At 45.5% G+C, this 288,358-nt stretch overlaps 1 protein-coding gene across 2 annotated transcripts; it reads left to right on the top strand.

Moving 5' to 3' along the window:
• Positions 1-54,938: 54,938 nt before the first annotated feature.
• On the top strand, positions 54,939-267,613 carry SRL (sarcalumenin). Of its 2 annotated transcripts, XM_086941386.1 has the most exons (8): positions 54,939-55,115; positions 127,880-129,370; positions 151,160-151,258; positions 154,799-154,894; positions 228,139-228,174; positions 258,058-258,174; positions 259,404-259,637; positions 263,359-267,613. In XM_086941386.1, the coding sequence occupies exons 1-8, from the start codon at positions 55,055-55,057 to the stop codon at positions 264,168-264,170; spliced, it is 2,946 nt and encodes a 981-aa protein (XP_086797512.1). In that variant the 5' UTR covers positions 54,939-55,054; the 3' UTR covers positions 264,171-267,613. The 2 variants fall into 2 exon arrangements, with proteins under 2 accessions (XP_086797512.1, XP_086797513.1); XM_086941387.1 differs by lacking the exon at positions 228,139-228,174.
• The last annotated feature ends 20,745 nt before the right edge of the window (positions 267,614-288,358 follow it).

Below are 288,358 nucleotides of genomic sequence, written 5' to 3'. Positions count from 1 at the left end.
TTCCACCCTAAGATCCTCCCATGCCTTTTCCTTTATCTCTTTCTTTTTTTGTTTGTTGCTTCTTTGTTTATTTTCTTAGCCTAGATTACTCCTGTCTGGTCTCGTGGGCATTCACTCAGTGCAAGCTTTAAGAGTCTAGAAAGGAATGCTAAAACACCTGTCTGCTCCCAACAGCACCATATCCTCCAACTCACAATGTGAGACATTGGCCAAATTCTTTATCAGGAAAGTGGAACGAATCTATAGTTCATTCTGCCTTGGGAAGGCTTCCTCCGGCATTCGGGAGAGTCCACTCCCAGATGCTATGACTCACTCCCTCCACGTCCTCCCACCCATGTCCTCAAAAGACATGGAGACCCTGTCGGCCAAGGTAAAGACAGGATCCCCTGACGACCCTTTGAAACCGGACCTCTTCAGAAAATTCCATAACTGCCGCCTACCGGAGGGTTGGGAGCTGATCAATAGGTCACTATTATTGGTGGCGATCCCCAAGTCCTGGAAACATGCTAAAGTAATTCCCCTGTTAAAAAAACCAATGCTAGACACGTCTCAGCCGGAAAACTTTCACCCAATATCAATGCTCCCGCATCTTGCTAAAATCATGGAGTCCTATGTCATTACCATCCTGACTCAATATCTGGAAGTATATGCGATCCTAATTATGTCACAAAGTGGTTTCCGTCCCAGACATAGCTCCGCATCTGCACTACTTGTGGTCACGGAGCGGTTATGGTCCGCCTTGGATGAGGGCAGAACCTCGGCACTGATCCTGCTGGATCTGAGCGTGGCATTCGACACGGTCTCCCATAAGATCCTGTTACCCCCGCTAGAGGAGATCGGTGTCAGTGGCAAAGCCTTTGCCTGGTTCTCGTCCTTTTTGGCTGATCGGTCTTTCCAGGTCTCTGCTCCCCCTTTTACCTCCTCTGCCCATCCTCTCTGCTGTGGTGTGCCTCAGGACTCTGCCCTGAGACCCACTCTATTTAATATTTACATCCGCTCTCTGGCCCTCATGGACAAAGCCCGGAACATCGCCCTGGTACCATACGCGGATGATATACAGCTGGTGTTCACCTTCTCCAGCAACCCCAACCAGGATCAGGTGAAATTCCAAGACGATCTCACGGCCATCTCTGAATGGATGGCGAATAACTATTTACAACTGAATTCCACCAAGTCAGAGGTGCTCCAGGTGGGCCGAGATACTCATCTGTGAGGAAGTCAATGGTGGCTCGTGGCCCTTGGAAACTCCCCGCAACCCAAATCTGTGGTCAAGTACCTGGCAGTGTTGGTGGACAGTGCCTTCTCTTTTGAGGGGCACACCAAGACAGTGGCAGGTACTTGCTTTGGTCTTCTACATGGCCTGAAGCCCATCTTGGGACTTTTTGACGCACCTACTTGACAGATGATCAAAAATCGACTGTGCTGTCATGACTAGACTAATGCAATGGGTTGCTACTGGGCATTAATAAATAGATGACTAAAAGACTTCAATGGGCACGGAAGGCGTCTGGCCATGCACTCTTTGCATTACTTAAGTACTGCCATGTCTCAGACCTTCTTCGCCGGCTCCACTGGCTACCTATAGAGCAGAGAGTCTACTTTAAAGCCCTATGTACGACTCACAAGATCCTCTATGGCCTTGGTCCTCTAATCTTGAGCAAGTTGTGCTATTTGTATGTACCGGCTCGGGCCTTGCGCTCCGCGGATCTGCATTTGGCTCATGTACCATGGGTATGCAGGACAAGAACAGGGGGTCGCTCGTTCAGGGCACCAGCACCTGCCCTCTGGAACTCCATCCCTCTTGCTGCCTGCAGCACGCAAGACCACTGGATCTTTAGGAAAATTATCAAGACATGGCTATTCTCCAGTCACTAGCTTCCTCGTTTATCCGCTCTGCTAGATATAGCGCTGGGACCCCTTGATGCTGGGGCAGCATGCGCTTTACAAATTCGTATAACATAACATTTGGACCTTAGAGCAGGTTTCATCAAACCACCTTGGATTGCAAGTGGATTGTGCCACGCACTTGTTAGCCTGTCTGCCATATAATTATCCTTAAGGAGATCTCTATGGAATGATTCCTTATTGATTTTTTTCCATTTAATAGATCGTCCTTAATTCCTGCGATACTCTTTCTGGAGTTGAGGGATTTTCAGAGTGACCTTATCTAGGGGTATCTTAAGCCCCAATATGAGCAGGTTGTGGTCACTTATACATGAGGCCACAACTTTACATGCCATAAGCACTGATGTCAGCGCCTTGGAGATTAAAACATGATCTATTGTGGAGCGTGAGCTAGAGCCTTATATGTCAGGAGCTTTGGCGAACTCTGCGTGCAGCATTCTGATGCAAAAATGACATTGTTTGCAAGGGTCACTCTGTTTAGTGAATCACTGATTGTGTTTAAACTGTGTGAGGGGCTGATTAAATTTATCACTGACTCCGCATATTGGCCATACTCCAAAGGTACACATTTCGTGTTAAAATCACCTAGCCAAATAACTGATACCTTCTTTATGTGATCACTTAAGATCTTCTGCAGGGCATCCTCTATACTATCCACAGCTTTAGTTTCTGCACTATCAAATATTTTATAATAAAAATGTACAAGTACCAAATCGAATGGCTTCTGCTAGGTGATCAGAAGGATATGGTAGAAAGGTGGAAGCCTTCTCGGATACTGTGTAGTCAACCAAAGAAAAAGATATAAAAGTAATTAATCCCCCCCTTTAACTCGACATGACTTCGAAGGGGTGGCTGTAACATGGTGACAACCCCATTTATATGCGATGGGTCCGATAGCAATGTCTCTTGACAGCAGATTATTTGATGATGGTCAACTACATTCAGCCAATCTGGGACCCTGTATTTGGTGAGCAGGCTAGCCACGTTTCATGATATTAAACTCAAAGACTCGGAAGATCATTAAAGCCATGTTGGTTAGAGACTGCTGTTCTTAGGCAATTAGGCGTAGCCATGGTTAGAGATACCCCGTGAGGTAGTCAGTCCAGTTGCTCTGGGGGGGCCAAAACATCAAACCTATTAAATAAAGCGTAGGGGGGGGTTACATTTGGAGTGATGGAATGCCAATTTACTCCTTGCAAAAACTGGCTATGGATTGTTATAGACATTGACAAGGGGCCTGTGAGCCTCAGGAGATAGAAGAAACTCAGGGGGAGGGCTTTGATGCCCTCCGAGGAGGAGGCGGACGGTGTGGCTGAGAGAGTGTAATAAAGCCTGGACTGCGTTTGATCTTCTAAAATTGACTACCACGCAATCACCATGCAAAGATTTGGGTAATAGGCCAACTACTGAGACCATTCTTGTTGTGATAATATCTTTTGAAAGCTCACAGGACCATCTGAAATGTTTCTGTATACAGTGTACCACTTTAATCGTTAAGGATGCATGTGATTTGGGCTGTGAGTGCTCAATTTTAGGAATGTTTTCCAGTACAATAACATAAAGAGTGCACTCCGGCGGGATGTGGGGGTGAATATTATATGAATCACTCTTGTTACTCAGTTTAGGGCCTTATCTCGCTGCCATGTGTACTTCATAAAGGAGCAGGAGGCCCTCTTGGCTTTAGTGGGATGGACCTCAGAGGGTTGGAGCTGTTATTGCTACCAGGATTCGTACACAATGGTGTACAGTAGTATCGGAAAGTCCCACTGTTGGGTGTGGCTGTGCATGGTTTATCATGGTAGTGTTGGTAAAAATGGGAGAAGGCCCTACTTGGGGGTACAACACCACCCCTGACATCTTCCTTGTCTTTGTTCTTTGGGTAGACATTGGCGCCGGGGAGAGAACAAACAGTGGCTGGGGCACAGGGCTGTTGTCTCTATTTAGCCCTTCTTGAGCCAGCTTCCTCAGCAGGGCATGTGCAAACTGTGCACCTGCACAGGGCCGCCACAACGAGGATCGGATCGGAAGCCGAAGGATCACTGGCGGCCCCCTGGCAGGATTTGGCGGCCTCCGGGCAATGGCAGCGTGAATGTTCTTGTTTTCACTCAGTTGCCCAGGCAGTTTGGGTCCCAGGGCCGTCAATCTTAGTTAGCCCTACTACCAATGACGTGACGGCCCTGGGACAGCCCCCGCGCGCTGTGCGCAGTGCGCAACTGTGCACCTGCTGGCTGCTCTAGTCTTAGCAGCCGCTCTCAGTGACGCGCCACGGTGGTCACGCTCCCGCCAGGGAGAGTGCGTGACGACATGATTGAGCTGTGCGTCGTCATCGTGTGACTGAGATTGAGAGAATAAAGAACAATTATTAACGTTACGTCGCCACCGCACCGTCCAGATCATCAGACAGAGTACAGTCCGACTCCGGCACTATCTCGACTCTTCCCCGAGTCCCACCCTTCAAATTGAACAGTGAGAGTCTGACTCTGTCTGTCAGTAAGACATCTCTAAATCCCTTGTAAATGTGTCTTCAATTCATAGGTGACTGCATCATCCCCGACATGTGAGTGAATTGTTCACTTGGGAGAAACAGATTTGTAGCATTTGCTTGCCACACAGACCTTTTAAAAAGTGGATTTCTTCATTTTTTAAATATAATATGTGATTACATGCCCATCTGTTCGCAATAGGGGGTCATTAGGTCGTCCTGCCTGACCGTTGATAGGCCACATTGTGACATGGTTTCGTTTCTGCTCCTCTCGGTGCCTCGCACCAGTTGAAAATCCACCAGAGACATGCGGCGCTCGGGGCTCTGATGTCAGCATAAAGAAGGAATGCCTGTTGACTTCAAGGGGAGACTACTTGGGGTTTTGTCCAAAATAACGTGTGCTAACATAGGCCTCTGTTTTTACCCCTTCGGCATGTCAATCTGTTTCAACAGACCGCCTCCAGATGCTTGTAAAATTCAGCACCAGTTTCAGTATATAAAGGAATTAGAGTTTTTAAAGTACAATATGGGATTTTTAATGCTGTCAGTTGGCACAACAATGTCAGTCTATCCACTTTATCGAAAGTGGCAGAGAAACTGACATAGGCTGCGTGAATAGACTGCCTTTTATGCCTTACGTAGTGTTTCAAAATGACACCTAACGCTGTCAGGTTATCTAATATGAAGACTGCGTGCAACATTTTGATTGCTCTATTGGAACGATGCTGAGTTTCTTACCCAGTCTGAAAGGGAGTGTACACCTGTTTTTGTGAACACATTGCCAGAGGCATTGAGAGGTGTGACATGTGGATAATTACTTGGGTCATTTTAAGGTCCCTTTCAAACAGTGGCATCAATATGCTTCCCCTCCAAGAGCTTGGGGTCTGCCCTGATATCATATATTCTTTATCTAGTGGGCTCAAAATTACTCCCTTGCTTTCTGTGTCACTTTCCATTATTGAGATGAGTATTTTGTCTGGTCTCTGAGCACCTGCTTTTCTCATCAGTCTGATCAATTCCAGAATCCAGGACAGTGGTGTAGCAAGGGGGTTGGGGCATACATTTTGGGGCGACGGCCTCTCCCCTGCTCGTACCTGCGGCCACATTTGGGCAAACGCGGAATCGATCGTCCGGACTTCCTCTGTGCTCTTAAGGCCGTCACAGGGTGACAAAGACTGGACCCGCCACAGGTGGAAAAAGACCAGGCTACGCAACTGATCCCGAAAAAGTCATGGGACTCGTTAAGGGCTATGGTTGTACTCTAACTGTGCTAACTATCATAAAAAGTATAGTATAGTCATTGCAAAGCAATCTAAAGTGGCTGTCTGTGCGCCCAGTCCCTCATGTCGTGTGTCACAATGCCCTCCTCCTCCTAAATTGTATCGTTCTGAGACGAATTCGGAAGAGTAGGAGCAGCCGCAGGTACTGGTCAATCATCTAACGACTTTTCTGGACGTATTATTAAAACACCTTCCTGAGCTCCGCCCCGTCCGGAGCCCCTCTTCCGGGGCCCCCCACCTACGCTCCCTGCACAGGGCCACCATGAGCCTAGAGCCGGCCCTGTCCTCAGCATCAGCACTATGGCAGTGAGACGATCCAGGATGGGTTTCAGCTTAGCGTCCAAGGCAGCAGTGACTGTTTCTTGTAGATAGTGCAGTGTGGGCCCTGACTTCTCCTATCCCCTCCCCCGGGAGTCCTTCCTTTTGGGAGACTGACTGATTGTGACCTTGGGGCACTTAGATTTGGATGCAACTTCCTGTCTGTTTCTTTTTTCCAGCGGCACCTTGTGTGACAGGAGTACCTACTGTAATTTCTAGCTACAGGGGGTGTCATCTGTGGGTGGCATCAGGGGGTATCCGGAATCTCTTAGACGGACTGCTTCAGCTCCCAATTCCCCCCTTTTGTTGATTCAATGTAATCCCTCGGTCTTATAACTGTGTTTGAGGGGCTAAGTGAGCACCCTTCTGGAGAATTCAATTGGTCTGAGTTTTGAGAAGAGAGGGAGAGGCGCCGTTCTGCCAGCATGGTTTCTTTACATATAATGTCCACTGCGCATGTCAAATATGCATGGTGGTAGTTGTGGAGATCGTGGAGGCAGTTGTGGCTGTGCGGGCGTGTGTCTGTGTTTTGTGTTTCCCCATTCTCACACAAAATTAGACACCCCCGCTTTTACCCAGTGCACATAAATCCATAGTGAACTGGAGTTACAAAATACTAGGGTACCAGACAGCAATGATAGTCAGTGAGGGTAATCAAAGAAACAATTAAATAATAATATGGTAACTGGTAAACCAGTGGTTATAGGGGAGATGACGTATAGCTGGTTTCACACCCTAGCCTGTGGATGGAATAACAGTGGCAGTATCCGTAGTGTTACTTGTACCAATACCCAGAGGCAGCTCCTCCGCACTACCAATAACCAATAGCAATTGTAGTAGCAGTAGCGGTAGAAACCAGTAGTTGCAGAAGCAGCAGTAGATGTCATAGTAAAAGCCACAATAGGAAAAAATGGCAAGGGAGATGTAGAGCCGCGGTAGCAGCAGAATCAAATCACAAAGAGAGTCCACTTACCTCCTCCCCCTTGGATTGCAGGTCGTTGCCTCCACTACACATCCAGAACACAGCTGCCGGGGCTGCCAAGGCGTTGTCAAATGTCCAATGCAATCCAGTAGTGTTGGTGATAACGGCTGAGGTCTCACTTTAAATATTTGTGTTATCTGCTGGATGGGATTACTTCAAGCACCTCTGTACTTCTAGCCTCTTCAGAAGACATCAGCACTCTTGATTGCCTGTTCTGCAAGTTGTTGATGAATCCGCTAAAATGGTCTTTCATTGGCTTCATGCCACCATGTTACTGACCGGCAGTGTCACAGCTGTCATAAGTGCAGCGGATCCACTGGCATCGAGCCCTGGGGTTTGAAGGGTCCACTGTACCCCATTGGCTGTCTTTCAGTAACTAACTGGTGGGTACATGAAGGGGGAAATTTTCCTTGCTTGCATTAGAGCCATTGCTAGGGTTGCTGTCTGTTTTTTGTACGAGCTTTGTTGGGATTTGTATGTAAAGACCAGTGAAAAAAAATTTGAAAAATGAGCAAAAGTTGGTCTTTTTCTTCATTGCTTTACAAACTTCAAACAGAAACTATGTGAAATCACTTTAAAGAGTATTTATGAGTTGCATAAACGATTCTTAAATTACTATTGAAGCAAAAAGATAGCGAATTGCCAAGTTATAAATGGAAACAGAGAATACGGAGCGCAACTAGACCCAAACCTTGTGGGGTGGGGTTTGGGAAGGTCTAAGATTTTGAAAGAGCAGGTCAGGGCCTTCTTCAAATCCTGAGGCACAATTATTTATGAGTTTAACCTTCACTGCTAAATGTTGCATTTTAATACTCATTGGGTTGGTGTACTGGGAGGGTGTGGAAGTTCCTCCCCCGTTTCTGCGACAGTCGGTGGCAAATGGTGTCTTCTAAAACGCAACTCCGATAGAAACAAAAATATTTTTTACAAGATATTTGCAACAACTCCCACACACCCCAGATGTTTTAGATTATTGGTGGCCATTGGTGCAGCCTAAGCACATTTCGTAAGTTACTCTATTTGCCAGTATAAGGTACATTTAAATTGCAGTTCCGAATATCGGTACAAGAGATTCCTCCAATCCTGTCGTGGGGTGGATGCCTTTTAAACAGGCTCTATTTATTATAAAAAATGTGAGCTCAGTACTCCCTGGTACTGTGTGGTAACCTTACGTTTTTTGAGAAAGAGGACAGTCTATTTTCATAGGGAAGCAGTTATTTTAAGACAGTTAATCTCAGCACTTAGTATTTTCCATTTAAAATGTTTCTGCTAACGTTACCTTCTCCCTCTAACCATCTTAAAACAGTGCCAAATACCTGATTTCCCCATCGCAGTGGCCTGTATTCTACCAGCAGCCCAATTACCACACTGGCCTACATCTCCTTCTTCAGCTGTGGGCACAGAGAAATGCAAGCATTGTCGAGGATCAAATGCGGACTCACGGTTGGCACGACGGAGCCGGTGAACAGTCACCTGGCGCTCTCATGGTGGCTCAGCCTCTCCTAGCATCTCTTACACAAAACATGCATTTCTAACTCTTACTTATCCCATTCCTCTCACTATCATCCTCTTTCCCTTCCCTCTACCGCTCCTCTTTCCTCTATCCTCTGCTGTCCCTCGCTATTACAATTTTTCCTTCCCTTCCCCATCTGTTGGTCAAATGCATAGGACTGCCTACCCAAGGAGCACTGATTCATCTGTCATGGGGAAGATCACTCCACTCCCTTCTCAACACACCTTCCTTATTTGTTCTATTTGTCTCATCCTTTCCCCTGATCTCTCTTTTCTATTTCTAGCTGTATTATTGATTTTATTGTTAAAATCACGTCTGCAATCTCCACATAGAACAAAACAGCCATGTAGTATAATATATATATAGTTACAATTATATTAACTGCACTACAAATGTTCCTAGGACAGCAGGTCTGTCAAGTGGACTATACATGTTTTTTGCATGTGCAAATTATCCTTGGTCCTTCTTCCAGTAGAAGGACCAGATTGGTAGTTCACGCTGGACTGTTCCTAATGGCTGATTTGCATATGGTTGGGACTGGTCTGAGGTGGCATGGTGGGTAAAAAAACACTATGAACTGGGATGCAGACCAAGTAATTACCAGTGGCTGAGATTAATTCAAGCATCCTATCCATTGTATTTTTTTTTTATTTTTCTGTGCCTATCACCTCAGAGGCCCGAGGGAGTCCACCTCCTGCGGCTGGCCCTTTGACACCTAAAAAGACGACTGGCAGTGTGGTCCTGAAGAATGCACCATCCAGCACCACAACACTTTGTATCCGCTAAGCAGGTAACTAGAGACACAAGAGAGGTAATACTGTGTCTTAAGAGCACAAAGATAATGCTGCTGCCAGTAAGTTAACCTTATGTCAGCGTGAACCCTATGGCTCAAGAACTATTTTGACTGACCTACGGCTGGCAAATGTTGAAACTGATTAGTGAATTTGCACTACAAAAATGGGAGTCTAGAGGGAAAGACAAACGGAACTAGGACGCCCTCCACTCTGAAAGCTAGTCAACAACAAAGGTCCTAGTTCTCATGGCAATTTTCTTTTGCTACACTGTAAACATCTATGGTCAAAATTTGTTATCCAAGGGATCTCTTTAGTCTCAAGAGAATCCTAAGATGTTTCAATCTATTGCCTCATTAAAACCACAACCTCTCTGATTGATACATACAGGAAAGCACAGACAAAAAATGTGTGAAAAGCGAGATGACACCTCACGGGCGCACCACCAATGGGACCCCTGGTTGGTACTCACCAGGATGGCCCTGTTCTCATCATCGGTGCCATCAAGCTAAAACCAAAAAACGTGTCTCGAACCTCAAAAATAAAAAGACAGTGAATGGTGCAGTGGACACAACTTATGTGTGACAAAACTAACAACATTTAACATATAAGACACTGGGCAACTGGGACCATAAACTTTACTATTTTTCCCTTTCTCTGTTGCAAAACAGTGAACACACATATACTAAAAAAGAAGAGAGTAAATACTACCTATCGATTTACTCTCTACTCACAGCCGACATGTTTCATTGCCTTGGTTTTTATCAGGCAATTTCTTCAGGGCAATACACTTTAAATGCCACTGCAAGAGACACTGAAGCTTGAGTGCTGTAACATAAACAAACAAGAGTATGATCACCTGGTGTCCCTATCTGTTTTCTGCGTATCAAACTATCAAAACACCATGCTGTATTGGTAAGTAATTGAAGGAATAAATGAAAAGCTACCATTTACCCTGCATGCAGTTTTGCCTCTCATACCAGTGATGAAGTAATATTAAAAACGGGAACCAGCTCCCTTAGGTGAACATGGTCCTTACTCTCCGTACGAGAAAGTCACTAGAATGTAAAAACACAGACAATTCAATGCTTTTAGTCTAGGAGTTTACCAATGCCTCGCGTCTTGTGCATAGCCTAAATGCAGTTAAGCTAAATGTTACCGGTTTTAGAGTAGCGGCCCCCTGACTAAGAAGACCACCTCCGTGACTCTCCAATCTGGAAACACCTGGTCACTGAACCGTTTCAGTAACTGCAATACAACCAACGTGGTATACAGACTGAAATGTGAGTGTGGTCTGGAATACATCGGCCTCACCACACGAAAGATCAAACTCCGCATCCAGGAGCATGTTAGCACAATAAGGATTGGAAAACTGACTACCAAGCTTTGATAGTTTGATACGCAGCAAACAGATAGGGACACCAGGTGATCATACTCTTGTTTGTTTATGTTACAGCACTCAAGCTTCAGTGTCTCTTGCAGTGGCATTTAAAGTGTATTGCCCTGAAGAAATTGCCTGATAAAAACCAAGGCAATGAAACATGTCGGCTGTGAGTAGAGAGTAAATCGATAGGTAGTATTTACTCTCTTCTTTTTTAGTATATGTGTGTTCACTGTTTTGCAACAGAGAAAGGGAAAAATAGTAAAGTTTATGGTCCCAGTTGCCCAGTGTCTTATATGTTAAATGTTGTTAGTTTTGTCACACATAAGTTGTGTCCACTGCACCATTCACTGTCTTTTTATTTTTGAGGTTCGAGACACGTTTTTTGGTTTTAGCTTGATGGCACCGATGATGAGAACAGGGCCATCCTGGTGAGTACCAACCAGGGGTCCCATTGGTGGTGCGCCCGTGAGGTGTCATCTCGCTTTTCACACATTTTTTGTCTGTGCTGTCCTGTATGTATCAATCAGAGAGGTTGTGGTTTTAATGAGGCAATAGATTGAAACATCTTAGGATTCTCTTGAGACTAAAGAGATCCCTTGGATAACAAATTTTGACCATAGATGTTTACAGTGTAGCAAAAGAAAATTGCCATGAGAACTAGGACCTTTGTTGTTGACTAGTGAATTTGCACGTCTGCTTTTACCACTGTCCATTTCTCTACAAATTCACCATAGATGTTCAGGTGGTGAGCTAGAGCAGCTAACGTAAAGATGTAGTGCTTGACTAAGAGCCTGTAGGGGAGATCACATAGCCTCTAGTTGTACTGTCATCTAATTGTCTAATATTTAATTTTACTGTGATATTAAATACTTGATTTTACTGAAGACAAGCACTGTGCTGGACAGTGGGTATTGTACCTGTTGTTTTGGTGTTTGACATCTGAGTCTTTGCCTTCCCAATACCTTCTGAGAAGCCTTTGACTGCTCGCCACTGCTGCTATGAGAGTGTTGCGCAGAACGGGTGTACTTGGCTCAAGTAGCAGAACCATAGTTGGACGGTAATCAGCACACCAGTCACAAACTACCCCAACCCCCACAGTTGTGGCCAAGTACCTGAATTTTGCTCTGTGGCCCCACAAACAGGGTCAGGCAGGTGCACATCTAACCTCAGCAAAAAGAACAGTTGATGGACGGAATGCTGAACAATGCAAGCATGCACCCCCAGTCACAGATCTGGGTTCAATCCATTGGTTTTTTTGCTCACCTTGCCACTCTAGGACCCAGCTGTGTGCAAATCAGTCTTGACCTTGCTCCTCTTGGGAATAGTCCAGCCCAAACTGCCAGGCCAGGTCCTCCCTGGACAGGAAACAAGCAGCCATGATGTAAAGTAGCGCAAAGAAGCATATAGCTCTATATTATGTTACTTAAGGGTTATTGTCCAGGGCAAAATAAATGTTGTTTTGGAAAGTAAAGTCCAAATCCACACCATGCACCAGTTTGTGTCACTTCTGGTGCCATTGCACAAGTGCTGATAAAACTGTCACGAAGTGTGCAAGACACTGGTGCTATGCTTCGGTTTTATATCTGGGATGATCCACCCATTGCTGATGGTTACTTTGCAATGGGACACATCAAGTCATGAGTTCGGGATTGCAGGATACACACAATGGACTATCTAGTTAATCACAGCCTCACCACACTGTAAAAGGGCCTGAGGCGGGCTGGGGCAGCGGTACATGTCAGATTAGGCTGACCTCAAGATTCACGCCTCAGCCCAGCTGACAGGAGGCAGGGGGGTGGGGGGCTAGCCAATGCCCTCTTAGCCCAATGGTCGTTGCAGCTCTGCGGATAATTTTACAATTCTTACTCGAGTAACAGCTCATGCCGTTCTAGTCCCTGCCACGCCACTGCTGAGGTGAGATTGTGCTCTGCTGAAATGTAACCAGACCCATAAAAAGAGCTGAACTGCACTGTAGCCCCCTAGCATTCTGCCAGGGGTGTAGCTTTAGTGGGGATGGGATGTTTGGAATGTTACACCCAGTGCTTTAAGTGGGCCGCGTCTCAACGGGTCTGAGCACCAGCAGTTGTTTAAAGGGGCCCCGAAACGGGTCTCTATCAGGCTCTGCTTTGTACCCTGGCACAAGAGGTCAGTTTTTTTCCGGACTGCAGGGACAGCAGGCACATCCACGTGCGGGCGCTAACACTGTCTGGATTTCCCTTCTCTTTTTGAAACTCAGGAGCAGCCACACTGTTGTGGTGTCACCAGGGCTTTAAGTGGAAGCTTTTTCAATATTATACACAAGCCATAGTTGCTGCTTATTTAGCTTATGCAACTAACAACCATTGAGAAAGCCAATAGACCTGACTTGTTGTAGGCATGATGTTACTTGTTGTATCATATATCCGGATGCAATGTCGGAAACAGCAAAATACAGGTCGGGCTGCCCACTATGCTAAACACAGATTTTTAGCTTACAGGTTTTTAAGCCACACCCTTAATTACATTAGCCACACCGCTGTGAGAGACCCCACAGTTTTTTCATCCCACTTAAAGCCCTGGTTACACCCCCCTAATAAAATGTATTATCCAAAAAATTGTTGGATACAGGTTCTTTCAGTTAGGTATGGTGAGGTGTCTGTCGGATTTTACCATGAATTTTTACATAGACACAGACAAAAACGCACACACTCCCCCCTTCTTTGTTTTGAAAGTTCTCAAAAATATTGATTATTTTACAAAATATTGTCTTGTCTCGCTTAGTACTTCTACCAAACCGCCTTCCTCTCCCTTTCCACTGCCTCTTAGGCCCCTCTCATGGACTCTGCTTATCACATAATTATTTAAACAATTTACACTCCAACCTGACTATCGGAAATCAGAGCTCACACCATCCAAATCTTACTGACCAAGCTACGCTCCTGCTCACTGCGTGCGGCGCCGCCACGCATGCGCACGGGGATGCGCGCGAGCAGGATTGCTGTGGTACTACGGGGGCAGCCGCAGTGTTGGAAGGATCGAGGCAATTCCAGGCCAGGCAGCCGGGGAAGGCCGGGTGTGAACAGCTGTTGCAGATTAGCGTCGGTGGCAGGCATTGTGTCAGCGGTGACAGAGAATGCAAGGAGCAGCCGCGGCTATTTTTGTGGTGAATTTTTCTCCCGGCGCTGCTGAAAATAGATCTGTAGTTTTTACCACTGAGCAGGTGGCACCCCTACCGGTGGCCTCTGTCTCTTTGTCATTCCCAGAGTGGAAGTAAGCTGACTGACTGACTGCCTATGCTGTGAAGCAAAATCCTGCTGTCAGGCGGCTTTTATTTTGGCAACCCTTTCCCAAATAACGGGTCTGTCTCCCACAGCTTGTTGGCAGAGTGGCACCCAGTAGTAATGCGTTCAGTATGCCTTCTGGGGGTAGCTCTACACCACGAGCAATGCCCTGCCCCTTATTCTAGAAGCCCTGCTGATATTACTGCAGCAAATACCAAAATTCCAGTGGTAAAGGAATTCTGTGGTACACAATAAAACCGAGCACGGACAAAGACAATGATCTGGCTTGCATCTGGAGTCCCAAATAAAATATGTTTAAAAAGCCTACTTGAAGTGAATAAAATGTTTTCTGCATTCCTGGAATGCATCTATTAGATAAATGTTTTAAACATGTGATTAGTCAAAGTACTTCAGAGATGTAAAATATTACTTCCTGCATTTCAATGCAAGCATTCCATATGAGCCAGAATGATGCACTGAATAATCAATAGCATGCGGGGAGAGGGGAGTATTCTCCTGGGTGTAGCCAAAGCCCACTCTATGTATCTTTGAAAAAAAATTGCTAACAATAAACCGTGCTGACAGCTGCACTGTAAGGCTAGAACTGAAAACACACAATAGGTAGGATGGTAACTGGATATCTGCCTTTGAGAATGGTCCACAGTGGTCACATCAGGATAACCGAACCAGGATTGAATGCCCAAAAGGAGGTTTGCAGTCCTCGCTATCCTAAATGATAACCAAAAGGGTTCCACTATGAGAATCTGTGTGCCAATGTTAATTAAAGAAAAAAAATGCGCCAGTGTTGAAAACCACCAAGCAGTGCTAAATGTGTGCCAGTGGCGAATGCTGATGGACTCGGGCACTAGTTTTTGAGGACCAGGAATTATTTTTCATAGTGAGACTTTGTCCCAGATCAAAACAAGAAAATAGGCAGAATGTTAGATAGCAGAAGGGAGAGAAAGAAAGCAAAATTGTGAGAAAGGGAGAAAGCATGGATGAAAAAGACCTGAAAAAGGGAGCTAAGGAGACAGGAAGTGTAGGATGGTAGAACAGACATCGGCGACTCTTCCGCTATGGCGGAGGAGCATTGCTTCACCTGTCAGCAGCCAAAACAAGAAAAAGAAAACAATAATAAACCCTTGTAGAGGCTTATGGGCGGGACCAGGGTGATGACAGGCTGGAGGAGAAGTGTTGGGCACTGTTATTTTGTGCGCATGCTGATCTGGCCGGCCGTCTCAGGCAGGCCAAACCATCATGCGCACTGAAGCTCTCTCCAACCCTAGCTGCATTGCTAGGTTGGAGAGAGCAGGCACAGGCTCCCAGTCTAACTGGGAGCGTAAATTATCGGTGCTCAGGCCAATCCTGACACTGCTTTCAGCAGCATGAAAGCAGCATCAGGATTGGCCACAGTGCACTCTTCGAGCCTGTGCCTGCAGAAGAGAGGGGTGCAATACGGCATGCAGGTAAGTGTTAGTTTTATTTTTTTTATTTGTTTCCTCCTTCTGTCGCCTCCAACCCCTGTTCCCCACCTACCCCCCCCCCCCCCCACCTCAACACTCTGTCAACAAACCGGCCGCTACTGAGAAAAATAAGGCTTGAGGTGTAATCAAGACCCAGCAGGCTATGTATTTGACAGCCCCCCCCCCATTGTGCAACACTATCAATGGACTCCTAAGAAATACATTGAGCCCCTTCAGTTACTGTTTTACATATTAAGCACTGAACACCCTCTTGTGTTTGGTGAAGATGTGTGGACAAGTTGCAGCTTTTCATATTTCATTTGTAGGACATATCAGTAGCAGAAGACTTTTGTAGGCATAAACTGGTGAGAATGAGACAAAAATACCTCGAGAAAAGGCTGCCTGGCAATGTTACATCACAAGGAATCACAATTTACGACGGGTAGGAATCTGCTGGGATAGGGGATCCCATTCCTAAGTTGACAAACAGGATAAGAGAATTAATATTTGTTCTAGATTCCTCAGAAATGCATGTGTTGCTGCTGCCTCACACGTCTAGGCCTGGAGAGATATGGGTACCCCTTTAACAATACCTAAGGTCACTGGATCTCAACTCTGTGCATGGGCTTTAGTGTGCAGATTATGGCTTGAAAGTGTGCTGTCCTCCACTGACACTGCAATAACTGCTTGTTGCACTGGTGGAATATAACCTGAAGTGCGCACTCTATACTGCTTTGCAAGGTGCATTGCGTTACAGTAAGTATATATGGTCACAAGTTTCTAATTTTGTAATGATGCAGTGTTTGCTGTATGGCAGCCACTTGAAAAAAAACACTTACGTTTTAAATAGGTAATCACAATTTATTACCCTTTTTACAATGGATTTATTGAAAGTGCCATTTCCAGGATAATTGAGATTTTCTACAAGGGTGTTTTGGAGCCGGCCAGGTCCCCCAGGACGGGTGTGGCTCAGGAGTAGTCTCATTAGTGGTGACAGACATCTGATTCTCATCCCTTTTTAGGTCTTGCCTACACACTGGCTTTAGCTATCTGTTGTCGAAGAACTATTGTGGAAAATACCAATACTTACATTGGCCTTAGACACAGCCCATTGCTTACCATTGGTTGATTTTCTTGTCAATCTCATCTGCTTGCTTCTTAACCAATGACTTTCTTTCCTCTTCTGTTTGTTACTCCCCAGGAGCATAGACCCTCTACCATCCTTTTGACTGGCCGACTTGCATCCTTTTACTGCTTACATTTACTGAACTACTTTTTTCTTTTGCTTTCAGGAGTTTGCGCGAGTGCATATGTTTTCTTGCTCTCTCCTTCAAGTGCTGCTTCCCCCCTGAAATGTCCCACCTCAGCTTGTCTGTTGCTTCTCCTTCCACTCACTGTCCCTCCAGGGGCGGCTGGTGACATTTGAAAGTGGTAGGGTGTAACATTTGTGTGGGAGTCCACCGCAGCAAGCGAGAGCAGCGTGCGAACCTGAACAGCCTAGGGGGGTTATCCCCGAGAAATTTTTTAAAAAGAGTGAGGAAACTGGGATATCTTAAGGATTTTGGGGACCCTGGGCCAAACATATTTAGGGGGCCCCCGGCCCCTGTTGGGAACAGCTTTGAGTAAATGGTCGAGATGTAATTTGAACATAGTTAATGAGTCACAAAATTTACAAAACAGATACTAAGTTAACCACATGATGCCATGGTCAAAGACAGCAGCAGACACCGGATTTCTCGCCCACATGGTGCTTGTTCCATACTGAAAAACAGGATTCCTCTTTTGACATGTGGGGCAGTCAAGCGGGCCAGGAAATATAATAATAAAAACGCATGTTCTCAATGTCCCGTGGCGAGACCTGTCCCATTTAAAGTGCTTCAACTCACATGGCTGGAGTGCGCTTGGGAAAATGATGCAATGTTGCCCATGGCTCAGAGTTCCTTGACAGGCTTGTGGCATTACTCTTTTTCCAAAGGCAAACTCCCAAAGCGCGGCTCTCTTTTTGAAGAAAACAAGTTTTCTCCCAGCACCTGGGAGACTGTTTCCAACTCCCTTTGCCTCCCCTCGCCCCAGCAGGCATAAACATGGCGGCATGGCATCCAATGACCTGCAATTAAATAGGGCAGGCCTTTTGGTGTCATGCCACATTATGCCAGCTGTCATATAGAGAAAAACTAAAACTCTACATACTGACGAATGTATCGACAAGTGGCAAGTGCCTTTCTTTACTTAATACATTCACAACTAACGACCACTTTATGTATAAGGAAACACTCGTTTTTGACTCGTATGCTCTGAGCTCCCTAGCAAAATAAAGCAGTCATGCCATTGTCATCTGTATAAAACAAATTATCTAAAAAAACACTCCAAACCGTGCTATAAATATAATCACCATTCCCCCAATGCAATGAATAATCACCTCAAAAACCACCACGAAGATAGAAAACATTCCTGTGCTTTTTGACTTGCAACAGTAAGAGTGCACATTATAGCCCTGAGCGTCTAAGAGTTTTCATAGCCCCGAGCGTCACGGTCTAAGAGTGCACATAGCCAGTCGCGGCTTGCGGGACGGGGGGTTCGTGCGGGGGTGGGTGGCAGCCTGGCAGGGAATTAAATATAATATAAAATAAAAGGAAAACTTACCTCAGCCGGGCGCGCCACCTCTGCTGCTCCCCTTGGCACCTTGTTCACGAACGACCCTGGAGTCGGCTGGCAGCCCCTCTCAGCCAATCCTGGCGCGGCTTAGGGGCACGGCTAATCTTCGCCCGCAGCACACCCATTAGGAGGCCGAGGGGCTCCTAATGGGCATGCGCCAAGAAGGGAAAACACAAGTGCGCATGAGTGGGCACGGTGCAAAAATTCGCCCTCCGTCCCCACTCATGCGCACTTGTGTTGCCGCCTGCTGCCCCTGGTGACAATCATGTCAGTCAGCATGACTTCGTACCGCTCACCCGCTTCAGTCTCTGAAGGGGGTGGGTGGTCCGACATCATGCTGACTGACATGATTGTCAGTTCTCCCTCGGTGTCTTTGAACTTAAGTAAACTGATTCGGTTTACTTAAGTTCAAAGACGCAGAGGAAGCTGCGGGCGGGGGGGGCTTCGCCCCCACGCCCCAATAGACGCACCGCGCCTGTGTCCCTCACCCCCAAAATCCTGTGTTGCTTCCACTCCCTTCCCCATTCTACTGGAGTTTTTTGCCTTTTTGTTTTTTTATTTTAATCTCTGCACCATGCACTTTTTTTGCCCCCCCCAGCTGCATTCATTCCAATAACCCCTTCCACTGCCCCCCCAAATACAGTGACACCGAGATAGCAGAATGTCATGATGCATAGATGCACGTTTACGATGACACATATGCCCCTATGCATCATCAAACTTTATTTTGTCGATGCTGAATGGCACTGGACAAAAACATTGGCTAAGCCAAAGGGTGCGTTGCATTTATTGATTTATTATTTGAAAAGTTTTGTGTAGCGCGAACATGACCCCGGAGGGTATCAGAACGCTTTACATGGTTATAAGTAGACAAAGGAAAAAAGGTAGGTGAGAAAAAACATGGAAACAGTGAGGCATTAGACCACAGGGTAAGGCAGAGATTGGGGTGGGCAAAGGAAGGTGAAAGGGAGCTGGCGAAAAAAAAGGCAATATACATCAAGAACAAACCGTACACAATCCGTCATTTAGAGGGACTAGGAGCAAAGCATCAAGTTCAGGGCATAGATCATTAGAACAGTTTGTTCAAAAGTAGAGTTTTGACTTACCTTTTGAAAGCAAGAGTAGAAATAAGTCTTGTATCCACTGGAAGGGAGTTCCAGATTCTCAGGACGATGCCAGAGAATGTACGATTGTACGTTTTAAGCTTCTTAAATTTCTTGGGCTTGAGCAGCAGTGTGCCGGAGCTTCTTGTTGACATGGAGCCACCCGAAAATTCCAGTTTGTTTGATAGGTAGATTGGGGTGTTAAAGTGAAGTGCTCTATGGGTCATACATCCGATCTTAAGTTGTATTCTAGCTTCAAAGGGAAGCCAGTTGTGCGATTTAAGGTCCGGTGAAATGTGATTAGACTTCTTGGAGCCCATGATAAGTCGAGTGGCAGAATTTAGAGATGCTCTGATAGGAGCTAAACTAAGCTTAGGCAGACCGCAAAGAGTTGCACTGCCGTATTTTAGTCTGGAAATGACAAGTGCTTGCACCGCCGATTTAAAGTCATCCTGGGGAAGGTAGGGTTTGAGTTTACTGAAGATGCAGAGTTGAAAGTTCGCTCCTTTGGATGCTGATCTGATGTGATCTTGCATGTTTAAGTTTTTGTCTAGCACAGCTCCCAGTGGTGATTTAGTGGAGTCAACGATGTGTGGTGTGCTGTTGAGGGCGTTGAGGTTACAGAGAAATTTCAAAACAGTGGGGGTTTGCTTAGTGGGTGCAATGAGGAGGAATTCAGTCTTGAGGGCGTTTAATTTGAGATGGATGGAGGTAAGCCAGTTAATGGTTTTGAGAAGGGTTCCGTTAAGAGATTTGATGTCTTCAGGGGAGGAGATTTTCATGTAAAGTTGGGTGTAGTCCGCATACATGTGATATTGGATGTTGGAGTCTTTAAGAATTACAGTCAGTGGTTTAAGGAAGAGGTTGAAGAGAGTGGGGGAGAGTGAGGAGTCTTGAGGAACACCCAGTGTGCAGGGAGTAGGGTTAGAGACAGAGACTGGTTGGATTTGACTCTTTGTGTTTGGTTGTTGAGGAAAGAGGCAAACCATTTAAGGACCGTGCCAGAGAGCTCCATTCTGCGTTCCAAAAGGAAGAGTAGATTGTCATGTTTAACAGTGTCAAAAGCTGAAGAGAGATCGAGAAGGATTAAAAGGCAGGTTTAATTTTGGTCAAGTAAAGTGAGAGCGTCATTGACAATGTGAGTGATGGCCGTTTCAGTGCTGTGTCCAGTGCGAAACCCGATTGGAATTGGTCGAGAAGCTGGAAGTGCTCAATGTGTTTGCGAAGTCGTTAGTGAACGCATTTCTCCAGAAGTTTTGCCAGGGGCGGTATGTTTGTGATTGGTCGGTAGTTGTTCAGGTCAAGAGGATCAGCCGCGGGTTTTTTTAGAATAGGGAGCACTAGGCCTGCCTTCAGGCAGACCGGGATCTCACCTTGAAGAAGTGAGGTGTTGATGATTTTTGACCAGTGGTGCTAGTGAAACTATCATTTCTTTAAATAAGTTGGGGGGGAGATGGTTATTGAAGTGATTTGAGAGTTTAAGGGTAGAGAGAATGTGCAGGATAATAATGTCATTGAGGGGAGTGAAATGGCTCCATGAGGCATTGTTTTTGATTGAGAGACTTAGGGGTGAAGGTAGGGGTGTGGAGACAGATGCGTCAGGAGAGGGCGAGAGGCTGAGTGCAGCAGACCTTAGGTCTGATTCGATTCTATTCATCTTTTCGAGGAAGAATTCAGCCACTGCATCGCAGTTTGGTTGCGGACGACTGGTGTGCTGCGATTGGGTAGAGAGGTGTTGTTGGATTGTGTTTTAATAAGCTCAAAAAGTCATTTCAGGCGATTTTTGGCTAGTTGGTGCATGAAGAAATTGGCTTTCATCGTTTTAATGAGTTTGTTGTATTTGCTTCTTTGGGATCTTAGAGTTTTAAGAAGATCCAAGGAGGGAGAGGCTCTCCACTTGCTTTCAGCTAGTCTAAGACTACGTCTTTCCTCATTTAGTCTGTCAGTGAACCACGGTTTGGAGTCTTTTATGGGAATTCTTTTTAGTTGAAGAGGGGCTGTATCATTCAGGACAGATAGCATGGTGTTGTTATAATGGTCGGTGAGGTCATGGACGTCAGTCATGTTAGAAGGCGGCGGAAGGGAGAGATTGCAGCGTTCTATGAGCTCATTCACGCTCGTGTTATGGAGGGGCTTTTCAAGTGTTTAAGTTTGAGTGGTTGAGCAGAATTGTGGTTTCAGCTTTCAGGTATCAGGAAGTTGATAAAATGATGGTCAGACCGATCACAGGGGAGAATGGACTCAAGGTGAATGGAGTTGGGGTTGGAGATGATGAGATCCAGTGTCGAACCTAAGCTGTGAGTGGGGTTGTCACATAATTGAGTGAAAGATAGGTCGGTAATGAGGTTTTTGAGAGTAGTAGCAGCATGATCGTGAGGGTTGTTCCAGTGGAGATTGAAATCACCAAGGAAGATCTGGGGGGAGTGACGCCCCAGGTTGGAGGAGATGGTTTCCATAACTTGTTCGATAAGGAGGAGGTTATCATCTGGGGGGGTTGTAGAAGATGTGAAGGCTGCATAAGGGTTTGTGTGTTCTGTTGATGTCTATGGAAAGGTATTCACAGGAGGAGAGATTAGCTGAGGGGGACTGTTTTGCTGTTAGAGAGTTGCGGAAGATACAGGCAATGCCACCTCCTAATTTCTTAACTCGGTCGAGTCTGATTATGTTGTGGCAAGGATGGGGCGGGAGGAGTCGTTGAGCCATGTTTCTGTGAGGATAAGGAAGTCCAGATCTTGGGCTACGGTGAGATCGGCAAGGTCTGTTGCATGTTTCACAGCTGATCTACAGTTGAGTAGCATGCATTTCAGGTGTGATTTGTGTACAGTGTCTGTGGGAGCAGGTTGTGAAGTAGGGATCTGCAGGAGGTTATTGAAGTTTATGGAGTTGGCATTGATTCTGGTCGCTCTATGGGGGTTGGGGGTGATGTTTCGGATGGGATCCGCAATATCATGGATTGGAGTGTGGAGTTAAGTACAGTCAGTGGGGCGGTACGAGAGCATATAGCACGGCTAGAGATGTTCGAAGGAAGAGAGGTACTGAAGGAGGAGGCAGAGAATATCAGAATCTGGATGAGGATTTAAGGCTCTGGCGGGTCTAGACGGTGCGTTAGGGTAGGGGTTGGAGTTTGGATTTTGGGTAGTGGGACTTGGGGGGATCAAATGTTGGATCTCCAGTGTTGGCCTTGTGGAAGAGAGATGGGGATCTCTTGTGTGGGCAAGTTGGGAGAGAGATCAAGGGCTAGCTCTTCGGTGGTCTTAATGAGTTTAAGTATGGCATTTTGAGAGTAAGCAGTTCAAGGTTGATTGCCCTGAGTTTAGATGCAGAATCAGAGTGTGGATTATGAGTAGCATGGAGGGGAGGAGGAGGGATGGTCATGGACTGGGCGGGGGGGAGATCAGGTCAGTGTGCGAGAGGGGTGGGGGAAGCCCCCTAATGTAGGGATCCCAATCTGAGGTACTGTTGCGCTAGGCGAGTGGGCGATGTAGGGAAGGACACGGGAAAGGGTAATTGATAGGGTTCCGGTTGGAAGTTGGGCAGGTTTGCTGTCTAGTGAGGGAGTGATGTAGGCAAGGGCTAGTGGGAGAGGGTGTGGAGGAAGTATCGGAGAGGAGGTTGGGTCGAGGGCAAGCAAGTGCACTGTGACTATAGGATAAGGTCTGGTCAGGTCGTGGCACGATGGGTGCGATAGGGGAACCTGTAGTTGGAGGTGCTAAGGTCAAGAGGGAGTTGATCATGGAAGGTGAGGTCGTCCTCATACTATGGATCGATAAAGAGGGATCAGGGATCTCTTGAGATGGGGTACGGGAAGGATCATACCTAGATTAAGAAGGGGAGTTGCAAGGGACCAGGGATCTTTCAAAGAGAGCAAACCTGTCCTCAAAGATGTCAAGGCTGTGATCAGTGGCCTGAATAAGAATAGTTCCATTGTTGTAGATGGATATTGTGGCATTTGCCCTAAAAGTGAGAGACTTTGTGACCAAAAGTCGCAGACCGCGAGGGAATTTTTTGAAAGACATGATGTTGAGTAGAGCGTGGAACGTGGATCTCCACTGAGCTCTTCTTTTAGTGTAGAAGATCAGGTCACTAGTAATAGTACCTTTTTTGGGCAGAGGTAGGGGTCAGAGATAAGGGTTTCTGGATTGGCTTTGAGGAGTCTGTGTTTCAGAGTTTTGGTAGCATTTTTGGTGAGGCCGTCAGGATAGTTAATTGTGTAGCTGTTAGATCCTGACTTTTCAAGTCTAGGGTCCATGCTGCGATGTGAAAGGGTGGTCATGGAGGAGAGAGCTTAGTATAAGTGGATAGGCAGTGAGGAAGGAGAGCCCAGGAGATAGTAAAAGTGGTACGGCAGTGAGTTAGGAGTGCACAGGAAACATGCTCAGCAATGCATTGAGGCTCCTATCACCTCGCTCACTAAGTAGGATACATGACAGGTAAGGAGATAGCATTAATCCGAAAACCTGCAAGAGTATGCAGTGACTATCGTGTTTACTATAGCACCCTTTTGTATATATATGCAGCTGATGGGACTACAGATTAAATACATTTCAAAAGCCTTGAGTTTCTGCAAAATAAAGTCAATTCACGGGGGCGCTAGAGGGTGCACAGCAAGATGGCCGCACCTCTGTGAGGCTCTGCTAGACCAAGCCACCAGGCCAGGGCAGTGTGCTGCCGTTGCCGCAAAGCCCTGCAACATGGCAGCCATCTGGTGCTGAGGACGGAGTCGCCGCCTATCTTGACTCCCTACGGCTCCCGCGATCCCCTGTGGCCTCGAATCGGGAGCTGTGCATATCCGACTGCTGCTACCGGACTACCGTCGCGTGGATCCCTGTGCAGAGCCGGTGCGCGGCCCCTTGTGCTTTCTGAGGCTGCAGCGCCGGAGCATGGAGGCAGACAGGAAGTCGGGGGAGTGAAGATACGCCCGCCTGCGGCTGCTGAGTCGCCCCTGCGGAGCTTGCCTACCTTTGCTGCTGTTGACCCTGAGATCTCCCCTGCGCTGGTACGGTGAGTGGGGTTGAGGTCTGGTGGCTCCCGTGATCGCGGGGTGGGGACGGGTTCGGGACCGGGCCGCTCCCCGCTTGCTGTGGTGAGTGCGGGGGGGTACGAGCAGGCTGAGGCGGTGTTGGCGGTTGGGTACCCGGGGACGTGCATAGGCAAACCTTGTGGCGGCATTGCTCGGTCTGAGGCAGGCCTGGAGTGTGGGGCACCGGGAGTAGGCCTTGAAGCCTCGGCCTCAATTTCCTGAATACTCGTGCTGGCTCTGGCTGGGAGGAGCTTTACGGGCTGCCTGCAACTTCTGCGAATACAGCCCGAATATAAAAGACCAAAACAGCAGGACTACTTGGCGGGTCGGGCAGTGCCCCAGGGCTGTCACAGGTTAAGGTACATTACTGTACTACGAGGGCTTACATAAGCGGGCGACTTTTCATTCATGGCGATGAAGTGCTTACCACGCTGTTACCAAGTGATATTCAGATAGTAGACAGTGGAGTGTGTACCTAAGCAAACCTCCTGACTTTCTGCTAAGGCCATTAAGGTTCTGTGGTGGGCAGCGGAGGCTCCACCTGAACTGAGTCGAGTCCGGAGACCCCAGATCACCAGTATTGTAGGACACTGTTCGCTGTAGGGCCGCCCTCACTGCTACACAATGGGTCGGCCAGAGAAAAATAAGCCGAAGAGCAATTTCGAATCGAGGCGACAGCCCAAGTCTCCGCAGGGAGTGACCTCAGACTTGGAGGTGGACGCTGCGTCAGGGGGTCCGCCTACTTTGGAGGCCACGCTGGCGGCCATGCAGCGGTCTCTGCAGTCCATTGAAGGCACTATGGTGGCGGCCAATCACAGACTCGACCATATGTCCACCCGGCTGGAAAAACAGAGTGCGTGCATGGGGGAGGAGGAGCAACAGGTCTCCGCCACTGAGGATGGACTAACGGTGGTCTCTGATAAAGCCCTGAACATGGAGAGACTGCTTTCAATTATCCAGGCGAAGAACGAGGACTTGGAGGCGCGGTCCTGACGCAACAACATCCGCGTAACGGGGCTGCCGGAATCAACAAATGTGGGCAAAATGGAGGTGTACATGGAACAACTAATCACGGACATCTTTGGGACGGAGCAGCTGTCACACATGTTTGTTGTCGAACGTGCGCACCGCTCATTAACCGCCAGACCAGTACCTGAAGCGCCTCCACGTCCTATTATAGCCCGGGTGTTGAACTATAGGGATAGGGATGTTATTTTATGTATGGCAAGGGAGAAAGGTACAATCGAATTTCAAGGGAACACGCTTGCGTTCTTTCCTGACTTCACGGCGACAGTTCAAGCCGCACGAAGGGAGTTTGTAACTCTGAAACAATTTCTGCGCAAGGAGGAGGTCCTGTACGCATGCTGTACCCGGCACGACTGCGCATAGGTGCAACTGCTGCTAACAAGATCTTCACCTCCCCAAAGGCGGCAATGGACTACGCGAAGTAACTGAAACGCAAGAAGAGAAATTCAACTGATCCACTGGAGGAGGAGGCGTTGGTAGAGGAGGAGAGTTAAGTGCTTTAACTTGACAATGTTGGGACGTCTCCTATAGACTTGCTTTTTGAGTTAAATAGTTACGTACTGCACCTATACCCTGACTTCACAGTGGTGAGAGGGGCGAACTTACTCTAATACCTGGGTGCCTCAGGAGTGGCTGATTGTTTAGACTATGATGTTCCCCATAATTCGTAGTTTACACTGTTTTATTATGTCTAACAAATGTCTGCCATGTCTATCTGCTCTATTTTGAGTACTGCGACTGATAATGTAAGCAACTTTGGTCTACTGTTCTGCGATGTATGGCTTTCAGAGCCTTGTTAATATTGCCCTACTGGTAGCTATGTACCTTCTTTGATGCATGTGGATGCTATAGTACAGGGGTCTCCAACCATTAGCTCGTGAGCTACTGTAGCTCTTGAGCTAACTGAGTAGCTCACCTGTGTGCAGCCCAGCTTATTAAATTAGAAAGATTTTGCTTGGTTGAATTAATATACATATAAAGAAATTGAAATTATACTGCAATAATAATATTAGTAGCTGTTATTGTGTTTTATTGAACATGAGTAGCTCTCAATACAGAAAAGGTTAGAGACCCCTGCTATAGTATTATTGCTTGGTCACCTCTCGTTTTGCGGGAGGACTACGCCTCTGCGCCCCTGCATATGGGTGTACCCCAGACCTTAGATTGGGTTGGTTGGAAGGGGGGGTTTGTAGGGGTAATGGGCTGGCTTTGGCAAGTTCGGGGAGCTGAAGTGGGGGGAGGGGGAAGGAGTTGTGCATGGGGAGGGGGGACTGTTTGTTGATTACTACCCTTTACTTGGGTGTGTTTCAAAGGTGCAGCTATGGTTCGAGCACTTTCATGCTCTGGAAATGGCCTAGCACGGTGTGCTACTATACTATTGGCTACAGGTTACTTCTCTATGATTCCTGATGGATAGAACAGTTAACATCACCTGGCTTACATGGAATGTAAGGGGATTGAATAATCCAAAGAAGACTAGGCAGGTTCTGGCCTATTTGAATCGTCATAATGTTCAGATTGCTTTTTTACAGGAGACACATCTCACTGCGCATACTGCGACGTCCGTCGCCAGGCACTGGGCATGGGTGCGCCTTGCCTCTACCTATTCGTCATATGCTCGGGGGGTCATGATTTTGATAAAGAAGGGCGTCCCATTTGTAAGTACGCATGAAGAAATTGATAAGGAGGGCATGTACATAATACTGCAAGGAAGATTTTGCGGCACATTGATAACGATGATAAATGTATATGGCCCGAACATAGATGACCCCGAATATTATACGGTGTTGTGGAACAAGGTCTTCGCCCTTCCGATGTCTGCTATTATATGCGGGGGTGATTTTAATGTAGTATTGAATCAAGAGGTAGACAGGAAGTCATGTAGCACTGCTCAAATTAAAAAAGCTGCGCAGGCGGTGCAGAATGGCATGAATGATTTGGGGTTGGTGGATGTGTGGCGACTGTGACATCCTGTTGTGAAAGAAGGAACATGTTATACATACGCACATGACACGTGGTCCCGTTTGGACTACTGGCTTGCAACTTGTGACTTGAATGCTTGGGTGGTAAATGATGTGCACTTGCCCCGTACATTGTCGGATCATGCGCCTGTCCTAGTTGAGATGACCCCTCCGGCTTATGTCACTCCCCCATTCACATGGAAATTACAGCCCACCGCTTTGCTAGATCTGATGTTTCGTGAAGGTATTCGAGGTGCAATAGAACATTATTTTGAAGTGAATGTTGGGTCTGTGGATGATGTGTGCACTGTTTGGGAGGCGTTTAAGGTGACTATAAGGGGGGCGTGCATTGGCCTACAAGCAGGGGTGCTTAAATCACTTTGAGACTCCATGGGCAGGATTGAGCGCGATCTGGTGAACTTGGAACGTCGGTATGAACAGGCACCGATTCCGTCTCTTCTGGCCGATAAACGGCTGAAAGTGGACGAATATAATGAACTGGCTGTCAGGAGGTGAAACATTTGTTGAAGCACCGTAGGGCCCGATACTATGGAGAGGGTGGTAGACCTGGGCGTGGATTCGTTGAACGGATTGCAGAACCCTGGGCTAAGTATTGCGGGGTGCAGGAAATCGCGGTCGGGGACAGTTCCGTTACCGGCGCCTCTGCTATATTGGAACAGTTTGTCCAATTCTACAAAGGGATGTATGAACATAAGACGTCAGCTAGCGAGGAAGAGATTGCGAAATATTTGGATGATGTGGCCTTGGTATGGTTGTCAAAGGGGCAACAGGATTTTCTAATGCACCACCTGATGGAGACTGAGATCAGGAACGCAGTTGCTGCCCTGCCACATGGGAGGGCTGCGGGCACTGACTGTCTCCCCTCTGAGTTTTATAAGGAATATATTGACTTGTTATTACCCCATCTTACGGCCATGTATGCGGAGGCGTTTGAGCAGCGACTGCTGCCCGCCACGCTTCGTGAGGCCTTGATAGTGGCATTACCGAAACCAGGCAAACCGCCAGAGAAGTGTGAGTCTTACCGCCCACTATCACTTATGAACACAGACGTAAAAATCCTTGCTAAGGTTCTGGCGACACGATTGCGGCTATTGCTTAATGTTATGGTTCTTCCGGACCAATCGGGATTCATCCCTACGCACTCCACGACCCACAATTTGAGCGCTCTATTTGCGGTTCTGCACTTACTTAAGCCAGACCTACCAGCGGCGGCTGTCCTACTGGACGGCGCCAAGGCGTTTGATTCCATAGCATGGAAATACATGTCCATGGTACTCCACCGTATGGGGGTACCCCCTTTTTTTACTGACTGGATACGATTGCTATATATGGAACCGATAGCTCAAGTGCGTGTTACTGGTCATATTTCGGAGGCCTTTCCCATCCAGCGAGGCACCAGACAACGGTGCCTGCTTTCGCCATTATTTTTTGCCCTAGTACTCGAGCCGTTAGCATGCATACTGCGACAAAGACATGCCAGCTCAGCGCTTCGCTTTTTACAACGACCATTGGCAGTCTCGCTGTATGCAGACGACATGGTTCTATACGTCAGGGAACCGGAGCTATATTTGGAGGGAGTAATACGGGAATATGTCCGCTTTGAATGGTTCTCTGGCTTAACCATCAACTGGGCTAAATTGATAATATTGCCACTCACGCGCAGTACAGTAAGATTCGAGCTGAATTTTCCTTTAGAATGGGCGACAGACCTGGTTCGATATCTCGGCGTCTGGGTGCATCGAGATCCACAGGAAGTTGTCAGGGCTAACTATGGCGTGGCCGTGTCCAAACTTGAAGACCAGGTGTCCCGCTGGATACGTTTGCCACTGTCCTTTGCGGACAGGGTCGCGTTGATTAAGATGGTGGTGTTGCCTAAGCTCTTGTATTTATTCATCAACATTCCGATTGCCCTGATGGGTCATTTCTTTGACACGGTCCGTTCACTGTTGATCACACTAGTGTGGGGCGGTAAAAAACCTCGTATAGGCTGGGACATTCTTACAAAGCCATATTAACTGGGTGGGTTCTCCATTCCGGACATTCACTTATATTATTTAGGCGCACAAGCGCATTTTGCCTCCTATTGGCAGTCGGCGCCACCGTTCACGCCGCATGTGGCGGTAGAGGCTGGGGCTGTCCACCCGTTGCCCCTTAAGGCCATGATTTTCTTTGTCGATGGGACATTCATCACGCTACAGAACTTTTTAGAAAAAGGGGAGAATACAGCAATGGCCACCTTCATTTACACTAGACTCCGGTCTGCAATGCGCAGTCTGTATCCCACCTTGCCTACGGAGCCTCTGGCCTTGGAGGCTCTGCAAATGCTTTATACGGCCAATAGTAGACTGAATCTAGTCTCCCGATTATATCATGCTTCACAGATGGATGAGGGCGCTGCAGGGTCGCGCTCCAGAGCTAACAGCCTCTCACAACCATTGACGGATGAAGAGTGGGAAGAAAGTTGTGCGATGACTGCAGGGTTTGCTGTCAATGGTAATTTTAAACTTATACACTACAAATATATACACCAAATGTACTACACTCCTGAACAACTACATAGATTTGGACTGCGAGACTCCGACTGTTGTGCACGCTGTGGTTCGGATGGTGCTGATTTTGTGCATCTGGCCTGGGCTTGCTCCGGAGTCTTTGCGTTCTGGACGAGTGTGGCTGAGGTATTGACCACTATGACCGGTGTACATATTGAGTGTGACCTCAAGGTCTGCCTGCTGGGAATAGTGTCTAAAGTACCGGCGGGGGTGCGCAAATTGGTAGTGCTGTCCTTGCAATTGGCCAAACGGAGGGTTGCCCTATGCTGGGGAGGGCGGCGGGTACCTACCTTGAAGCAATGGTTGCAGGACTTGGCATATTGCCGTGATCAACTTACCTGTTACTCTGAAGGATTGCCATCGGCGTCTCGACCGAGAGACATCTGGGGGCCTTATACCGCATATCTGTTGACGAGGACGGACATTAATTGTAATGTGACGGTTGCTGAAGAGATCCCTGAAAGTTCCACCAGTCCCAGTGTGGCGCCATGTGTAGTGATTACTGATGATGTGTAAATGTTATGACGAGATGTAGCCGCGTTAATCTGATAAGTCAATGCACAGCAGCAGATGGGCAGAGGGGTGGGGGCTGTTAAACGATGGAAGCAAGTATTCCATGTGCATAGGAGGGGGACACCAGGTTAGCAGAAGGGAGCAGTTACCGGATGGATGCCCCTGAGTAGGTAGCCGTTACAAGATGGCTGCCAGTTGAGAGTGGAAACAACCTAATTTCGAATTTGCCTGTGAGAAAGTGGCTGAGGTAAATTTCCAAAGTCAAAGTCAGGAGATGTGGTGTGCCTGTCTAGCACGATATGTGTTGTGATTGTACGATTAAAACAAAACAAAACAAAATCACATGATGCCAGTCCGAGATTTCCCATTGCCAGAGCCAGTTCAAACTATCTGCAAGCAATGCGGGGAGCTGATCCGGTGATGAGAGCAGAACTGGGCCAGTATCGGGGCCTCAAACGAAGCTACGGGCATAATTATGCGCGCATCGTGGGGCTCACCTTGGGTCCGGTGTGGCGTCAGATGGGATGCAGCTGAGTGAGCACACAGAGTGGTGCCGGGCTGAGTGGGGAGGGTAACCTGGCAGTCGAGCGCTACAAAGGATGAAGGTATCGTGGACATACAAAAGTACTTATGAAGTCTATGGCAGGATGTCCCCGCAGCTCGACCGGTAGAAGCGTCACGTCGGGCGTTGAAGACGTGCCCAGGGATTAAACTTCCGTCCGAGGCCCGCTGATGTAAAAGGCCGCGAGTCAGGAGAAGTGGGTCCTCGCAGGGAACGGCGAACTGCAGCGCGCTGCCAACTTCCAATGCGGCGCTCAACAGATCCGAGAGGTGTTGCCAGATTGCGCCTGACCCAACCCAGTCCCGCTCAGCTTGCAGGGGAACCGGGTGAGGGAGGCGTTTCGGCGTGCTAGCCATTACCGAGTTGCCAGGCGTTAGGGTGATCGGATACTCTCTGGTTGCGAATTCACAGTGGATGTGGATTCCTTGTTCACGGAGAGAGAGAGCAGCCTCGGGGAGCCCCGTCGAGGAGACTGTCAATTACCGGTCAGAGTTCGCTGCAGAGAGGAGACGGATATTGTCCTGCAAATCGAGTGTTCCTGGAATTCAGGTAAGGAGCAGACAGCTAAGTTAATGAGTCAGTTTGATGGCTCGATGGGCAGAGTTAAGCAGAGATTTACGCCAATGGCGATCCCTTAACTCAGGAGCCCGATGGAAGAGCTCCTTCACCGTCGGCCATGTTAAAAATAGCTGCTCTTCTGAGCAAAGATAAAGGGAAGTCTTTCCATCTCTCCGCATCTTGTTTGAAGTTCTGTAGGACCTTTCACAGGTTACGGTGACTGCATCTCTCTCTGTGTGGGGTAATGAAAATTCCCAGATACTGAAAGCCTTCCTCCCTCTAAGGGCGCCGGGCAGGCAACCAATCCAAGGTTTCGCCTGTGTGCCCTTTGTAATGGAGACATAGTTGCAGCGACAGTTCATCAATGTGGATAAAAAGTGTTGCCTGGCATTCCATTTTTTAAACCTGTGGCATGGAAAGCTTACCCTGTAATAACCTTTACACATTTTGTACTATTTTAACCTATGTTCTCTTTGTTTTTATTCCTGTGCAGGAGGAGTAATAGGTTGATCCTTACACATTAGGGAGCAACTTCTACAACAAGTGGAATATTGCCGGAGTTTGATGCCCAAGGGCCACGCAGCTTTAACCATGGAAGGTCCTCAGGAAGGATGTGATGGTGCTCCAACACAAAGGTGGCATTCGTGAATACTGGACTCGGAACTAGCCTGGGTCTGGATCTTAAACCAGACTGAAATTGATGGAAATCCTCTGTAAGTGACATTTAACCTAAAGCGAAAATAAGATGGTGCTGGAAGCTAAACCCTTCCACCCGGTAATAAATAAATAATTGTTTACCAGAACTGAAACAATTTACCTGGAAATGACTGAAAAATGTTCTGGGATAATCAATTTAATTTTAGGGCAGATTATGTATGAATTATTTGAAAAAGGACTCAAATTTGTAATAGGCCTGTGGCCTATTACTATGTCTACAAACAATGTTGTTGTGTCTATTTTTTGGGGCTGTTACATGACATAAAATTTAGTTTTCTGCTTTTACCACAGCAATTAAATCAAACTGGTGACGTCATGGTAAGTCCCTCCACATAAATGTGTAGACTCATTTAACCTCTGCCTGTATCATAAATTTCTCCAATGCATCGTGATATCTAGACAACATCTAAAGGAGACAGAGACTACAGATATTCTTGTACCTTGCTTTGTTTATATCACATAGAGTATGAGGCAGAATCTAATGGAGTTGATTTTTCAAACATTGTCTCAAAAATAGAGAAACAATTGCAAAACATTGGGCACCCCCACAGGTATTGTCAATGGCAGACTTGAGGATATGCAGTGATAAGAAAGAAGATAACAAATAGAACTGTACCTAGTATCAACAATTGGAGTGTAGAGATTGAAAAGTGATGGAAAAGTCAATATTGCCTTTTTCTCCAGCGTGGCACCATTTCAAGACCATAGAGAGCAGGTCAGGATGTGGATAGGACCAGCAGCACATCTCTTCTAGCAACCTTAAAAAACCTGAGAAGCTTCCGTTGGTCCCAATTAAAGAGGAGTCAAAGTTCTTCTTCCAGCATACAGGGAATACTGCCAAGATAATGTCAATGGACAATACTCCACCTGTTCTTTTGTCTTGCCTCCTCAGAACCTATTCTCAGATCATTGCCTTGTTTTCCTATCAGAAAGCAAGCTATTTTTAAGTTACTGTGCCTGGTACACTGATCTCTTTTAGGTAAAGAGCCGGCATACCTTCAAAACAAACTTAAAATGTATCAGTCCACAAGAAATCTGAGATCCAAGGATCAATTCTTGCTCCGCCCACGCCGTATTCGTACAGTCAGACTCTTTCTCATACCTGGTTCCTGTTCATTGGAACAGACTCCCATTTCACAGTCACATTTGTTTATATTTTGTTTGTCTCAAAAAGCTACTTAAAACCTGGCTGTTTTGATTGCACTTCTTTTCTTCCTCTCTCATCTGGATCTGCTCTTCAGCTCCGAGATACCCCTTCAGGGCTGGTTCATTGCACTATATTAAGTTTTGATAGCATAACATAACAGAAGTTTGGAATCTGATATATATTTCTGTAGTATACCTGAGTTTATAAACAGAGTAAGTCCTGCTCCACCATCCTGAAGCTGGGAATGGAGCCACCTTATTTTATGTGTGGTTGTGGCACTGGAGAGAGCTGGACCAAGCAAAGAGGGTGAATGAAAGATGCCCAAGCCATATGGTTGGGTCACGGTCCCTTTGCATGGTCATGCACGCAAAAGTAGGTTTCTGGATGGTGTCAGGACTGGCATTCTATAACTCCAAGTACTAACTGCAGAGGGTGGAAGTGGGAGAGAATGTATAAGCCTGGAATCACTCTACGATGTACTTAAGGCTCAGAGGAGAACAAGTCAGAAGCTTGTAAGGATAAGATTTGTTTTCTGGCAAGATCCGCCTCAGTGGCAGACAAGGAGGTATGAGGCTGAGAATTGAACGTTCCAAGAAGTCAATCTTAGACAAGGGAAATGTATTATTCTGGAGATTTTATGAGGGCGGTAACAGTTTATATGGAGGATTTAGGACAATGTCTCCTCAAAGGAGAGCTTTCTGTGAGGGAGTAATACCAGAGCAGAGAAAGTCGAACGCATTGTCAAGAGGCTAGGAAAATGAGTGAAAGGGCGTGCAAATGACCAGAACAATAAAAGGAATTCAAGGGCAGCAACATCAAATTTACAAGAAAAGGCAAGATTGAAGCATCAGTACGGTGCAGCAAGGGTGAATACAATTAGGGATCTGTGGATCCTTAAACTCCCAAATGATGCAGACCTGAGGTCAAGAATCCAACACTTTCCCAAAACAGAGCTCGGCTTTCTTCACCGTCGGAAACAAAGGCCATAAAGAACTCAGAAAACACAATGTTAGGAGCTCATGTAATCATAGTTGACCTAGATAAAAAAGGAATGGTGGCCCAAAGTAGCCACAAAGGCAGGAGAGGAGATTTACAATTCGTGCCATACCTTCTTTAAGACATGAAAATAATTTCAGATGATTTAGAGGTAAACATTTTTTTGGATCCTGGTCCTCAATTTGGTAGCCTTACAAATGGAGGTTTATTTGTGCAAGGAGAAGCCATAATTTTTCACAGGTGTTTTAGCCACATTGTACACCAGCGTTGCTGCTGTTCAGCATGGCTAAAAGTTAGTGGCGTAAAGAAGACTGGTGTTGAGTGTCATAGAATGCAATGACAAAGAATGGAGTAGAATCTTGTAGAGTGGAGTGGCAGAGAGTGATGTGTATTCGAAGTGACATTCTGGAGATGCGTAGAGTGGTGTACAGTGGAGTGGACATCTGTAAAGTTTATTGGTGTCGAGTGTTGCAGAGTATAGTGGCGATGAGTGCAGTGGCATCAAATTCAGTGGCGTACAATGCAGCGTCATAGAATGCAGTGTGATAGATTAGAGTGGTGCATAGTAGAGTGGAGTGGGGCAGAGTGCAGTGGCATAGAGTTGAGTGATGCAGTAGCCAGTGTCGCAGAGTAGAGTCGAGTGGCATAGAGTGCAGTGGTGTAGAGTGATGCAGAGTACAGTAGCACAGAGTGGTGTAGAGTGCAGTGTCATAGGGTGGGGTAATGCAGAGCAGACTGGGGTAGAGTTCAGTGGCGAAGAGTAGAGTGTCAGAATGCAGTTGTGTAGAGTGGTTTAGAATAGAATACAATGATGCAGAGTATAGTGCAGTTGCTTAGAGTGCAGTGACGTAGAGTGCAGTAGCCTCAGAGTGCAGTGGCCCAGAGTGCAGTAGTTAAGAGCAGAGTGGTGTAGAGTGGATTAGAGAGGCGTAGAGTACAGTGGTGTAGAGTAGATTGTTTCAGAGTAGAGTGAAGTGGCGTAGAGTGGAGTGTGCGGGGTAGAGTGCAGTTGCATAAAGTGACATAGAGTGTCATGATATAGAATAAGGTGGAGTAGATTAGAATGTCGTGGATTGGCATACAGTGCAGTGGCGTTGAGTTGAGTGTTACAGAGTAAAGTACATTGGCGTAAGGTGCATTGGCATAGAGTGAAGTGTTGCAGAGTGGCGTAGAGTGCAGTGGCATAGAGTAGAGTTGTGCTGAGTAGATTGGTGTGGCCTAGGCTGGAGTGGTGTAGAGTGCAGTGGTGTAGAGTAGAGTGGCAAAGAGTGAATTAGTATAAAGTAGGGTAGAGAGGTGGCGTAGAGTGGAGTGGTGCAGAGTGCAATGGCGTGGAGTGGTGCAGAGTAGAGTGCAATAGTGTGGAGTGGAGTAGAGTGCAGTGGTGCAGAGTAGAGTGCCGTGGCATAGAGTGAAGTGGAGAAGAGTGCTGTGGCACAGACTGCAGTGACATGGTGTAAAGTGGAGTGGTGCAGAGTATAGTGGAGTAGCGGAGAGTGGAGTATGCATGGTGTGGTAGTGCACTGCCGTTACAGACAACACATTTTCAATTGAAATGCCATTACATTTGCAAAGACATACACTTTTACTAATAAAACTATACAGTGCACAGATGAAAATGTGTGGAAACTGCATTACCACTGTGTAAAGATTTGTTTTAATCCTATAATATCCTAGAAATAACAACAAATTATTTAACTATAATATATACTGAAATACTTACAAAGTTCATTTAAATGTTGTTGTTTGCTAGAAAAAAACTGTTTTGCATCTGCCCCCTGTATCCAGCAAGATTGTCACATAAATCCTATCATGTTGAAATCAGAGAAAGACAAGTAAACAAGCGCCCTCTGAAGATAGCACCTGACATTTCACCTTGGTCCTTAAATGCACAGCCACTGTGACGAGATAAGAACAAGATTTACAGGGCTGTTTAAAGAAACTGGATTCAAGCTAGCCTAGCTGATGAAGGGTAATACCCAGAAACCGGTCCCAGGATGCTTGTTTCCGGTCCAGGGAGGACCTAGCTTGGCAGTTCGGTCTGCACTGTTCCCATTAGGCACAGGGTCAAGACTGATTAGCAAATGGCTGGGTCTAAACTGGGGTGGCATGGTGAGCAAAAGAATGATGGATTTAACTCCGATCTCTTGACTGGGTGAATGTATGATTTATTCAGCATTCCATCCATCATTTGTTTGCGTAGCACTTTTCACCCTAAGTGGGATGGGTATGCCCAGACGTGGGTCCCTTGCTCACTGTGCCACTGGATTAGAGCTAGCCTGGCTGAGGACGAGTAATACCCAGAAACCGGTCCCAGAATGCTTGTTTCCGGTCCAGGGAGGACCTGGCTTGGCAGTTCGGTGTGGACTGTTCACATGAGGCACAGGATCAAGACTGAGTTGCATATGGCTGGGTCTAAACTGGGGTGGCATGGTGAGCAAATGAACAATGGATTTATACCCAGATCTCTTGACTGGGGGTGAATGTATGATTTATTCAGCATTCCGTCCATCATTTGTTTGCGTAGCACTTTTCACCCTAAGTGGGATGGGTATGCCCAGATGTTGGTCCCTTGCTCACTGTGCCACTGGATTCAACCTAGCCTGGTTGATGAAGGGTTATACCCAGAAACCAGTCCCAGGATGCTTGTTTCCGGTCTAGGGAGGACCTGGCTTGGCAGTTCGGTCTAGACTGTTCCCATGAGGCACAGGGTCAAGGCTGATTTGCATATGGCTGAGTCTAAACCGGGGGGGCATGGTGAGCAAATGAACAATGGATTTAACCCAGATCTCTTGACTGGGGGTGAATGTATGATTTATTCAGCATTCCGTTCATCATTTGTTTGCGTAGCACTGTTTTAAGAAAGGGAGCACTCGGAAGGATAAGACAGTGCTTGGTATTTGACCTCTGTCTGTTTAAGCCCAGGAAACGTGACTAGATAAGAACAAGATTTAAAAGGCTTTTTACAGAAAACAAGTTTGTATAAGAATACCATAAATACAGTTTAGGCAAGTGGAGGGTCAAATTGAACCTGGACAGCCTAAAGCAAATAAAGCCAGCAAATGGAAAGCAATAAATTGTGAGTTACATACCACAAAGCCAAACACAAGGCGGAATGCAGTCCTAGGTCAACTTTCTGAAAGACCCCAAGATGTCTTTAGCATAATCAGACAGTGGCGCTGTCTGGTAGACTGTGACCTAAAGATGGAAGAGAGAACAAAGACCAACTGGCCTAACCTAACTTTTGGGAAGGCTGCACAAGAGATTCATTATTGCTGTAAGCCGTGGGGGTGATGTAAATATATAATTTACCGTCTTAATTTCTATGCAGGTAAGTACTTAATCAATAATAACTCAAGTCGGAAAGAAAGAACCAGAGTCCGTGGTGTTAGAGTTCTTAGGGGTTTTATTCCTCAAAAAGGAATGGTCAAGACCAGAATATCATGTTCTTCCCACCACAGGGGTGGAATAAGGGATAGAGCGCTACATTTTATTGACAGTACATAGCTTATATACTTAATTCATGTCATAGGAAGCAATACAGTAGGCGTAACAGCTGAGAGAAGACAAGATAACAGGATCCACGTGTTACTAGTACGTAATCAGAAGGCGTGGACTAGGCGTGAACTAGGCGTGAACTGGAGGTGTGTGCTAGAAACGTCACAGGTAGGTGTCACTAGGGGGTGGCACTAAACAGAAATGTTGCAATGTCAGCAGAAATCGGAAGCTTGGATGCGCGCGCAGCTGCATGACGTGTGATTGACGTGAAACTGGAGGGTGCAGGGGGCTTGACATTTAAACTGACGGAAAGAGACAGAAGTCTGGCATGTCAGATCAACTCGTACTTCTATCATATCTGATATCTGATGTTTGGGAACCATATTATCTGGACGGAAAAGGTCTCTGGGGCAGAGGCTATTCTATACTGACTATGAATGCGTGTATAAGCGCCTAAGTGTCTGCATGAGAAATGTGGGGGCATGGGCCTTCCATGGGAGCATGGTAACGGAGGCTGTGAATTACTTGCACGGAGACAGGTCGGCCCTTTGGCCCTGTAGCTGAGGGGGATGTTTACTGAAGCTAGTAGGCAGGAATGTATTTTCGAGGAGCGGAACAGATAACTCAAAGGTTATAGTCAGTCTTGGCAGGCAGCAGGCTGAGCTGAGCGCGGTGGGCCGCGCTGGAAGTAAGTCAGAGTTCACGGGTACAGAGGCAGCCTGGGCTAAGGCTTTCAGAGTCAGAAGTCAGAAAAAAGGCTCGATGGCAGAAATTCAGGGCCTACTTTGCCAGAGCTGAAAAACATGTAACGTACACTATAAAAAGACGTTGGCATGGCATACTTAGGAACGGACTATTTGACCCATTCAGGGTGGATCTGAAAGAGGACATGTTAACGTTGGACGCAAATGTATTTGCGTCTTCATAGCTGGCACAGGAGGGAAGTTACATGCACTTTAAGCTGGTACATGGAGACGGTGGGGTACGCGCTAGGGAACACAACTTGACCATAACATTTATATTTCCTCGGGGGGGGGGCAGAAAGGGTTCTGCGATGTAGACATTTTTCTTTTCATCACTAATGAATCATGGACCTATCGTGTTTTGTTGTACCTCTCACCTTCTCTCCCCCCACGTTTCTCTAGCAGAGATTCCAGTGTGGTTGGATTAGGAGTGCTAGGTAAGCATGAGCGAATTTTGCGGATCTCGCGTTCGCGAATTTTGCGGATTTGCGGATTCGCAATCCGCAAAATCCGCGAATTCCCGCGAATTTGCGGATTTTTTTTTTTTGTGTTCGCCCGTGTTTCTGCCAGTTCGCGAGGGTTTTGTACACTTTCGCAAATTGCGAACTTACCTGTCGGGTCGCAAGTTTCGCGAACTTGTTGTTTCTACGTGTCCAGCCTGTTTGGGACACTCTTCTTCATCACTGCCACTCTCTGTCACCACTGCCACTCTCTGACTACTCATGCCACCCTCTGGCCCACCCATGCCACCCTCTGTTTCATCACCACACCCTCTGGTTGTCCAGTGTACATTATTTTCGGCAAAGCAAAGCACACCTTCCCTGCCTCAAGTGACCTGAATTAATTTGGGGCTGATTAATGTGTCACAGAATATTTTTTTAGCTGGCACCTGCTTCCTTAGTGCGCCCTGATTAGTGATCTTTTGCACTTGCTAAGTGCTTTCATTGTTGCAAAATTAGTTACAACACCTGCCCTGCCCCAACTGACAATAATGAATTAGGGGCTGATTAATGGATTTTAACTTCCAGCCTGGCTCCTGCTTGTCTCCCTTAGCTGTAATTCAGGACCTTTGTGGCATATGTGTAACTATTCTGAGGTTCAGAGCAGGGTCACATAATAGTTTCAACTGGCAACTGAACTCTGGAGGGGCCCCTCAGGAAGCACTACAGGAAATGGCTACTGATGATGAGCCTGAACTTTTGAACCTGGTAAGTAGTTACTTTCAGTTTTGCTAAGATCGTATTTCTGCAATTTTGCACTTATTCGCGGGGCGCGAACTCACGCGAACAGTGCGAGCAGTGCGAGCAAAATCCGCTGCTCGCGGATTTGCGGATTTTGCGGGAAATTCGCAAATCTCGCGGATTGCGGATTTCCCGAAAATCCGCAAAATCCGCGAGCGGAACGGATTTTCCGCCCATGCCTAGTGCTAGGGACACATTTTAATATGATTACCAGTGAGTTTCTAGTTTCTATAAAAGGAAACCTCTCTGAATCCTACTGGCTGGTGGGTCCGACAAACAACTGCATACATCATAGTTTCACAAGCCATTTTGTGTTTTTGCATGTGTATCATTGTGTCTCATCTGTCTTATTAAAGTTATAAAAAACTAACTATGAATAACAGAGATTTTTTTTAAGCAAGAGGTATGAAGTATCATGGTAGTTGGGAGCACAATTTGAGCTGCCCTCTCACTTAGAACCTCGAGGTGAAAAACATCTACTTGTTCATACTTACCCACCTGCAATCTTGACTATGGCAGCCTTTGTCAATCCCCTGATCTGCCTTGATGGAGTGGCATTCATAAAACACAAAAAACTACCTTGTGTTTGCCTCTCTCACTCCGCTAATGCCTGTCGCACCACAAAATACTCCAGACCACCGCCACTCACTCCAGTCTCACTCACCCTGACTCTTTGTTTCCCAATGAAGTACAAAAAAATACATACCATCCTGCAAATCCTCCTCCCCCAATGTTCAACCCTTCTCTACATAAATAATATGTACCTCGACTACTACCTCCCTCTCCACCCTTCCTCCTGATCCTTTGTATATCACCTGACCATCCCTGTAGATGCAGCGGCTATTTAAGAGAGCAGCAGGTGCATCCTCTGCGCGTGGATTGGCAACGACTATACCGCTAGGCTCCACCAGCAACTTTTTGATTTACTGAAATGATGGAAGGAGAATACATTAGTGCCCCCACCTCTCATCCTGTTTGACCCTGGTTGGTGGAGATCTAGGAACGAAAAGGGAATGTGGGGGTAGGCAGCACATATCACCCACAATTCCTTTGTTTCACTTCAGTTTGGTAGAGTGTCATGGGAACCTGCAAGAGTGAACAAAGTGTTTTCTGTGTGAGTTGGGAATGGTTTATTGGAAGTAAAGTGGTAGAGTGGAAAGTTCCAGGGCAGGTACACAGGTGCTTTCCTCCAGTTTTCATAATTTACTTCACAGGAGACTCATATGCTCAGTCCATGGCAGGGGCTCTATATGAATATTGAACCTTTTTTGAGATGGGCTCTTCTTTTAGCCTGGTTAACTACTGCCCCGTGGCCAAGCAAGGGCAAAACTAACAGTTAGCAACAGCTGATGAGATAGTTGCGGAGTGCAGGCCTTTTTACCTGCACCTGAAGTTGAAGTGGGTGTCTCTTACTTCACATTAGTGTGAGCAGTGCATGTGTTTAGTATGATTGTTGTGTACCACAGGCATCGGAGTGCCCCAGGCTGCGGGTCACCCATTTCACAGACTGCATGTTAGAAAGCATAGGCTTTATATAGCAGTCTCCCCTGTGCATATACATTTCAGAAGAGGACTGAAGCCCAGTGACAAGCACTAGTTACATAGACAGATAAATAGATTGATTCATAGACAGATAGATAGATAAACAGATAGATACATAATTGCCTTTAATACGTTTTGAACAAACTCTACAGAATTGCGATAGGTAGATACATAATTGCCTTTGATATTTTTTAAATAAAACCTACACATCAGCAATAAAAGTAAAAACAATAGACTCAATAGAAGACCAATAGTAGTGTAGTCACTGATATGTAAATTCATTAAAGTGATTTATAATTCTATGTCCATACAATCAATGGTTTACATTTTCTGATTTTAAAAAAACTATTTAGGAACTGAGATTAGTGTAACCAATCTGGTTTTCCAACGCATTCATCTAGATAATAAAAGCTACACAACATGTATTTCCAAATATATTTGTGAATAAAAGAATGCAAATGCAAATGCCCGTAATAGTTTACAAAGAATGGTAAACAGAACATATATATTCATATTTCGTATGTTACCCCATTCCACTCTTCTTTTATTTCAAATACTGAGATTAATGTAATGTAATGATGTCTTGTAAAGCGCATGAATCACCCCACATGGGGTATCTCCGCGCTGTAGACCGCTGGGGAACCCGTCCTGGCTTTCCCTGTGAGATGGACCCTCCTGGGTATCTCCAGGGTGAAATCAGGCATCCCCAGCGTATGTGGGGGGCCGTTGTGGAGATAAGGCAAGCTAATGCCCAGAGTTGCCGCGTGTGATCCCTGGTTAGAGTACGCACCGAGGCAAGAATTATCGAGTCCGCTGACCCTGGTCCACAACCCTGCCGCGTCAGGAATTGAACCCTGGTCCCGGGCAATCCTCTGCTTCTGGGTCTGCCGCCTCTAACCAGTGAGCCACAGCACTCCACTTAACATACCCAACATAGGATTTATATGAGTGCAGGTAGTTCCACAATAGACCTGGTAAGCAATCCAACTTAAAAATGAGTAGGTGAGATGGAATACAGAGTGTCACATCAAGATGAGCCTGTAGGCAAAATAAATGGTAAGATTACTGAGTCTATTCTAAGTTTAAAAACCGAAACAGAAGAGCAATGTTCAGCTAAAATAATCCTCCGAATATTACCATCAACGTAACCTCAGTTTTCTGGGAGAACCAGCCTCAATTTGCAGTTTCATCAATTATTATAGGTGGACTTTGGCAGAAAAGGCACTCCAAAAGTTTGGTACTGGTACCTGCCAAATTGAGGCTCAAACCTGGGAGTGTGTCAGTGGTAGAAAAGGTATAAGCCATCAAGAGAGTTACTTGTTTGATCTACACGAGCTCAAAATCAATAGTGACTACTAAATATGCATATTCATAAATACATTCTAACTGAACTTCTCTAAGCCCCAAACTCCATAACCTTCATGTTTCCTCACAGTTATTTTCAAACTGTTTTTTTAGACTAAAATGCTAACTTATCGATAGCTCACCACAGACTCTGGTGTCCGCAGCAATGAGACACAGTATGTGAGTCATTCCAAGACGTCCACTATCAAAGTCCCAAACTAGCAGTTTTGCCCAGGGGCTGTCGAGATCGACATGCCATCGAACAGTCTATGAAATAGCAAAACAGTAGAGTTCCATTAAATCTCAGCACCTGGGGGCGTGGCCAAGATAGCGGGCTAGTGAGACATGTCTTTCTTGTCTCCTCGGCCCCGCCACCTGCCGTGCCGCAGCCAATGCCAAAATCACCCAGGAAAGCTAACATTTGCCGCAGGCGGGTATCACCGGAGCCCAAGTGGTGAGCTTTTGACCCGCTGGAACTTTTAGCTGCTGGAGAGCCAACCGCCAAGACCATGTGATGGCAGTCTTGGTCTAACGCGTGCGGGTCCTGCAGGGAGAGAGCGAGCGGAGGGCTAGGAGCGGCAGCCCCATTGAGGAAGACGGGTGCTGCACAAGAGTGCCTCCGATGCCAGCAGCACACCGGAGGACCGGAGCTACAAGCAGGGTAGCCCACAGAGGAGCCCCTGGAGGGTCAGCGGAAGCCTCATACGTGAGTCCCAGAAGCAGAGGCGGTCTTGGAAAATCCAATCGTAGTGGCCACATAGCCAGAGCACGCCGGCACGCAGGGGCCCAGGGGCTGATCTAGGCCGCAAAGAGACACAGTGGGCCAGTGCTGCGCCGCAGTGATTCGACCTCCGCCCCCTCCTTCTAAGGCACAGTGGGAGGCATAGGAGAGAGTAACGGGGACTGGCGGGCCCACGGGCTCAAAGCAGCTTGGATGCGCAGATTGGATACAGCGTGTTGTCAATAGCTCTGTACTTCACCAATGGTGACTTGTCTTGGCAGAATAGGAGCCGGCTTGTGGTGCGCGGAGATACAAGGAAGCAGTCTGTGCCCTCTCTCAGCATTGCCCAGCTGGCATATAGGAGTATTCCTTGGTGCAATAGTGACTTCAAGAGAACGGCTACTCCCCTCCCCATTGCAATCAGGTGGTCAAGATTCCAGGAGCCTCCCCTGAGGTTTGCCACATAGCAGTTCCACCCGGACCAGGAGGTGCCAGCCCCCTCCCTGCCCAGATGGCGCCTGCCAGAGCCAAAAAGGATTGTACCCTTAACAGAAATGCTCTCTTGACCACCAGGAGGTCAGGCCGGTGAGCGCCCAACTGTGCCGTCCACACAACACACACAGAAAGAAGAATGCCCAGAAGAACCGGTAGCCCGGTCATTCCTGCAATTCCTATTTACTGCTCTCAGAGATGACCTTCAAGAGGTCCAATGAGACCACTCCTCAGACATCTGGGAAATTAGGAGAAACGTGGACTTACTGGGAGATAGGGTCTCCGCACTGGAAGACCAAGCTAACGGATAGACAGAAGACGTGGAAGCACACAACAAGAAATCTTGCGGCTTTGGGACCATCAGCTGGACCTACAGGCGCACACTGAAGACCTGGAGAACAGGTCCCAGCGGAACAACACCTGGATTAGAGGCGCACCACACAAAACGAAAGGCTCTGTTTTCAGGGGCTATGTCTTGGACCTCTTTTGCTTTGTGATGGATGCTCCCCTGACTATTGAGATAAAAATTGATTGGGCGCACAGAGTAGGCCCCCAGCGAGCGGACATCCTGGTCTGCTTGCAGGACTTTAAGTTGAAAGAGGACATTCTATGTAAAGCGCAAGAGAAACATCCTATTACCTTCCGTGACCAGCCGTCCACTCTCTACCAGGACTTGGTGGTATTTACCTTACAAAAGAGACGGGCCTTCAGAACAGCGACTTCTCATTTCTAGAACATGGGGGTACCTTATGTCTGGGGTTATCCCTTCCGTTTAATCTTCCGGCTGGAGGGGAAGTTCCAGCAACTCTGCTCTTTCGAAGAAACATGCAAGACACGAGGCTTTGACCAAACATCAGCTAATTTCGACCCCCTCACCTCTCCAACAGGCCTGGTCACTGGGTGTCCACGGTGGCACATCCACGGTCCAGGGAAACGGATGACTAGACCGAATCCCGATACCATTGCAAAGGGCCAACAAGCTGCCAATGACTCCATCCCCGGTGCACTGGCCAAACCTGGTACCTCTTAATGCGGATGGCAAGCAAATTGGCAATCAGCAATGCTGGCGGGTGGGTGGTGGGGCAGGGGGGCCAGGAGGATTGGCCATAACACAACCCCCAAATTGGAATCTTGGACTGTAAGTTTTCACTATTTGTCTCAATGTTCTTAACTTCTTTTGGGTTAACACAGTTGGGGGAGGTCTTGTTCGTTTTGGGGATCCACTACGCTCACTGCACACACAGTTCCTCGTGCACACATTGCCGATGAGACCCTGGGCTGCTAAGGCAGGCCTGAGAAGTGATTTGATCTCTATGGCTGAGAAAGCTCCACCTACACCGGGTTCCCTGAATGACTCACCCACTTAAGGTCATCACTTTAAATGTTAGGAGCCTCAATAGCCCAATTAAACGCAGGGCTGTCTTGTCCTACTGGGAGAGTACAGGGCTGACGTGTGCTTGCTCCAAGAGACGCATCTCCTCCCACAGGACTATCACAGCCTCAGATTCACAAGAACATAACTCCAACACCAGGGCACCCTATTGTGTCAGGTATAGGCTACCTGTTGGAACCATTATCACGTTTCTGTGATTTTTTTTCTTAAACCCATAGTACATGGTACCATCCCTTACTTGAAGGACACTAAGGATCTTCTAAACCTACTAACTGATATGAAATACGATCCGGTCAACAGCTTATTAGTGAGCCTAGACATAGAAAGCTTGTATACAAGCTTACTACAAGAGGAAACTATTACAGACATCAAGGAAGCACTTGACCAAGGAGAATGGAATTACAACACTCCGAGAAGGTTCATACTTGACTGTGCCCATCTTTCCCTTATGAAAAACTTCTTTGAGTTTGAAGGAACCATCTACCTCCAAACATTTGGGACTAGGGGCACCTTTGCCCCTAGTGTAGCAGGGCTGTACGTCTTTGACTTAAAAAAGAAGAACATCCTTAATGACAACAATCCCTACATTGACAATATACAATTGTGGAAGCGTTACATAGATGATATCCCGATTATCTGGAAGGGAGACGTATCATCCATCACCCCCTTCATGGAATGGATTTTAACTGCGATAGAAACGTGAAGTTTACATATACTTTGAAACTTGGACGTAACCATCTTTGCAGAGAACGGGGGTCTACAGACAAGAACATACCACAAGCCAAAGGACAAGAACACAATGTTAAAATTTGACAGTTTCCGTCCAAGAGCTTTGAAGGAAAATGTACCCTAAGTCCAATTTTTAAGACTAAGAAGAAACTGTAGCAAGACCACTGATTTCAACTCACAAGCCAAGTCCCTTACTGAAAAACTACGGGTACGAGAATACCCAGATACAATTATAAGAACCACCTGGAGAAGGACACGTAACCAGAACCAGGAAGCCCTGTCGTAAAAACAGGCTAGGATAGTTGCCACCTCTGCACCCCTGACTTGTGAGACCACCTTCAATACAACCCCTAACCAACCTAACATAGTGATCAATAAACATTAACAAATCCTCCAAACAGGGAAGTTCAAGTGGGAGAAGCTTCTGTTTTCATTCAAGAAAGCAAAAAGCCTGGACAGCATGGTCTATACCTACTCTAGATCACAAATGGAGATATGGAAGATGGTACGCAGCAACTGGGGCTTTCTAGAGGTACTGGGTCATTATGCATGTGACATCTGCAGCGTATGCCACCTTACCACCACTTCCAAAATGCTTGGTCTAGAACCCGGAAAAGTTTGGACAATAAAGAAATACACAAGCTGCAATTCAACCAACTTGATATATCTGATCACATGCCCATGTAAGCTCCGCTATGAGGGTATGACCAGCAGGAAAATTAAGACACGCATTTGCGAACACCGGAGTAATGTACGCTGCAAAAGTAGTACAACAAGGATACTAGACCACTTCCTGAAGGAAGGAAACACACCGAATACCCTGAGATGGGCAATTGAGCAATTAGAAGGAAGTCTGAACAACTTGCAGGATCTCTTATATGAGAAGGAACAACAATGGATTTATTGTTTATCCACCCACAGAAATGGGCTAAATGACAATATCCCTTGGAACACTATCCTAACGTAACACAGAATCAGAACCTGTGTTTACTTGATTCCTTTCTTTTCATGTACTCAGCTAACTGTTGTGTTGGATATTGGACTCTTTAAAATAGCCAGAACTGTGTCAATCTGGAGGGCCTCTTACCTAAAGTTAGTCACAAATCCCTATCAACATCCTCTACTTGTACATCCATCAGTTACTTGGCATATAGCTTGGGTGTAAAGGTTTTTACGCTCATTACGTATATTTTTCTCAGCCAATCTGGATGTCAGTAATGAACCTGACTTCACAAAAATATTCTTTGCCTAGTGGCGCTCTTGCGCTACTTTCTTAACACGAGTCCTCCCAAAAGCATAAACTTGCTGCTTTTCTTAAATCACACCTAATAGGGACAGTAAGGGAGTTAACAAAGTCTACCATCTTGGTGAATACACCATGACGAGGAATGCCCACCCCTACAGCACTGCACATATGATGTTTCATGTTTGGGTGCAGAAGAACGGCACGTAGTCCAGCCGGCTTTACTATTTCAGTCGGCGTTGGCAGATTCCCTGGTAACATAGGGATCGCCGCGAGGTTGAGAGTAGGTAGAATTGTGTGCGGTTCACCTTGACGAAGTAAGTGTGGTGGCATGAGTGCCAATGACAGCTGTTACTTAATATATGATCTGTACTGCACTCTATACCATTTCAGGGCCGGTACAAAAGGAAGGCTTATCTTTGATATTCTAAAGTACCTGTAATGCCTATTATGGTTTTCCTCCACAATGTGTGACTACCCTGGCTGATCCAAGTCGCTTGATATACACACGACTTTAGTATGTATGAGATAGGGTTATGCACTACGTCACTAATTGGCGAAGTTTGCATGGTCTACTCAATTTCACACAACCCTTGATGTTATTTTGCACGTGTGTATGCACCACACGTGCCTTGTTAATTTATTAATATTAACCATGCGTCTGGCCAAGAAAAGGTTGACATGTCAGAATGGCATGGTATGCGTCTTCTGGTCCTTTTAGTCATGCGTATGTAGACATGGTGTAAGGAACTGTGTTTGATGAGTTTGAACACTCTGTCAGTGCCCACCACTCATTTGTGAGATTTACAACACAGTGGAGTGAACTGTGTCTTGACGCCCTGAGCACCCCTTCATGACATGGGCATGTTTGTTGGCTCCGGAACTTAACCATAAAGATATATTGTACCATTGTCTGCCCGTTTAATGTTTTCTTATTATATCCACTCCAGATACTGAAAAAGAGGATGGTGAATATCGTAAGTTACGACCTATTATAATATTACCGGCGCATGCACATACTCTACTAGATTCTTGCCTAGTACACTTGGTCCTGAAGGAAGCCACTGTAACTTCAAGCACTCATATTTGGCTGAAACATGTCGACCTAACACCAGGATTAGTGAGACCATTATTTTCTCATCTCACATACACTGCTTTTAATTTATCTACTCAAGGTATCCATAAATAAAGTTCATGATTGGTACAGACAACCTTGAAGTAGTTTTAAAACCACTCACAGATTCACAATCACATAATTTTTAACAAATCCAGCTCAGCTGTAATCAGCCATCGAGATACACCCGGGATGCGCTAGGCATGCTGGACAGGAACCCAGTGATGAAGCATGCCACCAACCAGGTTGGCGGGTGAGAATTCTTTTAAAACACCTAATGGTTTCCCAGTGACATGAGTGAATGCAATTCGTGACAACAGAGTTTAATGGCAGTTAGCTCGTTCTTGTTTGGTATATATGATTGTTCAGAAGGGGAAGAGGAACAAGCCCAGTCGCATCTTCTCGCTCTCTTTTTTTTATTATACTGTAGTCTCATCTTAACCATTACCATGTATCCTTATGTTTTCATGTTCTCAATTGCACATGCTTCGGAACTCTTGGATCAGAGTTCTAAGCCGACTGGCTTTAGTGTGAGAACTGTGCCTTTTCACTTTTACCTTTATGCTTCCCAATAGATATATACTTCACTCTGTGAGGCTACAACTCGTTTTGTTTCAGAAGCGCCAAAAATGTACACTAGTGACACCCAGCTACCCCTCAAGATTAAGGACAATGTGTGGAATCGTAAAATGTTTATGAATTGCTCTGTTCACATCCAGGACCCGATGATAGCCATTTGCCTAGTACAAGATGCTTCCAGACCAGAGATTTGCTCTTTGATGGGTTCAATACCCTTCCAAACATTCTATTCATGTGGCTTCTCTCCATGGGCTTGTCCTCAGTCTATAATCCTGTTGTCCTCAGTGTTATCATAAGTGACAAGGACACTAAGGTAGACAACTCTTTGCTAACCTTTCAAAAGGCACTAGAGAAGAACGATACAGGACAAGCAATGTCAGGAAGAAGATTAACTCATGAGTGCAACCATCAGGTCAAACATGGTATTCATTTATTTATTTAAAAGGTTTTATATAGCGCTGGGTATACCCGGAGGTATCAGAGCACTTTACATGGGTATCAGACAATAAATAGCAGGTTACAGCTTTACAAAGGTTACACAGTTATTAGAGCATGGCAATTTTTGTTACAAGTATGGCTGAGACAAACAAAAAAGAACATATAGGTAGGGGAAAAATCTGGCAAGGGCAGATATTCCGGGGAGTGGGGGCAAGAGCAGGGGAAGTAGACAGAGAGTGGAGGAGGGAAAGAGGAGGGGAGGGTTAGAGACACAGCATGGCAAAAAGAGGGGGGGGTGACAGGGACACAAACCGGTAGGCGAGTCAAAGCTGCGCACAAAGTCCAGAAGCTGTGATCCCAGGGGGAGTGGTATCATTTCCCCATCTCGGTTGCGAGAGGCTCCCTAAGCGCAGTGGACTCTCTCAGGGGGGTCTCTGAGACTCCAAGGCCTATTTACTGGATCCTTCCCCAAAAAGGGGAGAGGGAGTGCTTTGGCAAGTGGTGTCATACTATACCTCAATTTTGAGTGGCTCCCTTGGTGCTCTGGACTATCTCAGCGGGTATTCCGAGACTCCAGCGTATATAACTTGGATTTTTCCCCAAAAAGGGGAGAAGGAGTGCTTAGTCAAAGGGCACAAAAGGACAGGGGGCTAGGTGGTGAAAGCAGGCAAGGGGAGATATTCCAGGGAATGGGGGGGTAGGAGCATGGGAAGTAGACAGAGAGTGGAGGAGGGAAAGAGGAGGGGAGGATTAGAGACACGGCAAGGCAAGAGGAGGAGGAGGGTGACGGGGACACAAGCCCGTAGGCGAGTCAAAGCTGCACCAGTGTCAAGTAAGCTGTGAACCCAGGGGGAGTGGTATCATTTCCCCATCTCTGTTGCGAGAGGCTCCCTAAGCGCAGTGGACTCTCTCAGAGAGGTCTCTGAAACTCCAATGCCTACTTTACTGGATCCTTCCCCAAAAAGGGGAGAGGGAGTGCTTTGGCAAGGGGAGCCAAACAATACCTCAATTGTGAGTGGCTCCCTTTGGCACTGTGGACTCTCTTAGCGGGTATGCTGAGACTCTAGTGTATATATCTTGGATCTTACCCCAAAAAGGGGAGAAGGAGTGCTTAGTCAAAGGGCACAAAAGGACAGGGGGCTAGGCGGAGAAGCGGGCAAGGGGAAAGATTCAGGTGAGAGGGGATAGGAGCAAGGAAGTAGACAAAAACGAAATAATGCTGAATAGGAACAGATAGGAGACAAGGAAAAAGCAGAGTCACAGAAATACGACGGGGGGGGGGGTAAGACAGGGAGCTGGGGAGAAAAACTGTGCGCAAAGTCCGACTGGGTAGGTGACGGTCAGGGGATAAACCAAGGCCGATCTCCTCAATAGCTGAACAGAGAGCTCCACCGGGCGTCAGACATAGTGCTCGGACTCCGCTGTCAGGTTGGGGATCTGGGCTGGGCACTGCCAGAGCTGTTCCTGGTCTTAGGTACGGGACAAGCTCCAAGCAAGTCTGCTGGGGTATCCTCTTCTGCAATATATCATATAGTGTAACCCTAAGATCGTGTGTGCAGTGGTTCTGTTGTCTTCATCTTCAGTCATGGCCTGTTGTTTGTGCCACAGGTGAGCATGGTCCTCCCTTTGCCACCGTGGACTCCTTTTAAGCATTTCCCTTCTGAGAAGTAGCACATCGGATGGCATTTCTGACTGCAGTCATCCAGTCCTGGCTCAGTTACTGCATACCATGTATGTTGCGCTGCATGCTACAACCCCATTTAGTCCACACTGGGCAAAAAACGATTATACCAGTCTTCTCTTCTACCTAAAGTCACTGACCATAAACCAAATGCCCCGAAAAACTACTCTGGCTACTGACAAAACATTGCATTTTCTTGAAAACTTTAGGCCAAATTGGGCAAGTGGCTCTCTACTCTATCATTCCCTTCCCACACTACTAGATGATCACGTATCCAAAGTTGTCCCCTCAAAACATGCTGGTTACCTGCTAGCTAAAACATAACATTTTAGAGGTAGATCCCTCCCTCCACTGTGAAGGCACCTCTCTCTGGATTTACCTACTGTAGCAAATCTGCCATGTACCTGAAGATGTAATGTTAAAAAAAAGTACCTATAACCTTTATGGTACTCTCTGGAACAAGTTCTTAGAAATTGATTATGTGTTCACTCTATATTTTTCATACTTTTTCGTTTCTGTAGGAAAAACCCACAAAAAGGGAGCGCTCAGACATATCACCCCCACGGCATGAAAGGCTACAAAAAAAATATAAACAGACTACGGTTGTATTGTGTAGCCCAATTCTTTGACCTACCCACCTGTCAGTAGTCTTTCATAATCTCTTAGACGATGACAAACATTTTATGAACAACTCTTCTATCTGATAGTTGTAATTGCGATAAAGACAATTTCAATAAGATTATAAAGACACTACTCGAGACAAGACAGACCTATGTGAAAATCTATAAATTCATTCTTGAGAGGTGCTTTGTATCTCTTAGAAAAGGGGGTGGTGATGAACAGAGTGTCTGAATTAAGCAGACCACTCTTACCCAGTCCAAAGATCAGGGCTTGATCCATCACCGTTATTTATCTCACTGCCCCATCCCAGCTCAGACCCTGGCTATATGCAAATCAGTCTGTCCCTGGCCCAGTGCATCATGGGAACAGGGCAGACTAAACTACCAAGCCAATTCTTCACCAGAAAGGAGACAAGCTACCGGGGACCGGTTTCTGGCATTTCAGCCGTCTTCGGCCCGGCTTGCTTGAGTCCTGATGGAGCAGTGAGAAAGGGACTCATGTCTGAGTATACCCTGCCACACCTATAGTGGCCAAAAACGATTCAGAAAAGAGGGTGGTGGACAAAAGTGACACAAAGACTTTTTGCAAACTTCTTTTGGGGGTCAAAAATTGAAAAACTAAAAAGAGACACAGTTTTTAAACTACCCACAAAAGGAGGGAAAGACCTGCCAAACCTCCATGACTTCCTGATGTCACATTTTGTTAAAAACATACTGGGGAATGCAAAGAAAGACTCACATGTGGCTGCCTACACTCTGTTTGCTACAAGCTTCATCTTATCAAGAGAGGGCATATGTAATCTGGACAATACAAGGCCTTTTTTACTAGAACCACCCCCTGCGTACAAAGGCATCAAGCCTTTCTTCAAGAAGCTGAAAGAGAGACAAATTCAAGCGAAGGACATCACACCCCGGATGGCCTTAAGCAAAGAACTGAAAGAAACAGACTCAGTGACAATGGTAAACAACTTATCAGAGAAGCAATCAGGGAAGGTTTGGGAGATGGTGAACCACAAAGACTTGACAAACTCCCAGAAAGACTTGGCATGGATGATGGTATCCAAATGCCTACCCGTGAAACAATTCCAACATGCAAGGAAACTGGCAAAAACAGCAAGATGCCCAACACCAGGCTGTGCAGCAGATGAATCCCTGATGCACTTCATTTGGAACTGCGGCGGAGCACAAAGCATGTGGAAGGCAATGGGACAGCTCATTAAAGAATTAACAGGACAGGCATCCCTGTCCTATGAACTGGTTCTATATGGGTTGGGCATGAATTGCAATGCAAATAAAGAAAGGACACTATGGAGAATAATAAACTGCGTGAAAGAGGCGATGTGGGAAAACAGGAACCTTTCCTTGTACAAACACCAAGCAATCACGGAAAAAGAATGCCAAAAACTTGTTTTCACTAAAATGTTCTCTTACATGTGCATAGACACCCATAGATTTGGACAAGAGTGGGCAAAGGAAACCTGGAAAATCAGGAGTTGGTCTGGATGGGTAAAATGAGAAATCTTGATGGAAAACCACCAAAGATAGCCTGATGCGCTTCTTTGAGAATGGTTAAATGTACAGCACCCAAATATAAGTGACTGCTTAAAATGTAAACCTGACAAATATTTTAAATAAAGTATATTTTTACAAAAAAAAAAGTCTGAATTAAGCAGACCACTCTTACCCAGTCTAAAGATCAGGGCTTGATCCATCACCGTTATTTATCTCACTGCCCCATCCCAGCTCAGAACCTGGCTATATGCAAATCAGTCTATCCCTGGATCAGTGCATCATGGGAACAGGGCAGACTAAACTACCAAGCCAATTCTTCACCAGAAAGGAGACAAGCTACCTTCCCAGTGTAAGAATTGGCTTTTGTAGTTTGGTTTGCCCTGTTCCCATCATGCACTGGGACAGGAACAGACTAATTTGCATACAGCCAGGTTCTGAAACTGGGATGGTGCAGTGAGCTAAAAAACGGTGTTGGATCTAGCCCTGATCTCTTGACTGGGTGAGAGCTTTCTGCTTAATTCAGAGACTCTGTCCCTCACCACCCCTTGTTGTAAATATTTTTGTCCACCCTAAGCGTGGAAGGGTATTCTCAGATGTGAGACCCTTGCTCATTGCACCATCAGGATTCAAGCAAACCGGGCCGAAGACGGCTGTAATGCCAGAAACCGGTCCCCGGGAGCTTGTTTCCTTCCCAGTGTAAGAATTGGCTTTTGTAGTTTGGTTTGCCCTGTTCCCATCATGCACTGGGACAGGAACAGACTAATTTGCATACAGCCAGGTTCTGAAACTGGGATGGTGCAGTGAGCTAAAAAACGGTGTTGGATCTAGCCCTGATCTCTTGACTGGGTGAGAGCTTTCTGCTTAATTCAGAGACTCTGTCCCTCACCACCCCTTGTTGTAAATATTTTTGACCACCCTAAGCGTGGAAGGGTATTCTCAGATGTGAGACCCTTGCTCATTGCACCATCAGGATTCAAGCAAACCGGGCCGAAGACGGCTGTAATGCCAGAAACCGGTTCCCGGGAGCTTGTTTCCTTCCCAGTGTAAGAATTGGCTTTTGTAGTTTGGTTTGCCCTGTTCCCATCATGCACTGGGACAGGAACAGACTAATTTGCATACAGCCAGGTTCTGAAACTGGGATGGTGCAGTGAGCTAAAAAACGGTGTTGGATCTAGCCCTGATCTCTTGACTGGGTGAGAGCTTTCTGCTTAATTCAGAGACTCTGTCCCTCACCACCCCTTGTTGTAAATATTGTATCTCTTACGCACCATGGGATTGCCACCTGGGTAGTATTTTACTGACATGACTGGTATTTTCGAGTGAAGACCTATAAGAAAAGGAAGGATTCATTTTAATTTGATATAAACATTTAAACTTGGAATACAAGGAGAAATCACTTAAAGGAGATTGTATGGTTGTCTAACTATTCCCTATATTACTAGAATAAACAGTGATGACATTGTCAGACTATAAAAGAGCCAAAATGTTGACAGGCAGGGGTCGGGATGTCATTGGCCCCACAATGCTGATGAAGGAACTGGCTGGCTTTTGACCTTAGCTAATGTCCTGGCCTCTGCGACAAGACTGAACCATTATGTCATAAATTGTGCGACAGATGCTGTTATTTCTGTGACGCAAGGATTTAAAGTTATGGAAAGAAGGAATTTTCCAATATATTTTACAAACGGAATAAAATGAATGCGTTGGTCTCCTATTAGTTCAAAAAACAGTAACTCAGGGTGCCCTGTCCCTGCGGCAGCCTATTTTCTTTCACCCAATGGCGTCACTTGGGGGCCGCGCTGGGCGCAGATTCGAGACGGGGGCCCCGGTCAGACTGACAGAGAGAGGCAGCAGCATGTGCAGAGGAGCCGTCCAGTGACTGTCCGTGCCCCGGCCCTCCTCTGCTGACGCTGGTATAAATAGCGGCTGCAGACAGCTGGGGGTTCCTGGCAGCCACCATGAGGGGATTCGGCCTGTTCTGCTGCTGCGTGGCCTCGCTCCTGCTCCTCGGGGCTTCAGGTAAGGCCCGCGCCTACGCAGCACGTCTTTAATTCCGGGGTCTTGACCTTTCGGGCAGTAAATACGAATTGCCCGTTTTTATTGTGTCGCTATACTGTAGTTTACCGTATTTCTATGTGTTCATATTTTGAGCCCCGATAAATTAATTAATAAAAAAATTATTATGGTTAAGGCAAAACTTTCAGGGCCAAAAACGACGTAAGTGCTTGAATTTTGAATTACAACTTAGAGTTACATTTGACCTTTTACTGAATAAGCCGCGGCTGCAGGAATATTTTCGAGGCTGTCATCGCGTACCGATTTACCCAGTGAGTTGCATGCTTCTCCGTTCTAGTGCGCATATTTTAAGACAATTCTTGTCCACATGTAAAGCGTCACTTCGAATTTAGAAGAATATTTAAAAGTCTCCATTTTAAGATGGGGCGTCTATATTGTAGGAGCTAGCAAGATTTATGCTTTAGCAAAACTCCTTCAGTCAATTGTTGTTTGAAGTCAGTCAACGTTACGTAATTCATTTATCCTTAGTTTCGTTTCAAAAGCTTTATTCGATTATTTCACAAAACAATCATAAAAGCAATTCATTTATCCTTAGTTTTCCCATCGCTCCTCACTCATTCTGCACTTACTCTATCGCTTGCTCCTCTTCCACCAAATCGCCATTCCCACATGCTACATATTTGTGCCACAGCAGTGACCGTAAGATAATAAAAATGCTGCTTTTTTTGTTAAATTTTCTTTATAGTATTTATTGCTGGGGGTCAGTGCTCAGTTTGAATAAGCAAAGGGAGTGGAGGTTGGGAGGATTACAGGGGGTGGGGCATGTGATAAAAAACAATTTTCCCAGGACCACTAACCAAGTGCGTGTATTGGGATGGGTCTCACGTCTCACCTCTCCCTAATCCATTCTTGGCAATTTATCAGTTTTATGACTGAATACGTCACATCTGATCCACTTTGCACTTTTTTGTCTGCAGTTCCTAATTTGTCCTGTGATATTATTGCTCTGCCTCTTGCCCATATCATGGGCAGTATGCTCTATTCACAGCAATTATACATTTTTTTCAGTATTACATCAAATAGGTCGCATTGGAGCCACTCTGGAATGCTTTAGGGTGGACGTAGTGGGTGCATGTACGTCACGTAGTAAGGTTAATGTCATGGGGGATCATAGACAACAAACTGACAGGACTCATGGTAATTTTGATGTGGATGTAATATGCGGTAACCAGCTTAGGTGCTCTGAGAAAGGTGGCATGCAAGGGTTATTTGATGCATTGTCGAGTTTGCTGCTTGCCTGGAATAAAATGTTTTCTTTTGGCAAACAGGACATCAGTGACATTTTTATTTGTGATCCAGGTAGTTGAGTGTGGAGTTGTAGGCATGTCTCTAAATTGGTCTGCATATAGAACGGACAGCAATTTTATTTGAATTTTTTTTGGGCTAAAAAAGATTGATGTCTAGAGCTATAACATTTAAAGTCGAACTGCAGAGACACTGTGAGGCATAGAGGCTGGGTCTTGATTCTGACTATATGATTAGACTTATTAAGCAAGTGATGGTTTCACCTGGATTGTTTTTCATCAGGGTTGTGGGGTTGTTGAATTACAAAGAAGGTTGCTTAATGTTCTCTCTTGATACACGTGAAACATCTCCAAAAGTAAGTAAATAGACATAGCAGAAATCTCAGTTGGGGTAGTGCTCATTCTGTACACACCCAAGCAGCTACATTCCTGGTCCATACCTATCCTCCCCTCACCCTCTTAGCGGGTGTCCTTGTCACCTATTCTTTTCTTTCTCTTCCTAGGGGCTCCGCTCACCTATTCTGTAAGCACATGATAACATGTTAAAGGGACCTCACACTCCCATTTTACTGTGTAAACTAATACTTTGTTCTACGAGTCTCAGTTTTTGGCTCATCTCATCAGAATCAATGGAAGTTAGCATATTACAGTGATTTCTAACTGGATTCTGAATGACTGGAACGTTCTGCCCACTTGACATGCATCCATGTGGTCACACTAATCTAATTTTCCTAATCTAATTTCTCTCAGCTCCTTGCACCTTCATGTTCTGTAGAATGTCCTTTTACCGTATTCTCAAGGAGATCTGGTGTCTAAGTCCCTGCTGGGAATCTTCAGTCAGATTGTAAGGGCTATTCATAATTTCCTACTTTTTCCCTTGAGTTTGCAACTTCTTGCATTCTCCGAGGAAAATAAACTCTTCAGCTTCTATTTGAAGGAGTTAAGATCTGCAACAAATCTTGGATGGTATCTCAACTCTATTGTCTTGTGTGAGATGCCATCCGAGCCTTCTTTGTATGGTTGCAACCCAGTCTTTACTTTATGATAGTCATGTTTTTGTAAGTATGTCCCACTGTTCTAATTCTCACGCAAGGTGGGTTTTCCTATTTACCAGTGCCTACCTCATGATTTGCTCTTGGCTAGTTTGTGTGTAAGCAATATGCTTTAATCCCCTTTCAACATAGTTTACTTTTCAACCTTCTGTTGGGGGAGACCCTGTACCCCATAAATCAAGCAAGCCAGTATATCCACCGTCGGATGCAGTTTATCAACACATTTCGCATGATTCATCACTCGTTAGAGCCTAATTTGTACCTCATTCTGTTGGAGGCTCAGGAAGTGCTGTTTTTGACTTTGGGATAGCCCTCTTCTGACTGCCTGTCTAGTAAATCCAAATATCCAACTGTGCATACATGAGACCTCGTTTCCTGTCTTCCAATTGGGGTTGTCCTTCTACAGTTCTTGGCAAGAGGATCCTCACCTCCCCCCTCCCCCCTCCCTCCCTCCGTGGTGAAGTGAATCCTTGACCTCCCTCTTGGGTGAGATGAGTCCTCAACCCACACTTCCTATCAGAAGTCTTTGAATCCCTCCCTTTTTTTCTTTCTAGGGCGTCTGTCTCTGGGAAGTCTTGACTCTCTCTTCTCAAGTATCTTCAACCCTCTCACTCGCCATTGTAAATACATCTGAGTCTCTTGGAGGCTGCACTGGGCCAGTATTTTGATACTGCTTTGATACCATTATAATGCAATAGTTGGTAAATACATTGGATAAATCTAAAAAAACTGAAAATATTTCCATTTGAAACAAAAACTTAAAGTAGGAAATACAAGTAGAAATCACTTGAGATGTATATTGTTATAATCTGCTTGTGGCATTTACTACTAATATTGCTCTGAAGAAGTGGTGACATGTACATTAACATATTTTTAAATACCCAAACAAATTGATGTGATCAAAGTCCTCGGTTTACCTCTTCTCCCTGCTTCTGTGGACTGTGCTGGATTGTGCACAACCCCTTGTAATGACAGAGTGCGCATATCCTCTTTCATTGATTATCACTCCACATGGTGAGCTCCGACCTGGCTTTGGAAAAACCCTCCTAGAACTTGCCATAAACAGTTAGTGGAATTTGACCTATGTGTACTTCAGTAAGCTGCCAACTGGATTCTGCTTTGCATGCTGTAGTAGTTCAGTGCTCTGTAATGGGCACCTCAGCGTAGGCTGGCACTGCCAGTCATATCCAGGCTGTGCCCCGTCCCATGCTTGGTAGCAGCCACTGTTTCTCTATTGTCTTGTAGTAGGAGGAGGGCTTTGATGTAAAGGATGTGTAGGAACTAGAGGAAAACCTGTTTTGTTCCCATTACCCTTCCATAACCTTGGGTTAATTTGGACAGTGAGCTCGCCTAGGGAGGGGGCTAGAGTATTCCTGGTGGGAGCCAGCTGGCTAAGAATGGAAACAGTCCTGTAACCGAACACTGTGCCCAAAAGGCATGCTGGCCCTGCCCTTCAGCTCCTCTCTCTCACTCTCTCCAGCTGATCCCCCATGGCCACCCACAGCTGCTGTCCTCTCGCACTGTCACAGGAGAAGGGGTCTGTCTGTTTTGTCCTTTTATGGCAATTATTTGTCATTCGGAAGCCAGGGCAGGAGTGTACAGTGAGGCTGCAGACTATTTTATATCATTGTTTCCTGCTCCCCCATTATTCAGAGGGGCAGGGGCGCCCTTGTACCCAGTGCGTTAATTTGATTCATCCCCACCCCTTTTATTTGGTTACGTACAGCTTTGTCCCAGTCCAAAATATGAGGCATGTGACTATGCAGTATTTTTATACCTGTGTGAGAACGAAGTGTGTAAGTAGGTTTGTCTCTGCTCTCACAGAGGTCGTTCCTTATTAAGTAGGCAGCATAAACGTTATGTAGAACAATGTGCCAGCAAAGTCTCCTTGCACCGCTCCTATTAGGCAAGCATCTAAAATGTTGCCTAATACCTTTGCACAGTTTTGTCGCATGGCAAAGCTTTATATAATATTGTCTGGAGTTCAGATTGTGTGGCAATTTTAAAGTATGACCATAGTATCTAATTGCGACGAGACCAGGCCTTCATGAGTCGCGGTGGAGCTGTGCTCATGACGGCCTGGTCTCGTCACGACCCCGCCCACTCATTAATTCTCCCGCACAGGCGGGGAATTAACAGCGCGTGGGCGGAGCGGCTGCGTTATGACGAGACCAGGCCGCCATGAGCACAGCTCAACTGTGACTCATGACGGCCTGGTCTCGTCATGAGCACACACGGGGTTAAACCCAGATCTGTAGCAGGGGGTGAGTGTTTGAAAAGTTTCAACGCTCCAGCCATCATTTTATTTTGTGATGTTTAATGTGTTCCCTGTCTTGGCAAAGGTAGGTGACTGTCGTTGTTGTCCTAGGGCACCAGCAGCACAGGGAGGTAGGGAGTACTAGTCCTTCGGAGGAGCCTGTGATTGAAGCAGGTGAAGAAGGGAAAGCTCGTTTTTACCCAAGCTCAAAACAAGTCCATTACCGTAGGCATAGACGGACCTCCCCTAGGTTACTGCTGGGGATTGACTGAGACCGAGGCAGGGACGTGGCAACTCAAGAGTCAATCAAGGTTAGTGGCAGAGGTAGGTTTTGACTGAGGCCAATGACTGGAGAGAGACTAGCCCGCCGTTATTGATAGAGCAGAGGATAGTATTAGATGTTATTCATTTGGATCCTTTCTGGCTCCTCCTAAAGGAGAAGAGAGATGCCTCTCAGGGGATTTGAAAAACAAAAGAGCATTCTGAAGAAAAGCCATGGCCGCATATAACGGCAATGAAGGAATGGCCCCCGCCCCCTCGTGAACAAGGGAGTGTTCCTGAAACGCGTTGAGTGCTACTTGCCATTAGACCCGAGTGAAATAAAACAGAGGTTTATTGCAGCAGATTTTGTGTCCGTGATTGCTGTCCCGGTGGAGAGTGTGATGGCTTCTGGCGTATTTGTTTGAGGCTGCCTGCCTCATCACGGACCGCCGCCATGGAGTGGCTGGGGAACGGCACAGTTAGCTTTTGCTCACAACTTTAACTTTATATATATATATATATATATATATATATATATATATATATATATATATATATATATATATATATAATACACTTTCCCAAAAAATGTCTCCCACCTCGGCTCATTCCTGGAAACGTTTGGGGTGATCTGTCAAGCTGGGGCAGAGAAAAAGGAAGGGGGGACCCAAAAAGCATTTTCCCTATTCATTTATCCATAGCAGCTTCAGGAGGCTCAGGGAGTGGGACTGCGTACCCCCATGGCCCTAGGGGGTGGGCGACCCACCTCCCCCACTTTTATTATATCCGGTCCTGGGGGATGTTATCCCTGGGACCTAATAAGGCCCAGGAAGAGGGGGTCAAGTGGTCTCGGGGAATGGTGTCCCTAGGATCTATTAGGGGTAATTCCATTAGTCCCTGGGAAATGGGGTCTCTGGGGCTAGCTCGAGGTGGGCTGCGTGGCCCCCACTTGTTTATTAGATTTGACCCCAGGGATGGGGTCCCCAGGGCCTGATAAGACTCAGGGAAGGGCACCGCAAATCCCCTTCCCACACAATTCGGCCCTGGGGATGTGGTCTCCAGGGCTTTTTGAGGTCTGGGGAGGGGGGCTGCATGGCCCCTCCCTTCCTTTTTTTGTTCAATTTGGTCCGGGGGGATGGGGACCTTGGGCCTATTAAGGCTTGGAGAGGGGGCTGCACCCCCTCCTCTTAATATATATGTTTTGGCCTCAGGGATAGAGCCCCTGGGCCCAAAAGACCAATTCTACGCTGCGTCACCAGAGGCTGTCTGCGGAAGGGGAAGGGCTGCTGGGGGGGAGGGGAAGGGCTGCAGGGCCTCGCTATATGGACCACCCCCTGCCTCGCATTGCTGATGGCCCTGAGCATTGTGAGATGGGTTGCTTTAAAGGGGGTTGGGCAACTCCCCGCCTCGCATGTCCAAAGGCCGTGGGCAGCATTGGCTTGGCTGCATACGGGGGTTGGCCACAGGGCCTGGCTGCAGCCCAAGACCTGTGGCCAACGATTGGCTGCATTTGGGTAGTTCGGGCTTTGGCCTTAGGTCTTGACAGCAGGCGGGGGGTTGATTTACGTATGGCAATAAAATATTACTTTACATTAAAGAGAACTAAAATTCACTGAAAAAAAAAAAGTTAAAGTAACGTTATAGTTAGGTGAAATGTTCAGTAAAAGCGTAGTGTTCTAAACAGCATGCTCTGAAAACCACAGAAATTCACCAGCTATAGTTATCTTAAGTACCTATAACTTTTGTCATAAGGTAACTATAACTCGAGGCCTTTCCATGCATTGCTAATTACCCCACATATTACATCACTCATGTCATCTTCAATGAAATCATTGATAATATCACTGTAGCATTTGCAATGTAATCATTGCTGAGAACTGTGCATGGCGGCGGTGCAAGTCATAGTTACCTTAGGTCAGAAGTTCTAGTTACTTGATATAACAGTAACTGGTGAATTTCTGTAGTTTTTTTATTTAAAAAAAATACTTTGTTTCTGAACAATACACCTAACTATAACGTTTCTTTAACCTTTGGGTTTTTTTGTGAAAAACCCCCCAATATATATATATATATATATATATATATATATATATATATATATATATATATATATATATATATATATATATATATGTTCCGATTATCCAGTTCAACGCCAGGTAGGACGCCAAAAAATCACCAGAACACGGACCACTTTGGTACATATCGTTTTAATTACTGCAGAGTATGCCGCATGTATATATATATTACCCTCTAAAATGACCCTTCGCTCAGGGGCGCTCCACAGCCGGTGCTCGTCATAGGGACCGGGTCCAGGTCCGTTTTTTAACCCCTTCCCCGCGGATGACAAAGCCAGCTCGTCATGGGCGTTACCTGCGCTGCGCGGATGACGGGCTGGCTTTGTCACGTTACGCGGGATTTTTAAAAATGCCGCGCACAGCGGGAAAAGCCGCCGCGGCGAAGCGGTTAATTCATTCAGGACAAAGGATGCGGCACACTAAATGTTTTTTGCTTATTTTAATAGCAAGCTCTCCCCCACCAAAGTGTTTCAGCCAACAAGGCTTTGCTCACGGTTGGTAAGTCCATCTTCAATTTCTACTTATATACCCACCTCTGCCCTTAAGTGGCATTGTGGGATATGTAGTTTGACATTTATCAAAACTCTACACACAACAGAAAGACAATTGCGCTTTTATATGAGTCTTATAGTATTAAATGTCATTCATTTTTGGGAGTATTCAGGGTTAGTACCCGGCATCATACTTCCATTTTATCATTTTTGCTTCAGCGATGGTATAGTACCCATCTCGCATTCATTTTAGTTCATATTTTCTTTAGGGCCACTTATTCCAAATGAACTATAAGACTCATCAAAAAGCGCAATTGTCTTTCTGTTGTGTGTAAAGTTTTGATAAAAATATATATATATATTTTATATATATATATATATATATAGTGGTGCCTGCTGATGTGTAATATATATATATATATGCTTAAGTTAAGGCGGATACACAGCAAAGACGAGGACTTACTGAGAGCACAGTTAGAGTGCAAATCTAGATTTCTAGAACAAGGCTATAGTGACAAACTCATTGATTTTGCCATCAGGAAATCCATGGCTAAAGAGTGCTCCAATCTGCTCATAACAGGCAGGAATATTCAGAGCAACTTGGAAATACCTAACAGTACTGATACCACTGTGAATACAGTCTCTAAAAAGGACAATTCCTTTAGACTAGTGATTCAATACAGCCAACAACATAGGAAGATTGAATCTATAATAAAAAAACATTGGCCATTGGTATTGAGTGACCCAGTATTAGGTTCTAATCTACCTAAGAGACCGTCATTTAACTACAGTAGAGGCCGCTCAATGAGAGACGAGCTTATAAAAACTAGCCCTGAGGTAATTGAATCTACAGATTGGATTCTATAACTGCAATTTATGCAAAGCCTGTAAACAAGGTGTGAATACCAAAACGTATATTTCACCTTTTGATCAAAAGGAACACAAAATTAAACAGCTGTTAACCTGCAAGACGGAATTCGCTGTTTATGTGTTGTCCTGTCCCTGCAATCATTGGTTTGATACTGTCTCGTTTGTTATTTTCTTATGTACTTACTTCCTTGCACCATACACAATTTGTGTGTTCTTGTCACTGGGTGAAGGTTTTTGGTGATTTCTGGTCTATGGTTATTCTTCACCCTTTAGACATTATGTGTATGTTATACACAAAACTCTGGTTCTTACTTTTGAACAATGAATAACTATATGTTCATAAGCCAGGTTGGACATTGTTTGAGTGTTTATATATATATATATATATTTTGTTGTAGCCCTGAGGAAGTCGTCGGGTGATTCTCCCTGAGACGAAACACGTGTCGGCTACTGGCCACATTTTGGTAATACCATCTAGGCCAACTTATTATCAGGAACTAATGTATAATACATATACGGTTGTGAACTGGATCAAGGAAACAAGAAAATAAAGAAGAAAACTACCTGAGAATATCTTGAATTTGAAAAGTTTATTGGACTGATGTTTAGATATGGCATAATTCTAAATGTCTATTTGTCTTTTGCTCGGGAATGATATTTCGATTATTAAATACCTTATTATGGTTTCCCATGTCTGTCTTTGTATAAGAGGAAGATGTGTTATCGACTTTCTTTCCCTTTATTCAATCCTGCCTGGTGAATGTTCTTGTTGATGTGGACTGCTGGAGTTCAGGGATTCCAGGTCAGTTCACTGTGCTGCTGTCAGCATCGAGGAGGCTTTGCTTTTCAATCAATAAACCTTGAAACTATTCTACTTATTTGCATCATATCATAAAAGGTAACCACAGCACATACTTTTTGATTTGGTGTCAAAACTTCAGAAGGTGTTGAGATATTTCCATGTAAATGCTGGGTGGGATCTAAAGAGATAACATGTGTTTATTTTGCCAGTTGGAAAGTCATTTGTTATTTTGCCTATAACTTGTGCACCGTGTGGAGAATATACCTGAAGATTGGTAGAGACTTAGTACATACAAATTACTGGTCGTATTATCAAATGGGTGCAAAACATTTAAGGTTGGGGCAGTTAAAAATGGTGAAGGGTTCATTTTCTAATTTTGGCAGTGTGTGATGAATCTACACAACATTTGGAAGAAGCTAGAAAGGATTTGTTTTTGATGGGTGTCTCAAGATTTGTAAGGATCGTTTAGCTTGGACATAGTTAAAGGGAGGTGTAAGAAAGTGTTAATTGGCTTATAACTTTGGCTGTGTTTGATCTGTGTTAAGTGTGGCTAGAAGTTAGCAAGGTAAACTCAATGCAGGTATATTAAGGTTTGTGAAGATCCAATGAAGGGGGAAACTTTAAAAGGGGCCCGGTTAAAATATTTTGCTATAACAAATTACTTTGGCACCATCTAATGGATCTGCATTAGATTAGGCAGGGACTTAGTATGTTTAACTTAGTTATAGTATATTTAAGTTTGTACAGATCCACCAAGAGATTGTGGGGCAAGTTAGAAAGGTGGGTGCAGGAGCAAGAAGTGTTAATTTTCTAACACAATTTGCACTGTGGGATGAATATGCACACAATTTGGCAGAATATTGAAAATATTGGTTTTTGATTGGTATGTCAAGTTTTGTGTCAATCAAGCAAAGGTGGGGCAAAGTTAGAAGGCGGCATTCAATTGCTTGTACCGTTAGCACTGTTTGATGAATCTGCAGAAAATATGGCAGGCAGTGAGCAAGTTACACCCTGTGCAAGTGGTTCAGGTTTTGTGCAGATCCAATGGATGGGAGGAGTTAAACAGGGTGTCAAAACATTTCTGATTTATTAATATCTGTGGAACAGTCTGATGGATCTGCAGAACATTTGGAAGAGACCTAGTATTTCTAGCCTACTCTTGGCTTCTCAGTTCCATACCGGCCCATCAAGGAGGGGGACTTCAAGAGGGTGGGGTGAAAGAAGTGTTTATCTGCTAATACATTAGGCACTATTTGATGAATCCACATAACATTTGGCAGAGGTTTACCTTACTGTTGGTTATGTCAGGTTTTGAGTAGATCCATCAGGGGGTGCACAGATAAATGGAATGGTGATTAGAGTTGTATTCACTAATATATATGGTGTTGTCCAATTAATCTGCATGAGATTTGACAGCTAAAGTAGTTGGGTACAGGACAGGGGGGAAGGCTGTGTACAGTGCAGAATAGGCACATAGCAAGCGTTGCACAGTGAGGATTGAGCTGCCACGATGGGATGGGCACTGAGCCAGAACTTGCAGCAGCACCTGCATCTCACAGCCAAAGGCCATGTGTAGTGTGGAATGATTGTACAGGGTGAGTTGGGAGCTGAGCCTGGGCTTAACCCCCTGCACACTGCCAAATGCTGTGCACAGTGGAAGATGAAAATTAAGTAAACCATAAACAATGGCATTTACAGAAATAACACAGTTAAAAAGTGAGTTGGATTTCTGGCTCATCAAAGCACTAAAATCTGTCAGTTATAATTAGCAACACACCCAGCACACATGATAACTGGCGCTACCCGTGATGCTCAAAACACTAGTTTGGCAGTACAGAAAAGGGCAAAAGTGTGGTCTCAAGAGAACAACATGACATGGCGCCATGGTGGGTGGCTCAAGTCTTGGTGTTTGTGTTGTGTGTTGCTCAACATAACTGTCAGATTTTGGTGGTTTGACACGTTTGAGCCAGAACCATAACTCACCTTTTAGCTGAGTTGTTTCAGTGAATATCTGTCTGTATGTCTGTCTGTCTAACATTTGCAGGTGCCACTGTGTAGTTAGGGTGTTTCCCCAGTCAAGGAGTTTTGTTTCCATTAAATGTATTTTCCCACTAAAATAAACACAATATATCCTGCAGTGGGGGCCTAGAGCCTATCTCTTGCTTTGCTGGTGATGACGTGTGCCGTGAGAGTTGCACCCAACTCTAGTTGCACCCAGCAAAAGGTTGTGCGCAGTGAAAGGTGTGTGCTCATAATTGTTCGGTTAGAATGTGAGTTGTGGTTCTGGCTCGGAAGTATAAACACACTGAAACTGATCAATTATGGTTATCAAGGCGCTCAGTTCCGGATTATCAAATAGGCACTGGCCTATACTCTTTTTAGGGGCCCTGTGACAACAGATCAAAATACATCTTTAAGTACATAAACCAGAGACATCAGATTCACATCAACATTTTGTCTATTAACCCCTCCCATGCTGGTGACGAACCCCAGCCGTCATGGGGTTGGCTGATGATGGGGTTGTCATGATGACGGCTGGGGTTCGTCACGGCCCTGCCCTGTTCTTTTGTTTACCGCACAGCGGTAAAATCGCGGCCGCAGCGAAGGGGTTAAAAGCTCATCTACTTGTAAAAAAAAATCAGTTCCTTGGGTATTAGATAATTTGCGAGAGGGACCCCGAAATCTCGACTGCCTGGGGGCCTCCACAGGGTTTAATCTAGCACTGCATCTGCTCATCACATGCCATACCTGCGCCATCCCCAATGCTCATAAACAAATTTCAAAATAGCACAGACACACAAATATGCAAATTACAACATAACACTGTGAGTGATGGCACATGTTGAGTGCGCTGATAGCAGTCCAGTCCAAAACTGACAAGCTTGGACCCTCTAAATCAGAACACAAGCAACCCTGTCTGATTACGTCCATCTTTGGCCTCATCAGTGCGATCTAATTTAAACAATGTGACACAGTGGGCATGGAACCCACGTCTGGGCATTCACAGTACACCCAAAGCATCTACTGAATCAAATAACCGAGTGATGGTAGCAATGCTTGAAACTCAGCCATTGGTGATTGGTTATTCTTGACAATAGTTTTTTGTCCAATCGTATGCAAATCAGCCTTGTTACTACTACAATATGAACAACCCAGCCACCCTAGGTCTCCTGACAAAAAACCCAGATGGGTTTCAGCCTGTTTGGGACTCCTTACAGGTATGACTTGAGGTATGGCACTATGATTATGGGACCCATGTCTGAGCATTCAATCACACTTAGCACGGCTACTGTAACAAGCACATTTTGTTTTGTTTTAATATTTTAAGTAAAAATTAGCATTCTGAGGAAGCTTGAAAGGTCTGCACCTCATCCGCAATGCTTTTCTGGTACTGGATAGCTATAGTTAGTACCATGTTTCCATAGTAAAAACATTTTTTGGTTTGTTAATCATTTTTGTGAGGTCTGATGAATCTTCACAAAACTTTACAAAAAAACAGAAACGTCCACCTCCGCGTTTTCCTGGAAAGTTTCGGGCAGATTTGTCAAGAAAAAAGAAGGTCCCCAAATACGTTTTCATCATTTATTTTTCTATAGGAAAATTGAAACAGCGATGCTGCAGAATTAAATTACATTACATTTGTCAGGAAGCTATATCTTGGTACAGAAAGTGTGCATTTTGTTATCTGGTGTAAATCCGTTTAATCGTTTTTCAGAAATTAAGGTCTAAAATGTATGTATATATCACAACATGGAGGATTCATGAATCCAACAGATCAAAGTATTTGTTCTGATTGGCTGGCACCAGATAAAAAAGATCCGTCGGGCAACCATTTTAGGACTCGTGGATTCAGTCCCATGTCCTGTGAAAAAAGTTTAAAAAAATCATGAAGTGGGATCAGGGTAGGGATATCTTGCTACCTTGGACCTGGTGGGGGGTTCCTGAAGGACACCCCGGGGCCAAAAACATAATTTCTTTTATCGGTGCTGTGGAGGATTCACGCTACAATAAAGAAACAAGCATTTACAATGCAACGGTTTCGCCTTTTCAAAAGTTAGAGCTATTGGCATTGTAAATGACAAAATATTTATTTATGTGTTGGTTTTGAAAACAGATAAATAAATAGCATTGTCATTTACATTGCCAATAGCTTAATCTCTCACAAGTGTGAGACCTATTTTACCCTACTGGACGAGCTCAGCAGACAGCAATTACTACCACACACACACACCCAGAGCCACAGACACCCAGAGCTACACACACACAGCCAGCCACACACACCCAGAACCACACACACACACACACACACACACCCAGAGCCAAACACACATACACACCCAGAGCCACACACACACACACAAAGCCACACACTCTCAGTTCCTTAGGTTTCCAGCAGTGCCCCTGTGGGCCTGACCCTGGGAGGTAGTTTCCAGATGCCCCCAGGTACCTGGCTGATGCATGAGAGTGGGGTGCAGGACCCATGGTATCATTTAACGGTGAGGGGGCAGTAAGGACCCTCCTACACACACAGCAGTTAAGCCATAGTTGTCCTTTAGACGCTTGCCACTGACGTCTGATTCCCCTCCCCTCCCAGGCAGCCTGGACCCACATGCACGCACACACACACTCACTATGGAGGCGGTGGGCCTGCTCCACACCTACGCAGTGATTAGTAGTGTAGACCCGACCCTACGCTGCCACTCACAGTGTGATGCGCCCCCCCCAGCACCTGACAAGCTGACACACTTAGGAGGAGCCAGCTCATTGAAGCCCAGGGCTCAGTCTTCTGTCAGAGACACGCACAGCCTGCATGCCCGGTGCCCCTGCCCCTCCGAGTCCGGACTCTCCCTGGAGGAAGTTACGACACTTCAAAGGAACCGATGTGAAGTGCCGCTGCACAGTACCAGCGAGTGCCGGCCCACTTTAAGCACTGAGGCACAACACCTAGGACACAACAAACAGAGAGCTCTTGCAAAGGCGGGACAGGACGTGCGCAGAGGCTGCACTTCACCAACACCCCCAGCAATAAAAGACAAGAACTGGTGACGTACACCTCGCATGAGAGCTGCGCCGGGGACTCTCCGCAGGGGCGTGTGGGGGCCGAGAATCCCAAATGCACCACAAACACCCCGCTAATGAGGAGGTCTCCCTGCGCTCAGCAAGTCACCTGCCCTCGTCACCATTTGCTGTTTTGGCCATAGGATAACACACTGACACGCACCCTTAAAGATCTGTACGCTTACGGTCACAGCCTCTTTATTGACCTTATGACGTATTTCCGGCCCTTCTTACCTACACAGAATTTGAGGGGATACTCAGACTACATATAAATACACTTCCCCATACTTGTGTTGCCAGTGCTGCACATTCACAACACACTACAATAACCGTTCCAGCTACTTCATGTAGTAAACGCTGCAAAATACTCTGGTCTTCCACTGCTGCACATAACTCCAGTGGCACTGGTAATAGGTTACTTAGAGCTGGTTGTATATGGGTATAATTTATTTACACATAAAGTACACAAATGGCGTGTTTGTTTATGAAAATAGCCGGAATTTGTTTGGACGTCAAAAGTACTGAAACAAAATATTTTCGTGCAATCATTATTAGGCTCGTACTCACTTAAAAGTGATACCTTGGCTTGCACTCTGCTTCATGAATACCAACGCACTCGCTCACGAATGCCCTCACCAGTCCTTTTTGCGTCACTCACCAGAGGACAGTTTTTTATTGCCTCGTGCCACTTCAATGCACTAAAAACCTCGGAAGCCGCGTTGCTGGAAGACGAGAAGGCAGCAAATCGAAGCCGCGCGCTGGTCCTCGAGCGATCACACAGGCGTGCGCATTGATCATCATTGCGCACAGCCAGGAAGGAAGGCTAAAGGGCACACACGAGCGGGGCTTCGGGACTTTAAAACACTCTAATCACGCACTTTAATGGGATAATTATGCCAGCAGTGATCAAGAGCTGTAGGAGAGAAGGGGAGAGTTGCCTCGATGCAAGCAGACGAGTACCGCGTGTGGTTAATTAGCACGCATTTATTGAAGCCATGTGGAAGCAGGCTATTCTTTTAATTTTAATGTAAGCAAAATATGCGGGCAGTAGGATTCCAGCAAGTAAGTGGGTCACACAACATTGAAGATAAAGTGCTTGGGGTATCACATTTCAAGAAACGTTTAAAAGAAAAAACATGTGCATGGCTGAGCAGTCCCAAATTTCGAGGAAAGCGAGTGGGTAATAGTGAACAAGAGTGTGGGAATTGAAATATCATTCCCGTAACATCGAATTGTAAAAGGAGACGAGAGCGCGATGGAGGAGAGCTCGAGGGCGTGTTTTTCGTGCTCTCCCCTTCCCATAGGCTGGAAGGTAAAATTCCAGCCAATGGGAAGAGGAGAGGGCGAGACTTAAAAAAGACAAGGAAACGCCCCCGAATCGCGTTCCGACGGGGAAAGAGTGATTGACAGCCAATCTCTTCCAATGGCTAGCCTCCATTTATGAAGCTAGCCAATGGAAGACAGAGGCGGGACAAAGCCCCATACTATAGGATCATAAGATTTCGCCTGGGCGAGCACTGCTTCGCAGTGCTACGGCCAGGCGAAACTTAAAAAACTACTGGCTCCTGCCCATTTTATATCTTAGCACTCCGGGAAGGGTCAAGGGACCTAAGGAGAGGCTCTTTTCTTTTTTGGGTGGAGCGGGCTTGTGGCCCCCTCCTTAGCCATTTTTAGGCCACAGGCCAGTGTGGTTTATTTTTGGACATGGGGCATCGGTCCCTTTCCTAGCTGAAGATCTACCCCGGGGACCCCATCCCTGTAGGGCCCGATACCTGTGCAGTGTCCTTGAGACTCCACCCCAGGACTCTGGTGTTCTCTACCATACCATCCAAGTGGCAGCAGAGAAAGATGCTGCTCCAGCCTGGGAAGAAGCAAAGTTAAGGAGCTGGCTCCTGCCAGCACCACAATGGGTGCTTGCTGAGCAGCCGGCTGGGCTGCTGGGAATGAGGCTCCGCTGTGGCCTCCACAAAGGCTACATTGTAGATACGCACTTTAAAAAAAATTCCTGCCAGAACCACAATTTGTACTTTGCTGGGGAGTCTGCTGCGGCCTTGGGGCTTCCCCCCACGGACCCCAACAATGCTGCATGCTGTGGTTTCCCCAGGTGGGCACTGGGGCACCCACTTGGAAAAAAGAAAATGTTGGGTCCAGCCTGTACAACAGTGAGTCCTGGCTGGAGAGTCAGATGGTGCTACGGTCGCTTTGGGGCTCCCCCGCAGCCCCAGTGCTCAATTCGAGACGGTGGTTTCCGGTGCCCGGCACTGGCACTCAAATGTCAACACCTGTACTTTAGACAGTCTTCTAAAAGGTAGCGCTGCCTGGCTAGTTTAGAGATTACCACAACAGTTTATTACACATGACTATTACCTGCTGCTCAAGCCATTCTTATAGCTTTGGAGGCCTGAAATAGTCCAAATTGTCACACTTGAAGGAGTGTGATGGTTAGTAGCTGTATTGTTACTATCATTCGCAGCATGGCGGGGGCAATGTGTGGTGCAAGCTACAGGATAGCACCAAAAAGTGCTTAGCGCCAATGATACACAACAATTGTGGTAGACGGGGACCTACGCAAGATTTGAGGCCAACTGCCATGGAGCTCGGGTCGCATACTCCAACCAGGCTCACAACTTTAGAAGACTTTTTTCTTCTGACTTAGAACTCATTTATATCCTGGCGTACAGCCCGGTGTCCCTCCATTGTATTAGAGTAAATAATTCTGTTGCTCTGGATGAGGTACTTCCCGCCAGATTTTTAAATGATCGCCTGAGGAATATTATCAGGTAAGGAATCTGCAGCTAGATAGAGTCTCTACCAGATAAGACATTACCGAAGATAGCAACTTGCTTATCGAGGACTTTAACACCAATTTAGTGCAACAAAAAAAGTAGTGGAACAATTTACCAACAAAACAATCTTTGTTTTTCCTGTGTCTCTCTCTTGTAGAAACTTTAGAGCATAGTCAATGCATATACTCTAAATTACTGGATAATCAGAAGAAAATCTTGAGACGTATTTTTCGATTTTACTCCATCTGAGCAATGACTGCATTGTGCTTAGAGGGCCAGACCAGAAAAATAATAGGTGCACCATTCAATTTTTGGCCATAACTGAGGGCATAATAAAGTCTCCTATTTAATTATATATTGTTCTATTTTGATGACATTATTAAAGAAATTATTTCCAAATGCCTTAAATTAGCTGATATCTACAAGAATCATTAGGGCCAATGTCCTCACAAAGTGGCCCTGTAAACAAAAAGCTTCACGCTCTGAGAAGGCTGAAACATGTTGGCGCATATAGTAGGACGTGCGAGTAAATACAAGTCACTCAAGTTGCATCTCTTTTTAACCTTATCAAATACAGAGAATGTAAAGTCCCTTAGTTAATTTTAAATGACCACTTCAACATCAATTAATTACTAAAGATCTATGGCAGTTGTGCACCCTGGTATGAATTAATAACGGGCCTCCCCAGTGATGAAGCACAGCAGAACTCGAATAGGTCGGTGAGAGTTTTGCAAAAAACATAGGAAATCCCCAGCCCCCATACATATCCTTAATAGAGTCCCTATACTATAATGTGTTTTTACATATCTCTGCGGAGGGTATGTAGATAAGACACATAATTTACCTCTCTATCCACCTCATGGTATTTGGGGGTCAATTAATGAGCCATTAGACGATCTGTGAGTTACAGAGCAAACTCCTAGTGGTTTTTAGTGCGTGTCTTAACGAGCTCAAGCTTCATCCATTCCCAGTGAACGGCATGCTTCCATCAAGAGGAATAATCTCCTTACACTACTTTAGAAAACCACCTGAGTATGCACTGTGTAAACAAACGTTGACAAAGCGAATAGTTTTTGGCCTTAGAATTAATTAATAGCTGAATGCCGGTGTAAGTTGAACATGAACATTTATTTATTCCCATATTACCCAGTACCAGCTATGGCCAGTTTCCACATACTCAGTAACCAGAGGTAAGGCAGGCCTTTAGTAATATCAGTAATACATAAGCCTATTGATGTAATAGTTTGACTACAGTGGTACTTATACTCCACGGCTAACTAAATCCAAAAAAGATGACCTTGGTTTTATCATCAGATACAGGCTTGTAATTTTATGTAATGATCTTCATTCTCAATCGGTTTATCACCATAACCTTTATTATTTAAAAGTGTTTCCTATGGTGCAGAACCAATGGCCAATAAAATAGTAAAGAAATGTATTACTAGTCTACCTAGGCAGTTGTAAAATGGACTGCTCACTGGAGGTGTGTGGTGCCCTTACACGGAAGGTGACATCTGCGCTCCAGACTAGACCTTTGTGGTGTCATACTGCCTTTCAGTTTAGAATATATGATCGGATCCAGGGCCGGACTGGCCTTTGCGGGCAACGGGCAATCCCCGGTGCGCCGCAAGGATGGGGGCTTGTTTTGGGCCCCAGGGGGCCGTTTTTGTTACAGGGCCGTTTTTGCAGCATAGCTGCAAAATCGGCCCTGTAACAAAATCGGCCGAAAACCGGCAAAGAGCTCGGTCGCACCCCCAACCTCCCCCCTGGGGGGTCGGCCGAGCACTTTGCCAGGGCCGGTTTTGGTTCCCAGTCCAGCCCTGATAGGATCTTTTCTCTTCGGTCCAAGCAGCAATCCTTTGTAAGTCTCTACCAGCCAAGATCCACTGCATCCAAGAACTCTTAACGTTCAGAAGAGAGGTAAAAAGCTTGCTGTTCCAAGATAGCCACTCCCAGTTGACAACCCAACACCCTGGAACATCATAGACCAGTAAATAATATTTGATGCTGGCCTGAGGCTTCAGCCAACTCTCTCTCTCAAAAAGGTGTGGTCACCCACTTCTGGCCTACTGCTTTGTTAAACTCCCAGAGGTCTGATAGCATCTTGTAACCAAGACAGGCTACATGATAAACACCTATCCCATTTTAGCGGAAACAGACATGAGATGGAATGATTTCACTGTGGTCCTATGAGTCAGTGTGTATCCCAAACCCCTGCAACTAACCACCCAACAGCACCAGACTGACTACAAAGGACTCAAATTAACACCAACGCTGCAGACCCCATTAGCTGTATATTCTGACCTTCACTTATCTCTGTACCATGACAGACACATCTGAGAAATGTATCATAGTCCCCCCTGGTAGATCCTTGATGCTTTTTAACTTTTCCTAATACCTGTCCATCATCATAAGGCAGCAGCTGGTCGACCTTAATGCAGCAACCGATAGTGAAATAGGGCAAGATCTCCCTTATATTGGCTCGAAATAAGAAAGGGGTCTGCAAAGCTAACTAATGCGATTGATATATCTCAAAACATAAACCACGACTCTCCCTCACTCTTTTTTGACTCACTACACTGCTAAGCACTGTAGCCCACAACACTATAACTACACCTCAGTGGTCATCGCATACATCATGGACACACTTCCTGCTGATTCTCATTACTAAAACAATACTCTCACATCCCCACATCCTACACGGTGTGCCATGCTACCCTTGGGAGCAAGCACTTCCACACCCCACCTAGCGGGTAGTAAAGACCATACAAATGCTACAATACAATACAGGGCATTTTTTCCACTCCCGAGTGGACGATGGGATCTTCCAAGATTCTACCAAAACCTTTATTGTCTGAGATCTATAGATGTCCCCTGGAGCATAGGTCAGCAAAATACTGACTGTGTTTCCCCTTCACATGCCCCACGGTAGTCCTAAACTGAATCAGTATGCCGCTGCAGGAAGAACGTGAGACTTGTGTGAATGGAGCTTATGCAGGTGCAAATTAACCCACATTTTCTGCTAGTCTCCAAGTGATAACAGGCAATTTGTTCTGTTCAAGGATCATAGTGCCACATGCCAACCTTCAGCATTGCCCCTTGCATAACGGACTTGTTGTAAATAGTATGATATGGGGATTGCTGGACCTGGCACTGTACAAGTCCTACCTTCATTCATTCATTGTTACTTGTATTGAGGCAGTTGTTTCTCTCTCGTTCACCATCATCATGTCTGGTCAATGTCTGGTAGGTCTCTCCAGACTCAAAGAACTCTGCATTTGTTTTCATCTTACTGATTTAAATCCCATAGCCCCTTTTGCTCAGGTAGCACCTCTTCGACATTTTCCCACCCCCTTGACTACAACCTTTTTTTCACAATTTATCTTTCTTCCTTCACTTTCAAGTAGTTCAAATTCAACAGTCCGACACTGGTATACTCTGTATTTTTCTGTTCCTTTTGTGCTTTCGAACACAGGCGTTGCGAGGCCTCCGGGTAGTTATGCGCTATAGAAATGTAATTTTTCATTTCATTTCATTTCATAGTTGGAAACAGGGCAGCAGGGACAGTGATCCAGGGCACAGATGGTGTCGGTCCCACTACACCCCAATTATAGTAGTCTTTCACCTTCCAAACAGTAGGAAAGAGGTCTCATTATATGCACTTTCATTAGTTCCCATGGCACCCTTGCAATGCCGCTGAGTACTCCTGTCTCTGCCTGATACAGTATCAAGTGTCTGTACTCTGGTGCTTTGGGAGCGATCCCGGAAGCCTTAGGTGTCGTATTTGGCGGCAACTTTGAAATAATCTGCAGTGTTCTGCTAGAAATGTTCCATCTTCCAGATCTGTCTGGTAGCCAGGGACATCCAGCTCCTCATCTGACAGCTGTCATGCCATTGGATCACTGCAGAGGTTGCGGTCCTTCCGAGGAGATTCCTGAAAACTGTGACACATTTAGAGAATAGCATCTGGAAGGGTGGCATCCTCGATGGGAAGCAACTAAAGGCGCCAATCACCCCTTGGCCATGCGTCCAACCGTAGAGTGAGGCTGTGGACTTCCAACGAGTGTCCTCAGTTATGAAGACCACAGCAGAGTTGTAATTAGAAAGGTAGACATTGTTGTTATTGAAATGAGGCAATACTAGGCCCCTTAAAGACTTGGATACCAATCACCCCATCTAAAAGCTGTTGATTCAGTCGAGCATCTGAACCCACCTAACTCCTCCAGAAGGGCCCAGCTTCTCGTCCTGGGTGAAGGGTGACTGGAGCAGCATCATGGCTTCGCACCATCCTCCCTCACCAGTTGGGTCAAACACATCCTGCAAGACTATTTCAGTGTATTCACAAGACATGTACAGTAATGGAAACCACATCAAATCTGAACAATTTTAATTTAAGCAGGACAAAGTGCAGCTTTTGAAATTAGATGGGTAGTGACATCTAATAATTCATACATAAAGATCAAAGATTATATGAAAGGTTTTGATCCTTCACGTTTGGACTACAGTAAATTCATAAAAGTATCTGTTGATTAGCAAATTATCCTCTGTTTACAGCTTTATTTAATCTGTTAGGATGCGCTGGTCTAGACTTAGATACAAATGCTGCGAGGAATATGTTGTAATACCTGCCCCTTATTTCACCAAGCAAGCAAGCTTGAACTCTTTTGGGGATGCTCAGGGATGGGTTTGTAGGGTTCCTTCTGTAAACACATTTTGAAAAAAATGCACCACTTTACATTTTTATGTGTAGGTGTTTCACTGAATCCTGGGCATTTTACATCTATAGCAACAAAACTGCCACACAGCGGAGCAGCAAACTGACTTGTATCAAGTTGTGTTGTCCTTCTCCTCCTGTGAGCAGCCGCAATATGTAAATCACCCTAAAAAATCTCCACTAACCTACTTTTTAACAGATGTTTACAGTTTACAGTTAGTTTACAGTCTTTGATTAGATGATGTTAAAACATTAGAGGCCCATAACCTATATTATGGGCAATGCTTTTTTAGCCTAGGGTGTGATAAACTGGTGGAATATGCACTTAAATGCTTTTGTGAATTCCCCCCCAAAACATCTAAATGCAAATAAATGGAAATATTCAGGTGATATTCATAAACAATGAGTACAAATGGAAAGGATTGTGCCGTCTTTGTGCTTTCATTAATAGGGAGTTTGACTTTTCAGGGCTGATTCCCAAATGCATGTAAGACTGTGTAAAAAACAGTGTAAATTGAGCAATCTTTCCCTCGAGTCACAACCCTACCTCCCCTGCTAACCACCCTCACTGACACTCCTCCCTCCATGGCAGTCCGACCACCCAAACTTTTCAATGATCAGTCAACCCCAAGTGGAACATAAGACAACCTTTTTAACACCCAATTGAAAAACAGAGCCAATTGGTCAAATTTCAAACCCATGACTGAACTAGAAGTCTTTAATATTATTGCAAAATGAAAGCCTACTTCACACACTAAGGATCCACTCCCTGCAAAAATAGTACATAACCTAAATTACATCATCGCCCCGTGTTGGACAAAAATCATCAATACTTCCCTTGCCTCTGGGTGTGTACCGGATTCCCTTCAACTAGGTCAAATCACACCTATTCTCAAAAACCCCAGGGTAGACCCTAACGATCTCAGCAAACTCAGACCGATCTCTAACCTATCTAAAACCATGGAAAATGCATTTTACAACAACTCAACAGGCACATAGGTGAAAACAACCTACTTGACTCATTCCAATCTGGTTTCAGGAAAGCATGTAGCACAGTAACTGCCATGCCCAACATTGCAGATGACATCCATTGATCCTTAGAGGATGGAGATGCTTGCTTACTTATCCTACTTGACCTCTCAGCAGCGTTTGATACAATCAACCATCCTTACTGGAGTCACTGAAGATCCGCTCCGGTTTCAATGGCACAGTTTTAAAATGGCTCACATCTTACCTACAACACCGAACACAACAAATCAAAATCAAGTCTTGCCTCTCTGAACCCACACCTGACACTCTTGGTGTCCCCCAGCGCTCAATGTTTTCCCCCTCACTTTTTAACCCCTTCAGGGAACCTCTTACTATCATCCTGAAACAATCAGGGAGCAGATACCACCTCTATGCCGATGACACACAATCGTGGTTTAACTCCAACCATCTCAAATTAAACCCCATCAAAACTGAAGTTATTTTGTTCTCCCCAAAAAGTAACCACCTTCCAATCCAAGGCTGGATCAGCGACCTAAAGCCCTAAATTATTTGCTCACTCTATCCAACTCGGCTAAATCCTTAGGCTCCACCCTGGACAAAAATTTGTCAATGAATGATCATATCAAAAACTCAGCCAAAGGAGCGCTTTACACACTAAAACACCTAAAAAAAATTAAACCATTCATTCCATCGGACAATTTCAAATAGGTTGTTCAATCTCTGGTCCTCTCCAAACTTGACTGCAGGAATGCTATCCTCACAGGGACCCCGAAAACTCACCTTGCCCCCTCAGATCAGTACTAAACATGACAGCCTGGCTCATAACAGACTTTAAACAGTATGAATACATCACACCTGCCCTCAAGTCCCTAAACTGGCTTCCCATCGAAGGAAGATGCATCTACAAGACTGCCTACATCACCCACAAAGAACTTCACTTACATTCCCCTGACTATTTAGACAACAAACTCACAAAAACAGGAAGAACCAGACCTATGAGAAGCTCCACCGCTCTTCTTCTCGTACCTCCCAAATTAAAAAGGAAAGCTACCCATGCTCTTTCTTTTTCAGGTAATGCTCCCAGCATTTGGAACTCCCTCCCGAAGGACCTACTATGCAACCCCTCCTTTACAGGCTTCAAAAGCGGCTTGAAACACCGTCTCCTCAATAAATACTGGAACTCATGACCAAACTGAACTCAGTTCAAATAGGCTCTCTTGCTCACTTCAAACTGTTGATCAGTTGGCTGTTTCTTTCTTTGTTTTGAAAACACTGGAGCGGTGCATTACCAGGTGAATAAACTGTCAATAAGGAAGCTCAATCAGTGTCTTCATTGCAAAAATATATATCTTTATTTCAAGATGTCCATGCAAAGCATCAGCCAACGCGTTTCATTCAATTGTTGAACTTCGTCAGGGCTAAAAAGAGTATGACATAAAGAACATAAATACAACAATGAAGTGGATGGTGACAGATACAAAATACAATGACAAACAAAAATCTGCACGTTGATCAACATGACACTGGGAAGGGTTGTTCCTGATGTCCTTCTCTCAATGGACTCTAAATATTCAAATGAACCTCGATTCAGTAATTTCCACCCTCATGGCCAAACAACATTTTTCTGTGTATATATATTTTGTGTGCTCCTCACGCTCTTCATAACTATACTTCCCTTGTATATATTTTATGTATACTTGAACCTATGATTATTGTACGTCATATGCTCAGTGACTGATTATTGCCTTGCTCTCGACTCTGTAAAGCGCTCTGATACTTCAGGGTCCAGCTAGCGCTATGTAAAACCTTAAATAAATAAATAAGTACTCCTGCTTGTTACTATTTTTAGTAGCAAACAGGTGCTTTTGTGAGCGGACGCATAAAGTCTAAACATTGCCGAAATAAGGCCCATACATAAACACCCCCCATGGAAATTTCGAGATGCATGTGAACCAAAATATGCAACTACTTGAGTAGGAACAATAAATTAACCAAGCCCTATAATTGGTTGGGTGTTTGTTTGGTCCGATTTAGGATTATACATTTTTTTTTACAATGTTTGTAGTAAGAAATGTATGCATGACCAACATTTTGTCTCTTTTTTTGGAGCCTAAGTTTTGCCGCCTGTTTTTAGGTAGAACATAAGCTCTCTCGGGGTGATGGGTCTATATAAATATATACATATGCTCCTGCCTTCAGGGGTAAACCTTCTTTAACCTCCAGGCTGCATTATATTGAGCTATGACCATGCATGACATTTCAGAGTGAATTCCATGCAGGTTTGCCTCTCTATCTCCAACTGGAATGGGCGCTGACTGAGGAGTGGTTGATAATTTGCCGACATACCTAGGCTCTTCCAGGCAGCAATATAAATACATTTTACTAGGCTTGACTGGCACCTCGTTTACATGCAGCCCTACTCTCTGACTCAATTTCCTTAAGTCTGGGTTAAGATAGAGATGCCAATTTTCAAAAAGTGGACCCACGTTTTTCCTCGATGCAATTTTTTTCTATGACCTCCAACGATGAAGAAAAGTACTTTACACCTGGGCAAGTTATCGATGTATTGATTGTGAGGGTAGCAGACAACCATACACAAATCCAGTAATGAAAATATATAGTTTGAATCCATTTCCTTTCCCGGAACTGCCCTCGCATGTGCTTCGAGCCAACGTGGCCGGTCGGGGGCTCGGGGAGTGGTTTGGGATGGAATGGTTGCCACATTCCTCAAAGGTCAGGTTTTAAACATAATCCGTCTGGACTTCATGTTTCCATCACCGCATTTCCCGGGCTGGTCCGTGAGGTGGAATGTATTGTAAAGAATAGAAGGAGCCCTTAAGTGTTATGTGCCAGGGGCTTTGCGAGTACTTCAATGTTAGGCCGTCCAGAGTGGACGAATGTGAGAATTTCGATTTATGACCTTGGCTGGCTGAGGCAAATGAGTGCATATATGCATGTGGATGGAGTATTTCACACGCACGCTCAGTTAGCTAGAAGTTTCAGTACATATTCCAAGTTTTTGAACTGACATGGATTTGATACCGAGCAACTCATTAGTCAGTTAATCAACACACGTCACGTGTGCCTCCAAAAACAACTCGTAGCAGTTTAGTAACAATACTCATGTACTGCTTGGAAAAGGCCCAGCTCAATCATAGTAAATTCTAGAGAGTGATGAACCATCCATGCCCTGGAAATATTTGTACAGGATCCTAAAGTTTCACAACGGTTTCCTTACCTGCTCTTTACATTTACAGCAACACAACCTACATTTAAATATTTGGACATTTGTAAAGAGCACTTTTGCGAAAAATAGCAGTTTTTTTATTAAGGAGTTGCTCTTAATATGTGTTTTACTCCACGATCTTGTGTGAAGGTAGCATTGCAAATAATGTGAAACTCATGTCCATGGAGGCACAGATCCCGGCTCACCCGCTCAGGGAGCTTTCAGGGATAAACTCAGTTTAAAGCTATGGCCTTGGCTCATCTCAAGCTCTGACCAAGGTGCGACTGCCAGAGCTGCTGGAATTGTTGTATCCACTGTCTCATCTTACTCTGGTGTATTTTTATTAATTGCAGGCCTAATCACCAAATAGAGCCATAGAAGCTCAGCTTAAGGTTGATTGGAGAGATCTTCACTTGAAGTTCCACCTGTTCTTCTCCGCAGGCCCCGGCCGTAACAAATTCTTCTGTCTCTGCCCATTCCTCAAAATTCTGCGTCTGACTTTTACAATGTCAACGGGGCCTTGTGAACGTGAGCACATGCACACACTGCTGACACTGCACCTCTGGTTGCAGTGAAGTCAGGTTGCTGTGGTCAACAGAGAAACAGTGGTAATAGTTTAGTCTCTCAAATGCCCACACCAGCCTCCCCTTCACTCCTTTGACTTCCAGGATCTATTTCTGTAGGAGAGTTTCCATGCTCACCTGTTCATGCTCATCGGCTGCGTCCAGCCTCCGAATGATAGGATGTCACATTCCTGGTCACTCAGTGCAGCTGCTGTGAAGGCGCTCTGTAGTGGCCACGTGAATCCATGCTAACATTTTCTTTGCTCTTCGCACTCGTGATTTGTCCTGTATTGAGGTAGATTTTGGTTTAGCTACTTTTAGTAAACAGTGTCAGCTCTACCGGTTCTGAATCTTCATTGACCAAAGGTTTAAGACATGCATTTATGTGCTATTTGTATGACTAACCTATCCAAAGTTTGTGACTGTTGTACGAGTCGATGACATAGGTACATTTGGAGAGTGATTCAAGGATGAGGTATTTAATTCTGGAAGGGAGTAGACTTTTTACTGCATCCTAATGTAATGTTCTTTTAAGAGGAGTGTCTTTTGCCCTTAACTAAATTGAGGAAACATAGTGGTGGTTGTGATTTATATGGGAATGTCTTTTCTCGCACTGGATGCATTGAACGAGAAGGCTTGTCGCTCTAGTGTAATGTCTCTCAGTTGTGATGTGACCTGGCTCAAACTACAGTATGCACCTGGAAGCAAAGAAGTCAGTCTCAGAGTCGAGCTCCTACATTTACAACCCTTTCAGTGTGTGTGTGGGGGGGAGGGGGGTGGGGGGGGGGTCCACTATTCAGGCATTGAAGTGATTTGCATGCAAGTATTGACGGTTTGAGTTTAGTTATTTATTTTGGAAATTGTGTGGTACAATATATCACAAAGGCCCCAGGGCGCCACATAACAAGACTAAAGGCAGTGGTGTTAGAAATTAATCAGAACAGAAGAAAATAGCTAGGAGAGGGTCTGGCCTTCATAGCGCACTTCAGAGTGGACAGCTACACTTTTGACTGCTGACAGTCGTCCTTTAGACATTAGACATGCGAATTCTGTAGGAGAAGTGTTGACCAGTTTACTCCGCTATGTGTGAAGATACCTAACATCTTTTTGAAGTGCCATTGTTATACCTATATTAGATGTTTTGATAAGGATGAGCTTTGTGAGTCAAAACCATAATTGTGGATTTACAGCAGCCTTTTATTATAAGCTAGTGGGGCTCCTCTCTGTTATTATTTATAGTCCCTTGGCTTAGTGTTTCTGTTTTATCTGAGAGTGGTTGGTATAGTCAGAGATTTTTGTTTTTAAGTAGTTTTTACTTCCAAAGAGGACATTGCAATAATCTAGTTTAGTTGTAATTTGGAATTGGCAGGTATCCAGATGATAAGCCTTTGGGATTGGCTATCACCTGTGCAAAGCTAATCTGATCTATTTAAATGGATACTTTTCTACTGATTTGTATGTCTCAGGAGGAGAACCTGCTCTCAACCATGCCATACTGTAGGCCATACTCGGCACTACAGATACAATGGGAAACATCTGAGGTTTTTCTGCTGGCAGTGGTGACAGTGCCTTTAGAGATGGGATATCTGCTTCATGGGTGTTCAATTCTGTCCATTTCCTGATTATTAAAATCTATAATTCCTGCGAAGTGGTGTTTAGTGATAATTCCAGCCCTGAAATTGAGGTCGATAGATTGAAACTGTTGCCTCTATCTAAGGCGGTAGAACTGATCAGATTAAAGCGGTACTTCAGCTGTAGTTTTCATTTCTGATTGTTAATATACTGATCCCATTGTCTCAAAACGTTGTACCAGCGTCTGAGCTAGTCTACTTTGTCTGATATGGACCAGCAAATCTTGTTTGAGCTGGGACATTCTGACGCTGCCTATAAGAAGGGCAGCTTCTTGGATCCAAGTTGAACTTGAGTTGAACTATCTGGCTGCTCAGACTCATTTTAATATTTATTGATTTTATCCATCATTTTACCTACCACACATAGTAGCGGAAACAGACCTAGTTGAAAAGGGCATGTTGCAGATGGCGCTATCTAAACAATTCCCATTTCCTTTTGTGTCAAATCGGTACTTAGTAACTATTAATAGGGCTTATTATGCTTTGGGGCATTGGTTGAATATATCCAGTTATATTCCATTCCCAATTCTGAACAAACTGGCGTTTCTTCAAATATCGATGTCGACCTTTGTTGACTTGTGTAGGACACTCTTATAGTGACAAGATGTTTTTGACAGTTGATAATTTCAAGGAGGGTGGTGTGATCAGAACCCTTAATGCATATATATATTTCAGACACCGACATACAAGCAAATAAATAGCCTTTTCCGGCTTAACATGGTCCCAGAATTTCTACCTTTGTCCCACCAACCTATACAAATGCTAGAACCCAAAAGCTCGGTCTCAAGGCTGTGTGATCTGTGCCTTGCATAGTTGGAATAGATACATGCATAAATACCAGTGAAGAAGTCTGGGAGGCAGACACTGACGAAATGCTGACAGAGAGTAGTTCTGCTGTGACCAGACGTCCTCCATTTCTATAAATAACCGACACAAGTTGGTTTGTTTTAAATTTGTACGTCTCCTTGTTCCTAACCCTTCGTTGCAATACAAATTTCACTTGATTATAGCCCATGTCTGCCCTAGATGTAAATCCCCACTTGCAAACTTTTAGGTCTGTCTGGTGTCAGCCAATTTTACTAAAATGATAGTATAATATATCTATAGGGACTTTCAGCCAGCCCACTTCATCCGTTGGCCTGTTATTGTGTATTTCAAATATTTCTTCCACAGACTACAGGATACCGAATGGGACAGTGGGTCGTCCCTCTTCAGCCATTGGATAACTGCATTGTGAGTAACAGCATTCTGGTCTTTCAAACGGAGTACATTTGCACAATAAGCATTTTTTTCAGCTCCTAGGACTTTGGCAACATGTGCTTTTTACGACCAAAATATTTATGCTGTTAGCTAGTTTTTATATTGGCAAGAGCTTGTCAGTCCCCACTTATAATAAAGTTTTACAAAAACCTTGGCACGACAAAACAAGCATTGACAAAGCCAATTTGCTGAATGGAATTGACAGACCTATGTACTTTCCAATGGGTGTTTCCATTGCCACAGCTTTGTCCTAAAATCCATAATTACTGTCAGAAGTCTTGGGTATGATTTTGAAGATCGTTGATTATGTTATATAGCCCTCCACTTTGATTGATCTGGTGGAGTATGTCTCTGAGGACCCGAAACTGACTACAATATTAAAGTTCACACTGCTAATGCTGGCTAAGCATCAGGTTGCGATTGCCCAGATCAGAGCCCTCCTTCCTGAGGTCACAAACTGGCTGCATGATGGATGCCAAGAACTATGCTACTAAGCAGACGGAAGTTGTGAGATCACAAGATATTGTAGCCTGTTACATGGTTTTCTAAGAACTGGGGAGGATGCATAGTTTACAATTTGACAGTGATTTCCATAGCATGACCTAGATAGCTTTGATTACCGGCAAGGTGCTTAGTAATGGCCCTCCTAATTGTTCTACTGTTGGCTTGGTCGGTGGCGAGTTGGTGATTGTTGTGGTTCCATTTTTCTCTTTGATATTTGGTTTGCATGGTGGTCTATAGTGTAGGGTCCACATTAATGTACAATTAAGATATTGTCTGAGAATTGTAGAAAGCATGAACATGCCAGTGCAGCCTGTATTTATAGAAAGAAAAGACGGTTGAATATACAGTTCTGCACCTCATGCCAGTTCTGATATCCAATAACCCGACGCACACAGCCCTGGCACCAACCGTCTCTTGGTGCCACTGTGTTCCAGATCCTTCAAATTGTAATTGGATTAGTGACCCTTTGGACTTCATTTCTCCGCGCACGCCCACCCAATTGCACTATGCCAGTGTAGCCTGTTTACATTTTGGATTGATTGACGAGTAGTTGAAACTCGGTTAGGTTGGTTAGTTGTTTGATTAGCTAAGAGCTGAGACCGTCGTGATAGTTGTGAAATAAAGATTAATGGCATTGTGGGATTCCTTATAGAGTTTGCATTTATGTACTATGCAGTGCAGTGATTAACTGTTCCGTGCTAGTAGTTAAGCTTTATATACTTTTGGGGATTTTTAGACACAGCTAACCTGGTTCTTGCCTTTTGAGTCGTCGGTGCTGGTAACACCATGGAGAGCGATTAATACCTCATTGCATGTTTTTCCCTAGTTGTGCCCAGTACTAGGAAAACAATATACACCACTAATGATATTCTAATTCTGCTTACCTTATAGAATTAATCTAGTGTTGTAGACTGTAAGAAGATAGCAGGTGAATGGCTAGACAGCATATGGTTAGCATACCATCGGGACAGCGACATGCATGACCATTCAGATCTTGTAGTAGCACGTATGCAGAATTTCACCAAAAGATCCAACCCAGTAGCCGATCCCATAATACTACTATCATGTAGTCTACATCAACTGCAACTTTCCTTTTATAGTGAAGCTTCTGTTGACAGAAGACGCATCTGCTCCGGTGTTCCATTAGCTGGTAGAATAATCAGACAATCAGGACTTTTTAATTTATAAATGCAAGTAATATCCTTTGTATCAACCTATTCTGGCACACAGCCCTCCAGATACATAGATCTGCTGCCGCAGAGTTTGATTGCTTTCTTCCTCTCCCTCTTATGATCTTCGTAGGTCCTATAGCCACATGCGTTTTCTGGATCAGACACTTTCCCAGTTTCTGAAGCAAGGGGACAAACATCCTGTTGGCTAGCAATCATTAGGCATTTTGCTCAGTCGTCTTTCACTACTTTGCTTGCAAGGCATCCTGCATAGTCAGTGAATCTGATTGAACCAGGTGTTCACAAGTACTATCACACTAGATAGAGGCTGTTGGGTCTTTCAATCCATTTCTAAGAAAGTACCTCAATACCGTTTGAGTCTTTGGAAAACGCATCTTCTTCCAAGTATTTAACTACTGACCTGAGGACCTGTTCGCTAGTAGATTCCTGTGCCTTCAGACTCCTTCTTGGGTTTGATCTACCCCCCCCCCCTATCTTTCTTCTCCTTTGTCCTCATTGTTTTCTTGCTCAATCAGGAGAGTGAATTCTTATTCACTGTCAGAATTTTTTCAGTCTTTAGGATCCACATAGGGCAGACGGAACTGCTTTCCTTGTTTGATACCCCCCGGTGTGTGATTCTGGCACAACTTCTTCTCTATTCTTTTTTTTCCTCCAACGATATTTGATACATTTTATAGTTTGAATGTACCAACACTTCCAGATTGACAGTAGTAGCGCAATAATATGCTGTGACAACTTCTAAGCAGTTCGAATAAAACTCCATCCCTCCCTCTGCCCGCAAACAATCACAAAGCTAAATAAACCAATATTTACAATACTTGTGCCTCAGTTGGTACTGGTACTCTAACAAAGCAATGGCACTCCTAGGTACCATTCTGAGAAATGTATCAATTTCCTTAGTGCATAATTACAGAGACATAAAACACTGCATTCACTGAACATAATAAAAAAATTATGTGCAAAATGGAACAGAACCACGTGGAAAAGAAAACAATATCTTTTGATGTCCTCAACTTTAACAAACAACGTGCGGACATTGACACTAACATCTAACAACGTGGGGCCATTAAATGGCCAGTAGACTACTAAAGGGTATTTCTTGTAGTTGTTTGTTATGAGAAATACACATGTATTGGAGTTATTATAAAATATGTTGTTTTCTTTTCCCTGTTTTTCCAGAGACTTCGTCAAACTTACCACATTCAGCCTTTTAACCTCTTACTGTTAGATAGCTCTCTTCCTGTGACAGATTCCTTCCTGCTTATAATAGCATAGTACCTTCTTAATCCGTTCTGGCTCAAAGCTTCAGTCTCCCATCTTTAAGATAAATGTGACACTCATGTTCAAATTAAATGATTGATGTGCTATGAATTAAGCTAGCTGAGCTATAAGGCACCAAAAACATAATATAGATGTAACAGGCCACCAAGTCCGGCAGAGCCAGTGCATGATCATTTACTGAAACAGGAAGCCACAATCCTAAAAAGAAGACGGGCTGAATAAAGGTAACTGCAGTTGCCTACATATAAAGCTTCCAGCAGATTTATGTACTTTATAGAAATGAGTGACTCAAAATGGACTGCAGTACACCAAACGTGATAACCTAGTTTGGACTGTCCATTTAAAAGTTGAGATTGTTTAGTAGAAACAGTGAAGTAGTGTGAATGGAAATCTACCATATATTGTCTGCATTTTCCCCACATTCGTTCATATATTACCTTGTTGCCCAGTGTACATCTGACATACCTACCTGACTGTCTCACATTTCTGATTTCCATAACCTCTTGCCATTGTCTATTTGCCTTTTCCATCTAGATTTCAATTAATCTTACTATTCTACCTCACGACTCATCTTTTTCTACTGACTCCCCTCCTAGTCTGCTTTTTCACACTTCTGACTACACTGGCTGCAAATGTCTCCATTCCCAAATTTCCCAAGAAATTGTGTGATCCATTATCAAAGTAACTAGAAGCTTTCATAAGACGTATTAGGAATGCTCAATGACTCGTGAGGTCCAGATGTTTCAGTATCCCAAAAAATAAAAGACATAACCAAATAAGCTTTATTTCGGCAATTGCCTTAAAAGCAAACACAATAACTTAAGACTGTAAAATCAGACAATAAAAACACAACAGATAAAACATGTATATAATGTAGAATAATTAAAATATTAAAAAAACACTATCAGTTAAGACTAGCAACATTTAGGAGGGAACATGTCATATAAAATAATTGAAACATTTGTAATACCCACAATTAAGACTAGCAGCATATGGGGGGACTTCACAGCAATTTTAAGATGCAATAGTGAATTTCATCCAGCAACTCATATACTGGTTATCAACTGTAACACAGTCTATAAAAAAATCATAAATGACAGCGAAATGCAACTCGGACACACAATAATTTTAGGTGCTAGATAAAAGCATTTTTGCTCTGCACTTACGGGACTGTGCAGAGATCTTAACTGAGTGGTCAATTTAATTTCATCCAGACTCCTTGGGAGTATATGGGCAGGAGCGAGCGGACCAATGACTGCCAATACCAGCATCTACCCACTTGGTGAAAAACGTTTGTCTAATTTTGGAAACTGAACTGCACGCCCACTGGGGATGTAATACAGCGCACTACAAGATCCATGAGGCCGTGTTTCTGGCCACGTCCACTGTGGCAGGTGCTTGAAATTGACCCGTGCGCAAATGACAGTGCTTTCATTTCTCGAGACTCTCACGCCACAGAAGAAGGGGCTATGAAATCCCCGAAACGCGTCTGGTGTAAGGAAGAAACTTTGATGTGTGGTTTTGGCAGGTCACCTGCATGCAAGCGGTCATTAAATTACGTGAAATACTTCATCTTCCTGTGGCCTTATTCGTTTGGGTATCCTGCTGTGTTGGGGATATATATATATATATATATATATATATATATATATATGTATCAGTTATCACTCATAGGTGCATACAGGCACCACGACGAGAAATGGACAACTCCAATACGCTGATTCTGCTTGTCAAGATTTCGTTTTTAATTTTTCCAATATTAGCGATGCAAAGCAGTCATTACGCGTTTCGGCCAACGCAGTGGCCTTGAACACATGAGCGCATGACGGGTAAGTGATAAACATGTATTGGATACCAGTGTACCACGTGATAGGATGTCAGCTGAAACCATAGACCTAGAAAAAATACTTTGAATGGTTATCGCCATAAACAAAGACTGCACTTGTAAAAATATTGGCCTCAGCAAACATATAGAGCTGTAAACAAATACTTAAACCAGGACATTTTTGAAAAAATGTATTATCAAGGCATTGGCAATATTAACATGACATCAAATAAAAAATGTAGTCATGGGTGTTTAATCTAAACACCACCAGCCTATATGACATAAGATATAAAGTGCACAAATGCATTAATAAATTATGTAAAAGTCAAGTACATATAGATGTTACCCCTGAATTTAAAAACAGATAGTGTTTAAAAATTCTAAAACCTCCTGGTATAAATATGTGCAAATTTGAAAGGTACAAATACTTCCTAAAGTTGACAACAAGAGATTCACACAAAGTTTTCAATTTCAACTAAGTGCATAATTGATAAAACATTTAACCAGTGTAAAGTGCATAGTGCTGACATCAAAAAAGTGCAAAGTGTAAAAATAGTGCAACTATACTTCTGTGAAAATAAAACCTAAAGATCTAAAGGAAAAAGCAGCATATATAATGAGTATAGATAAAATCCATATGTAAACCAGAATAGATGATATACTGTCTGTCATCCTGAAATAGCCGTATACAATGTCAAGTCTACTGGTATCCAGGGAGACCTTTGATATACCTGTGGTACCATTCTGGAAACTGGCGAGCCATTATGTCGATGTTGCTAATTAGATCCTAACTCAGTGTTGGACGTAAAATATTGAAACTGGCAATATAACATGGTCCATATTACTTCAGTGCAGATACATTGATGAACAACGTAAAACCAAAAATTCATATGTACATACCTAGACTATTGGTTGAAAGTTATGAAATGGAATGCAAAGCTTCAAAATAGACAAACATGTGTACTAGCTGTACGACTGGTCAACTACAAGTAATAATGCAGATCCTCGCAAATGTTCTGACCTCGGGGGGCTTTGGTGTCGAGTTTGATGATATACTGGGTTTCCAACTGTCTAAGCCTCTTTTCCCGATTCCCTCCTCGTCTGTTGGTAGGCACACTGTCAATGACAAAATATTGGAGAACATTAAGGTTGTTATTGTGCTCCAATTTGATATGTCTCGCTACGGGATACATAGAATCTGAATTGACAGTTGCCCGGAGGTGTTGCAATATACGTGTAAAAACTTGTAGCTTAGTGCTCCGACATAACGTAACCCGCAGATACATTTTAAAACATAGACAGCGAACTCTGTGCGACATGTGTAGTTTCCATTGGGCTGATGTATGTATATATATATATATATATATATATATATATATATATATATATATATATATATATATATATATATATATATATGTGTGTGTTTTTTGTGTTTTAAAATATATATTTTCACAGAAAAAAGTAAACTTTAAAGTAGCGTTATAGTTAGGTGAACTCAGTGAACATTATCATTTTGAACAAAAAAACACAGAAATTTACCAGTTATAGGTAGTAGTGTTAATTATAGCTTCTACCCCCTCCATGCACTGCTTATGAACTCACATATTCTCTAATAAAAGAGAGAGGGACCCCAAAACCAAAGGGAGGGGGTTCCGTAACGACTATAAGTCAAAAGAGAAATTCCCTTTGGGCAGATAAACACAGAATATCTAGTTCTTACGGACCAAATATAAAACAAACAATGTATAACACATGACCACATATACACAGGGGAGGCAATGTAAACAGAATGGAAACCAAGTGAAAAACACTCAAGTAAAATTAGTCTAAACAATTTATTAGTATACACTATATTGGTTAAAAAAAGTTTAAAAAATGGGAAACATAGAACACCGGAAACCATATACATTCAATTATAAAAACATTCCAGTAAACAAAAGGAGGTACAGGTTGAGGACTAAATTCAGACAATGATATTGAAATGTCCTCTCTTTCTTGACCATGTATTGCTCCTTAGTGCGTCGACGCGTTTCGGTGGTAAATACTCAGTTAAACCACCTTCATCAGGACAGAAGAGATAACTGTTTCCCATAAATTCTAAAAATTTAAAACAGAACCAGTCTTAGTAGGAGTCAGTTATTCATAATAACAACAGTAAGGTTCAAGATTAAAAAATATAGTGTAAACAGGTATTGTTACCCTAGTAGTTATTCTTTCAACAATGCCTCCATTAACAAACATAACGAAATACAACAAACAACAAAGTCGTTAAAAATCAACACTTAATAATCAAGATTAGACACTCTGTATGCATTGCATCTCCACATTACACATTTCATAGATAATCAAATATGCAGCATCAATATTTGGTATTATAAGGTGTTTATGGGGTATCACCATAAACTGACAATTCTCCATTCCAGTTTGTATACTACACTTATATATAGATAAGAATAGAAAAGAGAGGTGGGAGACAAGGTCTCATTGATATATCACCTACCTCAACAAAAGTCAGTGGTCTAGGAAAAAGGGGTATTCAGCCTCCTTTCACACTAAGAGGATATACGTCTTTGTGATATATCCTCCTACTCATAAAGGTTAAAAGATCCTATATAGGAAAACGAACACGGGTTAGGAGAAAGCTTATTGGAATTAAGCAGTCATAGCCAGTCAATATAGTCCAGGTAATAGGGACCGGCAAGGCCGTCAGGTCAGATAACTATTCTAAGGTGCGAGTATATTTAAAAACATATGGCTATTCGGCGTCACAGACTTCTATAATGCATATAGATCAGGAAGTAATCCATGGAGATTAAAATAAACACCCGATTGAAAGGTTTTCTAACACCAAATCCATAATGCCAGTATGACACAGTGAGCCTTGGTATTTGCTAAAACAGTATATATAGAGTTAATCTCACTGCAGGTAAAATATACCTAGATACTAATAAGCGCTTAATAGACTTCTATAGTGCATACAGATCAGGAAGTAGTCCATGGATATTAACATACACACCGGATTGAAGGATTATCTGACACCGGATCCATAATACCCCTATGACACAGTGATCCTTGGTGTAACAATACAGGGGTATGCCCAAAATAGGGTATTTGTAAGAACAGTATATATAGAGTTAATCTCACTGCAAGTAAAATATACCATGGACGCTAATAAGGGCTTAATAGACTAAGAGAGATAAAAAAACCTTTTTGTATTATTAGCATTCGGGTCATACTTACGTGGATTTTTTAAAACGTAAGCTTGACACGCGGTATAAATGATTAAAATGACGGCACATTACTCTAAGGAAATAGAAAAAAGAAGAAAATATGCCGTGTTTTATTATTTGCCCAAAGTGACTAAGACCGCAATATACAATGTTTGCCAATAGGGAAGAATCACTTACTTAATGTATAACAAATAACCCGATGAGGGACAGTCTTCATAAGTATATTTCTGCTTCTGTGGCTTCTAATGCAGGCGGTTTAGGTGAAAGCCTAGAGGATATGAAATGAGAGCAAACCGTCCGTTGTGAAATGCAACATAGACGGGTCTCAACTAACAAGCGTAGCTCAAATGTTACTTACTTCAATGCAACATATTTTAGCAAAGCCGGAGCCTTCGGAAAATGGAGTCCGCCGTGATAGGGTCGTGCGTCTCCTAAGAAGTAGATATGCCAAAGATTAGCGAGGTTCTTCTGAGACTATATAAGGGGTTTAACTAACTAGCGAGCGGAGACCCGAGTAAGGTTCTTACCTCTATGCAATACCGGAAAAAGCGTCCCGCGTGTCTCTCTGTTGATGCTCTGCAACTAACCACCGGCAATGTTTGCCGGCTTAAGTGCATCATTCAGTTCTACGACAAACGTGACGTCATGGTCACATGAGCGGAAAATCACAACAATAGAGAAAGGACTAAGCGTACATTATTCGGATGGCATCGGAACCTACTTTTATTATTCACAAATAGCGCAACTTGCATCATAAGGGAACTAATTCAGTTGCAATTTAATAATAACAAGGCGATAAGTACACGATGAGGAAATTTATCTATTAAAAGATTATTTAAAGAATATACAAAATAAATGACGCAATGCATTCCGAAGGACCTTCTTATTACCTCGGTAGTGTTGCCAATACAGGACAATGTTAGTATATATTGTCTGCTAAATAACAGACGAAGTGGTTGGAGAAACCATACTTCCAGGAAAGTAGAATGCCGGGAATTGAGACTAGGGTAAACCCCATTAGTTTCTAGGCAATATAAATTTTAGGTAATACAGTTCTACAGGTTAAAGGGCTACGATATATCAGCTGTATTGATATAAGTGAACACAGCTTAAATCTTACCGAGGTAATAAGAAGGTCCTTCGGAATGCATTGCGTCATTTATTTTGTATATTCTTTAAATAATCTTTTAATAGATAAATTTCCTCATCGTGTACTTATCGCCTTGTTATTATTAAATTGCAACTGAATTAGTTCCCTTATGATGCAAGTTGCGCTATTTGTGAATAATAAAAGTAGGTTCCGATGCCATCCGAATAATGTACGCTTAGTCCTTTCTCTATTGTTGTGATTTTCCGCTCATGTGACCATGACGTCACGTTTGTCGTAGAACTGAATGATGCACTTAAGCCGGCAAACATTGCCGGTGGTTAGTTGCAGAGCATCAACAGAGAGACACGCGGGACGCTTTTTCCGGTATTGCATAGAGGTAAGAACCTTACTCGGGTCTCCGCTCGCTAGTTAGTTAAACCCCTTATATAGTCTCAGAAGAACCTCGCTAATCTTTGGCATATCTACTTCTTAGGAGACGCACGACCCTATCACGGCGGACTCCATTTTCCGAAGGCTCCGGCTTTGCTAAAATATGTTGCATTGAAGTAAGTAACATTTGAGCTACGCTTGTTAGTTGAGAACCGTCTATGTTGCATTTCACAACGGACGGTTTGCTCTCATTTCATATCCTCTAGGCTTTCACCTAAACCGCCTGCATTAGAAGCCACAGAAGCAGAAATATACATATGAAGACTGTCCCTCATCGGGTTATTTGTTATACATTAAGTAAGTGATTCTTCCCTATTGGCAAACATTGTATATTGCGGTCTTAGTCACTTTGGGCAAATAATAAAACACGGCATATTTTCTTCTTTTTTCTATTTCCTTAGAGTAATGTGCCGTCATTTTAATCATTTATACCGCGTGTCAAGCTTACGTTTTAAAAAATCCACGTAAGTATGACCCGAATGCTAATAATACAAAAAGGTTTTTTTATCTCTCTTAGTCTATTAAGCCCTTATTAGCGTCCATGGTATATTTTACTTGCAGTGAGATTAACTCTATATATACTGTTCTTACAAATACCCTATTTTGGGCATACCCCTGTATTGTTACACCAAGGATCACTGTGTCATAGGGGTATTATGGATCCGGTGTCAGATAATCCTTCAATCCGGTGTGTATGTTAATATCCATGGACTACTTCCTGATCTGTATGCACTATAGAAGTCTATTAAGCGCTTATTAGTATCTAGGTATATTTTACCTGCAGTGAGATTAACTCTATATATACTGTTTTAGCAAATACCAAGGCTCACTGTGTCATACTGGCATTATGGATTTGGTGTTAGAAAACCTTTCAATCGGGTGTTTATTTTAATCTCCATGGATTACTTCCTGATCTATATGCATTATAGAAGTCTGTGACGCCGAATAGCCATATGTTTTTAAATATACTCGCACCTTAGAATAGTTATCTGACCTGACGGCCTTGCCGGTCCCTATTACCTGGACTATATTGACTGGCTATGACTGCTTAATTCCAATAAGCTTTCTCCTAACCCGTGTTCGTTTTCCTATATAGGATCTTTTAACCTTTATGAGTAGGAGGATATATCACAAAGACGTATATCCTCTTAGTGTGAAAGGAGGCTGAATACCCCTTTTTCCTAGACCACTGACTTTTGTTGAGGTAGGTGATATATCAATGAGACCTTGTCTCCCACCTCTCTTTTCTATTCTTATCTATATATAAGTGTAGTATACAAACTGGAATGGAGAATTGTCAGTTTATGGTGATACCCCATAAACACCTTATAATACCAAATATTGATGCTGCATATTTGATTATCTATGAAATGTGTAATGTGGAGATGCAATGCATACAGAGTGTCTAATCTTGATTATTAAGTGTTGATTTTTAACGACTTTGTTGTTTGTTGTATTTCGTTATGTTTGTTAATGGAGGCATTGTTGAAAGAATAACTACTAGGGTAACAATACCTGTTTACACTATATTTTTTAATCTTGAACCTTACTGTTGTTATTATGAATAACTGACTCCTACTAAGACTGGTTCTGTTTTAAATTTTTAGAATTTATGGGAAACAGTTATCTCTTCTGTCCTGATGAAGGTGGTTTAACTGAGTATTTACCACCGAAACGCGTCGACGCACTAAGGAGCAATACATGGTCAAGAAAGAGAGGACATTTCAATATCATTGTCTGAATTTAGTCCTCAACCTGTACCTCCTTTTGTTTACTGGAATGTTTTTATAATTGAATGTATATGGTTTCCGGTGTTCTATGTTTCCCATTTTTTAAACTTTTTTTAACCAATATAGTGTATACTAATAAATTGTTTAGACTAATTTTACTTGAGTGTTTTTCACTTGGTTTCCATTCTGTTTACATTGCCTCCCCTGTGTATATGTGGTCATGTGTTATACATTGTTTGTTTTATATTTGGTCCGTAAGAACTAGATATTCTGTGTTTATCTGCCCAAAGGGAATTTCTCTTTTGACTTATGAACTCACATATGACATCACTCATGACATGTTCTATGACATCATTTATTACATCACTGATTACAGGATATTCCTACTTTGCCCCCTTCTGTCTATTTTTTGAAGTTTAAGGTGTGTGGAGTTCTAAAGCACGCGCCTAACCTCCTACAGCACAAACCCTTCAGCTTAAAGATTACACTACCGCCTTATGGACCAGGGAAGGGCATTGTCTGCATTAAAGGTAATATTTGTGTCCATTTGTTAATGCTGTTAGTACTTTATGGTTCATTAATACAGAGCCTTTATTGTTAGGGTGAGCACTCAAAGGAAATGTAAGTTCAGACTGCACTACTGACAGTGGTTCCAGTATAAAAATGTGTACACGCATTTGCAAATTTTAACAATATGAAGCTATGTTTAATGGTTACAGGATGCTCTCTGATTAGATACAAATATATGCAAAAGCTTGTAGGCAAGGTTAATTATTATTTGCTTTAAAAATAAAAGGTATTAAAAAATTCAACTAATAAATAAAAGGTTTTGCTAAGCTATTGTGATATATTAGGTACCATTTCTTTGAAACGTCATTTAGTAAAATGTGTTGATGCATGCTAGTATTTCCTAAAAATATTCATAATGGGAAATCAGTGCAACCAATCTCAACAAACGTATAGGAACCCTCAAAATCAACAAGAATTTGCAAAGCCAAATAGGTATGAGATTGGTGGTCAGTCTTATGGTTCTGTGAATGCGCGTCTTGATTTGACATAGTTTTTGTAAAACATTGTTATGGGAGCTGCTGGGCCTCCATCATTATAGGAAACATTGGCAAACACAAAAATATTTTTGGTCTCAAAAACCACACATTGTCGCAGTGGTTCCTGGCACTGAATAAAAGTACTTTGCGTGATAATATCCTCCTTGCGAAAGACAAGAATCCTGTTGATCGTAGTGAAGCCATCCGGTAGATAGAGAGAGATAGAGTCTTGATAAAGCTGAAGGTCTTAGTAAATTGGGGCCTGGTATTTTTCTTTGAATTAGTGCAGATTCATGGCTTTCATGAATCCACACAAAGTTACTGAAGAATGTCAAGAAATCGTACTCCTAGAAAATATTTGTGAACTGTATTTTAGCATGAGCAAATACGCATGTGTAGATTTGGTAATGCAAAAATCTTTTGAGCGATAACAAGTTCACTTTTCCACCCACCACTTTTTCTCCAATCCTGAAAGTAGTTTTACTTCTGCCCTTGTCATGACTACATTTCCAACCTTTCTCTGTATGTTGAAGTATTAGAGATACGCTGATAAAAACCCAAAAAAATGCAAGTTAGTAGTTTGAACAGACTCAAAAGCGTATTCCAACCACGGGGAATTATTGCTTAGCGCTACCTCCAGCTCAGTATGTAGAAAGGTGGCAAAATAAGGGAATTGCTAGCATGCAAGACCTACTGTTGTATGAGCTCTGGCATAATCAGAGAGACTATTATCAGAGCTCTTATATAATGAGATTACTGTCATAATTTGTCACCGCATAACATGGCACCGAAGGGACACCTGGATTTTGTTGCAGGACAGGTAGATTTATGAACAACCTGCCTCATGGACTAGTAGATATTTTATTACATTCCACACCCCTGCCGGGTTTTTTATAGATTCAGACGAGTCCTAAGATGGCTGCTTTTACTTCCTGGTTGATGTGGTGGTAGTCAATCAGATCTCAGGGATGTGGTGGCAGTCAATCAGATCTCAGGAGGATATCTGTCGACTCCGTGGTTCCTTTGTGGTGTGATATATAAACATTTTATCAACCTTAATTTATCCAAAACTACTGAATGGATTTACACCAAATTACCAAAAAAAACGGTTTTTGGATCAAGATCTAGCAAAACTTGATGTAAATCTGTTCAGCATTTTGGGCTGTAGCTGTGTCTAAAAATGAACAGTGGAAAAGGCATTTTGGGATCGCCCTTTTTCTTGGCCCCCACTTCACGAATCACCTCGAAACTTTCCATGAGCAAACTAGTCAAAAAGTACTACTTTTTTTTAAAGCTTCATTGAGATTATTAGCAATCCTGACTATAGGTACCCAGTGCCAGTCGCCACTCGGATGTATATATATATATATATATATATATATATATATATATATATATATATATATATATATATATAGTGCAGTGAGCGCACAAGTGGACATTGGAGGAGTAGTATTGTACGGCGCATTGCACCGCCACGAGGGAAACTGATGCCAACGTCGAAATGGTCGCCAGCCATACAGACTGGATATCTACCGACCCCTGCGCTATCCATCACAGAACCTTGTGGCTGACGAGGGGCTCCCCAAATGACCATCATCTTGGCAGCTGCACGAGGTATTTGAGGCAATAAGGGGAGGAGTTATGAACTGTTTGCCCTGGGAGTACCCATGTTGGGATATAATGTGTAGCAGCGGCGTGTATCATCCAGACTGTTGGATTATGGATATCAACACTCCCGGAGCACTCCATGTAATATTCCCGTAAAGAAAGCGGAGGGGATTTATCATTGAAACATAAAAGACCTATCCTGTCCCTCCTCTTAATTACCACACCCAATGGGAATCGATCTAACAGTACCGGCGTGTATGTGCTGTTTACTTTTGTCTTAATAGTGAGCATAAAAAGGCAGAACGCCGAAACGCGTCCTCGCCTAATAAAAAATTGGATGTGCCCCGTGAGTGCAGCACGTTTTCTTTTGAAGACAGGAGCTTGTATTTTAAAATGGACCCACTTCTATTTGGCCTGCACCCGTCGCAAGAGTGTAGTGAGCGCTCGAGTGGACATTGGAGCAGTAGTATTTTAAGGCGCATTGCACCGCCACAAGGGAAACTGTGGTGCCAATGTCGACATGGTCGCCAGCCATACAGACTGGTGGGGACACAGATATCTACCGAACCCTGTGCTATCCATCACAGAACCTCGTGGCTGACGAGGGGCTCCCCAAACGACCATCATCTTGGCAGCTGCACGAGGTATTTGATACCAAGCTTTGCGGCAATAAGGGGAGGAGTTATGAACTGTCTGTCCTGGGAGTACCCATGTTGGGGTAAAATGTGTAGCAGCGACGTGTATCATCCAGACTGTTAGATTATGGATATCAACACTCCCGGAGCACTTCATGTAATATCCCCGTAAAGAAAGCGGAGGGGATTTATCATTGGAACATGAAAGACCAATCCCGTCCCTCCTCTTGATTACCACACCCAATGAGAATCGATCTAACAGTTGAAAAGTACCGGCGTGTATGTGCTGTTTACTTTTGTCTTAATAGCGAGCAGAAGAAGGCAGAATGCCGAAACGCGTCCTCGCTTAATAAAGAATTGGATTTGCCCCGCGAGTGCAGCACGTTTTCTTTTGAAAACAGGAGCTTGTGTATATATGTATATATATATATATATATATATTTTTTTTTTTTTTTATATATATATATATATATAATTACCTACTGGCGATAGCCAGTAGGTAAATATAGTTAGGATTATTTCTCTATGGAACTTTTGAAAATTCTATGTCTAATAACTTTGGCGTTTGTGGACGGAATCGGCTGAAATTTTCAGGAAAATGGCACATTTTGTTTCTGAGCAGCCCCTGAAAATTTGGGGGGGGTTCGTCAAGGGGGGGCCGAGAAAAAAGGGGGGTCCCAAAACACGTTTTTCCCATGTTAATTTCCATAGGGCGTTTGGCCTCACTTTTAGCTCGAACGGCTGAATGGATTTGCACGAAACTTGGCAAAATTGTAGGGACTGTTAGCCCGATGTGCCTTTGCTGGGTCTCAATATATGTGCTCCAGTGGATTTTGAGAAATTAACGTTTAAAAAAATTTATATATCTGTGACAGCGTCCCAGATAGCGCTCCAGATCGCGTACTTTTCGCGTCACGGAGCTTTGCGAAGCGATGCTGATTGGCTCCCCGGTGTCTGTCAACATTCTAAACAGTCTGGAGCGGCCACCATCTTGTCTCTCGGTAGGATCGAGAGACAAGAAGAGCTGAAAAACGAAGGGGGAATTTAATGAAAGGGGGCAAGGTAGAACCCTCTTGACCCCCTAGGAATGATGTTGGGGTTATTAAAGGGTCCCGTGGTGAAAATAAAAAAAATTTGATTTTTCACGGTAGAAGCACTTCTCGGTTCGCGAACCGGGTCGCAAATTAACGGCTGAATGGATTTGCACGAAACTTGGCAAAAATATAGGGACTGTTAGCCCGATGTGCCTTTGCTGGGTCTCAATATATGTGCTCCAGTGGATTTTGAGAAATTAACGTTTAAAAAACAGGTATATCTGTGACAGCGTCCCAGATAGCGCTCCAGATCGCGTACTTTTCGCGTAACGGAGCTTTGCGTAGCGAAGCTCATTGGCTCTCCGGTGTCTGTCAACATTCTAAACAGTCCGGTGCGGCCGCCATCTTGTCTGTCGGTAGGATCGAGAGACAAGAGGAGGAAAAAAAGAAGGGGGAATTTAATGAAAGGGGGCTAGGTAGACCCCTCTTGACCCCCTAGGAATGATGTTGGGGTTATTAAAGGGTCCCGTGGGGCAAATAATAAAAATTTGATTTTTCGCGGTAGAAGCGCTTCTCGGTTCGCGAACCGGGTCGCAAACTGGTAGCAAAACTTGAATTCGCCATTTTGTGTTTCGATTTCATTAAATTACTAGGTATAAGGGGGTACGGGAGACGTATCCTGACCCCTTTTGTTTTCTGAGGGTGGCTGAGGAGGCTCATATATTTTGATACATGTCTTCCAGCGGCTGTGCGTGAGCGTTTTTTTTTTGTTACGTGACGTCTGTTAACGTTCGATTCAATGGAAATCAGGAACTGTTGACCGCCATTTTGTCACTGCGAGTAAATATTTTGTTTTAAATAATTGTTATAAATTAATCCTTATTGATAAACATTGTCTGCGCCATCTTGTCTTTTTTGCAATGCCACACTTTTGTTGAGCACGGCAGCCATTTTAGATGCCTTGACCAGACCCACTCTCTGCACGCCGCCGATCCTCAGCATGGCTCCCCACCCTCGCAAGCATCTCCCCCACGCACTGGTCACCCCCGCTCTCTCTCTCATGCATGGGCCAGAAACCTCCTCCCATGTGCGCTGCTCTTCCCTGAGAATCACACCCTGTGCCCGCCCGACACCACCCTTTCACCCTATTCACTACCGCACCCTCTGACACTCCTCTTCCTCTGTGTCCGATTGTTCAGGCCGGTCCCAGGCTATCACCTAGCCCTGCAGATGTAGTTTATGGCCCCAGCTGTAGAGAATCACCCCACTTCAAAGGAGTTACAGTAGATCAAGGCCCCCACCCGATGAGATCCGTCACACCACACGCGTTCCTACTATCTGATAACCATCCTGTATTGTGCTTGGGGAGGGGATTCTCACTGTGAGGGTGTGTGGGACCGAGCCTGAAGCGGAAGATTCCAGGGATGCCTCTGTGTACATCAAAGTTTTTACAATTATGTGTCACATTATAAATATATAGCACTCCAACAAAGTAGGATTATAAAACTTTAATAACTTTTAAATATATAGAACGCAACAAAAACAGTAAATACATTTAAACATTTTTTTGAAAAAAGAAGCAACAATGGTCAGTAGCTGTGTTTTGTGCGAATAGTCCCAAGGCAGTACAATGTGCTGAGTTCTGGACGGCACCCAGGTGATGTTACCTGGGTGCCGCACTGGTTTTTGGTATCCTACAATGTAGCTCCGAAAAACGGCGTGGGGCGTCCCGAGGGGTGCGCGGGGAGGCCTCGTCAGTAGCGGTCTGTTGTGCGAATAGTCCCAAGGCAGCAGAACGCGCTGAGATGTGGATGGCACCCAGGTGATGTCCAGTAAGTTGACACACTGGTTTTGGCATCCTACAATGCTGCTCCGAAAAACGGCGTGGGGCGCCCCGGGGGGGGGGGGGAGGCGGCGTGAACGGGTCTCCCCAGGTGGAGGCTCGTCGGCTGTACTGGGGCGCCCCTTTACCGTTTCAGTTGCCATTCCGCCCGCTTTTGCTACACTGTGCCTCTTCCGCCATTCAGCTGTTTATCGCCCGCTCTTGCGGCTACAGCGTCTCGCTCACCATGTAGTTGAGTTGCGCCCACTCTTGCGGTGCAGCGATAGGCGGCTGCCACAGGACTCTTAAAATGGCGGACGGCTCTTCGGATTTGGGCCTGGTCCACTAAAATGGCCCTGGGACACCTTGGAACTCGGACGTCCCCTGAGCCTTGAAGATTTTACAAAAGTCTTGGGGGCTCCCGACTCCTGCAGGCTTCCGGTGGGGAGCGGCTGCCATGATTGCTCTTGGAATGACCACGACGGAGCCACAAGATGGTGGTGCTCTCAGGCTGACGCCAGCTTCAGTCTGAAACATCTAGAAACAAGGTGGGGCTTTCATCGTTTGGGAAAAAAAAATGTTTTAATCCAATGAAAAGTGTTATTTTTAGGTCATATGATCAAGCCTTCCATCATTAGGAAACCAAAAGTAAAATGAACCAATGAAAAGTTTTATAAAGAAGTCACATGACCTGTTATGCTTACGTTACGCGCTGCTATAAAAAGCGTAGAAAATCCGTTGGCACGTGAGGCGGCGTCAGTAGCGGACCGATGTGCGAATAGGCCGAAGGCAGCACAACGCGCCGAGATCCGGATGGCACTGAGATGGTGTCCAGCAAGTTGCACTGGTGTGGCCAACCTGCAATGCTGCGCCGAAAGTCGGCGTGGGGTGCCTGGTGGGGGGGGGAGGTGGCGCAAACTGGCCTCTCTCGCCTCCCCAGGTGGAGGCACCTGATGTGAGGTGCGGCGCCCCTTATCTTTTCACTCGCCGTCCAGCAGAGTTGCGCCCGCACTTGCTGCTACAGTAGGCCGAAGGCAGCACAACGCGCCAAGATCCGGATGGCACCGAGGTGGTGTCCAGCAAGTTGCCGCACTGGTGTGGCCATCCTACAATGCTGCGCCGAAAGTCGGCGTGGGGCGCCCCGTTGGCCTGTGAGGTCGCGTCAGTCAGGGGGGGCTGTTTGAGAAAGCAATGTGATGCTGTGCGTCGCCCCCAAGATGGAGGCTCCTCGGCTGCAGTGGGGCGCCCCTTGGTGTTTCACTCGCTATCCAGCTGAGTAGCGTCCGCACTTGCGGCTACAGTAGGCCGAAGGAAGCACAACGCGCCGAGATCTGGATGGCACCGAGGTGGTGTCTAGCAAGTTGCCGCACTGGTGTGGCCATCCTACAATGCTGCGCCGAAAGTCCCATGGTCCGGCGGAACTTTTTTCCTTTTCCTTTCTGCATCTTGTCCCACAATCCGTTTGACCTTTAGACACGACCAGGTCCCTGAATGTGTGCAGGGGGACGCTATTGATTGAATCAAAATGGCGGCTTCACACAAAGCTGACTCAAGCGTTGCTGGTGATGCTATACAGACAAAAAATGGTTTTCAGTTTGTACATTCTTCAGGATTTTTCCATCCAATTCTGCTTGAGAGTTTGTAGAACAATGGCTTTAGATCTTGCCCTCCCCTCTTTTGACTGTTGGTCTTGTTGCCTATCTCTTCTGTTGTCATTTAACTGAACCTTTTTTGACTGCCGAAAGGGGTTCTGGTCCGACCGCTGGTTGGTGGAGACATTTTGACTATATCCTGGACCTGCCCGGCCTCGCCCAAAATGGCGCTGGTATAAATGGGACTCGTAACTTCTTGTTGTGTACTGGTTGCACAACCTTGATATCACGAGATACGTATGCAGTTTTGAAGCACATGGCGGGCGGGATTGAGAATTGATTGAATATTTCGACATCCCTGTTGATATTAAGTTCTGATGTGTTATTGATTACTGTACTATTGAAAGTTCGAATTAACGTCACCCATGGTACTTGCCCGCAAATGTATATCTAGATAATTTTATTGTAAGTGGCCCTGTCGTATTTTAATTACAAAATGTACGTCCACCGATTCCGCAACTGTTAGACACCTTAGTTCTTGCAACCTAATGGCCCGCTCGTTGCGTTCCTCTACAGTGTAAATGTCTCCTCATCATATACGATTCCAGTTTGCTCCGTGGCCGGCCCACGTGGTTATAGGCCCGTATTTGTATACTGACATTTTCACAATAAAGGTTTTTAAAACAAAACATGGTAGTAGTATTTACATTGGTAAAGTTTTTAATTTTAGTCACTGTTTTCGAATCAGTAAAAGGCAAGTGAAATAAAGCAGTCCAATTACATGACGGATAAAAGGTATAATATGCAGGAACGCAGTAAAGATAAATGGTCAAGGGCTGTTGTGTTTTTTACTCCTGCAACATAAAGTGATCGATAAGAATCTGATATTCAGGCGTATCGGCGACTAAGACAGCAGGCCGAGCATCTTTTGCTCAACAGCTCCGTCATGGGACGAAGAAACGCCCTTTTTCTAGAAAAAGGAATATATTTTACTTGCAGGACAGTTGTAAATTTTCCGGGAAAATACATTAGCCTGGAACATTATAATATATATGTTTAAGAAAAAATAATGTTCGAAAGCAATAAAAAGCGTAATTTTTAGGTCATATGACCAAGCCTTTCATCATTAGAATAACAAAAGTAAAATGAACCAATGAAAAGTTTTATTAACAAGTCACATGACCTGTTATGCTTACGTTACGCGCTGCGCGCCGCGCCCCAGATCCCTTCCGGGAAGCTGCGCTTCGCGCACTGGAGTACTTCCGGGTGCGCTAACGCGGCGTGTCATATAACGCATTACGCGACAACGTAGGTCCAGAATATAGTCAAAATGTCTCCACCAACCAGCGGTCGGAACACAACCCCTTTCAGCCGTCTAAAAAGTTCTGTTAAATGACAACAGAAGGGACAGGCAACAAGAACCATCAGTCAAAGAGGGGAGGGCAAGTTCTTCCCTACCGGGTCACGTTGGGGCGCTACTGGAACTGATCGAATTGGTAGTCTACAGTGTTTCTGGATGTTTCAGACTGAAGCTGGCGTTAGCATGAGAGCACCACCATCTCGTATCTCAGTCGTGGCCATTCCACGAGCAATCATGGCAGCCGCTCCCCACCAGAAGCCTGCGGGAGTCGGGGGCCCCCAAGACTTTTGTAGAATCTTCAAGGCTCAGTGGACGCTTTCGAGAATGGGGCCCAAGCCCTAGCAGACAAGCGTCCGAGTTCCAAGGTGTCCCATGGCCATTTTAGTGGACCACGCCCAAATCTGAAGAGGCGGCCGCCATTTTGAGAGTCCTGTGGCAGCCGCCTATAGTTGCATCGCAAGAGCGGGAGCAACTCAACTACATGGTGAGCGAGACGCTGTAGTCGCAAGAGCGGGCGGTAAACAGCTGAATGGCGGAAGAGGCACAGTGTAGCAAAAGCGGGCGGAATGGCAACTGAAACGGTAAAGGGGCGCCCCACTACAGCGTGTCTTCAGGTCAAACGGATTGTGGGATAAGGTCCAGAATGGAAGAGTCATCAAAAGGCAAAAAGTTCCGCCGGACCCCGGGAGCCGGCCGCCTATGTCGGGGGCGATCTTAGGCCACGCCAGGGCAACACGACTTGGGGAGGGGGCAGAAGTCAAGCGCACCCTCCCAGTCCGCGCCACCACACCGTATGTTGAAAATCTGAAGCCATCGTTCTACAAACTCTCAACCAGCCTTGGATGAAAAATCTTGAAGAATGTACAAACTGAAAACCAGTTTTTGTTTGCATAGCATCAGCAGCAACGCTTGCTATCAGAGTGCATGAGTTTCATGCTCGATCGATTGAGCTAGCCGGATCAGGCAACAAAAAGTATAAAATAGTTATGTAAATAGTTATTTAATAAAATGTTTTACCCTGTTACTTTGCTGGTGTGTTGTATATATTTATAATATTTGCATAGAGTTTATCGTTATTTTGGGCGGGGTGGGTGGCGGAGCCGAGCTGTCTTGCAGCCATCATGGTGTGGAGCTCAGTTCATCTCACTAGTTTCGTATTTCTCATGAAGGGTTGTTCCTAATGTTTTTTATTTTAGCGAGGTCAAAAAGAGATCCCATTAGTGGCCTACTGATTTTGCTCGATTATTTTTTTTTTTTACACGATTTTTCACTATCTGCAAAGACTAAACAGAGTATTGCGGCTTTGTGCTTGTTAGTAAATAGAGAATGAACCAAAGAGAATAAATTCTAAAATAGTAAATGCTTGGATAACAATCAATCAAATGGAGAGACAAGCAGGCACGACGGATTACAACGGGGGCAAAGGCCTGCGTTAACTACCCTTCACTATCTGCAAAGAGAGAGTACTTCTAAGAGAAAAGAGGGGGGGGCAGCGTTTAAAGCACATCAGCGTGCATAAACACGAAAATGTTTTTACCTATCACGTACTTGACATTTGACAGCTTTTGATATTCGTTATTAAAAAAACATTGAAATTCAATGAAAAAACCATAGGTTTTAGCCCATATATAGTTAGGGATTAGCATTTACAAAACCTTATTTTACTCGCATAAAACCATTGAAATTCGCATATATAGTTAGTTGCGCTAACTATATATCGCGCACCCGCAATCCACTGCTGATGATGTCACATATTACATCATTCATGACATGGTCAGTGACATCACTGATGACATCACTGATGACATCTCAAATGACATCACTGATGACATCAATGATGACATCTTAAATGACATCACTGATGACATCACTGATGACATCTCATTTGACATTACTGATCACATCACTGATGACATCATTCATGTGATTATACGATGAACCTCTTCAGACTCTGATATAACCTTAGATACACTCAGTGTAAACAGGCACTCACAGACTGTCACTCATCCATGGAGTTACTCACACACCAAGTCAGTCATGCAAAGAATCAATCACACCTCCATTTCCTCAACTATACAGTTATACACATCTTACTTATTCAAACATATACTAACACATATTTACTCCCTTATACAATCCCTGATACAAGTTCACAATGATCCATACAGCCACTCACACATTCACTGGCTCTTATGCACAGTTATTTATATATGTCAACTCTCACATGTACTGTGTTTTACATATGTACTTACTTTGACATGTAGCACTGAGATATCCATTCACTCACCAATACACTCATGCACACAGTCAACCGCCCATACAGCTGTTTCCACATGCACATTTGAACCCATACATCTAGTGAATCAACTGCTCACACATCTATGCACAGAGTCATACACCTCCCAGCCACCCCCACACACACTCAGTCTCCCATACAAATACTTGGGCAACCAATCAATAACCCATATAGTTACTCATATAGCTACTGATCAACACATGCAGCAGTTTACAGAACAACAGACATAATGATGCACAAATTAAGACAGTTTAGTCACTAACCCATGCACTCAGTGAGACACATTTAATCACTCACTTATACAGTCAGTCATGCACCTACTAAATCCTTCATCCAGACACTTATACATCCACTCATTCTTCAATATGTAATACATATTTTAACTTTACAGAAACATACAGTCACTGGATAATGTCATCAGTGATGTCACTGACCATGTCATGAATGATGTAATATGTGACATCATCAGCGCGATATATAGTTAGCGCAACTAACTATATATGCGAATTTCAATGGTTTTATGCGTGTAAAATAAGGTTTTGTAAATGCTAATCCCTAACTATATATGGGCTAAAACCTATGGTTTTTTCATTGAATATATATATGTATATGCATATATATATATATATATATATATATATATATATATATATATATATATATATATATATATATATATATATATATATATGTTTTCCTTAATGTCAAAGTGACATTATAGTTAAGTGTTCGAACGAGACATGAGACATTAGCCAACATTAAAAACCCACAAACCCACTGAAAATACAATACACCAGTTAGAGCCTAGACAAAAAGCTATGACTTGCACTTCTATCATGCATTGGCCTTAGCCCAGGCCCTGCACCTATCCCTGCACAAGTGCCCAACCCAAATTCTCAGGCTTTTTATCAGTTTTAACATCATAAGTGATGTAATATGTGAGGTTGTAAGCAGTGGATGATAGGGGGAACATTGTCGTTTTTTGGCTAAACTATAACTAGTGTATTTCAGTGCTTTGTTTTTTTTTAAATATTAGTTCATGCCTAATTTCAACAACTAACTATAAATTCACTCTTTCTGTTTTTTACTGTAAGTTAAGATCTTAGATCCCAATGTAGCCATAATGTCACTTTAAACTTTGCTTTTGTCTGCAAATGTAAGTTTTATTAATGATATTCTAAATTGGACCAATGTGCCAACCCTTCGCATGGAGCCAAACCTTCATGCACACTCCTTCCACACAGGTGTCAAAGTCCAGACCCCTGCATAACGCCAACTGCAAAAGGCTTCTGGCTGTGCAGAGCAGGTCGTTGGCCAGTGAGTCTGACCTCCTGCACCCAACCCCTGCATGCCAAAGGCCATGCACAAAAGGAGTTGGTTCCAGCCGAAGGGTTGGACTTAGGCCAGGAACTGTACCCAGCCCCCCCCACGCCCCCCCCCCTCCCACAACAAACCCTTGCTACGCACATCCTTTGGCCATACGTCCCCAACCAACTTTGTCTTTTCCCTATATTTTAATTTCTTTTTTGGGGCACTGCAGTACTCTTTCGGTACACGGTTTGCAAGCTTACACCCCATGGTACAGTAGTATCGTGCAAGGTTCCTCTGAAGCTTGCACGCTACCTCAGTACCATGGGATGGAGGCTTGGTTGGTATGTCCTGTGAAAGTACAGTGGTACCAGGTGGAAGGAAAACTCTAAATTCTGTGAGAATACTGTGGTACTAGCTTCCCCCAAAAATATATTATTTAATCACATGGGGTGCCGGTGAGATCGCGATGTACGTCGTACCTTCCGGAGTACTGTAGAACCCCACTGGCAGATGGGAGAAAAGTCTCGATCAGCCCACGGTTTTCAACAATTTTTATTTCTCCCACAGGAGCCCCACAAAAGATAGCAGTCTAGATATCACTAATTTTTCTGGAGATTAACTTCATGAACTCCCTGATCACAACTTTAAATGTACATTTTTGAAACTAATAAAAGAATTTAGATGAAATTTTAAAAAGCACGCTTTCTGAATAAAGTTCTAACTTTCTGCCAAATTTGGTGTAGTAGTGTTCAGCTGATTTTTTCTATATTCCTGAGCTATGTTTCCTAAGGGAATTAAAATGGGAAATCAATGTTTTGGGACTGTACCGTTTTCCATTGCCTATGCTTGAATCGATCATTGTGAAATTTTCCATCATGGAGCTGAAGTAAGTGAACTTTTTTGGAAATATTTCAAGATGATCTGTCAAGCGGAGGCAGAGAACAAGCATTTACAATGCAATGGTTTCGCCTTTGGAAAAGTTAGAGCTATTGGCATTGCTCATGACATTTCTTTTTTTTTTTTTACTTCTAAATAAATGGCATTGATGTTTACATTGCAATAGGTCTCACATTTGTTGGAGTTGGAGCTACTGGCATTGTAAATGGCAATGTTTTTTATTCATGCTTTGTTAGCAGTGGAGTGATATTTTTTTTTAAGTGCCCACTATACCATATTATAAGCTTTTATAGCAACTATACAGTAAAGCTATAGCTATTTTAACGTAAAAGGGTGTAAATGGATGAATACAAATACCAAAAAGAATCTTAAACTGTATGGTGGAATGTATAGCAGGTGACAGACTACCGATCACAACATACGTACTTTAAGTAATTGTGGAAACCATATGTAATAAAAAAATCGGTAGTATGGGGTGTCAATGAGGGACAGAGCACTTTTGCCATAGCAGCGATTAGTGGAGGAAGCTAGTTGGTTGAATAGTGCACGTTGTGTGGTACTCATTTTGTCAACCTTGGAACGATGAAAGCCTAAGTGGCTCAAACAGGATTTAAATCTGGGAATGCGGCATTAAACACAGATCCGTGGATACATTAGCCCGCTGTGCTACCATAACCCGCTGTTCTGGTCTCTGCTTTGTTCCCTTCAGTTGAATCGTTTTTTATAAAAAAATAAAAAATAAAAAAACACCTCTTATTTTTGCAGCAGTTGCTGTGGCCGTTGTTGTCCTTTTTAGCACTAAAAATTACAAATTTCCCTGAATTCCATGATACCTATTTTATCACTCTGAGGATGAAAGGTTGAGACGCACAACCTGGGATTTAGATTTAGGGGTTATGAGAACAAGAGAATTGAATTGAAAGTGAAATGAGAATTCACCACATCATGCATTGTGTTATGAACGTCCTGAAAAAACTAAGTACAAAAGACAAACTCCTCTCAACATTTCTTTTCTAATGTCATATTCCTTGTTTACTTTCAAAGACAAACATGTTTTTCACTTGTTTCTGTAACATCACAGTGTTGATTTATTTACAATCCCACGAGAGCTTGTATTTCCGTCTTTAGTAGAACAGGGCTGCAGGGCACCCGTGCCGTTTTGATGTTTTTGTCCCCTCCCTTACACATGTTATCTTACACGAGCCAGACCAGATCGAGAGTGTGGCGCAGGGGGCACAGAAAGCAAAGGCACAATAGACGCGGGAGGATTACTGCATGTGAGACTGACCTCCAGTCTGGCAGCCCAGCTGACGAGGGGGAAGGGGGCGGGGCCAAAGAAGCCCTTTTAAAAAGTTCAATGGTTGTTGCGCCCCTTGGTGTAATTAATGTAAATGCTTCCGAATACTGCAAGTGGGAAGTTGACCCTTGAACTTTCAGGTGGGAAGGGTTTACTGGCACATGCTGAGTACTGATGTCATTTAAACGTGAAGGAGTGCGGAAAAGCTGCATTCCTGTGCTTGGAATGTAGCTCTGCCGGTTCCAGTCGAAGTACGGAATTTTACAAGCGCTCTTACATAGCAACGGGGCGTTCAAATAAGAAATCTGCACAAAGCGAAATGCGGGGTCAAATAAACTAAAAAACATTTCAACATCATTTGACGTAAAGAGCAATTCCAAACAACATGCGATACCTAAAACAACCTGTAGTAACCGTGCGCACAACTGCCACAAAGCGCTGCGATGCCATGCCATGCCAATGGCAGTGTGTGTGCTAAAGAGTGCTAGTTAACGAGAACAACAAAAAAAGTGTTCATTATTTTAGGAAACGTGCATTCGTTCCCCCATTTGTTGATAAACTCTCACTTAAGACACAAATATACTAGACACCGCCCACCCCACCGCACCCACGCCATCATGTCAAGTTCAGCAACCTGCTCTATGCTAATGTACAATAACATACATGAATGCACCAACCCATGCTGGGTGCGAGAACCTTCCCCATAACCATGCGCCAGGATCCTTGGTTCGTCAGGACCACCCCCTGCTGTGGTAGGTCTCTCTGTATGAAAGGGCGCCTGGGACCTCCTCTTCTTATGTGACGTCACCCACGAGTCACTGCGTCTGTATATGGCTGCTAAGGCTGTCTGAAACAATCTCAGTGTCGGAGGCCTTGACGCAATCTGAAGATTAATGTGCTGCCGACTGCGAAAGCATGATCGTCATCCCGGCTTCCACTTTGACTTGTGTGATCCTGTGCATACTATTCTAACTTTCTGCACCTCAGTTTCCTTATGGGCAAATACACCTGGTGCATTTAGAAACAGTGAGACCTCCAGTATCAAGAACTATTAAAAACTGATTTTTGTTTACATTTCTATGTGTTGTGGGACATTTCGTCATTAAGACTCACCTGGGCATCGCAGAAGTTTTCTCACCAGTGGGAGCCCCGCACAGCATCCCATGTGTCGGCCTGCGCACCCCACCGTGCAGGGGCCGCGGATACTTCTTTGCAGCTCCGGGTATAAATTGCAGAAGTGTCAGGGGCGAGCCGGTGAGCGCGCGCCCCCTCCGCTCGCTTCTGAAGGCCGCTCCTCTCGCTGCAGGGCTCCCTCCGCTCACGGGGGCCCTGCAGTCCAGCTGCCATCACGCTTCCTCCTCTTCTCCCCGGACCCGGCGGTGATTACCCGGCACTTCGGAGATTCCTTCGGCGAGGACGGGGTCGAACGGCTGACTCGGCTTCCGGATCCTCGCTGGGGCGGCTCCACTGCTGCGGCCCAATCCGGTCGCGGCTCCTGCGTCGAGCCTCCATACACGCCCAGCTTCTGCGGGCAAGGCATCGAATCAGAGCGCGGCTCTCGGGACAGGCCTACTGCAAACGGCCAATCAGAGCGCGCCTCCTGTCAACAGAGGACCAATCAGGTCGCGGCCCCTTCGTTTCTCTCGCTTCAGCTTCTGATCACTTTCAGGCCCCCGGGCCGCAGCGGTGAGAACACTGGGCAATGCCGGGTGGGCACCGGCTCTTCAGTTAGTTAACAATCGAGGTGGCCACTCGATCGGGCCATAACAGGACAGCGAGGAGGGGGGAGGGGGGACGGCTGGAGGAGGGACACAAGGCAGGACAGCAGCAAGCACGGCCCGGCCGGACCAGATTCGGGGGCGTTTCCGGCTTTTGGCTGACGTAGCATGACGTAGCCAAAAGCCAAAGATTCTCGGGAACGCCCCCGAATCTGGTCCAGCCATGACGGACGCCTCTCTGTTCCAATGGCTAGCCTCCATTTATGGAGCTAGCCAATGAAGCAGAGGGGCGTGTTCAAGTCACCCATACTAGAAACTACAGATTTCTCTGGAGGCGGAGCTTACAGCTCCGTCCCCCAGCGAAACCTAAAAATGGAGGGTCCCAAAACTCAAGTTACTGGCACAATTTCCATAGATAATTTTGAACAGTGCTACAGCTGAATGGAATTACAACAATTTTAGCAGAAACATAGACCTTTACCTAGAAAGTGAGTTTTTTGTGATTTGGTTTAATTCCGTTCAGTAGTTTTGGAGATATTAAGGTTCAAAATGATCTGGACTGTTTGTTATCCACATATGCCCTGATTGGCCACTTCAAAGGTGACCTGTTTCTCCAGTATTAGGGGTGTCTTTCATAGATTCACATGCTTGAATATTCCCCGTCGTCGAAGTGGGAGTCCCAAGGTACATAAAATAGCAGTAAAATATACATGTATACATGAGAAATATCATAAATAAAATGTACATACATATAATGCAGTAGAAATGTAAACTTAAGAAAAGCACCATAGAACAGAATAGGCCCATTGAAAAGCCCAAGGGAGAATTCACTTTAGTAACATATTAGAGTCATTATGTGTTGGTCCACATTCCAGCCAATCAGGCTGTAGCCTCCTCTAGAACCTTCTCCTCAGAAGCCCAAGTCCTCAGATTTTCCACCGCACGTCGTGTGAAGGGAGTCTCCCTGAGCTCTGCTCAGTTTTTCACCAGTTCTAGCTGTTTTCTCTTCAGAAATGTCTTCTACAAAGAAAACCCTTTTCAAGGCTTGTCCATCCTGTGGTAAATTGCGCCTTTTTCATGAGGACCCACACAGTAAGTGTATTTACTGTCTTTACCCAGATCATAATGCTTCTACCTGCAAGTTCTGTCGCACTTTTCCCCCTAAAACATTGAGGGATAGAGAGGCCCGTCTCCTTCTGTGGCTACAGAAGTTGAGATCTTCTGAAAGTGTGGTTTCTGATGCTGAGAGTCTGTCATCTGGATTTTCTAAATCCTCTCAGAAGCGTGGGTCCGAGACTGAGGTACCCTCTCCTTTTCTTAAGAAAAGTAGAATGTTGGGTTCCTTCAAGGATGTCTCCCCACAGGACTTGCTTCAGGGCACGCCTACGGGACCTGGTTCTCTGGTGTCTGGACCCAAAGCTATGCCCTCCTCTTCTAAATCGGGCACTGGCTCGTCGACGGGCCCGTCGACGCGTCCGTCGACGTCTTCAGCGTCGACGAAGTCAGTCACAGCTGTTCCTACATCGACGACCACTTGTTCCCTGTCATCCAGCTCTGCAACGATGACGACCATCTCGTCGACGAGCAGTCAGGAGGTGAGACCCATCTCGTCTATCATTAAGATCTCGTCGACGACCAAACCGTCGACGAAGAAATCATCGTCGACGCGCCTCTCGTCAACGAGAGGCGCGTCGACGGGTCCTCCGTCAACGAAAAGCAAGCCATCATCGTCGACGACCACTCCGACGACGAGATCTTCATCATCGACGATTGCCTCGTCGACGACTGCATCGTCGACGATAACCACTCCGTCGACGGTAGCCACTCCGTCGACGACTGATCTGTCGACGGTTTCACCTTCGTCGACGGCTACATCCTCGTCGACGAAAGCATCTTCGTCGGCGGCAAAAGCTGCAACCTCGTCGACGACCAAAAAATCATCGTCGACCAAGAAAAGCTGCCAATTCATACGCCGGTTTCTTCCACAACGGCGCAAGGGTCCCAGGATGGTGCAAGGACTGTAAAGATCTCGTCAACGGGCTCATTGACGTTGCACCAACCCCTAACCACTGCTACCACCTTCAAAGTGGTTACTGCTTCGTCTCTAAAGACTATACCACTCATCCAGTTAAGTCCAGTAAGGAGTGGATCTCAGCTTCCGGAGAAATTATTTCAATCTGGAGAAGAGGAATCTGGAAATGACTCAGAAATGGATCAGACTTATGGGCCAGCGTCCAGTCCTTCTGAATTACACATTAAGTGTCAGGATGATAGTGACGAGGATGAGGACGAAAATAATGACGTCGAAGATGGGAATGAACTTTTTCCACTTGATGAGGCAGAACCACCTAATTATGAACAGGTTACACAAATCCCTTTGTCTTTGGTGCAAAACCTGCAACACATGCTGGATGACTACAATCGTAGGTTTCCACCATCCTTGCCTATTTCTCCAGCACCTCAAGTGCCCCGGTCTCAGTCTCCAGCGCCACGACCTCAGTCTCCAGCGCCTCGACCTCAGTCTCCAGCACCTCAACCTCCAGCTCCGGCGCCTGTTGCACCTACGTCTCCAACTGGTGCTCGTCCTGATACCGATAATGAGGATCAAAATCCTCATAACACTGGGGATAACGACACTGATAATGAGATGCAGGATTGGGACAATTATAGGGCACAGACACCTTCTACTCCACCTGCATCACCAAGAGCCTCGCCGCTAGTAGATATCGCGAGTTCTCATAACCTTATGGTTCGTGCTGCGAAGAGGTTCCATCTAACAATTGAGGCGCAACAAAGTGATTGTTTTTTAATACGATTTTAAGGACTTGCCTCTAAAGCAATCGCATAACATTCCTATAATCGACCATATATGGGAAGAAGGTCTGAGGATAATGGAACGTCCTAATTCCATACCAGCTGTTTTGCCCAGATTGGACAAAAAATATAAAGCGCCACCTACTTCTCCGGTCTGTTTGGTTTCTCAACCTAAAGCAGATTCTGTGATCACTCAGGCGGCACAAAAAAGATCTCGAAATCCTGCCATACCTCTGACATCTCCGCCTGATCAGGATGGCCGTAAGTTGGACTCCATTGGTAAAAAATGTACTACAATGGCAGCGACAACTGTGAGAGCATCCAACGCCTTGGCTATTCTAGGTCGCTACGACCGCCAAATGTGGTCTGAGATCGCAGGTCTGATCCCTCAGATGCCCGATTCCATCCGGGATGAAGCGCAGGCCATAATTCAAGAAGGGGAAAGAATTTCGGCCGAAATAATCGATTGTGCCGTCGACATATCATCCACTGGTTTTCGACAACTAGCGGGTGCTGCAGTCTTGCGCCGTCAAGGCTGGCTAAAATCAACCACCTTCCGCCCAGAGGTTCAATCCAGGGTTTTAGATTTACCCTACAACGGTGAATCTTTATTCGGCAAGCATGTCGACGATGCATTGGAGCTGATAAAGAAGGACACTGACACATCGAAGTCCTTATCGACATTACAATATCGAAAACGGCCATTTCGTGGGGCACGCGGTAGAGGAGGAGGAACCTCTACTTTTCGTGGAACAGGCCAAAATCGATCATACAACTACAATGATAATAGACAGAGGGGCTCCTATCAGTCCCAGAGTCGTCAATCCACCTCCAGACCATACCAGCGTAAGTCCAATTACAGAGGTGGTGCGAACAACAACAAAAAACAGTTACAAATCCAAGCTTTACCCTCCGGCGACTGTACATCTTGGAGGTCGGATCTAAAAGTTCTTCTACAATTGGTCCAACATTACCACCGACCAATGGGTCTTGGACGTTATTTCAAAAGGGCATACCCTGGAATTCACGAAATTTCCCCCCACTCGTCCACCCTCGGGTCCACCCTTTCCCCATCTAAAGGAACTATTGGCTCAGGTGAAGCTAATGATCAAGAAAGGAGTCATAGAAGTGGTACCGCAAAGTCAACGCGGCAGGGGGTTTTATTCCCGTTTCTTTCTAGTAAAGAAAAAATCAGGAGAGTGGCGTCCCATCTTAGATTTGAGGGCTCTAAACAAGTTCATTGCATCAAAGACTTTTCAGATGCTAACCCTGCTTCAAATCTTGAATTTTCTCATTCCAGGAGAGTTCTTTTCAACAATAGACCTTCAGGATGCATATTTCCATGTACCTATTCACCCCAGGCACAGGAAATATCTCCGCTTTACAGTCGGCCAGTTTCATTACCAATTCAAAGTCCTACCATTCGGCCTTCGTTCAGCACCGAGGGTATTTACCAAGGTTCTAGCCCCCTGTTGCTGCCTACCTGCGTCTCCAGGGCATCCAGTTCTATCCGTATCTGGACGATTGTCTAATAAAGGCCAAGACTTTTCAGTTAACGGAACAGCACATTCAAGTCTGCACCTCCCTCTTCGAAACGTTGGGCTTGTCCATCAATTACCAAAAGTCGCACTTTCAACCATCTCAATAGCAAGATTTTCTAGGAGCCTCGCTAGATTCTCGGCTGGGACAAGTGTTCGTTTCTCAGGAGAGACAAGATCGAATGATAAAGAAAGTACAGTTCCTTCAGTCAAGACAGTACGTTTCTGTCGGATATACAAATCATTCCTCGGCATGGCTTCTTCGTGCATTCAGCTAATTCCCAACTGCAGATTGCACATGAGGGTCCTACAGGAGGAATTGGACAAGCAGTGGAAGCAGGTATCGGGGTCGTTCGAAGACAAGATCCAACTAACGCCCCGCATTCAAAAGGCTTTGGAGTGGTGGGCTCATCCTCCAAACATAGCGACAGGTCGTTCATTCAGAGACGAACCACCAACACTTACACTGACAACAGATGCATCCCTAGAAGGTTGGGGGGCACATCTCGATGGGATGTCCGTGAAGGGGAAATGGACGGCGTCTCAGCGCACCTGGCATATAACCGCTTGGAACTTCTGGCGATTTTCTTGGCCTTGAAGTCCTTTCAGAGGTTAGTGCAGGGACAAACATTGCTGGTGATGACAGACAACACCACCAGCATGCACTACCTCAACAAACAGGGCGGCACAAGGTCTCTCGTGCTGTCACAACTGGCACAGGAAATATGGGATTGGGCTATCCAACGGCACATACATCTCACAGCTGTTCATGTGCCAGGTGTGGCCAATGTTCTGGCGGACTCGCTCAGCAGAGCCCTCTCAGACAACCACGAATGGGAAATCCATCAGCCAACTTTGGATTTCATCTTCCGACAATGGGGCCAGCCGCAGTTGGATCTCTTTGCAACTGTTCTCAACAGGAAGTGTCAACGATTTGCGAGTCGGCATCCACACAGGGAGTCGAGCGGGAATGCCTTTTCAATAGATTGGTCGAACGACTTCATCTACGCATTTCCCCCACTTCCGCTCATTCCTCGCCTGTTGCACAGAATGAGGTTCCAACCGTGCCAAATAATCCTGATCGCACCAAGTGGCCGAGACGTCCTTGGTTTTCGGATCTTCTTCTGTTCTCTCTGACAAATCCGATACCATTGCATCCTCTGCCTCATCTTCTAACGATGCAGCAAGGTCAGATCTGCCATCCGGATCCAGCATATCTCCAACTTCATGCATGGAACCTGAGTACAATGAATTTGCGCGCATAAATATCGACGAGGATTGTAGGGTGGTACTAGCAAGTGCTTGCGCTCCATCAACCATCAAAACTTACCAGCTTAAGTGGAAGCGTTTCTGCGCTTGGTGCTCCACTAAGACCTTGGATCCCATGTGTGCTCAGCCTGAGCAGATCTTGCCGTTCCTCCTGTCATTAGCCAGATCAGGACTATCACACTCCACTCTAAAGGTGTTTCTGGCTGCAATCTCCCGTTTTCGCCATGATGGCGTAACATCTTTGTACTCCTCCAGAATAATTAGACAATTCTTCAAGGGCCTCTTCCGGATGTTTCCACCAATCCGTAGACCCCCACCTACTTGGCGATTGAACTTGGTTTTGTCTCAACTGCTTTTGCCTCCATTCGAGCCCATCCATTCTGCAAATCTAAAATTCCTCACTTGGAAAGTAGCTCTTTTGCTTGCCCTGACTTCGTCCAGGCGTGTCAGCGACATCCAGGCATTTACTATACAGCCACCGTTTCTACAGTTCTCCAACGGGGCTGTTACGTTGAGAACAAATCCCAGTTTCATTCCAAAGGTTCCCAGTGATTTCCATCTCAATGAACCAATTATTCTTAAAACCTTCTTTCCTGCACCACAATCTGCAGCGGAACGCTCTTTGCACACTCTGGATGTGAAGCGCTGCCTCAAGTTTTACATTCAACGCACCGCTACATTTAGAAAGACAAATCAATTATTTGTGGCATATGGCCCAGTGTGCAAAGGACAAGCTGTTTCCAAACAGACTATCACCAGATGGTTATCGTCTGCCATATCCTACTGTCCTCAACGGGCTGGCAAGCCCCTTCCTACTCCAGCTCGAGCTCATTCCACGAGAGCTGTGTCGACTTCTGCTGTCCTCTTTGCGGGGGTACCTCTGAGACACATCTGCAGAGCTGCTACTTGGTCTAGCAGCCATACTTTTACGAAGCACTACTGCCTGCAATCAACAGATGCCGCGGATGCCGCAGTGGGTCAAGCGGTGCTGCAGAATCTCTTCCGATGAAGGTGAGCCTCTGTTGCTACCCGCCTCCAGTCATAAAGGTTTTTTCTCATAATTTTTTGGTATTTATTACTTATTCAGTGATATGTTTGCCAAGACTTTTGTTGTATACCTCCTTTATGACTTAGGTGATGATTTACTGCTTTCTACTCTTTTTCAAGCATGTGAATCTATGAAAGACACCCCTAATACTGGAGAAGAACAAAAGTTACTTACCTGTAAACTGTGGTTCTCCAGTATTTGTGTCTTTCATAGATTCACATGCGACCCTCCCATCCTCCCCTCAGAGGCTCTCTTCTCCTCAGGCACTTATGCTTACTTTGTGCTACGAAAATCTGAGGACTTGGGCTTCCGAGGAGAAGGTTCTAGAGGAGGCTACAGCCTGATTGGCTGGAATGTGGACCAACACATAATGACTCTAATATGTTACTAAAGTGAATTCTCCCTTGTGCTTTTCAATGGGCCTATTCTGTTCTATGGTACTTTTCTTAAGTTTACATTTCTACTGCATTATATGTATGTATATTTTATTTATGATATTTCTCATGTATACATGCATATTTTACTGCTATTTTATGTACCGTGGGACTCCCACTTCGACGACGGGGAATATTCAAGCATGTGAATCTATGAAAGACACCAATACTGGAGAACCACAGTTTACAGGTAAGTAACTTTTGTTCTTATTTCTGATTGGTTGGTCAGAACCTGAACAGTATGCTTTGATAAGCATTACAGAACTCAGAGACATCGTCCCTGTTGCTGAAAATGGATTTATAAAAATACGTAAGAGGGCAGGGTGAGCACACCCTGACCCCAAAGGGCATTTGGGGTTGTGCTGGCCACAGCATGGACAATAAGTTGTGCCAGCAATTACAGGACTTAGGGACATGGTCCTCATTCAAAGGCATTCTTCTGTGTTCTACTGTAGTCTCCCAGAGTGATCCGAAGAACAACTAGATCTCTAACATTCTTACATACGACAAAAGTGTGGCACATTTGAAGCCATGTTGAGTGATTCAAAGCTGTAAAACCTTACGTATTTTCTTAAGCAGGGGTGTGGAATTTAATAAAATATCTACTTGTCCATGGGACAGGCTGCTTCATAAATCTACTTGTCCTGTAACAAAACCTACTTGTCTCTTCTGTGCCAAGGAGTGCAGTGACAAAATATGGCATCAATTTCATTATATAAGAGCTCTGATAATAGTCCCTCTGATTATGCCAGAGCTCATACCATGGTAAGGATTGAATACTAGTAATTCACTTATTTTGCCACCTTTCCTTAGGTCTACACACTGGGCTGGAGGTAGCGATAAGCAATAGTTCCCCATGTTTGGAATGTACTTTTGAGTCTGCACAAACCTACTAACTTGCATGTTTTAAGGGTCTTCATCATCTTGTCTCTAATATTTTTTCATACAGAGAAAGGTTTAAAATTTACTCCTGACAGGGGCAGATAAAAAACGTCTTTCAGGCATGGGGAAAAAGTGTTTGGAGGGAAAGTCAACTTGTTATCGATCAACAGATTTTCGCATTAGCAAGTCTACACATGCATATTTGCTTGTGCTAAAATGTAGTTCACAAATATTTTCTAGGAGTACGATTTCCTGTGTGAATTCATGAAAGCTGTGAATCTGCACAAATGAAAGCACATTTACCATAAGTGCACTTTTGTGACTTTCTTTAAGAATTGGGCCCCTTTTTAGGTCTGGAGTTAACCAGGATCTTTTAAAAAAATTAAAATTCTCTCTTTCCCTCTCTCCCTCCTAGCTGGCTTCATTATGAATGACCGGATTCTGCTCTTTCACAAGGAGCATATCAGTACACAAAGTAGTTTTGTTCAGTGCGAGGAACTACGGTGACAATGTGTGTTTTTAGCGACCCTCCCAACTTTTTTGTTAAGTTTGCTAGTGTTTGTTATCACGTTGAGGACCTGGCAGCATCCACAACAATAATATTTTACAAAAACCATGTCAAAACAAGACATGCATTGACAAAACCAAAAGGCTGACCACCAATGCATGTTTATTTTCATGTTTCTTATAATTTTGTTGAAACTAGATACATTGATTTCCTTTATGAATATTTTTGGGAACTATTAGCATGCATCCATTAATATTACTAAATGATGCTTCAAAGAATTAGTACCTACAATTTTACAGTAGCTCAGCAAAACGTTTTTTTTCCTAGTTCAATTTTTTTAATGATTATTTTATTTTGAAAGCAAAGAATCATCAAGCTTGCTTTCAAGCTTTTGCATATATTTGCATAAAATCAGAGCTTCCTGGAAGCATTATACGTAGCCTCATACTGTTATAATTTGCAAACGTATGTACAAATGTTTATACTGGAACCACTGTTAGTAGTGCAGTCTGAACTTACAGCTCCTAAGAGTGCTCACCCCAATAATAACGTTTTTTTTATTAAAGAACTATAAATACAAGGTCGAACAGCAATAATGTATGGACACAAACATTAGCTTAACTGTAGACAATGCCCTTTCCTGCTCCATAATGTGGTAGTGTAATCTGGCAGCCAAAGGGTTTGTGCTGCACGTGGTTGGGCCTACTTGTCCCAAAGACATAATCAGCATGAAAACCTGTTGTCCTTGACCCCAAACAATATTTTGTGAGCGTCAGGCTATAGGAATTTCACACCCTTGCCTTAGACAAGTTTGCTGTCCCAATTATTATTTTAAAAAATAACCTCCAAACTGAACTCCAGAGCACTAGTGCAGGATATTTCAGTTGAGGTCACATATAATACTACTCCTCATTATTCTAAAACACCTCTGCCCAGTATTATATGGAAAGACCATCAAGCGAAGCAGCTTACATATCCTATGCAGTCAACTTCAAGTCTAATCTTTCTGATGATTTTCCAAGAACACATGTTCTGCCTCAACTTGAGGTAACATACAGTCCATCAGGTCCCCTAGGTATGCCTGAACTTTCAGAATTTTAACATATTCCCTAATGCTCTGCAGCTGTTTATGCCTTTGTATCTTTTGGGAGTACTCAGGCAAGATCAGCAATCTATTTCCTTAAAATGAAGTGCCTATCCCTCTTGTCATTTTAATATGCCAACACTACTGTTATTGTTCCTGCACCCTGTGCCCTCATACATACCCCTGAAGCAGAGAACTATGAAGCAGGTTTAAAGTGCACAGAGCCAGCCACCATCTTGATCCAACTTAGTAGATGTTAGTTCTTCCTGATTTGCCCCAGATCATCCTTTTGGCTGACACTGTAGATACAACAATGTGCAAGTTTACATCCTTTCGGATAGTCACAATCATCACCGTCTTTGTTTCTATTTGATAAATGGCTACTAAAGAGGATGGCTAGAATGTGAAAAGCTCCGCAGCTCAGTATTCATTGTGATAATCCATTTGATTAAGATCAAATTATGATCAGAGAAATGCTTTCTAATCCAGATCTCTTCTAGTGCTCCACCCACAATGGTGAGCCCATGCTTGGTATTATTTGCACTGAGGGTGATTTATGTGCCTTCTTTTCACCATTAGCTATAACTTGGTCTAGTGTTTTGCTATTCGCCCACTTCTCGGATTGCTAACACCTCGATTTCACTTAACTCTTAAAAATGGAGGAAGCTTTGTATTGATAAGTTAATGTTACAAAGTTCTCCGGACTTGCTCCAAGAATTTGGAACGCTCTTCCTCCCGAAATCAGGTCTAATCCTTCCACTGCATTGTTAAAAAAACATGTCAATGGCTACTCTTGAGTGAACATTAACAGCACCAACCTGCAATCCTTCTTAAGCCCCCTGTCTACAGATTTTATACTTATGTGGTTTCGATTTATGTTATGCTTGTCTGTTCAATTGTTATCTAGATCTATGATCCTTCTGAAACTGTACTGGTCAGGCCGACTCCCCAGCCCCGGACCTTGATTGTTTCCCCCCTTTTGTTTGATAGTGTGTTGACTTACCTACATCATTTGTGCCATTATATATTTTTTTCATGCTTTTACCTCTATGTACAGCGCTCTGACACCCTTAAGGGTAATGTCACGCTTTATAAAACTCTTCAAATAAATAAATTGCAGAAAGTGCCCTAATGCAATTAAATGACCCTATCTTTCTTCTTAATGATTATAATTGTAAGCCAACTGCAAAAATGAATGATTCAGTCCCAATTCATGACAGAGCTCAGAGAAGGTTGTCTCCTAAGAATGCGAGGTTCAGTGAAAATGTAGTTCAAATGCGGCTCATTCTTTGTAAACTCGAATAGCGCTGGAGGATTGAATAATCATCTGAGGCTAAAAATAAGTGGCAATTGTTTAATTATAAGTGCAAAGAAGCAACCAAAAAGTTTGCTTATTTTACCTCAAACATTTTTATGGCTACCAATCTCTCTAAAGCTATTTTCTTTCCCATTAAAGAGTTCAAAGAAGCCCAGGTCTCTATTAGTCTATATGACAATTTTTCCGATTACTTCAAGGGGAAAATAGATAATATTAAAGCAAACCTTGCCAATGGCGGTCTTTCTTTAAGTTACATTTTATTGCCATCAGAGCATGATTTTATGCTTATGTATTTCAATCTATGAAATGATAAAAAATGTTCCCTGTTAGTAAAAAAAAGTAATTTGTGTGGCTTGTCAGTCAGCATTCTCCCATTAAAATTGCATAAACATCTATCTTTTGTAATTGAATCAGGTGTATGCTCAGGCAATTAATAAGATCTCATTAAAAACTGGCAGCAATCTAGCTCCCGTTATAACACTTTTGAAGAAACCTGTCATAGATCCTGGACTGTTAGAAAACTACTAATATTATAATGACCTACTGAGGAGAGTTATGTATAGTCAGTTATCTGATAATGTGGAAAATACCAATCTTATTTGTCCTTTGGAACCTGGCTTCCGGGCTCACTATAGTATACAGATAGTTGTAACTGCTGTATTGAATAAGCTACACACGCCGGCTGATTGGGACATTCACACAGCACTGAGCCTTTTAGACCTGCCTTAATCTTTCAACACTGTGGATCACTAGTTGCTTCTGAATAAGTTACAGTTCTGTGGTATTAAATGGTTCAGTTACTTTCTAGTTCCTAGGAAAGTTGAGGTTTCTTTGACACCTTTTATGTCTGACGTAAAGTTTAAAATATGGAGTCCCCGAGGGTCGATACTTCCCCCTTTATTATTCAGTCTTTTCTTGGTGCCCCTAGTATTTTTAATTCAAGCTCCTGGTCTCTCCCTTTTTTATATGCTGATGATACTCCTATCTTATTTTAAATTGAAGGAAACATTAATCGATCTTCCAACAGTGTTTATTTACTGTTTATGCCAAGTAAATGCACCAATGCATTTCCACATGTGGAAGTAAATGGTAGGAAAACAGAGATTTTGCTTATTTTCAGAGTTTCTCCAATTTGGGCTCTTCCTTTATACCCACCCGTGTCTGGGCAACAATCTTTGAGTAAAGAACCTGGGTGTGAAGTTTGAGGTCAGTTAGACTCAGATAAAATTAACTCTGTGATCATGCCATTCTCTTTCCAGCTATGAGTTCGAAACACATCCTTCACTTGTATTACTTTTCTCTCAAAATTATGATTTTTAATGCTTTTATGTCTACGAGGCTAGACTATTGCAATGCACATTATGTTGATCTTTGCTGTAAAGAGATAAAAAATTGCAATTAGTCCAGAACTCAGAATTCAGACTTGCTTCTACTTTTTAATACATGACTCGGTCTCTCATGCTCTTGCCACGCTACACTGGTTACTGGTAAAGAACAATTTATTTTTAAATCCCTCTGCCTTGTCCGTAAGGCCGTGTTTAACATCCGACCTTCTGCCTGCTCCCAACTTTATCAACCCAATCATTCCCTAGGGACTCCCATTCTTTCTTTGTTGTTGTCCCTAGTTTGAAATACAGGACCACATACGGCAGAGCTTTCTCTTTTGATGCGGCAAAACATTGAAATGTTCTTTCAGTCAGGATAAGAACTTTTACTAAGTTGCCAAGTTTCAGGTAAGCCTTAAAAACCTGGCTATTCCCTGTCAGCACGCACATAAGACAGGGCCAGACCCTGGTCCTTTCAACATTTGAACGTTAAGGTTTAGCACCATGTTACCTGTTTATAAAGCACGAACAATCACCAATACATAAATAAATAAAATAGTCAAAGACATACCAATCTCTCCTAGCTGTCAAACTATGTATTCACTGCATTCAGCCTCCTCTCTTCTTCCTGTTCTCTAGATTTTAGAGCCTTCAAACCAAGTTCCGTGGCAGTGACAATGACGTATGTTTTGTTGGGCCTTTTATGAAGTGCCTTTGGGAAGACAAATACTGCTAATTCTTTCTTGGAAAGTCATGGCATCTTAAGGGAACACCCTACATCTCTTCACTCTTCTATGACTCCACACTAGTTTATCAAGATTTGAACACAAAATTTGTTCTTTTTGAGAGGGGTTTAGACATCTAGATAATCTTAAAACCACTGAACGGAAGGGCTATTCTGTGAAAAACTTTCACCAATTTAATACTTCAAAAGGGGTTGTTGAACCCTCCATGGGCGACATTAGAGGGGCAAATTCTGGCTTCCTTATAACTGTGCCACTATCTTCAACTTCATCTTCTAGCACTATGCGTCATTTATCAGTTTAGCTGTCTGTGGATTGTTATTTTGTAAAACCTCCTGTTCCAGACCCTATGCCCAATGGCTTGCCTTGGACATTGGTGGCCAACTCTGGTTCATGCAGCATGGCCAACCTTTTTCTTTACATATCTCATACACATAGCAGCTCCACTTTCCAACGATAAATCTGGTTGGAAAATTGCCCCTGCTTTCTTTTTCATGAAATTGCAGGGCTGAAGAACAAGTCCAGAAGCTTGGGTACTGCAGCAGCCCTTCTACTACACACGCCAGGCATTTCTGGCTGCTTGATTATTTGTGTCCGTCATTTTCACTATTTCTCACTGAAGATGGAAATGGACTGGGTGGGCTGATTCCTGTGGCGCTTCTGCTCACCACTCCAGTGGTCGCCTGCACTCTGGGCATAACTCAATTTCTGCACCTAGTACTGTAGAATTGTGCTCAGACCTGTTCAGAAGGCACATCAATCCCAATGAGCAGAGCTACTGAGCAGGGACTCGTATAAATGAGACTATCTTATTACACAATTAGTCCTCACAGATTCCCATAAATGTACACAATGCCACAAACTGACCAAAGTGGTGTGCCGTAGTGATTTATATAAAGTCTGAGGTACAATTAAAGTGTTGAGTCAATAACAAATTACAAATGGCATTGAAAGTCTGTATCGCATCCTTCTAAAAAATATTTTGTGTGGCCAATTCTCTTATTCCCCGTGACATTGAAAGGCTCATGTCAGTACAGTGAAATGCTTGCACAGGTATTAGGGACTGCTCTGCACAGCATAACAATCCTGAGGAGATCCCATGTAAATAAAAACAATCCACGTCTCTTAAGGAAGGAAACCCAATCATCATATATGAGGGATAGTCACACAAAGTCAATCTTACCTTGCAAAGAAACAAAGTTATGAGAACATCACTTACGTGTACTTGTAGACATTTATATGGCTGTAGTGGATGGGTATATCCTAGCAGTTATACCAAGTGCGCGGATCACAAAAGGTTGGTACTGTGAACACCTTAACCATAGATGTATGTCAAACACAGTGGCAGAAACAGCAGCTATATATACATAAGCATTCCTGTCTACTTTCCACATGTGTGTATTTCTCTGGGAAAGTAATATTTATTTGCAAATGCAATTCAGTTTTAAGAATGTCATTTTATATTCTAAGTGTGCTGCTTCTTTTGCTGTAATCAAAGTTTAGTTCCATTGGCGCACTGCAGCCCTTCATAAAGAATAAACTTCTGTTAATGTTGCATTTCACTTATGCAGCCATACTTTCGTCTAGTATGACCATTGCTGTAGAAGTAATACTTTGTTTGAAAGCCATTCCCTTGGTAAGGGCATCATTCCTTATATCTTTCTATAATAAATTAGTTATTCTGTGAAAGCCTTACACTGATCAGAACATTCTTCCTTAGTCCCATCATGCCCTCCTGGGCGAAAACATTCCTCTCAATAGTACTAATTCTCAGTAGACCAGAGGAACCCTCAATATTAAAGCTATAAATTCTTGATTAGAATGCCTTTACTCAGTTGCAGTTAATCACCCTAGGGTAGTAATATATCATACACATACACTCTTCAGTCTTCAAAGTAGTAAAATGAATAATACCTGCAAATCCACTGGGAAAATTAACGAAGAGAAATTTCAGCCATAAAACTACACATGTCACATCATTTTCTAGCCTCAGCACAGAGGTCGGGACACAGAAGGGCTGCCAACAGCACAATTATCTGTACAACCCAATTGTCATGTGTCGCCATTCAAAATTAGCCCTCGACTGATTAATATCAACATGTCTCTTTTGAAGTTGTACTTTTGTATGATTTTGGATTGACGCAATATTAATTAATGTTGCTGCTTCTTGACTGGTTAAAAGTGAGCCTGGACTGCAATCAAATAGGGTGACTGTTACTTTGCTACCATTTATCTGTTTAAACTTATTGTATTACAGTAAGTCATTTAATAAAAGTGTATATCACCCCAGTTTTAATGGTGAATATTAATTAACAAGATGATACTATTATGGTATAATGGTTGATTAGCTGTAATAAAGTGCACAGTACATTCTGTCGTCTGTAAATGTGTGTTCACTTCTGTAAATATATGTTCATTACCTTGTTACAAGAACTCTGGATCTTTAAAATAGTTACAGAGCTTTGCCCCACTCTTGGTGGTGGCTGTCTTCCAAGAGAAAAATTGGATAAAACTGACTGATCATCTTCTAATCATTTAGAATTGCAAGTTTCTGCCACCCAGGACACGGAAGCTGTCGCCAGTTTTGTGGAGAGCCAAGCGTCAACTGGAGATCCCAGCATAGAAGAAAAGCAAGGGCTACTCTACGCTGAACAGGTCCACATTGAGAAAAAGATCTTTCTCGGTTATACAGAGAGCCATTCAGAGGACTCGGTAGAGAAGAAGAACTTGGCATCCCATGACTGTAACACTAAAGAAGGTGACGATGGAACCCTCCCTGCAGATGACAATGCTTCCTTCTTGGTTTCAGAGTGTAGACCAACTACTGGTGTAAATGCAGCAGAGCAAGCAGATGACAGACAACCGGAGGTAGAAGAAGCAGAAACTGGTGAAAAAATTGTGAAAAGTCTTTTAGAAGTGAACCCACCCAAGGAAGAAACAAATATTTCATTGGAGAAGTTACAAGGAGAACTAGGCGACAGTGAAAGAGAGCTTGACTACAGCCTTGAATTTGATAACTCCAAACATAAGGAATATGATGATGATGAGCAAGACCCTTCTTTCACTGAAAAAAATCAAGATAAAGAGAGCTTTGAGTCATCTGAAGCAACAAATTGGATAACCCAAGGAGATATCAATGAGGCAGAAGAACTGGGTCATGTAATTGAAGTTCAGCAGAGCAAAGATGAAGACCCTGATTTAAATGAGGTAGCTGTGACTACTTCTACTGAGACTACCACTCGTCATGTAAAACAAAAAGAAAAGAACTTTCAAGAACATCTCAGGGATTCATTTGGTGAAATTGAAGAGGTGCCTGCACTAGCTGTTTCAGAAGAAGAGCAAGTTAAAGATGCTTCAATCAAAGAAGAAAATGATGTAGATCATGATAATGTGCATGAAGTCTCAGTCGAACTTAAGACTCATTGGGAAAATGAATTAACATCTGAAGAAAGTTCAAATGAAGATGAAAGCGGCCAGCAAGACCCAGAGGCTGCTTCTGACGAAAGTCAAAAGCTGCACTTAGAAGATATCAATGAAGAAGATTTATCTGAAATGCAAGCATTGTCCGAGAAAACAGAAGATTCTTCTGAGATCACTACTGTCATAGAGGATGTGCAAACACCTTCAGGAACAAAAGATGATTCTTCTGAGGAAGACTCTATTATAGAAGAAGCTTCCAAGGGAGACTCTACCTTCGAGGAAGCCCAAGAGCCTTCACAAGAAACAGAAGATTCTTCTGAGGAAGTCTCTATTGTAAAAGAAGTCCCCAAGCCTTCAGGAAAGACTGAAGATTCTTCTGAGGAACATACTATCATAGAGGAAGTTCAAGAACCCTCAGAAAAAACAATAGAATCTTCTGAAGATGGCTCTATGAAAGAGAAAGTCCAGGAGCTTTCAGAAAATGAGTGTTTTTCTACGGATGACACAGTGATAGAGGAAGCCCAAGAGCCTTCCCTCACTGCACACGATCCTTTAAAAGAAATAAATGGCAAGATCAGTGAAGAGGAGCCCACGCCTTTCCCTACAGATGGTGAGAATGACCAGAAAATTATAAACCTATTAGTATCAGCTTTGATGTAACCGAATAATACCCTGGATCGACACTTAGAGGAGCCTGTCTTCTATAATACTTCCTAAATGTTTACCAGAATAATTAATTTCAATATTTTTATTAACGAGCATGCTTGCAACTTAGTTAACTTAATCCAAGTAGGTTCTAAGGAGGTACATGTAAAATGCTTAAAGTGTAAAACCTGTGCTTTGTTTCCACGCATGGCCTCTTGCCTGATTGCTTAATTTAGGTGAAAGCGCATGTTTACACTGCTGTCTGTGGAACTGTCAACCTGAAGGGAAACATGCTCTTACTTCTAACCCATGTGCTACACTTGTGGTCACTGCCTTGAGAAAGCAAGTGATTCAAGTCATTGAACATTTCCCCCATCAGACGTGTAGGAAATAATTTAAGAAATATATAATTACTGTGCGAGGCTACTATTGACTGCGTACTGTCTTGTTCCTAATTTAGCTTTTAAAAGGTAAGAATTCCCTAACAAGGAATGTTTAGATGACCTTGGAAAGGATGCTGTAGCCTTTCGTATTTTTACTTACATTTTCTCCAGATGAGCCCATTTTCTCCAGATGAGCCCATTTGCATCCTTACTTAAGTGATCACCCTGAGCAGCCCACTAATTGTTAATGTCAGCCTCCTTGCCAGTGGTATAAAGAGCATCACATTGTATTTTGGGAAACTTCCTACTCTTACATACAGTGAATCTCCAGATTATAGCTAGTAATTGTCATTATGCTGAATCCTACATTTTTTACTACTCTGTCATGTAGCTTGTGGTATATGTGCATCCACTAGTAGAGACAGAAATTTGTTTTACTACCTTTATACCATGAATTTGTAGCTGCTCCCCCAAGCAAGGGTTGATATATGCATGCATCTGATAGAGACTTGTAGCCGCAGATTCCTTACCTTATAATATTCTCCAGGCGTCGGACTGGATCTGGAAACTTTTGAGCATTCCCCTTGCATGCCGGTAGGTGGTATTGTTCTGCTTCGTGTGGCGTAATTGGCATTGTCCACACTGAAAGTGGCGTGTGTAGTGCTTATATAGGCGGCACCCCAGCACGCTGACCTCAGTTCCTTCTTTTCTGCACCATCAGCGCGGATCCGGACGAGCTACCTTCAGTCATCTTTATTTCACAAAATGTTTTCAACATTTTGTTGAGAACTAGTGTACCTTTTTTCGGTATGTCTCTGAAGAAACCTACTGGGTTCAAGCCTAAGAAGCCTGTCATCGGCAAATGTTGGTGACAGAACCCCACTTTGTGTGTCTGTGGTCCCTGGAGAGGGACCACGACTACATGTCCTGCCCCGAATGCCAGACCAGAAACCCCAAGGCCCTCAGCGAGTTGGGCATGAGGCTCTTGGCTACTCGGTATGCAACTCCATGCTGCTCCAAGTCCCGTTCATGAGGGAGGCCTTGAAACTACCCCCAGAGTTTCAAGTATCGATCCTTGTCGAGCTACAGCCCTTCTTCTGAAAAGTCCCATAAGAAGAAGTCAAAACGCTCTTCGACTTCTCTGCGTCGCTCCAGTCTCTGTTAGATGAAAGGGAATGACACCACAAACCCATGCCTAGCTCACAGTTCGTTCCTGTGCAGCTGGCGTCAGACACTGGGTCTGCTCCATGCTTCTCCGGTTTTCCCTGAGCTAGAGCAACACCCAGCTCCTGGAATTCTACAAGGCCATTAGTCTTTCATTTGGATGCCTGAAACCTTTCTGGGGCGCCTTCGGGCCACCTTGCATTCTGGAGGGTCTTTGACTGGAGCTCCGCCGGCGGATCTGCCCTCAGTGTCAGTCGGCCCCTCAGGATCCATTAGCAGATTTGTATCGGCATGGCTAGAGCTTCGCGACCATTTCCAGCGACGCAGACACTCCTCAGCAGCACAAACCCATTATGATCTCTGACTCCGATAACGGAGCTGGAATGGCATTGCACAGTATCGGCTCAGATGCCAACCAGGCATACACAGCCTGAATGGGAGAAGGAGCCCTATTTTCCTAAAAGGCCCACTGAGGAGCACGAATGGAGGGGATCTGAGGATCCCTATGGCTATTGCGACCCCCTAGCAGAGTTCATGGCGGATGGCACCTGGTACGAGGATTCGTCTGACTCAAGTGGTCTGGACACCACACCAGACTCTGGGCTCCTCTCTCCTTCCACAATGGGTACGGAGGAAGGGGTTTCTTCCACAATGGTGTTCCGGAGGGCGGCTGACGTCCTGGACATGACACTACCCACAGTTGAGGTCAAGACTAACGTAATGACGAAGGTGCTCCAGCCTTAGATTTTCTCCTCAGAACCTTTACTCCGCTTTAACTAAGCCCTCAAAGATGTCCTATTCAAGTCCTGGACCGAGCCCTTCACAGACACTCCTGTGCACTGGACCATTGCTCGCTGCCATTGCCCTGCTCCTAGGACCCATCCATCCTCTCCCATTACCCAACCCCTGAGAGCCTGGTGGAGCAGGCCTCAACCTCTTGGATAAATCCTTTTGTGTTCCATACCACACCACCGGATAAGGTATTCATGAGGCTGGGTACCTTCGATAAGAGAATGTTCTCTTCCAGCAGCCTTGCACTACGGTCCATGAATACAGCATGCTTACTGGGCACTTATTTCCACACATTGTGAGATACAGTTACACAAGAGCTGCCTTTGGTGCCGGTTGAAACCAGGTCATACTCTCCCAAGCTATTACTGTAAGGAGAGATGCAGCGAAGGTCACAACAAGATGCTGATTGGATATGACCGACACGCTGGGCAGTCCAATTGCTTCAATTATGGTGTTTCAACACCATGCCTGGCTGAGAAATACTTGCTTTTCGGGGGATGTCCAGGCCTTCCTTATGGACATGCCTTTCGATGGGATTTGCCTCTTTGGCAACAAGGCTGATTCGGCTCTGAAACATTTAAGGACAGTGCTAGTAAGCACAGATGTAGCTGCAACTAATGATCGGCTGAAAAGATCGCAGACGGGATTCCGCCCAGGGCAGGGCACTGACATCGCCCTCCTGGTGGCGGTGGAAGAGGCCAGAGCACTGCTCGACGCTGGAGGATCAGTGGCAGTGATCCTCCTCGACCTCAGTGCGGCCTTCGACACCGTCAACCACCAACTCCTGATTCACCGTCTCAGGAGTGTTGGTGTGGAAGGAAAAGCACTATCCTGGCTAGCGTCCTTTCTGGGTCATCGGTCCTTTCAGATCTGGGAGAACAACACCCGCTCCTCCGAAAAACCCTTCCAATGTGGTGTACCTCAGGGCTCCTCCCTGAGCCCCATATTGTTTAACATCTACATGTCCCCATTGGAGGAGGTTGTCATCCCTTTCGGAGTGAGTATCGTCAGCTATGCTGACGATACACAATTAGTGGTTTCCCTATCCCACCCAAACCAACAACCTGCGGACCTCTACAACTGTCTAACGCAGATACAAGGATGGATGAACCGATCCCACCTCAAACTTAACGGTTCAAAAACCGACATCCTCCTCCTGGGTCAGAAGGGAGTCTCCCTGTCACAGAACATCTGGTCACAGAACATCTGGCCACCCTGTTTAGGCCCGCCCCCAGATCCAAAACCCGAGGTTAAGAGCTTGGGCGTTTGGCTCGAAAAAGACCTATCGTTTGCAACACAGGCAAAAAAAGTAGCCAGGACTTGTTTTGGGCTCCTCAAATCAATCCGAAAGATCCTGCCCTTACTCCCTCCTACCGCAAATAAATTACTAATCCAAGGCCTAATACTCTCCAGGATCGACTACAGTAATTCCATCTATCTGGGCGCTCCTGAGGCCACCCTTAACCGGCTACAGAGGATCCAAAATGCGGCGGCCCGGATCGTCACCAACACTCCTGCCAGAGCCTCAGCTAAACCGGTATTGAGGCTCCTCCACTGGCTTCCGGTTAGGGAACGAGTGCAGTTCAAAGCCCTCTGCCTGGCCCACAAATCGCTGCAAAATAAAGGACCTCCAATTCTAGCTAAATTCATCAAACCTTACAAATCCCCAAGATCTCTCCGTTCTGATCAGGAACATTTCATTACCATCCCTAGAATCAAGAAGGCCCGCACAGGTGGAAGACGCTTCTCGGTCCATACCGCACGTCTCTGGAACGCCTTACCCCGTGATATAAGAACAGAACCCAACTACCTACGTTTCAGAAAGCGGCTGAAAACCCTCCTATTTCCATAATTCCCTACCCTCCCCTTGCTCCCCCCTAACCGCAGGTGTACTATTCCTAGCGCTGGGATACTCACGGGTGACTACACGCTCTATAAAATTTATTAATATTAATAATAATAACAGGCCTTGTGGAACCAGAGCCTGAAGTCAACCCAATCGACCCCCTCTTCTCGACAACCATAACTCAGAAGCCTCTTTAGTTTGCTCTTGTTCCACCATGGGCAACCTGTTAGTGGCAGGATTTGGTACCACCTGCACCACTGGTGGGAAATAACTTCAGACAAATGGGAGCATCAAATTGTCCAGGGGGGCTATGCCCTCCCTTTCCAACAGACCATTCCACCTTTGCCTCCATACTCCGACTGACTGACTGAGGACCTCCTCTTGCAACATTAAGTATTGGCTTTTCTGGCATGAAGAGCAATCAAGAGGGTACTGGCATCAGAAGCAGGTCGTAGGTTCTGTTCCCGCTACTTTCTGGTGCTGAAGAAGGATGGAGGCCTCCATCCCTTATTAGACCTACATCCTCTCAACTATTTCTTTAAGAAGGAAAAATTGAAGAGGCTCTCTTTGGCTCAAGTGTTATCTGCCCTCAACCCTGGATGGTAGTGTTGGAATTGCAGGACGCTTACTTCCATATCCCTTTCCTTCCTGCCCACAGAAGGTACCTGTGGGTCACGGTAGACCTACAGCATTACCAGTTTGCTGTGCTCCCCTTTGCTTTACTACCTCCCCTTGGGTGTTCACCAGGGTGATGGCAGTGGTTGCAGCACATCCCTGGAGATCAAGGGTGTCAGTCTTCCCCTACCTCGATGACTGGCTGTTAAAAGCCGAATTGCCCCAGGCAGTTGTCTCCCACATCCAGACTATGGCGAGCCTCTTACACTCGCTGGCCTTCACTTTAAACATGTCAAAGTCACACCTGACTAATTCTCTGTCGCTACTTTTCATCTAAGCTGCTCTAGTTACAGTGCAGTTTTATGCTTATCCTCCGGAGCAGCGAGTCCAGGATATCCTGGTTATGATTCTGATGTTTCTGCCTCAATCCTGGATTTCAGTGATTCTGACTCTGAGGCTTCTGGGCCTGATCGCCGCCTACATCCTGTTGGTAAAACATGCCCATTGGCAAATGTGGGCTCTGTAGTGAGATTGGAAGACCCAGTGGGCTCAGCATCAGGGGAATCTCTCTGATCGGTTCCAGATTTCGTGGGGGATTGCAAAAGCTCTGCAGTGATGGCTCACAGACTGTGATTGGGTCAGTGGCAGACTCTTCTCTCTTTCCCACCCAGAGCTCACATTGGTGACAGATGTGTCACTTTTGGTTTGGGGCGGTTACCTGGAAGAGGTGGAAATCAGAGGACTCTGGTCTCCGATGAAGTCTCAACTCTACATCAACCTGTTGGAACTGACAGCAATTCAATTGACATTGAAATACTTTCTTTCCTATATCAGGCATTCACATACAACACTACTGCCATGTGGTATTGCAACAAGCAGTGCGAGGTGGGATCATGGCCCCTGTGTCTATGGATTTGGCTGGAACAGAAGCACATTTCCTGCGTGGTCCAACATCTGGCGGGGTCTCTGAACACAACAACAGACAAACTTAGCTGTCGATGCCTTGCGGATCACAAGTGGCATCCCCATCCAGAGGTGGTGCAAGGTCTCTTCGGAGATTGGGAAGAACCTTGGTTAGATCTATTTGCCACTGCCGAGAATTTGCAGTGTCACCATTTCTGCATGCTTGCGTTTCCATGGCAGCTCTCGTTCGATGTCACAGTTCATCTCGAGTAAAGTCAAGGTTTCCTGTGCTCCTTCCCACCGATACCACACCTGTCCAGAGTTCTCAAGAAGATCAAGAAAGACTGGGCCATGTTATCTTAGTGGCCCTGGACTAGGCAAGGAGAGTCTGGTATCTCCAACTTCTGAGCATGAGCATATATCCTCTGATCAGGGTACCTATTTGGGGGGGATCTCCTGTTGCAGCAGTAGGGCAAGGTTTTACACCCAACCCTGTCTACTCTCCACCTACATGCTTGGAGATTGAGCGGTGACAGTTGAGAGTGTTCAACCTCCACTCAAAGTGTGTGATGTCATCTTGGCGGCCAGATGTCCCTCATGCAAACAATGTACGCCTACCAATGGGACTAATTTGTCGTTTGGAGTGTATCCCATCTGTTGATTCTTTGCCTGCACCCTTGTCTGATGTTCTTCTGTTTGTTCTATCCCTATTCCTGCAAGGTTTTGCTTTCGGCACGATTAAGTGTTAACTTTTTGCCATTCCGCCTTCCTACTGTTGCAAAATAAACCTTCTCTGTTCAAGTCAACTCTACTACACGTTTCCTCCTAAACTCTCCATTATGCCTCAAAGAGACCTGAATTTAGTCCTCACCCTCCGCTTGTGCTCACCTTTTGAGCTGATGCACAGCTGCCTTCTAAGACTGCTGACCATCAAAATTGTTTTGTTTGTGGCAATCACATCTGCTAGGAGGGTTTGCAAAGTGCAAGTGCTTTCATTTAACCCGCCTTACACTTCTTTATTCCCAGACAGGTTAGTTCTTAGAACCCGAGCATGCTTTTTTCCAAAAGGTGATTACACTTTTTTTTACGTCGGGCAGACTATCACGCTGTCTACTTTCTTCAACACCCCTCATCCTACCAAAGAACAGGAGAGACTGCACCGTCTGGACCCAAAAAGAGCACTGGCTTTTTTGTATTGATGGCATTAAAGATTTACGGGCGGATGGTCAACTCTTTGTTGGTTTTATGGGTCCGAAGAAAGGCAAGGCAGTTCACGAAAGACCCATCTCCAGATGGATTGTCCTTTTTATTAAATCTACTACACAATTTCTAAAAAGCAGCCCCCTGAGAGCTTAAGAGCTCATTCTACCAGAATTAAACCTGCGGCCACTGCATTGACCAGAGGGTCCCAGTTCTGGATCTGTCAGGCAGCCATGTGGGCATTACTGCACAGGTTTGCCAAACACTGACTGCTTCCTAAACAGTTAGGTCTGCTGTGATGGGCATTTAGCCCGTTCAGTCTTCCAGGACTTCTTCATTTAACACAGTCCTCAGACCCAACCCTGGGGAGAGATTGCTATGGTATCTATTCTAAGGTAAGGAATCGTTGGCTAGAAGTCTCTAGCAGATGAACAAGTTACTTACCTTCAGTAACACCTTTTCTGGTGGAGGCTCTATCTAGCCACAGAGTCCTTACTGATCTTCCCTGTTATACAAATTGTATGTAATTTGCAATTGAAGCAAGCGGTGTTGCAGGACCTCACTTGTCACACTAGTCATTCTAGTACTTCTTCAGCTTGACTCTGTGCTTCTGGTGCAGAAAAACAGTCAAGCACTGAAATAAGTGCTTTGGTGTGGCTTCTGTATGGGCACTGGGCAGGCCACTTCCGGGCTGGACGATGCCAGGTAGAGCTGAACGATGCCGCCTACTGGTATCCAGTCTGACGCCAGTGGAATATTCTACAGTAAGGAATCTGTTGCTTGATAGAGTCTCTACCAGATAAATCGTTACGAAAGGTAAGTAACATGTTCTTCCACCTCAGAACCTCCTCACATACCAAAGTACAGACAGACCAGTAATAGTCTGATTGACAGGAGAAGTGAATTTCACAAGCTACAATCTGACATGGCTATTAGAACTTCTTTGTTTGTTCACTTTTTCTGGGTCCCAAGGTTTGTGACTATGGTGAAGAGCCTGTGGGCTTGATTTAAACTTTAGCAGATGGCATACTCCGTCACAAATGTGACGGATAACCCGCACATCGTATCACACGTAAATTCTATCCTATGGCACTTGTTATACGACAAACGGTATATTCTTCATGTTTGTGACGGAGTGTACCATCTTACAAAGTCTAAATCAGCCAAAGTTCCTCTGAGTCTCATCGAGTATTGTATCAATTTTTTCACCTTTGTCTTCATTACTGTGACACTGCAGTTGAAACCAGTCACGATTTCAAACTTTTACCTTGCTCTTGCTACTGGTAGTAATGTACCTACTCTAGAGATGTATGTGTGCGTGCCCTGGAAATTGGTGTTAAATCAAAGTGGGAGTCACATCCTGTGACCTTTCTGAGGTTGATCAGATTATAGACACTTTTTACTTTATCACTTTCAAGCAAGATTTAAACAACCTGGAAACAAGATTGATACCCTTCTCGGTTTTACAAAAATATTTTATTACCACATCTAGTCTTTTTGGCCAGGACATCTTCCATTGTTCTGAGAACATGGTGGAATTTAAGCACATGAATGTGCTGGAACAGTTTGACATCCTGACAAAAAATTGATACAGCAGAGGGGGTCAAGTGTGAGAGCAGAGTTTGTACTCCTCTTCTCATCCTCATCAAAAATATGTGGAATAGATAGGTTCTCCTGGGTTTATACCCCAAAGTAAGTGTTTATATAGTGTAGCAGCCAGGGTTTTGCGGTGCTTACGCCCTTTGAACCGGTAAACATGATGAAGCTGGGTTTCCCTCAACTGGTTCAACATCTAGTATCTAAAAAGGCAAGGAATACAGAGGCCCTTAGGCAGGTCTACATCCTTTTTCAACATTTAGAAGATGTGGCGCTCAGTCCTGTAGAAATCCTACAACACAGGATCACATGTAAGGTGTTAAAAACCTTTGTGTCTTTGCATCTATGTATTTTTGACACTATGAAATAATGCAAATATATGTAAATGTGTATATATGTGTGTATATATGTGTGTATATATATATATATATATATATATATATATATATATATATATATATATATATATATATATATATATATATATATATATATACTCACAAACACACGTTCACTATGGTGTGATCTTTAAGGACCATAATTGTTAATACAGCTTAAAATGATCTGGTGTCCGATTGGAAATCCCGCATTTAAGAGATATCATAGCTCCTTTTTATAGTGATAATTCAGTAATTTCAGTATGGAACGTCGGGTTAGTTCAGAAAGTGACCCAGTTCAATACACCTGTTCTCCGACCTATCCACTTCTCCCACCAATGAAATCTGATACAGGCTTTTCATCTGACTTGGCTGGAACACCAGCTGGGTAGCTGGACTCATTGCAGAGCTGTCTAATTTCAAGGTCGCCTTCACTTGACTAGAAAATAAAGAGAGGACTACTGTGTCAATATACTTTAAACTCTTGGAAAGTAGACTGGATACACTCAGCAAAGAGGCATTTGGATGTACACAGAGTTCGGGGTTTGCTTGAAGGCACTGTGCAAAATCCACCCTTTCTTCAGGGGCAGAGTCACAAGTACAGAATGTATTTTGGAGCAGCTGAAATCTAGACTTGATGCTTCCATTGGCTTTCGTGCCATGAAGCTTAGAAATCGACAGTTCTTACCTTTTCAGGCGACTAGCTCATCAGTCATACTGGTTTTCAACAGCTTTACTCTGGCTATTCTGATCAAGGAAAACCTTTGAGTAAAGGAGACTTCAGAGTCCTCTACATCGATGTTCTTTGGTAATAATTTTAAGAAAGTCTCAATGTAAATAGGCATTTTAAAGATGTTGAAACATGGAGCTCTAATGTCCAGATTTGAAAACATCTAGAAGTCTTCATTGCTACGAAAAAGTTATTTTTCTTTCAAAAAATCTAACCTGTGTGGTACCAAGTACGAAAGTGTCTGTTTTTGTTTGACTTAGTGTACGCCGAGCAGAATTAAGTCTAATGTTTGGCCCTATTAACTCGGCGTTACTGCATAGCTGGCCATCCATTCCAGTCCAGCTCAGTAACCCAGGCATTATCTCTGTTCTAACTTAGGTGGCAGTGCCTTGAGTGCTGTCTGCAGCAATCCTTAATATATTTTCCTTCCCTGGTTGGGAAAATAACTCTGCAGGTTTTCCTCCTGTAAGAACTTGATGTTTGAGATATTACACAATATACCTATCAGTTTGTTGCACATGTTCAGGAATTAGATAGCTTGGTTGCAATCAAGTAACACAGATCATTCGAGCTCATACCCTAGACATCAATGGCCCATATCATACATTTGAAAATCTCATCTGACTTGCATATGGCTATATGTTTGACAATCTCACGTGTTAGACAGCAGAGCTATTACAGATCTTATGCATAATCTTATGGGCGCAGACTTTGGACATTAGTGCTATCATTCATATTAGACACATTTTAAATTCATCTGTTAGACAACAGGGCTGCCCTTAAGCTTTCTTGGGTTGTTCAGATCATGCAGTTCTTGAGGTGTATAAGGTTTACTGCACAAATGCCATGGCTTATTGTTTCCCAGCAGGCAACAACGCTATCTAGCTAACGTAAACAATTGCGGCATGACAAAGACCTCGACATGCCATCATGGGCACTGTTTAAAATATATACGAACACTCCCTTTTTAAATTCTGAGAAGCACTCTGCTAACGCTTCGAGGTCGCGGTATGTCGGAATTCCAGCACAGCTGATTCCTGTCCTTTCTACAAGGGATGTCCCGCTCTACAATAAGACGGACAACCTGATGACACTTGCCCGCAGCTAATGGGGAGTTAGATCACTCTGCAGAGATTCTTGGCAGATCAGCCACCCTAGGCCAAACTAGGTTAAGGAGCATTAGGTAGGAGCACACTACATTATACTATATTACACCACATATATGCCAACATATTCATTGTTTTAGCACAATGGTGAAATTATTCATTCTCTCCACTATTCTTGCATTGCTAATCATGGTAATATGTTTCGTTCTATTATTAATTGCAGCACACGTATTTTACTCAAGGATCTCACTGCTTCAATACATTTTGAAACTGCAGGTTGTGTACTTCTTGCGTATTTGTCTTTGGGTATACATGAGAGTTCGAACTAAAAGGTGCTATATCTCTTACAACAATTGCTTGCAGAGACAGAGTTGTCATTTTTCTGGGATTGCACATACATTTGTTTCCCTGTAAGGTTAAGGGTATCGGATGGCGCACAGAGAGCTAGCAGGATTATCAATCAATCAATCAATCAGTGACACTTGTAGAGCGCGCTACATACCCGTAGGGTCTCAAGGCGCTGGGGAGGGAGGGGGGGGGGGGGGGGGGGAGGGTGCCGCTACTGCTCGAACAGCCAGGTCTTCAGCTTCTTCCTGAAGGAGAGGTGGTCTTGGGTCAGGCGCAGGTCGGGAGGGAGGGAGTTCCAGGTCTTGGCGGCCAGGTAGGAGAAGGACCTTCCTCCTGTAGTCGTTCTTCGGATGCGGGGGACGGCGGCGAGGGCGTGGTTGGCTGATCGGAGGTGGCGTTTGGGTGCGTAGAAGTTGATCCGGCTGTTGAGGTAGCTCGGGCCTTGGTCGTGTAGGGCTTTGTGTGCGTGGGTGAGGAGGCGGAAGGTTATTCTTTTGTTGACGGGGAGCCAGTGAAGGTCTCTCAGATGTCCGGTGATGTGGCTGGTTCGTGGGATGTCGAGGATGAGTCTGGCTGAGGCGTTCTGGATCCGCTGGAGTCTCTTCTGGAGCTTGGCGGTGGTACCGGCGTAGAGGGCGTTGCCGTAGTCCAGTCGGCTGGTGACGAGGGCCTGGGTGACGGTCTTCCTGGTCTCGGTGGGGATCCACCGGAAAATCTTCCGTAGCATGCGTAGGATGTTGAAGCACGCCGAGGAGACGTTGTTGACTTGTCTGGTCATGGAGAGGGAGGAGTCCAGGATGAAGCCCAGGTTGCGTGCATGGTCTGTCGGTTTGGGTGCGGTGCCCAGGGCGGGGGGCCACCAGGAGTCGTCCCAGGCGGAGGGGGAAGAGCCCAGGATGAGGACCTCCGTCTTGTCCGAGTTCAGTTTTAGGCGGCTGGTCGTCATCCACTCGGCTACCTCTCTCATTCCTTCGTGCAGGTTGGCTCTGGCGGAGGCGGGGTCGTTGGTCAGGGAGAGGATCAGCTGGGTGTCGTCGGCGTAGGAGATTATGCTGAGGTTGTGTTTGCGTACGATGGCCGCGAGGGGGCTCATGTAGACGTTGAAGAGAGTGGGGCTCAGAGATGATCCTTGAGGGACGCCGCAGATGACTTCGGAGGCCTCTGACTTGTACGGTGGTAGGCGGACTCTCTGTGTTCTTCCGTCGAGGAAGGAGATGATCCATTCCAGCGCCTTGTCCTGGATTCCGATGTTGCTGAGGCGCTGTACTAGGGTGCGGTGGCAGACCGTTTCGAAGGCCGCGGAGAGGTCTAGGAGGATGAGGGCTGCTGTTTCTCCATTGTCCATCAGGGCTCGGATGTCATCAGTGGCGGCGATGAGGGCGGTCTCGGTGCTGTGATTGGCTCGGAAGCCGGACTGTGAGGGGTCGAGGGATCCGTTCGTCTCGAGGAAGGCGGCCATCTGCTTGTTGACGGTCTTCTCGATGACTTTGGCTGGAAACGGGAGGAGCGAGATGGGGCGGTAGTTCTTGAGTTCGGTGGGGTCCGCTGTTGGTTTCTTGAGTAGAGCGCTGAGTTCGGCGTGTTTCCAGCTCTCAGGGAAGGTGGCGGTGTCGAAGGATGTGTTGATGATGTCTCGCAGGTGGGGTGCGATGACAGCGTCGGCCTTGTTGAAGACGTGGTGAGGGCAGGGGTCGGTCGGTGATCCGGAGTGGATGGAGTTCATCGTGCGGATGGTGTCTTCGGTGCTGATCGGGGTCCAGGCGTGGAGGGTGGTGGTGGGGGGTGGTTGTTCGGTCATGGTGTGCGTTGGAAGGTTGTTGAAGCTGTTGTGTATGTCCGCGATCTTGTTGTGGAAGTATGAAGCGAGGGAGTTGCAGAGGTCTTGCGATGGGGTGATGTCGTTGTTTCCTGCGCTGGGGTTGGAGAGCTCTTTCACGATGTTGAAGAGTTCCTTGCAGTTGTGTGCGTTGTTGTCCAGCCGTTCCTTGAATGCTGTTTTCTTGGCGGCGCGGATCAGCTGGTGGTGCTTCCGGGTGGCAAGCTTGAAGGAGGTCCTGTTGTCCGGTGTAGGTTCCCTTCTCCAGACTTTCTCGAGGGCTCGGCAGTTCTTCTTGGAGCTCTTGAGTTCGTCGGTGAACCAAGGGGCTTTCTTGCTGCCGGGTCTGCTGGGCGGGGTCGGCATACATCTCCTAAGGGGCAGCAGGGAATCAGACTCGCACCATCCCAACGTTCATATCATGCAACAAACACACAGGTTTTACAGAGAAAGTATAAAGCCATGTGACAGCTCCTGAGGCTGTAGCTCCACCTGATTACAAAAATATTTGTAATTTGTTGTGGTTTCGTCTGAGGAATCACTGTACACTGGTTGCGGACAATCAACACCTATAACCCTGTTAACAATTGGTGCCATTATCACCTACTAGATCTGGAGGAAGATAGAGCTCCCCTTTTTCAAAGTCTTTTCTTGCCTGGGGTCTGGGATGAATTATGCACCCTTATTTGCAGACTTCTGATGACTAAAGCAAACAAAATCATGCTCGGAAGATGTAGAGCCCTTTCAAACAGTGCCTCTTTCGTATGTGGAGGATGTCATGTAGTAAACTAGAGTGTAAAAGGCCCTATTCCATTGCCACCAACGCTGTGATGTGACTTTAGGTATTTTGGTGACATTGTGTACAGTGCATGGAAGCAGTTAAATCACCTTGGTTGCCTGAGTGCCAGGGTTAAGCTCTGTTTTGTGCTTTCTCATTCACGGCTAGTGTATCACTAAGGCGGGTGCGATTACTATGGATGTCTTCAAGTCCATTGTTCCACACAGGTTTACTTGTGCAAGAGTGATCTATGCCACCAGCCAAATGCAAGTGTTTAAAATGCTCTATTTTCTGAAATATTTGAAATATGTGAGGGGTGGTACACTGATTGTCGCCTGCTTATTTAGAACTGCGATTACACCTCTCTTGTTTGGACTAAGATTAATGTGTAAAGCTGCTCTTAAAATTGACTAACTCTTTCAGTTTGTTTAAAAATAGATCAAGGAGGGACAGCCTACAACCCTCCGCCATTTATTTATATCATCAAGTGGAATTATTCTTTTTATCTTATAATATAAACCATGCTTTAAAACATAAACATTATTTAGGTTATGAATAAATGCAGTTTATTTCAATATCAAATACATTGCATGAAATAAAATTACAGCTACTTGTTTAAAACCATTTAATACAATGTTATACATTTCCTTTCATTATAATAATCCAAACATAAACACACATTAATAAAAACGATTTATAAACTGTCAGTTATCTTTTAAATAAACTCTTAATAAACTCTTAAAAGTATCACTAGCTTAATATTTGATGCATCAGTACAAAAAGCCCCAAGCTTGTTTTATAATATTGGCAACAAATTAAAAAATAGACGCAATAGGTGTTGGTTGACACAATAGTAAAGCTTTGGAAACAAAGTTAATGTGCTGCCCGAAATGAGAAAATAACCATCTTTTTCTTTGGTAAAAGTATAACAACAGAATAATAAAAAGTGAATATTCATTTCACAAATTTCTTGGGAGTTTTTACATTCCCTGACTTGCTTGGGGTAGAGTCCACAACCTGTCCCTTACACATAGAGATCACAAATAAGAAAGCCAAAAAGCTTAGAAATATAGTTTGCAATCTCTGATGCTTTTGGTTTGATCAGAATGTCCTGGTTACTTACCTGTAATCTTCATTACACCGAGTCCGGGTATTTCTGTCAAAGTCCTTATGAAGTGAGCAGTTCCCCTGCTCCGCCTAGCAAAGTCTAAAAGTTACCCCAAGATGGCCGTTATATCCCAGAATGCTAAAAAGTGGGAAATAGTAATGACCACTTTCTGAAATATTAAGTTAAAATAATCATAACAAGCAAAGCAGGGTGGGGATCAGGACTGTGACAGGAAGTCCTGGACTTGAAGTAATGAAGATCACCGTCAAATAACCCGGACATTACCTCCTTGTCCGTCTTTCTGTTCTAGTCCTTATTACGAAATGAGCCAATGCCCAAGCCTATAGTGACTGGTTCCAAAAATAGGTGTTAAACGAACACAATTCACACAAAAAATGCATGATGCTATACCCTGAATTTTATTAAATGCTTCAGAAATCAAATATCATGAACAGAACACAAAATATTGGGAACCAAACTCAGTTGATGCAGCACCCCCAACTGAAGTCGGCAATGAGAAACAAAAGTGTGCGATAAGGCCCAGGTTACAACATTACAGATAAGTCTCAGGGATGCACCCTTAAACTTTGCCCTGGAGGATGCCATGACTCTCATTGATCTGCCTTGAACCATGGTGGGGATACTCACTTTAGCTGACTCATAAGCCTGAATAATCGCAAAATTAATCCTCCCATATAGGGTTGATTATGAGGGCTAAATACCCCTTCCAGAAAGGCCATAAGTTACAAACAAGGAATCAACCTTCAGCAGGCACTTATTCTATTCAGGTAAACAGAAATTGCTCTTAGCGCCTCTAGAGTATGAAGCTTTTACTCTGTTGTGGAAAAGAAATTAGGATAGAAGACAGGGAGTACTATGTCATCCTGACAGTGGAATTTAGATGGAAGTTTTGGGAGTAAAAGATGGCTTGGCTGAAGAATTACTTTATTGTCACAAATCCTCAGGAATGAAGAAAAGGAAAGTAATGCACCTGTTTCAATGATTCTCCGACCCAAGCAGGTGGCGACCAGGAATAGAACCTTGGGGGAAAGAAAATAAAAATCTGCAGATTATAAAGGCTCAAATGGAGGATTAATTAGCGGGACTCTAAAAGCCAAGATTACCAAACATAAAATAAACGCATCTTTCAAGAAGTCAAGGCAATTAATGGGGTCAAAAGAACTCGGGGAAACTCCTCAGCCTTACACTAGGTCTCAAAATGTTACCTGTGTCAACTGTACAATCTGATGGCAGAAGGCTTCCTTGCTGGTTGGATACTTTCGACTCTCTCTCTCGAGCAGCCCTGGGCCACTAAACACAACCTTTCAAGTACCATGTCCCCAACCTCAGGCAAATGATAGATTCTGACTTCAGAAGAGGGACTCTCAGTGGTGAAGGGTGAATGGGGAGCTACCATTGAAGGGAGTGCTCCATCCCCGGGAGGAGAGGAAACCAGGGTCTTCTGGCCCACTCTGGAAGCAACAGAAAGAAATCTGCATAATCCGGAGTGTCTTGAAAATCAGGAAAAAGAGGAAGTCAATATAGAAGACCCCGGTGCAAAGATATCCCAAGAGCATCTTTACCCAAGCTTTCTCGGATAGTACCAAACTGTAGAAATTCAAAAGTAAAGTACTATCTTCTGTGGCTAATAGGTCTGACCATGGGTGAGTGAACCTGATGATAATTTGACTGAACAGATTAGGTGAGAGGCACAAAGTCACTGAGGAGAGAAAAATTCTGCTCATGGAGTCCGCAGGCCCTTTCTCCATCCCCAGAAGACATACTGCTGAAAGAGAGAGGAAATTCCTCTCTGCCCAAAGCTCTATCTTCCGGGAAAGGAGATAAAGAGATATCTGATTTCTACTCCTGGCGGTTGATGTAAGATCTCATAACCTGGTTGCCCATCAGTAAACATACTGCCAGATTCTGAAAAAAGGGAGCAAACCACAGAGGAGCCTTCCAAACCTCAGCTAGCATTCTCCAGTTCAAAGATTCAAAGCTCTTGGAAATGTTCCATTTGCTTTGGTGCTTTCGATCCCTCCAGTACTGCATCTCGCTAGCATCTGTTTTCGGTATTCTTGTTGGTGGGAAAGTCAACCTGTGCCCTTTGGACAGATTGAATGGAGATTTCCACCATTAAAGCAGTATGATTTCTGAAGGCATTGAAATCCATGCTTCATATTACTGATACACAGAACTCCAGTGCTGAAGAATATGGTGCACTAGTGGGTACTAATTGAAGGAGAGCCCATGGGAGAATTGCTAAAGTTGAAGCCATATCACCCTAGCTCCATAACCACAGTCTGGTTGAAGCCTTGAACTTCGACAATAGCGAAGACAGATGTGTAACAAGATAGAACTGCCTATCCTCCGTGAGAAACACGTCATCTACAACTGCCCTGACTAATGTCCTGATAAACTTTGGAGTTGGAGAGGGCTGAAGATTGGATTTATTGAGCAGAAATGCTGATCCCCGTCAGAAGATTTTAGTCCTGTTGAACATGCTCAAGCTTCTCCAGAAGTAGCTGAATCCTTGAAAGTATAGGACTGTGTTGCAGTGGGGTTGGCAAAAACCTGGATCTGGAAGGGTGAAAAACTCAATGAGCTATCCTCTAACCCCGTGTGAGTGACCCAGGCGTCTGTAACCTAGAGCCACCTCTGACTGAAATGGACATGCTGCATCCCACAGCAAGGGATGAATAGTCATGCCTTATACCTCGCAAATGCTGGTGATCTGGAGAGATCAACCTTTTATTTTCAACAACCTTCTGCACCATTTCTTACAATTGGTGACCAAATATCTTGAAGCCTTCTAAGACCGCTTCATTAGTATTGATTTTTGAGCAGCGCCTACCTTCCAGAAGTACATCCAAATATTGGTACCTGAAGTAGCCACTGAGATCACATGCGATAGGAAACAAACCTATAGCTCCAACATGAACAAGACAGCTGATGCATCCACCCAGTCATTCATGAGCTATGCCAATGACTGAAAGTCCATATGAAGTAATGGAACCATTTAAGTGATGTAGATGTTTGCCCCGAAAGAAGAATTGGAAGCAGCATAAGCCCTTTTAATTAACCTTCAACCTTTTTATACACCTGGTCAGATGGGATCGAAATCACTGTGCCCTGGGAGGACCGCTCAGCCAAAAGGTTATCCACCTTAACAGTAGGTGGGAACTTTTCAGGAAAACCCTCCAGAGGTTAGATCTTGGACAAGATTCTGGAAAAAGCAGTCTTGTCAATGTCATTCAATTAAGGGTATAGTACCCTGCGTACTCCAGTATGCAAAGGGAGAGAGTCAGAGTCAGGACATTGATATTGGGTGAAAAAATTCCTTGTAGTCACGCTCTGCGACTGGAGTAGATAATCCCAAATTTTCCCTTACATGGTGATATAGTTCAGAGAGCTCATCTCCATGAACCAATCAAACCCTCTTACCTTACTTATCATGGTCATCAGTATGTACCTTCTGGTACTGCAATCTTAAGGAGTCGAGGATTGGCTCCTTCTTTTACCCTAAGCATCCTCCAATTCTTCATTAATCATCTGCAGGAGGGTGGAAAGTGAAGGATCCTTAGTAGAAGTTCCCGGTAGCTCAGCAGTAGTGGTAATTCCGAAAGAGGACACCACATTGCCTGATTCCACTTCAGTTCCAAGGCAACAAAATAAATCTGGTCTTGAAATCTTGCGGGAACCTCTATATTGAAATCAGACTGTGATCCAATACCAGTGCTTCTAAAGGCTGCCATAGAGGAAAATAAAGAAACACTTTGCATCCTTGAATACATGCCAGGAAAAAACAACAATAAAGGAACAGAAAGTGCTGCAAACCCCACCCTAATACACACTGTTTTGATCAACGCCTGCTCTGCAGGGTAAAGCGATCGAGCTAAATAAAAAGACTGCTATACCAAGTTTCTGCAGGATAAGATAATGAGTTAAAACATATTACAATAAAGATAAAATATCTCTTAACTGAAGATTTTCTAGGAAACCGCTCTGTCTCGCAGAAAGAAAAGAACAGGCGGTGGTCGTTCCTAGTTCTTCCTTTTTCGCATTTTGGGATATAGCGGGGGAACCTTTAGATTTTGCTAGGTAATACGTTTATGACGAGAAGGGGAGCTGCTCACTTCTTAAGGACTGGGACAGGAAAACGGATGAGGCGATGATGCTGTCTGTGGCAAGGTATAACATTCTAGGATAATTGTCATGTTGAACGCATATCTGACCCTCGCTTTGACTTATCCACTTCCGCGCGGATGACAAAGCCAGCTCGTCATGGGCGTTACCTGCGCTACGCGCATGACGAGCTGGCTGTGTCACGTAACCTGCGATTTTTGAAAATCCAGCGCACAGCGGGAAAACGCGGTAGCGCGGAAGCGGTTAAGTAGGCCCAATGCTCCACACTCACCAGACAAGTAAGCTTCCTCTGGATGTTCAAAAGTAAATATCGCAAGGATGTCTGAATGAGGACAACCATTAACATTTCTGAGTTAGAATTATATTAAAAAAAGAATATATCCTATTGGCTTGTTTCATTTTAGAAGCCGCTAATGGCATGGTGAGCATGTAATTTGTCCTTAAACATTCATTACAATAGGAAAAAGGATCTTCAACGAGAGCCAGATCTCTATGAGATAATTTGAAATCAGCATAAATCAGCATTACGGGTGTGTTAAAGATCAGTCTGGTATAAGAGCTCGACCAGTACAGTGGTAATATTTTTAGGCCCTTATTTTAAATGTCAGCAAGGGGCCCACGTTTAGCTACACCCATGACCTCTTAGGGTATTCCTATACGTGGGCACCAAAAAGGTGATAGAAGGAATGCTTGCAATAAGTTTAACCATTGACAATCACTTGGTTGTGCAATAGACAGTCTCAGCCTAGGTAGCCAAGGTTCCTCGCTCAGTGTGCCACTGGAACCCAGCTGTACCCAACTGAAGAGGTCACAATGCTTCCCTGAGCGATTGCTAGTGGCTAGTCTTATTGCAAGGTTCCTCCTGTGTGTTTTCCTCCACAGGGCAGTCCCATTAACTGCAAAACCAACCATAATATCTCTCTATGGACAGCAAATTGCAGTCAGGCTATAGACCAGTGATACTCAAAGTGCAGTCCTCCTGACCTTTCCATGCGGCCCCTTAGTGAACAGCAGCACTGGACTGCTCAACACTAACATTCAGAATGGAAGTAGCTAAGGCGTCTTGCACCACTTAAGTTTAGAAACTACTTTATTTTGTAAAGACAACAAACATGTAAAAATACGATAAAGTCTCATCAGAATTCAAAAAAACGTGTATTTCATTAACATGCATACCCTTTTCCCCCTAGTACATCCGATAAGATATATATATATTTTTTAAATGATAGTTTACAAACATTAATTTAAAAACATTCATGCTTCCACCGATCCTGACCACAATGCCAATAGTGAACTAAGATGCGTCAGTTTTCGTTTGCACCCTCTGGGTTGCTATCATAAATAGACAACATCATAATTTATTAAACCAAAACACACAGGAAGGAAATGGAGGCAAAGTGGAAAAAAAAACATTTACCTAGGATCACACAATTTGGTCAAGTGGGGATGCCGTGGATGATCCCAGTTTTTCTGTTTTTGCACTGCGCATGCTTAGCTTCCCCTGCACCCACCATACAAACCCCGTATTGCCCGATCGCCACACTGTTGTCATTGCAGACCACAGTCCCATCATAGATCATACTTTGTGGCCCCAGGGAAAATGTTTGTGAGTACCCATGCTTTAGACTGTGTGCAAACTAGGCCTGGGCAGAGTTCCGGGTAAAACTCTGCTGCACTACTCGGAGTCCCGCAAGCGTCGGCATACGTTCGGTCATGCCATTTGCACTTATTTTTAGCGCCGCATGTTTGTCCTATGCTGGACAATCAGTGCAAATAGCACCATACGCAGCGCAGTAGGGCAAGGCTTCTTTCTGCCACTCGAGTAGATTTTCTTCTCGAGCTACAGCTTGCTCAACGCGAACGGATGATTTCTCAACGTGTGTGGTAGCAACCATACGAGACCGCCCAGATTGAGAAATCTCACTGGGAGGTGGTCTAGCTTTCGATTTTCCTCACTCTCCAACTTAACATTGGCGAGCGCGAGTGAGGAAAAAAACACCACTCTGCATGCTCCATGGAGTGCGGAAAACTCCACAAACTTTGCGAATGGAGCAGAGGTTACCACCCAGGACTAGAGCAAACCAAGTATGGCGAGAAGAGGGATCTCTCTGGTTATATATTTGGAGTTGAGCCAGGAGTTCTCTAGTTTCAGTTCTCTGCTTTAATACTGTGTGGTGTTGAGCATTTTACTTTGTCACAATATGCTTCAAATAAAGAAAGAGAAGGTCAATAAATTATTTCCTCGGTGAACCGTCTGTGTTCCCTGACATTCAACTCATTTACATGAATGCTTTTGTGTTTAATTGCTCTAATGAACAAACAACCTTTATTAACAATGTGTAGATGTAATATAATATGCATCCCAACCCACCCACAAAGCCTGTTGTTTTGCTTCATGGGAGCGTTTAATTTAACCAAACCACTCACTTCTCCTAATGCCACCCCTACCCCTCAAAATGATCGAACTAATCTTACAACAATGCCATAATACTCGCATGGTCCCTGAACACGCCCTTTAAATCAGCGATCCGAGATATTGGCAGTTCGGAAGAGTGAAAGATTGTGGAGGCTGATGTACTACTAAACAGTGCAGTGTCTGTTCCAGACTGAGAATCAGTGGAGTCGTAAATAATCAGGGTCACCGGCCTGAAAAGTTACCTTTTGGAGTGGGTGAGAAAAGGGGACATACAAAATCCTTGAAAACAGATTCAGCTTAATGAGTGAAAGAGCGGGAGATGTGTCGCTGTGTGTTCCCACCATAATGTGGTGTTTAAGCAACAACAAAACATAGTAGAGGCTAAGACCCTGCAAGAATTATATGCTGTTTTTCTTTTTCCCTTTCTCAGAGGAGTCAGAAAATGTTGACGAGTTTGCCAGGCGGGACCGAACGCACATAGACAACACCTTGAACTTGAAGGATGAAAAACCATCAGAAGATTATGCAGGTAATCACCACTTTCACATGATAAAGTAAATTTTTGCTTGGACTGTATATAGAAATGGGAATACAATATGCCTTTGACAACAGACACAGCCTCTCTGACTTTAAATAAGCAGCACAGGGTTTGCTCAAATAAAAAGTAGGCATTAGCACATGAGGCTGTGTTATGATATTTCATTGTTTTGCTTGTCAGTTCCTCCTCCTACCAATTGTACCATTACTGCCTTCTGCTGAGACCACTGGAGTTCCATCCATTTTGGTTTTAAAAAAAAACCTTACTCTAAGATGAGACAGGTCAGTTTTCCTTAGGTTTCTGCAGGGATGCGCTGAATCTTATTAACCATTTTCTTTAGCAACAGAAAGTTAAGACCTCCTGCATCCAAGATATCCCTGTGCATGTTATTATCCTTAGTGCTGTAGACTAGTCCTCCAGAAACGTCTGTATTATCTTTGGGTAGCGGCTTGTACTCCACTTTTAATGCAATGAAGTTAAATGGAAACAACCTCCCAGCAGAAAGAAAGGGCACTCAAATAAGAATGAGCGGATGTGCTCACCCTTTTGATGTTCTGAAATTTATAGCCATTGTGATAACATTGTAATACAACGCGGATCAGACCCCGGGCCATTGGGGTGTTCACATAACTCACTGTGAACATAAAGGATTCCACCCGCCAATGGGTTGCACAGATAGATACACAATAATTCTATAGAAACTGCATATTCAAATCAAAGGTCACATCTATTACAGCAATAGAAAATACTCATCTCAGAATGTAAAAATTAAAAACCAAAAATAAATGTCGTTTATTTAAAATAGCAAATACCGATGCCTTACAAATAAAATTACAGGAACAAAGTAGTCACAGCACAAATAATATATGTACCATGCACATAATCAACAGTGACAACGCTCTTAGAAGTATATCCAAGGTTGGAAAACAAGAAAGGTATTCCCAAAGTCAGAAAAAAAGAGGTGGTGAGCCACAGCGGAAATAACCCCAGTGTAGCTGAGATTGATGAAAGAAAGTTAATTTGAGTGTCACTCCTGGAAATGTCTTTGGAAAAGTATACATTTAAGGTCAATCTTCAAAGCAGAAAATTGTGTCTAGAAAGTGGGAGAGAGAGACTTTCAAACTTAGGTGTGAGTACAGACGGAGGGTGATTTGGTTTTCTAAAGCAGTAGATTCCGAAAGTAGAGTTTTTGAGCTTTGAAGAGAATGTGTGCCTGCAGGCATAGTCACTTTCTTAGCTTTGTCTTCTGTTACACAGGACAATTTGTATATACCTCTCTTTGCAATAAAAGCTGCTACCAGTTGAGATGTACAAAACGAATTTGATTGTGAGGAAAACGGAGGCTTTTCCACCAACCGCTAAAATATGGGTTGCGACATTCATAGTTTGGATTGTCAACACACCACCATTGACAGTTTTTTATTCTGGCTAGGGGGAAGAGGGCTGCAGTTCACCCTCACTCCTCATTTCAGGTGATGTAAAATCCTGAATGGCCCTTAGTTTTCAGGAATGGATATTACATTTCTTCTTTTTTACATTGCTTCTTGGTAAAGGCTGATGCGTCCTCTTTTACCCATTTCAATAACCCAATCACTCATGATTTCAATCACGAAGAGATTTTAACATTCTACATGTTAGGTCTGCACTTCAAAGCCCCCGCTTTCCAGTAGAGAATATATGGAAAGTATAACAATCTGTATAGCTCTATGCATTTTAACAGCTACTGCACACCCCTTGAGGAATGACTACTAATATCCAGAAGATTTATAGTTTGCATCACTCTTCTCATTAGAGAAGAAACCGGTTTTACTATAACTTCAACAAAAGAAAGAGCAGCACTTTCTACCCTATGTCTGTCATTGAGGATTGAGGCCGGAGGGTGAAGACTCTTTTTATTGTACTGTCTGGAGGCTCTGCTATTTTATTTAGGGGTTGTACTTATGAATACATATCAGGCCACAGGGGTGTGAATTCCTTAACAGTGCTTCACATACTCGTGGGGGAACCACTGAAACCATTTCTCCTCTCAGTCCTCCTTGCCTTCAAATGCTTTTGTCTTAGCCTTTTGTTTGGTCTTGTGCAGAAGTCTCTAGATAAGAAATCAGAGAGAAGGATCTCTGTGCTGGTGCCCTCGGCGCCAGTCAGACCAAAGGACCAGTGATGTCAATTGTCATCTAACTGTTTTGTCTCCCCAAGGTCAACACATAACAGTAAGAATTACACATCCGTCAGACCATTTCTGGAGTTGGCCCTATGTGTTCAACATAATGGAGGATTCAGGAATGCCAAAGGGAAAATCGTGGTGGATGGAATATCCTTACATAGGGTGCTTGTGGAAAATATTAGGGTGGAAGCAGGATCGCACGGTGAAACCACACACTAAAGGAGAGCCACCTGTTATGGGATTTGTGTCAATTCGTATTATTAGAGATCTGCCATTATCTGTCTTCTAGGGACCAGTGGTAGCACGGTAAGCATTGAGCCAAAAACTAGTGCTGGGCTGACAGTCTCACAGGCACTTCCTCCTGACTGTGCTGGTTTCCTCTTTATTGTGGGCAGCTGTGGAGATTTGTTTATTTTCAGATACAAAATTGCCTCAGAAAATGCCATGCTTAGAGCAGCAGACTCCTCGCTGGTGCATTACTGTTGGTGGAGAGGCATATACAGCGTGCTGATTTGAGCCAAACTGTTCAGATGCATTATTGAGAAACATAAATAGGAACTGAAGGGACACGAGGTGATTAATGTTGGATTAACCATCACCAAAGGCACAAGAGAGTAACATACCCTTGCAGGGCCGGACTGGCCATAGCGCGCACCGGGCGTTTCGCTGGTGGGCCGCTGATTAACATATCATACTAACATTTTAACTGAAATTGACCTAACATTGGGCAAAGGCTCAAACGATAGGACCATTCTTGACACATAAACGTATCCACTGTTTTTTCAAACATTGAGTATACAATAATGGCTTCTAGGACTGAGCTGGTATAACGGGTTACTTTGTGTCTAGAAAGTCTGTAGTATTCTGTCCCCGGTTCCATTAGTCTATGCATTTTTAGCCCTTGCCATTATAACTACAACTAACTTTGAAGCATTCTACATGGTGGCCTCAAACATAAGTTAGTGTTAAGTACTCCCCCAAGTAGCGTATTCATCACAATGGCTACAGCTTCGTAAAGAACACTTTCCACAGTTACCAACTCTACACTAACCGTGAACAAAGCCAAAGTTGTTCACTTAGGAGAGACTAGCATATGAGATGGTGTTAGCGAAGGACAATCTATAACTGTAGCAGTGGCGAAGACTCCTGCCTTGCCTGTGTAATGAAACCAACCGGCCATCCAGTAAACGGCATTGGAAATGCATACATTGGTCTCACAGCCTGAGGGGCCACTGCTTTATGCAAGTGGTGAGGATACCACAAATGGCAATGGACATTTATTTTGTGATGTGAGGGCGGAGGCTTGTGCGTATATGCTGTTTTGGAAGAAATACCCTAATACATGCGCTCACTCTCTTCGTCCGTAGCGGTGCTGCAGCGACTGAGGAAGATCTACCACTCTTCCATCAAGCCTCTGGAACTCGGCTACAAATACAACGAGCTCAGGCAGCACGAGATCACAGGTATGGATTACTAACCTGCATGGCATGCATGGAACTAAGCCCTGCAATACAAGATCCGACGCAGTGCCCAGGACACTCACTCTCCTTCAGTAAGGAGAACGTGTTTTGGGAAGAGAACACCAGCAAAACTAACACACGTGGCATCTGGGTAGGGTTTCACGTCTTTCCTTGTTCCTTCTGATTTTTTCTGATCGTCGTAATTTTGCAGCAGATCGAAGCATAACAGCTGTGTAACATGAGCAGGAGCTCCCTTTTTGCGAGTAATTATCTTACTTAAATCTAAATGCAGAAATCACCAGTGTAAAAAGAACTATTTACAGATTAACTTCACCGCCTCCATTTGTGACTTCAGTGTCCTGCCCTTCACATCTTCCTTTGATGTATTGAGCAAAATCCTGTAAACCTTGGTTTGTTGATGTCTCCTCCTGCTGTTCTGGCCTCGAAGTTGATGTGTTGTGATTCGTTTCACTAAGTACTTGGGGAGGAATAAAGAACCAGGCTGAGAAACATTTTTATCTGGATACAGCGCAACGCCACAGAGTAAGGCTCGTTTCCATCTTTGAACTGAAATAGAGCAGCCTCACATCGGAGAGCAGCACACATAGTCACTGCCAGTACTGATGTAATATTGATGGAAGTGTCTGATAGACTGCACAGAAGCATAATGATGGGTGGGAGTTATAGCTGGCGTCACTGCATAGTAAGGATAGGGTTGGACTACATCACTGTCAAATGATACAAGAGGGATAGGTTGCTTCTTTGAAATGTTATGGAAATGCTGCACATTGAATTAATTGACAGTGGGCTCCAACACTACAGGAATGGAATGAGGAGATGTACCCTGATAAAACAGGATGGGAGGGAGCAAACATACAGTGGTTTACAGTGTTGTAATTTGACTGAATCCGTATGGGAATCAAAATTGACATCACATGTCCTGGGACCCACTCGTGACATCACTGGAAGTGACGTCACTTATCCTGAGGCCCTCTGTTAGGGACTTGTCTCCTTATTTTTAACAATCTTTATTGAGAATGTGAGGCTTCAGCTTGTTATGGACATGGTTGATGACAGGCACAAATGATCAACTGCACAATACAGCAAAGCCTAAATGTGGAAGTACCATATAAGGTCTCAGCCAACGTAGGCTGCGCTTGCGCAGTCTCGCTGGCGAGATCTTATGTTTTCCAGAGTGGGGCTTGAACCCGCCCCTCTTCTCCACTGGCTGGCCTCCTAAATGCTGGCCAGCCATTGGAGAAGACGGGCGTCTTTCCATTTAAGCCCCGTCTTTTCTGGATTGAGGGGTGTGCTTTTTAGTTTCTTTCTCTCCTCTTCCCATTAGCTGCAATTTTACATTCCAGCCAATGGGAAGAGGAGAGAAAGAAAAACACGCCCCCGAATCCGAAAATGACGGGGCATTTCTCCGAGGCATTTCTGCTTGACCTCGGAGAAACATGGTGCTGTTCATGGCATGGTCCGCTTTCCAGCCGGAGCTCGCTTTGCTGCCATCTACCGAGGGTAAGTATCTGCCCTCGTAGATTAGTATCATCCTCCGAGCGGCGGATGATACCAATGTCTCTTCTATTTTTACGCATGGGACAGGGGCTTTGCGTCGCATCAGATGGCAGCCCCTTAGCCATGGATCATCAGCGCGCCAGGCTTTGACTTATAGCAGGGGAGGGTATGGAGCCACAGTATTTCAAGGGGTTGAGTCCCCGTCCCCTTTCTCACACGGCGCAATGCCTCAGGATCCCCGCAGAGGCGCCCACTCGCTGCACGTATGAGCTTCTGCTGCCAGGGGCTGCACGCCGAACGCCTCGGTCCCAGGCCGCATCTCCAGAGCCTCTTTACTATGATGAGTGTTCCGCGTATCGCAGGCCCAGCCTCGGCGATAATTACATGCACCCAATTGTCAGGGTGGTGCGGCGGCCCCACCACAGATCTCGTGCCCCCGCTCACCTTCTGGGTCCGCCGATGCAGCTCCACCCCCTACAGGCGTTACAGGAGTCCTAAGGCAGCAGATGAGACCATCACCTCTATGAGCCTCAGCAAGGGATGGGCTTAGCCACCGTCGGGAGCCGTCAGGTGGCAAAAGACCCCGGGAGCACCCCCTTTCTCCCCGCTCGTGTCTCCAGCTCCAGGTAGGCGCCATTTTAACTCAGGCTGAGGACACAAGGTGAAGACAGTCTGGATAAAAAGCTTAAAAGGATAAGGGTGTTTGCGGGAAACTGGGTAATATAGAAGGTCTGTGGAGAGTGACTCCATGGGGCTTGGGTGTTGCGAGCCCACAAGAAGTGCTTTGCAAATGACATTGGATGGCGAGTTCTAGCCAGCTGGAGCTTGCTTTGCTGCCATCTACCGAGGGTAAGAATCTGCCCTCGGTAGATTGGTATCATCCTCCGAGCGGCGGATGATACCAATATCTCTCCTATTTTTACGTATGGGACAGGGGCTTCGCGTCGCATCAGATGGCAACCCCTTAGCTAGGGATCATCAGAGCGCCAGGCCTCGACTTATAGCAGGGGGAGGGTATGGAGCCACAGTATTTCAAAGGGTTGAGTCCCTGTCCCCTTTCTCGCACGGGGCAATGCCTAAGGATCCCCGCAGAGGCGCCCACTTGCTGCACAGATAAGCTTCTGCTGCCAGGGAATGCACGCCGAACGCCTCGGTCCCAGGCCGCATCTCCGCAGCCTCTTTACTATGATGCGTGTTCCGCCTATCGTGGGCCCACCCTCGTCGATAATTACATGCACCCAGTTGTCAGGGCGGTGCGGCGGCCCCAGCACAGATCTCGTGCCCCCGCTCACCTTCTGGGTCCGCCGATGCCGCTCCGCCCACTACAGGCGTCACAGGAGTCCTCCGGCAGCAGATGAGACCATCACCTCTATGGGCCTCAGCAAGGGAAGGGCTACACCACCGCCGGAAGCCGTCAGGCGGCGAAAGGCCCCGGGAGCACCCCCTTTCTCCCCGCTTGTGTCTCCAGCTCCAGGTAGGCGCCATTTTAACTCAGGCTGAGGACACAAGGTGAGGACCTTCTGGATAAAAAGCGTAAAAGGATAAGGGTGTTTGCGGAAAACTGGGTATATAGAAGGTCTGTGGAGAGTGACTCCATGGGGCTTGGGTGTTGCGAGCCCACGAGGAGTGCTTGGCAAATGACATTGGATGGCGAGTTCTGGCATTAGTTTAGGTGGAATGCTGCTGATGAGTGTGATGGGGGTTATGTTACTACTGGACGCGAGAGGCCGAGACCTTTTAAAGCTTCACAAACAATAACAAAACTTTGGCTACTCGCCAAAAGCGTATGTTCATGGCTTTATGATACCCTTGAAAAAACTATTACACAATGGTTCATTGTTACATGTTTATTTAGGTGTGTTTTTTTGTTAAGAATAGTTTTCACAATTCTTACGGTGTGTTGGAGCCAGACGGAAAAAGATTTTGAGGAGTTAAAACCGGGATTGACCAGACAATAAAAGTAGGACTAGAGCATTTTAGCTTTGTCAATGTGATTGTTTTAGCCATGTTGTGTAGTGTGGCTCTGTGTTTGTGTGGGCGTGGCTCTGTGTGTGTGTGTGTGGCTCTGTGTGTGTGTGTTTGGCTCTGTGTGTGTGTGTGTGGCTCTGTGTGTGTGGCTCTGTGTGTGTGTGTGTGCGTGGGTGCAAATGCAATAGGTTTCGCATTTGCGAGAGATTAAGCTATTGGCATTGTCAATGATAATGCCATTTATTTATCTGTTTTCAAAACCAACACATAAATAAAAACTTTGTCATTTACAATGCCAATATCTCTAACTTTTGCAAAGGCGAGACCGTTGCATTGTAAATGCTTGTTGTTAATGTAAACCACTTCTATTGGTTTTCGGAAAACAAAAGGGGTTAATGATACAATGGGGAGTTAACACATCAAACTTCATATCGAGGTGAGACATAGGTTGGTCAAAATATACAATATTTAGTGTAGTACTGTTGAGTGATTAGAGGGCACAACGAATGCATGGACCTAGTACTATTTGATCTCATTTGATTAGTGTCCTGCTGTCTTTCCTCTGCTCGGGGTACTGTTTTCCCTTCATTTTTCCGTCCATCATTTCCACTTCCATGCTACACTTTTGTTTTGCTTTTAACTTCTGTCCTACAGGTTTGTTTGTTGTTGCCTTAATTTGTTTTGAAATTTGGCACTTCCTTTTATAGCACCAAACAAAGGGCATGAAATTATGTCTTTTTTAGTGCCTCAATTTTGGGCAGCACTGCAGTTAATGTGTTTCTCCTTACAACCTGTGTCCTCACTCTTATGTTTATCCCACCTCTTCTCTGTGCATACAGAATATTTGTCTGTTTAAAGCACTTCAGTTTTGTGCAGCGCAACAACTACTCCATTTCTCCCTTTTTATTATTATTATATTATTATTTTATTTATTGTTTATTTATTTTATTTTGTCTAAGTACTCATTCCCATATGCTTTCCACCAAAAGTGCTCACAGGTGTCCAATATTCATTTGCATGTAGGTGCAAGAGATGTAGCCTAACGGCTACAGCTATACACCATTCCACTCCTATCTGCCACACTCCACTCAACTCAACTCAAATCTACTCCACTCCACTCTACCCTAATCTAACCCCCTCCACTCCAATCTAACACAGTCATCTTTACTCGACTCCAATCTATCCTACATCATGCCAACATACACCCCTCCAATATACCCCAATCTACCCCAATTTATCCCACTCCAGTCTACCCCACTCCACTGGATTCTACCCAGTCCGCTCCAATCTACCCCACTTCAATCTACAATAATCCACTCCACTCTCCCCTATTCCACTCCACTCTGTGCCAATCTACCCCACTCCACTCCATTGTACCCCACTCCACTCCATTCTACCCCAATTTACTCCACTCCAATCTACCCCCGTCCACTCCTCATCATCATTATTCTTTATTTGGGCATTCAGTGACTATAAAAGATTCACAATACAGTAAAATCACAAAAAATTCATATGAAGAATATTCAAAATCATTTCTCATATAAAATCACCAGAATAAAAAAAAAACTAGAAACTTGTCGCACAAAAGTATCAATTCATAAGACAGTTGCAGCAATTCATAAGACAGTTGCTGAGTGCACACGTATCCATCGCTGTATATAGATTGCAATTGCAAAGCTTATCATCACAGTCAGTTATGTTTGTAAAAAGTACATAGCAGCCCAGCACTGTATATAGTTAGCCTTCTTCAAGAAAGATAAAATAAGCACTCTCCTTAATGAGGAATAAAATTTACAAAAAAGAGTAAAATGCATTGTGATTTGTGCAGACTGTCCATCACATGCGCAAACTGGCCCGTTAGGAGCAAACATACCTTGCCTAGGATATTCAACCAGGATATCGACAATATTCAGGCATAGTCTGATAAGAAGGAACCCAAGTCAAGTAAGGCTCAGTGCCACAACATGTGCGAATCTGAACATGGGCAGCATCGGTAGACATTCCTGCATTAATTAGCATTCTTTCCTATGCACATTTAGCTAAAAATAATTTCACCAGTGTTTTGGAAAAGCTAGCAAAAAAGGCATAGTTGTTCGAAAACAATTCATTTATATCCAGCTAATTAAAGGTCTTAGATATATATGCGATCCATGGAATTTTAAAACTCTTTCCCATTTCCAAACGGACAGCTAGAATTGTGTGATTCAATATGGTTGCCTCCTTAGTCCAAATTTTAAACCATAGCAGGAGCGGTTGAGCCTCACTGAGTCACATATGTACCCAAGTCCGACTTCCATATGACATATTAAATTACTGGTGGACTGAGGCACAGCTAACAACCTTTTTATAAAACCATTCTCTACCTTCTCCAGACCCTGTTGATCTCAGAAACCCCAAACATCGGCCCCATATGTAGTGCCTGGGCAGCACTTGGATTTATAGATTTTTAGCTGCTCTTAGATTGGCTTCCTGCATAGTCTGGCTGCAAATCCAAAACTGCTTCTGTGCTTCTGGCTAGAGCAGCTGCCATGCCATGTTTCAAAGTGCCCAACGCCAGTCTGTCATCAAATGCTATTCCTAGATACATATAAGATGGGACCTTTCTAATTTGTGTACCATTAAGAAAGAAAGCACGATTGTCCTTTTTTTCAAAATCCGAAAATCATTAAAATTGTTTTGTAATGATTAGCCATCAAGTCTAAGCTGTTCATGAAGGCGCAGAACTAATCTAATAGATGCTGCAATCCAATGGCAGCTCTCGTTAGTAAAACAGTGTTGTCGGCATAGATTAAGGCAGGTATACGGCTTTTGCCGACCATGGGACATCAGCTCTAAATTTCAATAAATGTTTTTTCTAGGCTGTTAACACACAGAGAGAAAAGATAGGGCGCCGATAAGTACCCCTGGGTCACGCCATGGTTACGTTTAAAACTATCTGTTGTTTCTCCTGCTGGGCCATCACTCATGCTTGCTGTTACCTCCAAATGAAGCTCCCTTAAAAAACATATGATGCTGTGCTTGAATCCCAATTCTTTCATAATAACCCAGAGTTTTGACCTATTGACAGAATCTGAGGCCGCGCTCAGATTCATAAACGTTAACTTACTTTGCTATGGTATATTCATTGATTAGTAGGTGAAGGTTGAAACATTGCTTTACTGTCCTGAGGCCAACACGAACCCCAAACTTGAGCTCCGATAGCACATTATTTTCCACTGCCCAGGTCTGCATGCGTTCTAGCAGGTCCCTGCCCATTATTTTAGCCATAATATTTATTAAAGAAATAGGGCAATAACATTTTGGCCCCCCCTTAGATCCTTTCTTAAATATCTGGACTATTTTTGTGTGTGGCCAAGCCTTGGGTGGACCTATAGATAAGGCAGCCTTAAGAACATTTGCCAGTAGAGGGGCCCAGAAGGGAATATTTGCCTTAAAGAGGTCCACTGGTGACCTATTTAGGCTGGGAGCTTTTGCAGGGGGGCACCTATTAATGGTCTCTAACACATAATTTACATCGATTTCGAGTGAGAAGGGTTTTGGTAGGAGCTGTTAAATCTAGTTTTTGCTCAAAGCATGCCCATCACAAAGGACCGGATCCGAAGGTAGTTGGGAAAAATGCCTAACCAATACCTCCGGGGCGATCACTGTTACAACCCCGATATCATGGGCTCTCTCCAGATAATTACGATCTGCTGTTTGCCAGAAGAGCTTGCTATCTCTCAGCTCACTGGCCTTTACTAAATCAAGGTAAGCTTCTTTCCCCTATTGTCCGTTGCCGAGCAGATATGGTAGCTTTGTATCTCTTTCTGCAGGTGCAAACCCATTCTTGAAGTTATGTCAAAACACCTCACACGTTTGTTATGATGGGTGTTTGTCCTGAAAGTGATCATTTCCAATGTGGTACTACATATTCTCTTAAATCTGCAGATTATCTCAAGGCCTGCCCCTTCTTGTTCACCTGCATGCACATAGTAAAATCATGGTGATTAGTAGCTATTAGATTAAAGAGAAACTAATCCTTGTCCACTCTCACCCAGCTCATGGTGACTCCCTTGTTTGTTGAGTAAGCAAAAGGTCTTGAACGGACAATAACCGGCAGTTTTTCAAAGAAGGAGTTACTTATCGAGACAGTTATGAGCCTATGATCGCTCAAAAGGGAATCCAGAACCACAGTCTTTCCCACATTTCCTTAAATGATAGGATAGTAGAATAAAATCAATAAGAAGTGTCATCCATGGCCAACAACTGTAGGAGCAGAAACTAAGAAGCTGTTTGATTAATGAAAAGCAAACTTCAGGTTGTACCTTGTTATTAGCAAATCGGGTTTGTCTCCATAGGGGCTATGGCTAAAATGTGTACCAGGCTCCTCTTCAGTGTTCAATAGGCCACATGACAATTCTGGGGACACTTGATAAGGTTTTGCTTTGAAGTCCCCCATCCACACAACCACATAGGTACCTTCAAATTTGCTCAGCCTTTGCTCTATATCCCCCTGCAATGTTTTCACTGTAGCAGTATACGCAATTCAGAAACATTATAATAAAAATGTATCAGTAGCATGCTTCTCTCTTACACTTGATAGCAGTAATCTGATAATGGGGCATGGCCAGATTTGTCCACATAATCCAACCCGGGAAAGTAAGGGCCCCTTTTGTGACCAGATCTCCTATAGCCCTGCCCATGAATCCTTCAATCACAGGAGGTAAGTAAGTTGCAAACACATCAATAAAGGCAGGTTCTAAGAGCCATGTCTCTTTAAAATGAAGACCTGTGTAAAGTTTTATTAAATCTAACCAGTCCGGATTCTCCAGTTTTGCTCCCAGACCTGCCACATTCCAAGATGCAATTTTGTTTCCCGCCTCCATTGTTGCCGAAGCACTTAGTAGCAGTGCTTTTCTCATTTGGAATTAGAGGGCCGACACTCTCACTGGAAGGACGGGCATGTTGCAACCCACGTCTCTACCCATATAAACCTTGGGGTTGGCAGACTTATTTGTGAGTCAATCTAGTTAATCTAACTCTGTTAATGGTAGAAACCTATTTGTACTGGTAATGCAATCAGTGGAGCTTCGTAGTGGCCAGATTGAATTGTTGACTGGTCTATAAAAATAGCCCAGTGAAAGGACATCAATAGCTGGACAGCTATACCATGGAAAATTAAGTCTTCCCAAGATGTACTTGACAGTAGCTCTGTTCCTAAAATTAAAATCAATACAATCTTTGGTGTCTGGTTTTGGGAGTTTGCCAACCCAAGAGACCCTTCGCACATTATTGATCTCACTGTTTAGTTGTCCTAGACCATCCACCTTCCTAGTTACAAAGTGCACTACCTTGTTTAGCAGCTGGTCATAGTTTGCATGAGTGCCTGGCTTCAACAGAGGCACACCTTTGAGAACTAGCACGAAAGGAGAGACTGTGGAGGTTGCTGAAGAGTTTGAAGGCCCAATGGAGGTGATATTAGGGACTGATCCTTTTTCGTTGCATGTATTCAAGCAATGTTATCAGCAGAGACCACCTTGTGACTGACCCCTGTGTCATGGAGCTCCCAAGCTGGGGGTTGTTAAATCGGTTGAATTTGTAAAGAGGTTTTAGAAGGAGCTAGAAAATCCCTCTGATCGATAACATGGCCCCAACCATTTTAGTATTAAATCTGTTTATTCAGAGCAAAAAAATTATACCGACCCATGCTTGTGGAGGCACCGGCCACACAATTACAATGCTTAAGTGAGATCATAGCGGGCATAGGTATCAGTCAGGACTCATTAAACACAGCAAGCCGCCTACAACCCAGACGGGCCGGCCGCGTCAAAGCAGTGTAGCATGTCGGAAGCTGAAATGATCTATGCAACAAAACCAAATCCCAAACAACCCCAAACGACCCTCCCCTTCCCCCACCCCCACCCCCACCCCCCTTCTTGTCCGCTAAGTAATCCATGTCAAACCCCATCTAGCCTAGCCGTCCTAAAAGGCCGGTTCTTGAACTATTCCACACTGAGCTTTACGCCTGCGGGTCTTGGTCTTAGGCTCAGGGAGCGGAGTGTCTGCGAGATGCAACAGTCGCAGGTATCGGGGGCAACTCAGCTCCCGAAATTCCTCGGTGAGCAAAGTCAAGAACGGCCGCCAGATGTCTGCAAACTCCTCACTCCGCCCCGCCGCCGTCAGGGACAGTTTCTCCATCCCCAAAACTGTCCAAAGTCTATGTAGCCAGCCAAGGTGTACGGGAGGCTGTGGGTCTCTCCAGCGTGCCACAATGTTCTGTACCGCTGCTCCCAGAGCTATGGCAATCAACCTCCCTCTCATGGATTTCAGGGGATACATTAGTGTATTCGGTAAGCCAAGAATTCCATAAGCAGGGAACCTAGGGAGCTGGGTGTCTAAGTGTGCATCTACGAGGTCTAGGATGGTGGCCCAGTATTGTCGCAGCCTCTCACAGCTCCATAGCAGTTGTTCGAGTGTACCCCGTTCCCCACACCCCCTCCAACATCGATCACTGGCCTTGGGATCCCAACGATGGATGCGCGCTGGGGTATGGTACCAATACATGGCTACTTTAGTCAGGGTTTCCGTGAGGCCGGTGTGGTAGGCCGAGTGTCTGGCTCTATGATAAATCCCTTGCCACTCCTTCCGCGTGAGCTGCCTCCCCAGGTCTTCCTCCCACCTAGCTTTCCCCGGGTGGTAGGTGTATATGTGAGTGAGAAGTAAGTGTTGGTACAGATCGGAGAGTAGTTTCTTCTCGGACGTGCGCGTGAGGAGCCATTTCTTATATGGCGTGAGGAAACGCTGCGCTCCTGGCCGAACGGAGGGGTGTAGGACCCAATGCCGGACCTGTAAGTATGGGAGTCTGTCTGCCTCCTGTATCCCATACTCCTCTTTCACTTTCTGAAAGGAGAGGATGCCCTCCAGATTGAACATGTGCCCTACCTCTCTACAGGGAGTGGACCTCCATGTTTTAAAAAGCTGTGGGTCCAAGCCCGGAGTAAAGTCGGGATTCCCGAATATGGGCGTCAACGGGGAGGGAAACAAAGTGAGTTCTCTCCGGACAGCCACTTGATCCCAGACTTTCATCACTGTGCTCGTGACGTAGGATGCATAGAGGTTAGGGGGCCTGTGGCGCCGCGGTAGAAAGGGTACACCTTGGAGAGGTCGACCAGCGACCGCCTGGTCCTGAAAGAGCCAGTGTTTACTAGACTCAAGTTGGTACCATTCCACTAGAGTACGCAGCTGTGCCGCTTGAAAGTACAGGGTGAGGTCCGGCAAACCCATGCCTCCATGTGCAGGGGGAAGAGTCGCTATCCGCTGCTTAAAGCGGGGCCGGCGTCCATTCCAGACATAGCGCACTAAATCCGCTTGCGTCTTCTGGAGCCATCCCGTCGGTGGGCGTAGAGACAGGGTCTGAAAGATGTACAGAACTTGCTGTAGAAGGGTCATCTTGACTGCCGCCACACGTCCGAGCCAGGAAAGTGTGAGGCGGTTCCACTTCCGCAGCGTCTCACTAATTTGCGCGCTCAGTTTGGCGTAGTTGGCTTCTGCCGTGCCCCGCACTGTCGGCGCCAGTAGGAATCCCAGATAGGGGACTGTGGAACCGGACCACTGCAGATCAAACTCAGCTTTGGCATCCGCCAACACGTCGGGGGGCAGGGACACATTCAGGGCCACCGACTTCCCCACGTTAATTTTAAAGCCCGAGGCCTGCGCAAAGGAGTGCAGTTGGACCAGGAGCGCCCGCAGAGATTGCATAGGGTCCATCAGGGAAAGCAGGATGTCGTCTGCATACAGGCTGATCTTGTGCGTGTCTCCCCCAAAGGGGATGCCCTTAATGCGGTGGTGATGCCTGACCCTTTGTGCCAGTGGCTCCATGGAGAGCGCAAACAGGAGAGGGGAGAGTGGGCAACCCTGCCTGGTCCCCCTGCCTATCGGGAAACGCGGTGAGGTGTGGCCATTAACCCGTACCGTCGCGGTGGGCTGTCTATAGCAATTAAATATCCGATTTTGGGTAGTCTCTCCTAGACAGAATCTCTGGAGCGCCTGGTCAAGGTGGGGCCAGTGCTCCCGATTAAATGCCTTCTCGGCATCAATAGCGAGAACCATACATCCCGGCCTCGTGCGCGAGCCGGCCTCAATAAGATGGAGGACGCGCCTGATGTTGTCACTCGTTTGCCGCTGGGGGGTGAAGCCGGCCTGGTCGGGTTTGACCAGTTGTTGCATGTACGGCGCCAACCGGCTCGCGATGATACCCGTATACAGCTTGAGGTCCACGTTCAATAGAGATATTGGTATGTAGGATCCGCACTGAGTGGGATCCCTACCGGCCTTTGGTATCACCGATATCGCCGCCTCTAGAAGGTCCGGGGGATAGACCCGACCTGTTCAAAGGTATTGAAGAGGTCCCGCAGTAGGGGGGCTATTTGCTGGCAGAACTTCTTATAAAAAGCCGCCGAGTATCCGTCTGGGCCCGGGGATTTCCCCAGCTTGAGGCGAGAAATCGCAGAAATGACCTCTTCCAGACCAATGGGCCTGTCGAGGAACTGAGACTGCGCTTCGGTCAGCGATGGGAGAACTGTTCCATCGAGGTAATTGCTACCGCATCCCACGTCCAGCCTGTCTGCCTCATACAAGTCGGCATAAAAGGACCCGAATGGTGCCGCTATGGAAGCGTCCTCGGTGAGCTTATCACCTCGAGCGGTTCGGATGGCGTGAATAAGCCGTTGCTGCCGCTGTTCCCGCAGCTTACATGCCAACAGTCTCCCGCAGCGGTCCCCACCCGTGTAGTAGGCATGTTTCAGGCGTATTGCTTCGAATTCCACGACATTCTGATCTAGCGCGGCAAGCATCTTCCGCTCCGTGCAGAGCTGGCGCCACGCCCTGGCCGCCCCGGTGCGTTGATGCAGTTGTTCGAGTTCCTTTACGCGCTGTGTGAGGTCGGCCCTTTTCTGCGCGCGCTCCCTATTGTTGGCTACCGCCAGGGATATAAACTCGCCTCGGAGGACCGCTTTTAGTGTTGCCCATTGGGTAGCTTTGGAGGTGTCTCCGTTAGCATTATGTGCGAGGAATTGACTGATGGCTGCCTTGATCTTCTCCACTGAGGAGGGGGTTCTGCAGCAAGCCGTCGCGCAAGCGCCAGTGACGTTGCGGGCTGGGTGTATCGGGTACTAGAAAGGATGCCGAGATCGGGGAGTGATCCGAGAGCGAGGCCGGATGGATCTCCACCTCTTGCGCGTGCTTTGCCAATTGGGCGGAGCAAAGCAGGTAATCTATTCGCGCATAAGACTTATGGGCTGCCGAGTAGTGTGTGTAGGCTGTGTCGTGGGGATGAAAGTGTCTCCACAGATCAATAAGACCCAGGTCTGCAAGATGTGCGTGGCCCTCCGTCGATAATGCCCCCACCTGGCCCACCCTCTGGTTGGAGCGATCGGTGACATTGTGGAACACTAGGTTTAAGTCCCCTCCCAGTAGTAGGTGTTGGTGCGTGTTGGCTGTCGCCGCTTCAAGCGCAGAGTGCAAGTATCTTTCCTGTCCTTCATTAGGTGCGTACATGGAGCCTATGAGTAGTGTCTGCCCTGCCACAAGGAATCAGTGGATTAGTAGCCTGCCTTTCACTTCTGCCTCCTTCTGCAACACCCGCCCCTTAAAAGACCTCGCTACCAGTTTGGCCACCCCAGCTACTTTCTTGGACGCGGATGAGAAAAGCTGCTCAGGGAAGGCGCGGGACCGAAGCCTGTGTTGGTCCTTGGACAGCAAGTGTGTCTCCTGTAGGAGGCAGATGTCGGCCTGCGAGCGCTGTAGGAAGGAGAGGATCGCCCTGCGCTTGTTAGGGCTATTAAGTCCCCTGACATTTAGGGAAAGAATAGTCAGTGGAGGCATCATTCCAGGTGCGGAATGTGGGCGCGCTCGTGTTCAGCGTGGGCTAGTGGCCTGAGAGATAAAAGGTCAGTGAAGGCTCTCAGTGTCTGCGGACAAGAAGGTTCCCCCCCACCCTTCCCCCCTTCCCTCCCTCCAAAGGACAGGCCCACCCTAACCCCAACTAGTAAGTACCACCAAACCCACCCCGCCCGTGTCCAACCTTCCTCCTCATCACCTCCCCCCAACAGAATCCAAACCTGGAACCCCAAAGAACAAACCATAGTCCCGGTCCTGGTGGGCAACACAGGTCCGTAGAAGGGTCTTCATAGGAAACGTGACAGTGGCGGATTCTCCCCGGCCCCTCCCCCACGTTAAAGCAATGTGTGGTGAGTGACCTCTATCATGCTGCTCACGGGGCAACAGTGGTATCTCGCACCACTTCCTGGACAGCCTCTGCCTGCTCCTGGGCTATAGTCTCAGGGTCTGGCTTTAGGCGCGCTCCACGCCTGCGCCGCCGGCCAACACTTTGCCAGTCGTCCTGGTTGCGCTGCGCCGCTCTGTCCTGAGAACCGTGGGGCAATCCATCCTCCGTGTCTGAGAGGTCTGGCAGGTCGATGTTCAAGAGGGCGCAGGTGTCTCTGAGAGAGCGGAGTTGGTGCAGTTTCCCCTGCCATTTGAAAATGATCCGGAATGGATGGCCCCAGGAATATGGTACCTCTTTCTCACGCAAGAAAGCTGTCACAACCTTAAATTCGCGTCTCTTTTGCAGCGTGATAGCCGACAGGTCCTGAAACAATACCACGTTCACTCCTCGAAATTGCAAAGGTTGCTTCCGTCGAGCCTCCTGGAGAATCCGCTCCTTCAACGGGAAGTCAGGGAGATAAGCCAGGATGTCTGGTGGTGGGGCCGGGGCCCGTCGCGGCAGGCCCACCCTATGAGCACGGTCTATGCGTATTGGGAAGTCTTCCGCTTCACCTAGCACCTCCCGGAAAAGGTCCTGCAGGTATCCAGTGACACTGTTCCCTTCGGCACCCTGTGGCACATTCCTGACCCGTATATTATTTCTCCGGGAGCGGTTCTCCAGGTCTTCAGCGTGCGCCTGCAGGCCAACCTGTTGCTCCTGAAGACGGAGGACTTCCTGCTGCAGGTGCACTAGTTCTTCACTGTAGGCGTGACCGGTCTCTTCCACCGCTGCCACCCTTTCCCCTAAACCATCTAGGTCTCGACGGAGTTCCCGATGTTCTCCGGCGATGTCTTGTTTGAGAGCCTCTGAGGGTGTTGAATAGCGTTTCCAGAAAGGTGCGTGTGATGGGAGCTTCATGCTCTTCCTGGTGCTGCGCCCCCGTGTCAGCCGGAGTGGAGGGGGGCGTCTGAGTCTTCCCCCCCTTGGTAGTAGGTTTGTTGAGCATATCCGTGATGGTGCGGTTAGTCCTGCGATTCGTGTTGGCCATTTTGCCCCCTAGGTCAGGACCGCGCCGTGCGTGAGCTCAGGAGTGAGCCTGCTCTCACCCACCTGCGAGCTACTCGGTCCCCCCGGTGGCACCTCTGTGGCCTTCAGACCTCCCCCGCTGTCACCTCCGATCTGGTTCCTGTCCGCGGGGTTCACCGTCGCCCGCCTCCGACAGCCACTCCACGCCCGATCCGACCCCGATGAATGTCTCCTACTCCTCCTGCCGGGGACTCGATCACCCCGTCCCCCGAGATATGCGGCCCAGCCCTCACCTCGATACGGGCCTTCTTGCACTCCGAGTCTCCCTCAGCAGAAAAGGAAGTGCGCAGGCTTCTGGCCTCGTTCCCCACGCTCCGGGGGGGATCAGTCTCTCTCGTTTTGCCTCGGAGGTCTGGTCTACGCAGTTGTCGCCCCCAGGTTTGGATCTTCTGTTTGCCGCCCAAACTCGCGCTCGCTAGGTAGCAGGGGCCTCACTCAGCTCGTGTCCAGCAGCTTAGGCCCTAGGCCGGCCTCCGAGGGCGATGGCGCGGCGCTCTGCCAAAACCTCCGGTCCCCTAGTTTGGTGTGCAGTTCCAGCGCCAGCAGCGGGGTCCCAGCCTCTCACCCCCGGGGCTTCTGTAGTCCGTGCCGCTTCTGAATACCAGCGCTGTGCTGCCCCCAGGAGCGCGCAATCTCACCTCCTGTCCCGGCCTAGTCCTGGCCTCACTGTTGTGGAGTCACCGGGTGCCGCGTGGGGAACCCCCACCTCTCCTGGGGTCCGCGCAGCGCTTGGCGGGCCCCCTCCCGATCTGCCCAGTGCCGCTGCCGCACCCGTCTGCCGGGGTCCACCGTGTCCGCCTAGGCCCATAGCCGGGGCCTCGATTTGGATAGTCCGCCAGTGGGGTGCAGGGCGGCCACCGCTCCTCGTTGCTGCCGATGTCGGGCTCGGTGGGGTTTGGCGTAAATGTGGCTATGCCACCTGCAGAACCTCCGGTGCCGCAGTCGGTGAAGCCCCGTTGCGGCCGCCCAGGCCCGAAGCCGGGGCCTCGGGTGAATCAGCCCGCCGGCCGGGAATCGGGCAGCCACCGCTCCAGGGGGTTCTCGCTCCTCCGGCTATCGGCCGGGGCCGGCAGCTCCTCGCTTCCACTGCCTCGTCTGCGAACTGCAGGCCGATCCGCCGCTCCCGCCGACCCGCTCAGCCTCCGGGGCCCGCCTCAATGGCGGCCGTCTCCCGCTCCGGCCGGAGCGGCTGTCTCTTCTCTCACCCCGCTAGTCCGGGCCGGGGGCCGGTCTCGTCGCTGGCGATCACCTGCCCGCTCTGCAGGAGCGGAAAATCGCCCGTGCTGGAGGTCACCACTGCTATAAAGGAGCGAAATTGAGGCTTGGGCCGGGGAGCCGAGGGTAACCACGTCCACCTAGCCCGCCATCTTGGCCACGCCCCGCGCCCCAACCATTTTAGTATCCGTACTTGCATTCTTAGTCAGAGGTCTGGAATGGTGGCCACTGTGATTTTTGTTCAGCATATGTGCCTTTAAAGAGTCTGGCTTACCTATTACAGTAGAGATTAGATTTTCTAGTCTATCCTCCAAGCATTTGATCTTATTAACTATATCCAAAGCCATCACCAATAACCCTACCATTGCTGGCACAGCCTCCTCAGTTGTCAAGCAAGCATCCTGGGCGGCCTATCCTTTCCTGTGCTAGGAGCCATTCTTTTTGGCCAGGGGTGGCAATCAACATGAGTTTGATGGAATAGGTGGAGCGTATACATAATGCGTGGCATCTTTGATAATCAGTTAATCCAGAATATTTGCTACACACTAGTTTCTCCCTCTAGTACCTGACTGCCACAAGGGAGCGCGTCTTTTTGGCCAGGGGCAACGAGCAATATGAGTCTGGTGGAATAGGTGCAGCGGATACATCTTGCGTGGTATCTGTGATAATCAGTTTGTCCCGAAAATTTGCTGGACACGGGTTTCTCCCCCTAGTATCTGACTGCCTAAAAGGAACATTAGAACTACATCCGGTCTCAATCGGATCACTGGGGTTTATCCCGCTACTTTTCCCGGAAACAGACTTCATAGCAGTACACAACTGCTCTTCGACAGAGCCAATCCCTTGTTCAAATACTCCCATGGCATTTGGTAGTCAGATACTATAGTGCCTGCCCGTGGATTCTCCCTTGCAGTGGTCGACTTTCTCTACCCCATATCAGCATAATGCGCACTCTGGTCAAGCAGAAATACGAAGCAGAAAGCTAATGGTCTGCTAAAAATAACTTACTTCATTGCGATTGCAGAACTGAATTTTCAGAGGAGTGGCACAGCCCAGCCTCCTCCGGGCACTGATGCCCCCCTCCTTGGCATCTGACCCAGTGGAAGTAGACCCAGCACTTTGTAACACAAGTCTTTTGCGAGCCCCGCCTCCCCTAGCGGTCACAGGCAGCAAAGATGGTTCTGGGACACGCGGTCCCTCTGAAAAGCAGCATCCTCGGGTCCTCCCCACTCTAATCTACTCCAATCTGCCCCACTCTACCCCAAGTACTTCAATCTACTCCAATCTGCCCCACTCTACCCCAAGTACCCCAATCCACTTCAATCTACCCCACTCCACTCCAAACTACTTTACTTCACCCCACCCAATCTACCCAATTCCATTCTATCCACCGCACCCCAGTCTACCCCTCCACTCCACTCCAATCCATCCCACTCTACCCCACCCCAATCAGCACAATTCCACCCCACCCCAATCTACCCTATTCCATTCTATCACACTTCACCCTACTTCACTCTAATCTATCCCACTCTAATCCAATATACCCCACTCCACTCCAAAATACTCCACTCTACCCTAATTTACCCACTCCACTCTACCCCACTCCAATCAGATCTGCCCGATCTACTTCACTCCACTCTACTCCACTCCAATCTATCCCACACCACAACAATCTAATCCAATCCACCCCCTCCAATCTAGGCAGCCCCACTCTCTCCACTCAAATCAAGCCCACCCTACTCTACCCCTCCAATCTACCACACTCCAATCTACCCCACTTCTCTCCACTCCAACCTACCCCTGCACTCCAGTCACTGCACTCCACTCTAATTCTACCCAACTCCTCCAATCTACCCCACTCCCCCAATCTACACACTCCAATCTACCCTACTCCACTCCACTCACCCCACAGCACTCAAACCTACCCCACTCAAATCTACCACAATGTGCCCCACTCTAACCCAATCTTCTCTACTCCACTGTGCCACAGTCTATGCCACTCAGTCCTCATTCAGCCCCACCCCACTCCACTCCAGTCTACCTCACTCCAACCTAATCTATCCCACACTACTGCAATGCACCACAGTCCACCCCACTAATATCTACCTCACCCCACCCCTTATCAATCCCATTCCAATCTACCCTACTCTACTCCAATGTACCCGACTACAGTGTACTCCACTCCAATCGATTGCACCCCAATTTACCCCACTCCACTACAATCTACACCACATCGCTCCACTTAAACCCACCCAACTCCAGCCTACCTTAGTCCACACCAGTCTGACCACTCCAGCCCACTACAATCTAACCCAGTCTACTTCACCTAATCTACCCCACTGCACTCCAATCTACCCCAATCCATCCACTTCACCTCCCTCAAGTTTACCTCACCCCACTCCAATCTACCCCACTCCACTCTACCATGACCCACTCCAATCTACCATACTCTAGACTACCCCACCCAAAAATATACTCCACCCAATCTGCCGACTCTACCCCGTTGCACTCCAGTCTGCCCCACTCCACCCTAGTCTACCCCACTCCATTCTACCCCACTCCACTCTATCCCAATCCATTCCACTTCACTCCACTCCAATCCACCCCAATCTACCACAGTCTACTCCAATTTACCCCAGTCTACCCTGCGCCACTCCAATATATCCCAATCTTTGCCAGTGTACCCCACTCCAGTCCACTCCACTCTACCCCAATCTACCCCACTCCACTCCAGTCCACCTGCCTACCCCTGTCTACCACACTCCACTCCACCCCAATCTACTCCACTCCACAGCACTCTACAGCAAACTACCACCACACTACTGTACCCAAATCGACCCTACTCCACTCTACTCTACCCCAATCTATCCCCTCCACCCCACCTCACTCCATTCTAATGTATCCCCCAATCTACTCCACTCCATTCTACCTCCTCCACTCCATTCTACCACCCTCCACCCCACTCTACCCCAGTCCACCCCAATCCTCCCCATCCACCCCCACATCACTCCAATCTAACCCAACCCACTGTTCCCCACAAAAATCTATCCCACTTCATCCCACTCCAACCCAATCTACCCCACTCCTCTTCATCCCATCCCACTCCACTCCAATCTACTCCACTCCAGTCTAGCTTAACCTAACCCACTCCACCCCAATTTATCCCACTCTACTCCAATCTACCCAACTCAACTCTACTCCACACCAATCTACCTCATTGCACCCCACCCCACTCTACACGATTCCAATCTACCCCACCCCAGTGTACCCAATCTACCCCACACCACTCTACACCACCCCACCCCAATTTTTTTTTTTTTTGTAAATATTTTTTACTGCAGCAAAATCAGAGAGTCATACAGTATAATCAAACCATTCCCATTGACATTCAGTTGAAGCGCCGTCCCCTTACTCCTGTATCACACAGCCATTCAGCTCACACCCCTGAGGTCGAGCGGCAAAGTCACGGGCAAAAGAAACTGCGCTGGGACAATCCGTGTATATCTAAAGCCACCAGTTGGATGGGAGATGGCAGAGCTGCTTTTTAGTCCTAACACACCCTCTCTCATGTCTCAAGCCCAGTGGAATCAGGAGTCAACGTACACCCCCCTCTAACAAAACCCCCTCCCTCCCCCCGTAACACCCTCGTCCCCAACTACCCCGCCCCCCTCGACCAGAGCCCCCCCGACCACCCCCGCCCTCTTCCGGTCCCCCCACCCCCCCAGGCGTGCCAGAGAGTCACCTAACCGAGCTCTCATCTCCTCTCGTAGGACCAGATCCGAGACATGGCAACAGGATTTATCAGCGAACAGTCATAGTTCATCACATTGGAACGCAAGGGTAGTGAAGCAGCAAGGTGGGCCTAAGCCATCCCCTCGGTGGGCGGGTGCCCCGCCTGAGCCGGACTATGCACCGGGGAGTCCTCTTCTTCCTCGTCCAGGCGCATGAGATCGAGGACCAGCCCCTCCCACGCCCTGGCTCTCTCCAGTGCCATGTCATTGTCTATCCTGAGTGCGGCCCGCAGGCGAAGCTCACCCTCACATCTAGCCCATTTAAGCAGCTCAGCCTTCCAGCGCTCAACCACGGGGCCCCGGGACGCCTTCCACTGGGACGTAATGGCCCGCTTCGCCAGGAGGAGCCCCAAGTCCAGGAACTTGCTAGTGACTTTGTTCTTCGATGTGTGCGGGAACCAGTGTAGCATGCAATGTGCCATGGTGAGTTGCAGGTCCCTCTCCGTCACCTCCCTCAGAACCTCCACTACTTCCTCCCAAAAGGGTCCCAGCTCGGGATAGGACCAGAACATGTGCCGGAAGTCTGCTGGGTCCGCCGGGCAACGCGGGCAGGACGCCGGGTGGGCCGGGAAGTACTTATGTAGTTTGTCAGGGGTTAGGTAAGCCCTATGTAGGACATAAAAGTGCACCAGCTGGAATCTCGCGTTGCGCGTGCCATTCCGGGCCCTTTCCAGTATGCCATTCCAGGCCTCCTCGGGGATCTCAGTCGCCAGATCAGCCTCCCATTTTGCCTTCAAGGCCAACAGTGGAGCGGTGGATTCCGAGACCATGCGTCGAGATAGGCACGTGACCGCCCTGACCGTCCCCGTCATCATCACGACGTACTGGCAGCCCAGCGACAGCGTCGGCTCCGACATGCCCGCCCCCCAGTGCCTGCGGATCGCCGCCGTTAAAGCCGCATGCAGGAGGAAGTCCCCCCCGCCAACTCAAAGCGCTCTTGCAGGAGGTCGAAGGGCAACATCGCCCCGTTTTCATACAGATCGCCCATGGACGAGAGCCCCCGCTGATCCCAGCCGTCCAGCCCGTGCCACGAGCCTCCGTGCGGCAATGTCTCGCAGAGTCTAAGTGGGATCTCAGGTGCGTACGGGACCGCGACACCGCACCTCCGGCGGTATCTGTTCCAGCATTTTCTGGCCGTTGCAAACTCCTGCGTGAGATGGAAGTCCCCCATCGGAAGCCCCAGGACAATCCGGGATAATACCTGGACCGGACCCGCCGGCTCCCCCGACCCGTCCGCCTCTCTCCTAGCCCGTGCCACCCACTGCGTCAGCCACTGCAGCTGTGCCGCCAAGTAGTAGAGCTCATAGTCTGGGACAGCTAGACCTCCGTCCGCCCGAGGGCGGAGAAGTGTGGCAAGGGCCACCCTACGCCTGCCCGCCCCCCATAGAAAGCCGATGACCATCGACTGCAGCCGTCGAAAGTAGCTCGCTGGGATCCAGATCGGTAGGGTCCCGAAGAAGTAAAGCAGCCGCTGCAGGGTCACCATCTTGAGAAGCGCCACCCTCCCCATGAGTGACAATGGGAGCGTGCCCCAAAAGTCGAAGCTCCCTTTAGCGTGCCTGATCGCCGTACCGATATTCCCCTCAAGGACATCAACATTGTCATGAAAGATCGAGGTGCCAAGATATCGCAGGCATCTCTCTTCCCAAGTCACGCCTTCCGTTATTTGCGGGCATTCTCTCCGTGGGCGGGCCGGGAATAGGTGGGACTTCGCCCAGTTCACTCGGAGGCCAGATACCGTACTCAGCGATTGCAGGAGAGTCTTAGCTCCGCGCAGGGAGTCCGCCGAGTCCGCCAGGAACATCAGTAGGTCATCAGCGTACAATGCGATGTGGTGTATTTGGCCATAGACGTCCAGGCCCCGATAAGCCCGGCCCAGCCGGGCCCGCGCCGCGAGAGGCTCGACAGCCAGGGCAAACAGCAAGGGGGAAAGAGGGCATCCCTGGCGGGTGCCCCTGCCCACCCCACACATCTCAGAGATAACCCTCCCTGTTCTGACTCTCGCCGTCGCGTTCGTATAGAGCAGTCTCGTCCAATCGACGAAGCCCTCGCCAAGGCCCAGCGTTCGTAGCACATGGAAGAGATAAGGCCATTCCAGGCTGTCGAAGGCCTTCTCCATGTCGACAGCAAACACCACCGCCTCGTCGCCATCGTATGTGTCAGCCTCTAGGATGTGCAGGAGTCGTCGCACATTAAGCGCCGTATTGCGTGCCGGGATGAAACCCGACTGGTCCGCATGCACCAGTACGGGCATGTGGGGGAGCAAACGCGTCGCCAAGACCTTGCTCAGGATCTTGTAATCCAGGTTGAGCATGGACAGGGGGCGGTACGCCGATCTGTCCCATGGCTGCTTACCCGGCTTCAGTAGGGGGACAATCAACGCCTCCCTCGTGGTCGCAGGGAGACAGCCCAGCCGCCTCGACTCGTTGTAGAGCCACGTCAGCCGGGGCGCCAGGAGATCCACGTAGGTGAGATAGAATTCCATAGGGAATCCATCGGTGCCCGGCGTCTTGTTTCTCGCCATGCTCTTGATGGCGACCCGCACCTCACTCTCCATGATCTGGTCCCCTAGCCGCTTCGCGTCCGCCTCTTCCATTTCCGGCAGGTCAAGACCCTCCATAAAGGACTGGAACTCCTCCACCGAAGGGAGGACCCTGCTGCGGTAGAGCTCTGTATAGTAGTCGTAAAACAGTGCGTTGATCCCCTGCTGATCAAACCTCGCCGCCCCCGCGTGGTCTCTGAGCTCAAGGATGACCGAGCTTCGGCGGGCCGGGTTGGCCAACCAGGCCAGAAGAGCCCCCGATTTGTCGCGGTCCGAGTGCGCCCGCGTTAGGTAGGCCTTGTAATCAAAGCATCGGAGGCGTTCCACCGTTGCCGCCACCGCCTCCCGCGCCCCCAGCAGGGCCTAGTGAATGTCCGGCCGTTCAGGTCTCTCTCTCTCCATCCTCCGGAGGGTCTCGTCCTCCTTCTCAATTTCTGCCAGTAGTGTTCTCCGCACGCCCGATGACGTCGCAATGCACTGGCCCCGTAGTACGGATTTGAAGGCGTCCCATTCCGCTGTGGCCGAACCCGCCGTGCCCGCGTTCACCTGGAAATACTCCTCGATGCCCGAGGCGATCGTGGCGCGGAAGAGCTGATCTTCCAGTGCCTCAGGGCGGAGCTTCCAAGCCGGTATTCTCGGGCGGATCTGCGACCAGCGCAGCCGCACGAGAAGCGGGTTGTGGTCCGAGATCGAGCGCGTGAGGTACTCACTGTGGCACACTTCCGCGTGCACGTCCTGTGAGCACAGGAAGGCGTCAATACGGACATGTAACTCGTGAAGGGCGGAGAAGAATGAGTAGTCTCTGTCCGCCGGGTGGTTAGCCCTCCAGGAGTCGACCAGTCCCCACTGGCGTTGCCAGGCTGAGCGCGCGAGTGCGAGTCTACCAGCTGGTGCATTCGGAAGGGGGGGGTGGGATCTATCCATGGCGGTGTCAGCCACACTGTTAAAGTCGCCGCCCAGTAGCAGGGGCTCCACTAAGAACTGGGGTAGTTTATTGGACAGTAGGGAGAGGAATGCAGGTTGGTCCACATTCGGGGCGTACACTCAACCCAGGTTAAGGTCCCTCCCGTCCAGCTTGCCTCGTACCATTATATATCTCCCCTCCGGGTCAATTACCTGTTGTGTGCATTGAAAGGGGACCCCCGCCCGTATCCAGACGGCCACCCCCCTAGCATAAGCAGAGTAACCTGTGTGAAAGACCTGTCCCCTCCAGCGCCTCTGTAGCGCCTTCCCCTCTTTGTCCAGCAGATGGGTTTCCTGAAGGAAGGCTATGTGTATGCCCCGCCTGACCAGATAGGAGTGGATCTTATGGCGCCTATGCATCGAGTGCATCCCCCTTACGTTCCATGTGAGACATTTGTAGCCTAAGTCGGATCCCATGTCAGAGTCCACCAAGCCCCATTCGCCCTCTCAGCAACCCCCCCGGCACGCCTAGGTCCCTCCCTCGATCCCCCCCCAACTTGCATAGTCAAACTACCCCAACACCCACACCCCCGGACAGACAACCAACGTGGAAACCCCATCCAAACTCAAGTATCAAAAAGCGTGTCACTACCAAATAGGGCTGGAGAGGCAGCGATGCCGGCTCCATACAGGCCCGAAACCCCCCGCCCCCGCCCCACACCCCTAACAACAAACAGGAGAGGTCTCCCGACTCTCCCCGTCCCCAAGGTCTCAGTAAGAAGTCCCGGGGGGCACTCGCACCTCACTGCATAGCGTCCAGTAGTGGCCCCCCCCGCCTGCACGCCCCAATACCTTACTTATGTGGCCAGTGTCCCACGAGCCTCCTCAGCCAAGGATACCATCCGCCGTCTGGGGAGTCACCACCGGCATGTCTGTCTCTGACAGCTCGTGTCCGCTGCTGGAGCCAGGGCTGGGAGCACTGGCTTTCGACTGCTCCGACGCGCTGCTGGAGGGGCTGGCGTCCCCCTGGCTGATGGCCACCACTGCCTGCACCGCCTTGGCCCGTTCCTGCTGCCAGCCCGAAGGGGAGCCAGATCGTCGCGGTGGTGTCGTTTCCGTGGAGTGTCTCCTGGGAGGGGTCTGTGGTGTGGGGTCCGTGTTCGGCTCCCCCCTCGCATCCAACCAGCTCCAGGCCTCCTGTGGCGTAGTAAAAAAGTGCGTGCGTTCTCTATCGACCACCCGCAGCCGCGCCGGGAACAGCATAGCATAGGGCAGTTGTAGCGACCTCAATTTTCGCTTGACCGCCAGGAAGGAAGCCCGCTGTTTTTGCACATCCCTGGTGAAGTCCGGAAAGATCATGACCCTGCTGTTGTCGATTCTCAGGTCCGGGACATCTCTCACCTTCTGCAGTATGTGGTCTCTGTCCCTGAAGTGCAGGAGGCGCAGTACAATCGGACGCGGAGGCGCCCCCGGTTTGGGGGGACGCGCAGGGACCCTGTGTGCCCGTTCAATGGCAAAGAACGGCGAGAGCCCCTCCGGGGCCACCTCAGATCGCAGCCAGCCCTCCAGGTAGGTGACCGCGTCCCGCCCCTCTGTGTTTTCAGGGACCCCAACGAGGCGGAGGTTATTGCGCCGAGAGCGCCCTTCACTGTCCTCCGCTCGGAGCTCCAGCACCCGTACTTTCTGTGCCATGTCCGCCAGTGACTTTTTCAGCTCCACTACGTCCCCTGGGAGACTTTTCAGGGTGACTTCAGAGGTCGCCACTCGCTCCTTCAGCTTCTTGTGGTCGTCCTTCAGTAGGGTCAGGTCCGACCCAATGGTGTCTATGCGCTTCTCGAGAGCCTCCCGCGACGCCACAATCGCCTGCATAATGTCTCCCAGGGAGGGGTCTCGCGGGTGGGCCGAGCCCCCAGCTCCCCCCCCCAGGCGGGACGTCGTCGTCAGGGTGCCCCGGGTCGTCCAGCCTCAGGGCCTCGAAGCCCTTCTTCCTGTTGCCACGTACCATCCTTGCGGGCAGCGCTCGTCCGATGCCTCCGCAGCGGCCGTCGATGTTCCCGCTCCTCGTCCTCCTCAGGTCCGCCGTCCCTTTCGATCTCTGGGCCTGCGCCTCGCGGGGTCCGGTCCGCGGTATCGTCCAGAGGCCAGGTCCTGTCCCACCAGCGTCGTGGGGCACCAGCGCCCCAGGTCAGGGCACCCGGAAGGCTCAGGCAGGGTGTGCGCCACTGATCACCAGTCCCAGTGTGGCCCCCTGTATTCGGGCGTCCCCGGCCAGTTAGGCGCTTTCTTCCGTCCTCTATTTCAGCGCCTCATGAGGGCGGGACGCCAGCAACTCGTCCCCTGCTCTCCCCGTCGCCCTCTTTACGTATGTGCCACCGATCACCTGTGGCGCAGGCTCCCTGGCACTGCCACCGCCAGGAGGGCAGGACAGGTGCTCTCCGCAGGTCCAGCACCCCACGCGGCCACCGCGGCCCAGCAAACGACCGTCAAGGCCAGACAGGTGCCTCTTCCCGCCTTCAAAGTCAAAGGCGCGTGGGGGAGGGTAGCCAGTACCTCGTCCCCCGCTCTTCTCGCCGCCTGCCGCACTCGTGTGTCCCCAGATCCCCCGTGGTGTAGGCTCTCCCCTCATATCACCACCAGGGGGGCAAGTCAGGTGTCCCACGCTGTCTCAGTGCCCCACGCGGGTCCAGTGGATCTCCAGCCGGCCGCTAAGGCGATCGCCGGGTCTCTGTCGGCGCCATTTTGGGGTCAGGCAGGCCGATCTTCCCCGGTCCCCCAAATCCGCCCGCGAGGGTGGCAGCCTTTACCCCTCACCGCTGCCCGCTCCCGGAGGGTCTCTTCTCACCAGTGGCCCGCCACTTCAGCTCCAGGGGGCTTCTCCCCTTCTCTCGGGCTCCGTCACCAGGCGCGTCTCATCAGGACGGCGGCCGCCATTTTGGGCTTTCCCGTCCCCGTGTGCCGCGCTCACCGATAGAAGTCCGGCGGGGGCAGTTACAGGGGCCCCCGGTCCTCCAAAATCTCCCTGCGTGCCCCTGGTGTCCACCTGGGCACTGTTGGGGGGTCAAGGAGTGAGTCGGGGTGCAGGATGTGTGGTGGTGCGAGGCGGGCACGGAGGAGCTCCGGAGTCCCGCGTCCACCTACATCGGCGCCCTAGCCACGCCCCCCCACCCCACCCCAATGTGCCCCATTCCATTCTACCACAATGACATCAACACTACCAAACTCCCCAACAGCATGAACTGCATCGGACTAAGCCAACCTTTTTCTGGCCAAAATCCCCAGGATTCGTCGATCCAGAATGGGTGCAGGTCCTCTTCATTTTTAGGACCTTCTCTTTGGAGTAAACTCCCTTTGAAGTTTAGGTGTATTTAATCTACCCTTCAGTTCAGGAAGAAAGTGAAAACCTGGCAAGATTAACCCCTTGCATGCTCATGACAGCCCCTGGCCGTCATGAGTCACGGTGGGCGTGTGCCAACGACGGCTGGGGGCCGTCAGAAACCCACCCACTATGTAAATGAACCACACAGTGCGAAAATGTGCCACGCATGCAAGGGGTTAATGTTGCTTCTCTCAGCTACACCTCACTGGAGGCGCAGAACTCTTGGACACTAGTCGGCAGACGGCAGGCTCCTACAGGGTAGGCGGCGGCCTGTCAGCGTGCTCGGCTTGTAGGCCTGGCTCCAACTTTCACAGAAAGAGAAGTACATTGTTGGAAGAAGCTTCAGTGGTGCCTCCTCCTGCACTGCAGCCGACGCCGAGAAGCACGGTCCCTGTAACCACAGCGCTAACTAAGTACAAACGATCTTGGGTCTGTGCTGTGGAAGGCCATCTCAGAACATTCAAAGCTTTCTACCCACCTACGGAGGGCTGGTGCCCAGCAGCAGAAGCCTGCAATCAGCAAAGAACCTCATCTCCCAACAGGCCTTTACATGCAAGACAGATGGGTCTCACTCTCTGGGGGTCCATGGACCTGGTCTGTGGAACTCACTGAAGCCAGACTTCAGGGCAAAATTAAACATACTGTCTAGGGAACAAAAGAGGACCCCTGAAAAGAAATTAAGGAGGCGGCATATTGATCAAGGGCAAACTCTGTGAGGTTGTCTAAAGCCCTGGGGAGGAAGAGCAGGCAAGTAGGTTGGTGCCTTCTCTTGATTTGTGGGAGCAGTGCAAGTACAGCAAACGGAATCCAATATGGACGATTGGGGGTATCACTTGAAGCAGTACTGGAATGTGCAGACAAAAAAAGTATGTATTAGGAGCACAAATGTATTCTCATGCTCCAGTGTAGCATATTACTTAGTCATTTATAAATGAAACTAAATAGGTCTAGGCTTCCAGTACCGATTCATTGGAGGTCCATGGAAATCAAAAGATTAAAAACTTCTGCTCCAGGGTTCCAATTCTGATTGAGTGCTCTCTACGCTTATTCCTGATATTGGATACTATATGACTCCAAAGCACTGTTTTATGTGCTTCTCAGAGAACTACACTGGATTCCAGTGAGCCCATGTGTTCCTGAAATTACCCGTTGGTCTTTTCTAGCATTTTCCACACCAACTTCTCTTTTTCTGCTCCTAAGTAGTAAGTTTCTAAGGTAGCATAAAGGGTGGAATGCTGCACTGTTCCTGTTGCATGTATGTGGTTGTCTTTAAGCCTATGCCTGGCAGCTGTCAGTGTGAAAATATACATAAGCCTTGAGTATGACCTGTGTTTATTTGAGCAGGGATACTGCCTCTCTCTCTCATCTATTCTCAATATGTCCTCTCACCAGTGAAGGGAGATACTCCATCCTGTTCAAACTCTTCATTGCCATTCTGTCTATACCTCATCCACACCATATTAGAACCCCTTCTACTAACAAGATTCCACAGGGCATCTGCATGAGGAATGTTTATCCTTTTAATAACCTGCAATTCCAGCCTCTGATGAATCAAACTCAATCTGTACCCCATCATGTTGGCCTTCTACTGCAGCATCACAACCTTGGAGTGGGATCATGGAAGACGATTTTTATCCATTTGGAGTTACTGGTACACGCCTACAAGGCCCTCCACGGCCAAGGACCAGCCTGCATCAACCGCCGCCTGAAGTACCACCATCCCTCTAGACATCAGCGCTGTCTCCCTCGCCCTCACGCACACACCCCTCATCCGTCGAAGCCACAGCAGAGGATACTCCTTCTCCTACCTTGCCGCCAAATCCTTAAATGTCCTTCTCCTCCACCTATGAACAACACCCTCTCTCTCGGTATTCAGAAAGGGACTCCAGACCTTGCTCTGTGACTGATCGTAGAAGGATCCTAGGATACCCTCTTGTGTGAATAGCCACACTCTACAAATCCTGATTGATTTATTTTCTTTTTGTAGATTTATATAGCGCGAACGCGACCTGAAGGTATTGGAGTGCTTTACATGAGCACCAGTTACGTTACACAAGGACACACTAATTTTTTGGTAGGCACAGGGAGATTAAGTGATTTGTCCAGAATTACGGGAAGCTGAGCCGAGGCTCAAACCTGGTTCCCCAGCTACAAAGTTGACAGCCCCAGCCGTAAGGGCAGGCCACAACCTCGGCCGTGCCCCTGGAGCCAGGTGAGAATCCGGCACGCACAAGGTATCTATATCCAGCAAATGGCAATTGCACCGCCTCAAGTGAGTCTCTGGGAGATATGCCACACCAATGCTGGACTACCAAACCTCACTTAATTAGGTAGCATGGACCTCTGACATTCCATGACAGGAGTTTTAGGGGACATCCCTCTGACAACATTCAAATACGGACAGCCCCACTCTCTTTTAAGTCAGAGTTAATACCATGTCCAAGCTCCCCCACCCCGCCTTTTGCCAGGACACAAACTTTAATCAATGATACGTGAAACAATCCATTAACTTCCATGTAATGCCTGTAGCACCAACATTAGAACCTTCGGAACAGGCAGCATGAAATCTCACACCATTTGATCAGCAGCAGTAGGACTGCACCCACCAAAGTTGTAGTCACACTTCAATTTACCCTCCCCACATCCGCTGCTTAACAATGTGCTAAATCTGTTGGTTTAAAATGTTTATTCATGCCGCAGAGCAGTGGATAATTCAAGGGCAACATTCAGATGTTAATGTGTACTTATCAATTCCTGTCTTATTTTCCTTCTGACAAGGACACGAAAGATACTGTGCACCCCTGTAGTCATCTGTGCTACAGTTAAGAGGCCAGAGGTGAATATGCATCTTGGCCCCTTTCCAACACAAATCTAACAAGAGATGTTTTGGCATGTACAGGTTTCAATATTTCTCAATAAGTTGTGTTTGTCTGAAAAACGCCTTTTGATTTTAAATATACATTTTCCTTTTCTTGGCTGTTCATTTTCTGCCTCTCCTTTGTACTGCACACAGTTTTTGATAGTAGGTACCAGCAAATACAGGTGGAAAATTATGCCTTTTATGACTAATGGATCTTCCAACTCTCTATTAAAATGACATTAGGTTTTTTAACTGTACCAATTACAGAAACAGTTCTTAAAATATCATGTGGCCGGATATTTGAAAAGAGGCATTTCTATCAGACCCGGTACTCAGCTCAATTACCGGACTGATAGTAAAAATGCTGAAGGAAAATATGGCAACCTTTATGAATTAATAGTTCAATCACTCAGCCACAGGGTATGCTTTGCCTTTAAGCTGTTCACTTAGGGACAACAGGGAGGCATATGGCAGACCTTTGCGCATTCACCCGATCTGACTTTGAGTAAGGGAAGCGTTTGTCACCTTGAATAAATCCACGGGGCGGGCTGGAATTAAAAGCAATTAAGGCTTGGTTAGGCCCCGGCCTGGCCCGTGGATTTATTCAAGGTGACAAACGCTTCCCTTACTCAAAGTCAGATCTGACTTTTAATTCTGGCCCGGTCGTGACGCCCCCAGAGACCGTGCCAGGCCAAAAAATGTATTGATCATCATCACTTACCTGTGGGCGCCAGGTGGCAGGCAGCAGACACGGCCCGGGGCAGGCTCCAAATAATTCAATGACGGGGTCAGGGACTCTCCAAGCTCCGCTCTAGCCTCTTGTCGTCTCATTCTCAGGCCTCCTCGGCCTCGCAGGCAAGCGCCCTTTTTTTTGCGGGACTCCAATGCGATTGCGCATGATCACCTCTGACCAGGCCCATTACCTCCAGACCCCCACCCTAAGGGTCAATGACGCACCACGCAGACGTAAGGCGGAGACTGAAGACTCCGTGCATGGTGCTTTGCAGCCAGTGCCACAATCCAGTAGATTTTTTAATAAATAAAAATTATAGCGCTAGCAGTGCAGGACACGGACGGACGGTGAGTGCTGCACCACCAGGCAGCAGCTGCATTTTATGCAGAGAGGTGTGTGCGTGTTTGCTGCTCGGTGACGCCAGGGTCCAAATCGCCCCCCAGGAACAAAACCGGCCCCCTTCCACAAAACCGGCCCCCACCCCATCCAGCCTACCAGGGGATTGCCCGGGTCCCGGAATTACCAGTCAGACCCTGCACCCAAAGACCTTCAACAAGCCACCCCCAGCACTAGTGCTTTCTAGAATTGATTACAGGATTGCAGCCCTGACTAGGACATCAAAATCTCACCTCGCCCCCCTGAAAACAACCTTGAATGCAGCAGCTAGAATTGTCACTGGTACTAAGAAATTTGATCACATCTACCCTGCACTCCAAGAACTTAAACGGCTCCCAATTGAATTGAGAGCCAGCTTCAGAACAGCCTGCCTCACCCACAAAGCCCTGCATACAGGCAAACCAGAATACCTGGCTACCAAACTCAAAAAGGCCGGCCAGTCCAGAAACCTCAGGAGCTCCAACACTCTGCTTCTCATCCAGCTAAAATCTCATAAGCAGAAAACCGCAACAAAATCGTTTGCCGGAAACACCCCCAAAATCTGGAACTCCATCCCCCCACATCAGAATGATCCCCTCATTTCCCAAATTCAAAAATCTGCTCAAAATCCTCTTCCGCGACCACTCTCGAACAAACCGATAGAAGCCAAGGATGCACCCCAGCCTGCACTCTTTCTAACTTTACATTTTGACCAGTGTCACTGACTGGGATCAAGAAAATCTTTCTGGAAATTAGTCCTGTGTGAACAAGGCAACTTTTGGGGGCAAACCTTGTTTGAACTTCTTCCTCCATGCCCGTCCGCGCGACTGTGCCTTTGTTCGTCCTATACTCGGTTTGATCCACTTGTTTGTCTATACTCTGTACTACCTATATGCACATAATTTACTTGTTGTAAAGCGCTCTGATACCCTATGGTCCAGCTAGCGCTATATAAAACTCTTAAAATAAAATAAACATTTACACTGAAAGCTGGTAGAGCAATAAAATTACATACAGTAGGAAAGCAAATGATAGTTGATATATGTAGCAATACAAAGGAGGCAAGTTAACACTATGTACATTTATATTATACTCACAAATAGAAGGAACGAGAGATTACATCTTCTCTTGCTCTCACGAGAGATCTATATTCTTCACAAAACGAGAAGGACACATACATGAGACTAAATCAGACTAACATAGAGAAGGGTAATAAAAGATCAGAAAAGAAGAAAAAGAGAATGGCCCACTTAGTTCCTTGCCAAAGCATCCCACGTTGATAAACAATTAAGAGACCCAATTTGAGAAAACCTCTTTGGTTTTTAAAATTGCCTTAAGCCACTAGATAGTGGCATGCTTCATCATAGGGCCACTAACACAACCTGGCACAAGCCAATGTTCAGGGTGGGGTGATATTGTTTTGAAACAGAATTATTTCAAACTAGGGATCGCAAATGCAGAAAACAAGTCTAAGAGGGCACCGGCCTGAATTTTATTATGGGTCCCACTTGGCAGGATTAAAAATACACAGTAAACTGGTACATGTGAGAACCAATGACTCCATTACCCTGTCTGCTGTGCCGGCATGTTTCAGCCTATCACAATCGCCCAACAGGGTCCAAGGTCTTCCTCAGGATATAGATTCCTTATAATTTGTTAGTCCAAACCAGGGACTACAATTAATGAAATTCGGGTACGCCTTTTCGCCTTTTGAAGTGTGTCTACTAAGGGCAAGTATGGGCATATATTCTCCCTACTGTACAGTGATTGACTAGTAGGGAGTCTCGTATATAGCGCTGACTCAGCCTTAAGGCAGCAGAGTGTTGTTTTTCACCTAAAATCTTTCAAATGTTCACATTACCCAATCTCCTTGAGCCTAAAGTATACATTGAAAGAACTTCTGTGTCATTTGTCCATTGCAATGCTTTGTAGCATATGTCTCAGCAATCCCTTCCTTATTAATTGTGAAATTCATGTAGCAATGGTATTTAGAAGAAAATAGATTGCTTCTAGCCATCGAAAGGTTCATTCTGATAGAGACAAGTGGCTGCTAATTATTCATAATGTCCCTCTTGACACAAGTAGAGTGGCTCTTTGAGGACTTGTGCACAACTGTATATTTTTATTGTTACATATGCAGTAGCTGATGATTAGGTACATCGGCTGTTTCTCAGAAATAATTTTACCTGATCAAACATTCTGGGGCATTCCTTCATAGGTCTACAGTCCTAGGAATTCGATTGTAAGGTTACGAACCTGGAGAATATCATTTACTGAGAGGGAAAATGTACTTATTTGTAACATCACTTTTCCAGAAAGGGATTTTTATAAATAAATCATGCCTTAAGGTATATGAAGGGTTTAACAAGATGTTTCCAAGTCCAGGTAGCACAGCAACTGTAATAGCTGAAAGAAATTGAATATAAGCAAGATACCTTTCCGACCAATACATGCTCCTGGCAAAATGTGAAGAAGTGACAGGATTCCTTAAATGAAAGACTAAACACATCTTACAATATATAATTATTAAAATGCAGCAATGTAACACGTTTCCTCTCAAAATAATAAACAAGAATACAACCAAACTTTCAAAATACAATTGCTACTGATCTAGAAGTAAAAATTAACCTTACAATACTCAAAGCATTGTTTAACAAAATAGGAGTAAGATAAAGCTTTAATATTCTAACTAAACATATTACACAAAGTCCTTTAGCTTCACAGGTGGTGCTCTTTTCTTCCCATTTGCTTATCTCTGGCAGCTACTCTCTCTTCCTTATGACTACCTTGTAAATTCCAACCATTGACCAAATTTCCCTCCATGCTTCTATTTCCTTCCTTAGCAACATCCATGCCAGATATTTGACCATTCGTGTCAGGATTAACCTTGGGAATTTCACTAACGCTCAAACAAGACTCCTCTCGCTCTCAGAAATTGATTTTTAACGTATCTCTACAAGGCATTTAACACACCTCTTATTCCATACTTTGCTATCCTGCATCACATTTTATTGAGATTCACTTTACCACTCTTACCGGGTTGCCACATTTAGAAAATCCTTTTATGATAAATTCAGTGTAAGAATCCTAACCCAATCTCCAGTTCTCGAATCAGTAAAGTCCACAATCCTTTAACAATCATGTCAGAACTTTGAAGCCATCAATTTTTTATTCAAGTACTCTTTCCAATTTAAATTAATTTTAAGGGCACACACAGTGTTGGTCTTAATTACACTGTCACATTTTTCCACTTGCCCATTGCACTGAGGATCAAACATCACAGTAGTTATTTTCTTGATCCCTGCGTTTTCAGGTAATCTTTCATTACAATCAATATTAATTGAACCTCCAATATCCATGGCAGTTGTTTCAAGATATCCTTTCCTCACAAAGATTTATTTGAAAATGTTCTATGATTGCCTCTGTATAATTTATTAAATGGGCCTGAAATATCAAAAGCTAAGTACTGCCAGAGATTGTGAGGTTAAGTGACCATTCTGAGAGGTGTACACTTGATTTTCAAAATCCAGTCACTGTCACAACACTCTGGACACTCTGTCACCCATTAATCAGCAGTGACATTTATACTAGACGATCAAATGGAAATTTTCTACAGTTTCTTCATAGACTACATACCCAAATGTCCTTTATGGTAATTTCCGTAATTTTCTTCCAAATGTACACAGGAGGAATAATCTTCCTCGACTTTAACACTATATCTCCACCCACTATCAAATCACTGGCTACTTGAAAAAAATATTGGCAAGTCTGTTCAACAATCTAACAATCAGGCTGACCTCTAACAACACATTTTTGTATCTTTCATACAACCTCATCTTCACTTTTTACTTTATCCAGTCACTCTCTAAAGTCCCTTTAAATGTGTCACCTATTCCTTATTAGATATTAGCATCTGTATATTTTCCCACAAAGTTAGACTCAAGTTACTTCCACAATGTAACCTTGACTGGCAATCTGCCAGTGTCTTTTCCTTCTTGGATACATAAATGATACAGAAGTTGTTTTCTTGTAATTTAGGGTATAATCATGTGATAACAGCAGTAGAATTCAAATTCTTGCTTAAAGAGAAGGTTCTCACTAAGAGTCTATGATCAGATCACAATTCAAATAGGCTCCCCAAATGGATTTTCTAAAATGGCAAACGTTTTTCTTTCTATAATGGCATAATCCTATTCCATAGAAATAACCATGCATGAAGCAAACACTGTATTTCACTCCTCATTACCCACAGGTTATGATATCACAGGGATAATCCATCTATGTTTCCATCCACTGTCAATATACCTAACTTTCCCTCAAAAAATGGTCTCCTGTTAAAAGAATTAGTAATGCCCAACTTACCTCTAAATAGAAGATTGTTGTTCCTGTGTCAATACATACTCCACCCCTTTTCTTATCAACCACCTTATTGGCACCATCTTTTCTGAACATTTGCCAACAAATTTTCTATAATATTTATACAACCCTGCAAATGATGACAATTGCAGGGGCATTGCTTCATCCAGAGATTTATAGGGTTACTTCATTTACCAAAAAAAATGAACTCAGTAATCAACTTCCTCATGAATTAGTTTGCAATTTTATTTTTTAAACATTAAACCACTATTTACCATTTTGTACACTACCTCCTCGTGTTTATATATATTTCTTTGTCCTTAGAGAATATTAGTACATCATAGAGGAAACACGTAACAAAATGTTCAGCCCCGGTAAAAAATACGTACAAGCTGATTTGAAAAATGATGCCACTGTCGCTAATCCGCTTGTCATCCTTTTAATTTGCAACAGACCATGTGATGTTATATATATGCAAAAAGGGGTTTGGACTAGACACAACACTATCCTATGGTATGCAGACCTCAGCACTAGTGTAGAATGCACACTGGCATAGACCATGTGGTTGTCGCTTATTAATATTGGGAAGAAGATGATAATCAATTACCATATTGGCGTTAAGTGCTGTCCGATTTACACATAATCTTAAATTAATGTCTGTCTTTCTGGTCAGTATAATAGGTGACACCAGTTAAGAAGAGTCTTCCTCCAAAAGTTTGTTGTGAATATCTCCTAAGTATATTCTACAATTTCTGTCTTACTATTATCGTGAAAACCTTGGGATATTCCCTCCATCCTTCATTCTATGGCTATTTGACAGCTAAGACTAGAACTTGCTTTTTGGCACTTGGATTCACTGTTTCACCTAAGTCAATCTGATCCTTCCATCCCAGTACATCGCCACCCTTCTTAAATGAAACCTATATTTTGATAGTGGCAATTCTGTCCTTAAACAGTATAATAACTCTACAAAAAACATATCTTTGTGTATCCTTCAAACACCTCAGGATTGATGTCAGATTCCGCAGGGCCAACCTAATTAAATCGCCAAACTTTTACACAAACTTTTTTTAGTAACTAGAGTCCATGGCAAATACCAGCCTACCACCAAAGATACATCACTTCCTAAAATCTAGACTTGTTTATTTTTGTATCACTTTCTTCACTCTAACCATTCCTTGTTCTAGCCAGTACAAAACACGTTATTTTGCAGATCCAGTGGTGTCATCATTTTTCTAGATGAATTACCTCTCTACTTCTTAACAATCTTGCAACTGCCATTTTGACCTTCTAATTCCTTATATCCCCCACCAACTTGAGTGAAATTTCAAATGTTTCCACATTTGTTTGCAGTTCTTTCCAACTGCTGTGCACACTTTGTTACTGGGCACATGGTTGTAGTTGCCATATTTGTAACACATTGTGGAATAAAGGACTATAAATCAACAAGGAATTAGAAATCCACAGTTTGTGATGCATCACATTGCAACACTTTCCCTTTCACTTCATTCCTTGTTCACAGCCTTCATCCACATTTCAGATTGTTTTATGGCTTTGGCCATAGTGATGGCATCTTGCAGTGACGGATTCCCAATAACCCATAGCTGTTCCTGAATTTTTCAGTTTTTTTGTTTTCACTATAATTTGGTCTCTGATGATTTCATCAGGTATAGTTTCAGCATTAGACCAAATAGATAAAGATTTTAAATTGATCACAAATTCACCAAATTCTTCTTCCTTTTTAGTTCTACTATAGAACCTTTATCTTTCTAAATCCATGCTCATGTTGGGTTTAATGCATTTTCCATCCTCATTAAAGCTTCATTAAATTTGTGTATGTCTCCTTGTCTTCCATGAGGCAGAATGTGTAGTAAGATCCTGAAAACATCCTGTCCTTCGGATCACAGGCAATTTAATACTGTTGTGTAGTTTCTACCCTGTGATAGGAACTGCACATTTGTGAACAGCATAACCTTTGGGATGGTGCCAGACTGATTGTCCGTACCCCCGCAGAATATGTTGTCCTATAGGCCAGCTGGCTCACAATGCCACCCTAAGCACCCCAAAACATAGGCAATTAGTATATGGTTCTGGCAACCACTGAACATGACAACCCTGATACCACAGGAATCATGGTAACAGATCTAGAAACTCTTTTGCTCAGTCACTCGTGCTCTCCTATTCTCGGAGAAATATACATGGAATACACAGTGGGACGTTTTCAATGTTTATTGAACCAACGTGATTTTTGTATGGTGTATATGTGCTGCAATGATCAATAGACAGAAGCAGATAAAAGTTATTCAGAGTACCAGGACAGTGAACAGAATAAAAAGTTCCACCATCGTGCTAAGACAATGTATATAAGCAGTATGTTCTGCCAAGAATACACATCCTGGATGATCCAACCCTGGTAATTTGAAGGGAAAGAATGTAAATCCCTGACTTGATCACAAGCTGGTCACCCTTGGCAGAGATATTAGCAAGCTGCTGTGCTGAAGCTTCAGTGTGTAGAGACCTTGCCAATGACAGAAAAGTGCTCCTCTAACTAAACCTTAAAATGCTTGTTTATTTATAACTAGCAGCCCGTCCCGACGTTGCCCGGAGAAGAAAAGTAATGTGTTAAATGTTATTAATTGTGAAATAGACTTTATTGCAATATTTCACGGAACACAACGTTTTTGGTTTCATGCAATTACTGTGAGTGCTAGTGCGAGAACGCCTTTTTCCCGAAGTTCGAAATAATGGCCGCACTCCGTAAAGTAAGTAGTGTGAGTGTTCTTTAAAATCCCTTAATGTCAATGCGAGTGAATTCGTAGCGTCCCAAGTCCGTGTCTCTTTTCCCTCGGCTAGCTCCCTAAGAGAACGTGCGTGTTTGACAAATGCTTAAAGCTTTTTAAGAGTTATCGCCGCAAGTAGTGTGAGACTTATGAGTAATGTAGCATGATTGGGCGGTTGTGAAAGCCGCGCTCCTTTCTTGAACCCTGACCCCTGTGACAACGAACGCGTAGTGAAGTGGGCTTTGACGTATTTGTTTGAAAGCCGCGCCACTTTGTTTGTGAGAAGGCGTTTGCCCACAACTTATAAAAGTATGTCTTCATTATGGCAAGTAAGTATTGTGACTGTTGTGAGTAAAGTTTCGTAAATGTTCGTGGCGATTGAATTCTTAGCTTCACAAGGCCGCGCCTCTTTTACTTCTGCCAGCCCCCTATGACAACGTGCGTGACCAATTCTGAAATGTATTGAAACGTGCGTCCCTTTCTTAAAGCCTGCCCGATGTATTTTTTTTGAAAGCCGCGCCCCTTTCTTTAAGCCTGGCCCCTGTGCATACATAACACGTATTATTTCTATAAGACGCGCCCCTTTGTTTATGGCAGCACCGGCCCCTGTGATAACGCTTACTTGGAGAAAAAAGCTTACTTGGAGAAAGCCGTGAATGTAGCGCCTAGTGGTTTTGCAATCTTTTCTGTCAGCCAACCCATGAATGTAGCGGCGAGTGGTCTTACAATCTTTTCTGTCAGCCTGAAGTCGTTGCCCATGTAACAGAGTGAAGTTGGTGCTTTTTGGGCCATGCCCCTCTGACAATGTTGCCGCCCACATGTTTACTTTGACACGCCCACGCGACTCACTAACAGCAGAACAACGCCCACAAGGAACTACTTTACCCCTAATGTTGTTTGACCTTTGTAATGTATATGGTGGCCAGATGTATAGCCTATGTCCATCGGCTGAAACTCCCCTTTATAACGCTGTATTCGGTGTTGTGATTGGTGCTGTACTTCTGAAGTTTACCCGCCTCAAAGGTTTCCGCTCTCTCTTGTATTGCGACTTATATAGCGCACGTATCACCCGAAGGCATCAAGGCGCTTGCCTTGGGAACCCGTCCTGGCTTTTTCCCTGTGAGATAACCCCTACTGGGCATCCCCAAGGTGAAAGCCAGGCATCCCGCAGCGGGTTGGCCGCTGTAGTGGAGATTAAGCAAGCTATTGCCCAGAGTTGCAGCGTGGGACCCCATGATTAAAATAGGCACCGAGGCGAGTATTATCAAGTCCGTGGACATTTTGGGCTCAGGACCCTGCTGCGTCGGGAATTGAACCCTGGTCCCGGGCCAGACCTCTGCATCAGGGTCTGCCGCTCTAATCAGTGAGCCACACTCCTCCACTCTCTTTATAATAGTAGTATAGATAGATGAAAAGCATCCTTGTGAGTCCTGGGCAAGCCAGCATTGTTATGGCCTATTGATAGCTGTGTCACCTTGTGGATGAAAAATAGAACGACAATTAGACAATGTGTTAAGGCCTTGTACATGGTGTTCAAGGAGTCATGATTATGGTCTCGCAAAGTGAAATCTGTAAGCAAAGCAGTTTCAGAGAAATGAATCCAGCATTGTCACGCACGCAAATGTGTGTAAAAAGTATTTTGTGACATAGAAACCAACTTAAGAAACATATCAATGGTGAAAGACAGTATTGTTTCTACATGGGCTTAACTAAGACACAACACCCACTTGTGAGACAAAGGGACGACCAATCCATACTAATATAATAAAGAGAGAGCCCAAACCTTTCAGGCGGGTAATCTCAGGAACCACAGCACCAATCACAACACCCAATACAGCGTTGGAAAAGGCAGTTGCAGCAGAAGGACGTAGGCTAGGCAGACGCCCACCATATACATTTAAAAGGTAAAAGAACTGTGCCAGCAAAGTAGTCCCTTGTGGGCGTGTCTGCGTTGTGCTGTGGGCGTGTGCTGGGGGTGTGACAAACACTGGGGGCGTGTGATACGTTCCGCCCTTCATGCCATATCTCATATCGCGTGCTAATCCCACCCTGCTCCCTTGAAATACCCCTGCACCCCATAATCATAACCCACCCTTACTACTTAAAATACCCCAACACCCTTAAACACTAACCCATCTTAACCCTAAAAATATACCCTGTACCCCAAAACCCAAACCTATCCCTAAACCCTAAAAATACCCCTGTACCCCAAAACCCAAACCTACCCCTGAACCCTAAAATACCCCTGTACCCCAAAACCCAAACCTAGCCCTGAACCCTTAAAATACCCTTGTACCCCAAAACCCAAACCTACCCCTGAACCCTAAAAATACCCCTGTACCCCAAAACCCAAACTCAGCCCTGAACCCTAAAAATACCCCTGTACCCCAAAACCCAAACCTAGCCCTGAACCCTAAAAATACCACTGTACCCCAAAACCTAAACCTATCCCTGAACCCTAAAATACCCCTGTACCCCAAAACACAAACCTAGCCCTGAACCCTTAAAATACCCTTGTACCCCAAAACCCAAACCTACCCTTGAACCCTAAATATGCCCCTGTACCCCAAAACCCAAACCTAGCCCTGAACGCTAAAATTAACCCTGTACCCTAAAACCCAAACCTACCCCTGAACCCTAAAATACCCCTGTACCCCAAAACCCAAACCTAGCCCTGAACCCTAAAAATACCCCTGTACAACAAAACCCAAACCTAGCCCTGAACCCTTAAAATACCCCTGTACCACAAAACCCAAACCTACCCCTGAACCCTAAAAATACCCCTATATCCCAAAACCCAAACCTAGCACTGAACCCTAAAAATACCCCTGTACCCCAAAACCCATACCTATTCCTAAACCCTAAAACTACCCCTGTACCCCATAACCCAAAACTATATCTGAACCCTTAAAATACCCAAACACTCCAAAACATATACCTCAGTACCCCCAAACATATACCCCTATACCCATACTTACCTGGCCATCAATGAGCGAGACCTGTGCATTTTTCAAATGGGTGGTGAAAAAATATGAGTATGTTGCTGGAGATGTTGGCCACCGTGCCACCAATGTACTTACCGGGGAGGGTAGTCAAGTCAAGTCAAGTCAGAGAATTTATATAGCGCACTACATACCCAGAGGGAAGTACCATGACTCTGCAATGCCATTATAACGCATGGCATTATATTGTATATGCTTTTACCACGCATATATTTACAACAAAATTCGTTGTAAATGCATCAATGGTAAAAGCATGTTTTTTTTTAATGTTTGGATAAGGTAAGTATGGGTATAGGGGTATATGTTTTGGGGTACTGAGGTATATGTTTTGGAGTGTTTGGGTATTTTAAGGGTTCAGATATAGTTTTGGGTTATGGGGTACAGGGGTAGTTTTAGGGTTTAGGGATAGGTATGAGTTTTGGGGTACAGGGGTATTTTTAGGGTTCAGTGCTAGGTTTGCGTTTTGGGATATAGGGGTATTTTTAGGGTTCAGGGGTAGGTTTGGGTTTTGGGGTACAGGGGTATTTTAAGGGTTCAGGGCTAGGTTTGGGTTTTGTTGTACAGGGGTATTTTTAGGGCTCAGGGCTAGGTTTGGGTTTTGGGGTACAGGGGTATTTTAGGGCTCAGGGGTAGCTTTGGGTTTTGGGGTACAGGGTTATTTTTAGCGTTCAGGGCTAGGTTTGGGTTTTGGGGTACAGGGGTATTTTTAGGGTTCAAGGGTAGGTTTGGGTTTTGGGGTACAAGGGTATTTTAAGGGTTCAGGGCTAGGTTTGGGTTTTGGGGTACAGGGGTATTTTAGGGTTCAGGGGTAGCTTTGGGTTTTGGGGTACAGTGGTATTTTTAGGGTTCATGGCTAGGTTTGGGTTTTGGGGTACAGGGGTATTTTTAGGGTTCAGGGCTAGGTTTGGGTTTTGGGGTACAGGGGTATTTTTAGGGTTCAGGGGTAGGTTTGGGTTTTGGGGTACAAGGGTATTTTAAGGGTTCAGGGGTAGGTTTGGGTTTTGGGGTACAGGGGTATTTTTAGGGTTTAGGGATAGGTTTGGGTTTTGGGGTACAGGGTATATTTGTAGGGTTAAGATGGGTTAGAGTTTAAGGGTGTTGGGGTATTTTAAGTAGTAAGGGTGGGTTATGATTATGGGGTGCAAGGGTATTTCAAGGGAGCAGGGTGGGATTAGCACACGATATGAGATATGGCATGAAGGGCGGAACGTACCGCACCCCCCAGCGTTTGTCACACCCCCAGCACACGCCCAGCACAACGCAGACACGCCCACAAGGGACTACTTTGCTGGCACAGTTCTTTTACCTTTTAAATGTATATGGTGGGCGTCTGCATAGCCTATGTCCTTCTGCTGCAACTGCCTTTTCCAACGCTGTATTGGGTGTTGTGATTGGTGCTGTGGTTCCTGAGATTACCCACCTCAAAGGTTTGGGCTCTCTTTATTATATTAGTACTAGCAGCCCGTCCCGACGTTGTCCGGGAGCAAAAGGCTGCTTCAGGGCCCCTGCCCGCCCCGCAGAAGAGTTGTCTGTGCAAGTCCTGGCCCTGTTCAACTGATTTGGCCCACTTGTGTTATTTTTTTAATTTGTATGTATTGTTTTCCGCGTTTTATGTTGTCAGCAAGATGTGAGGAAAGTATTGTGTCACCTGTGTAATGTTTTTTTTTCTTTCGAAGGTTCTTTCCGTGTGTTCGCTTTTGTATCCCTTCAAGGAAGTTTCCCTTTCGTTTTGTCAATTGTGTGGTGAAGTCCTGGCAGTGCTCGAGTGATTATGGGCAGTTTTGTTATTTTCATTATTCGTATGTCTTATTGTAAGTGTTTTATCTTGTCCGCAAGATGTGAGGAAAGTCTTGTGAATGCGCAGTCAGTTGCGTTTCTCCGCTAAGAAATGTCGGCCTTTTTTATTCGTGTTTACCCCCCTGTGACCTCGTTGGTCAATGGCCAATGGTTAAAGACTTTCTTTTTGGTAAGCCGAAGTCGTGTGTGTTTCTTTAGTGCGTTGTGAATTGTGTAGTATGCGATTAATCCTGCCCCCTGCGTGGCGTCATTTGACACTCCTCGTCGATGGAAGGCCCGCCCGGTTTTTTATGCGAAGGCGTCAATATTGTCTGGGTAACTGCAACAAATGGGTGTATATTTCTTATAGCGCGCACCTCTGCTGTTTTTGTATATTGGTGTTACCGCACTGTATATGTGAATTTAAATTCATTGAAAGCGCATTTCAGCTGTATGTGTTGGGATTTGCAAATGTTTGTCAGAAATTCATTGAAAGCACATTTCCACTCTGTCTGCATATTGTGCGTTCTAAATTCAGTGAAAGCGCATTTCCGCTCTGTGTGCATATGTAAGTGTGTTGTGAAGTCGCTTGGCCTATGTTTGTTATTTGCACTTGGCCCGGCCCTGTAAACGCCCACATTTGTTGTTTGATACGCCCATGACCACGCCCCCAAGGGACTACTTTACCACTCTTGGCGTTTTTGCTTTTTTAATGTATATGGTGTACATATCTATAGCCTATGTCCTTCTGCCACATTTCCCCTTTCAAATGGTGTATTGGGTGTACGGTGCATTACTTTTGTCGTTTACCTGGCTCAAAGGTTTGTTTTCTCTCTTTATAATAGTAGTATAGATGGATTAAAAAAAATATATACTTTTACCATTTACCATTGATGCATTTACAACGAATTTCGTTGTAAATATATGCGTGGTAAAAGCATATAAATTTAATGCCATGCGTTATAATGGCATTGCGGAGTCATGGTACTTTCGTAATGAAAGTGTGCGGAGTGATTGTTTGCGGAAAGAAAGTTGCGGAATAATGGGTGTTTACCCTCCCCGGTAAGTACATTGGTGGCACGGTGGCCCACATCTCCAGCAACATACTCATATTTTTTCACCACCCTTTTCAAAAAGGCACAGGTCTCGCTCATTCATGGCCAGCACTGACATACACATTTAGACATACCACCCGCAACAAGTTCTAGAATTGCGAACTTTAGAGCTGGGGAGCTACGTTCAAATCTCGGCATCAGCTCAACATCCTGTGATTCCAGGCCAATCGCTTTATCTCCCCGTGCCTACCACAAATGAATGTGTTCTTCTGTAATGTAAATTGTGCTCATGCCATGTTGTCGAGTTCGCGCTATATAATATTGCAAGGAAAAATAAAGTAGGGAAACTTGAGTTCACACACTATTGAACGCGCAATATTAAGCACAGATAAGAAATGCTATCTAAACGAAATCCTACAAAACAATATACTACTGGCCGGCAGCAATTCATACCCGGACAACGTCGGGACGGGCTGCTAGTAAGCTATATAAAACAGTGGCACATAAAAGCCATGATATAAAATCATCTAAATATAATGTTAAAAAAGGCAATCATGCAATTTGAAGGTCAAAGCACATGGAAAGCCATTTGGTTAAAAGTATAAAACATATAAAAGTTGATAAAATCTGGTTTAAAATCACTTGTAGAAAAATCAGGCAAAATTAATAGTTCCCGCCAAATGGAATAGCCAATTGTTTATGTGTTCCGAATTGTAGGCAAAACAAATGTTTCCAGAAACCACAGAGGATGTTCTCAGAGGCACACTTCGAAGCAGGTTTATTTAGCGAATGCGTTCCCATTCAGCCCCCACAGCAGCCACTGACGGAGTGACTACATGCTGTAGAAGGTCCGCAGAGCCAAAATCCATTTCACTAGGATTTGAAGTATCCCAGAATGGCTCGAAAAATGTGCTTAACAGCAATGGAATATGCTGGGACAACTATACAAATGGGCCTTTGAAAGGTCCACCAGTAAACCAATGTCTGACAGCTGAAATGACAACAACAAGCAATAATCATTCAGTTCCTGAAGCAGAGATGTGCCGAAGCAATGCACCTTGCGTTCACAACACAGCAGCACATGTGGTAGTGCTCGTTGCGTTTCGAACTGGGGCATCCATTGCGGAGCAAAAAATATTTTAACAATCCCGGCAACATGGAGCATGACAAGCAGAAGATATCCAAAAATACTTCAGAGTACAGACTGTATGTAGAATGGAATTACTCCAAAAAATCTTTGTAAGGTAGTAACCAACCCCGAGCCTATGGACTTCTAAAAGTGTGCTATTCCCTTCATATCCGACATGTTAAAAATACAATGGACCAGCTCCCCAAACTTTAGTGGGAAGTTAGTATGGAGTAATGGCTGTATCTCCGAAGCCCTGATCTTTGGACTGGGTAAGAGTGGTCTGCTTAATTCAGACACTCTGTTCATCACCACCCCCTTTTCTGAATCGTTTTTGGCCACTATAGGTGTGGCAGGGTATACTCAGACATGAGTCCCTTGCTCACTGCACCATCAGGATTCAAGCAAGCCGGGCCGATGACGGCTGAAATGCCAGAAACCGGTCCCCGGTAGCTTGTCTCCTTTCTGGTGAAGAATTGGCTTGGTAGTTTAGTCTGCCCTGTTCCCATGATGCACTGGGCCAGGGACAGACTGATTTGCATATAGCCAGGTTCTGAGCTGGGATGGTGCAGTGAGCTAAATAATGGTGATGGATCAAGCCCTGATCTTTGGACTGGGTAAGAGTGGTCTGCTTAATTCAGACACTCTGTTCATCACCACCCCCTTTTCTGAATTGTATCTCCGAAGTGGGCCTTGTAACCTGGAGATCAAATGTTTCTTTAGGGGATGTTAAGGCCACTTCTCTTTGAAACTGTATGGCTTTCAGTTTGCTCAGAGCATCAAAGCGTATGTTTGAAAGATTTATTGAAGGCCACAACGTTACCTCCCTAACTGTGTGGACAGATGGAAACAGAACTTGGGTACAACAAGTAACTGTGGAATTCACCATCAATAGATAAGTGATGCTGGGTTTCATTTCAGAACAGCCTTGATTGTTAAGCATGAAATAGCTCCTATTAGAGAGCAATCTGAAATCCGGATGAATTACAGCCACCGGGGAACCTTTCAGGTAACAGGACAAGTTCTCCACAGAGACATCACAAGCCCCGTGCAACAAGATGTCCATGCAAACTAAGGACCCACTTAAAGTTTAATTGCAGTCGGAGCCACTGAGAAAGATTTCAGTTTCCCCATTTCTACATCAAAACTTGAAAGGCAGTTCCCAATACTTGTGTAAAACCCTTCTCCTAAGTCTTCATATCTGCCTACTTGGTGGTGGCTCAGACAATATTGAAAATAGAATGTCGAAATTGGCAAAGTAATATACCCATGGAGTATTCAATCTGCAGACTGCGTTCCTGCAACGGTGAAAGGTAACTTTCTCTAGTTTTTTAATGTGTAACATGGTGTATTTTGCATCTTTACCTGCCATGAGTATCTGCTGTTCCATCAGGTGATATGGAGAAAACAGACTAGTGGAATTATGTTGCCATGGCACATGGCCAGAATGTAGTGTTTGAAGTGTCCATCTCAATCTCATAACAGACCTAAGCTGTGACTGTCCTTGTTGTAATACGGACATATCTTGTTGTAAAATGTCTATTGCAGACAACACTGTGATGCCCAAAGAGTATATTCTAGAGAATAAGGTGGTCAAACCATTGCCAGCCACTGCCAAGGCTTTTTCTAAATTGACATTGTCAATCGTGTGCAGGCTTTCAGCAGCATCCTGGTGAGAACCTACTTTAATTTGTTGTATATGGCATACAAGAAGGGCTTTTGATGTGGTTTCCTGGAACCCAATAAAAAGTCCATGAATTCTAGGTCATCAGACAGAAGGGACAAGTGTTGTTTCGCCTGAGACAGTTTTGAGGCAATTAGCCAATCAAGGCACAACTTCCCCACACTGTAAGTTGTCACTACCCCAAGTGTTCAGGCTGTACATAATGCACGTCAGGTCAATTAATCTTGAAACCCTCGGTGCTACCCAGGAATCATGCCTGACACCTGTTCGTGTTCAGTGGCCAAACTAACCATCCCTTCCAATGGGGGTCAGATGTATTGTTTATGCCATTACGCAGCATGGCATCCAATGTATCTTCTCTGTGGTGTGCAAATTGTTGCCAAATGTTGGAATTCATGGTGTGTTCAAATCTTTCGTCTTGACTATTCTAAGACATGTTGTTTGTTGCTCAGTTTTCTTCAGAAAAATCATTTGTTGTGGTATCAGGCATGATCTAAACAAAGACTCAGTTCCCTGAACCTGCCAGTCTCTTGTCACCCAAATAGATTTTAAATGTATAGTGTCCCTCCAAAAGTTGAAAGCCTGTACAGACAGCTGGGACAGAAAAGAAAAGAGGAAGAATATATCAACTTGGCGTCAGTTAGCATATTTTTGTTTGCAGGTGATGTGGCATGCCTATGATACGAGGCTGGGTCAACAGTATCCTAACCAGAAAAATAAGCAAACTTCTGTGCAAATGTTTTTTAACTACCCCTTGGCGGTGTAGGGCAATGTACCCATGGAGTGCAATTCTAAATAGCACGTGAACACTTGCTTTGTGCAAGAAATGAGGCTGGGTCTAGTGGCTTAGTAGACTAATACTTCCACTGGAGGGGTCTACGTTTTATACCTCATGGTCACTTGCTCAAATCCTGTGGGGTCCACTCATGCTTTCATCCTTCTGAGGTCAATAAAATGAGTACCATTGAGTTGGGTAACAATAAACATCTGTTATTCAGGGCCAAGATATCCTGGGGTGAATACGCGCTTTACAAGTACGCGTTATGTTATTTTCTGTGAACAGAATATGCCATCTTAATTAGATGTACCATCATACAATTCATCTAGGACAACACAGTTGAATGCTTTAGGTCTTCTAGTAGTCCATGCACTCTATTAATGTTCCGAGCATCAGAAACAGTACTGGGGTAATGAAATATCTCAAAGAAATTTTAAACAAATATGTAATTTGTAAACGTTCAGTGGGATCATACATATCTTACGATACTCTATCCCAAACATTGCCCTTGGGAACTGAGACTGCTGAAATGTTCACCAGTTGAAGGTCCCTTAGATCACAATGTGATGATTCATGTGACTTGAGTACCAAGTTCACCAGTTGTACTGCAGAGTGTTCTGGAAGAGAATGTCCATTTAGAAGCAGGAAAAAGACTGCCACCAAACCAATCCAGAGGACCAGGAATTATCCAATTGTAATCCAACAATGTAACCAAGGAGAAACAAAATATGTATTTTTCAGTCAAAGTCAGAAAACACAGTTGCAGCCTGAAAGGGAGAGGTGTCGGATGTGGTGGCAGATACGAAGCGTCGGTAGGGAAGCCATGTCTTTATTCCGTATTGACATCTGAGTTTCTGTACTAATTGATTGTACAGTAGTTGTGGCTGGTAGAAGACTTACTTCATTGCTGTTGATTGTTGACTCTTGTTTGAGAGAGGATGCTTCTTTAGTTATCCGAGCTTCCATCTGAACTTCTTGTATGGTAGCAAGAGGAGGCAGGTAGCTACCTAGGAGCCCACGTGGTTTACTGTTGAGAATCGGCCATATAGTGTGGTTTTATTCAATCAATGGAAACAAATCTTTTGTCTTTGCGACCGGCTTGGGGCAGAAGAAGTACAGTTCTGGTACCTTCACAATTCATGACAGATACAGGAGCTCTGTAGAATGGCCCAGATGTTTTTGGCCCACTATTTTCTCTCTGACCAGATCCCCAAACTTCAGGATCCAGCATGGCCTCACCGGCACAACCTCCACTTCTGCAGTGGTGGTGTGTTCTACTTGGACGTTGCTTTGTTCATCCCGGAAAACAGCCAATTGTTTATTGATGTCAAATGGTGTCTCTGCTGCTGCTGTGCTGGGATTGTAGAGGTCTGTGACCCACATCTATACCCAAAGCAAAATTTCAAAGAGAGTCCGACCACCCAGGGATTTTCTCTGCATGTTTTGAGGGCCCTCCGGTCCCCATACAGGTGATGGAACCAACTGCAACCTGAGCCTAGAATCGTTGTTGTAATCGTTGTTGTTATGTCCATGGTATGGAGATGAAAAACACAAGGCCACTCCGAAACCTCCCAAGGCCTCTTGGTAAGCCAGAGAGCTAAACGCCGGACCCTGGTTGGAGTGTAATGTCCCTAACCTAAGTGTCTAGGGTGTGTGTGTTCTGCCAAGAATACCCATTACTGATGGCCCAACCCCAGTTACCTGAAAAGAAAGAATGTAAGTCCCCATCTTGGTCACAAGCTGGACGCCCTATGCAGAGGCTGCTGGGCTGAAGCTTCAGCATGTAGAGACCTCGCCAATGAAAGCAAATCGCACCACTAACTAAATCTGGAAATTCTTGTATATAATGAAAGGCATCCTTGCGAGTCCTGGAAAGCCAGCATTGTTATGGTCTATAGCTAGCTGTGTCGTCTTGTGGATGAAAAATATAACTGTATTTGCACAATGTGTGCTGAGGCCCTGTACATGATGTTTAAGGAGTCATGATAATGGTCTCTCAAAAGTGGAAACTGTAGGCGAAGCTGTTTCAGAGAAACTAATCCAGCATTGTTACGCACACAAATGTGTGTAAAAGGTTATCGTGTGAAATGGAAGGCAGCTTTAGAAACGTGTTCACAGTGAAAGTTGCATCGTTTCTACAGTGGCCTAAGTACAACACATGGCAATTCTATGGTTCTATGTGTTCCTGTAGCTATTTCATCATCTTTAATTGCATATAGGTACATTTTAAATTCTTCTTTCTATTTTTTTCATGGTTTTGGAGGATTACCTTTTGTTTTGTAAAAAAAATTGGTGGAGGATCAAATTGCATATTTTACTTTATTTGAAAAGGTAAATAACTAACTGTGTCCAATGATACATTGAATCTATTATTGTTTTACAGCAGAACAGTCTAATATAATTGTAAGAAACTCCTTCTATTAAATCCTGTCCTTTTGAGCTATTTAGCAACTTTTCATATTAAATAATATGACAAGAGGTGTTACATGTCGTCTATTTCATTATTGTGTGATATGAGGAGTTTGCTTTAAAATTTGAGTTTTTTAGATAAATCTTTAAATCTCATTTGAAATCCAGGAAATTGTTTAATGAATGATTGTCAGCTGTTTTATCTCTAGTTACTTACTCATAAACATAGCTTAATTTTGATTATGTCCCCAACTGTAGAATTACAGGAGATTTTATGATTGAGAGATCATTAGCCACAGGTGGATAGGCTCTGTTGGCTTGCTGGTCTGCTAAACCTGGCCAATCATTTCCTTACTCTGCTAATTCCTGAAATCGGTTTGACAAATTTAAAGAGCTTTTTTAACTAGCAAGAAATATTTTGCACTCAGTGACACACATGGGCCAACTTTTGTTTGAATATGTTACAATTCAAATTGTGCCAATTTGAAATTATTCTCAAGTCTGTTCAAGAATTCTTATCTTGTTCTACCCCTTAATTTTTCCATGCCATTTGTCAGCTTTCGTCATTTAACATTATTAGCAGTTCGGTACTCTGCCAACATATACTAAAAGCAGTACTCACTCTCAATTGTGGGGTTTATAGGCTGCATTTGGCAGGGAATGTCACTGACAAAATGGATGCTGTTATTTTTAAAATGGCCATATGTTGAGATAAATAAATGTGGACGGACATCATAGAAAGCCAGACGTACTTGTCCTAGTTGAGCAGGTGTCATGAAAAGGTACCCATAAAATTCAATGTGGCCAAAAGGTTAATTTCACTCTAGGGCATCCAAGGTACCATTAGTGTCCCCCATGGCAACATGAAAAAAAGACACAGACTAACAAATTCATCAACACCACAATTATAAAACTTTGTGATTGATACGCAGTTAACCAGGGTCCGAGTTTTTACACTGTTCTGTTAACTCAGAAGTTCATCCTTTCGTTGTCCCATTCCTAGTAGAGTGTACACTCATTACAAACCACCAGTTCAAACCACACTATAAATAGAATACCATATTAATGGCAGTAGACAGTGCTGTTTGTTCTCAATTTCTGTGGTCACTGACAGGTTGGCATCCCTTTCAATGGAAACAGGGCCTTGCAGTTGTGAGATTTGCTTGATATATATTCTGCAAAGACACAACCCATAAGGAACTGGTGAATAGCAATACCTTGACCTTATTCTGGCTGTACAAATCCTTACTCCACCCATTCAAAGGTTTGGTGATATGACGCTACCTGCTTAATCCCTATACATGTAGAATGTCCAATTTTCACATTGAAGGGCTCAAAAGAACTTTGCTTAAGTTGCAGGTTTGATTTCTTTCTTCCTGCATTCACAACACCTTTAGTTGCTATCCTCTGTTTCTAATATGTACCTCTTGCTTGTTCATCTGCCACAACTGACCGGTTACCTAATGTAGTTGGTGTCGATCTGCACTTTGGGGGCGGCAGTGAGACTCCTGTGGTCTTCCACTGCATCGTCCCAACACAATGGAGATTAAGCAGATGTCTCATTGCGGCAGCCATTTCCATCTGCAGTCAACTCTGATGGGCCCCTCTAGCCAGAGTACAGTTCCCTGTCATCATATTACCTTCAATCAATCAATCATATAATTTGTCCCGCAAGGGTTTCAAGGCGCTGAGGGGTGGGCAGGAAGTGGGTGCTGTTGCTACTGGTCGAACAACCAGGTCTTGAGTTATCTCCTGAAGGTTAGAAGGTCTTCGGTTTGTCGTAGGATGAGGAGAAGGGTGTTCCAGGTCTTGGCGGTGCAGTGGGAGAAGGATTTGCCTCCCGCTGTGGGTCTGCGGATGCGTGGGATGGTAGCCAGGGAGAGGTCTGTGGAGCAGAGATTCCTGTTGGGTACATAGAAGGAGAGTGGACTGTTGAGATAGGTTGGGCCGGTCTTGTGGAGTGCCTTGTGTGCGTGGATCAGGAGCTTGAAGAAGATTCTTCTGTCGACAGGCAGCCAGTGCAGGTTCCTCAGGTTGGGGGTGATGTGGTCGCGGCGCGGGACGTCGAGGATCAGGCGTGCAGAGGCATTCTGGATTCTTTACAGTCTGTTGATGAGCTTGGTCGGGGCTCCGGCGTACAGGGCGTTTCCGTAGTCCAGTCTGCTGCTGACTAGGGCCTGGGTGACTGTATTCCTTGTGTCTGTCGGGATCCATCTGTAGATTTTGCGGAGCATCCGGAGGGTGTTGAAGCAAGAGGAGGAGACATCGTTGACTTGTTTGGTCATGGTGAGTTTCGAGTAGACGATGACTCCCAGATTGCGTGCGTGATTGGTGGGTGCGGGGGGGGGGGGGGTCCCCAGTGATGTGGGCCACCAGGAATCGTCCCACGCTGAGGGGTTGGGCCCGAGGATGAGGATCTCCGTCTTGTCTGTGTTCAGTTTTGGGTGGCTATCCTCCATCGAGTCGGCGACGGCCTTCATTCCCTGGTGTAGGTTGGATTTGGCAGTGAGGGGGTCCTTGGTGAGGGAGAGGATCAGTTGCATGTCATTGGTGTAGAAGATTATGTTGAGGTCGTGATGTCTGACGATGCTTGTGCGAGGCACATGTAGACGTTGAACAGCGTCGGGCTGAGGGAGGATCCCTGTGGGATGCCGCAGATGATCTCGGAGGCTTTGAATTGGAACGAGGGGGTTGAGGACTCTATGGGTTCTGCCGTAGAGGAAGGATGAGGTCCAGTCCAGGGCCTTGTCTCAGATCCCTGCGTCGTGGAGTCATGTGCGTAGTGTGCGATGGCAGACGGTATCGAAGGCGGCGGAGAGGTCCAGGAGGATGAGGGCCGCCGTCTCGCCGTTGTCCAGTAGTATCCTGATGTCATTTGTGGTGGCGATGTGGGCCGTCTCGGTGCTGTGGTTGCTGCGGAAACCTGACTGGGAGGGGTCCAGGATGCTGTTGTCTTCGAGTTAGCGGGTGAGTTGGATGTTGACTATCTTCTTGATGACCTTAGCTGGGAACGGAAGCAGGGAGATGGGCCGGAGGTTTTTCAGTTCACTCGGGTCCACCTTGGGTTTCTTCAGTAGAGGGTTGATCTTGGCGTGTTTCCAGCTTTCAGGGAAGGTCGCGGTCTCGAAGGAGAGGTTGATGATGTTGCGTAGATGTGGTGCGATGGAGCTGCCGGCTTTGTTGAAGATGTGGTGTGGGAAAGGGTCAGACGGCGAGCCGGAGTGGATTGTGCCCATGGTCTTGATTGTGTCTTCGATGCTCACGTTAGCCCAGGTTGTCAGGGGGTCGTTGTCGGTGGGGTGAGGTTATTCCGGAGTGTTGGGGCCTGTTAGCACTTTGGCTGCTTTGAGTTTTTTCCTCCTATGCTGGGCTTTGAGTTTCCCCATTGTTCATGACGAGCTCAGCTCGTCATAAGCACAGCTCAACCGTGCCTCATGACGAGCTCAGCTCGTCATGAGGCATCGAAGGGGTTAGGGACATCCGGGGGTTGAAGCTATCGTAGATGTCGGCGATCTTGCGGTAGAAGAAGGAGAAGAAGGAGGCGAGGGAGTCGCACAGGGAGTCGCACAGGGCTTGCACGGTGGGATGTGGTTGACGTTGGAGCTGGGGTTGGAGAGTTCCTTCACGACGTTGAAGAGCTCCTTGCTGTTGTGTGCATTGTTGTTGAAGTGGTCTTTGAAGGAGGTTCTCTTGGTGGTCCTAATGAGGTGGTGGTGGTTGCGGATGGCATCTTTGTGGGCTGTGCGGCGACTTCTCGCTGAGCCATATGTTCTCCAACTTCCGACAGGTGCACTTTGACGCTAGGAGTTCCGGGGTGAACCAGTTGGCTCTCTTGTTGGTGCCTTTGAGGGTTGGTTTTTTCAGCAGTGCTAAGGTGTTGGCGCAGTCGTCCATCCATCGTCTGAGGGTGCGTGCACCCTCGTCGGGGTTGGTCAGTGGGTTGAGTGCGAGGTTTGTCTGTAGTTGTACTTCGGTGATTTTGCCCCAGTAGTGACGGGGGATCTGTAGGGTGCGGTGAGGTTCGACGGGTTTCTGGAAGGTGAAGTGGATGCAGTGGTGGTCGGTCCAGGTGGGTTCGGAGATGTGGCTGAAGGAGACGTGTGGGCTAGAGGAGAAGATGGCGTCAAGCGTGTGTCCAGCCATGTGACGAGCTGTTTCAGTCGAGGTTGGCGAGGTTGTCTATGAGGGTGGCGGAGTTGCTGTCGTTGTTGTTCTCCAGGTGGAAGTTCAGGTCTCCGAGGAAGATGTAGTTGGTGGAGGTCAGTGCGTGCATGCATTCCCATGGCATAGCACTTTGAGGCATCATGTAGTGCTCGCAAAAACCCTGAAATAAAAAAAAGAAGTTTTAGTTCAGCATATAACCAAGAATCAAAATGTGCTGCCCATTAATCTCAACTAAGATTTTTTATGTGGCTGAGCATATCTGTGGATGAGGTGTTGTACAACGGCCAGGGTGACTGCCTCTAGATCAAGGGGGCTACCGGTTCACTCGTCGGCAGCTGGTTAGCCCAGCACCATGTGACTCTGGGCAATAGCTCGCTTAATCCTCCTAACGGCCTCCAGCGCCGGGACACCTAGCCTGGGGTAGTTGCATGCTTTACAAATGCTGGTTATTTTATTATATATTTCTATTTTTGCTGTTTATGATAAAGGCTTACAAGAAAGGCAGATAGTCTGTTGTTGTGTGGACAGACTGTGTAATTGTACACGGAGGTAGTGATCTGATTGTTCCGTTTCAGATATGGAATTTTAGTGCAATAGCCATTGTCATCGGTCATTCACATATAATTGAATTGATTCTCAATTAAGAATTCTGTTGACTATTTATTTATCACCATCTTGAGACACGATTGAGTGATTGAGACACTATTATTTTAATGTTTATCCATGCTATGACCCCAGCTTTCATCAAGAGGGTTTGACTGCTGTCATGAACGTAGCATGCATGGATTACAGACTGCTCTAAACCAAAGAGAGTGGCGGTGTGATATTTAACTGAGTGTAACTTTAGGTCGCTTCTGCAGATCCTTTATTCACAAGTGTTTTCTTAATGTTTCGCTGAACACAATTGCAGTTTAGAATGGTCACAAAGCATGCTGACATGCTTAGTGAACAAGCTACCTTCTCATGCAATAATACCACAAGTTGGTCATCTGAGAGTTTCAGAATTAATAAGTGGAAATAAAGCAGTAATTTACCTGAGCTGGGTGAATGCAAACAACTGCTTCCCATTAGAGTATGTTCAACCATTCAGCAGAAAAAAAAGAGTAAAAAGAACTGTGGATGGACGGTGCTCACTGTCCCAGATTCAAATGTAACTTGAAAAACATTGATGTTCCTAATATTGATGCTTTTCTATCAACATTCAAAACAAACCGAGTTCTTTATTGGAAAGTGGGTATCGTTGCATATTCCACTAAATACACCTCATGATACACTCTTTTCCCTACCACACCCCTCTTTTTTCACTTTTCATCAAAGAGGAATTGGTAATACCGATTCCTTAAATGCAATGTACGTAGCAATTAAAACTGCACCTCAGCCTTAAGGAATAGCTATTTACCACCAACTTCAAGTTGGTGGTAAGTAGCGATTTCCTTTCAAAAAGCACTTTTTTGCTTTTTGAAATGTGTCATGTGGCACACATCTATGCCCTTCGTGCATGTATTTGCGCCACATGTGCACACATGCACATTTCAGGGGTGCAACAGGGTGTCCTTTGGACACCCTGCCACCCTTGAAATACCTCCTGGTATTACCGATTCAGTATTACCGAATCGGTAATACCGAATGTCTTCACATTCATTCCTATGGGCCTCCAAGCCCATAGGAATGAATGGGAAGGTATTCGTTATTACCGAATCTCAATTACGATTCAGTAATAACGAATATTAATAATTCGGTATGTTTTACCGAATTCTTACCTACATCTGAAATACCGATTTCTAAATACCGAATCAGTAAAATTCGGTATTTAGAATTCGGTATTTCCCTATTACCTACATCGGGCCCTTGATGTTTCCACGCATATTGCACTCGATCAAACAAACATATTCTGTCCTAGGTTCCATCCATAATAATCTAACCATATCATTTAGAGAATGTCCAATCTTCTGTCATCTAAGTAATCTATCATTCATTTTATTTGTTTTGCCCACAATAACCCTCAAAGACATTGATTGTCCTCTACTTAAAAAGCTATGACTTTATTTTATGATTCTTGCTAAATATTGTTCCATTATTAAGATCACCTAATACTTGTTTTCTCCTCTTCCCAATAATCATTCTACCCATTCAAAAATTATGATAAAATTGTCAGTCAGAAACTTTCTGATCGTTTCAACGAATTCTGTGTGAATCGGGGCTTGGAAATTAACACTTCAAAGACCAAAATAATGTCCTTTAAGCAGCATAAATCTTTTAAGAGCAAATTAACTCTGGCAGGAACTCCTCTAGAATAAATAGATTCCTTTGTATACCTGATCGTTAATTTTTGCAGAGGATATGTCTTGGCAACCGCACATTAGTAAGGCCACGCACAGGCTAAAGCAGATTTGTAGTGCACTAAATTAGGAGTTTTTGACATCTTACTATAAACCCATTTCTCCCGCACTCAAAATCTATGAAGCCAAGGGTCTAGGGTCAGCCCTGTATGGGGCCGAGCTGTGGGGGTTCTCCAAACACGGTGACATCATAAAATTTCAGAACAAGTTCCTTAGAAACCTGACTTCTCTCCCAACTAGTACTCCATTATCCAGTATTATGGGTATCTTTCATAGATTCACATGCCTGAATCATTCCCCGTCGTCGGGGTGGGAGTCCCGGTATATAAAATAGTAATGTCCTAGAGACATACATACAAACTAATAGGCCAGAGGCCTCACATTAGTAACCTATCTGAGTCCTTTTGTAAAAAGGACCAAACTTTGACCAGGAGCCAATCAGCTACTACCACCCTCTAGAACCTTCCTGGAAGGAGCCCTAGTCCCTCAGATTTTCTACCGCACGTCGGGCTAAGGGAGTCTCCACTGAGCTCTGCTCAGGTTTCTGGTTTTTACTGGACTTTATCCCTATTTTCTCTTGTTGTTTACTCTTGTGAAGGAGGGCTAGAGTCTACCATGTCTACCACTCCTAAAAAAGGGCTTTTTAGACCTTGTGCCTTGTGTAAGAAGCTGAGACTGCATGTAGATGACAAGCATGAAGACTGCCTCTACTGTCTCTACCCTGACCATTCTGCCAAGGACTGTAAGGTCTGTCGCACTTTCTCTGTCAAGACTCTTAAGGACAGAGAGGGACGCCTACTTCTGTGGCTCCAGAGACTGAAGGACAAGGATCAAGCAGTCTCCTCAGGTGAGAGCTAGTGTTCCTTCAGGAGCTCACACTCCTCTTCTAAATGGCCAAGACAGACTTCTCCAGGTCCGTCTAATAGGCCTCCTCAAAAGAAGACGCCTAAGTCTTCAGAGGGCTGTCCAAAGACCATGGCAGTGAAGACTTCTCTTCAGGAAACTATATTCAAGAAGCCTGTGCTTGTGTCTTCTGCCTTGCCAGTGACAGCGTCAACAGTCATCATCTCTACGTCAACAGCGTCTGCCTTCACCACCTTGACGACATCTACTTCAACTTCGTCGTCTGGTAGGTCTATACCATCTGTTATTCCTGTCAAGAGACCGTCGATATTTGGAAGAAGGGTAATTAGGAACTGGTTTAAGGAGGAGGGCAGAGACGGAAAATTGACAGCAAGAACTATCAGAGAACAAGATGTGTGATACAAAATTGTGACTTTTATTTTATTCAAATGTTATTCTAATAAAAAACATCATTATTTTATTATAAGTAATTGTCATGTGCATATCTCCACTATACATGTGACTTTTCAATCTGCATATATACACATATTATTGCATCCTATACACATTTTAGAGTAGTTCATTTATGCTAGAAAGTGGAGTAGAATATTGTTTCAGCACACTGTACATAAAAACATGGCTAGGTATGACATCTACGCGCGTTTCGGCTGAGGGCCTTCATCAGGGAGCCATGTGAGTATCCAAATGGACCTATACATATAGAAAAATATAAACAATAGTAGTGCTTGTCAATGTCCTTGAAATGCCCTGAAATATTTACATGTTAAAATACAGAGAGAAATATCATGTGATACATTTATACAGTGATACAAAACATGACAGTAATGTCTATAAAGAGTCTCAAACCTGTCCTAGTATTTACAATTATATACAATTGGGTGCTCATTTAAACTGGTACAGTTCTGGTCTCTTTGTATTGCTGAATAGCAAGCTACAATACGGGGGCTATGAGATAGGAGCGGCCACATGGGATGGTTATTCAGACAACTTTCTGAGTTATAAATACCCCTTTACAAAAAGACACAGTGCGCTAACAGTGTGCAGGTAGGAATGGGCGGATGAAGGTTTGGGAGTGTGCGAGTGGGGGGGAAAAAAAGGGAGAGGGAAAAAAGGTTGAAAAGGCAAGTTGGGGACATGGGAAGAAACATGTTTGTACCTGAGTAAATAGATGGTGCCGATTCTCACAACAGGGGAATGGGTAGAGAAGTCTGGACCTATGGGATGCTTTGTGTTTAAGGCTTGAGCGCTGCAAACAGACATGATTAAAGGGTGAAATTTAGTAATTCACAGAGATGGAGATACAGAGAAATAAGGCAAGAGGATTACGTAATGAACGAGTACCTGTATTATTTGTCTATTTTCGTGGACCTTTTGTTAAATAGATTAACGCTTCGATATTATTGGGCTGTTAAATGAGAAGAACGTGGGGATGAATTATATGAGTCATATTGGTATTTAGAGATTCAAAGGGCGGAACAACGTGGCAATATTACCTGTAGAGATGGTCTTGTAAAATTACAGGGTTTACATATTCCGGGCGCACAAGAGATATTACGCCGGTAACCTAAATGTTAGGAGACATTCATGGTAAATTGTTAGTGATATTTGCTCGAGAGAGGGAGTGCTGCCAGTCATGATAATAGAGGCGCAATAAGTACCTGTAGGGTGGGCTCATAAATTCTCTGGGTGGGGGTCTTTTGGACGTTTCTTGTTGTATTGACAATCTGTATGTCACAAGGAATATAAGTAGTAACAGCGTGTTAGGATGGCGTGCTATTTATAACAGTGGTATTAAACAGGTATTTGTTTACAACTGATTACCTTTAAGCTGCGTCCACTGTATTTTGCAATTGGGGGTCTGTGTGCTTCTGGTGGCGCTGACAATCTGTATGCCAGAAGGAATATAAGCAGCGCATTAGAACGGCGTATTGTTCTAAAACAGTGGTAAAAAACGGGTATATATTTGAAGCTGATTACCTTTAGACCGCGTCCACTATGTCTTCACTGGGGGTCTGTAAACTTCTAAGGTTTAGTTAACTGTCATGTTGGAGGCGGTGCGGGGACAATCTGCGCAGCAAAAATAGAGACACAGAGCTAACGGTTATTGTTAGGCTGTGTTTGGGGTAGCGTGAATGAACGCTATTTAATCGAGCGTGGACCTATGCCGTCGGTGCTTACCTAATAGTTGTCTCTCGTTCGCATTCCGATTGTGGGGTCTGCTGGCATCTAACCCGGTGGGGCCAAGGATTGAGAGGAATAGAAGGCGCCGATCGTATATAAACCCTTGAGGTCGATTTCAGTGGTTGGCGCGTCTAGAGCGGCCTCGAAATCGATGACGGACTATGTTGCATAGCGTCCTGTAACACTACCGAAAATTGGCGGACATATTGGAAGGGTGAAGGGAATGATGAGTGTGATTCTTATGTGTTTGTTCAGATCTGCAAGGGAGATTTATATTGATTTGCTAAAATAAAGGGGCAGACAATGAACAGAAACATGAAGTTTCTAAGTAGGGGTGAAAGTCAATGCATGGCCGGACTAATGGGACGTTGGGTCATCTTTTTAACCATAGTTATATTTCAGTACTTGGTCCCATGGGATTTCGTTATTCATGCCCTTTTGGTAGGTGTCTAAGGTAAAAATCCAATATACTTCGCGGCATTTGCGCACCTGTGTACTAAGTGTGCCAGACGTTTTATGGATTTTTTCCAGGATAAACCAACGAATATCGTTGGGATTATGTTTGGCTTCTTGGTAGTGTTTGACTAGGGGGGCCTGTGTTTTACCTGTGCGGATGGCTGATCTGTGTTCTGAAAGGCGTGTGGACATCATCCGTGCTGTTTCGCCTACATAGCCATTGTTACATGGGCAAAGTAGGAGATAGACCACATTGGTGGTTTTACAATTGGTAAGAGTTCGGGAACGAATGTTGCAGTTATTAAAATTTAGCTCTTTGGTTTCTATTGCAAATTCACAGGCAGCACAATCCAGGCACTTGTAGTTGCCTATTACTGGGCTTAAGTCAGTGAGCGTTCTTTGTGCGGAAGCTGTTTTGTTAGGTTCCATTCTTGATCTTACTACCAGATCTTTTAGGTTTTTGTTTTTCCTATAAGCAAACATTGGCTTGGGGAGTTAGCTTTCTTTAGGTTTTGTTGCGTTCAGGATGTGCCAGTTGGAGAATATGATGTGTTGGAGCTTCGCATTCATGGTGGAGTGTCTGGTCACAAAGACCATTTTGGATTGTGGTTCTTTGATTTGGGGTGTCAATAAGTGCTGTCTGTCAAAGAACCTTGCTCTTTTGTATGACTCACGTACTAGACGTTTGGGGTATCCACGAGATATGAATTTGAGTTTCATATCAGTTGCTCTTCTGTCGAAGTCTGTGACTGAAGAGCAGTTCCTTCGAACCCGGAGGAACTGACTGAAAGGGATGCTAGACTTTTGGGTTTTAGGGTGGTAACTAGTGTAGTGCAGTAACGTGTTGCGGGCGGTCGGCTTCACATACAAGTCTACACTAAGGCGGTTGTTCTTACTAATGATGTTGATGTCTAGGAACTGAACACATGTTTGGCTAGATGTGACAGTAAAGTGCATGTTTTTGTCACATAAGTTGAGCCATGACACAAAGGTGGATAGTGGTTCTGTTTCTGACGTCCAGATGAAAAAAATATCATCTATATAGCGAGCCCATGATGAAATCGACTCGTTAAAGGGGGCAATTTCATTGTAAATGAATTTGGACTCAAATTGGGCCATATAGATATTGGCTACAGTTGGCGCGCATGAAGCACCCATGCTGACGCCCTTGGTTTGTTGGTAGAGGGAGCCATTAAAGTCAAAGGTATTCTCTGATAGTACTATTTTTAAGCAATCCAAGATGACATTTTTTGGACAATCAATTTGATAAGCGTCAATGAACCAGGAGACAGCTTGGACGGCTCCTGGTTGCGGAATATTTGAATAGAGAGCCTCTATATCCATAGTTGCTAGCCACTGCCTATCAGGGTTAAAAGTCAGAGATTCCACGATATTGATGATATCTCTCATGTCCTTGACATGGGACGGAGTTTTAGGTATATGGGGCCTTAAGATGGTATCAATGTATTTTGATAGAGGTTCGGTAATGGATCCAATGGTGGAGACTATGGGTCTATATGGTGGGTCATGACTGTTTTTGTGTATCTTTGGGACTCCATATATTGCTGCCATTTTGGGTTGGCGAACATTGAGAAATTGCCACTCCTTTTCGCAGATCACATTATCGTCAAGGGCCTTAGTTGTTAAAGACAGAATCGCCGATTGAACTCTTTTAGTGGGGTCTTTTCGGACTGGGATATAGTGGTCGGTGTTGTGCAGTAGTTTCTCCATGTTCAATATGTATTGGTTAGTGTCTATTACCACTATACCTCCCCCTTTGTCGCAACATTTGATTGTAATGTCTTTGTCTGTTTTTAGTTCTGCGAGTGCTTGGTGTTCCTCATAAGAGATGTTGTAACTGGGAGGGGGTATATATTTAGTGGCCGCTGTGAGTTTGTTGTACACTACGTGCTCAAATGTAGCGATTTCCGGCGATACTTGTTCTAGGGTGGGTAGAAAGGTAGATGCTGGTTTTAGACCTGATAAATTGGTGGAATTTTCTGCTTCTGTAGTATTAGCCTCAAAGAAGTTTTGAAGTCTGATCTTCCTAAAGAAGGTCATGAGATCTTTGAACAGTTCAAATCTGTTGATGTTACAGTGAGGGACAAAAGAGAGCCCCTTGGTTAATAGCTTTTCTGTAATGGGGGAGAGGGGTTTGCTGCTTAAGTTGAAGATAGGTATTTCTTCTAGTCGCGCCAGTATTGTGCATGGCGCGTCACTAAGAATTGGTTGGGGTTGGAGTATATTGCTGGAGCTTCCTGGTAGTTCTGAGGGGGAGGTGGATAAGCATGCATCAGAGGGCCTGGATATTGGTGGTTGGGGGGCGGCGGATAGTGTTGGTTGTATTGTTGTGGGTTTCCCCGATGCCGCGGTTGGTATCTGGGTTTCCAGCGTCCTTGAGGGTTCCCTCGCCTGGATAAAAAAGGCCTGTTGCCTCTATTTTGTCCTCCTCTTTGTTGTCCTCCCTGTTCTTGGTCACTAGTATTGCTCTTGTTGTCTGACCCTGATGTGTTGGAGAAGGTAGTTACTTTTTTAGGAATGGGATGTTGATTGGGGGCATAGGTGTTATCGCCCAGAGGTTCTGGCTGATAGTAATTTTCTGCTAGATAGGGGTAGACTTTCTCATTACTAAAGTATTGGATGTCTTTTTTGAGTTTGTCTGTTTTCCTCTTTAGGAGGTAGTCATTATATGATTGTAGGTCTTTTTCCATCTCCTCTAGTTTTTTTATTGCATCTTCTTTGGCCGTGTTATTTTTAAGTTTAAGCTCTAATTCTGCTATTTCTGTTGGAAGGGTCTCTACTAGATGCTTAGCAGTCTCTACTATGAGCATCATGAGATCTCTTGAGCATCTATTTGCTATGAGCGACCATCTTTCCAGGAATCTTCTTATTTGAACGAAAAGCCCTGGGATATTTTTGACTCGCAGGCCCTGAGGAATGACTCCAGCTTTTAAATATTGAAGCATGAAGTGGCCATGCAGTTCTATTCTTTTTGTTTTTTTCTTTAAGGCTAGTAATTGCTGGTATTCAGTATTGTGTGAATTTGTGCTTACTGGGGTGTCTGTGGTGGCTAATTCACCTACCATGGACACGAAGTCATCATCAGAGAACCCAAATGTGTGTAGTTTATCCATGATGGCTGAGTAAGTAGCAAGTGAGCGAATGGGCGAGGAATTATGTGTGGGAGACCAGAGTGGGCTACAAAAAGAATAGTGAAAATAAAAAGGTACAGGTTCAAGATGAGGAGTAGGACTAAAGTTAAAAACTAAGTTAGATAAACCCCCGCACAGACAGGCTGTGGAGACAATATGTGTGAGAAAAAAGGGGTATCCCCGACTAGGGTTCCTAATTCGGGATAGGTATAGTATTTGGAAGAAGGGTAATTAGGAACTGGTTTAAAGAGGAGGGCAGAGACGGACAATTGACAGCAAGAACTATCAGAGAACAAGATGTGTGATACAAAATTGTGACTTTTATTTTATTCAAATGTTATTCTAATAAAAAACATCATTATTTTATTATAAGTAATTGTCATGTGCATATCTCCACTATACATGTGACTTTTCAATCTGCATATATACACATATTATTGCATCCTATACACATTTTAGAGTAGTTCATTTATGCTAGAAAGTGGAGTAGAATATTGTTTCAGCACACTGTACATAAAAACATGGCTAGGTATGACATCTACGCGCGTTTCGGCTGAGGGCCTTCATCAGGGAGCCATGTGAGTATCCAAATGGACCTATACATATAGAAAAATATAAACAATAGTAGTGCTTGTCAATGTCCTTGAAATGCCCTGAAATATTTACATGTTAAAATACAGAGAGAAATATCATGTGATACATTTATACAGTGATACAAAACATGACAGTAATGTCTATAAAGAGACATTTCCGTCGTCGACAGCTCCTTCGTCGACGAAACCGAAGCCATCGTCGTCGACGAAAGTCCTTTCGACGTCGACGTCCACCTCGTCGACGAGGCCATTGACGACGAAGCCATCGACGTCGACACCAGCGTCGACGAAGCCGTCGACACCAGCGTCGACGAAGCCGTTGTACCGTCGACGAAGACGCCAACACTGCCGTCGACTAAGAAAACACCGTCGACGCCGATACCGTCTACGACATCGTCGTCGGAGAAGACGTCGACGACCACCCCGTCGACGGGCCCGTCGACGGAAGGCTCTCCCAAGATAAAGTGTATTTATACACACTTTAAAATGACAACACAAACGCTGATGCCAGAAGCGACGTCTCCTAGCAGAGTCCAGCCACTGCCGCCGGCCAATCTACTGGAGACTGAGGACTATGATGATGGAGCCATGTTCCCAGTGGCAACAAGCCCATCTCAACTACTCGTTAAGGTACATGAAAGTTCAGACAACGAAGACATGGATCAGGAAGACACTCCTTATCAAGAGGAATATCATTCGCTTTCCACTCCACAGCCTATGGTGAGCCTCCCGGCTTCAATTGTCACGGACCTCCAATTCCTTATAGCGGACTACAAGCAGCGGTTCCCACCTGCTCCGCCACCTCTAGTGGTACCACCTCAAGCGGTATCATCTGCCTCTCCTCCTCACCATAAACCACCTCCGCTGGTTATTTCCCCAGATCCTGTGTCCCTGCCTCCGCAACAATCTTCGGACGAAGAGGAAGCAGTGGAAGAGGGAGAGGAGGATCAACAAGAAGAGGGAGAAATACAAGAGGACGAGTGGGACGAATATGTCATCTCACATCCAGCTTCACCAGATCAGGCACAGGCGGACCCTACTCCGGAGGATATCGGGGGAGTTTCACAATATCATAGAACGTGCAGCAGCGAGGTTCAAACTAGAAATGACCACACAACCTCAGGACTGCTTCTTATATGACTTTAAGGAGCCATTCAAAAAGTCTGTCTGGTCAATCCCGATTATCGAACACATCTGGGATCAGGGATTAAAGATTATGCAAAACCCCTCATCTCTGCTTCCAGTGCCGGCCAGACTTGATAAGAAATACAAGGCCCCGGAGAAGGCACAGGCATATCTTACAGGCCATACTAAACCGGACTCGGTGATCACACAGGCCGTGCAGCGGAAATCCAACAATCCGGCTGCCGCGCTGACTGCGCCTCCGGACAAGGAAGGCCGTAAGCTCGATAACATCGGGAAGAGGTTCTCCTCGATGTCGGCCATTAACGTCAGAGTAGCGAACTCACTTGCGCTCCTGGAACGTTACAATCGCCAGATGTGGGCAGATGTAGCACCATACCTAGGCTCTCTGCCAGAGGAGAAGAAAGAGGAAGTAAAGAAAATCCTCCTTGAAGGAGAGCGGTCCGCATCGGAGATTATTGATGTGGCGATGGACATCGCCTCAACAGGATTTCGCCAGCTGGCGGGGCGGCTGTCCTTAGGCGCCAAGGCTGGCTGAAAGCTACATCTTTCCGACCGGAAGTTCAAGCCAAAGTACTAGATATGCCGTTCGATGGTGAGCTTCTCTTCGGGAAGCATATCGACGAGATGCTCCAGGGTATCAAGAAAGACACCGAGACCGCAAGATCCCTGGGAACACTACAGTACAAGAATACTTCCTTTCGAGGCTCCAGAGGAAGAGGCCAACAAACAAGAGGTGGATACCAGGGGTACAAATCCACCTACGGCTCCTCCCAGCAATACAAGCCTCAATACCAACAGAGGCAACAACAAGGCCAGTCCTCTTACAACAAGTTCACCTTTCGAGGGAGAGGAGGAAAGAAGGATCCCCCCCAGAAGACAGTGACTTCTTTCTCAACCAGGCCTCCGCTTCTTCTCCTTGTTACGTAGTTGGAGGAAAAATTTCCAACTTCTTCCACAATTGGCAAAAAATAACTACGGATCGTTGGGTTCTCCAACTGGTTCGGTTCGGGTATACCCTGGAGTTTGTGGACACTCCTCCTTCGAACCCTCCACGTCCCTTGCCACACAAGAATCTTCATCTTCTTCAAGCGGAACTCTCACTAATGCTTCAAAAAGGAGCGGTAGAGAGAGTACCCAGAGGTCAGAGGGGGAAAGGATTCTACTCACGGTTCTTTGTGATACGAAAAAAGTAGAAGAAATGGAGACCTATACTGAATCTAAGGAACCTCAACGCATACCTCAAAAAACAATCCTTTCGGATGGTATCCATTCAAGAGGTGTTACAACACCTCAATTCCAAGGATTTCATGGTGTCCTTAGACCTCCAGGATGCCTATTTCCACATACTCATCCACAAAAGTCACCGCCCATTCTTAAGATTCACTGTGGCGGGCAGACATTACCAGTTCAGAGTGTTGCCTTTCGGCCTAAAGTCAGCAACACGCATTTTTACGAAATGCCTATCTCCAGTGGCAGCCTACCTTCGCCAACAGCATCACCAGGTATTCCCCTACCTGGACGACTGGCTCATCAAGTCCCCTACTCTAGAAGGCGTGAGTAGGTCTTCCAACGCCTGTCTTCAGCTCTTCGCGAAAATAGGACTTACACTAAATCAGGAGAAGTCAGTACTACAGCCCTCTCAACGGCTCACTTTCCTGGGGGCGGTTCTGGACACACATCAAGAGAAGGCCTTTCCATCTCAGGAACGTCAGGCCAAACTGAGGTCTCTGGCAGCAAACATTCAGCTCAAAAAGACCATCAAGGTGTGACTTTTCAAGTCACTGCTAGGAATGATGTCCTCCAACATCCTCCTGATTCCACACTGCCGCCTTCGTAGGCGTCCCTTACAGGAGGCACTGTCAGCCCAGATGATTCAAAGTACGGTATCCTTCGACGATCGACTCAGAATCACCCCGTTCATGGTGAATGCCCTACACTGGTGGCTTCAACTAAAAAATCTGAACCAAGGCCTACCATTCCTGCTTCCGATCTCCCCACACGTGATAACAACAGATGCATCGTTAGAGGGATGGGGTGCGTTCCTGCAGGAACTTTAGATACATGGTCAGTGGTCACCAGCGGAGAAACTACTCCACATCAACCTGTTAGAACTGAGGGCAGTATACCTGGCTCTTCGAGCTTTCCTGCCCAGAATCAGGAACTCCCCAGTGCTTGTGAGGACGGACAACACCACCACAATGCACTACTTAAACAAGCAAGGGGGAACTCGATCCATGACGCTCTCTCAAGAATCGCAGCAAATTTGGAAGTGGCTACTCCAACACAACATCTCGCTGAGGGCGGAGTACGTCCCAGGAGCAGAGAACACCCTGGCGGACTCCCTAAGCAGACAACGCTCCATCTGCCACGAGTGGGAGCTAGACCAACATGCCCTTGGCGCGGTGGTCTCCAGATGGGGCAGGCCTCCCCTGGATCTGTTTGCGACAAAGATCAACGCGAGATGCCAACATTACGCAAGCAGGTTTCCCCTGGGATGCATTTACGATGACATGGTGCAACGTCTTTGCCTACGCTTTTCCACCATTTCCCCTGATCCCCAGGGTCCTGCGGAAGATGAAAGCAGAGCATTGCACTTTGATCCTGGTAGCCCCAGCGTGGCCACGCCAACACTGGTTTACAGAACTCCACCTTCTATCGCTGGAGCCTCCGATTCCTTTCAAGCCTTACCCACATCTCCTCACCATGAACCAGGGGCAAGTCCAGCATCCAGATCTGACATCTCTCAGATTATCGGCTTGGCTCCTGAGTTCAGAGAGTTCCAGGACCTAGATATTCCTCAGGACTGCGGAGTTGTCCTAGCCCGGGCCCGGGCTGACAGTACCAATAAGACATATTCCCTTAAGTGGAATAGATTCTGTTTATGGTGTAAAGCTAACAATCTGCACCCATTCTTGTCGTCTCCGGCACAACTGCTGCCCTGCCTGCTTCACCTAGCCAACTCGGGACTGGCTCATGCCTCCATCAAGGTCCATCCAGCAGCCATATCTAGATTCATACGCTCTTCGTCTGGTGCTTCTCTATGGTCTAATAGACTGATCAAGCAGTTTCTAAAAGGCTTATTCAGGACTTATCCTCCAGTGAGGCCTTTACCACCTACATGGCAGCTCAATCTTGTCCTGGCACAATTGATGAAGCACCCCTTTGAGCCGATACATAAAGCGGAGCTCAAATATTTGTCATGGAAAACAGCTCTCTTGCTGGCTCTCACGTCAGTAAGGAGGGTGAGTGAGCTACAGGCCTTCTGCATTCAAGACCCGTTCCTTCAGTTTAAACAGGACAGAGTCATTCTATACTAACCCCAAATTCATACCTAAGGTTCCGTCTGCTTTTCATCTGAATGAACCTATTGTCCTGAGATCTTTCTTCCCTAATCCATCCTCTCCAGCAGAAATATCTCTACATTCCTTAGATCTGAAGAGATGTCTGAAATTCTACCTTCATAGAACAGAACAATTTCGCAAATCAAACCAATTGTTCATTGCCTTCAGCAGGCCCAGGAAGGGCCTACCATTGACAAAGCAGAGCATCTCAAGATGGATCTCTGCATCTATCGCCTTCTGCCACCAACAGGCGGGTCATCCTCTGCCGGCCAAGGTTCGGGCTCATTCCACCAGAGCGGTTTCCACATCCTTGGCGCTCTTTTCTGGGGTGCCCATTGTCGGCTTTTGCAGAGGGGCGACATACGTTCACCAAGCATTACTGCTTGGATTCTGAACTTATGAAGGATGCGGCAGTGGGACAGGCGGTGCTCCGTCATCTATTCCATTAGAGGTGAGCCTTCTTCCTTTCATCCCACCTTTCCTATCCTACTGATTGCACATTTCTTATCTTGCTACTGTTTGCAGTTTCTTTTGTTGCACTATTGATTATCAGGTGTCTTACATACTATGTTATGCGAAATGTGCTGCCTACTACTTGCTACTCTGATTCAGGCATGTGAATCTATGAAAGATACCCATAATACTGGATAAGAAATGCGTTACTTACCTGTAACTGCAGTTATCCAGTATTAGTATCTTTCATAGATTCACATGCAACCCACCCGCCTCCCCTGGAAGGGCTCACCTTGGTTCTCTCAGTAGGTACTGCTTAGCATTTGATGATTCACATCTCATCATGTCTTATTCGGCCCATTCTTGGGTTATTTTCATTTTCTTTCTTTAACATTTCACTTTTAGTGATATGTCCCATTTTTAGAAGTATGTGCAGAGGACGGAGCTAGAGATGGACTCTGTAGGTGCTCAAGGGCTTCCCCTGAAAAAAGGTGAAGGGCAATGAGTTGCTTGGCAGCCCCAAGCATATGACTTATAAGGCGTCAATCTGTGAGGGTCATCGCTTCCAATTCTACAGGGCGGTTGCCTAAAACCAAAGCATTATAGAAGTCAGGGAGAGATATGCCCACAACCCCCTTGATATGGCCACTGATGTATTTCCAGTATGTAGTGATGAAACAACATGACCACCATGTTTGATGGAAATCTTCAGGTGCTGCACTACATCGCCAGCATAGAGCAGAGGTTGTGGGTAACATCGTCTTTTGATTTTAATTTTATTTTTCTTCCAATTTTCTTTAATCTGACTTGAATTGCATTGAAGTCCAAATGTTTCAAAAGCTCCAATGTATCACAAATCTTTAGATGTGTGTTGCGCTGTTGATAGTTTCAAAGCTACTGGTTGATGTTATCAAGAAATGCACCCGAGTTAAACAAAAACTACATGTCAACTCACGTTTTAAGACTATTTGCCAACATCAAAATTAAGGTTATTCAATGAACAGTTCCGGAAATGTATCTACTAACTGGAGATACAGTAAACAGATTTTTGAAGGAAAATTATTCCAGTGAATGCATTTTCTCACATCAGAGTCAAGCAAATGATACTTATAAAAACATACATGGACTTCCACATGGCTACTCAACACATTCCAAAGGAAAGCAGCAGTAACACCTTTAGTCTGGTAGAATGGGACCTTTTTTTTATCTGCGCCAGAAAAATTCAATGTACGCATCATATTCCTTAAAAAAAAATCTTTTTTATTGATTTTAAAACTTTTCAATTGTACATCTGCAAGTAAAGATTGTTATTGTAATTTATTTACCATAATTGTTTACTAGAAACAATCCATCAAGCTCTATCTTGCTTAGACCCAGAAGCCTGATGTATTCAAAAAGGAGCTGGAACTTCCAAGTAGATTAAGCAAGTTAGTTTATTAAGATAAGTTGTTAAGTAATAATGATAACACATTCCACATCTCATGCATTCTAGCTGAGCAGCAGGAAGATATAAGATACAACAAAGCCCCAAAACCTGAACATTGCTTAAGAAATAAGATCTTATTTCTGTAGTCATATCTAGGTCATACTTCAAAATCTCTTTTATGTCCAGTAGGTGCATCGATCTATGCAGGTTGTTTGAATGTGTTTATGCTGTATGCAAATGGAATGGATTTAATCAGCTTTTCAGACCAGTGTTATGGCAATAAAAAAGCAAATTTCCTGAAAATTAACATAAATCTACAATAGGAGTTATTTTATCGGTTGTGTGCAATGTGCTCAAACTTTGCCAACTGGAATAGTTGAAGCAATAGTTCGTCCTCTTGATGGTGGAGAGGGTGAAATCATTAAATCTTTTTCAGTCACCCAAAGTTGAAACGTCTGATTAATTGTGTATTTTATTGAATGAAATGTCGTTTCGCCTCTTTCAAGAAGGACATGTAGTCCAGAGATGTGTCAAGGTGGCTATACTAGTGTGCTTTCTGCCCACATGACAGGGTGTGGTGAAACCTTTGTTCCTGCATCATGAGCAACATATCTTTTTTTTTAATGACAAATTCTAGTTGTTAACTCAGGTGGGTGTAGGTGATTTGGGAACCATTGTTGGCATCGCCAAATAGAGCTGATTAGAATTACTCTGACATTTTGGAAGAGTTGATGTTCTAGATAATTTGAAGATTAGTGGAACGGGCAAAAGCTGTAGTTAAGTCTCTCTGAGAAAGGATTTAACAAGGACTTTCCCACCAACTTTGAGTCTTGAGATCTGGAGGCACAGGTTAGGTAGATTGTATCTTCGGACATAGGAAACAAATTATAACTGGATAACTTAATACACTAAAGATATTGTAATTGAGATCACAGATTAAAATTAAATGAATTATTAAAAGCCTTTTGGTCTTCTAATAGAATTCTGCTCAGGTGGTCCACTGTGTTTTTTTGCGCTCTTAGCATGTACGTTCTGGCAGGTATAAGTTGCTTATCAAGGCCAGATGAAAGAGTTATTAGTCTATTACTTGATCCCAGTATTCTTGCCTTGTGTTGTAAGACATTGTCATGGTTGTGTATGCCTGAATTGGACCAGTTATGCTGGCATCATAGGTAAAACGGTTTTTGGAGGTGGTGAGCAATTATGAATTTCAACATGTGTTTAAATAACTTTAATTTCTGATCCCTTTATCACATTGGTTGTTCTGACCCACCAGTGTAAGGTTTCCACAGCTTCTTTGTGGGGGCCTTATCACCCTTTCCAACCTCCAGTTTTCAGATGTATTTGGTCTTCTGGGCATGGAAGAATTCTTATTGATGTCTGTCTTTGGGGTTGAAGAATAGGCTGCTTTACTGAAAGGGACTTCCCCCTTCCTCTCCTTCCCCCGGCTGTCCGAATATGATCCTTGATGTGTAGTTGGCATCTCTGAACAGGGAAAGTAAATACTACAAAGGATACACTTATTCTGTTCAGTTTCTATTTCTTTTATTGATCACAGTGAATTGGAGAGGACACCTTCATTTCTTTTCATAGAATAGCATCCTCATTTCATATTTTACCATTGAATTTGTCTAAGTTTTTAAACATGGGTACCTTAAAAGCCGGTCACACAAAAAATCATATAGAATGTCAGAAGAAAACGGTCTGAATAAATGGTAGGGTAAAACTAGGTAAAACTCGAAACTGGTTTAACAAAGTACAAACAACTGAAAAATCTGTTAAAATGCTGAAAAAACACTTTTATATTGTACACCACGAGCATGTAGAAATGTATTTAAAAAATCTTCTTGTCCATGAGACAAGATGCTGCACAAATCTTCTTCTCCTGTAAAATATTCTATTTTTCCCATTTGGCGCCATGCAGTGCGATAATGTTATGGTAATGTATTCACTATGTCAGAGCTCTAGTACAAACAGGCTTTAATTAACCTAGGGTTCATGTTATACCATGGTTTGGATTGTAGCAAGAGTCTAACTCTGCCATCTTTTCAATTATACTAGATTTTAAATATGGAAGAAATTTGCCTGGGCTCTGTTTAGGTAAGGTTCACAGCCGAATTCTGGATAAGATACGGTTCTGATTATGCAACAGCTCTTTCCTTGCTTAGTTTCAGGTGAAGGGTAGAATCTTCTGATTGTTTTGGCAGAGGGCACACTTTCGATTGATTTTGCTAAAAGTTTGTTACATTAAGTAACCCAAGAGAATACTTGTTATCAAGGATACTATTGACAATCACTTGACTAGAATTTTGTTCGCCAGGCCGAATTTTAATATCTTTGATTCAATATCTGTATGACCGAGAACAAGTTTTTGACTTTTGATGTCGATAATGCTTTCCTCAGGGACACCCTTAACCCTTTCCATGCTCATGACGAGCTCAGCTCGTCATGATGCACGGTTGAGCTGTGCTGATGACGAGCTGAGCTCGTCATGATCAATGGACCTGACGATAAGTCAGCATAGGAGGGGAAAACACCTAGCAGCCTTAAATAGCTCTTAATTTGAATCCATAAAATCACCATTGTACCCATTCAGGTTTATTTGAAATCCCACCCCAAAATGTACACATCAAGTAGGGATAACATTTTTTACAGTTTCTCAAAAGGGGCCTTTTGTATCTCCAAATTATTTGTGACAAATATCAAGTGGAGAGAACAAGAGTTTAACTGTTAAACAAATGTTTATGGTAAAACAGCAAAATACATAACTGCTGGCAGATATTTTCACTTGGATTTTGCCTTATCCATTTCATTAGGAAAATTGGTTTGAATGTGCATGCCATATGTATGCTGTAAAAATGATGGACACGTGCAATCTGAGGGGTAATTTGATTTTACACTTCATTTATATTTGCTCATGTAAGCAGTAGAATCATAACCTAGGTGCATTTTCGCAGTCACACTTTTGGATCAAAGTATGCTCTGCAGCACTGAATGGACCTTGCCAAAGTAGCAGCTGGTGCTGCCTAATTCGGCTTAACAACTGGGGACATTATATCTATCACCAGTGACATCACCCATCCAAAAATAGTGGTTGCCTTGGAAAGAACTGACTCATGCAAAGCAGTCACTATTTTTATACTGCATTCGTAATTTGTGGCTTTGGTCTGGGCTTGCATTCTTAGTGCCAAATCTCCCTGGGCAGAATGCAAAGGAGCATTTGTTCTCACCTCAGAGTCACGGTGGACTGACTGCCATGTTTAAGAACTGTAAGAGTACTCTGTGCTATTAGAGTGTGAAGTCCGTACTGATGCAGAAGCTTAGCTCCAGTAGGACTAACATAACCATTTGGTCCATTAAAACGACTCATTATTGTTTATGTAGTGTTTCTTCACTAAATGTTCCTTTATTCTTGTTTGACAAGGAAGCCGAGTCTATACTTCAATTTTTCATATCCTAAGTAGACATTACCAATAATATGTGTGCCTTTCCCTGCCTTAATCACGTAGTCTTGTGTCTTTATGTATTTTTATCTCCCATTCCCCTCTGCTAACAGCCTACCAAGGACGAACCCTTGGGAACTCTGACACAGGTTGGTATGACTTACTCCCACCAGCATGCTACCAGCAGAGAGTTGTCAGCATTGTTCTCCTCTTACCTTTCAATGATCCATTAAAATGATGAAGCAGTACAGTATTGGGTTCCAGTCTATGGGCTTTTAATAAACAAGTATTAAAGATTAAGTGAGGTAGAAGCTTATGTCTTACGGTAAATTATCTTCTGACTTACCTATTCCCTTAAGAAAGCAGATATTCTGATATTTAGGTAGTGTGCACAACCAGCACCTCAGTATAGACGGTCGGAGGCTGTGATGAGCGGGAAAAATTGTCAGTGTACATGTGTTGAGTTTTTTTTCTCTTACTGTTTAGGTGCTATCACTTTAATTTGTGAAACCTACTTTTCCCTGATTAATTTGAGGAACGATAACATTTGGGAAGTATTGGTCTCCCCTTGCATTAATGTTCATTGTTGCAATACTCCTTGCTTTTGTTTCTTGTTTGTGGTGGTTGGTGTATGAGCTTACTAGGTTATTTCAACATGTTCAACATTGTCCTAGAATTGTTAATATTTTCTTTGTGGCATTGTGCATTCCTTTGCTTTTATTACTGTCATTGTATCAGCCAATGCATGTTTGTCTTTGTCTTCATTCGAGTTTTTGGTAGGATTTTGTTCTAAAAAAATGTTGGTTGTCTTTACATATTCTTAGTTGCTTTCTTTGTGTCATTTGTCTTTTTTCACTCTCCATTGTTCCTTTTTCCTAACCCTTTCCCAGTAAGCCTCTGGGGTGGAATCATCTGTTATCAAACATGAAATCTGAGGTGGGCAGATACCCGATGTCTTTGTGAGACATCATAAGTTACAGGTGGTTTTAGCTACCTAATTACAACACTTGCCAACTTTATGAACCTCGCCAGGTGAGATGTGAATTGGTAGCCTCTCTGCAGGGATTGTTCCTGAAGAAAAGCTAAATTGTTGTTTCATTTCCCAGTTCAAGCTCATAACCTGGGCAGAGGACATTAAGAGCCCCAGCACCTGAACTAGAGTCTCATGTATTGTCCACACACACCACTGTCACTATAGGTTAGGAACTAATCTTAGGCATTTGCTGTTTTAACGATAGTTTTTTTTGTTGGTTTTTGTTCTGGTGTCAATGCTTTTTATTAATCTTTGACTTTTTGCATACTACTGTTAGTGTTTATACTTTAACTGTGATGCTTCTATTTGGCTTAACTCTCTCCTTTCTGTTAAACATTTTACATTTGTTTTTCTACATATTTTTTTCTTTGATTTTTGCACTGCTTTTCATGTTTGCTGGGCACTGTTTGTTTTGTGTGAAGCGTTTTTGTTTGCCTTTAGGCTGGTGTTCGTTTTTGGACCGTTCTTTATCTTAAGATTGGCCTGAGTTTATGTGTTTACTAGAATTCACTTTTAAAGAAACACGCGTATGACAGTGTTTAATGTTAAAGATTAGGATTCATGCAGCACCAATTTGACCAATAAAAAGGAGGGCAAGGCTAACCAGGCTTTTGATCTTTTTGAGAACACTAATAATGACTGGGAACTAAAAAAGTACAGTTCTTATAGAACTTAGGTATTTTAGTGAGACGGAACAAGTTCATGCGTTGTAGAACGGTCCTATGTATAATTTGCCAGGAATACTAATCTCCTTTAAGGGGACAGGGTTTCTTGAATTGTTACGTGTTTAGATTCTGTCTTTTCATCCACCTAACATATTCTCAGGCCGATCTATAAGAGGAAATGCTCATGAGTAGAATAGTGAACAGTTGCTATAACCCACTTTCCCAAAAGATACAGAACAGCAAGTTCTGGGAAGTGAGTATGTGAAATGGCTCGTGAACTAAATTGTTCACCCATTATTGAAATGTAGTTGTTTGAAGGAAAAATTGTTGGTCTTGTTTTAAAGTTGTCGAGGAGGAATTTCTTTGCTTTCCTCCCTGTTTTTTTCTTTTATCATCTTATTCTTGCTGAGGCCATTGCATTTTATGTAGCCTCTGTACAAGGCAATATGTTTAACAGTAATTTACTGAATCTAACAGCTTTTGCTATAAAGAGCAGAGGTGTTCAGTGGAGCAGGATAGGAAAAAACACAATTCTGTGCGCTTTTGCATATTAGTGTCATGTTATTGTTTGACTAGAAATAAGAGGGGCTGGGGCGGGGTGCCAAAGATTTGCTGTACCAAATTCATGCCAGACATCTTAATGGATCTTGTAAGGCAGGGTGGTGCATTTCGCTTTTTAATACTAACATTGAAGTCTGCATGTGTTATCTATTACCAGCGTGCCAACTCCCTTCATGCAGAAAGCTGCAACTTAATTCAGTATCAACCAATCAGGCCCATGGGTGAGTTACCCCGCAGATTACAGTCTCCGGGATATTTGTAGTCCGCTCCATTAAGCACATACTCCAGTTAATTCTGCCGGTAACACTATTGCGCCTGTAGGCTGGTAAACGTGGAAAATGAAGGTTAGTTGCTTTGGCCCCTGAAAGGAGGTATAGTCGGTGTACATATTACAAGAATTGAATGTGTTCTGTAACCTAAATGGATATCTGATTGGTTGATCTAGAATTCTGCATAATGCATTTGTTTGCCATATTCCGATGCAAGGTATTTTACCTGGGTTTAGTATACGCCCTCAGATTCACCATAAATCAGCTGTTACCTGATCCGTGCATGTATGCTTACCTTACTTCAATCAAAAGTCCAGATAATGGCTTTTAATGAGGATAAAGCATAAATAGGAAAAACATATTTTTAAGCGACTCATCGAACAACGTTGTGACTTATATCAAAGAGTACATTTCATTAGACTTCTGGGGGAAATAAACTTTCAAATAGTTCAGAAAATATTAGGATTTAAGGTAAAACATTGAAAAAATGGAAAACTGAAAACACGTTAAACAAAGTTATGAAGGAAATGTAGATCATCTCTATATTACCTCTCTCTGAGTTGTAAGAAAAAGACACTAGTTCCTCTCCGTTGGTTCTTACATAATATTGTAAATCAATTAGAACGACACAAGTATAAAATACTTGTAATCTAAATGGATATATCATGCCCGCTTTTGTTGTGATCATCCCTGCTTATGGCAGGGAATACTAACTTCTGCTTTGCAAATTCGACTGACTTTTTATGACTATTAAGCCTATATAGGCGTTAAGAAGTTGTGTGGTGTTTGTCACTGGGGTCATCGGTGTGGATATTTAGGTCGCAGAGGAAGATGTAGTCATCGGAGTCTAAGGTAGGGGTGTAATGAAGTCTGCAATGGCGTTGCAGAAGCTGGAGCTCAGGCATGGGAGTCAGTATTGGAGGGTGCCTCTGATGGCTGTCTTGGCGTCCATGTGGAGCTTGAAATTGAGATGTTTCATACAGTTGGTGGTGTTGTCGGTGGTGGTGGTACACACTATGGTCTCTTCGTATATGATGGCTGTTCCTCCTTCCGGTTGTTGGTGCGGTCCTGGTGAATGATTTTATATCAGTCAGGGATTGCTGTTGCAATGTCGGGTGGATGTGGGGTTGAAGGTCTCAGTGAGGAAGTCTATGTCTGGTGCAAGGTTGGCGATGAGGTCCCATAATTCAGTTGGATGTTTGCATAGCGAGCGTGTGTTAAGAAGGGCACATGCGAGTTAGTATTTTTTTTCAGGTGGTGTCTGAGGTGTGTTCGGGCCAGGCTGGTCAATGGGCTGGTATGTGTGCAGTGGCAAGTGAAGCGGCAGTGGGTGCAGGTCAAAGGTCCTACAGTGGAGGTTGGGTTGGCATGGTGGCAGTGTTTGTTGCGGTGTCCAGGGTCGAGGGTGTAGAGCTTGGCGATGGTGTATCTTCAGGGGGCGAGAGGGCCAGGGGTTGTGACGCTGGTCCCAGTCAAGGCCCAAACTTTGACAGACAGGCTTGTCTTTGGCTTGCCAGCAGCATGGCCGTTGCGCAGTCACGCTGCAGCTTGCATTGAGTACGTCCTGAGGCTGATGGCACTTCTGTTGGTGGAGAGAACAGTGAGTGGGAAAACCTGGTCGGGACACCCAAGCGGGGATAGGCTATCCACATTTGTATGTCAGTACACACCAGGTCTTTTGTACAAAATCTACTGCTATGGGGCTACAAACTATTTCACTTTTGAACCTCAGGTTCAACCTTTCTAAGCTCCTTTTATTAAATGTAGGCTTTTCTTGCAGCACCCTTTCTAGTCACTGACCATACCCCAGTATAACATTGACAATCCCTATTTTGCAGGGTTTTAACCTACATTTAACTCTCCTGATTTATCCACGCTGAAGTGCACCACCAATTGATTGTCTAGTTACTTTCTCACCTAAGGCGGACTGGCTTTTATTCCATCAAGCGTTGACCATTGGCTGAAGCCTATATATAGGGTGGTTTGAAAGTCCAAGGACACTAATGGCACTCTTTCACATTCCGCAGCTTCCCAGTATTAATTGCAACAGGCACAGGTGGCTTCACGAAAGAGAGGAAGAGTTGGATAATGGAACTGATAGCTGCCAGCTATGAGAGCGGGCAAAAAGAGATAGGAGAAAGGGGGAAAATGACGGATAGAGAGAGTGAGGAGAAGAATGGAGAGGGGCATTTTTGAAGATTTTGTCAGTGCTGCTTTTGGTTCCCCAGTCCGGCCCTGTTCTCAGCTGTGTCAACAAAGCACAGGCCTAGCTAACCTATCCTTCTAATATTCCCTCCTGAATTTCAGGGAAGCGAGCCAATAGCTCCCTTAAATGTGATATGTTCCAACACATAAATGGTTTGATTCAAAACGCTTCCCTGTTGCCAAAGTTTTATTTAATTTTGCAACTATAATAGCCTAACCTCTAAGATTTGAACCTATTCAAAATTATTATGTGGTCAGCTGCGACCATGGCCCAACACAACAATTAATCACATAGCTTTATTAAGTAATTATACTATTTAATAAATAACCATAATTAGTTTTTTTTAGCTTAATAATACATAACATTGTTAAAATGTAACATACACACCTACGAAATAAAACAAATATCAAGAAATTCATTCATTCCTCCTGGTAGACAAAATAAAATGACTTAGGAAACAGTTTTCACATATTTTCATGGCACATTGCCCTGTCTTCATAATCATAAGTAAGACCACAATAACACATTCTCATACCGTCTCATCTCCGTTTACTACAAGTTGCTTGCCCGATGACATGCAGCGTGTCGGTAATTACACCCATATTCTACCTCCCCCAGTACAAAGTAACCATCCTTTCCTTAAGCCTTATGTATTTCACCTGTAAAATCAAAGACAGTAGTTGATGTAATCTCGATCTGGAAACAGCTCTGCCATAAGGTGCTTTGCCCAAATTCATTTTCTCAAGATATCCTTATACTTCAGTTTCAAATGCTTAAAGAGCCTCTTATACTTAATCTTAAAAATAGATCATTTCCTTAATTGTGTTTTAGGAGAAGCTCTTAACTTTTCAATCTCTTTGTTTTGGAAAATGTGCTTGCATTAGAACGTTTCCTGTTTTGTGTTGTCTTTCTGTAGGTCTTTTATCAAGAAAAATCCATATAATGGTAAGGACCAATGGAAGTGTGTTACTCAATAGCTTCAGTGACATTTCATGCATCCTGTGCTGACAGATATTTTGGCAAAAGTCGCATCATGATAGAGCTTCTTCCGCACACAGTGACTTTGTCCTGAGGAAGGTGGAATACATTAGTAAGCAATGAAAGGCTGTGTTGACCAGAGTGGGCCACTAGTACCAGACAGGGAAGACTCTAAATGAGAATTTGTAGTCCATATTGGCTCTCTTATGATTGTGTATTGTCAGGGACTATCCGGGACTATGTCGGGAACACAGTCAGGGACTTGGGCAAGGACCAGGAACTGATTAGAAAACGTACACAGAAAGAGGAGTACAGTGCTGCCCAGGATCAGACAGGGAGTCAGAGGAGAAAAAGGAATCCAAAGGGGAAGCGTGTACAGGTGAACAAGATGGCTAAGACTCAAAGGATGGGCACTCAAGAGGCAATTTAACATTCAGAATAACTACACTCAAGAAGGAGGTGCAGACATATATACATATATATAAACACATACAACAACATTAACAATAAAGGGAATGTGGGGTAAAGCACTCAGGAGCTACACATGGTAAGACTGAAGCTCACATGTAAGATATGCATGCTATAAATGTAACTCAAAGACAATACTCACAGTGAACAAGAAACACCACCTAGGTTGTCAGCTGTGCCCACGGGGAACATCCTTTTCGACACGGATGTTACCCTGCAGTACTTTTACAACGCGCCCGTTACAACGCAAGTCTGGAGAAAGGGAGTAGCACGCACGCGCGCTATTCTGCTGATTTTTTCGATCTCAGCGCTGCTGTAACTTTTAAAATATCGCTTTCTGCATTTTGCTTTTTAAATTGCATTTACCTCGTTATTAGAACGTCCTTTGTGTGCCCTCTCACTTGCACCCTAAATTGGGCCCCCCACCGCGCTTTTCGCGGAGCTATGTCATTTTCTTCTTAGCCTTCGTGTCTTAGCCTTCGTGTTTGGCGCCGGGCGCCATCTTGGGGGTGGTTTGGAGCGAGTGTGCCACTTGTGGGAGCGCTCTAGCGCTCTTTTACTTCACAGGTGAGCCCTACTTAAGGCGAGCTAGGCAGTAGCTCGACCTGGAGAAAGGGAGTAGCACGCACGCGCGCTATTCTGCTGATTTTTTCGATCTCAGCGCTGCTGTAACTTTTAAAATATCGCTTTCTGCATTTTGCTTTTTAAATTGCATTTACCTCGTTATTAGAACGTCCTTTGTGTGCCCTCTCACTTGCACCCTAAATTGGGCCCCCCACCGCGCTTTTCGCGGAGCTATGTCATTTTCTTCTTAGCCTTCGTGTTTGGCGCCGGGCGCCATCTTGGGGGTGGTTTGGAGCGAGTGTGCCACTTGTGGGAGCGCTCTAGCGCTCTTTTACTTCACAGGTGAGCCCTACTTAAGGCGAGCTAGGCAGTAGCTCGACCTGGAGAAAGGGAGTAGCACGCACGCGCGCTATTCTGCTGATTTTTTCGATCTCAGCGCTGCTGTAACTTTTAAAATATCGCTTTCTGCATTTTGCTTTTTAAATTGCATTTACCTCGTTATTAGAACGTCCTTTGTGTGCCCTCTCACTTGCACCCTAAATTGGGCCCCCCACCGCGCTTTTCGCGGAGCTATGTCATTTTCTTCTTAGCCTTCGTGTTTGGCGCCGGGCGCCATCTTGGGGGTGGTTTGGAGCGAGTGTGCCACTTGTGGGAGCGCTCTAGCGCTCTTTTACTTCACAGGTGAGCCCTACTTAAGGCGAGCTAGGCAGTAGCTCGACCTGGAGAAAGGGAGTAGCACGCACGCGCGCTATTCTGCTGATTTTTTCGATCTCAGCGCTGCTGTAACTTTTAAAATATCGCTTTCTGCATTTTGCTTTTTAAATTGCATTTACCTCGTTATTAGAACGTCCTTTGTGTGCCCTCTCACTTGCACCCTAAATTGGGCCCCCCACCGCGCTTTTCGCGGAGCTATGTCATTTTCTTCTTAGCCTTCGTGTCTTAGCCTTCGTGTTTGGCGCCGGGCGCCATCTTGGGGGTGGTTTGGAGCGAGTGTGCCACTTGTGGGAGCGCTCTAGCGCTCTTTTACTTCACAGGTGAGCCCTACTTAAGGGAGTAGCACGCACGCGCGCTATTCTGCTGATTTTTTCGATCTCAGCGCTGCTGTAACTTTTAAAATATCGCTTTCTGCATTTTGCTTTTTAAATTGCATTTACCTCGTTATTAGAACGTCCTTTGTGTGCCCTCTCACTTGCACCCTAAATTGGGCCCCCCACCGCGCTTTTCGCGGAGCTATGTCATTTTCTTCTTAGCCTTCGTGTTTGGCGCCGGGCGCCATCTTGGGGGTGGTTTGGAGCGAGTGTGCCACTTGTGGGAGCGCTCTAGCGCTCTTTTACTTCACAGGTGAGCCCTACTTAAAGCTCGCCTCCTGCGCGCAGCGGTGACGCGCAGCGGGAGCGCCGGACTCTCGCCGGAGTCAAGCCAGAGTCCTGCCCGTCTGCGCCCGTCAGCGTCCCGGAGGCGGGCGGAGCGGCGGGTGGGACTCTACCATCAGGGATGTGTCCCCCTGGGACCCCCGTCCTGCGCTATTCCTCTAGCGATCTTCGCTCTTTCCATCCTCATGTCTCTGGCTGTCGCATGGTTTTTCCCGGTCGATATCATGGGAAATCCCGTTGCCCGGGTTGTGGCTGGCACCCGACCCGTTTGCTCACCTCACGGCCGAGCAATGACACCTTCAGGATGGGCTTCGGTTGCATGCTATTAAACACCAGGTCAGCATGCAAACATGCGCAGGACATTTATGAGCTTCTCGACATAGAGAAGCCACTATGCCTCATGCTCACTGAGACATGGTGGACCGACTCTTCTAACCCTGACGTTGCTATGGCAATCCCGCCTGATTATAACATCTTCAGAAAGGATAGAGCCAAGGGAAGGGGAGGTGGAGTGGCGTTAGTGGTCCGGAAGGGAATCCCCTGTTTGATCCTGCCAGCTATTGACATCCGAGGCTCTGAGACCCTAGCCTTCTCTATTACTCTATCGCCCCACCAATCCTTTAAGGGACTGCTAATATACAGGCCACCTGGTGCACCCGGCACCTTCTTTGAAGATCTGGATTTGGTGTTGGTTGAGTTGGCCCTGAAAGCTGAACATTTTATCGTGGCTGGCGATCTCAACTTTCGATTGGATGATCCATCCGATCCGGCTGCCACCAAACTCTCTGAGGCGCTAACCCCTCTGGGACTTGTCCCTTACCTTCAGGAGCCCACGCATGAGAAGGGGCACACCCTTGACCAAGTTTTCTCGTCTGTCCCTCTTGAGGGTATAGAGGTTGCTCCTGTCCTCTGGTCAGACCACTTCCTTGCCAAATTTGTCATCAAGGGCATAGGTAAGTCAGTGCCTACCCCTGCACATCAACAGGGTCGTGTCCATAGGGCACTCCATCGAGTAACCCCAGAGATGCTGGCTCAAGCAGCTGTGGCCCATCCCTGCCTCCTATCAGGCGACCTAGACAGGGACGTGCAGACCATGCAGGATTGGTTTTTGGACAGGCTAAACGACCTCGCCCCGGAAGTAACATCTCGCCCGACACCGAAACGGGTCTCCGCGCCCTGGTTTACCGCTGCACTGTCGGCTACGCGGCAGCAGTGCAAGGTAGCCGAAAGAGCTTGGCGGGCACAATATGACACTGTTGCCAAGCTGACCTATAAAACGGTGGTCAAGGCTTATCACCGGGACATTCGCCTGGAAAAAAAAGCGTATCTTGCCAGGAGAATTGATGCTGCGTCCAACTCCTGCAAGGAGATATTCTCCATCGTGAGAGAATTCACCTCACCTTGGTCGAACACCTCGGACCAAAAACCATCTGGTACCTGGGCTGCGGATCTTGCTGACTTCTTTACGAGCAAGATCCAACGCATCCAGGAGTCATTCCTGGTACCAATGTCTGTGGGCCAAACTGAACGGGATATCACCACACTGCCACAGACCGGGCCAAGGGCGACGTTGAGTGTGTTTCCTCCGATCTCTGCTCCGGACTCCCTGGCTCTAATGGGCAATTTAAAATCGGGTTCTCCCCTTGACCCATGCCCGGCTAAATTTCTAGCGAAAGTCGCGGAGGTGATCAACCCGCTGGCTAATCCGCTTTTGAATCTTTCGTTGAGGCTAGGTGTGGTCCCGCAAACCTGGAAGCAGGCGATGGTGATCCCCTTGCTTAAAAAATCTGGCCTGGACCCGAAGGCCCCAGTTAATTATAGGCCCATCTCTTTGCTGCCGGCCCTCACGAAGATTCTGGAAAAGCACGTTCAAGGCGTGCTCTCCAATTTCCTTGAATCTAATGAGATCTTGCACCCCACCCAATCGGGCTTTCGTCCCCATCTTAGCACTGAGACGGCGCTCCTGGAGGTTTCGGAAACCATTAAAGGGGTTCTGGACTCTGGGGGCAAAGTCATGCTGGTGATGCTAGACCTGTCGGCGGCTTTCGACACCGTTCCCCATGATGGTCTCCTCGCAAGACTTCGCGAGATAGGCATACGGGGGACGGTGTTCGACTGGTTTTCCTCCTTTCTTGCCGGCCGCCGGCAAACGATCTGGGCCCCGCCTGATTCCGCCGTGATGCCGCCTCTGGGAGTCGGGGTCCCTCAGGGCTCTATTCTGAGCCCGACCCTCTTTAACATCATTATGACCCCGTTGGCGGCACTGGTGGAGTCGCATGGTGCCCAGATCGTATCCTATGCGGATGACACCCAGCTCCTCTTCTCCTGTACGAGAGGAGGCGACTTTGACGGGGAGAGTATTCGGGATTGCCTTGGGGCTGTTTTTCATTGGTTCCATCTAAACAGCCTCAAGTGCAATTCCGACAAGTCCGAAGTACTTTTCTTTGGGTGCGACACCGAGCCTGACTGGCAGACTTGGTGGCCACAGGATATGTTCCCTCCATCCTGCTCCTCTCAGGTGGCAAAGAATCTGGGGGTGAAGCTGGATAACAGGTTAACCTTGAAATCGCAGATCCTGGGGGTGTCTGGCATGTGCTTTGGCATCCTTAGGATGCTGCGGAGGTTTCTTCCTTTGTTATCCGTGGAACATAGGACGTTGACAGTTCAGGCTCTGATTGGGTCCAGGTTGGATTATTCCAACATTCTTTACCTGGGCCTTCCAGAGTACCTGCTGCAGCGCCTTCAAGTGGTGCAAAACGCCGCGGCCAGGGCTATCTTCGGCCTTAGTAGGCGCTCCAGTGCCTCGGCCTTGCTGGTAACGTTACATTGGTTGCCCATTCGCAAGAGGATCGCCTTTAAGGCTCTGACCTTGGTCTATAAAGCTCTTCACAAGGGGGGAGCTAAGTATCTCCAAAAGAGAATGGTCTTTTATCATCCGACCAGGTCTCTGAGGTCGGAATCCCTGCACCTTGCTGTCGTCCCTCGGGTAAAGAAAGCGCGCCTTGGTGGACGCTCTTTTGGATTGCTGGCATCTCAGCTATGGAACTCTCTGCCGCTGGCCCTGCGGGGTGCCACTAGCTTATTGGCTTTTAGGAAAGGCCTTAAGACGTGGCTTTTTATTCAGTAGCCGTTCTTTTTGGTATTTCTGGCTCACTACTCTTTTAGTCTTTCATTTGGTGTTATGTTATTATGTTGCAGTTTTCTTGCCTTCTCCAATAAAAGCGCCGGGACACTCTTTTTGAGTAGCCGTGCGCTATAAAAATGAACCAATAACATAACATAACATAACATAACATAAATGTAACTCAAAGACAATACTCACAGTGAACAAGAAACACCACCTAGGTTGTCAGCTGTGCCCACGGGGAACATCCTTTTCGACACGGATGTTACCCTGCAGTACTTTTACAACGCGCCCGTTACAACGCAAGTCGTAACCACGGATAAAGAATAACAGAGGATAAAGAATAGTATATTTACTATTCCAACACCTTCCCTAGTATCCACGGAGACTGGTGTTAGAATAGTAAATTATACAATTCACTCTCAGCGCCCCCCAACGCAAGTCGTTGTAACGACTTGCGTTGTTAAAGACTCGTTGTAAAAGCACGAGTTGTGACAGTACGCGTCGCACCATCATACATCCGTGCCCACAGATCCTGGTGATCAAACAGGAACACACAAGGCAGTAAAAGCAAGGGAGTAGAACTACATACAAGCACAATAGTCAAGGAGCTAGCAAGGGGGAGTGCTTAAGAAGAAAGGAAGGAAATCACAGGGCACACTTGACAGAAAGCAAGTAGCGAACATACAAGGTAATAGAAGCAAGACAGCAGGAATAGAAAGACAGCAAACTAGGAACTGGAACCAAAGAATTTGGAAGAAAGGCAGGGACTGGAAAAGGATATACTGAAGGGAAGGCTAAAAGGGTATACTAGAATAGTGCTGGTAAAGCAATCAAGAAAACAAAGTAGCACTGATGGCAGGGCTGGAGCAGGAACTAGAATTGAGCAAAAGCTCAAGAGTCAAGGCAATACTGCAGGCAATGCTAGTTCAGAACCATGGGAAACTGCTGCCGCTCAGGAACAAGGAATGCTGAGGCTCAGGAGTAAAGGTAGCACTGCAGGTAGTGCTAATTCAGGAACAATGAAACAGCAACAGCTCAGGGACAAGGAATAACTAAAGCTCAGGAAACACTGGAAACATAGATATCAAAAGCTCAGGAAACACTAGAAACAGGGATGTCAAAAGCTCATGAAACACTGGAAACAAGGATTGGTCTCACTGGTACACACTACAAGGACCAATCCTGGCCTGAACAGAGCTGGGGCTTAAACTAGCTCACAGTAATCACATGCATCAGGTGTGAGTAGGCTAGCAGCAGCCAGCCACAGGTGAGCTGAATTCCTTCAGCCATCCTTGGCCTGCAGGGGTGGAGAAAAAGCAGTGAGTAGTGACCAAATGGATGGAAGTCAGGATATGCATGCACAGGAGTATCTGGACGCTTATTACAACCCAGGAAAGTGACACTACGCACCCCTCCTCCGGTGGGCATGAGAGTGCAGGGAACGAATCGTGACATGTATACAGGGCTAGAAGTTGTTTGTATTGCCTGTTACAATAAGTGGATGGAATTAATTGATTTTTGTTTTCATTTTATAACATATTGGATTTTTTTTTTAAAGCAAATTTTATTGTCTAGTTTCACATAAACTACAGAGCTCTGCACTCCAGAGACAATTGCACACATCAAATATACAGTGATAATGACTTTGACTTTTATGGATATTAGCGAACCACATTATAACAAACCCCCCAACTACCCCCCCCCCCCACCCCGGATTGAGCCTGTGCCACATAAACCTATCCATCACATAACTTCACACCCGGGGATCCTGGTCCCTCCGAGCCATCCCGCCCCCGCCACCATCATCCAAGAAATGCATATGAATCAGTCTGGCAAGTGTGCCTCTATGTCCTGTGGCGGGTCCAATTCTAGACCCTGGTAGTCCGCCCACCTCTTCCATATCTTGTAATGTTTCCGCGGGCACCCCCTGGAAAGGAAAACGGGTTGTTCTAGCCCCATACAAAAATCAAGCCCATTTTTCCATGCAGCCACCGATGGGGCCCTAGGTGCCTTCCAGGCCCTGGCGATATCCCTTTTCGCTAATGTGAGGCCTAGTTGTAAAAGATGGCGTTTGTAAATATTGCCCCCCACTCCCTCCATAACATGCAGCAGGGCCAAACGCGGCGTGCAGGGGAGCTCCCAACCCAATACCTCAAAGATGCAGGAGTATATCCCTTTCCAAAAGCCATTCAATCAGAGGCAGCTCCAGACCGTTTGTATAAGCGTACCGTCCTCTCGATGACAATAGAGGCACTCGAGAGAGGCAATCATTCCCGCCCTCCACAGGTGCTCTGTGGTGAAGTACACCCTGTGTAAGCACTTAAATTGAACTAGCCGTAGGCACATTGCTATCGCTGCCCCTCGCGGGCCCGCTAGGGCCTCAGCCCAGTCCTCCTCCGCCAATTCACCTACGTCCGCCTCCCATGCATTCCTAAGCCTCTGTAGGCTGGGGGAAAAGTAAATGACCAAAGTCTGGTATATGCGGGAGATCTTGCGATCCGGGAGGTCCCCCATGAAGACCTTCACTTCTATGAGGCTAGAGTCGGGTAGAGATTCCAGGCCCACTATGCTAGGGGCGAGGGCGTGCCTAAATTGTAGGTAGCGGTTTCCCATGGTCCTGATGAAAGCCCAGTAAATTAAACGACTAGGGCAAAAACATGTCGACCCCACTTTGAGTGGGAATAGCCAAACAAATGTATTTGGTAAAATTCCCCACACATACTTTTAATATGTCAGATTGGCTACTAAATAAACTTTTTTTGTAAGACACAGTCTGGTCATTTTTAATTCTCACCACTTATCACTTACTGTTTCACAAAACCAGCTCCGCAGTAAAAGTGGTGTTGTAGCACACCGGGGAGGCATTCGGCTTCACCCGGTGGGGCCCAGTGATGAAGCATGTCACCACCCAGGGTGGTGAGTGAGGGCCTTCTAAACAAATATTTGAATTTGTTTCCTTTCTTCCATGCTCTATATCTCTTTTTTTGTGAATCACACTCTTTCGTTGTTTATACTAGTCTAACAGGGGGATCAAGAGTGTACTTGTTTGCTTTCCCTCTCTCTCTCTCATTGATTTATAACCCTTATAACATTCCCCAAAACCGAGATGCCTATTGCGTACCATCCATGGAAGCCCTGCAGTGCTGCCAGTTGAGGTAAGCGCCCGTTAGCCCAAAGAGAGGTCTCACGGGTCAAGGTATTCAACCACCTCATCCGGTGCAGAGCCTGCCTCCAGATCAGAAATACTACCTGTGTGGTCGACGGCAATGACCTCCGAAGCGGTGTGGAGTATAGTATTGTATGGAGGGAATGGCGCCCCATAAGCTGCTGCTCAACAGCATATGCCAGGTCTCCCCTGTCACCATACCACCACTCATTGAGGACTAGTAGGTGCAAGGCTTGATAGTATGAAAGGTCATCTGATGATGCGAGACCCCCACAGAAGGTAGACAGGAAGCATGTGCGCAAGGCCACCCTTACCTTTACACCCTCCCACAGAAACTGTCCCAGCGCTGCATTCACTTGCTGAAACCATCAGGTGGGATTTGGTATGGATGGTTCTGCAACTGGTAAAGGAGCCAGGGAAGCACCATCATCTTAAAAATTGCCGACCTGCCATAGGACAGAGGCATGCGGGGCCACACCTTAAGATCTTCCCGGGTACGGTCCCACACTGGAGCCCGATTGCGTTCCCAATAAGGCGAATAGATACATCCAGCTCAGGGAGTCGAAGGCCCTATCCATGTCGGCCAACAAGAGCGCCGCCGGTTCTCCCAGCTGCCCGCTGGCCGCCAATGCCACATGTGCCCGCCTGATATTATGACGGATCGCCCTCTGGGACATGCACCCAGCCTGGTCGGGGTGCCCCAGAGTGGAGATGTATGGTAGAAGCCGGTTGGCCAATGCCTTAGCCAAGACCTTCGCCTCCACCTTCAGGAGTGATATGGGACGATACGATGCATGCTGCTCCGTAGGTCTGCCATGTTTGAGGAACACCACCACCTCCGCAAGCCTCTAGTCCGGAGGAAGCAAGCCACGCTCAAGCGCTTCCTCCACCACCGGTCTAAAGTGTGGGGCCAGCTGTACAAAAACATTTTTTTTAAACTCGCTGGGGAATCAATTCGGTCCCACAGCCTTCCCGGGGTTCAGTTCCCCCAGAGCCGTGCCCAACTCCTCATCCGTCAGTGGCCGATCCAGTCGGTCCCACACCTCACCAGAAACGGCCTTCGTGTAGGTCGTCTAATGAATTTAGCTAAGACGGCGGCTGTAAGGCATTCTTTCGGTCCGTAGAGGTCCTCATAATATGTAGCAAAACTTTCTGCAATAGCTGGGGGCTCGATAAGCGGCACCCCTGCTGGGCCCAGAACTCTCGGCAGGGCCTGGGAATGAAAGGCACCCTGGCACAATCGATGCAGCATTTTGCTGGATTTTTCCCCCCACTGATAGACCCTGCTACGCGTCTTGCACTGGAGGGCGCTAGAGGATAAAGAATAGTATATTTACTATTCCAACACCTTCCCTAGTATCCACGGGGACTGGTGTTAGAATAGTAAATTATACTATTCACTATAAGCGCCCCCCAACGCAAGTCGTTGTAACGACTTGCGTTGTTAAAGACGCGTTGTAAAAGCACGAGTTGTGACGGTACGCGTCGCACCGTCATACATCCGTGCCCACAGATCCTGGTGATCAAACAGGAACACACAAGGCAGTAAAAGCAAGGGAGTAGAACTACATACAAGCACAATAGTCAATGAGCTAGCAAGGGGGAGTGCTTAAGAAGAAAGGAAGGAAATCACTGGGCACACTTGGCAGAAAGCAAGTAGCGAACATACAAGGTAATAGAAGCAAGACAGCAGGAATAGAAAGACAGCAAACTAGGAACTGGAACCAAAGAATTTGGAAGAAAGGCAGGGACTGGAAAAAGATATACAGAAGGGAAGGCTAAAAGGGTATACTAGAATAGTGCTGGTACAGCAATCAAGAAAACAAAGTAGCACTGATGGCAGGACTGGAGCAGGAACTAGAATTGAGCAAAAGCTCAAGAGTCAAGGCAGCACTGCAGGCAATGCTAGTTCAGAACCATGGGAAACTGCTTCTGCTCAGGAACAAGGAATGCTGAGGCTCAGGAGTAAAGGTAGCACTGCAGGTAGTGCTAATTCAGGAACAATGAAACAGCAACAGCTCAGGGACAAGGAATAACTAAAGCTCAGGAAACACTGGAAACATAGATATCAAAAGCTCAGGAAACACTAGAAACAGGGATGTCAAAAGCTCATGAAATACTGGAAACAAGGATTGGTCTCACTGGTACACACTACAAGGACCAACCTTGGCCTGAACAGAGCTGGGGCTTAAACTAGCTCACAGTAATCACATGCATCAGGTGTGAGTAGGCTAGCAGCAGCCAGCCACAGGTGAGCTGAATTCCTTCAGCCATCCTTGGCCTGCAGGGGTGGAGACAAAGCAGTGAGTAGTGACCAAATGGATGGAAGTCAGGATATGCATGCACAGGAGTATCTGGACGCTTATTACAACCCAGGAAAGTGACACTACGCACCCCTCCTCCGGTGGGCATGAGAGTGCAGGGAACGAATCGTGACATGTATACAGGGCTAGAAGTTGTTTGTATTGCCTGTTACAATAAGTGGATGAAATTAATTGATTTTTGTTTCCATTTTATAACAAATAAAATTTGTTTAAAAAAAAATCCAATATGTCTAGTTTCACATAAACTACAGAGCTCTGCACTCCAGAGACAATTGCACACATCAAATATACAGTGATAATGACTTTGACTTTTATGGATATTAGCGAACCACATTATAACAAACCCCCCAACTACCCCCTCACCCCGGATTGCGCCTGTGCCACATAAACCTATCCATCACATAACTTCACACCCGGGGATCCTGGTCCCTCCGAGCCATCCCGCACCTGCCACCATCATCCAAGAAATGCATATGAATTAGTCTGGCAAGCGTGCCTCTATGTCCTGTGGCGGGTCCAATTCTAGACCCCGGTAGTCCGCCCACCTCTTTCATATCTTGTAATGTTTGTGCGGGCACCCCCTGGCAAGGAAAATGGGTTGTTCTAGCCCCATATAAAAATCAAGCCCATTTTTCCATGCAGCCACCGATGGGGCCCTAGGTGCCTTCCAGGCCCTGGCGATATCCCTTTTCGCTAATGTGAGGCCTAGTTGTAAAAGATGGCGTTTGTAAATATTGCCCCCCACTCCCTCCATAACATGCAGCAGGGCCAAACGCGGCGTGCAGGGGAGCTCCCAACCCAATACCTCAAAGATGCAGGAGTATATCCCTTTCCAAAAGCCATTCAATCAGAGGCAGCTCCAGACCGTTTGTATAAGCGTACCGTCCTCTCGATGACAATAGAGGCACTCGAGAGAGGCAATCATTCCCGCCCTCCACAGGTGCTCTGTGGTGAAGTACACCCTGTGTAAGCACTTAAATTGAACTAGCCGTAGGCACATTGCTATCGCTGCCCCTCGCGGGCCCGCTTGGGCCTCAGCCCAGTCCTCCTCCGCCAATTCACCTACGTCCGCCTCCCATGCATTCCTAAGCCTCTGTAGGCTGGGGGAAAAGTAAATGACCAAAGTCTGGTATATGCGGGAGATCTTGCGATCCGGGAGGTCCCCCATGAAGACCTTCACTTCTATGAGGCTAGAGTCGGGTAGAGATTCCAGGCCCACTATGCTAGGGGCGAGGGCGTGCCTAAATTGTAGGTAGCGGTTTCCCATGGTCCTGATGAAAGCCCAGTAAATTAAACGACTAGGGCAAAAACATGTCGACCCCACTTTGAGTGGGAATAGCCAAACAAATGTATTTGGTAAAATTCCCCACACATACTTTTAATATGTCAGATTGGCTACTAAATAAACTTTTTTTGTAAGACACAGTCTGGTCATTTTTAATTCTCACCACTTATCACTTACTGTTTCACAAAACCAGCTCCGCAGTAAAAGTGGTGTTGTAGCACACCGGGGAGGCATTCGGCTTCACCCGGTGGGGCCCAGTGATGAAGCATGTCACCACCCAGGGTGGTGAGTGAGGGCCTTCTAAACAAATATTTGAATTTGTTTCCTTTCTTCCATGCTCTATATCTCTTTTTTTGTGAATCACACTCTTTCGTTGTTTATACTAGTCTAACAGGGGGATCAAGAGTGTACTTGTTTGCTTTCCCTCTCTCTCTCTCATTGATTTATAACCCTTATAACATTCCCCAAAACCGAGATGCCTATTGCGTACCATCCATGGAAGCCCTGCAGTGCTGCCAGCTGAGGTAAGCGCCCGTTAGCCCAAAGAGAGGTCTCACGGGTCAAGGTATTCAACCACCTCATCCGGTGCAGAGCCTGCCTCCAGATCAGAAATACTACCTGTGTGGTCGACGGCAATGACCTCCGAAGCGGTGTGGAGTATAGTATTGTATGGAGGGAATGGCGCCCCATAAGCTGCTGCTCAACAGCATATGCCAGGTCTCCCCTGTCACCATACCACCACTCATTGAGGACTAGTAGGTGCAAGGCTTGATAGTATGAAAGGTCATCTGATGATGCGAGACCCCCACAGAAGGTAGACAGGAAGCATGTGCGCAAGGCCACCCTTACCTTTACACCCTCCCACAGAAACTGTCCCAGCGCTGCATTCACTTGCTGAAACCATCAGGTGGGATTTGGTATGGATGGTTCTGCAACTGGTAAAGGAGCCAGGGAAGCACCATCATCTTAAAAATTGCCGACCTGCCATAGGACAGAGGCATGCGGGGCCACACCTTAAGATCTTCCCGGGTACGGTCCCACACTGGAGCCCGATTGCGTTCCCAATTAGGCGAATAGATACATCCAGCTCAGGGAGTCGAAGGCCCTATCCATGTCGGCCAACAAGAGCGCCGCCGGTTCTCCCAGCTGGCCGCCAATGCCACATGTGCCCGCCTGATATTATGACGGATCGCCCTCTGGGACATGCACCCAGCCTGGTCGGGGTGCCCCAGAGTGGAGATGTATGGTAGAAGCCGGTTGGCCAATGCCTTAGCCAAGACCTTCGCCTCCACCTTCAGGAGTGATATGGGACGATACGATGCATGCTGCTCCGTAGGTCTGCCATGTTTGAGGAACACCACCACCTCTGCAAGCCTCTAGTCCGGAGGAAGCAAGCCACGCTCAAGCGCTTCCTCCACCACCGGTCTAAAGTGTGGGGCCAGCTGTACAAAAACATTTTTTTTAAACTTGCTGGGGAATCAATTCGGTCCCAGAGCCTTCCCGGGGTTCAGTTCCCCCAGAGCCGTGCCCAACTCCTCATCCGTCAGTGGCCGATCCAGTCGGTCCCACACCTCACCAGAAACGGCCTTCGTGGTAGGTCGTCTAATGAATTTAGCTAAGACGGCGGCTGTAAGGCATTCTTTCGGTCCGTAGAGGTCCTCATAATATGTAGCAAAACTTTCTGCAATAGCTGGGGGCTCGATAAGCGGCACCCCTGCTGGGCCCAGAACTCTCGGCAGGGCCTGGGAATGAAAGGCACCCTGGCACAGTCGATGCAGCATTTTGCTGGATTTTTCCCCCCACTGATAGACCCTGCTACGCGTCTTGCACTGGAGGGCGCTAGAGGATAAAGAATAGTATATTTACTATTCCAACACCTTCCCTAGTATCCACGGGGACTGGTGTTAGAATAGTAAATTATACTATTCACTATAAGCGCCCCCCAACGCAAGTCGTTGTAACGACTTGCGTTGTTAAAGACGCGTTGTAAAAGCACGAGTTGTGACGGTACGCGTCGCACCGTCATACATCCGTGCCCACAGATCCTGGTGATCAAACAGGAACACACAAGGCAGTAAAAGCAAGGGAGTAGAACTACATACAAGCACAATAGTCAATGAGCTAGCAAGGGGGAGTGCTTAAGAAGAAAGGAAGGAAATCACTGGGCACACTTGGCAGAAAGCAAGTAGCGAACATACAAGGTAATAGAAGCAAGACAGCAGGAATAGAAAGACAGCAAACTAGGAACTGGAACCAAAGAATTTGGAAGAAAGGCAGGGACTGGAAAAAGATATACAGAAGGGAAGGCTAAAAGGGTATACTAGAATAGTGCTGGTACAGCAATCAAGAAAACAAAGTAGCACTGATGGCAGGACTGGAGCAGGAACTAGAATTGAGCAAAAGCTCAAGAGTCAAGGCAGCACTGCAGGCAATGCTAGTTCAGAACCATGGGAAACTGCTTCTGCTCAGGAACAAGGAATGCTGAGGCTCAGGAGTAAAGGTAGCACTGCAGGTAGTGCTAATTCAGGAACAATGAAACAGCAACAGCTCAGGGACAAGGAATAACTAAAGCTCAGGAAACACTGGAAACATAGATATCAAAAGCTCAGGAAACACTAGAAACAGGGATGTCAAAAGCTCATGAAATACTGGAAACAAGGATTGGTCTCACTGGTACACACTACAAGGACCAACCTTGGCCTGAACAGAGCTGGGGCTTAAACTAGCTCACAGTAATCACATGCATCAGGTGTGAGTAGGCTAGCAGCAGCCAGCCACAGGTGAGCTGAATTCCTTCAGCCATCCTTGGCCTGCAGGGGTGGAGACAAAGCAGTGAGTAGTGACCAAATGGATGGAAGTCAGGATATGCATGCACAGGAGTATCTGGACGCTTATTACAACCCAGGAAAGTGACACTACGCACCCCTCCTCCGGTGGGCATGAGAGTGCAGGGAACGAATCGTGACATGTATACAGGGCTAGAAGTTGTTTGTATTGCCTGTTACAATAAGTGGATGAAATTAATTGATTTTTGTTTCCATTTTATAACATATTGGATTTTTTTTAAACACATTTTATTTGTCTAGTTTCACATAAACTACAGAGCTCTGCACTCCAGAGACAATTGCACACATCAAATATACAGTGATAATGACTTTGACTTTTATGGATATTAGCGAACCACATTATAACAAACCCCCCAACTACCCCCTCACCCCGGATTGCGCCTGTGCCACATAAACCTATCCATCACATAACTTCACACCCGGGGATCCTGGTCCCTCCGAGCCATCCCGCACCTGCCACCATCATCCAAGAAATGCATATGAATTAGTCTGGCAAGCGTGCCTCTATGTCCTGTGGCGGGTCCAATTCTAGACCCCGGTAGTCCGCCCACCTCTTTCATATCTTGTAATGTTTGTGCGGGCACCCCCTGGCAAGGAAAATGGGTTGTTCTAGCCCCATACAAAAATCAAGCCCATTTTTCCATGCAGCCACCGATGGGGCCCTAGGTGCCTTCCAGGCCCTGGCGATATCCCTTTACGCTAATGTTAGGCCTAGTTGTAAAAGATGGCGTTTGTAAATATTGCCCCCCACTCCCTCCATAACATGCAGCAGGGCCAAACGCAGCGTGCAGGGGAACTCCCAACCCAATACCTCAAAGATGCAGGAGTATATCCCTCTCCAAAAGCCATTCAATGAGAGGCAGCTCCAGACCGTGTGTATAAGCGTACCGTCCTCCCGATGACAATAGAGGCACTCGAGAGAGGCAATCATTTCCGCCCTCCACAGGTGCTCTGTGGTGAAGTACACCCTGTGTAAGCACTTAAATTGCACTAGCCGTAGGTGCATTGCTATCGCTGCCCCTCGCGGGCCCGCTAGGGCCTCAGCCCAGTCCTCCTCCGCCAATTCACCTACGTCCGCCTCCCATGCATTCCTAAGCCTCTGTAGGCTGGGGGGAAAAGTAAATGACCAAAGTCTGGTATATGCGGGAGATCTTGCGATCCGGGAGGTCCCCCATGAAGACCTTCACTTCTATGAGGATTAGAGTCGGGTAGAGATTCCAGGCCCACTATGCTAGGGGCGATGGCGTGCCTAAATTGTAGGTAGCGGTTTCCCATGGTCCTGATGAAAGCCCAGTAAATTAAACGACAAGGACAAAAACATGTCGACCCCACTTTGAGTGGGAATAGCCAAACAAATTTATTTGGTAAAATTCCCCACACATACTTTTAATATGTCAGATTGGCTACTTAATAAACTTTTTTTGTAAGACACAGTATGGTAATTTTTAAGTCTCACCACTTTTCACCTACTGTTTCACAAACCCAGCTCCGCAGTAAATCTGGTGTTGTAGCACACCGGGGAGGCATTCGGCTTCACCCGGTGGGGCCCAGTAATGAAGCATGTCACCCCCAGGGTAGTGAGTGAGGGCCTTCTAAACAAATATTTGAATTTGTTTCCTTTCTTCCATGCTCTATATCTCTTTTTTTGTGAATCACACTCTTTCGTTGTTTATACTAGTCTAACAGGGGGATCAAGAGTGTACTTGTTTGATTTCCCTCTCTCTCTCATTGATTTTTAACCCTTATAACATTCCCCAAAACTGAGATGCCTATTGCGTCCCATCCATGGAAGCCCTGCAGTGCTGCCAGCTGAGGTAAGCGCCCGTTAGCCCAAAGAGAGGTCTCACGGGTCAAGGTATTCAACCACCTCATCCGGCGCAGAGCCTGCCTCCAGATCAGAAATACTACCTGCGTGGCCGACGGCAATGACCTCCGAAGCGAAGTGGTGTGGAGTATAGTATTGTATGGAGGGAATGGCGCCCCATAAGCTGCTGCTCAACAGCATATGCCAGGTCAGTATGAAAGGTCATCCGATGATGCGAGAACCCCACAGAAGGTAGACAGGAAGCATGTGTGCAAGGCCACCCTTACCTTTCCCCCCTCCCACAGAAACTGTCACAGCGCTGCATTCACTTGCTGAAACCATCAGGTGGGATTTGGTTTGGATGGTTCTGCAACTGGTAAAGGAGCCGGGGAAGCACCATCACCTTAAAAATTGCCGACCTGCCATAGGACAGGGGCATGCGGGGCCACACCTTAAGATCTTCCCGGGTACGGTCCCACACTGGAGCCAGATTGCGTTCCCAATTAGGTGAATAGATACATCCAGCTCGGAGTCGAAGGCCCTATCCATGTCGGCCAACAGGAGCTCCGCCGGTTCTCCCCGCTGGCCGCCACTGCCACATGTGCCCGCCTGATATTATGACGGGTCGCCCTCTGGGACATGCACCCAGCCTGGTCGAGGTGCCCTAGAGTGGAGATGTATGGTAGAAGCCGGTTGGCCAATGCCTTAGCCAAGACCTTCGCCTCCACGTTCAGGAGTGATATGGGACGATATGATGCATGCTGCTCCGTAGGTCTGCCATGTTTGAGGAACACCACCACCTCCGCAAGCCTTCCGGAGGAAGCGAGCCACGCTCCCGCGCCTCCTCCACCACCGGTCTAAAGTGTGGGGCCAGCTGTACAAAAACATTTTTTTTAAACTCGCTGGGGAATCCATTCGGTCCAAGAGCCTTCCCGCGGTTCAGTTCCCCCAGAGCCGTGCCCAACTCCTCATCCGTCAAAGGCCGATCCAGTCGGTCCCACACCTCACCAGAAACGGCCTTCGGTGGTAGGTCGTCTAATGAATTTAGCTAAGACGGCGGCTGTAAGGCATTCTTTCGGTGCGTAGAGGTCCTCATAATATGTAGCAAAACTTTCTGCAATAGCTGGGGGCTCGATAAGCGGCACCCCTGCTGGGCCCAGAACTCTCGGCAGGGCCTGGGAATGAAAGGCACCCTGGCACAGTCGATGCAGCATTTTGCTGGATTTTCCCCCCCACTGATAGACCCTGCTACGCGTCGCCAGCCAAGCCTGGCGGGCCTCGTCCAGCAGTAGTGCTGCATAGTTTTGCTGAGCCAATATTAGTTGCCGTCTGACTGGGCCGCTCTCCGCCTCCCGGCTTCTACCTTCCAGCGCCTCCACTTCAGCCTCTAGATGCAACAGTTCCTTCTTGCACTCCCCATGCGTCGCCACACACCAGGAAATATCCACCCCTCTCAGCGTGGGTTTTAGTGCCTTCCACAGTCCCGCAGCAGAAGAAACAGATCCTATATTGACTGTCAGATAGGGATCTATAGCTTCGGTCAGATTCTCCCTGTAGTCCTCTTTCTGCAGATGCCACACCGACATGCGCCATCTGAGTGGCTGACGCCCTGGACCTATCTGAAGTGTAAGGGCCACCGATGAATGATCCTGCAAGCCCCTGGGTAGAATGTCAGTCGACGCCACCCTGTGCGCTATCACCCTGGGGACGGAAAGGTAGTCGAGTCTCGAGAATGAATTATGTATTGTGGAGAGATATGTGTATTCTCGACGGGGTCCATGAATGTACCTCCAGACGTCTACCCAATCAAGTCCCGTCACTAGGGAGTATAATTTTGTGGGAGGAACATTCTCTACAACACCCCCACTCCTCCACCTATCCCGACCCAGTACCATGACGTCATTCCAGTCCCCTCCCACGAGTGAGAGCGTGTCTGGCATATCCGCCCAGATGTTCAGAAGCAGTTCCACTAAGTTCCATTGCAATGGCGGGGGAGCATAAACGCTGCCCAGTGTCGGAGTGTCTTCCCCAACTTTGCCCAGGATAAAAATGTAGCTCCCCTGGGTGTCTGACCAGTGTTTCTCAGGAATATATGGGACCCTGCGGTGAATCAATATCGCCACTCCCCGCAAACCTCACATGAAGCCTGAGTGGAAAATGTGTTGAAACCCATATCTCTACAGACACAGGGCCTTAGTGCCCATTAAGTGTGTTTCCTGTAGCAGGAGCATGTCGCCCCCCGCTCGCTTGGCCTGTTGCAATATGGCCCCACGTTTAATCTTGTCCAGAGCTCCGCGTACGTTCCAACTTACAATGCTCAGGGCACCAAGGGCCACCCTCTTCCCGCCCGTTGTGTCGGACATCCCAATAAGCATTTATGACCTTGACGAGTATGGATGCTCCTCGGTGTGTGTGCTAATCTGTAAGAACTGATTGTGGACGCGCAATCTAAAAACAAGAACAACCCCTCACCCCATAACTGCCCCCCCCCACTCCATCCCTCACAAACACTGAAGTATCTGTCGCAGTCGGATAGGAGCAGAATCCCCAACCGGGAGACAGGAACCATACCGCCCAATGGATCCCCAACTGACCACCCATGCCCCGCGGGCATTTCCCCCGCCAACAACTGCGTGGCAGAGAAACCAGCTGGGATTCCAAGCCTATCCGGCAATTAGTTCACAGTCTGAGGTCCCACAGCCCAAAGGAAACCCAAGGATCAGTCTGCCGAGGCCTGTCTTTCAGAAGCAGAGCACCCCCATGAGAGGGCGATGCTGGATTGAGAACGACGCCTGGACCTTGACCTCCTACTTCCCGTCAGCTGGCCCCGGGGTCCCCTCCGAGCCACCTCGCTCGAGGATGAATCCGATTCCCTACCAGGTGGTGTATGGACTCGCATCTGCACAGTCTCATCTGTCCATTTAAAAACCTCCTCCGGGGAATCAAAGAAGTGCGTATGAGAGCGGTACCCCACTCTCAGGCGGGCTGGAAATAACAGGGCATACGGGAGCTTGAGGTCCCGGAGGCGGGCCTTCGCTGCAAGAAATGATTGCCGCTGCTGCTGCACCAGTCACATGTAATCCAGTAATATAAGGATGCGTGTACTATTATAAATAAGGGGTTCCTTGGCTCGGGCCTGCTTCAAGATAGTGTTGCAGTCCAAGTAATTCAGGAGATTTGCTATGATTGGTTGGGGGCGAGCCCCTTGCGGGGGCTTCTGCATAAGCGCCCTGTGTGCCCGTTCCACCACAAAGCAGCGGGAGAGAACATCGGGGGAGCCAGCCCTTCAGCCACTGTGTCAGGAAGCGCTCCACGCTGTCCCCCTGGCAGCCCTCCGGGAATCCTACAAAGCGGAGGTTGTTGCGCCGGGCACGTCCCTCGGCATCCTCCGCAATCATCGCCAGTCCCTTTTGGATTGTCTCCATGGCCGCCACCTTCTTCTTCAGGGTAGTGACATCAACTTCAACCACCGAGATGCCAGTCTCAGCCTCCGTAATGTGCGCCACTGCGTTGTGCACATCTTCTCGCTGCAGCATTACATCGGAGCCGACTGCCCCAATTTTGGTGTCGAGCATATTCCTGGATTGGGTAATGGCGGCCAGGAGTGTCGCATTATCCGGCACTTGCCCCTGCTATCCCGCTGTTCCTGCCGCCGCTCCTGCCCCGGTGAACTTGTCAATTGGGCCTTGTTTGGTCTGGCTCCCACTGCCCTTATCTTCCGTCATGACTGTCAGCAAGGCATTCCACACAGGCACCCAAGGGCGTCAGATGCGAGTTACTCCAGCAGGCAGGCGCGGTCCAAGTTCGCCGCCACGTGGTTCACTTCCAGGACGGTCTCACACCCCCTCCTCCGTCTTGCAGCTAGACCCTACCACCGAGCCCCCAACAGGCCCTAGCCCCTAACGAGGGGAGAACTGGGGGGGGGGGAGTGAGGGGGCAAAAAGTATCCAGCCGTCCCACTCCTGCGCGGGATCCCTGGCCCCACGTCCACTCCAGGGGCCTGCACCTTCCCCGCTATCACTGGGAGTCTCGCCCACTTCTGGGACTAGCAGTCACTCCTTCAGTGCCGCAGCAGAGACCCAAAATGACGGTCCACACCACAAGCAGTGGTGAAAACCAGCGGCTGCCCGCCGGCCTGAGCCTCACCAAGGGGGACAGCGTCGGAGCCAAACCCAGCTTCTAGACAGGCCCCAGACACCATTCTGTCCCGTCCAACCAGCTCCAGAGACCCGATCCGCATCCAGGCGGGCCCTCCGGTGTTCCTCCGCTCTGGGGCACTGCCCCTCCCCTCCCCCCGTGGCCCAGCACAGCCGCCGAGTATCACAGCCGGTAGACCCAGGAGGAGATCGAACAACACAGGGGAGCAGCAGTCAACGCGGATCCCACAATTATTAGCGCGTGGGTCCCTGGTGCCACAATCACCCTCTCCTAGCTGCAGATGTATGCGCGGCCGCCCCGGGCTGCACAATATGGCCGCCGGCTCACCACCGTCACCACTGCCAAGAGCTCCTACCTCCGTGGCCCGATTCTGCCACCGACGTTCGTCGCAGTACTCCTCCGTGTGTGAGACTTTCCCGGCTATCGCGCCTGGGCTCTTCTCTGCCAGGTAGTCACGGGGGACGCTGACAGTCTCGCGACCTACTCTTCCGCCGCTCTGTCGCCCGTGCCCCGTCTCCGTCTCCGTCTGGTCTAATCAGGAGAGTCCCAGGCTTCACGCAGTGCGCCTCCCCCTCAGGCCGCGGCCGCAATGAGCGCTCCGATCCTCGCTGCAGCACCTTCCTCCGGGAAACATCATTTACCACGAAGGCATTACCACTACTAACGTTTACCACGTGACACTTACCACGCAAACGTCTTTACAACGAGGGTGCCTTCCACGACGTCTTTACCACGGGCTGGGGGGGAGACGTGGTATTCTTTCAAGTCGTTCTGCGTGGGCTTGGGGGGGTAGAGGGGGGGGCTCGGAGGGGGGCTGGGGGGGGGAGCCGGGGGGGGGTCTCCCCCCCCCCCAAAAAAACAAGCAGGTTACTTTAAAAAAAAACGAACATAATTTTAGAAGAAAAAGGAAAGAGCCACTCCCCCAAAGACGGGTACGTCAAAAAAGCCGTCCTTTTTTTATTTTGGTATACGTGTTTTGACGCTTGTTTCCATGGAGGATGGAAGTAAGGGCTCGTAGAGAAAGACGTGCAGGTAAGACGTTTCTACGCGTAGTAAAATCCTACGTTGTAAATACCAGCATGGTAAAGCCACTTGCGATCTAAAATTCGCGTGGTAAAGCCATGCGTGGTAATTGAAATCGTGGTATAATCATATATTCCCTTCCTCCACTTCAGGGCTCACTCAGTAGGATGACCCAACTTCCCAGTGGCACTCGATCTGTGTTCATACCGATGCTAGGTCGGATAGGCAGGATCAGTGTACAAGATTATGCGGGGCTGGCCAGAGCGCGATCAAGACATGACCACCATCTTCGCCGGCCAAGCCACACCCCCAACATATTGGATTTTAACATTTTAATTTATGATGAAGGTGGAGAATGTTTTTTTTTTTTTTAATGGTTGAAGGATACTATAGTGTTAATCTTTGTGTTGGGTACATGGTCATACTTAAGATCAGAGTAATCCTGAAGATGATTAAATCACAAACATTGTAAACTTGAATTTAAATTTGGCACAGTGGAATTGTTTTATAATTGTCTAGTAGGCTGGCTTCAGTGAGAAAAACCCTTTTATTAGTTGTTGCAAACACATTGTTCATGGAATAGAAGTAGCCTTTGAGCAGCTCTAGCTGCATTTGTAAGTACAAACTAGAATTAGAGAAGTGAAATAGATTGCGTAAACTGGGTTGAAAGAATGGAAAGAGAAGACTGGAAGACTTGCAGCTACAGGCTTGCTCTTGCTGCTCTGTGTGTAAGAAACGTGGCAGTCAGTTGAGAGGCTGCTGACAGGACATAGAAATGCTGTGACCTTGGGTGAAGTTGTAGCCTAGGAAGGCAAGACAGTGAATCGGTTTGGGAATGGCCTTGAGTGATCCAAATTTTCTAGTAAATAGTAAAGAAACAGATTTTATAATTAATTATATGGAAATGGAGATGTCACTGTTCTCGTGCATTCCCTCCGTGATGGATTGGTTACATGATGATATGATAACATTTGTAGACACCAGGTTTGACCACAGTGCTATATAGTCCTGTTGAAGAGACAGAAGACGTGAATAGTGACTATCTATACATTTTCCCAAATTTCTTTCTTAATTTTCATCACTATGTGAGGAGGCAAGTGTGGATTTATGTTATTGATATAATGAAACGAGTAAATTAGGAGAGGAGTAGACATGACACACTGAGTATGGAGATGACGAAAAGACACAAGGAGAAAATTATAGGACATGAGCAGAGAAGAGGTCCCAAAGTATATCTGTGGTCTACTTTGTGATAAGATGGAATGAGACGATAAAGAAGCTAAGTACAATATGTAAACCTGTATGTAGATACAGTTTAACAGGAGGCATGCGTTGTATGTCACAAATTCTGTATAGCTGTGTGACAGAGAAGGAACTGTGAACAGGAGGCTTTGCAGGATCAGTGTCACTACAATTAATGTGGTAGAAGGAGAAGATAGGAATCCTCTTTGTCAGGGGTCTAAAACAACAGTAGTTCTTGCAGAAACAGCTTTAAGAGAATAAAATAGCTATGTGCTGTTTATCTGTGGAGTATAGTACAGCCCAATGATTTGGAATAGTGACTCAAGAAACATCAGCCAATTGTATACATCTTCTGTGGCTTGTCCATTTTTGTTCTTCAGGGCACAAGTGGAAGCCCTGAATAGGAATATGTTGAGGTTCTTCTGACTAGCCACTCTCTTCTTAATATATTAGTTGGTTGCACTGTAGCTGGGGATCTTCTCTCCCTCCAGTAACTTTGTTGTCTAGGGCTGCTAATTGCAAGCTTATTCCAGGCCAATAAAGAAATAAACTTAACTGTAGGCAAAATGATGTGATTGGAGAGTGCTTGCAACAAGACTGACTAAAACTGCTCCTTGGGCCTAGAGTTGATGAGCAGCTGTGGGATAGCTGAGACTGTAATCTTTGCCTCCTCCCCATATGGAGTATTCCGCATGACCAAAGCTTGATCATTTCAAAAGACATGCACGCTATTTCAGGCTTTGGCTTTGACCTGCAAGGGTTTTTCTGACTGGTGGAGATGGAATGTTGTCGTATACTCTGATTTTGCTTTTCAAAAGCCTAAGATTCTGAAATTCTTTCCATTAGTTTTTATGGAATGCTTGCTGGGGTCAGGTCAAGGCTGGTATAAAACAGAGGCTTATTTTGTTTTACTCTTGCCTCTTCTTGTTACCTCTCATAGATGGAGAAATCACCTCAAAGCCAATGGTGCTGTTCCTTGGACCATGGAGTGTTGGCAAATCCACCATGATCAACTACCTTCTAGGGTTGGACGAATCCCCTTCCCAGCTGTACACAGGTAACATGAGCTGTGATAGTGAAAGTGGACAAATAATGCTATAGCAACTCTTGAGTATGTGATAAGGTTATTAACCCTGTACAGGGGGTGACTTAACATCTCTGGCTATTGGTCAACGCTACACAATCTCAGTATGCAATTGATTCAAGACTGAAGCATGGCTCTGGCATATAAGTTGGTGTGATGCATGCATTATTGCCTAAGGATAAACATTGTGACTACAGGAAGTTTTAAGGCAAGTGACTTGCTGACTTTTATTCATCTGCTAGGGTAAATTACTGCTGCATAAGGTTGTAGAAATTAGCTCCTGGTAGATTTTCAATAATAAAAAATAACTAGATTAGACATGATCAACAATGTGTGCAGTCGGCTTTCGACTTGTTTCCCTGTGGATAACACTTTTACTATCGGCAGAAGAGCAAGGTCAAAGGCATTCTGCCTTTCCGCTGGACTGCATATCTTTAGCACAGAAACTGTCCCAGCAAGTCCTCCAAAAGCAATTCCTCTCTGAGGTACGTATGTGTTCGGAGTAGGTTACAAAGCGTTCCATAGGAGTAACCCATCCATACAGAATACCTTGCTTGTTATGGAGGCTTCAGAAGTACATCTCGTTGTCATATTCCAAATTGTCATCGCTAACCCAAATCTTAGACCATGCTGTATTTGCAATTTTCATTACAATAGTTTACAGAGTTGTTAATTGGGTATATTATTGCCGGCACCATTCTACCCAAACACCCTGAGTCTGTAAACACATGAACATGAATCTGTACTATTATGGACTGGGCATATCCATGGTTTGTAATTCTACAGTGAGATAATTGGTATACGTGCTGATGGACCTGCTAGTTTTACGTCCTTTTCCCAATACCACTACCTTCTCTTCTAGGTTGTTTTTATTTTTCTCTGAAATATTATGTACCTTTCAGAGATAACGGACAAAAGAAAAAAGAAGAAAGGATGATAAGGAATATTGCACTTATATTTACTTAATCTGGAAATGGGGGATGACGTCAGTTTGTGTGTGAAGGAGGCAGATATGCTTATTATGTATGTATGTGGTATTTGAATAGCGTGAACCTAGACAAAAGGCAATGTAGTGCTGTACATGTCCAAAGCTCTTTGTCTAACAGACACTGAAAAGGTAGCTGGATTTTGGGAGCAGAGGTGTACTGCAACTTTATCATGATGTGTTTTTTAGTTCTTGACCTTGGTTCTCTCTTTGGCAGGTGCGGAGCCAACTACCTCTGAGTTCACCGTCCTTATGCATGGGCCAAAAGTGAAGACCATTGAGGGTATTGTGATGGCAGCGGACAGTGCGCGATCCTTCTCTCCTCTGGAGAAGTTTGGCCAGAACTTCCTGGAGAAGCTTATTGGAATTGAGTTTCCTCACAAGCTGCTTGAGAGGGTGTCCTTTGTGGACACGCCAGGTATCATCGAAAATCGGAAACAACAAGAGAGAGGTATGTCCTACATTTTCACAGAGTCGGGGGCTCCCCAAGCACAATCTTCAAGTCCTAATGTTGTTAGTGAAGTAAAGTGCACACTTTAACTTAAGTTGAAAATACCAAATAAGTAAAATAATTTGCACTTTCTACATAACTATTTCAACCTTGAATTCTGGTAAGGTAATAATACAGATAATTATTTTAATTTGCCCGCCAGTAAGCTAGGCATTAGTACACGTCACGTTTTGATTGTGGTGGGTTGATAAAATAAATACCATTAAGATAGGAATTTGTGTTTTTTAAGTACTAGCTGTTAGGGGTATAGATTTCCCCAGTCTATGAGCATGATTGTGCACTTTGACCTTTAGTGACCCCTTTAGAGTCACAACTCCAGCATATGAATACAGAATCTAACATCATTTTGAATGATAGTTTTAGCTGTTGTTGACAGTAGCAATCTGCCATGGTCTTTATGGCGGTCAACACAATGGGGTAACCCAGTGTCCCTCAGAGTCTGGGTAAATATATAATGAACTACAATGGCTCTGCCGGGGAGCAACAATTGCTTTGTTGAACAGGATCATTAAAAATATTTAGAACTATGGAAACTTATATTCACTTAAAGAATCCAGTGACAAAGCAATGTGTGCAACAAACCCAAAAACAGGTATCAGAACACCATGAAAAAAATTAAGACTCAACGCACTTGCTAGAAAATTATTACATTTTTAATCAGATAATCAGGACTGTACATTAGTTCAAGCTGTCCAAGAAAGACGAAATTCGGAAGTGACAACAGTGGAGTGGTGTGGCTCACTGGTTAGAGGCGGCAGACCCGGAAGCAGAGAACGCCCCGGGACCAGGGTTCGATTCCCGACGCGGCAGGGTCGTGGACCAGGGTCAACGGACTCGATAATTCTCACCTCGGTGCCTACTCTAACCAGGGATCACACTCGGCAACTCTGGGCATTAAGCTTGCCTCATCTCTACAACTGCCCCCCACAGATGCCGGGGAAGCCTGGTTTCACCTTGGAGATACCCAGAAGGGACCATCTCACAGGGAAAGCCAGGACGGGTTCCCCAGCGGTCTTCAGCGCCAGGACACCCCGAGATGGGGTAACAGTGCGCTTTACAAGTATCATCTTTACAAGTATCATCATTACATTACAAGTGTTTCAGCGTGACATCGGTGCTCAGTGCAGGTGACAAAGTGAATATGTACAATTGTGAACCTATGTACAAATATATACAATTCTCATGAATGGTCAGAACAAAAATTGTAGAAATCTCTCTGGTAAGGGCTAGATTGCTCCACACTGGGACCCAGAGATCTCTAAGACTGAACCAGGTTTAGTGTCAACGTTTCGACCCTAGCAACGCAGAACTGATGTGTTGCGGTGGGTCTTCATCAGGACGAGAGGACAGCCACAGATGTGGGGAGGCGTCCCGCGTAGTGGGGGTCGGCCAGATTGATCTGTTGAAATCAGGAAAGACGCAGTGTGTCACCAGGCCCGGACTGACCATTGCGGGCACCGGGCAATCCCCCGGGGCGCTGCACGGGTGGGGGCCGGTTTGGGCCCCTGGGGGCCGTTTTTGCAGCGTAGCTGCAAAATCGGCCCTGTAACAAAATCGGCCAAAAACCGGCCCTGGCAAAGAGCTCGGCCGCACCTCCAACCCCCCCCCCCCCGAGTGGGGAGGGGGGGGGCGGCCGAGCACTTTGCCGGGGCCGATTTTGGTTCCCAGTCCGGCCTTGTGTGTCACAGTCACGGAGCAGGAATAATGGCTACTCTCCAAGGGAAAACAATAGAATCAGCGCCAATGTCCTATGGCTAACTCTGAGGTCTGGCAGGATTATAAGGCAAAAAAACACTGGTAATTCACTGTTGCTAATAATGTCCTGATCTGTACCAAGTATCAGAACCAGGCCAACAGGGTCCGATTCCTTTGGCTGGCTGTGAAGGCTTGAAATTCCTTGAATGAAAGGGCTCTGTGTGGCTAATAATTTGGCATAAGTATCCAGACAATAAGTCCGTGGAAAACCAGCGTCTGCTCGGTATTGATTTCCCTTTGAGAACTTCAGAGAAACCTCGAAAAGTTAGTGTTTTGAAAATTCGACATAAATGGCCACAGACCTGTGTTGAGGACTTGAGCAAGCAAGCTGCCAAACATGGGGTAAATAGGTGCAATGTAATAGTGCAAATGATCATTGCCTTTGGAAGAGCCCATAGGCAGTACCTTTTCTGTCTGAAAGAATAACCTGTCCTCATGGAACTTCTTCAGATCCCCCTTTACAACTTTCAAGCAATCATAAGCATATACTTATGTTTGCATCCTAAAAAGAATGGGACAGCACTGTGAAGATTAGGAATGCTGGACTATGATGCAGGTTCTCTCCTCTCGTCTGTATCAGCAAATCTGATCTGTTAAGCAATTTAATGGGAGGGAACTGTGAGAGGAGAAGAATTATGTGTGAGTATGATCTTTCCTTTGTTGAGGTCTGACTATGAAGGTCTGTCCATGATTCAGTGGTGGAAACTTGTAGACACTATTGCAGATTACTGAATGACAAGAAATTATATGTGTCTACAATCCATGTGTGTTCTAGAAAGACCTGTTTAGGTAGCACCCTAAAGCTTGAATGTGTGGTCACATAATCTTGATTCAGTTTCTCCTCCATTTGATTCCCAAGTTCCTGATGACGTTCTCTGGGAACACGATAAACATCAAATGTGAAAGAATCATCTTGTATATGTTTCAGCTTGTATCGGATAAGAAATATATTATCACATGCACTGAATGAGTCAACAGGTTCACCAGATTTTTTTCGTTTTTCACTTTTAAGGATTGAGATGTAAGGGTTGTCTGCAACAGTTGTACTACAGCTGTATAGCAGAGATTGTCTTTTCTATCTCTACAGTCCCATGAATAGATCACAACTGAAGATATTTTATTCCATGATTATTTTTCCAGTTTTTCATCTAAACTCCTTAGCATTTCATAATGGTTGTACGTTATTAGTCTTTCGCCTCACTCAATTTCCAGGTCAAAAGTTACTTTAATAAGGTTACTTATTTTCGCATTTTGTTTTCTTTTTTTCATAATATTCCTGAATTTCAAACTGATGCTTAAATGTTGGACTCATTTCTGTTCCTGTTTGCTTAGTTCAGATAGCATCAGCAAGGTGAATTTGGCCACTGCCCTAAGTCTTGTGTCTGAAATCAGACAGTCCTACCAGAAACATGAAAGCATCCTTTAGTACTCAACTAGTATCAGATATTATTCAGGCCCAGTTAATCTCTGGTTACAAACCCCTAGGCCTTCTAGAATGGGTAGTGCTTTCAGTAAAATCTGTGACCCGAATAACAGATGTTAGTCCCAATTTTACAGCTCTACATTAAGAGGTTAGTAAAGTATTAAATAGTTCAATCACTATAGAAAGTCCTCGGAAAAGCCCACGCAAACCTGAGCAAAGGTATCTATGTAATCAGTGGAAATACAGTAAAATCATTGGTGCACATCAAATAATACAAACAACATTCTCTAGCAATATGGACCCCAGTGTTCTACTATGCATTCTGTTTTCATGTTGGCCAGCCTTATAATGCCTTGAAACATTTTGAGGAATGATGCTGTCCATTTTGTTTGCAGAAGTATAAATGGATTTGATTTTTAGGTACTGGTAACTAAATACGTTTTTGTTCTAATCATCTCAATATCTTCTCTTCCTTTGTTAAAGGTTACCCATTCAATGATGTGTGCCAGTGGTTCATTGATAGAGCTGACCTCATCTTTGTAGTCTTCGACCCAACAAAGCTAGATGTTGGATTGGAGTTGGAGATGCTTTTCCGCCAGTTGAAGGGTCGTGAGTCCCAAATCAGAATTATCTTGAACAAAGCAGACAGTCTTGCAACACAAGAGCTAATGAGAGTGTATGGTGCCCTCTTCTGGAGCTTGGCTCCACTGATCAATGTCACAGAGCCACCAAGAGTCTATGTCAGCTCCTTCTGGCCTGCAGACTACCACCCTGAGACACACAAAGAACTGTTCCTTAAAGAGGAGATCTCCCTTCTCGAAGACCTTAATCAGGTGATTGAAAACAGACTGGAGAACAAAATTGCTTTCATTCGCCAGCATGCCATTCGGGTCCGCATCCATGCCCTCCTGGTTGACCGCTACCTGCAGACATATAAAGAAAAGATGACATTTTTTAGCGATGGGGAGTTAGTCTTCAAGGACATCGTTGATGACCCAGACAAGTTCTTCATTTTCAAGTCCATCCTGGCCAAGACCAATGTCAGCAAGTTTGACCTTCCCAACCGTGAGGCCTACAAGGACTTCTTTGGTGTCAATCCCATAACCAACTTTAAGCTTCTTTCGCAGCAGTGTTCCTACATTGGAGGCTGTTTCCTTGAGAAAATTGAAAGAGCTATCACCCATGAGCTTCCAGATCTCCTGGGCAGCATTGGCCTGGGGAAGAAGCCAGGGGCTCTCAACTGTGAAGCAACTGGATGCGGAGAGACCCCAAAGAACCGTTATAGAAAACAATAACCTTTCTGTGTCCTGTCAGCCATTCATGTGATCCAGTGGTGAATGAGCTTTTGTCTTATCTGTCAAAGAAGTCATGGTTTATTAATCCTTTGAGTACCAAGCAGACAATAGCCATGACTTAAGTCAAGGCATAGACAAGGGAGGAGAAGAGGGTAGGGCATGGAAAGGAAAATATAAATGTAATGATGGGCATGCAATTTTATAAATTATTGTAACAAAAAGAGATTTAAAAATGAATGAAAGCTCTGCATCACAGCTAGATTCATAGTTGCATTGGATAGGTCATTAAATGCCAAACGATACGGGAAGTTAAATGTTTGAAGGCTTACGTAACAAGAAGATTCAAGTGGGGCTTTCAAAACTACTAGTTACTTGGTTCAGGTTGCTAGATTTCTTTGGGAAAATACAATTCAATTCCCACATTTTGTATTATGAAGGCACACTGCAAATACCTGTGTGCCTGTTAATCAAAGAAAACATGACTAGCTTTGGGATCAATGGGTAGGTTTCACGAACAGTTCAGTACCAAGGTAGAGTTTATAGTAAATGCTCAGCAATTTCATCTTGTTTAATTTATTTGGGTCCAGTCTGAGCCATTTTATAATCATAAGATTTGAATATATAATGTGCAAAACTCCATACCAGATTTATGTATACATTAATTATTCGTGCCACGTTGGCTTTATTGATCTATTACTGTTTCAATTATTGCTTTGTAATCCCCAACATAATCTGGTGACAATAGTCCAAGAAAATAAAATATCTTCAAAGACGATAAAGGTATTAGGCTGGGTATTCTTAAAAAATGAAGAGATATTTCATTTTGTATAATAATGCTTTTTATCTGGAAAAATTAAATGGCACAAACCATTTCGTTCATCTTGGCCTTCATCTGTATTCTCTAACAGGCTCTTCAATGCAGAGGCCACATTGTGTAAGTGCTTAACTCTTAGGCATTGGGTAGAAGGGGGATGTGACTGACAAATATTACATAGTGAGGGCAGTGGTGGCTGGCACAGTTGGTAAAGTATGCGAAAGAGGAAAGCATGCTGTATCTTTAGTGGAACAACAAGGGCGTGTCAGGTTTTTCTGGAAGGTGGTGTGCATTTCTTTTAACATTTTCAATTACATTTTGAATTTACATGGGGGGTGGATATATTGATACAATTTCTTTAACTCACTAAACTGGCAAAATGTAGGACAGAGCCCAAACACATATTTGTTTCAATAAATCACAATTGCATCCCTTAGAATAAAGGAAAAATGCACACCTTGACTTCAGGTAGATGTTTAGTGAAGGAAAATGAGTGGTGTAGCATGGGGAAGAGGATCAAGAGAGGAGCTGAAAACAAACATTTTGTCATCCCTGATGATAATATAAGCAGGGTCTCTACCAGTAGGATGCAGTTGCCTCCTAATGATGGAAGTCCAACGCCATGATTTAGCAAATAAAAATGGTGTTGTGAACAACGGTCTGTTGGTTAAAGTTGATACTTCCAATAAAAATGCCTGGTATCTTGTATTTTTAATGAGATGTTTTCTTTCCTGTGACATTATCTGGCTCTACTGCTAGATCAGGGCTGTATAGTTGGTTGATTGTGACCTGGAATGAGATTGCCAACAATAACATTGACACAAATACCTCACACTGGCACATTTACTAAAAAGGTATATAAGTAGACTGTATGGAAAAGATTCCCTAAACATTATTTTCCCAACTTTTACTTATTAATGATTTCATTTGGGTGTATGTCTTTGACTTGCTCTACTAGCTACACCAAAGTAAATACAGATGCTAAAAGATACATTGTGTGATCAATTAACTGATACACAAAGATCTAACTACAGAGCTATCTGGAGAGCTAGTTTGTGGGTATCTAACTTTGCAGATTTTTTAATGAGATATCAAAGTGGAAGGAACATTATAAGCAACTAGGAGGCATCATTCAGAGAAGAGTTCACCAGCCTGCAGAATTTCAACTTACATGAGTTTAACTCGAGTCGCCTCCTTAGAACTTCCAGGTTTAGCCTGCTATACATTTGAAGTCCCACCTTGTTCCCTGAGGTGTAGCTTGACCTTCGGGTACGGTTATGTTTTGTACTTTTTAGTAAGCAGAGAGGGTGGTTCTAAAGGAGAATTGGGTGCTTTACTTGTTATTACGTTTGATAAACTGTCAACACAGACTATTCCAACCTTTGTTAGCCAGTTCATTTTTCAATTGATTTATGATTTTCTGCTACTGGACGCTTTACACTCCCCCTAATCTCTAGTTTCATCTAATTTATTTTTTAAATGTTTAGTTAGAAAGGGGCAGTACAATAAAACGAAATGTGGAAAACGTTGTAGTCGGCAAGCTACACTCAGTAGCACTTTGATTAGTGACTTGCGTTTTTGGACCTAGAACAATCTAGTCTTTTGCTTAGTGGGGACGATGGCTCGGAAACTGAAAAAAAGCAGTTGGCTATAAGATGGTGATAAATAAATACACAGTGGAGGGGGAGTTATAATTGGATCAACAGTAACTGGGTAAACCTCAACCGTTCTGCAAAGATAAGAATACATAGATCCATTTGGGTTTTTGAACAAAGTTTAAAAGGACTCCCTGCACTCTTTGGGATAAAGTAACATAGAGGTTCAGTTCCAGGGAGATTTTGATAGAAAGGATAGTAGCGAGGCTGGGGGATGTTTAGGGGCCGCATTACTTTCAGCATTAAGAGATTCTTCACCTATACTTCACAGGTCACTCCAATAGAGTTGACTATCAGGACACTCCAACTCTCCTTGGTTGAGTGAAGCAATGATGTCTGCATCACCATACGCTGATAAAGACTCTGGCTGTAAAAATGTGTCAGGCATGTGTGATTATTCTAGAAAATACCTGACCATAATATCATTGCAGCCCGAACAACGTAGCCCTTCTGCTTCATAATACACAGCACTCCCCAGAACAGTTTGCCTTGGCTGTAAAAAGGTTGAACAGAACTTGGATCTCCTTGGAGTAGTATTTATAGCAGGTTACGCCACAGGCAGAGACAGACTAGCATCAAAGGAGATGAATCAGATTACAAAATAAGGCATTACAGAAGAAGCAGCGCAGTAGCAGTTAACACATACTTCCATTTATATGTATTATTTGTTTGTCTCTCTTTTCCCTGTCTGTTTCGTAAGTTCGTCTGACTCCGCTCCCTATGCTTTGCTCAGCAGACAAATCTCAAGACTAGTGTCCCACACAACCTTTGTCCTTTAGGTGTATCCCATTTTTCCTATGTGTAACCCCCTCTTTGATTTTCTTTGTTGCGGTTCTAAAGTCGCTCGAATGTTAATCAGCCTTCACTTCCCTTGTGGCTTTGTTGTGATTGGAAGCATGAGAACTGTCACATCCTTTCCAATTTTTAAGGCTAACAAAGTAGATGTCGATGAATCAATAAAAAGTTGAACAACCCTTTGACTGCATCTGTTGTTTCACTTTATCTGCATCTTGATTTTCTGCCGTCATACTTTATCTGTTCATAGCATGTGTGGCTATAGATGCACATGTTCTGCATACTCCTGCCATCCAGTGTTGGGCTCGGGCGTTTGCAGCTTGTTTTTATTTGAAGAATTCTTTTGAACCATGAGGTGTTTTTACTCTTCCTTTAGCTTGCAATGCACATGGGCGTAAGCTCTATTGTTATATGGTTTTTTCCGCCATTGGGTTTGGACCTGTACTGATGGTCTCTGGGGTCTGCGCCTAAGAGCAGGGTGTCGTACCTTTTTGACCCACCCATTTCCGTTGTTCCGTAACAATCTTCACAAATCCATATGCATATTTCATCCTTGATCTACGATACTCCAATTTTTCAAATCAAAAAGCAAATCTTTACTAAATTCCCATCAAACCTCAGGACACAATCCCCAAGTAAAGGAAATTGTCCTACAAGGAACAAAATGCCAAGGTCCTCTGGCTCCCCAAGGCACAAAAGACAGAGTCGAAGACAACAACCCGTCCCCTTCCTCCTGCTTCTCCTCGTCCTACTCCGCCTCATCCTCCACATCCTCCTCCCTTACTGCCAGGATCGTATGCACCACCTCTCACAGGTTCACCAAAGAATCCATAGAAACCCTATGATGTTCCCTTAGACACATAGCCCAGGGACGACTCACAGTACAACTATAATGTCAATTCCCAGGGCGATACAAACCCTGGCCTGTACCTAGCAATGCCTTTCCCTACTGATGACAAAGGGAAACAAACTTTACAACACAACTTTTACAACGCACTACCATTACAACGAAACTTTTACAAAGCAACATCCATTACACCGCATGCCATTACAACGCAACCATTACAACGCATGTCATTACAACGCATAGTACCCTTACACTATCCAACACTTACCCTACTGTTGCACCCCCTGGAGTTAGAATAGTAATTTTTACCCCTACACTATCCAACACTTACCCTACTGTTGCACCCCCCTGGAGTTAGAATAGTAATTGTTACCCCTACACTATCCAATACTTACCATATATGCAATGCAATGTTATGCGTTGTAATGGTATGCGTTGTAAAGGTAGTATGCGTTGTAATGGAATGCGTTGTAAAGGTAGTTTTTAAAAATTCATTGTAATGGCATGCTTTGTAATGGAATGCGTTGTAATGGATGTTGCGTTGTAAAAAATGCGTTGTAAAGGTATGCGTTGTCAAAGTATGCGTTGTAACGTCATACATCCGATGACAACACCTCATATCACAAGGTTATACAGAGGGCTCCTACCTTTCATAAGGTAGATATGCATGTCATCCAAGAGGACGATGACTTTCTGTGGAAATCCTCTCAGAAACTCAGTTCACCTTGCAGTTCCTCCCCATGTTCAGTGTGATACTCAAAACAGTACCTGTAACCTTAAAGGACCAGCCAAGGCTAGGGCCATCTCACTAGGGGTTGATAAGAAGTATAAACCCTCCCCAAATTACCCCCTACATCTGTGGCCACGCTCCCCCCAATTTCCTTGTGGTCCACACAGCATGGAAACGTGCCAGCACACAGGGTACAGTGGAGACACCACCTCCCGATAAGGAGAGTAAGAGGATTGATGAAGTTGGTACACTGGTGTCAGTACAATTGGTCACACAGTAGCAGATTGCTTGGTGGTCAATGGCAAAACCATATCTAAAGCCACCATCCGTGTGCTCTTGACACCAGCATGCCTGGCTTTAAGCCAGTAGTCCGGCAGAGTTAGCTAAACCTACCGTTTGTCGGAGGAACACCTGTTCAGTCCACAGGTCGATCATATATTTGGAAAATCTAAAATAAAATAAAAAAACACAGACACAGCCGAGGTGATTGGAGCCCTTCAAGCAGATTATCCCCGGGATTCCTTTCACGGGTCGCAGTACCGGGGAGGCAGCAAAACCACTTCCCCCATCCTCCCCTCCTGCCTACCAAAGGCAGCAGCAGCACTACTAGCAGCAGCAAACACACCGGTCCTGACGGGGTAACAATACCAAAGGTAGACCCAAAGGAGGCGTGGTTAAGGTAGCATCCACCTCCAAAAAGTGACTTCCTTGCCCTTCCTCTCGATCACACTATACCAATTGGGGGAAGATTACATGGGTTTCTTCTGCACTGGGAAGAGGTCCCCTCCAACCAATTGGTACCTCTTTCATTCAACATGGCAGCTCCCTGTTGCTCACTGCAACCCCCCAAACATACCTTCTTGCAAACACACCCTCCTGCAGAACATCTTAGTTTTCTTCAAATAGAAATTGAGGCACTCAGCCTCAAAGGAGCTATAGAACCAGTACTACTGGAGCATCGCGGCAAAGGTGTGTACTCTCTGTACTTTCTCATCCCAAAGATAGACTAGTCTCTAAGGCCGATACTCAACCTCAGGCCCCCTACAGGTACATCCACTCAGTACACATTCATATGGTCACTCTACAGGACGTCATCCCTCCGCTGTATTTAGGAGATTTACAGCTAGATTCATCATAGTCCCGTTTTGCGAGTCCTTAATAGCGATTATTAAGGAATCGCTATTAAGGACTTGCAAAACGGGATTCATGTAGGAATGGCTAAATAAATTGCGATTCCTACACATTCCTTATTTGCGATTAGCAAATTGCTAATCGCAAATAAGGAAAAACTCCCCATTCATTCCTATGGGCCAAAAGGCCCATAGGAATGAAAGGGGAGTATTCCATATTTGCGATGATCAATTTGCTAATCGCAAATATGGATGCGATTTCAAGGGTGCCAGGGGTGTCCAAATGACACCCTGTAGCACCCCTGAAATGTAATCTACATTGGTGTTGCGCACACACATGTCCAAAGGACATGTGTGTGTGTAACATGCAACTTAGAAAAATGCATTTAAATGCATTTTTCTAAGTTTTCGCTATTTACCACGAGGTTTGACCTCGCGGTAAATAGCGGCTCAAAATTGCGATTTCGCAATTTTAAAATGGTTCAGGAATTGCATTTAAGGAACCTCAAATAGAGATTCCTTAAATGCAATTCCTCGCAAATGTGCGAATTATTTATTAGCGAATTTTGCATTTGGGATGATGAATCCCAAATGCAAAAATTGCACTCGCAAAGGGCCAGATTCTCAGAATCTGGCCCTTTGCGAGCGCAATTAAGCTTGATGAATCTGGCCGTTAATGACGACTCTCGATCTGAAAGATGCCTACATTTACATATCCATCCGTCCTACCAATCATGCTGCATACGCTTCGTGGTAAGTGGTCAGCATTATCAATACAAAGTGTTGACGTTCGGGGTCACCACTGCCAAGAATATTCACAAAATGCCTCACTGTGGTAGCCGCCCACATCAGAAGGCGCAGCATTCAATTATTTCCTTACTTAGATTAACTGATCAAGTGGGAACTGAACAGCAGTGCCTCACTCACACCCAGACCACCATTTCTCTCCTCCATGATCAATTCTTCACCATAAATATTGTCAAGTAACACCTTTAGATTCCATCCTTTTTGGGAGCCGTGCTCAAACCAGTCATGAGCAAGGCTTACTCTAGTCAGGCTAGAGTGCAAGCTTTTTAGCAGTTGCTGCCTCTTTTTCAGACAAATTATCGATTGACAGTCAGAACAGTTATGTGCCTTCTGGGTATGATACACTCATACATAGCCATGGTTTCACCACGCCAGGCTTTACATGTGTCCGTTCCAACAATGCCTCTCAAAACAAAGGTCACAAGAGTAGGGTCATTACAAAGATCTAGTATTGATTCAGGCCAGCACCCATCACTCTCTGCAGTGATGGAACAGCAAGTATCTGTTGCAGGGCTGGCCCTTCATGGAGCCGATTCTGCAGGTGACATCACCACGGATACCTCATTCTCAGGGACGGGGCGCACTTTAGAACATTTACCATTCAGAGTATGTGGTCACTACACCAAAGATGACTCTACATCAATTACTTCAAATTTCTGGCTATCCAGCTAGCTCTCAAGGCCTCTTTTAATTAGGTTCAGCACCATGTTTAAACTCAAAAAGAAAGGCCAAACTCACTCTCCAGAGCTGTCCAAATTGGCACAAAACACTTTGCATTGGCCAGTTCACCATCAGATACACTTACTGGCAGAGTACCTTAAGGGAGTGGCCAACAATTTGAAGACCTCCTCAGCAGGATGCAGCAAGAAGTCCACAGGTGTTAACTCCACCCACAAGTCCTACTTCCACCGTTTGAGGTTTCTTGCCATGGCCCAAAATGCCAATGCTTCGCCTCCAGGTTCCCAACACCAACATCCAAGGGAAATGCACTATGGATGAATTGGTCAGGAATACTCACCTACGCTTTTCCTCCTCTCCTCCTCCTTCCATACATGATTCAGAAGCTTTGGCAAACGTCCCTTACTCTCATCCTGGTGGCTCGCATATGGGCCACACAACCGTGGTTCTTGTCCCTTCTGGAAATGTCAATGGTTCCTCAGAAGGTCCCCAACAGGCCAGACCCTGTCACACAGAACCACAATTTAATCAGACACTCCAACCCCAGACAGCTCGATCTAGCAATCTGGCTCTTAAAGTCCTAGAGATGGCTGCCATAACCTCCTGCATGTCTGTTCTCAAAGGAGCAAGCAGCCCGCTACATTGGACATAAACCGCCTAGGCTACCCCTGCCCGTATGGAAACTTAATTTTGTCCTTACCAGACTCATGGGCCTTTCTTCAAGAACATTCCTGCCCACTACAATTCCTTTCCTGGAAGATTGCCTTCCTTGTTGCTCTCACATCTCTAAGACGTGTTAGGGATTTGCAGCTCTCACTTTTAATGTGTTTTTCTTTCAGGTTCATAATTATAGGATTGCTTTAGAGCTAACCCCAGATTCGTTTCAAAAGTGGTATATCCCCTTTCACCTCAAACAATTCAGCTCCTATTTTTTTCCTACAGCCGCATTCTGTGGCAGAGAAAGTCCCTTTCAACCCTTGATGTCAAGTGGGCCCTCATGTATTACATTGAAAAGACCAAGCCCTTTCATAATGCTCAGTAACTTTTCGTAGCTTTCACCAAGCTGCATAAATGACAAGCTTTCAAAGGCAGGCACTGCTGGATGGATTGTTAAATGTATGCAAACCTGCTACATCAAAGATAAGCATACTACCTGGCCTGCCAGGACCTCATTCCACTTGCAGAAAAGGGGCCATTATGGCTTTCCTCTGCAAAATACCCATACCTGACATCTGTAAGGCAGCTACCTAGTCATCACCACACACATACACCAAACGCTACTGTGTGGATATTTTAGCATGCCATCAGACTATAGTTGGCTAAGCTGTCCTAAGATCTCTCTTTTAATATTCTACCACAATTTCCAGCTAACCGCCTGTTGAGGAAGTATTGCTTTACAATCTATGCAGAGCATGCGTATCTACAGCCACACATGATATACATGGAAATATGTTACCCTGTAAGCATCTATTTGTAGCGTGTTGTGCTGTAGATTCTTATGCGCCCACCCAACTCGCTGGAAACCTCAGGTTGTTGCATACCTTCCTGCGTGGTTGTCACACTTTCCTGTCTAACATTCTATCCTCACACGCTCACCTACTGTGTGGAAAACAATCTAACAGTGGAGCTGATGCCCCTGCACATTGCCAGCTAAGAGAGGAGTCACTATATCTTGTGACTCGAAAGACTTCTTCGAAGAAAAATAAGCTGCAAACATCGAAGCCCAACTCTTTATGGCAAGCATATGAATCTACTCTGAAAATGTACTTATGGGAGTTTCTTTGAAAACGTGCTTCTCCCAAGACAAGTGTGCTGTCAATCATTCTTCAAAGCAGATGGATCTCACTCCAATGATCTTCCCGCCTGCCAAGGAATATTAAGAGAGACACAAAATATTACATAGCATTACAAATTGATTTACTGTTCACCTGGTTTCTCCTCGCCAGCCACTCCTGAAGATTCACTACAAAAGGAATTGCAAACACTGCACAATTGCACCCTGCTCACTTTACGCACAAGGATATAAAGTGTCTATCGGACTGAACATTACTCAGTAATATCCAAAGAATGAAGACCTGTAAAGTTTTCGGAATTATAGACTTTGATACCCCGCTCTAAATGCAAAACACTTAAAGATGCATATACTGTTATCAATCACATACTGTTGCAGTCGAACACAGGAATGCTCTTTATTTCCTTTGTTACGGAATTGGTACAGGAGTCCCAACCCTTCTTTAGCTATTCCTAGCAAAAGTCCAATAAAACCGCTGTCAGGGGAGACCAGTAACAACTTTGGCCCAAAATGTACTAATTATTCTTTCAATGCAGGTCAGCACCCAGAGGGGCAAATGTGCAAAGGGACTGCACCACCGAAACGTAACTTTTACCGACGTTCCGGTGGCGTAGTGCCCTGCTCTATATTTGCAAAGTGGCATTAAACTACTTTGCATGGCTTAACACCGCTTTGTTAAATGGTACCCTTTCACGCTGCTATCTGCATGAAAGGGGGTGTGCAATGGGTGTTGCTGTGTGCGTTCAACCACAACATCCATTGCTTTTTAACACTGCCCCAGATTTACAAGGATGTGTAAATCTGAGACTGAGCCATTCAAAAGCAGGCGTTAGATTGGCGCAATGAGGAGAAATAAAAGTTCTCCTTGTTTTTGCTCTTTCTATTTGTGTTGCACACTGCAATCAATCAATCAATCAATTTAAGCTTATAAAGCGCCTGGTTGCACAACCTGTGCGTCCCCGTGCTGCGACAAGGTCCCAACAGGGAAAGAGATAGAATAAAAAATCAGACAATGGATTTATCCGATGGAAAGAGCCATGTCTTAAGCTTTTTCCCAAAGACCATCTCAGATGCTTCCAGTCGGAGCTCCACCGGGAGCTTATTCCAGTAAGATGCTGCTAGGAACCTGAAAGAGCGACCGCCCATCCTGGCTCTTCTGATAGCAGGGATGCGTAATTGCTCCGTACCACTGGATCGTAAACCTTGCGTAGGAACATACGGGATAAGGAGATTGTGTAAATAGGAAGGGCCTTTCTTCTGCAGGATCCGATGACTAAAGCACATAGCCTTAAACAGAACTCGTTTCCTCATCGGAAGCCAGTGTAAAGATTCGAGAGCCTTGCGAGATGACGCACTCTTGGGGAGCATTAGAACCAGACGAGCAGCCGCGTTCTGAATGTGCTGAAGTCTCTGAACGCACTTGGCGTTAGCCCCCAGGTACAGAACATTCCCATAGTCCAGCCGGGATGTCACAAGGGCATGGACCATCGACTTTCTTGCTGACACTGGGAGAACATCTAAGGTCTTGGGAAGAGTGCGTAAGATCCCCACACAGTTACCCATCACCCGTCTGGTGTGGGTCTCAAAGGACAGTTTAGGGTCCAACCATATCCCCAGGTTCTTCACCTGATCTTTTGGGGATGGGGTCTGTCCCAAGGTGGATGGCCACCAGGCAGATGACCAGATCGAGGGGGTCTTGCCTATAATTAGAACCACTGTTTTATTACCATTTAGCTTCAAACAGTTTGAGGCTATCCAGGACGCCAACTCCTGAAGACAGAGTGAGAAATTCTGTGCGGCCACTGCTGATTCATGTGCCAGGGTTACCACAAGTTGTGTGTCGTCCGCATATGACACCACACTTACTCCAAACTTGTCCACCATCTCTGCCAGAGGTGCGATGTACAGATAACAGAGAGTAGGACTAAGAATGGAGCCTTGTGGGACCCCCTGGTCAAGCTTGACACTTTCTGAAAGGAAAGGTTATTGTGACACCTGAAAACAGCGGTCCCTTAAAAAGGATCGCAACCATTCCATAGCCTTACCGCCTACACCGCCCTCATGCAGACGCCGCAAAAGAGTGTGATGGCAACAGTGTCAAAAGCGGCACTCAGGTCAAGTAGAACTAGTGCCGTCATCTGTCCCTAATCCACTAAACTACGGACTGGAGCCGCGGGTAGCTCCTCTAAGGAACTATTCAAGATCTATAAAGAGATCTCTTCACTAGCAGCCCATACTGTTGACGCCGAGGGCTCAGTTGATTCTTGCAATCGTATTGCAGCTTTTTTCTCTGATAAAGTGGGAAAGATATATTCCTCCTTTCCGGGCCCCAGGAAAACAGCGACAGAATTCAAGGAACAATCGGGAGAGCTGGGGAAAGGTTTAAGGCTAGACGGCTTTATGATCCCTTCCCCCGAGGCTCTGTGTAATATCTGCAAGGCCGAGATCCTGCCTCAGCCAAATTGCTGGGGAAAGCGCTCTAACTCTTGAACCATATATTAGGCACCTTCTAAATGTCTCATTCAAAACGCACACGGTGCCAGCTAGCTGGAAAAAGGCGGTGGTTCTGCCACTTCGGAAGAAGCCTAACATCAGCTCTGAGAAATTGGATAATCTCCGGCCTATCTCATTGCTACCCTATATGGCAAAGGTAGCAGAAAAGGTTGCCAACTCCAAGCTTATGGCTTTTATGGAAGAAGCCAACCTCCTGCATCACACTCAATTCGGCTTTCGGTCATTATATTCCACAGAGCCAGCCTTACTTATGGCCATGGAGACTATTAAGCAGGGAGCAGATGAGGGTCAGACAATGACGCTAATTCTCTTAGATCTGAGCGCCGCCTTTGACACTGTGGCACATTTCACCTTGCTACAGTGTCTGAATAGAGGTGGTGTCTCAGGATCTGCTCTCAAGTGGATAAAATCATTTCTGATGGGACGTAGTTTCCAAGTTAGGCAAGGTTCACATTACTCTGATTCTGTTAATCTGGACCAGGGAGTGCCACAGGGATCTGCCCTTAACCCTACCCTATTTAATTTAAAAGTATCCCCGATGGCTGGGCTAGTGGAGGGCTTTGGAGTCAGAATTGTCATATGCAGATGACACACAGCTGGTCATCTCGCTATCGCGAGCGCCGGGTGTTGATGCATCCAACTTCAGAGCATGTATGCAGGAGCTTGCCACTTGGATGGCGGACAACTGCTTAAAGTTGAATGGTAGCAAGACGGAGGTGATTGTGGTGGGCGGGAGCCCCTCTGTGTGGTCATCGGTGTGGTGGCCGTCGAATCTGGGTCCTGCTCCAACACCTAGCCCCTTGGCTAAGAACTTGGGTGTGTGGGTAGACTCAGACCTAACATTTGAATCCCAGATCAGACTAGAGGTGGGGAAGTGTTTTGGTGTCTTGAAAACCATGCGAAAAACTATGGATCTCCTCCCGATTGAGGCCAGGAAGGCGCTAGTGCATGCACTTGTTATGTCACGCCTGGACTATGGCAACATTTTATATCTGGGTGCTACGGTTAAAAGTTTGAACCGGCTGCAGGTGATGCAAAATGCTGCTGCACGGTTTGCGCTAAGACGGCCGAGGCGGACTGACTCTAAAAGAGCATTGGACACTCTTCACTGGCTTCCTGTCAGGAAGAGAATCATGTTCAAAGCGCTCTGTTTGTGCCACCGCATTGTCCAAAGCAGGGGCCCCGGAAGATCTTCTAAGTCTCATCACCCTATACAAGCCCGCACGGTCCCTTAGATCTAGGGGAGCGGGTCTGGTACTCGTTCCAAGAGTGAAGAGGGATCGAATGGGTCGAAGGTCTTTTAGGCTTCTGGCGGCCAGGAGGTGGAATAAACTCCGCTGGAGCCATCGGAGGGCAGTTTTAGATCAGGGCTTAAAACGTACCTGTTTCGAAAATAGGGGACCACGCTGACATTACAGGATTAGGGGGTTCACTCGGATACTCACAACAGCACGGGGACACGCCTTCTGGTGTAACCAGGCGCTTTATAAGCTCCCTTATTATTATTATTATTATGATTATTATTATGAGCTTGGTGGATAAGAGCAAGGCCTGTTCTGTAGAATAAGTGACACGAAAACCAGACTGGGTAGGATGGAGTAGGTTGCGATTATTAACATGCTCACTCAATTGCATGTTAACAACCTTTTCAGCTACCATCGCAAAATATGGCAGGAAGGAAATTGGGCGGAGATTCTCCATCTGATTAATACTAATGTTCGATTTTTATTTTCAGGGGGATAACAATGGCCTTCTTCCATTTATTTGGAACTTTCTCAGAAGAAAAAGAAAGCCCCAGAAGATGTCTCATGTAGGGTTCCAGTGTAGTAAGACTCCCCCTCAGGATCCTGGGGGAAGCCGGATCTCTGGATGAGCCATACTTAATACTGGTTGCCACTGCTATAAGCCTATCTCCGCTAGGCACCACAAAATCACGTAGACAGTCTGCCTCTGGGATCATGCAGCACACAAAGAAAGTGGAAAACACCTTAAAGATTGTTTATGTGCAGGAAGATGTCCCTTCCTGCACATAAACAATCATTCCCTGCAATGCAGGCACCCTCGCACCATTGCATGAGGGGGTCTGTGTTGGCACTAGGCTGTTTCTTTTTAGCGCAAGGGCAAACACTGGGATGCACCGTAATCTTGTGAATATGGTGCATCCCAGCATTTTTTAAATAAAAAAGTGCGGTGCTGCACACTTTGCCGCCATTCTGCGCCATTTCCTTGTGAATATACCCCATTTCTCTACTGCATTGGAATGAGTAGAAAACACTATGCAGCATCATATCTATTAAGATTGTCCTGCTGCTACAGTCATCCCTTGCGCTGGAGCACAATAAAGGCTGATACACAGCATTGCACCTTGTTGCAGAGGTGAGTATGTACCAGTCGCAGCCGGCATGGCTCGCGGGTGGGAGTTGGGGAGGGGTATCGCTCAGGAAGGGGGTAGGTCGCACAGGGGAGGGGTTAAATTTAATAAGAAAAAAAATCTAACGTATCTTCCTGCCGGCCGGGTCCTGCATCTACTCAGCTCCTGCTCCTGATTTCCTGCCTCCAGCAGGAACAGGAAGCAGGTAGCCAGGCTTACTCCCCATAGACAATCACAACGCTGCAATGGCAGTGTTGTGATTGGTGGGGACACCGTGGGGAGGCCATGTTCTCCATGCAGGTTGCATTGCAGCCTGCATGGAGAAAGGGCAAAGTGTGCACAACTGGTTTGGGTGGCCCCAGAGGGCTGACCAAATAGTCACTGTGCCCTCAGGAGTCGGCACACCCCGCCTCCCCTGGATGCTGACAGAGCAGCCCCGCCCACCGGCCCGCCCGCAACTAAACATAAAATGGTAATAACAGAAAGTTATTACTATTTTATGTTTCTGCTTCTCACACTGGAGAAAGCAGTGGGGCAACGCTCCTCCACCCTAGTGGAGGTGCCGCCCCGGGTGCGTGCTTTCTAGCATATGAGTTGTACTAGATGCGTAACAAACTTGGAAGGAATCTATACATAGGGTGTTGGCTGTGCACTACAGTACACGCAATGCATTATATAAAAAAAACAGTTGTTTGCGTCTGCTGTAAGTAGGTAGTAGTTTGGGATGTAAAGCCGGTCTGGCTTTGGATGTTAACCAGTTTGTGTTGTTGCGGATCTGCTCCTGTAATTCTCCTTGACTCCAAGTGACACAAAGAAGCACAATACTGTTTTTGTGCTGAGAAAATTCCACCTATCCAGCTCAAAGTAGCTTTTGCCCTGGATCGTAAATAATATGCGCCGCAGGGCATTGCGTTGTGCCGCCACAAAGTCTTAGTAAATCTGAGCCTTAGTAAGGAGTTCGATAAGAACACCATGTAGAGATTCAAGTTGGAGATTTTAAAATTATTGAGAATTCTGCAGTTGCACATTCGGTGGATGTTTGTATTGTAAGTAGAGGGCCCAATATTTGTCCCTAAGACGTGCACTGCCATGCCGAAGCCAAGATGGAATTTAAGACCCACTGAATGGCTCACAGAGCCGTGTGGGGTAAAAAATCCTCAGCACTTCAATGAGAACTTTCGAACATGCATGACAGCTATTCTTCCTAGTTCTTCCAAGATACTAAACTGAAGCCCAGAAGCAACAAAAAATACAGGACAGTGATATGGGTTAAAAATGAAATACACTCCCAGAACACTTCCAGACAGTGGGCCATTTTAGGTTTAGGAGAGATTCTAAAAGGTTTGACTAGGAAGTATTTGGCGCGTACCATACGTTGGCCCAGGGGTCGCACCCTCTGGGAAGGTAACTATGACTTAGGATTCAAGAGCAGAGTTACCTAATCTGTTTCAAAAAGGTAACATATCATTTTTTTAGGCCTATACATTGATCATTTTCATAAATAAAAATAAAATACTCTTAATGCAAGCTTAATATAGATAACCTAGGCAGCCTCATCTGAGAGTAGAAAAGACACAGTCACTATTCTCTAAAGACAGCTGAAATGTTGAATGTTGAGAAATGTTTAATGTCATCTAACACATTTTTTGTAAATGGTACATTCACTGGTTATTTGGTGTCTTAGCACTTTGGTGTAGAACTTGCCTGCGGTTGTGGGGTTGCTAAAGGGAGGGTGCTTCTTGGGCCCGTGGACGTGCCCTAGCCCGTTGATTAAGTGTGGTGTGGAATGAGAGTAGACTATTCCATGTGGATATGGTTATAGGGTAAGTTGGTCATGAGACCTGCAATCAAAATCCTTGAGAAGTTAGTATGTTTGGGTTGCATCTACCGAGTTGTAAAGCAGTAGGGTTGCAGGTCTCTTGACCCTCCAGCTAGTCAGCTCTGGTAGAGCGACCTGTTGTTCTTCAACTCCTCATGTAATCATCTCAAATGTGAGTGTCCAAAGAGACTGGTAATCAAATGACCAGCAGGACAACTTGCTGGCAGAGCAAGGTAACTGGGCAGTGGTCCTTCCATCGCCCACCATGGCCAGCCAGCAGCACACTCTTCTCACTCGCGCAAATGCTCCTCTCAAAGTCATCACTTACTGCTCTACCTCACACTTCGCCTCCAAGTGGAGCTCTCACTCCTCGACACTCCGACATTCAGAATCAGAATCTGAATCAGAAAAATCTTTATTCGGTTATTTACACAAAACAACCATAAAAGTACAATTTAGTAAAAACATCATCATAAAATCAAATATCTAAAATCCTCTTATACAGAAATAAGAACACATTTGATCTAGTGCAAAGATTTACAGAGTTTCTAGACATTTTAACCCTCCATACTGTTTCTACATTTTAGGGCTAATTTTAAAAAGCTGATTACAAATAAAGTGCATTCATCTTTTAGCAGCTGTAAATAGCAAAGTGCAGGTCTAACCTGGGTAAAATTACATTTTTTAAGAAGAGGTTTGAGATAAATCCTCCAAGGTATATCATAAAGTGAACAAATAAATAAAAAGTGCACCAATTCCTGCGGAGACACAGGGTCGCAGCCGCCGGACGGTAGCACTTGGCCTTGATGGCTACCTTTTGGGACTGCTAGCTGTAAATGAAAAAGACCCAGACGAAACCTAATTAACAGAAAATGATCAAAGCTTGACATTGGCCAGGACAAGTAGGGTTCCATACAGAATGTATTTTTTAAAACAACATATTTTCGGACACTACTTTTATTTAGATCAACCTCCTCACGCTGTAGGTTCTGCATGAGAGAAAAGGTGTTCTTTACAAACTCTACATCAGCTATGGTAATAGAATCGGGGTTCAGAAAGAGTTCAGGGCGCCCTAAGGCCAGAAAGCAGTTTTTCAAGTATTTTAACCATGGGATTTTTAGCATATTGTCCCATGATAAAGCTTCTCTCAGAAGCTGGTGGTTTAACGGTATATCCTTGTTAAGCCAGCATGTTAAGGGTCGTAATGCTATGATGTCACTTAAATAGGGAGAACCAAGTTCTTTGTGCACTATAAAGTTAGCAGTTCCCCTCGGGACCCCCAACAGCTGTTTCAAGAAATTATTTTCAGCTACCACCAAATCATTAATAGCTGTTTGCCCCCATAACTCACTTCCATATCAGCCTATCGCCACGCTCTTGGCCTGATAAATTTTTAGCAGCGCGGCAATTGCCCGTTTGCCCATTTTCCTTGCAAAATGAAAAATAGCCGCATTAGCCCGGATTATCTCCCCCTTTTTCCTCTGTATGGCGGATCTCCATTTTAGTTGGTTGTCAAACAGGACCCCCAGGGATGAGAAGGTTTTTGTTGTAGGGGTCTTCTCCCCGTTTACATGAAATGGGAGCGTCTTATTATGTCCTTTACCTACATTCATTACGAAGGATTTTGAATTATTAATGGCAAGATCCCGAGTTTTCATAAAACTGAAAAAGGTGTCAAGCAACAATTGGAGACCTTTCGCGGTCCTAGCCAACAGAACGGCATAGTCCGCATAAAGGAGGACTGGTAACCCTTTGCGCCCAACGTAAGGGTAATCAGCACCTGTATTTAAAAGATTGTTCTCTAAATTATTAATATATAAGTTAAAAAGAAACGGGGCCAAGATACAGCTCTGTCTTACACCCCGGTGTACTCCGAATTCCCTGGTTACCTTCAAGTCCTGGGAGTATCGAACATTAGCCCGGGTGTCCTGGTGTAGATCCGCCAGAAGGTTGATCAGGTTCTGTTCTACTCCCATATTTCCCATGGCCTCCCATAACTTGGCCCGGTTGACACAATCAAAGGCCGAGGAAAGGTCCATAAAGGCCATATGAATTGTACCCTCACGTGCCAGCGTATATTTTCCTAGAACCATGTACAGGTTGAGGCACTGTGAGATGGTGGATGACCTGGTCTAAAACCATACTGAATCGGGAAATTATATTGTTTTCTTCAGCCCGGCTGTTAACTTGTTCAAAATTACACCTCCCACTACTTTGACCACCGAATCGATTAGGGATATTGGCCTGTAGCAGGTCGTGCTATTTCGATCCCCTTTTTTAAAAACTGGGACTATCGTAGATACCCCCCAAGACTTAGGGCATCCATGATTTACAGCTGCGTTAAGTACAGCAGAGAGAACGGGCGCCCATAATGATACCCTAGATTTAAAAAGATCCGGGGGCAGGCCGTCAGGCCCGGGTGCTTTATTACTGGATAGGCCCATAATACCATTTTCCACCTCACAAATAGAAAATAGCAGAGGGTTGTCACCTCTTTTATATTCTGGCTGTGGCATTTCACTGTTTAAAATGGCGCGAAAATGGGAGACCCACTCTTCTAATATGTACGTACCTATAGAAGAGTTGCCTGGGGATTCAAACAGGGGTTTATTAATGATTCCCCAGAATTTTGCGCTATTTCCAAGTGTTATTGGATCTGACAGCTTTTCCCAGATGGAAGCTTTCACTTCTGCTTTACGTACAGCCAGAACCTTTTTGTAGGTAAGGGGGGCTACCCTAATACTTAGCAGATCCCTCAGTCTGGTTTTTAACGCTGTGTTTAGGTCACTCCGACATTTACCCTTCACCTCACAGCCACTCACCTTCCACCTACAGCCCTCTCATCTCACACTACTTTCACTTTCCTCTTTCTCGTACTCATTTATCAATGTCGTCACTCGCGATAGCTCCTATCTATCATATTCACTGGTCACAGTCAGTCTCTAATTCCTATCACTTACACTCCACTCTAACTCCTCTTCCGTTTGTATACTCCCTCTTCCAGACTCACACCAAGATGTATGCCACAGTGCTCCTGATCCTTTTCACCCGCCCCATCTCTCGGGTCTCTCCTGGCACCCCCACATTCTTTTTGGATTATCATCTCTTTATTAATTTGACGGAACCTCCTACATCCGCAGGCCGGCGGTGATGGAACTTCTAGTATACAGTGAGTGTCACTATGCTGAGAAAAATCATTTTAATTATTCACATCACTGTTATTATACATGCACTTATGCCAACCTATCGCGATAATACTCTCGCTAAGGGTAATGCGCACCAGGCCCTACAATGGATGACCCGGACAACCTATCATGACAAGATATTACCCATAATATACTTTTGTCCTATGCTTTCTCTCGTTTTGGAAACGCTACTCCCTTCTACAAACTTGGTGGCACTGGTTAGTTCAGGCCGCCACTGATACTAAAATCGACTTTCGTTTGGTCATGAAAAAGCACTTTGGACCTCCTTCTCAGGCCACATACAGCGTGAAACTTGTTGACCATTATATATGTCCATTAGAGACATATACCCAGCTACAGAGGGACATAATATCCCCTGGAGCAGCACTACACGCTGTGTTTTAACAATGACAGAGGGATCACCCTAATAAATAGTACCTACTCTCCCTCCAGTCATTTTTTAACACACCACTTTAGACTTCACTGCCACTTACACCCACGCACCCAAACGGCTTCTTATCAAAAGATATCCAATAAAGAGACCCTTCGGGTGACCCGTAGGGCATTGCAATGCCGACCCGACGAGAAGCAAAGCCCAAATGATGAAGCATGACATCCTTCGGGGTGTGTGAGGGCATTATGATGAGGACACACTGTCCTCCACAGATAGAGTAGCACATGAAAAATAGTTTCTTCCTCTTTCACCCTCTACAAGGAACAGTGACTCCCTTTGTGTACTATTTGCAAGGATTACCCCCTGTGCTCTCATGTCCTTTTCTAGTGCTTCATAGGTGGACCCAATCGCCACCACTGGAGACACCGGGGCCAAGTAAGCCGCAATGTCCACATTGCAAAGCTGCTCTGCCTGATGGAGCTTCTGATAAAAAATCTTGGAAGACATTGGCTGTCTCTACATCCGAGGAGCAAAGGAAGCCGTCCATTGACCGCACCTCAGGGATCTGCCAATCCGATGCCTGCGCTTAAAGGCGGTGGGCTAACATGCGCCCTTGCCTTATTCCCCCCTTCATAATATGTCTAACGTATTCTAAGAAGGTCATAATCAGCACATCCCATATCTAGCACCCACAGCTGTTTCCTTGTCACGTTCAATTAACAACGGAATGCCACTGATCCTGATAGGACATGTGCCGACTCTGTGTCTTTAATCTGTGCTTCCAGCCTGTCTCTCTTCTCCCTTCACTCTCCATTAAAGCCTGCCGATATACCTAGAAAGTGCCCCTGCAATATCACTGTAGGAAGGTGGAAACCTGACTATGGTTACCCCAGATTTTTTGCCTAGTGTTTAGCTGGTTTTCGACTTAGTTGGCCTGGGATCCTGCTAATCAGGGCCCCAGGCTATCTGCTCTCACTGTAAAATGGACTCCATGTACTTTAGGTACATCTCAAATTGGATATTGGGTCACCTTATGAGACCCTGTACAGTGTACTAATGGTACTCAGGGCATAGGTGCATCCAAGGCCTACCAGGGGCTGCAGCATATCTTTTGCCACCCCTGGCTGGCCATCCAAACTGACACAACTGGCTGATCACTCAGCTGGGTCAAGGTTGTGTAATCACCCCTTGCTTAGATATAGCATTCCTATATCTAACCTTATATCTAGACACATATACACCTATAAGTCACTCCTATGGCAGGCCTTAACAATCCTGGGGGAAGAGTGCTTGGTTTTATGTGAGATGAGGCTCTAGCATGAGCTGAGCCTGTCTGCAGCTTTCGGAACCATGTCCTTATAGCTGTTCTAGGATATAGCCATACCATATACTCTTAAGTGCATTATGAACCTCGCGGTTAAATGCTAACTCTGGTTTGGCTTTATCAAAACATGTCGTGTAAGGTGTCATACGCTTTGGAATACTACCCCCTCGCCAGTTCAGGTGACGGGGGTAGTATTCCACCCTTCTAGAGGGAGAAGACATGCTGTCCCTACTATTCCCGGTTAAAGTTAACCAGAGCCTCTGCATCACAAAATGGATGCTGCTGCCACAGACACAAGTCTGACCTCCTGCTGCTGGGAGTCTTTCCAGCGAGGGAGGCTTAGACAATAGGTTTCCTGTCTTGGGAGGTGCTAGCACCACCCCAGGCAGGCTCTAGTGTATTGGGGCAGGGAGGGCTAAATGAAACGAGACACTGCCTGGGGGCCCACAAGGTGTCCCATGCATAGTCCAGTTCAAACCGGTGCTGGGGCACTCCAGCTCCAGCTCTGGCGCAAAACTGGACAAAGGGAAAGGGCTGTAACCACCCCCTTCCCTGGTCCCACCCATAGGCGGGACCTAGCAGGTAATCCAGCCCCTAGATTTGGTATTAGGTAAGAGCTGAGTCCCAAGACTTTAGATTAATCCTGACTGAAACTTGAAACGAAACTCTGGACCTTCGACGTTCTACATGAAGATAGAAGACTGAAGAATCTCCCTTGTGGTCAAGGAGTGACCACCCTACACAAGCAGGCACCATTAAGCGATCAACGGTTTGTTTTGTCATCGCTCCCCCCGGAGCCCGAACACAGAGTGTGACAAGACCCGGACTTCCAGACTTCCTTCAGCCCGATCCACAGCCACAGCAAAGCTGAGACCCATGGAGGCGACGTGAGACGTGGGACCGGCCATCTTGGAAAGCCAACGAAAGGCTTTCCGTGCAACTTCTGAGGTACCCTCAAAGTTGTGCATTGGGGATTGAGAAGCCCCAGCCCCGAGCATCATCTGCACCAAAGATCATCCCTCCACACTCCACGATTGCTGCGTGGGGCCCTTTTGCATTTTTCTGCTAGACATGTCTGTCCGGTCACTTGCCCGTTGGCTAGTGGCCTCTGTGACGACGAAACCTTGAATCTACACCGCTGGTCTGGTTGCTCCAGACTGGCCCTTGCTCCCCTGAAAAGAAGCATCCCATCAGACCTTGCTGGTCTGATTAAGAAGCCATCTTCGATTCCTGCGTGGGTTGCCTTAGCCAAGGCTTGTTGACTCCAATCCGGAAGCCGACACCGCCAACAGCGAGAGCCTTCGTGGGACAGTCTGTGCCTGACTCCTGGTCGTCGTCGACGCCTCCTGGTCCACGTTGCTGCAGAGACAAGATTCACGACATCACCTGATTGCTTCACGACATTGCTTGGTTCCTTCCTGGTTCCTTCCTGATCACTGGCTAGTGACCCAGACTCTGTCCCCTCTGCTTTCAGGTACTCTTCATCCTCGATCCACCCTTGGATCCAACCGGACACTTCTCTCCGGGTCGCCTGCTGCATCATTCTTCAAGGCTTCATAGGATTCAGCGACTAAACCCGACACACTTTGACACCTATCCACCCACTTCCTGTGGGTGAGGTAACGCGAGTACTCCAGTGCTCCTGTGAGTATTAACTATCCTAGTGTCTAACTTTCAAGTAGCTTTCTCCTAGTCCATCCGGAAGTGACTTAAAAGAACTAGTTTTCAATTCTTTCGTTCCCATTCTAACTCTATGGTAACTTGCGTGTCTGTAAAGACACTGCACACGCCTTCCGTGGGCCTCCTACTTCCTATCCTTTGGTAGTAGAGTGTAGCCCCAGCGATTCCCTAGGCCCTAGGCCTATCCTTTGTTCGTAAGGTGGTTCTTATACCACTATTTTAATATATGGTTTGAAGTGCCCCTAGGGCTCTACTGTATCTTGTGCAACTTATTGTATGATAATTGAGTAACTTGTTATGTGCTTGTGCCTCTGATCTCATAAAGAGCTCTGAGGAGTTGTTTAGAAATAAATACATATATATTTTATATATATCCTGTGTGGTGTCCTTTCATTTGGTATTCAATGGGTTACATATGGTAAAACAGCTGGCTTTACATGCCCTCTGAAGTTTTAGCCAAAGACTGCTTTGTCCATGCTACCTCTAGGATAGCTGGTCTATAAGGTTGACTTTACAACCATCACCATAAGGGTTGTTTGGACTGATACAGGTTGCCCACTAGAATAGTGGACATCACATATCAGGCCAACTTCTCACAACCACCTTCAGAGTTTCACAAAGGATATGTATGGGCGTCTCGGGATGGTCAATGATTGCCAAGAAGGAGTGGAGTACCTTTTGTGTATCAGCTCTTATTTTATCATATGTTTAGTGTTTAGTCTCCAGTGTAGAGGGGCAGGCGTCTGTCCCCATATTTAAATCACAGAGTTAGGGGAGAGTGATCCGAAAGTGAGGCTGCCCCAATTTCCGCTGATAGTGTGTCCTGAGTGATCCGGGATTAAGTGAGAAAGTAGTCCTTGCGCACATACGTCTGGTGTGGTGCAGAAAAGAAAGTGTAATCTATTGCCCTGGGATGAATGTGTCTCCAGATATCCATAAAGCATGCCTCACCCAACCACTGCCGGGCACCCTTTGTCAGTCCCCCATCCTGTCCTGTCCTCAGGGCAGATCTATCTTGTTGGGTGTCTATTGCTATGTTGAAGTCCCCACCCATGATGACTATTTCCCTATCGGGGTAGGTAAGCAGCAGGTTCAATGTATCTCTAAAAAAAAGTTCCTACCGCTCGTTTGGAGCATAAGTGGTAGCAACCGTGAGCCTGGCACCCTGAATAGTTACCTGCAATACCAACATCCTGCCTGTGAACTCCATGAGGTCCCGCCTCACCCGTCCCGCAAAGTGAGTCGCAAACAAGGTGGCCACCCCGCCCTCTTCTTGGTAGTTCCTGGGAAGTCTTGCCTGTCAAACCAGTGGGAACTCAGTCTCCAACAGTCATCCTGGTGGAGGTGGGTTTCCTGTAGTAGGCAAATATCGAATTTCGAGTCTCTAAGCAGAGCCAGGACAGCTAACCGCTTGGCAAAGGCATTAGGGCCTCGAACATTATGGCTAATCAAGGACACAACCATGAGGAAATATTCAAGGAGGCTTTTGTACCATCTGCAGCTACCCGCAAACGTTGAACCACCCCCCTACAAAGATTAAGGCCAAAGAAAAACCTCCTGGTGCGGAGAAGGTGGGGTAATTTTATTTTTTTTTTAGCTTTATTCGATTTGTTTGGTAAAATCATAAAAGCATACAAGTACATTTTATACAAC

This window comes from Lissotriton vulgaris, chromosome 10, assembly GCF_964263255.1.
Source record: "Lissotriton vulgaris chromosome 10, aLisVul1.2, whole genome shotgun sequence".
Taxonomy (NCBI): Eukaryota; Metazoa; Chordata; class Amphibia; order Caudata; family Salamandridae; genus Lissotriton; species Lissotriton vulgaris.
Note: the sequence above shows the minus strand (reverse complement) of the source record. Positions and strands in the feature narration are given on the sequence as shown.

Coding starts and splice junctions, on each gene's coding strand:
- SRL (XM_086941386.1), top strand. CDS start 55,055: ATGAGGGGATTCGGCCTGTTCTGCTGCTGCGTGGCCTCGCTCCTGCTC. Junction 228,175..258,057: donor CCTTGGGAACTCTGACACAG/GTTGGTATGACT, acceptor TACCTCTCATAG/ATGGAGAAATCACCTCAAAG. Junction 259,638..263,358: donor TCGGAAACAACAAGAGAGAG/GTATGTCCTACA, acceptor CCTTTGTTAAAG/GTTACCCATTCAATGATGTG.